Source organism: Falco punctatus (genome assembly GCF_963210335.1).
Source record: "Falco punctatus genome assembly, chromosome: 7".
Taxonomy (NCBI): domain Eukaryota; kingdom Metazoa; phylum Chordata; class Aves; order Falconiformes; family Falconidae; genus Falco; species Falco punctatus.
The window spans coordinates 34,688,574-34,971,749 of record NC_137587.1 but is presented as its reverse complement, the minus strand read 5'-3'; the positions used below and the strand labels follow the sequence as shown (position 1 = coordinate 34,971,749).

Sequence of the window (283,176 nt, the reverse complement as noted above, 5' to 3'; positions counted from 1 at the left end):
CTTTGAAGGTTGCCCACCTTGCATGCAGGGCAGCAGACACTGCTCTCCACCACTGCCACAGCTCTGACTGCAGCAGCAGCAGGAGAAGCAGGATACCTGCTGCCCTGCCATGCCCTTTAAAGAAAAGCCGGCACGGCACCTGCCTATCAGACTTTCGCAGGACAATCCCATTCATGCACTCTTTCTACACACAAGCTTTACTCAGCTGGCTGGAGACGGGATACTAAGCTACCTGGATTTTTATCATGTCTGTTTGCCACCTGTGGGTCTCTGACTTGTTTTCTGGTACCGTATAAGGCTGCTGCAGGAGTTTTCATCCCCACCATTTCCAGTGGGGTGCTCCCCTCCCACGGCAGCTCCCATGTGGCCATGCCTCTCTGCAGCAGGAGGGAGAGGATGTAGCTCGTGGCACACCCTGGTTTTGTCCATCTGATGCAGCAATCATCTGCCAGGCACCTCCAAGAGCTTGCTTTGATTTCCACATGGAAGCAACGACTGTGCCAAAAAGCCACAATCTGCTGGTTTTCCTTGGCTTTCTTGTGTCATTTCTGCTTGTGTTCAAGAGTAGCAGATCAGAGCGAGCAGAAAAAGACTATCAAAGCAACACCACATGCTGGTGGAAGGTGAGAGATTTCATTTTTGTTCCAAAACATAAACCGTTTTGAATGGGCTGTCAGTGACAGAAGGGCAGCAGGGAGTCAATGGCAAAGGGGAATTTCAGGAGCACCTGTAGCAGCCTGTGACTGTGTTGTTTATGCTGCTTTCCTGTGTGGATGCGTGCCCACATAGCCCTCGCTAGCAACTTAGTGGCTAACACCTGCTGGCCAACCATGGAAACACTGATCACAAAATGTTCAAAACCCGGGCAGGTAAAAGGAATTGCACTGGCTTTGTAGTGTGAGCTAGGCTAAAGAAAAGTTTGGTATTACAGACCTTAGAGAATGACAGGTATTTTCTTTCGAAGTCCCCAGGAACTGGTACCCCTCCTGGTGGGCATGCCTGATGCCTGCCTGCTCTTGGGTTTTTCGGCCTGGGCAGGGCAGGAGTTGGGTGACATCATCCCAGGAGGTCCCTGGGGAGGCAGAAGGACCAGAGACTTATCATAAAACTGTGAAAGCTGTGGAAACCTGTCAGGAGCTCCTGGGATTTTCCTTTTGGCTGGCCACCATGCTCGGCAGAGGGATGGAAGGACACCCAAGGTGCCCTATGAGAACAAATACACCTGATCACTTCATCCACAGACTTCCAGCCTGCGGGTGGGCAGGGCTGCTCTGCGGGGCTTGCTTGGTGGCCAGCATCACTTTCCTGGCTTCACATTGTATAGCGGAAGAGTTTGGTGGTAATGCCACATTACAACCTCAGAGAAACACTGATTCTTGATAATGATCAAATGGTACAAAATATTAGAAAACAAAGTCTCTAGCTGTCAGTACACAATGGAGCAAAAGCTGGATGTATTTTTTAAAATCTTCTTTGATTTTCTGCTACATTTAATCTTAACATTGATTTTTCTTGAACTGGTAGCTCCTTCTTTGGCTCAAAATAATTGCAACAACCCTGAAATTATTTTCCCATCTGTTTTGAGTACACATACTTTCACACAGATTTTTTTTTAAAAAAATCTGGAAATTATGTCGTTATATTCTCAAAAGCCAACAATATTATCCAACTACTGTTTCTGTTTATCTTAATTGATACTGGTTTGGTTTTGGTTTGGGGTGGGATTTTTTTAATTATTTTTTTTTGGCCTGTTAAGGCTGCGTTTTTATAACCTTGTTTTCAGAAAAAAAGCTACTATTCCTTCCCCTTGGTCAGGCACTACATATCATGATCTCATGATATGAATACCCATCTCTAGGGAAATATATCTAATCACAAGAATAGCATCATATAGAGAAAGTGCTTAAAAACTAAAGCTAACTAATGAAACCATGTCTTTAAAACCACCCAGTGATCTTCCTGATGAAACATTGATTTTCTGAGTTTTATCAATGTTTTTTTCAGCATACTTCAAGAATAGATGGTAACTATCTGTAAGGTGTTTTTTCATTTGAAATCACTCTCAGAATAATTCCTGTGGAAAATTCCTACTTGTACCTTCTTTGTGAGCAGCTCACAGGGATGTGATAAAATATTTGGCATTTTATACATTTTGATGGGACAGAGAAGCCATGTGTTATAGTTCTGATCCCTGAGTAGATCAGGAAAGCTCTCAGAATAAAGCTTCTAATGCAAATATAATAAGCTGATAACTCCCCTTCCAAGTATTCAGCCTAGGTAGACTGCAGAAATTACCTTGTATTTCAGGCTTCAAAGATAAGCTTTAATAGAAACTTTTGTTTGTATTCTAATAAGCTTTAATACAACCTCTTGTTTGTATTCTAACGTGTTTCTATATCCTTGAGTGAAGGACATTATACCAAGAGTTTATTATCTGCCTGGGAGCCACATGCTGCTCTAAGAAGGAAAGGAGTGCGGGCTTGGGTTCGCTGAACTTCCCCATCTGTCACTTTTCTGCTGGGGACTGAACTGCCATCGTGTGGACATTTTGCCAACTTGCATATTCCCGTAAACACGAAGAGCAAGAGAGACTTCGGAGCTGAACAGAAGAGCAGAGAGCTGGGAACCATTGACTGGTGCGAAGTTACAAGGCGAATTTGAAAAGCTGATGGGACATAGGGCTAGTCCAAACCCCTGCTGTCTTTTCCTTTTCTTTTCATAGCTATTTAAGTTTGAAAACATTTACTGCTTTCTCTCTGGAGTCCAGCGTCAGATAAGCTGTAAGTGAGGATGGCAAGGAGAAGGCACAGCAGAAGTATCTTGTGCTGGGAAATGCCTTCAGCAGCACACAGTTAGCCAGAGGGCTGGGTATCCTAGGGCAGTCTGAATTTTCCAATAAAATTAATTTATAAATAAAGAGGTTTTAATTTTACTGTTAAATGTCTCCATCTGTTGTGGGCTACTGGTTAAGTGCAGATGGTGATTAAATTACTACCGCTCGTGGAGAATTTACAGCCTAAGACCTCACCCCCTGCCTAAAGGTCCATATGGAACTCGTAGGGGTCTGAGGCTAGCATGAGCACTGCACTTCATCCATCTTCAGCAGAAACGCAAACTTTAGGACTGATTTTACTATGCATCTCCACCTTTCCCAGGCAGAAACACTGTCCAGGTGGAATCCTAGGACCAACTGCTGTTTAGGGATTTTGGTCCTTCTGCCTGGCTCTAGCAGCTCTGCCACATGTAGGCAATCCCCCAGGAAGCACTGTCCACCGCACATTCATTGTGTCTGCAGGCAGTGTGCTTTCACCTTCCTCCATTTGATCATTTCACATAGTTGCTATATTGTGGCAAATAATCATTTGCTTTTAATAGTGCAAAAGATAAAGTTTTCTGCTTAAAGGATTGGAAAGTTCAGGACAGAAAATGTATGTTTTCAAGCTTTCTTGCTGCATAATTGCAGCTTACCTTACCGTTGAATCTACCATAGCCTAAGTGTTCAGGCAAATATATCTTTGAACCCAGGATACAAATGCCGTGATGCCAGTGGACCGTTATCCAGCTCAGACGTGGATAGGAAAACTCTCAGAAAAAGTAACTGCTCATAATAAATGAGCCAACCTAAACCGAGATCTTTTGCCACAGGTTAAACTATGCTGGATACAGGAGTCAACCATACCTTTGCAAAACAAATTCTATGGTGGGCACATCACTGCCAAATACAGTACCTTTGCAGTGATTTTCACCCAGCTCGTATATACTGATGTCCTGATCCTTCTTAGTCAATAGAATTTGCCAGCATTGAGCGGGCAAGTAATTGGCAAGATGGTTAATAATAACGAAAATAGTCCAAGGGTTTAGTCACTGCCAACAGGTAATGCCCTGAGGAACAAGCTACTTGATGTCAGTGCTTACAACTGGCTGAACACTAGAGACTTTTTTTCTTCCTTAAAAATAGCATCCCTATTTACCATACTATTGTTAAGGAATAATTGCCATTTACATCGTAGCTGCTTTTTTGACCACATTAAAACATTGCTCAAGGCAATCCTATAGCTGCACCTGTGCCCCAGGGCAAAATCTAGGCATGAAAACCTTGGGAAAGTCATCCAAGACAACAAGGTATGGACACATGTCAAATGGGTTTGAGATCTTGTTTGTTTAAAGAGGAAAAAATAAGAATTCTTAAAATTTAAATTTGGAATGCATTTATTAGTTACCAAATGACACTTACATCTCTTTTCATATAGAAAAATGTGTGTTTATATGTGAAAGTAGCTAAGGGGGCCAATGCATCTCACATGTCAATCTGACCTTTTGAAGTGGTCTATTGGCATCTTTCTGAGAGGAAAAGCAGGCTTGGATATTGACTTCTTGTGACTGGTTTTCTCCTCTGCACTTCTAATTTCTGTGTTGATTGTAACCAAACAGTGCCAGGCTGAGCTCATGCGCAGCAGGACAGATATGTAGTGGGGACCCCCACCCCCTTCCCACCCCACCCCATGCCCCGTACAACCATATTGACTCTAACAGGTTAAAGAAGAGGCAGGCTTTGCTCGGTTCGGTGCATTCCCGAGTGTGTTTTGCTAGGTTTGGGCTGTGGGGCAGTGGTACGTGAGCAGCTCTTCTCCCTTGGCCATGCTGAAGGCCAGCACGAAGGTGTGACTGGTAGGAGGTGGGGAAGAGGCTGGTAGGGGAGATGAAGGCAGGAGAAACACCATGCCAGCATGTGAAGCTGGGGGCCCAGGCTCATCTGTCCATCCAGTGGCAGTATCGCCTGCAGTGCCACCACTGAGCATGAACCTGAGTTGTGGCTTCAGTGTTAATTACAAGATGCTGTGCTTAGTAACGTGATACATGTACCTTGTGCTGTTCATACACTGCAACCTGACACAGAGAACCTGGGCAAAGCCCAAGCTCCCCTGACATGGGGGATGCCCTCATGGCATGCTTCATCCAGGGTTCAGCATCCAGAAGGGTTTTGCCAGCATTTGAGTGAGCATCCCCGCTGCAACAACCTACTTATTCCACTGTCTCTCCATTGCTTTGGCAGCAAGCTCTAAACCCAGATACTTGTGGGAGGATTTGTCTATTGGACGCCTTGGAAAGAACATGGCAAGTTCAAATTATTTCAGCCTGAAGAAAATGTCTATCCTAGAGACCGCAACACAGCGTGGCAGTGCTTGGGCTGGCTGCTGGGTACCAGAGGCAATGTAAATGAAAAAAAACACCACCTGACTTCTGCACAGAGCTACTCTGCCTTGGAGGTAGAGACGAAGAGGTAGCAAGGCTGTGTTTGCACTGTTCCCTTAGAGATATGCTGGGTCCTCCATGTGGCGCAGCTGTGCTAACATAAGGAAAGGAAAAATGTTTAAGGACAAATGCAGATGCTCCAGTCTCGGACACAGAGGTGAATCAGGAGAGAAGGCAATAGACCATATTGTTACTAGACACAACTCTGGGACTGCCACGTAACAGGTGCAGCACAGCAGCTGCTCTGTGGTAACCAGCATTACTCTGTGCTATTTTAAGACCTTTAGCCTGAATCAGCATTCAGGCAGTATATTGGCATGTTGTAATGTAGCAGCAGGGTTTATTAGTTTATCTAAAGCTTAATTGGTATGACATCCTGGTATAGAAGTGCATTTTAAAATGAAGAAAAAAGCTACCAGTAAGAATCCTGTTAAGCAGCAGATGATGTATCAGGTATTTAAATGCACATGTACTTCTGCGCTTTTAATAGCACAGGCTTATTATTAAAATACCAGAGACCTAGACTGACAAATACCAGGATTTAGAACAGATATGTTTTAAGCTTGGAAGGGAACACGGTGGTCAGAAATAACTTCCCAGCATCGCAGCAGTGTACTGAGCTGGCAGACAAAGAAAAAGCACACACACATCCACGCAAACTAAGCTGGCACGCTTTCCCCGCTCAGTGCAGGCTGGGAGAAAGGATAAGAGGGAAAAACCACCTTATCTGCTAGTCTTATCTCTTCCTCTGCTGATAAATACTTCCCCTGTGAAGCTGGTGGCACCCACGTAACACTGTCAGAAAACACCGGGGGTGTCTGGCTCTGTGTTTGCCGTCAGCCGAGCCACGGCACAGCTCGCTCTTCCCAACTGTGGGCTGGTTTCCATATGCCTTTAGCGGTCACCAGAGACGGCATGCCACTGAATGAGTGCCAGCTGGGGGCTGGTGGCAGTCACCACCAACAACGTGCAAGATGTAGGTGGCTTCTCCTTATGCTCAAGAGGTTCAAATGGGCTAAAGCAGGTATAAGGTAACTAATAGTTAAATCAGAACAAAGAATACTTAACTACCTGGAAAATGATGGTTAAATTCCTAATTGGTCTACAGCAGACATCCTTGAATCATCTCAAATCCTCTACAGTAACTTCTGTTGTGTGTGCCTTTTTTTCTACCCAGAAGTCTTTAAGCATAATTATGATCAAGATTCTCCTTGAAATCTCACAGCTAGAGCTAGCTGAAATTTGGTTAAGGAGCCAAAAGGAGCAGAAGAGGAATATGGGAGAAGAAAGACTACATCTCCACTTTCCATTTTCTTCCAGCCCTCTAGTCCCATCAGCTCAACAGGTGCCAAGTCTTTCTAACAGAAGAACTTACAAAGGACTCCCTTGTTCCCTGACTATTTTGATGTGCCTGAACTGAATTTCTGCACTTTAAACAAATGTGCTTGCACCTTCACTGCAATAGAAAAAGCCTAATGACAGTCTGGTGCCTGATGGCATTTATAGGTTTTCCAATGAAATGAGAGAAGTATTTTGCAAAAGGTACTTTATATGTCTGTTCTCCCCTTTATACTTCATAAGAAGTAGGGAGACAGTGCTGTTTTTCCCATCATCCATTTTGTGAAGGTGTTCTTTAATATCAAAAAGTATTTAATGGGTGTCACAGCACTATCCAAACTATCAAGCTGCAACAAGGACTTTTACCATCTCATACCAGCATACCCTTCATACCAGTCCCTCTGCTGCCTTCTCATCTCACCCCATCCAGTATATGTGTTCTCCCTTCCTTTTCTTCTGGGAAGAGAGGCTGCCCTCTCTCCATTGGCTTTCAACTGCTTCACTTAACCAGCCACACCTGCACCTTATCTACATCAGCCAACCCGCGCCCCTGAAGCCAACCCACAGTTGATTATATCATCAATGCTAATTAACCCAGCTTCATACCACTACATTTCCCCCCCCCCTTTTTTTCCCCCCCTTAACATTTCTTACCTTATGTTTTTAACAATCATTACAACCTTTTTACAAATACATTTTGCATACAGTCCTCTATAATTCCTCTACAAATGGGTGTATCAGAAATTTCAGGAAAAATATTTTAAACAATTTACTATATACATCCATGTTTTAGGCTTAAGAGGATGCTGTCAAATTGAAACTGTGAAATTAAGATGAATATCCACAGTAAAAGCTTTAGATACAAGGTTTTGCTTGTGAACTTTTCTGGATGCACTAGTCATTTTACATTTGTTTCATTTTGTCTTTCTCATGTTCTTGTGTGAGCAGCAAGACAAAATGCATCCTGATTACATCAGGGGAAAAAATAACCAGGCAAAATGCTACCAAATGCAGAGAGACCACAAGAGGAGAACATGTGTCTCCAATCACCACTCAGGTAAAAAACCCATTTCAGACAACATGAGTTTTGTTTTTTTTAAATAGCCTTTTACAAAAGGTAAATATTACAGGATTATTACCCCAGTACATTCCGTCTTGTCTAGTCATTCACACCTGTGAAAACTGAATGCAAAACACATGTGACTTCACAACATTTGGGAAAGTGGAGAAACATGTACAAATATCTTCAGGGTTAAACTGGATAACGATCCTGTTCATGTAAAAAAGGCCAGGTTTTCTTTTCACTTAGGCTAGTGTAAACTGCAGAAATATTTTCCAGGCAGTATGCTATGACTTTTTCTAATTTATCAGATTTTGTTTAGACACAGTTATCTTTGATAACCAATAGGCTTATACCAATATAAAGCATTACAGAAGAATGTTTCCTTTAAACTAGTGCATGGACAGTTGGGAAAAAAATCCTACTTTGGTATTCTGCAAAGAAAGGCACAGATTTACACATACTTAGAAGCCACCACTCATAGCTGCAGGTGGCAAAGCAAGTCAAACAACGCAAACACTTCCATAAGAGTGAAACATGGTCATTTGGGAATTTATTTTTCAGCAAAACACTGTGAAGCACAGCTGGGGAATGCTGTATTTTGCAAGGGGAAAGGGCATCTCTTCTCTAATCTGTAACAGCTGATGTTTGGGTTTTTCTTCTTATAAAGAAAACCCTGTATAAATGCAGTCTCTGCCCACAACATACTCCAGCCACTGCTTCATTTTACTTTTTCTTTCTCTCTAAGGCAGATGCATGGGGAGGAATACTAAGAAAAATGCAACGTTACTTCGAATAGACACAGCATCCTCAAGGCAGAGCACACCCTCCTCAATACTGATGTTGGTTTACAAGGGTTGGACAAGAGAGGGACATGCTCTGAGTCCCTCAGCTGCCTTCCCCAGCTCCTCTGTCACCTGTCGGCCACCTCCTCCATGCTGCACACCACACCGGCATCCTCCTCATGGGAGCAGTTGTGTGTGCCGACGTCGGCATGGGTGCACTCCAGGAGTGTCTTCTCCTGCCCGGAGCACTGGACGTCATCCAGGAGAATGCGAAGGGAGGTCCCTTCCCCGAATTCTGCCTTCTTGCTGGCCCGCACCACGTAGGGGAAGCCCAGCTGGCGGCACACCACAGCGGCGGCGAGCGAGTTCCAGCCATCATCGCACACCGTGCCCCACTCGCCGTCGATGTAAACCTCCACCCGGCCCCAGCTCCGGCCGCGGCCCTGCTGCTCCGCCAGCCGCACGGCGCCATTTCGCAGCGGCGGGGCCGTGCCAGGGGGCTTCTTCCTCCTGCGCTGCCCCCTCCTCTCTGCTCCCGGCCTGGGCTTGGGGGCCCTGCCACGCGGCGCCGGCGTGGTGGGTGTCCTGCCCCGGCCCCCCGGCAGTGGCAGGGCTTGGCCCGCCCAGTCCACCGTCGGCATGCGGGGTCTTTCGGGGTCTGGCCCACCCCCCCGCGGGGCCTCGGTTGTGGCCATCAGCCGGGGACGTGGCGTTGGGGTTTTCATAATAAGCTCTGTTGGGGGAAAAGCCCAGGAAACCATGAGTCTGTGGACAATACTTAAAGGCAACTACAAGAAACCAGCACTGATTTTTTACTTATTTAACTCGCTTCTTGAAATCTGCTTACTTCGTTCTGTTGAGAAGTGACAATGCTCCCTGTGCGCCAGTATTTCCTCAGTGAAAGACGTCTGCTTTTAGTTAGCCATGAGGACAGCAGGGCCTAACGCCATCAAGTAAACCTCCACCAAGGAGGAAACTCCAAGCAGTTTACTGGCAAAACCTCATCCTGGCCATTAAAGGGTGGGCACTGGGGTTTCATGGTCAGAAGAGGAGTTCCCCACCGTACCTTCCCCCTGCTGAAAGCATTTTAGACAGGCGCTATTGCTGCTCTTCTCTTCATTACTAAGGATTGGATCATTACCAGACCGAGCACGCCGGCCTCCCCACTGGGCCAGATGCTTTATTCCGAGGAGCTGAAATCAGGAACATTCAAAATCAATTCTCTCTGGCAACTGGAATGTGCAAAAGCAACTGAGTTGCCAGGACAACACATAAAACAGGATTTGGGGCTGTTTTTTTTTTCTTTCTTGTGAAAAAAAAAAAAAAAAAAAAAAAGAGCCTTGAACTCTGAAGAGTTGAAAATTCTTTGCTGTCACAGTTTCCAGGCGTTACTGGACTTGCTTATTCACATGCACTCTATTTTTAGCTTAAAAATAAGTTTTAGCTGGTCAGAAGGAAGCAATTCAGAATTGCTCAGAGTAAACATCAACTTAGCTGGGACAGCATCACAGACGTTTGCAAAGACAACTTTTTGAATTATATCCTAGATTTACCCATTCTCATTCATCATCTGCTTTGTAGTACAGAGACAAGGGAAAATATGACCATCTTATTTCTGCTTAATATCTATTGTCCCCAGAAGACAAACCCTTGCCAGTGGTCCGTTTTTTCCAAATAACGGTCTTTGGAGAGGAATTGTGTTTGTGGTGTGAAAATATTTTCCTTCTTTGGAAGCTGAGATTCTGAAGACAAGAAACGGGCATGAAAGCCTTACCTGTGCACACCTCAGTTGCTGGAACCTGATTTGGCAAAGCGCTTAAAAATCCTGGAACTCATATAATGATATGTAGGGACTGCATAAAAGCTAATGGCCACCTGGGAGTGCTTTTCACCTCACTGAATCAAGTTGTTATTACATATTACTCTTCATTAAGTTATTTATTAAATACACTTCCAACAAGGCATCCAGCTAAGCCGCATGCCTTGGCGATTCTGTTACATTCACACCAAGCACTAACCTAAACAGCAAAATTTTTACAGCTACACGTCCTTGTCTGCATGCTTCTGAATCAAAATTTTCACGCTCGGTTTCCACCTAAAAGTGAGTTTAGTTCTTGAGACACTTAGCAGAATCTCTCCCACCATTTCTAAGTTTTAACTTATGATGAAAACTACCTTGTAAACAAACCCAAACAATTTAGTTACATGTATAGTCTAAAAATCTGAACTTTGGACTTGCATAGAGAATAATGCATAAGCAGAAAGAGAGGCAAAACTGGCTGAACACAAACCAAGTTACTAACGTTCGGAAGCTGTGTGCACAGCTTGAAAAGTAGAACGTTTCTGAAGATGTGGTCAGTGCTCAGGCATGTCAACAGTCAATAGTCAGCCTCAGATCTTGTTCCACCTTCAAGACTCAGTCTTGCAAGGTGCTGAGTGCCCTCATTCCTCCCTGAAGTTGAAGCTGGAGGAACTGTCAATGACTCAAATGCAGTGTAATGTGATTAGTGTAATTAAAATTTAAATAAAAGTATTCTGACATTAGAGTTCCTACAGTAATACTAACTTCATGACAAAGTTGTTAGAGTACTGCCTAGGTGCTTACATGTGTAAACAAAATGCACAGGAGAAAAGAAAGGTGATGCTGCCTGATCTAATTTTGAGATCCTAATAGTGTATTTAGGTTTTTGCACTTAACATAAATAGTACTTGGCTTGCTGCAGATTCAGCTACCTCGTTGACTATTCCAGCTTTAGCAGTACAATACTCCATTCAGTACGAAGCAATCAAAAAGCCCTGGAGGGTTTGGATAAGCCAAAAGTTCACCTGAATGGCTGATCAATTCTTTTGGGAGCATTTTCTCATCCCACTTACAACTAACAATGACTCAGACCTCATCTTGCTCAGTGAGCTATTTCCGAATCCTTTAGCCATCATATCCTTCAGCTCCTGAAGTGTTCCTCACTACCTGAAGGCACTGCAAAAAATCATTTATCATTGAAAAGCACCATTGAGCACAGGATCTCAGTACAGAAACAGTTATGGGGAAACCAAGTTGGCAGTAATGAAACAGGTATGATGTAGCTTGGAAGAGGGAAAACGTACAGGGGAAGAAACTACAGAGACTTCACATGGCCAGCAGAGGAGAAATATGTCATGCCTTATTTGAACCAACTCTTCAGATGCAAAACAGCTGGAAAGAATTAATTTTGAGGATACTCTGAAGAGTGAAGTTCTGGGTGGTCTCCACACACACAGAGGCACAAGCATGGAGTTTGTATCTACTGCCAGCTAACATGCACCAATAATAAACAGCAACAGTGACACTTACTCTCCTTTGGCACAAACTGGATGCGCTTGCTTTTTACTTGCACTGGTGATGGCTCAACTCGGCATTTTCCTGGTGGTGCTCTCCTGCAAAAAAAGGGACACATACAGTGCACAATTAATTCCTTTCCCCTGCCATCATGAGCCTTTGCTTCCCATTGTTTTTCTATGAATGTAATGCTCATTGGGGGGAAAAAAAAAAAAGAAAGAAAAAAATCTGTTTACATGATCCAAGTAATCTCTTACAGTAGAAAACATAATTATACAATTACATATCTCTGCTGATCAAAGTCCAAATATTCACAAAGCATTTGAGTCCTCTGGCTGTGTTTTCACTTGCCATTGCTGAATCCATTAAGGAAATAAAACATTGGCAGGTTCAAGCATTACAGAAAGAGATAAATCAAACAAAAATTACAAAGCTAGACAGTATATGTCGAGCATCTGACATGAAGGTCATGTGTACGCAAGTTTTCAGGCTGACTTCAGAGAAGCAAAATAACACACTATTATTCATACAAAAGCCCAAACAAAAACCTAACTACTGCAAACGTAGTACCAAAAATGTGTTAGTTTCAAACAAGAGCTCTAAGTGTCCCCTACAGAGGCTCCCTCTTTAGTACGGCACATTATTTTGTCACAAATCTGTTTGCTGTGGAGGTATATCTCACTTCTAAGAAGTTACATCCAGTTCACCATCACTTTTTTCTTCAACGGCTTTCTTGTTAATCTGCTGACTTCTTCAGAGGTTTTCAAACTGGTTAAAAAATTCATGATGTTTGCATTTGGAGGGTATAATTCCTCTGTAATTATGATTGTTTGTATTTGCATTTCTGTGGAAGACAAAGAGCTTCTCTCTCAACTACCAACATAGGGATGTTCCCTACTTCTATGAATTTTTCAGTGAGGTCTTTCTATACTGTACACATGGAAGAAACTTCTTTTTAAACTTAAAACTTAAGACTTGCTTTTGACTTCTGCTTTCTTTATTTTTGCAAAGGTTGCGTAATACCAGCCTCTTAATACACAGTTTAGAGGAACTCTTCCCCTGTGTTAGATAATGGAAAATGCTCCTGACAGAGAAGAGTCAGGGGAAAACATGCGGCAGTTCTGGGGGTTGTTTAACTTTGGGGTCTGGTTCCAACATAAAACCAGACAAGTGGTTTGGTTAAAAATGATTAGATAGCTAAAGCTGTAAATTGAATCTGTTTTAAAAAAATAAAAGTTACAAATGTCTCACTCTACATGTCTGACTGAAAGTTGTTTGGTGTTTAGCCAATAATAGTAATGCTTAAAAAACAGGAAGATGGAAAAAACAGCTCCAAGTCTTCCCATAAAACACAGCTATTCCTTGGCTTGCCCATCTCAGATACACACACGTGGGATCCAGAAGGTGGTCTTATCTCCTTGTCCAAGCCATTTTTCTCTTTGAAACACAAAAAAGAGTGTACTCTTTGACATTCATTTCTGGTTTGCCCCAGAAAGCACTGCAGGTCACGCTGGGTCAGCTTTGGCTGCAGCTGCCCGGGCACAGGGCGCTTATAGGAGATGTAACTGGCTACAAGGGATGGAGAGGAACTGGGAATAAACACCTTGAGAAAAACTGCCTCCTTTTGGGCAATAATCTAGAGAAACTTTGCCTAAGAAAGACAAGCCACCCATAAAATACCCCTTTAGCTTTCAGGAACAAATCTCCCAGCCCACGTAACACCAACAGGCCCCATAACAAGTCAGTCATCACCAGGCAGCGTAGACTCCCGTGACTGCAGGAGCAAAGCAGACCTGCAACAGGTTGCTCCAGCCGTTCCTTGATCAAGCTCCACAGAAGAGCCCAACATGGGAGAAGTCAGTCAGCGTTACTCATCGCATCCCCACCTGGACACACTGCATCACACTGAGGCTTTACAACATCTCATACCTAGAGGTGTCCACCACTTTGTACACCACTCCATGGGGAGCCGTGGCGCTTGGTACACCAGTAGACATGAAGTAAAGTTCCCCTGGGAAAAAAAACCAGACACAGCTGTGAAAACTCTCCATGGAGCTCCTGTTGCGTACAGCACAAAGGCATTAACTCTGCATCACAGGTCAGAGAGCGTCAGGAAACCTGGGACCAATGTGGAGATCTGGCTACTGGACAAAAAAAGGGAGGTTTGTATTTGGGTTTGTGGTGAGTTCGTTTGTAGTCCAGTGGCATAAAATACTACTAGTGAGTAGGATTTTTTACATATTGTCATGAAATACTATTTGGACGGATTTCCAGGGCAGGTTCAGCTGCCCAGACTTTAGCCGTCATCTCAGTTTGATTTGTGTCCTTTAACTTCTCTAACGCAAAACAATCAAACCCTAAATTCCCTTTGTTGAAACAAAATGAAACTAAATTAAGAATGTTCACGCTGTCTTCTGTTCTTTTGGATGAAGCACACCTTTGGGGTAAATTACAGGAGAACAAGTTTTTGGTTTTGCTTTCTTTAGCACACTCACAAAGTGAGATGTATCTCACACGAAAGGCATTTGGTTCATTTCAGCTCTGTCAGGTCACAGGGACAGGGCTCAACCTTCGGCCAGACAATGTCCATCACCATTTATTTGACTTATTTTCTCTTAACTGTGTCTCCATCCTTCTCCTTCTCTTGTGCAGGGGAGGCTGGGATAAGCAGTCAGTCCCTCTGGCACTCTCTCTTTTGCCAGCCCAAGTGCTTCAGTGGTGCAATGAAAATGATCAGAGAGAAAAGATAAATTTGCAATATTAAAAAAAAAAAAAAAAGGAAGAAAAAGAGGCAACGAAGACCTGCTTAGTGAGCAAGGCAGATGTCTTGGGCATCCTATGAGTATCACAAGGGGAGAAGGGGAAGGGGCAGAGGGGTCAGGGTGGGCAAAGGAAGGTGTGGGCAGTTGGTGGCAGCTGGTGCTGGCTCCTGAGCCTCCCTCCTCTCTGCTCTCCTGCGCTGCCATGGGCTGAGCTCCTCTGGATGTTCCCAGAGCAGAAACCAGCCACCTCTGGCCACCCATGGCTGGTTTCTTCCTCTTTCTGGTGAGCTCCATTAACCACTGGCCAGAGGTAGCCTTGGTCCAAACAGGGTTAGGAAACACCTCGTGCTGTATCTTGCGGTGCAGTGATATGTGTTTTACACCCCACCCCTCCTTCCTGGAAATTATTGGGCAGAAATATGGATGCTCAGGCCATGAAGCACACAGGCTATCAGACATGTGCCCCACAGACATAGCACAGTGCCTGAGGTGTCCCCAACACATTCAGCTGCCAGGGGACAAGGCTGCTGGCTTTAAAATGGCTGTGCAATAAGCCAAAAATATAGGTGTCCCCACCACATAAACACATCCACTGCACCAGCCAGATTAACATTTCTCAGAGCCACAACCTCAAAAAACAAATGCTTCTGTGAAGAAAAGCTTGTTAAAATAAACTGTGTGATAAACTTGTAAAAAATGAGATTCCCAGCACACCAAGGTGCAAGAGAAGACTGTTCACTGCAGATAAAGCAATCTCACTACACTGTTATCAACAGATTTCTTTTCATTACAATAAAGCAAATACAAAGGCAAAAAACTAAGTCTGAGAACAGACTCCAGCCCAAATTTCCACTCAGCTCTATTGCACTCATGCAAAGCATGCGTGAAAAGTGCATGGCAGCAGCGTTTCACCCCCCATTTGCACAGACTCTGCCCACAGACCCAGGGTGCGGGAGATGTGCTCCCCAGTGCATGAGCAAGGGCTGCAATTAACAGCTTGATACAGCGCTCGGCAGCCCTCTGAATTGGCATAAAGCTGATGCAAACAAAGTTATTACTCTGATTTAAGGGCAAGATATCCTTCTTGCCACAACACTGTGAAACAGCTCTACCTTCCATGAGCACTAACCATAAAAGAAAACAGATTTTAACCCCCAAAAGATAAAAATCCCAAGTCAAACTTTGAGCTAATACTTAATTTGGATGATCTGCATTTACATGATAAAACTTGCATTTATATGACATGCAATGGATGTTGCATTTGTGCAACACCTACACCTGAGATAATATGCAGGAAAAGTAGACATCTAAGAACTGGGGCATTCTGGAAGTGGATGCTTGTGACCGTGAGCCAGGACCTCTCTGCAATGGGGCAGAACTCCAACTCCTGCATTGCCGAGTTGCACTAAGGCTACTTAGCAGTGCTGCTAAACATGGCAGGGCTCACCCTCTCCCCATCCCCAGCCAGGGGCTGCACACTCTGCCTGCCCCGCTGCAGGGCTGGGCAATGAACCGTACCCTTGTACAAACAAAGGCAGGGACCACCAGCTTTCACCCCAGGACTCTTTATTTCCTCCTTTTCAAATTCCAGCAGCGCCTTTCTAGAAAGCAAAATGTCTCCAGTCTTAAATACCAGCTATGCAAAGCACCCCAGAGACCGCGTCCTTCAGTCCTATGCAAGGCAAAATCCCAGCTGGCACTAATAAAATATGGATTTAAGCTGCCTTTTGCTGATGCCTCACTTGAGACATAACATAGGGCTTGCATTCTGCTTCACCTCGAGAGGTACAAGTATTCCAGGCCAGGGTGAGCAAGTTCATAATTGCTGTTCATTATATCTGCTTCCCTGTGTCCATTAATAACACCCACAGCCTTCTCGACCAGCCAGGAGCACAGACTTGCTCTTACTTGGGTATCAGCTTCTCAGCCTCTTAGGACCTGCATTCCCCACGGCATGGCATTGTGAAGAATGAAGTTTCTTGTCTAATCTGTGCTTTATCATATTTGCCCTGCACTGATCTCCATCTGTCTGGGGGCAGGTGTGTGGGCAGCAGCACACGCAGCACAACCAGACCCAGTCCTGAGGGAGCTGCCCCTCCAATTCTCCCTGCAAGCACTGCGTGGCACGCTGGCCTCAAAATTAGGATTGTAACTTTTGTTTGATATTTGGGAGATGCTGGGAATCTCGCCCACTGGCATTTTAAAGACTGACAGACTCGTGCTCTGCCTCCCCACTGTTACCTTGTAGTTTAGTCTGCTATAGCTTTGTAACTGTATTTCTTATATATTCTGTTTTAGCTTTGCAACTATATTGTTTATTTCAGTGTAATCACTATGGAGAGATGGCTAGCCGACCCTGGTTGTGTACGAGTCATCTAAAACTTATGATCACTGAGGAGACTGAGTAACTAATGAAACAAACTTGGACTTTCCTTGGGCTGTCCATATAAGGGAACTAAATTAAGGTTCAGCGATCAGTCAGCTGTAACTATAGGGTCGGCTATTGTTTGAGACCCCTTAGAAGACTCAGAGATACCTGTAAGGAACAAGTGTGACGCTCAGTTAACCACGCCTGTTGAATGAATATGTATGATCTTTCTGGGAAATGTAATGCATAACCATGTGTGGACTATATAATTTTGTTTGAACAAAACATAGGCATGCATGTGAGGTAGAGTGATCCCCCGTATATCCAGTGCTGCAAAAAAGAATGCCTGCTTCTTAATGCTACCTTGGTGTTAAGGAGTTTTCTTATTCCCAGTTTTGGTCATACTACCACCCACTGCCTCACAGGAGCCCTCTCTGATCCCTTCTCTGGTGTTTTACTCCAAAGAGAAACCACAAGCATGCCACTCAGTGAGACACAAAGTTAAAAGATTACCTGCTTCATCTTCAGCAAAGGAGATGATGTATTGGTAATAGTTATTGATAAGCCCAGGGAACATGCACGTTTGTCCCGTCCCCATGCAGATTTCACTGTACTGCCACACTCCGGTAGCACGATCCTCCTTCAAAGACATCAGGCGCCTGCAAGACAAAAGAACACTTCCACAACCTAACCAGGAAGATGATTTATGAACATTAATGAAGACACCTGAAGGGCTGTTTAATGCTTCCTACATGCATTAGCTGCAATAGGAACTGCAGGTCCTCTGAATAATGAAGAATCGTTAATATTAAAACTAATACATTATATGCCCCTGCAACACCTTGTCTTACAAGGGCCACACAAACATACGAAAAAACAATAGGGGAGGGTTTAAGGGATATCAAACTATGTGGGGGTGCGTGTCCCTGCCAGAGATGTGGAGCGCCTGGCTTCACTGCAGCTCTGTGGCCTCTCTCCTGCACCCAGGACTAGTGCATCAGCTGGGGCAGGTGGTGCAGGGGCTGCATGCAAGAGGTCTGGGGATGCAGATACAGCAAAGGCAGAGGAGGTGGGGGAAAAACAAGGCAGTCTCATGACTGCCTCATCACAGGTTTGCAGCAGAAAAAAACTGCTTTTTAAAAAAAAAAAATTTTTTTTTTCTTCCAGTATATTCAGTGTCTGGAAACATTGCATCAGAAATTTTGGGGTTTTTTTAGGATGCACTCAAATGCTTTTTTATACCACTTCCAGGACTTTAAATGAACATCATATCATTGCCCCTTTATTTACACTGGCATGATGTGAATCAGCAACATCGAGGGCCACTGGAAAGCAAAGATCACATTCCTGCACAGCACCATGGAATAAAGGTTATATAAAACAGGCCACGTGAGCCCTCTGTAATGAGCAGTCAGGCTTTGTGCAATGCTTGCAACCAGCAAGTAGCAGCATGTCCTCAGTTGTTAGACTGCAAGAGCACTTGCAGGCAGGTGTAGGTAGTATCGCTGGAGGACTTTGGCTGAGGATACAGCTTAGTGACTACCTGAAATATTTACTTACCCACTCATAAAATCACCAAATATGTACAGGCCATTCAAGTTCGGAGACTCGCAACCCCGATAGACGTACCCTCCCGTAACAGATTTCCCCATTTTGTGTGGATATGCGTAAATTGGAAGCACATCATCTGTAGGGGACAAAAGATCTGTGACTTGCCCAGTTTTACACATGATGCAGAACAGCTGTTAATCTAGATAGTTCTGAGACTAGCATGATACAATCAGGTTCACTTGAGCATCTTCTAATTAAATGAAGTGCTAATGAAGTCATACTTAGTTTGATTTTCACCTTTTCAGAACCACATTTGATAGCCTTGCCTAGCTGGCTGTGCTAACCAAGGACAAACTAGCTCAGCAAGGCTGGTCAGTGTTTCACTGGCAATATAAACTCAATCCCTGATAAGCCTGAATGCTCTCTATCACCCAGACACCTCACCGTTCTCCTGAGCCCTTCTCCTCCTGCTACAGCACAGCTCTGTGAGTGCTACTGCTGGCCGGTTTCTACACAGCCTGGCTGGTTTTGGTATGAATTTGCAGGTTACTCTTAGAGTCACTGCACCCACGCAGGAGATGTTTGCCCAATGCAGCTTTGTTTCAGTGGTGAAAGGAAAAAGAGAGACAGGTGACTCCAGTCTGCAGGCACTGATGAAAAGATATGTCAGATGTCAGCACAGATAGCTTCTGTTTCTCTGAGACAGGGGAATTTAACCTGAAAGGGCCATCAAATATTTATGGCATGGCACAGTCAGGATGTAGTACTGGCATAGTCCCTGTAGAATATAAGTTAAAACACAGGACAGAGGAAGATGCCTTGATTTTGAGGGTCTCCATTAGATGCTTCCTCCCCTTTCTTTTGAAACTCCTGGGTCACAGGTTATCTCCTTGTGGTACTCACCCTTCCTCATCTTCTCAGCCTTTCTCCCTGCCCGTGCAGCAGATGCCTCAAGTAGCAAACTCAGCAGCTCTGCCAGCGAGGAATTTGCACCAGGGGCATTTAATCTAAAGTAGCTGTTTTCTACACTTCGGCTGCATTTAGTATCATTTTAGAGGGGCTGTGACATTTCACTTTTCTAACAGAAGGGTCTCTAAAGGCATCAGAAATTGTTCTGAATCCTTGGCAGACCTTAGGAAAGTGCCTGCCATGAATGTTCACACAGGTGCTGTCACAGGAGAGCACTAAACGGGTTCTCTGACAAATACTGCAGCAACAGGAGTGCAAAAAATCTGCTCCCTGCTCTCAATTTTTTTATAAAAAACATTTCATCACTACCACTGTACTTGTAGCCAAGTTAGTAAAAGGAAGTAACTTAAACAACACATCGTGTGTAGAAGAGAAAAACATCAGAATGTCAGCTAGTGCAAATCAGTGCCAGCACACTGCACTCCTGGATCTCTGGGAAGATGCTCCAGCCCAAGATGCAGTCTACATCAGACCCTGCAACACAATACATTCTGTCTTCTCATGTGCACTGGAATTTAGGCAGACAGCAAATACCCTGAATCCAGGTTTGAAAAGTTTTTTTTAAAAAAAAAAAAAGTTTTCCCTTGCTGGCATAGCTGAAAGAAACAAAAATATACAATACATTCAGTTACCTGCAAAGCAGGCAGCGTGCGTGCTGGCTGACCAGCTTACACAGTATGTTTCTTTCTGTTTTTTAAATAAGGACAGTACTTGTGAGTTATGGAGAAAAATACAATTGCTCCAATTTTTTCTCACTTTGGCAGGAAAGCTTATTTTATGAGGAAAAGATGAAATTGTCCCCCTAAACCACAGAATCACCAAGCAATCTGACCAACTATGCAGATCACCTAGAAAAACAACAGCTAGCATCGTTTCATTTTCCTCCTAACTCAAAAATGCTAACATTTGGACTTCCAGTATTTGTCCCCAAGTCAGTTCCCTTCTAGACTGAGATAGTTTAGATTTACATCTCAAAATCATGTTTTCCACCAGGCAGCCATATTTTGAAGGCAGGAATAAAAAATGACGGTGCAGAAAACTGCACAGTGGGAGGCACAGGTAATTCAAAGAGCACATCTATTTACCCATTGAAGAATTGGTGCAAAGGTTTTTATCATAACAGCTGAACCCTTCCCTTGCCCTCCAGCCGTAATTTTTCCCTTTCTCAACGATGTCAATTTCTTCGTATTTATTCTGACCCACGTCTCCACAGAACAGCCGCCCTTTCCCTTCCTTGGTGTGAGGTTCACCCCTATCAAAGGAGCAGCGCCACATATTTCGCACGCCGTATGCGTAGACCTCAGGGCGAGCCTTTGGGTCATTAACAAAAGGGTTGTCGGGAGGGATTTGGTACAGAGGCCCACGATCATTGTTGTTCACATCAATTCGCAGGACTTTGCCCAGGAGGGTTGATCTGTATTGGGAGAAGAAAGGAAAGAAAAAAATATTGAAGAAATAAAACTAGACCTTGGTTAAACATCAGAGATACAGTTTTTACAAAGTCTGGAGTTTCATTCTTTCTGGTTTGGAAATGACAAGTGTTTCAGTATCTCTGAAAAAACAACCATCTCAAGACAATTTAATTTGCTTTGAGCCACCAAACAGCGATCGGGTGGCACTGACTTCCCACAACCCACTACCCATGGACACACACTGGTGGCTTGGAGCTGCCATAGGGATAGGTCCACTCTTACTTGTTCTGGGCATTTCCAAAGGTCCCAAAAGGATCCCCAGCCATGCCTCCATCTCCAGTAAATATATAGAGATACCCATCATCTCCAAAGAGCAGCTCTCCTCCGTTATGGTTGGAAGCAGGTTCTTCTATTTCCAATATAATCCTAAGCAAAACCAAGGAAGAGGCATTACCTACTGCACAAGCCCTAAGAAAAGGGCAGAGCAACATCACTCCAATGTTGCCCTTGAGACACGGAAATGGCTACAGATTGGTTTTGATGCAAATTCCTCCACACCCACTTTACTGAATTTTGCTTGAGCATAGCTGATTTTCTAACCTTAAATAATTCCAACATATTTTCCAGATTACAGAAACACCAAATTGTGTAATAAGGAAAATCTGGGAAATCACATTACAGAATATACTTCTAATTAATTATACTCTTCCTCTGAGTCTTCCTTCCTCCTTGCTAAACTTCTTATTTCTTCTTTTTATTTTTTTTAAGAGAAGGCATCTCAGCTTAAATCCAATTATAAACTGTGAGCGAAAGGACTCCAGTCCATCCCCGTATCTGTACAGCATTTGGCACAATCCTGACAGGTGCTTTCAAGGCAAACCTAAAATTTTTCGAACTTTAAGGAATAGTTAAATTCGTGAAGAGAGAAGAACCCTTAAATGATAATTACATACACAGAACTTTATGAATTTAAAGCAGCCCCACCAACAAATTACCATTTTGACAAAGGTTACTCGAAGCGGTACCAACAACCTTTACCTTAATTTTAAAACAAAACTCTCTTTTGGTTTTATCTGTTTATTTTACACACCTGGCATACCTTTCATAGACAGAAAAGAGTGAAGTATGACTTGAGAGAAAGGTTAAGACACAAATACATGCAGTGGAGGTTCCCAGGTATAATAATTGAAGTTTATTTTACTCCAGCTTCTAAAAAAGTCCAGATTTCATGCTGAGAGTGTCTCTTAATAGGTGCAAACCAAACTAGAATAATCACATATGCCACCCTGTTTTTAGCTACTTTTTCTCCCCTTATGAAAGTACTGATAGTTACAATCATGATCAGATTGTAAATTGGGGAAAGGAACCCAACTATGTAATTATTGCCACCTGCTGTTAAACATTGCCACCTCTGAGATAAGGTAACCGTGCAGAAGCGCAGAGACTGGAGCTGGCAGAAGAAGCAAGGGAGAGTCCTGTACATACCCAAAGACGAATCCTTCTCAACCTCCCAAAGAAGAGAGAAGAAAACAAAATACACTGAGCAAATATCTGTGGACAAAGAGGCATATGCCTTCTCTTGGGCAGGATCTCAGGATGAAGTCACTGGGACCTGTGCCTACACAAGCACAGCAGGATCAAAATTTTGTTTTCTTAAGCCTTTGCTGTACTAAACATCAGCTAAATAAGCACATAAAATGTTACAAATGTAGGGCCTGATAATTTTTAAGCAAGACAGCTCATGGGCCCTGGCATTTGCGGGTTTAAGCTCCTGATTTGCTTCCCTGAGGACCACATTTCGATTCCCTTTACCTGTTATCTATAGCACTGCTTACACTGAATTGCTGAAATTGCTTTATAAATCAGTATACCCTTTCTATCATTAGGCTATGTGCATTTTCGAGCCAGAATCACCCAGTGTTGAGTATTTGGAAAGCCCCTAATATAATCTATGTAACAAAGCAAAAATCTTAACATTAATAATATTTAAGGGTCTCTTAAAACAGTGGTTCTATTACTTGGTTCTGCAACAGGTTATAGAACTATAGACTGACTCCACAAACAGACCTCTCATTATCCATGCATTTTAATGTGGATCAACTGCAGGACCAGACTCAAATGAAATTTACAATCAAAAGGCACTCAGTAGCAGCATTGTGGCATACATTTTATTTAATTTCATATTAAATTTTTAATGTCACTGCGCTGAGCTATCATTCAGATAAGAAATGTGGGGGCAGATCCATCTTTGGTCTGGTATCACTGAGTTTGTTTATATGGGCTTTGGAAACCTTTGGCTTTGGAATGAATTTCACTCATGCTTTGCAGATATCTATTTTCAAGGTAATCATTAAAATAACAACAACAAAAAAACCCACAACAAACAAACCCAAACTCCTAAATATTAACTGTAAATAATATTTAATCAATGTTCAGTTAAATCTTCTGACATACCAGATCTGAGAAATGTAAATGCTTTATCCCTGAGCACTTGCAGTTCATGCAAAGAGGACACACGTATTCTCTATCTCAATACACTAGACATGGACTTGGACTAATGCTAATACACTGGAATGCGAGAACAATGTTAAGCTAAATAAGTTTCATGCATTAGTAGCCTTTAAAAATGCACAAGCTGCCCTCTGAGATCCCAAATACCTTTGCCAGAGAAACATGCATACAATACCTTTCAGAACCATGGTCCAAAGCATTCATGTCAGCAGGAGAAATTCTGAACTCACTGATTCGGATTCTTTCTTCATAATGAACTTGAACTGAATAGTAGACATACACTTTACCGTTAAATTTGAATTTAGGGTGGAAGACAATACCTAGAAAACCTCTCTCATCTCCTTCCCAAGGTGAGGTAAGTACAGCTTTGCTGATGTTCAGAAATGGCTTTTCGAGCCTGGACAGATCGGGGAGGTAGGTCCACACCAGACCAACCTGCTCCGCAATGAAGAACCTGTGGGTGCCATCGTTGGCATGTACCATCGCAACGGGATTGCGCAGCCCATTTGCGACCTCCACGAGGCAGAGCTGGAGACAGCCCTCCGCATCGGCGGTCACTAGCCCCAGGTTTTGGTTAAGGTTCGGGTTAGCCAGCAGGTGTGGAAAGCAGTAGTCTGTGTCCTCCAAGGACAGGTAGCGGCAGAATTTTGCCATGTTGTTCTCCAGTGCAATCAATTTTCGGTCTGCAGAGAGATGGCGAAAAATGGAGCGGCATTTCTGCCACACTTGCAGGCAATAGTCCTGGCAAAGTCCTGGTATCGTCCGCACGGGGGTGGAGGGATCCTCAGCGTCATACAAGTGAGCTGCATATGGAGAGCACTCCTAGAGGGAGAGAGAAAAAGCCTCTTGGACCAGATCTGAAACAGCTGAGCAGCAATACTAACTGGAAAAAGTTCACCTTAATTACAATGCATGTTTTGGTTTATTCTGAAGATATATTAACAGAGGAAAAGATCTTAAAAAGGGGGTTTATCTCAGCATTCATGGAAATGACCTTCAGTGTTCCTGGTGAAAGCTGGCTTCTTCATGTTAGTCATTTATTCCAACCATAGCACTAATTCAAGAGAACCAGCAACAACACGTATCTTGCTACATCACCTTAGTAGACTGTACTGGGGAAAAAAGAGATTTTTCTGTCTTGGATGTTCTGACTTCATCTAGGATATAACGAGCAGATTCATCATAGCACAGAAGCAAAAATAAAGAGTTAGCTGAGAAGATTCCATGCTAAGAAGGGAATGGGAAAGGTCAGACTTTCACACCTCATCATCTGATAATCCAGAGGGACACCTCAAACATAAATGTAATCTACAGGCTGGAAGGAGTGGGATGAGAAAGTGTAGGAGGAGAGGAGGACACCCATCCTTTGTACCAGGCAGTGCACCCAGCCCGAGGATGCTATCATTGCATACTTTGTCCTTGCTCGGGTCCAGCCATCTTTGCTGGTGGATCTTTACCTACAGACAGTTTCTATACCTGACTAGAAGTGGTGAAATGTATCTCATGATCATGAAAGTGGTCACCAAGTTCTGTGGGGGATACTCAGGCTACAAGATTTCAGACAGCGAGCACCAAATGGCCACAATCCAGGCAAAATCCACTGGTAGCAGCTGCAGCTCAACCTTCATGTATGAAAGGTGCAGCCTTGGAAATCTACCTAAGTACTGAATGAAGTTCACATAGTTCATCATATTCTCCACTATGAGAACTCCTACAGGGGCATTTTGCTTCTGTAAAAAGCTGCAATCCAGTAAAACCATCTGTAAATTACAAACTGACCAAAGTGACTCAGTTCTGCTTTGCAAGGGCTTTTCTTTATAATAAACACACAATATTTTCCAGTTGTAATGCATCTTCCTGACACACATCTCAGAAGTGCTCTTCAAATAACGTAACAGGACTCTGTGGAGCTCACAGCGTAGATAAATAACTGAGGCAAGAAAGGTCAGAAGAGAAACTATGCTTCTTGAATAAATTCTACATTTTTTAATTCCTAGCTGACTTTTCTTCTGAGCAAAACCAGCTTAATTAAAAAAAAAAAAAAAAAAAACCAAAAAAAAGGAGCTGCTTCTAAACCTATAGGGAACTACTTCTTAATGCAGATTACAGCACTATTCAATAGCTGAAAAGATACAACATCCGAGATACTGAAGTATTTAAATTAGCTGATAAGTACACACAATATTTAATTTTTATTTTATTTTCCATTACATACCATAATAAACTGAGAGGCCATATAACAGATCATTAGTGCACAATAAGCTTTCCTCCTGGAATGTCAAGCCATTCATTGCAAAATGAAGGTTATTATGCCTTCAAATGAGCAGCAATTAATGTGGTAAAAAGGAGATTGTGCGTGACACAAAACACTGAAATTACACAGGCAGATTGGGCAAAGGCACGGGCTCAGTTACATGAGGTGTGCCAGGGACAGAAAGAGCTGGAGCATTTGCAGATGCAGTTGTTATGACTGAAAATTTGGCCTTAGAAAACAAATTGCAACAAGACAGAAAGGGAATTTGAAGGCAGAGCTGGATGGGAGCTCAGTCTGTTGCTGCCTACAGAGGTTTCACACTCAAGAGAGCAAAAGCCCCCTGCTTGAGTACCTGGGTGTTCCTGGTTCTCTGAAAGCCCCTTTCAAAGCAAGCAGTGATCTTACGCATTACAATGTCCTGGCTTGAGCATCGGAATGAAAAATAGCACAGAGGTACGGGCTCCTCTGTCCCTTTGCCACTGAGGGCTGTTCACCCCAGCCTCAGGTGTGTTTGAATAGCAGTTGTGGATGACTTCTTCACTCCTTTCCACGTTCCTGGTGGCATATGGCTACTTGCAGTGGCATTACACTGGCAGTGATGTTCAGAGATCTATCACTAACCACAGTACCCAAGCATGTGTCTAGAGTATTTTCCAGACACATGTGGAATATTTTCCAGCTTCTGTTCCACAACAGGTAGAGCCTGATGCCCAGTCCTGGATTTCTCTACTTCTGAAGCAAATGTTGTGATCCTTCACCTCTTCTTGTCACGTTCACCAACTCAAAACACAAAGAAACTTGACACTCAGTCACAGCCCAGCATCTCCAACAGATCTACATTCTCATTCCCAAATAACATGGTCTGTTCATTCATTTTAAATCATGATGTTGTGCAAAGACCAAGGCAACTAATGGGTGGGTGATCAGCAACCAGTCGGGCTGGAACAAACTCGCACTATGAAAATAATTCATCAGAAAATAAAACAAGCAACATTAAGACAAGTTAGCCAAATCCTTCCTATCTGTTCCAGGAATTCAGAGGCAGCTACTTACGTGCGTAATTCCACCAGTCTGAATCTGGATGAACACCCACAGCAAATAATGTATTATTTACTGCTGCCATCAGCCTGGAGGAAGCCACGGGACTCCTCAGGAAAGCATCTAACTTCCACGTAATCCCTGACATTCCCTGCCTATCTCCATCTGGCAACTCCAGCCTTTAAGCAAGCTGTTCCCTGAGAAGCAGAACAAGGCATCTGCTTTCCTGCAGTTTGGCATCCTGTATCCCACTGCACAGTAATCCACATCTACACATGTTCCCTGAGACCTGCTGACCCATCAAATTACCCCTGGGTGTTGAGGCCGTGGGGCAGGCAGGGGGGTGTCCCACCCCAGCCCTCCTCTCCCCTGTGGCCAAAGGCATCCTCTCAGAGTAATTCTGGGTGGGGGGCAACCCTATTTTGGGGCTGGGCGATCATGGGTAGCACTGAGGGAAGGATGTTTCTGCTCTTCTACAACGAACAGAAACAGCGCCACGTAGCAAATCACAATTTAAGAGAAGGTAGGAATCCTCACCACAAGCCAAGACACCTGTCAAAATAATTTGTTCACATTTGAGAGAAATCATGAATTGTGAGCAGAAACAGAAGTGTGCTGTATAAGTCACAGAAACCCACTTACTAATTCAGGTATAGGATATAAATCATATATGTAACGAGTGAATGGAAACAGAGTGTTCTGGAATTGTTGCAATGCCTGAACTTCCATTTCATGCTTGCGTGGCCTGAGGTGGTGGTTTGTAGCCACTTCTGGGCTGGTGATGCACTGAGCTCATCAGAACATTTCAGTGAATCATTTTTCCCACATTGAAATATTTCACTGCTTCCAAACAAGTTTTCAGCAGTCAGGTTTCTGATGTACACAGGAGACTTACTTATCCCTCCCAGAGACAGAGGGAATGCTTAACTGCTAACTGGTTTCCTATCTGCAAATGGACTTTCGAACACCACTTGCTTGAGGAATTTATTAAAAGGGGTGTCTTTTTGCTTCCAGTAAAATGTGAGATTAAATAAAGTCAGATCTCTAGAAGCTGATGTGGAAAAAGGTCGTCTTTCTCTTCACACTTTCAGGAACACAAGAGGTACCCCACAAAAATGCTAAGAGCAGGATTTCTGAAAAGCTACTTTGATCCCATCTGAGCACAGCAGATGAGACTCCAATGTCTGAATTAATTTAAGATTTACACTTGCACAGGACAGAGCTGCCACTGCTGTCTCAGAGGCATTTTCATACATACGAGGCCACTGCTGATGACAGGGTCCAATGCTTTGCTTTGTGCAGGCTGGGATCATCCTGTTACCATATCTGGCCACCGAACATCAACCCTCATTGGAAATTTCCCCTGTGCAGCATGGCAACCATGGAGGTTTCTAGGCCACATCCTCAGGCATTACTCTGCACCCATCATCAGGACTGGTAGCACCTGGCACACACTTAAAGCATCTCAGGATGCTGTAACCCAGTACAAGAAACCACCTGATCCCACGAGCTGGGCGTGACAAGGAGCATGTTTTGTGCAGGCAGGTCCCCTCTTGGATGTCTTCACCAGGTCGTGATCTAACCCTGGGAAGGGTGAGGGGAGTCTGCACGTTGTAGCTGCCCACAGAACCACCTCAGAGCACTGCTGCTCATAAATTACAGCTGAGCTACATCCCTATTCCTCTTTCAGACAGCTGCCAAAGGACCAAAAGTCCACTGGGGCACCTGATGATAGACAGTCGCTGCTGACAGTGCCTGGGAGCGCGTGCCTAGGCTGCTGCACTAATCCCTAACGTACACATACGTGGGCCAACGTGCTCGTGCCGGGCCCAGGCGCCGATGCCATGGCTGATGCACCCGTGGGGTGGTCCATGCACCCACGTTCCTGGGCCGGGGAAGTCACGCCATGGCTCACACAACCCCCGGGCTGTCCAAAGCCCCTGTGCCTGTGCTGATGAAGCCCAGCGTGGGGGGATGCAGCCATTCCTGGGCCGATGAGCGTGTCACAGATCATGCATCCCCACGAGGTCCAAAGCACCCGTGCCCGGACCGGTGCACGCCCCACAGCCCAGCGCACCACGCCTGGGCTGAAGCATCCCTACCCGGGCTCGCTGCAGCCACACCTGGGCTGAAGCACCGTGACGGGGCTGCAGCGCCCACACCTGCACCGCAGCCCCCCGAAGCCCCCCCGAAGCCGAAGCCCCGCGCAGGGGCCGGAGCCCCCGGTGCGGCCGAAGCCCCCAGCGCGGCGGGCGCCCCCGCAGGACGGCAGCTCCCGGGCCCGGTGCCGCCTCACCTGGCAAAGCAGCTCCTGCAGGTGCCCGGCGCAGGCGGCGTAGCTGGGCCCGTCGAGGCGGGCGCTGAGGCGGTAGAAGCGCTGCAGCAGGGCGCGGTCGCGGCGCGGGTCGCAGCAGCCGAAGTCGGCGTAGCGGCGGCAGAAGGCGAGGCCCCGCGGCGGCCGGAACGGCGGCTTGAAGTCCAGGCACTGCGGGTGCGGCCGCGCCGGCCCCGGGAGCGCCGCCGCCAGCAGCAGCGCCAGCGCCGGCCCGCGCAGCGCCCGCATGGCCGCGCCGCCGGGGGAGCCCACGGAGGCTCGGCCGGCCCCGCTCCCCCCGCCGCACCGGGGCGCCGAGAGCGGCCGCCCCGCCCCGAGGGCGCCCCGCCGGGGCCGCCGCTGCCCGCCCTGCCCAGCGCCCGCCGTTCGGTGCTGCCGTCGGGAAGGCGCCGGCAGGCTGGTCCCGGCCCACCGCGGCCCGGCGGGGACCTGGCTGCGCCCTCGGCTGGAGGCTGCGGCGCTGGGATGTGCCGTACGGGAAGCGGGTGCCTTCGAGTGGCCCCGCTGGCTAGTTGGCTGCTGGGCTCGGTTCTGTCACGGGATCTGTTGTATGACCGAAAGGTGACGGACAAAGCACTCCGAGTTCATGCGCTTGATGGACATACTTAAAGCCAAGAAGACTCGGTGTCAGTACGGCTGGTGCTTCGATGCCTTTTGGCATCCTTTGGCGATCTCATCCTGGGATGAGATTCTGAGTAGATTCCGCTCTGAGGCTGGAAAGGAGAAGCCTGCCGCAGTCTTTAGGCTGTGTGGCCCTAGATAGCCCAGGCGACAAATTCCCCTTTATGAAGATGCTCCCCCCATTCAGAACGGCGATCCCTCCGTGCTGCCCAGGCACTCCCTACCCAAACAAAATAAAATTACCGATGATTCTTTCCTTACCTTAAGGGGTTTCATGGCATGGCATACCCCGAGAAAATATTTGCTCCAAACTCTGGTTTTTTGTGCATCATGTAACATACGATATGTGACGTTATCAGCCAGTACATCAAGTCCCATGTATATGGCCTTTTTTTTTTGCTGTTATACGCAGCTAGCTCCAGTGTACTATGTATTTCACTATTAACACGCAGACTGCCCATAAAAGACAAAGAATGTGGAGTTCATGCTGATACACTATTTTTTACTCCGGCTTTGAGACCAAAGAACTGCTGTACAGTGCATATGGACTGTAAAATCACTGCGTGGCTTGGAACATCCCGTCAGGAGACCATATGTGTTAAAGCATTTAATATGAGTTTGTTTTTCTCTCCATATGCTTATGTAACTGCTGCTAAGGTCACTAAGAACTTTGCATATGTGCAGGCAACCAGAATACCTCTTGATCTCACTTGAGAATTCTCTGCCCTTTTATTTTTGGTCATTTAAAATCACTTTTTCATGGACAACCTTGCTAAGCGCATTGGAAAGCACGTGATCTCGCCACTGCCCCCCTAAAACTCCGCATGCCATGCAAAACACAAGTATGCCGTTATGTAATCCCGTTTTTGTGTAAAACCCACCGATATAAAGGAATCTCTTTTTTCATCCTAATTAATCTTTTATTCCTGTGGTTCACACTGGATGTTGTCTCAGTGTTCGTGATGATTTTTAGGCGTTGTTAATTAACATTGCAACAATGCTTGATACACAAAGAATGGATTGCGCTAACCAAACACATTCTGTCATAATGAGATTTATCCTATAGCCTCTTGATTTGCTATTACAGCTCTTGATTAGTTTGGCATCTATGCAACGTTTCAGAAATGAAAGGAAAATTAGATGCTGCGCGTTTTAGCAGTGAGTTGCGGAACAGGAACTATAGATTTGATCTGCTCATCACTGCAAGATGGCATAAAACACCTTTGGGAAGTCCTCTGTGTGCATTTACCACCCGTGCCCCCGTGCCAGCACTCCCCGTGCTGTGTTCATTCAGGCAGGGCAATTTTTCGGTTACCCCTTGGGCTGGGGACCGCAGTGATTCATGGCGGGGCACTGCTGAAGCAGAGACCACAGCTGCCTCCGCCTCAGTAATGAGCTGGTTCTGTCAAAGACGGTTTATGTTACATCTTGTCGTCAGCTGTGTTTTGAGGCTTTCCAGGCCACAGGTAGGAGCTCATGGGCTGTGTCTGAGGGATCTGTGCTGTGGTGGATAGGAGCACACAGCTCTGGCTTTTCTTTCCAGCCCTGCCTGGAGACTTAACTTACTGTTCCCAAATTGCTATCATTCTGCCTGGATTCTCCCATTCATTAAATGAGGATAGTCAATGTTCGCTCACCCAGTGGCAATCCTTCAAGGTGTAGTTTATTGATATTTTTAACCATTGCTTTCTTATTCTTTATGAGTTCTCGGCTGAACCATTGCTAGAGACTAAGCTCAGGAGGGAAAATGTTGCCCTTGACCTGACATGCTGAATTTGAAGTTGCCCTTGTTGCTACCTGAGAGCAGTAACGTGTGTCTGGAGAGCAATTACAGGATGGGGATGCGGTTTGATTTAGGCAGCATCCACCAAGATCATGTGATAGTTGAGAACTTGCCACTCAGGAGGTTTTGTGTAAATTGTAAATTTTTATGTAAATTATAAAATTGACACAAAAAATTATGTAAAAATGAATCATTTTAATCTGGATAATTTGAACACTCATCCTTGTGCTTAATGACCTGAATCAAACAATTGAATATTTTATATCATGTATCAGTTATTGAAAACATGGGGGTTTTGGGGTTTTGGTTTGTTTGGGGGGGTTTTGTTTGTTTTGTTTTATTAAGATGTTGGTTTGCTCCTGTTCCCACTGAAGTCCATAGGAGGTCTACTAGCTGAGTTCTCAAAATAAGCATTAGTATTGATGGATAAAATTGAAGAAGCCAGGTGTGAAAACACAGTATTTTCTTGCAAACAACGCAACATTAAGGCAAAAAAACCCTACATTTAAAAAATGTCAAACATTTTGGCATATTAAACCCCAAAGGGGGTTTGATCCTTAAAGACAATTAAAACATCTGAGAGTTGTAGCTACTCTGCAGCTCAAAAAGGCAGTCATGTCCCTGAAGGGGAGCCCCTTGAATATGCAACATCCAGATTTTTTCACTCCTTCTGCATATGTTAGAACTTGTTAGTGTTCATGGGGCAGAGGGAATGTGAGCACATAGCTTAGAAATATAATCAAATTGCATTTGATCAAATGATTGATGTTTGACCCAGTGTCTGGACCTCCATCCTTAAGAGGAGTTTAGTGTTCTAAGTTTTAATAGCCAAAGGACACACTGTTCATACCCAAGCCAAGTGTGAATGCCATCCCTAAAAATGTAACAGTCAGGAATTACATACAGGGCTATAACTCTTTGTAGAGAAAATTAGGCTTTGCTTTCTCATTACACATCTGATAGTGAAAACCTTCTGTTCCTCATTTGTCTTTTAAGCGTTTTACTTTCCTTCCTGGTGGAGATACTGAGAACAGATTATTATTATGAGAACAAAAGAAAATAGATGTGTGTGTGCATGTACATAGTGTGTACACACAAACCCACAGATGGGAGCAAAGTACCGCCTGCCTTTCAGCAAACAGAATCCATGCTAGGCAGCATGGAAGTGATCTGCTGGCATGGAGACTGCTCATTCACACAGCTTTTAGTGTTTTGCATGAACAACATCAAAAAAACACATTAAGTCTTTGGAAAGATGCAAGACTAGTTTTACAGCACAGTCAAAACCAAATGGGCATCTTCTCATTTAAGGTGGGTTGTCAAGGAATAGAAGCACGTGCTGAGCGGTAGCTGAAGCCGCTCTGGCTGCGATAGGCCCACTGACACATTTTGATATTAAGGATTTAATGCAAGAAACTTGAGGAGCCAGACCAGGGCAGGCAATATCACGTGCTATGTCGAGAATACTGTCAGAGGATTCGGTTAGCAGAAATCCCGCTACCTCTGGACATGCTGGGATGACTCAGACGTGAAATTAAATGTACCGCTGCAGCACTGAGGACCTAGTTTCTCCTGGTAATGGAACCACGTGAGTTCCTCATATCCTTTGATCCTGTTATGGTGAAGTCCCTCCTCCTGCTTCGGCAATACCCTCTGGTGCACATTCCTGCACTCTGTGTCGTATGTCACAGAAAATGTTTGTACAAAACACTGGGGCAGCCCGGCAGATGGTGTAAATCAGCAGAGCTCAGCTGTAGCATATGATATCCAGGATTCCCATAGAGGTGCCACACTGCTAAATGCTTTTGCTGTCCATCTCGTGCTTGTTTTATACACAGGCAGGATGTCAACGTCACAGTTTTACAGCAATTAGATAAATCCCTCACTTCTGTGGCTTCACAACTTAGAAATTCAAACACAAAAGCCCTAAAGAGACCATATGGGCAGTAAACAATCCTTATGTGTTGCATGTACATAAAGAACATATTTTCTTATCAGCTCACACAAAAGCAGATCATGCAGAAATTATTTTTTTACAAATTACTACTATATTCCCTGCAGTAACAGCAATAGAACAATAAGTAACAAACCTTGAATGGGTTTTGTCTATTTTACAGCACATGGATCTTTTCCCCTTTTTTGGTCACAAGAGAAATAATAAAGGCATTAAAATGTATGTTTCTTTTCAGAAAGTCCTGTATTGATTTTATGTAACATCTGAATTCTTTGTGTTGTAAATTACATATAACCATGTAATTTGTCTGTAACAAGAAATAGACCAAAAGACTTGTTCAGTGAATTGTACAAATGAGCCTTTCCTCATCAGTGATCCAAGGCATAATAAAATACCCTGCCGTTTTAGTTCCCTCTGAGAGGTGAAAAAACTCACTTATAGAAGCAAATATACTCCACTCAAAGAAAAGGTGATTAATCATAGCTTGAGTCCATACTGAAAAGGAGAAATACAGTTTGCATCCATGCCTTTGTCCCAGGATCATTCAGTCCCATCTTTAGTTTGGAAAGAATAAGACTTTATTGATTAACAACCACAAAAATGTTACTTTTATGGAACAAAGCTAGCAGCAGCTGATGCTGCCATTACTTCACCCCCGTTGAAGGACAACAAGCTAATAAAGAGGTTGTTTGGGCATTTTCTAATACCTGAAAATACAAGATATAGCCAACAAAAGCAAACTGTGACTTCAAAAATTCTTCCCCAAAGTGATCAGCTCTTGCAGCAAAAGAGAATAGATGCTGGTCTAGAAACAGAGAGGCTGCAGATTTAGTATTTCTGAAGTCTTTCTGAATGAGCAGCAATGTGCATAACATTGGCAGGCCTACTGAGCCCTCAGACGTGTGTTTCATAAAAGACATGTCTGGAGACCAAACAAACTTTCAGGAAGGACAAAAGAGGAAGGAAGGAAGAAGTTACACATGGCCACGTGGACAACCTAGCAGGCTCTCTTCTGGAGGGACAGAGACCATGAAAGTGCAGACTATGCATAGTGTAGGACCCTGGGAGAATCCTGACCCAAATCGGCAGCCTTTGGGTAGTTATGTCTCCTGCCTAACTGCTCCAGTACTAGCAGGCATCTCGTAACCATAGTGTCACTGGTTTCCAATCAAATCCAGTATCAGCATGAAATACGCAAGGAACAACATTTTCTACTAAGGGAATATGCAAATTTGCAGTGTATGTAGGGAAGTATGGCATTTAAAGAAGGGCAAGGAGATCACACTCCTCCTGCCACTGATTTGGCGCCTTTTCTTTCACATTCTCTGGGCAAAGTTGAGAAGAAACACATGATAATTCCCCTCCCCAAAGCTGAGGAGGGCTTTGCCCCCAGAACTGCTACCTGCCACCGTGGGGTAGCATCAAGCATCTCTCCCGGTAACAGTAAGTGCTGTGCTGGTCTGGAGATACTGCAAATCTGGACTAACTGGCTTCAGAGGGTCTTGTAGCCTCAAACAAAACCTGCTTTAGGTGAAATGAAGGAAATTCAAGGGAAGTTCTGAACAGTTTCAGATTGCTTCCCTGTCTTCCAGCTGTTCTGCCCTGCAGAAAGGGCTGTAATGGAGCATCAGTACTGTACATAGTTAAATTTTTTCATAGACTAATTCTGGCAGAAGTTCATGATGAAAAGCCTTTTACAACAAGTCCCAACTGGGTTAGGTGACTGCCTTCCATTGGTGTCCACATGGACTCAGCGTGTGATATGCTTCAGCATCTTCAGCATTCCTACTGTCTGTATGCATCTTTGCAAATCCAGCTCTATACTCTTATTGACTTAAATCATAGGATTAAATCCTAAGTTTTAAAAGAACAGCATTTTCAGTCACTTAGTTATTTGGCCATAATTAAAAAGTCTCATATTCTGTATATCAGTTATGATTTATGAGTCAGCGTCACATAGCTCAAAACAGATGTGGCACCTACAAAGCAATCAGTAACGTAGCAGTGAAAGCCAAAAGGCACAACTGCATCGACAGTCCTAGGCTCACATATAAACCCTAGGTGTTGTATATAATTTTTATTTTTGCAGAGTTTTCTAAGATGCGTTCGAAATAATTATAAACTGAGAGATAAACATTATTTGATGTTTAATTCACATGCAGTAGTACTGTTGCTGTAGGAGTACATGAGTAGTTTCTACCCCTGGCTTTTCCCTGGCCTCGCCCTTGGCTGCAGCATTTTCAGTGGCGGCCTGATGGGTGTCAGGGGTCGGCAGCTTTGGCTGTTGCAGGCAGGAGGAAGCAAAGCTCAGAAACAAAGGGATTTTCCTCTGCAGTGACCTGGCACAAGCTCTTGAACAGGTCATTATCTGCAAAGTGATGGTCTGATCTCCCACAGCCCCAGTGGCCAAGCAAGAGGGAGGTCAGGCAAGAAGGTCTTGAACTAACTACAGCTAATATATGTCAAAATTAACAGCCTGAATTACACACAGAGATAACTGGGAGGTCACTGGAGATCACACAGCATTGCTATTTCTGGATGCCCTTGGGGCATGCTGCAGTAACCCAGGCTAGATTGAGCAGAGCCTGGTTCGCTGTACCAACATCTGGGTCAGGAGCAGAAGGAAATTCCCTCTGAGCAAGCATCAGCAGTAAAAAAAGCATCGCTGCTCCTGGTGCTTTGGCTATTCATCAGCTGCAGAGGATCCAGTGCCATTTCTAAATGCTGACCCCGTTTTATGCAGCCCAGGCAATGCTCCATGAAATAGACACTGTTTAGCCCTTGGCTGAGAACAGCTTCTCAGCAGCCCTCAGTTCTTTACGGCTCCTAACTGCTTTTGTTTGAGGAGCAGAGAAGGTGACCTTGCAGGGTCACTCCAAGCCCAAGGCAGGCCCAGAGGTGCTCCAGGATAGGTTGTCTCTGGGCTCCACTGGAGGAGATGGCTGACTTGTTGGGATAATGCAAATCTTGTAGCCATGCTGAGGTTTCACGCACAAAGGTAAAAACCACTTCTGTCAGCAGATTCTCAGGTTGGGGAGATGCCCAACAATGCACAGCCTGGTACCACATGGATATTTTCTGCACGTGACATGGCAGAGCTAAAGGGATGGATCTGGGTCAAGCATTAGTGCTTCTTTTTCCTGTTCTTTCTGCAACATGTGTACAGTGTTTTGGTCTCCAATGGATCTAAATCCAGGCTTCACCTCAGAGTCTTTGTCTGGAATCTAATTTAGTAACACCTAAGAGATGTTACCGTACAAATAGCTGCCATGTGAGCTCTATCCAACACTATCTTTATTACACTTGATTCTGGCTTGCTGCAGATGGGAAACTGGCTTGTCCACAGCACCGTCCTCACAAGGGGGTGCCCACTTAGCCTTCTCCCCCTCCATGCCTCTTCATCCAAGTGTGCAGCATTGCCAGCTTTCTTCTCTAGAAGCTCTGAGAGAGTATTTCCTGAATATCTCAACTAAAGATGCTGTCTACCAAGCAAAATGCTGTCTGCATCTGTACTTCACGTTGCATGACTCCATCTCCTGGCAACCGGGGGTAAATTAAGCCTGCTGCTATTTGGGAATCTCAGGAGCACTCTTGGGTTTTTCCTGTTACACCAAGTGTGTGTTCCCTGGCTGTGCCGATGGCACCCTGGGAATGTAAATGGGAGCTCGCCACAGGATTTGGATGCCACCAGCGTGAGATACTCCCATGGTCAGGCCAGCCTGACGCAGCCAAATCTCTCTCCATAGCAACTGCTCTGCACAAATCAGGGGTATTTACCTTATACCTGCACAGATCTCACCCTGAATGATCTAAGAAAGGTTGAGCCCAGCCAGTGGTGAGGGCATAGCCTGGACATTGAAGATTTGGATTCAATTCACTTATACAGATATCACCATGTATTAAAGCTGCTTGTGACAGGCAAGGCAGGAGCTTGGAGTACGTCCTCTAATTTCAGTGTTTAGTCTCTTCTTGCCCCAGTTTCCATCAGTAAAAAAAGGGGAGACAGTCCTTCCCTGCTTCACAGCACTCTTAATACTGTACCCATAAAACCCAAGCCATTGTAAGCCATAAAAACATGCAGAAGTTCTCTTTTCATCTTCTCAAATAAAGATTTTACTCATTTTGCACAAGAACATCTTATAAGACTTGAAAATACAAGTAACAGAAACAAATATTGATAATCATAAAAATAGAGGAGCTATAGAGAAGTGGTAACTTATGCAGCAGTCCACTATAACGATGTGAAAGGCTCCTAGGAATGTAAAAATTCCTCCTTCCCAGTGATGACTCTTGCCCTTTAAAAAACAGCCAGATGAGACTTTTTCTACCCACAGGGCTCTCCTGCAGTGACATCTACGTTAACCTTTGCTGACAAGCGCTTCTCTTTGCTTGTAAAATCAGCTTAGTGAGTGCAAAATTATTTCAGACTTTAAAATGGTTACTATCAAATGGAGATACGCTCCATGCAAAACAAAACAGCCTCATGCCTTACAATTACTCTTGTGTTGTTAGTGCTGCTCTGAGATCACTGGATGGGCTGATAGAGGATGATGTCTGGGCATCTGTCTGCTTTGGCTAATGCTGCAGAATAGATGCGAATGTAGGAAAAGACACTTGGGTTTTTGCTGCATTTCCCTCCCTGGGCATTTTTTCGTGCTTATCACCACATTGTCTGTGCAATGAGCAACACAGCAGAGGAGCAGTAATATATGCTTGGATTATTTGTCTGTTACTATTACAGCAATGCTTCAAAATTGCAGATAAAGCCAGCGTGCTCCCTCCTGCATGCAGGCACACATGCACATGAACGCACGCTCCTTTCCTGTCAACCTATTTCCCCCTATTAATTTCACATCCTTCTTGCTTATATGTCTGAGCTGTCCTTTATATGCGAGAAACTCCTCCCATGCAAATGGAATTCTTCTGGGCTTGGGCGAAAGGAGGCTCCACTAGTCTCCTCCCACCCTGTGACAGCACCAAGCCTTTGAAACTGGGTCACACAAGCTCTGTCACCTTGTCAGAGTCAAGCTTTTCTATCACCTAGGGTCATTTCGAAGACTTCATAGCCCCATGGATTGAATTTAAACCAGGCAGCAGATACAATTTTGATGCAGTCGATATTTCTGTAGTATTTCTATGACATTTATAATTGCTGACCAGAAATCTTCAGGATTAGGACCTTGATATAAAATGCAAGTCAGGTTCCCAATTTACTGAACCCTTGTCAAAAATCTGTCATGTCCAGATGACTAGATCTTAACGAGGTTCAGGGATCCAGCACACCACTGAAAAGATAAAAAATGCTTAGGATAGCATGGGATAGCATAGCATAACATAGCATAGAGTAGGGAGAGTAGAGTAGAATAGAATAGAATAGAATAGAATAGAATAGAATAGAATAGAATAGGAAAAATGAAAAAGGCATTAAAAATGCTTGAAATTCCTTTTTGGGTAATTGGCTGATTTTGCAGTGTAAACACAATCCATTCTTATACCATCTTTCCTTTAAAGCTCTGCTGCCAGCCCATGACATTTACTGCAAAACTCCTACTGAGCTCAAAGATGCAAGCCTGGCTTTCAAACCTGCCTTTACACCGTATTTGGTGAGGTTGGAATTGCTCAAGTCAAATAATTGACTGTTAAAACCTTAAAGTAAAATTTTACATGGAGTGTGAGAAAGCAGCAACCTTCTGCTGCAAAAGCAACAGAAAATTACTTAGCTGCAAGCACAGATGCAAATCAACCAAGTTACTTTTCTAATAGCTTCCAAATGAAATTGTTCCTATTATTTGCATTATTCTAGGATATTGGACTCATAGTTGACTTTGTAGAGATGCAAAGTTAAGTGGCAAATTAGGCAAAGAATGCTGAATTTCTAAGAACCTTGTTGTGTGCACTTAGTATTATCAGGTGAAATTTTGGAACTGACCTCGTCTTCTACATGGTAAAATGTAATTGTATATTACAGGTCATTGTGGAAGAGGTCCATGAACTCTTGCTGAAGCTAAACCAAGGGTCTTGTGAAGTATACTTCTGAAAATTTGTTTCATGCCACTTACAGTGAAAATGATTTTCTGTCTCCTGTATATCCACATGAAAGACTGCCAACATCTTGTTTAGTGCAGGTATAATTCCATTATTTTGACACCGAACAAGAAAAGAAATCCAAAGTAAATACAGCTGTGAGAATTCAGACACGTTTTGTGTTGATCATGGAGGCACACACTTCACCCGTTTAAGTCAATAGCAGCACAGCCCCCTGACTTTATTTGGGGCAGGATTTCAGCCAGGACATTTTGTCCTCCAAGTTTTCAAGTGAGAAAGTTTAAAATAACCCACGAAGAAAGTAAAAGAACACGGATAATACAACCAGGGTGCGTCAGTCAAATGGAGTTTATGGCCGTATGCTACAGACAGCTCATAAGCCAAAACCGCTATCTCTAAAACACAGCACAGTCATTTGGATGGTGAGCTCCTTGGGACTGAAAGCAATTTGTTGGGTGCTTGTTCAGCACCCAGCACAGCTGGCTCCTCTTCCCAGGGATGGATTCCAGGTGCTACTGCAATGCCTCTGAATATTAAACCTAATTGTGGTGTACGGGAAGGAGGTTATGAAAGAGAAGATTAAAGAAGATATAGACTAGGATTTAGGAAGAGTTTTTACAATGTATGTGCAGTGATGAGCAGCATTTAAATGAAACAAATTATAGGGCTGACATATCCCTAGAAAGCATTACAGGAACACCGGCAATTCGCATGGGGAAGGGCCCATGGTCTCCGGAGAAAATGCTGTAGGTACTGCAGGCTGTTGGTGCAAGCAAGCCCAGAGCTGCCTCCCCAGCCTGACCAGCAGCTCTGCTGAGTAAACTATCAGAGACGGGACTCAGAAGTGATCTTGCTTGTCCCTGGGTCAGCAGACACTGGGAGGAATGGGAAACAACCCTTCCCAGAGTGTTCAAGGCTGAGTTTGCAGAAGGGAGCACTGAGGAAGGTGGCGGCTTCTTAAAAGTAATCAGCAGGAACTGAGAAAAAAAGCATTAATTCAACGAACAGGGTCAAAATGCAGATCCTGCATGACTGCATGGCACATCACTCCTGTGGGTGATAAAGGGGGCAGAGGGGCTCAGCCTGCAGCCCCAGGCCCTTCCATGCACTGGTTCTACCTCCTGGGGTACAGTTGGCCCCTTGAGTTTTGCTGGGATTGTGGTGCTGGAAACTACATGGTTAGTGGTGATCAGCTACAGGCTCCAAGACTTCTTCCTAAACAGTACATCCTTTTACAAGGGAAAGAGATAATTTAAAAGGCATATACCGCTCATGCCTCCTGGATACCTGCCTGCTCCCCTCAACCTTGAGATTTGCACCAGCTGCTTTGCTGTCAGAGGTTCCGGAGCCTCTTGGCCACTCTGTGCCCATCTTGCTGTGACTCCAACACCTTTGGGCTGGAGCCTGGTTTTATTTTATACCTTGTCAAATCCTGATCTGTTTTTTTTGTTCAGCACCAACAAATAAATCTGATAATTGGCTCAGACAGCAATTACTTTGGGAATGTTTTTTATTTGATTTTGGTTGGTTTGCACCTAAATTGCTTTGAATAATAAAACACTGCTTCAATTTCTAGGTTTAACAGACGCATCCAGCTTCTGCGTTTACATCACAGTTTCAGCTATGAATAAAACTAATCAAAGCATGTAAAGAAGCCACGGTGTGAGAACAGTTCAGAAAAGGGTCACTAATAATCTAAGACTGTGGTCAGAATGCCTGGATTTTAAAGTCTGAAAGAGCTGGAGGGGGGGGAAGTTTTTTTTTTCTAGACTTAAAAACTTAAATTCATGTGTAGAAATGTTCCTAGTTTAATTTCTGCAACTCTTGTGACTTACACTATCCACAGTTTCTGGAAAAAAACTAACAAAGCTTCAAAGGTATTTGGGAAGCAGAGTGATTATTATTCCAATCTGATCCAAGATCTAAAAGAATTTATAATTGATCATATCAAGGTTTTCTGATGAGTAGCCATGAGGGAGGTTTCAAAGGTCAGGAGAGGAGAAATGAAATGCAGATTTAAATTCAAATTAATCAGAGGCAGACTCTAGACTGGCTTGCACTTACAACGGTAAACATTCATCACGGCCTATACATCACTCCAAAACATGGAAATATAATCTAGAACTGAATTTCAGAGCAGTGAACAAAATGTAAACCACAGAAAAAAAGATGCGATTGAAGGTGAAAACCAGACAGTGGCTACTGCGGCAAGGAAAATGGGTGGACACGGACTCTTGAGCGTACCCAGCCAATCCATGTCACACACTGGAGCAATCTGAAAGCTGCTCTAATTGAAGCCATCGTTATAGCCTCAAGACAGTTCTCCATGGTCTAAGCCCTGAGTTGCTCCTTTTCTGGGATTTGCCCCTCCTGCAGGGTGGGGAGGGCTCCCTAAGAATGTGTAGCCACAACTTTAGGGGCTGTGCTGTAGCACAGAGACCATAACGCCACCCAGGTCTGAGGCTTAGGGGTTTTATACATGAGCTGTAGAAAGTTTGGAAAGTTTTGGTCAAAAGTTTGTCAGGCATATAGAAGCTCTGGTAGATGTCTTTGCTTTATTTAATCCATATGTTTGCCCATTAAATAATTCAGAAGATGTTATATTAAACAGACTGCAGAGAAAAGTGATGGAAGTGCATTTGCTGAAGCAAGAGGTTGTATAATGAGACATTCCATAAAAGAAGCTGGACTTTTAAAGTCAGAATGGATTAAGGGCATGAATTCATGAGTCCCATGAGAACTTATTACTTATAAACTCTAAGGACATTCAGAGACCTTCAGAAAGAAGCAGCTCTCATGCTTGAGTTTAATTTCAATATTATTGCAGTTGTAAATAAATTGTTTTTATAGTTGTTTCGGTGTGAGTAAGAATTTTATCTGATCACCCAATTAGCAGTATGGGGTTTTTGTAAAGAATGAGGAATTCATTAGGGATTATTTTACACACTACTGAAGAAAAAAAAAATGTAGCTATAAAAATCATGTAAGACTACAAAAAAAGAATTTAAATTATACCAAATGAATCACTTTGTAAAAAGGCAAATATAGTTTTCCCTATCTGTACTGTTGATACAACATAATCAGCTTGGACACTGATAACAACTTCATCAGGTTCATGGCTGATTTCATGTTCTCACACAGTAATAATCTTATTATGATCACTCTACAGTGTTGCCAAGGCTGCAGGAAAATGATAATTTGCCTTAAAATAATACCTTCAGTACTGTGTAAATGAAGGTAAAGAAAGACATTAGTCCTCATTTGCAGGTGGAGGTCTTGTTCCCCAGGCCTGGCTGCAGGTGCAGTCAGGGCAGTGAGAATGAGGATGAGGGTGAGGATGAGGGTGAGGGGGTTGGTGATACAGGGGCCTTGTGCTGCCAGCATCACATGCTGGCCTGTCCTTTAAATTTGTTTTTTTTCAGAGCCTATTTTGCGAAGTGAGCTTCAGTGTGCCTCTTTTCCTGATGCCTTGGGTGACACCAGCCCTCTCCTCTCATCCTAGTCCATCCCTTTCCGCCCTCATTTTCACAAAGAATTCACCTTTCCTTTGGCCATCCTAGTTACGGGGAAGTTGCCCTCCTTAGCAGTGACAAAACATAGTCAGCAACTTAAAAAAAAAAAAAAAAAAGAGTCCTGCTCTTAGCTCCACTAATGAGAGAAAAATAAAAAGGGTTGTATAAATGGTCCCTCTACTTTCACTCCTCTGATTTTTCTGTAGCAGAAACGACGTCCCTTACTTTGCTAGAAAGTTTATTTTAGAAGTGGTTTTGAGCAGTTCAACATTCCTGCATTGGACACAAGCTACCCCTGTTACAGGTGTGTGCAAAATGTGATAGAATATTTCAGTTGGAAGGGACCTACAATGGTCACCTAGTCCATCTAGGCTGCCCCTAGATGATGGACTGCTTTTGCCCAGCTCAGGGGCAGCAGGCTTTTAAATATCCGTCATCAACCATTCCTGCTGCAGTGAGGCACTTCCCTGCAATTCTTCAGCAAAGTCTGACCACTTGTACTTGGTCAGTGAAAGGCAATGACTAATCTGAGGCCTGGATCTCATTTGATCAATTCTGTTAATGAAGCAACGTGGACAGCCAACAGCTTCCATTAGCTGTCTAGTTTTTCCCTGCAGTAACTGCTATGTGTTAGGTTCACAGCCGAAGTTATGCAGGATCATAAGACAGGGTCTGAGAAGGGGAAATATTATTTTAGGGAAAAAAATTTTAGGGACCACACTGCCCTCATCATAATTTTAGTATTAAATAATGATATAACATTTTTCATTAAAAAGATCTGATCTCATTTATCAACTGCAAAATAATTTCACCTTTTCCCATCTATGAATTTAAGATTAATTTTAAGTCTGATCATGCTGTGAGTGAAAGCAAGTCCTATTCTTACTTAGCTAAAGGAAAATTTGCAGTGTGCTTAAGCCTAAATTGCATTTCTTGCTGTATCAAGCCTTTTGTGTTTCAGTTGTCAAATGCAAATATATACAAGTTGCAGTTCTGAGATTTTTAAACCTGTAGTGTTTTGGGGGTTTTAAATAAAACTATTAGCCTAATATTTAAAACATTTTAATGATGTGGTCAAAAAAAAAAGTCTCCTTAGTTTGTGTTCTCTGTTGTAGATACAGACCTGCCATCTCTTACCTTATACAGAAGACTTGGTGGGCAGGAACAATTTCCCTAAGGTTAAAGCAGGAGACTTTTAGAGTCTTTTAGCACTATCACAGTAAAGAGCAGGAGCAAGAATGAGTGTGTGAAGTTGTTAAAAGTGTAGTCTTGGTACCTCCAAAGGCTTAACCCTTCTGTTTATCCCAGGGGTAGCGAAGGGAAGGGGCAGTTTAAAATAAAACATCTTTCCTCCATCAGCACACCCCATTCCTGGCTTGAACCGTACTTCCAACCTCATCCTGGTGACTAAGTAATTCATGCCTCCCTGTATCTAGTAAATCACAGTCAGGGATGAGACTGATAATTGGGTTCTCTTTGTGGTGTTGAGATGAGAACACCTGTTAATGAGAAAGTTGACCAAGGACACTGACCCAATTGGCACCAGCCATTTAGCAGCTGTTGGGCGGTAATGGCTCCCAGTCACTGCCTGCCTCGCCTGGGTTTGAACCAGTAACCCAGAGACAAAAGGCTCCTATCTCATTATTGCCGGTCCCTTGAGCCACCCTATTCCCTCGCAGCAGATGTCTATCGCATTAGCGTCAAAAAGAGGTAAGCATGTGTCTGAGTCACGTCCTGCGCTGGAAGGAGTTTGTAAAGGTACATCTGTCCAGCACCTAAAAGCACCATCCCGCACCCAGAAAGTGCTGGGGCTGGGTGATAGGGACGTACCACAGGCTCTGTCCTCTGTGCAGGCTCCTATGCTCCCGTGCCCCTTTGCATCCCAGTGCCCAGTGTACTTCCAAATGGGAAACAGGCTTCAAGTCTTCATTATGTTCTTATTAAGACCACTATGTGTGGCCTTTTAAGACAGCTGGGGGACAGGGGCAGGGGCATCAAATTATAGAAGGTATAAAATCCCTTCAAGTTAACCGAGCTGCTCCCACTTATCCCAAGAGAGGATTAAGCTCACCCAGTGAAACTAAAATGACTAGGCTTACCTACCTAACATACCTGGTACGTACAAGGACTGCAAAATAATCTGCCTCTAAGAAGATACATGAAAATATCAGCAACCAAACACACTTTGATTTTGGCACCAATTTATCAGGAGTCTGATCCAGCTAGTATTCAGCAGCAAGCACTAGCCAGCCTGTGTTTGCAAGCCCCGAAACAGCCTGCTCCTGGGACAGAAATGGCAGCTAACCATTACTTGAAGAAACTACATGTAAAAATAGCCCTTGCAGCTTCCTCTCTCCCTTTTCCCAGCTTTCAACTTGGTGATGCTGAGCTCTGCCTACGGAAATGAACAGCTCCTGCCCTGGTAGGGATGCTGCTTCCAGCTGGGCTGGTGCTGGATGTGGGGCAGGGTCCCCTCCCAGGCCCCATGGAGGCTTTTCCAGTCTGTCAAGTCAGGCAAGTGAAGCAAAGAACAAAAGCATGACTGTGTGCAGGAAGGGTAAGGGGCGGTAGCAGTGACCTGTGGCTCCCACAGCCCACCTTGCCTTTGCCCTGGCCCCCAGCAGTAAGGAGAGACCTGTGCTCAGGGTTTAGATCTAAAGAAATGTTGCTGATGTTGGTGATAAGGTGTGAGAAAAGGAGCATGTCTCTGAAAACTTCTTGTTGTTGTTATTATTGTAATAATAATAATAATAATTTTTGTTGTTGTTATCATTATTTGTTGTGACAGTCACTTCTATGGTCCCCAGCTGCAGACTCCAACCCATGCGGGGTAACAGCGCTGACTGCAGAAAGGCTTCCCCCCATGATCAGCAAGTCTCTCAAGGACACCAGACTTGCATGTCGAAACTATTTGCTCTTGATTGTCTGCACAAAAGCAGCAACAGCAATCCTTCTGTGCAGTAAACTGTGTGAGAAGTCAATGTGCTCAGCGACTGAGGTGATAGGCAAGGGATGTGCAGCTCTTGTGCCATCACAGATATGGAACAGGTGTAGCTCTGCGGAGGGGCTGGCAGCAGACAGTCTTGAGGGGGTGAGTAAACACCGGGTAGCTGAAGGGGCTGTGCCATGCACAGGAGGATCAGGAGAAGCTCTGATCGCTGCTTTCAGTTCCCCAGTCAGTGAGCTGGCTCCTGGGGGATATTTTCCTGGCTCCCTGTGATGGAGTTAGACCTAACCTAGACCCTTGCCCTAAACTGCCTGCTGCTGGAACTTGCCCCTCTTTTTTTCTCATCCTTCACTCTCTTTTCATTACTTATGTAGGGTTTGCGCAGAGATGTGCCTCCCAGTTCAGGTAGCATGAAAAATCCCTTTCCCACAGCTTCTCTCCTTCACTGTCCTCTGCAGTTCCCTCAACTGCAAACCAAACAGAAGTATCGTGTACAGCAGTAACTACTGTTTCTCTTGGCACAGAGAAATTAATTGCTTGGGACTGTTTCTATAATCAAATATCCAAAGCTAGATTTACTAAAATAAGCATGGTTAAGATAAAGCTTTGGAAGCTTTATGGACAGACTGGATCCAATCTTTTTCTGGTGGCAATGCATACTACTCCCTTGTTGGCACTATACCATTTGCCACCACCCTGCCAGATTTTCTACTCTTGAGCCACAGGCTGAAGGCCAGCCCAGCTCAGTAGTAGACCAGCTACATCAGTCGGCAGAGAGCAGAAGTCCACAGGGCCCAGCTGGAAGCCCCAGGCACGTTGTTCAAGCCACTGCACATTTTAACGGGCAGGTGACCAGACCAGAGCAACCCCTAGGGCTGGTCCTCACAGGCAATGCTGTTGGTGATCTCAGCAATAAGGGCAGCCTAAAGGACATGGGGTTAAACTGAAGGGAGCAGAAGGTCATGATAAATTTGCTTTGATTCGCTCTGTTCAGCTGGAACTTCGGTTTCCGGACTTGTCAATTATGGAAACTTTCCTGAACATTACATTCACTTCTAATGAAGGCGAAGCAGGGACTACAGCACATAAGCTCATATGTGCAAGCAGAATTGATCAATTAAGCCTGGTACATCCTGCATGCTATCAAAATCAATGTACATCATGGTTTAAAGTAGTAAATGCAGAGCAAAACTCGAGTTGTACCATAATGTGACTCCTCAAGTTTCTCTGCTCTGGAAACAAAGGGATGAGACTAAAAATAAGGTCATAAAGATGGAGATCTTTGCTGCTCTGACTGCTCAGTGCCAGAATGGTTCCTGGGTCTGACAGATTATCTCCAAATCCTTAAAAATGATCAGAGCCCAAAGGCAATTACTCACTTTCAGAGTTTTACTTCTGCGGCAATGAAGATTGCCACAGACAATAACGTGGGTCGGTGAGAGGGGAGGGTTCAGGGCAGAGGTAAACAACGGCCAATGGAGAATGAGCAGCAAACACAAAGGCACGGCAACCTGCTAGCTGGAGGCAAAAGCCCAAGCCAGACCAGCGCTGCTGGGACCCACCGAGCCAGAGAAGGCAACGCCAAGTGGCATCACACTGGTGACAGAGGTGTGGGAAATGTAATGAAGGCACCGAGGCTTGCCATGGCAATCTGATTACCCTGCTGCCACCTGGGCTTCCCCCAGTCTCTGGTGGGGAAAGCGTGGCGTCCTGCCTCCACTTTGTATTCACATGGCATCCCATCCCTCTTGGTAACAGTGTGCCTGTCCAGCAGCAGCGCTGGACATGGGCAGAATGCAGAGGCAGCAGAGTCAACTGCAGCCAGGACCTGCTGCGGCCACCCGGGCTAGGAAGGAGATTTCGGCTGAGCCGGTGTATTGACCGAAAGGAGTGCCAGTTAGGAGGTCTAAAATGACACCACCTTCCCACTCGGTCCAAGTTTGCAGACGCATGTCACAGGGTCCCCTGCCCCAAGCCATGCAGCTAGCAAGGGGTCAGGGTTTACAACGCGTCCCTTCTCTAGCACCCAGCCCACACCAGTGGGGGTCACCGGTCCAAGCTGATGGGTGGGAAGTATCGAGTAGAAATCAGATCTGCAAACTTCAGGGGTTTTCTTATTTTCATGTGTGCAAGAGACAAGCTGGAAGCGCTACATTTATTTCTGAATTGCAGGCATGATTTCCTGGAGGGCTTTCCCTCATTCAGTTTGGTGTGAGGATGAGGGCCCTTTGGAAAAACATGAGTCTGGCTTCAATCCAAAACATCCCCAGATTCAGAGATTCAAGGATCTCTGATGGGCCAGCACCATAAACAGCTTATCTCCAGTCTTTGCTTTGGACTTAATTGTTTTGAAAGGCAGTCGTTATTAGGAACAGAAAGTGATCCATAGCCTGGAGACCTGTGAGAGCAGTGGGGGGGGAGGAAGGACACATTGCCACGTTTCCCAATTTAATTTCATTTCAAATACCACACAAGGCAAAGGTAAAGGGTAATGTGTCTGATGGCAAGGAAATTCCCGTATTTGGTGTATAACCCCAGATCTTGCAATGCTATTGTAGTTCTTCCTTGGAAAGAGTGATGACAGTTTTTGCGTAAGAAATTTGTGGAGTTTTTATTTTTGTGTAGGATGTACTAAAACTGAATGTTGTCACTTATGCCACTGTTCCTTTAACTTGCACTGCTTGACACTATGAATTATTCAGATATCTCTATGATATACAGAAGTGGTGTCAGCATTTTAGGGCATGACTCTCCTTTCTCATCTGCTATAAAATCCCAGCGGCTTCAGTGAGCTATAAAAGGCAAAATTAGGTCCTCAGCAGCGTTGTTGTCTCGCAAGCAGAAAATACACTTTACCACTGAGTAAAGGGTACCAACAGGCCTAGCTTATATTATAAAACCAGGTATTTGTAACTCCCTGGTGCATCAATACTTCTAAGAGGTCATTTATTCATTTGGAAATGAGAAATAAGAGCGTAACAAAGATGGGGGATAGTGTAACATCATCTGTTTTCTCTATTGCAGTACTGCTCAGGTTTCCTACACCTCATGCTGCTAATACCAATGGCCTCGTCTGCTCGAATAGCGAGGTGTCTGTTCTGTAGCCACCAGTGCCAAGCCCAAGCACAGAGCTGTGCCAGGGAAGAGGATGCACATGGAGTGGAGCAGCAGTGGGGGAGCCCAGAAGAGCCCGGGGGGGCTGCCTGGGGGCAACCTGCCAAACTCAGAGCCTCATCAGGCTACAACCGCTCCCCATGAAACAGAACGCTCCCTGGGAACAGCGCTGATATTTTTCCATTCTTGCGTTAATTTTTCTTGTTTTAAAACCAGTGATGACAAGATAATTCAGTTGAAACTGGTCTAAATTCATCATCACACATGGAACAGCACCCACTCTGCCTCACCCAAAACATCTGCACGGGGGTGTTTCCGTCGAAAGGGAAACACAAACAGAGGCAGTGAGAGAAAAAAAACCAAAACGCATGTAATATGAATATACTCTTGGCAAAGCCATTGTTTAAATCACCAGTGGCTTAAATGGTGCAGGTATAAATCCCTGGAGCTTCCTTGTGCTGTCCTCGTTGGTGGGTGCCGTGTACCCAGGAAAGACACAGCTAAAACCTGGAAGTATTTTTGTCTTGCAAAACAACCTTGGGCAAGTACCTCCAGGCTATGGGAACCAAGTTGTGCCCCTAGATACACAGAGCCCCCTCCTGTGAGCTCTGCATGTGACTCAGGGCAGAATTTGTCCTCAACAATGTGCCTGGATGTCAGGGCAAGTGAGGGGTGCAGTTTAGTGACACTGAGACAGGTGTAAAACCTTACCTTCCATTTCTCCCACATATGTGTTGGATCACTTGTGTTCATAAAGGAGTATTTACAAAAGGCAAAGATGTATCAAGCTCTCTCTGGCCTTCTTCCCGTGTTAGATAGAATGGTAAATATTTTTGGATGGGATGTAAACCTTAATGCTTCTGGGAAGAAGCCAAGTGGTGCCAGATGGCAGAAAGGAGGAAACTCACCCTATGGGCAGGTTTATCACAGTTTTCTCATAAGCATCTGGCATTTGCCACTGGCAGAGACAATACAGAGACCAGTGCTCTGATCTAGTCTGCCTGCCTCCCTATTCCTGCTACTGTTGATTCCTTACCTATTCAGAAGAAGTTTCATCAATTTTTTATTTCTTGACATAAACTTGGATTCAAGGTCTCAGTGGCACTCCTCTTTGGGTAGATGATGGTGGAGGAGGTGACTCAGCTCACCAGCACATGGCCTCAGCTCACAGGCACGTGGTGATCCTGATGATTTAAACATTTTAAGAGGAGTTTAGGGATTTTGCTTAATACTTGAAAAAAATTGCTCTGATATTTTATGCAGCCTTCTGACTGCACAATGAAGTTGGACACCCACCACACACTAAACTAGCGGAGAAAATTTTGCTGTAGCTATTATGTGTGAGTTTGGGAAGTGTCAATCACCTGCAGCTCCCAGCTAGGAGCAGCACATGTCTATTGCTTCTTAGGGTTTAACTTCCAGTCTTTTACCAACATATGGATTAAGGGTGAGGGGAAAACACTCCACTGAGTTGCAAGAAATGTTTAGAAACTTCTGTGAAAATGAAGTTTTGGTGAACACTGTGGGTAAGGGGATTTTTATGGGCTTTTTCTACTTGAGCATACCATGTATGCCTGCTCTGTAGTTGCCACCAAGACAAAAAGGTCTGACTTGGTATTTCTCTGATAGCCCTTTAAGGGTGTCTGCACAGAGCAGTTCTGGACCCAACATGTGAATGTGACCTCTTGGATGAATGCAGGACACTTTGAATTGGGACTGGAAAATAGCTGTAAATTATGGCACACCTTGAGCACACACATCTCCCTCCCATGCCTTCCTTCAAGGACCAGCTCCCCATCTCCCCTGGGGACCAGCTCTCCATCTCCCCTGGGGACCAGCTCTCCATCTCCCCTGGTCTCCAGTTTGGATGCTGCTCTTTGTAGCAGCGTTTAGAGGTTACTGCTTATGCTTTTTGGAGGACCTGTTTTTCTGGTACGGCAAAGAGTTTGCTAGTCACATCCATAATTCTTCTCTGAATATTCTGAAGGCTTCCAAACAAGTTGCTGCATTTCAGAATTTTACTGGCAGTTTTAGGGCACAAAACAAAAAGGTCTTGTGGACACAAGATAAAACCTTCTACTAAAGCATACTTACTTTCATAAGGAGGGTGATTGAACTGGTTGGCCCAGTTATATTGCCAGAAGCCAGCATTAAGGAGTGCTGCATAATCTTGTAAGAGATTGCCTTTTCCTCATAGAGCAGTGAGATGGGCATGTGGAGGGGTGAAGGGTTTTCACAGGAAGATTCAGCTGATCTGGGAAAAGGAGGAAGAACGACACATGACGGTTCTTCAGGTAGCTGCTACCTGGAAAAATGTTCTGGCTGAAAGTACTGCTTCATCAGGCTAGAAGCAGGGTACCGGTCTTGATAGCAGAGATAGGAGCATTGCACATTTTTTTGTTATCGCACAGCTTTGTTGCACAAAACAGCTCCCACTGTCGTAATCTGGATGGTGTATTTCAAAACATTAATCAAGGTTTAGTCCTTGGTGCTGATTTATGAGGAAAATACCAATGCCACAGAGGATTTATAACCCATGTAAATGATTCATGGAGTGCATGTTTTATGAGATGGGTCCTCAGAGCATGTAAACTGGAGCACAGCCTTGACGCATACGCAGCGGTGTGTACTTCCTAGGCTGGCCTGGAAAAGCAAGGTCCTGGGAGAGTCCCACTGGGATTCCTCCTGCCCCTCTACCCACTCCCACACCTGATGAGTGGGCTTTGGGAGAGCCACCCCTCCCGGGGAGGGGAAGCGGTAGCACAGACCTGAGCTGTGCCGGCGTCTTCTGTAATACTAACGTAGCCCTGTAGAGGGAATGCTTTGGTAAGACTTCAATGAGGCTGTGTATCGCTGTGTTCCATCAGGGACCAAATCCATTCTTTGTGTCACCTGCTGAGTTCAGGAGTTAACATCAAGAGCAATTTTACCCAGCAGGTTGATTTTTTTCTAAAATTCTTAGCATGCTATAATTCACTTTAAAATTTCATCCCTGACTGAAGAGAGTGGAAGTGTCCATTTGATTCAGTGCAAGGGATAGGCTTTGATGCTGTCTTACATGGGCATCAAAAGCTTGAGAAGACATGAATATTAAAAGTGTTTTTCACTGGCAGCTTGCAGAAAGCCCCATGGCCAGATGTACCAAAAGGGAATCTGAAGCATGTTGTTTACCAACTTCTATGCTTTGTCTTAAATCAGTACGGGGAAACCGTAACACCTTCTGAACACCACCACGTAATAGGGCTTGCTCACTAAAACTAAAATCGCAAACCCATCAAAAATACTCTAATATTATGTATTATTTGTGTTGATTAAAAATCTGCTTGCAACACTATGCTTGCTATTGATCACATAACTGCGTACTGACCTAGTCCTTTCCCTCCAAAGGAAGAAAGCGCTTAAAAGCTTACTTTATCCCAGCCCTCGATTCCACTGTGCTCGTAGATCATCTGGGCCACAGGCACTTTCTGATCCCGCCCAGTTTCACCCCTCTGCTCTAGCACTGCTGCCTTGGCTTTCCGAGATGAAGGGCTTTTCCTCTACTGCAATGCAAGGTCCGCCTTGAAGGAAGATAAGGGAGCAGAACATGCGACAACGACAACGCATGGTGTCCACTCAATTCAGGTCTCACTCACTCAAACCCACCGACCCCATCCCGCTCTCTTTGTTGCTAATGGGGGAGTCTATCACTGGGTACTTGTCGGGACCAGATGCCATCTGGACACCCTGCAGTGTCAATGCTGCCTCCAGAGCACAGAGGCCTCCAGATGCCCAGCACAGCAAAACCCTTGTGGGTGGCGGCAGGGTGGATCTGTACCACTGACATTTCTGAAAGCACAGACACACCAACCATGTACTGAAAGCAAGTCTTAATCATCACAGAGACTTCCTCTGTGGATATTAATATCTCTTCACTTCCTCTGAGGAGCCCCCGTCTGCTGGGCTCAGTGTCTGCAGAAACATCAATAAAGCTCAAACTTTGAAAAATTTCACCTAGAAAAAAGAGCTTTCCTTAGGAAAAAGATGAAGCAAACGTCAGGCAGGCTCAGCAATACACTGCCCAGGCTGGGCAGTGCCACAGCGTAGCTGCACCTGTGTCTGCAGTGCAGCTGCTGGAGGCTTCTCCTCCCCTGTTGACTTTGGCCAGTAATGAGCAATTGCTTTGCAGGGTCCCCCTGCTCTGCTCCTCCTTCCCCCAGCCACTGGCCAGGGATCTGCTAGTCACATCAGTGCTTGGGAGGATCTGGGAGAAGCTCTTTCCGCTTCCTGTGGGGAAGGATGTGATTAAAGCCTTGTAAATAAAAGGCTTGGCTCAGAAAATGCCTGGGTGCCTTCAAGACACGATGCAGCCATGAGCAGTGGCAGCACACCCCATTACAGAGGGTGCTACCTTCTGGTGGCCTGGCTCAGGGTGGTGAGAAGCTGGAGATGAGGTACAGCCTGATCACACACCACGCTGGCTGTGGCCTGTCTGGGACCTGTCAGAGGAGTCCTAGACCCCAGGAGCAGTGACCTCTCAGCACAGACACCTGCTGGTTTGCATGTCCCCAGGGCTGACTCTGCTGCTGAGGTGGCAGCCTCAGGAGGGACTGACTGGCCACAGTAGGACTGCACCTTCCAGAGAGCTGCCACCAAGGTGGGCATCCAGGTCAGAGTGCAGCTGGTCCTGGCTGGCCCTTGCTTTACCTACGTGGAGTGATCCCCCCTGAAGGGAGAAAACGGGCCTCACCACTGGCTCGTACAACGTAATTCCCTGTAAGAAACCACCCTGGTGCGGCTGTGTGCTAGGGGAGGATTGCTGCCTTTACACCTTTGTGTCTGTGCGACGTGTTACCAGGATTCCGTCACCTGCAAATCCCATGTGAAGTCAACTAGTGTCCTTGCTCTGCCCTAAGCTCTTCTTGCCCTTGTGATACCAAAGGGATGAAAGCTACTTTGGGAGAAGAGCAGGGCTGACAGCACCCATAGAGGGGTTGAACTCCCTTAGTAGCAGGTAAGTCCTCCTGTTCTGCTTCAGCTGGGAACAGGCAGTTGTCTTAGTTTGCCAGGGGTATATCTGAACTCAGAAACCCAGGAGCACAGACTCGTGCAGAAAAACACCCAAGAAGCTGCAGCTTTACTGACCGAGACTTAGGAAGATAACACCAAAAGGCAGAAGTTGCAGTCCTCTATCCCTCTCCATTTTGATGTTCCCTCTATGCACAGGCCATCTGCTCCTCACCCCACGCTCTGGCATCAGATTTGATGCTTCTTTATAGCTAGAGGTTGTCAGGCCCAGCTTTTCAGTGTGGTCAGAAACCTGAGGCTGCACTGGGTTAACCCTGGAGTCAAATCATTTACTGAGGTTTCTCAGGAATGTAAAGCTGGTGATTCCATAAGCCTTTTAAAGGATACTAATTTGGGAGATAGCTGGCAGCACTGCTGGATCTGGTGCATCTTTCACTTTTACAATGTGATACGGGCCAAAAGCATCCTACAAAGAAATAGCATAACCCAAGGGAAAGTGTGTTAGGCTAAACCTCAGGGGTTATGATGCAAGAATATAGGACATCTGCCTACATGTTGCTTAGGAAATCCACTTTATGAACTTTCGGTACCCTTTACCGGGTTCTGCCTGACGTGCACAGAAGTGATGCTGGCATGCCAGCTCCTGACAGCAAGGACCACCAGGACCTGGGCAGATTTTACCGAGCAATAAGCGGTATCTGCATCTCCAGGGCAGTTTCCCTCACACCTCTGAGGTCTGGAGCAACATGCCGGCCCCAGGAACAGAGAGGCAGCAGGGATACTGCAGCCGGCTCCCGCAGCCTGCGGGCTCTGGCGCAGGCGGGAGGGACCCGGGGACAAAGGCGGCGGCCCCGCGGGGAGGGGGGCAGCCGGGCCGGGCGGAGCGGGGCCGGGCTCCGGTAACAAAGCCCGCGGCGGGCGGCAGCGGAGGCCCCTCGGGAAAGCCCGCTCCGCTCCCGGCCCGGGCCGCCCGCGGCTCCGGTCCCTCCCCGCATCGGGCCAGAGCGGGGCCGGGGCCGCTCCGGCGCCGCTTCCCCGGGCCGCCCGCGGGCGCGTTTTCCTGCCTGCCCAACCCCGCCCTTCCCCGGGCTGCTGCTCCCTCCGGTAGCTTTTTATTTTAAAAAAGAAAAAACAAACAAAAAATAAAAGGCGAGAAGGGGGGGGGGGGGGGGGGGGGGGGGGCAGCCCCGGGGAAGCGGCCCCGGCTGCGGCAGGCAAGGCGGGCGGAGGGAGCGGCCCCGTCCCTTTGTACCTGCTGTTTGAAGGCGCCAGGCGGCCCCGCATTGGCTGCGGCGGCCGCGGCTCCGGTAACACGAGCCGGCGGCGGGGCGCGGCGCACCGGGGCTCGGCCAGCGCCCAGCCCGGCAGCCAACGGGGCGGCGGGGAGGGCGGCGCTCGGCGCCCCTGCGCTCCGCCGCCAGCAGCCGGCTCTGCTTCGCCGCCGCTCGGCTCGGCTGGGGCAGGGCCGCGCCTCCCTGCCCGGCAGGAGGTGGGACCGGCCCCGGCGCTGCCGCCCGCCTCCTCCCGCCCGCCCTCTCTCTCTCCCCCTCCGGAGAGCCGAGCCATTCCGGGAAGGCGCCGGCTCCCCCACCGCTCCTCGGCAGCGCCGCACCGGCATCGGCCGCCGCCGCGCCGGGCTCGGCCCCACGTCGCCGGGGGGCTGCGGGCGAGCTGCGGCGGAGCGGGGCAGCGGCTGCGGCGGCGGGTGCGCGGCGCCCGGTCTCCCGCGGCGGGGAGCGGCGGGGAGCGGCGATCGGCGGGCGGGCGGGCGGACAAGTGGACGGAGCGCCCGGGAACGGGGCGGGGGGGCAGCCGCCGCGTAGTTGTTTTGCCCGGGGTAAGTTGGCCGATCCCCTGCGGAGGCTTCGCTTGGAGGGGGCAGCGCTTGGCTCCCCGCTCCCTGCCGCCCCCAGCCCCCTTGGGGGGGCTCTTTTATTTCCCCCCTACCCCCCTGTTTGGTGTTTGGTTTTTTGTTTTGTTTCGGTCTTTTTTTTTTCTTTTTTTTTTTTTTTTAACTATTATTATGGGGTCTGCGGGGGAGCAGAGCTTCCAGTCCGGCGTTGCTCTTCTTCCTTGTCCAGCGCTCTGCGGAGAACTATAATATTTCTTCCCCGAGATGCTGCAGTGAATTTTAGTCCCAGGAAATCAGGCGAACAAAATAATCCGAATAACCCGAACCATTTGTTACCGTGTGAGAGCAAACGCTGCCTAGGCACAGATGATGGCCAAAAATTCCCTGGAGGGGTCTAAAGAAGACCTGAGCAAAATTTCGGAAGAGGAGATGCTGAGGTGGAGCAAGGAAGAGCTGGTGAAAAGACTGAGGAAAGTGGAGAATGAAAAGATGAACTTAATGGTGGAACACGGCAACTTGATGAAGGACGTGAACCGGCGGCTGCAGCTCCACCTGCACGAGATCCGGGGGCTGAAGGAGGTGAACCAGAAGTTGCAGGACGACAACCAGGAGCTGAGGGAGCTCTGCTGCTTCCTGGACGACGACCGGCAGAAAGGCAAGAAGCTGTCGAGGGAATGGCAGCGCTTCGGGAGGCACACGGCCAGCGTGATGTGGAAGGAGGTGGGCATGTACCAGCAGAAGCTGAAGGACCTGGAGGCGAGGCAGGAGACCCTCCTGCGGGAGAACGTGGAGCTGAAGGAGATGGTGCTCATGCTGGACGAGGAGCGGAGCGGGGCCGGCTCGCGGAGCTCCATCGACAGCCAGGCCAGCCTGACCAACCTCAACGGCGGCTCGGCCACCAGGGACGTGGGGGACGGCAGCAGCACCTCCAGCACGGGCAGCGCGGGCAGCCCCGACCACCATCACCACCACCTCCACCACCACAAGGCCGGCGACAGCAAGGCCGGGGCCATGCGGCGATCCATGGATGACCTGTCCGCGCCCCTTCACCACCGGAGCATCCCCAACGGCCTCAACGGTGAGCCTCTGCCAGCCCCCCGGGGCGAAGGGTGCCGGGGAGGGGGGCCCTGGCCATCCCCACCCCTGCCCATCCTTGGTGACCTCTTGGGTAGAGCAGCCCCGGGGGCCGGGGAGGGGCGGGCGGGGGGGGCTGCTCCTTGACTGTTACCGATGGCTGGGGCTGAGGGCTGGAGCCTTTCACATCTGGAGGGTTGGGGGGTTTTGTTTGTTTGTTTTGGTTTTTTTTTTTTTTGACAAATAACAGCCCGAGTGTTCAGGGTTAAATAAACACTGATTTTCCCATCTCTTCCTCCTCTCTCTCTCCACCTTTAAATATTTTGGTTTACGTTTGCCTTGTTTGTTTGCTAGTTTGATAAGATTGATAAAGAGCCTGGATGAGATTTCGGAAGCATCTGATGAAAGTGGAGGTCTGCCCCACAGAGCATCACCTGTTCGCTCCATGGGCTCTCAGGGCAGGCTGGCTCCAGAATGCTCAGCAGCCTTGGAGAGGTGCAACTCGGCTCCCCACCCCCCAACCCATTCCTCTGCTCTGTTTCAGAAACAGGAGGTTTATTTGTAGAGAAGAGATTGCTCTCGAAGGGATGCAGTACTTAAAATTTTGTTCAGCCTAGTCATTAAAGTTAGAAATAAGCTCCACTGTGAAATTGTGCCAAGCCTCGGCTGACAGTTCGTATTTAAGCAAAGTTTCTCCTGTTGTCTAATAGTGATCAGGCATTAAAATAATGATATTGGAATGTCTTTAAAATGGAGATTTTTTCCTCTTTTGAAACCACCAAGACCAAATAACTTGAATTCTAGAAGGAGTAGTTTGGCCAGGAGAGTTAAATAGGAATGAAACCAGGCACCGATCTAATTAATTGTTGTATATAAGACTCGTCTTAATGTTCTTAATCCTCTTTTCTAACCAGAGAGGACTCTTTTTCTGGTTGGGGTACCCTTTCCACTCCTGTAAGCACAGAGATGGGGCTGGAGCCCCAGAGATTGGTTCTGACTGGTGTCAGCAGTGGATGTCTTTACCAGATAACTGTGCCTTCAGCTCCCTGAGCTTTTGGCGATCCTGGTAGGACAGGGGAGTGCTGGTCCTTTTGTTGTTGATTTACAGCAAGTCCTTATGCCCCAAGAGATCTGAGGGAGTGCAGCAGTGATCAACCCAGTTCTCAGGTGTTCATCCATGAATTTGCTGCAGCTGTGCATCTCCCCTCACAGGTGGAGATGACCTGGCCACCTCACCCAGTCCTCAGGGATTGCTGGTTTCAAGGGTGATCCAGTCCCTGGATGGTGCGGGGGTACAGCAAGCATCTTTAAATGTTTGGTGGAGTTGTTTTTAACCTCTATCTTCCAGCACTATGTAAATCAGAAGTACCTGGTTTGTAAATTTGCAGATAGCTTCTGCTCCTGATGTGACTTTATTTTCATAAAGCATTGCTCTGCACAGAGACTCAGAGAGCACATGGCAGATATGCTGTTACTGTTTTGGGACAGAAAGGCTTCGCAGTTTTGGTTTGTGAACCTTAGACCGCATCCTTTTTAGGTATTGACAGCTGACTAGGATAAAGCTGCTTGGTTAACAGATCAATTCCAGGGCTTTTGTGCATATGGGACACCACTGTGGCCTCCGAACTGTCCTTTAAACCTGGTGTGAGGCACAGTGGGATGCTTCAGCTGGGGTTCAAGTTATCCCTGACTGCATGAAGAGGAAAGTGTCTGCTTGCAGAGCTTGGTCCTCATTGCCATCCTCAAACACTTTGTGCAGGACTGTGCCCAGCAGCATCATTCGGAGGGGACCAAGACCTGAGTCTCTTGTCCTACCTACCCTGTGTAGGGTAAGTGTAGGGAGGGGTGGTAGAGCATACATGTTTCTGTGCAGACCTCTGCACCCTTTCTCATGCTGCTGTATAGAAAGGAGGAATGTGGGCTCAAGCGTTTCAGACATGACCTTAGGTTGTGGTGACTTCTGGTTTTGGGGTGCCTGCGGAAGGTGGTCTCAGTGGGAAGCACTGAAGCTAGCTGTTTGCTGTGAGCCTGTGGCTTCATTTCTGAGCGTGGGACAGATATGATCAGCACTTTTAAAGCTAATAATCCTTGTAAAGATGAAAACAAGCCTGATCTCTCTACTTAGGTAGTGAAACTGTAAAATGACTTGAATAGTTGTCATTCTCAGATAGCATCGGTATTCAGCAAGGCCATTTCCCTGACTGTGCCTTTGGAAGTGCCTCTCAATACATATGCAAATGTAAAGCTTATCAGGCCCCTTTTTTGACTGACAGCAAGAAGTCTGCGAGGGGGGGCTTGCCTGGGACCAAGAGGCGATTCTGTTAAGCCTGTGGCAGTGTGGAGGAGCAAGGCAGGTGAACGTCTAAAACTACCCCAGTGAGTCGGGTGGTTGCTGGAGCTGTTGGGGAGCAGCCCGGCAGCAAGCATCCTTCCATGTCTTCGGGTGCCGTCATGCAGCCTGGATCTCAGCCTTTTATTCTCTTTTTCCTGAGGACTTTTTTTCCCCCTCTAGGGATGAAACGGAAGAGCGAAAGAGAACAAAGTGTGGCCTTTTATTTTTAGGTTGCAGACTGTTGTCTCATGTCTTTAAAGCCCTGGATAACTAACCGGTGGATCAAGCAGAGGCTGCCTGGCCAGCTCAGCTAATACCACAGTGAACAGCCCTTGTATGCTTTCTTAATGGACAGTGAAGGGGGTGGAGGGCAGAATTTAGCACCTGTAGTAAAGACACAGCAGAAGCCTTGGACAGCAGGTTGGGGGCAAGGCATGGTGAGCTGCTTGCTAGAGTGCTTCTGCATATGGAAAAGCTGGAAATACCTGAAATGTGCTGCCCCTACTAGTGGTACCCTGTTGGGCTCTGTATGATGCTTTGCTTTTCTAGGTATTGAGCAGGACTCTTTCACTTGTTTAGTGCTTTTCTAAAGCAGCCACGAGTATGGCAGCTGTTAAATGCTCCTAAGAAAGTAGCTTTTTAATAGAAACTTAGTGAGCAAAGGTGTATTATTTTAATTTTCTCATCAGCAGTCCTTTGGAAGTGAGTTGGTAAACCAGGGCTTGATTTACTGGCCCCAGTGACCCACCCTGATGTGAGGTGTTGAACTCCAGTTTTGTAAGCATGAATTCAGTATAAATGGTATGAGTTTAGAAAACAAACCCAACCCAACCTGCGATCCACCTTCCCTTCACTTTTCTGAAGTCTATTTACTTTTATAAACTGGCTTTTTGTAAGCCGATAATTATTTGCTCATGGAAGATAAGGTAGTAAGCATAACTGATAGTGTGAAAACGGCTAATATTAGATGACACGTGTAATCTTACACAGCTCTGAATATTCTCCTGAGAGCCAATAAGAAATCTGCTTGGTCTGAAGGTGAGTGGTGTGTCCATTATCTGTGCGTGAGCTGGGACCTGGGCTGCAGGACAGGGGCACCTCCAAGCTATGTGACGGGAACTGGCCATTTGCATCTTGTGTTGAGCGATATGCCGTAGTTCCCACAAATCTACCCACAGATAGAGGCAGAAGTCGAGGCACAGTTGCTGTGTTGTGCTTATGGGTGCTTTGGCTTTCATATGTATGCACGGCTTGAGCCTCTGAGCATATGTAGTCTCTCTGCCTGTCCAGCTTCAGGCAGCCCCTTTGGAGCAATGGCCGTTGCTGCTGCCTGGTTCCTGCCAGAACAAAGTTTCAGGGTGGAGGCGACAACAGCCACATTGAGTGATATTAACATGACCTGAGGGAAGAAAAAAGCCTTCAGGTACCATAGGATATGTCCCTGGACTGTGAAGTACGTGGGAATATTGGGAGGAGTGACTTGAAGCTTCCTGAGGCCAGGGCAAGGGCTTCCACTGGTTTTAGCCTTATCTAGATCTTACTGGGATAACTGTTTATCCATCTGCAAGCCTGGAGGCCTACAGACTCACTGGCTGGTGATGTGCCTGGGACAAAATCCTGTGCATACAGACAAAGTTTTCAGGCTTTAATTTCCAGCCCACCCCCACATCAATGGCACGTTGTCCTTAGAACTTCTCCTTGTCCTTCACCTTCCACTGAAGCTGTTTGCTCTGGACTGGGTGGTTGTCAGTGTCTCTGATTTTAGTCCAGTTGGGTAAAATGTTAATGCTTTTCTTTATCAATGTGAACAGTTTTTTGGTGTGGGTGTTTTGGTTTTTTTCTTTTTTAATTATTAAAAACATCAACACTTAATGGCAGATAGCCTGTAGTAGCAGAGACATTAATCTATGGCCTCTTGCTGCTGTCTGCTCCAACGAAAGAAGAATGGTCTCTCTGGGTGAGGGGGTGGGAAGATCTCTAGTTCTATTGATTCCCACTTGTAAATGTCCACATATTTACCTAGAGGGTACGATATATTGCAGTTAAAATGGTGGCAAAGAGAAATGGCTGTTCCCTGTGGGTTGGTATTGATCGGACATGCAGCTACCCTGTACTTATTTTTCCTCTTCTTCACACACCCTTTAGGCCAAAGTCCTTTGTTTTTATTAGTGTATTTATAATCAATATACGTATTATTTACCATGATGTATTAATGGGGCTTTTGAGATGAGAAGATGCAGGGGCAGAAGCAAAGGGTGAGGTTCATCCCATTTAATTTGAGATATCTCCAATATAGACTTTAACATCTGTGTCTCTTTGGGCTTCCTTTATCAGCCACGTGCAGAAAGGCACTTTGGTGTCATGATTTATGTCAACTACGTCTCTTTAGAGGGAGAAGAGTTGTATACTACTCATGCTCTTTCTCTATGCTGATGGGAAGGAAGCCTGGTCAGCTAGCTCATATGCAAACATCTAAAGTCCGGTGAGCTCAGTCCTGTTCCGGGTGTTGTGGTGACCGTTGTCCATTCTTCAGTGCAGCTGTGCTAGCTCAGGTAAAGTGGAGGAAACCGCCTTTCTCACCAGCAGTCAGGGGTCACCCCTTTGCAGTTCCTACACTGCATGGGCACAGCAGCCTAGGTCAGAGAAAGTCCTCTTCTCTGCGATGGAGACCTCTCAGAACTCAGTGGCTCCTGCCATGCTTAAGCAGAATTTCAGCTACTTGACCAATTAATATCTTTCTTGTATCAAGAGCACTTTTTGTCCTCTGAACATAGCTTTTTTTTCTTTTTTGTGATACCGCCATGTTTAACCTGTTGGTATTTTTGGTGCCGTAGGCTACTGTGTCCAGCTTCTTTGTGATTGAGCCAGGAAACCTGCCCTGGGCTGGTACAGTAGATGCAAGACCTCTGTAGAAACACCTGTTTCCATCTCTGCTGAAAGTTCAGTGAGTTCTGCTAATAGGATTATCAGCGCTGAGGTCTCAGACAGTAAAGAGTACGGCTTGAGTTTCTTCTAACCATTAGTCACTGGCCACTCGTTCAAGGGGCTTCAGTGGAGTACTCCACTTGATGCATCTTTGTCGTTGCCTGCTCCTGCCTTCTTGCTGGGGCACTGCCAGTGTGCTAGCCTGCTAGGCTCCCAAACTTCAGGGTGGCGTGTGTCCCTGAAAATAAGGCTCAGGATGCTTAAACTAGGTACTAAAATTGGGCCATATCTGGAAATATATTCTCCATAGTAGTGTGTTCAAATTTTGTTTTCCTCTTTCAGTTTTCTATAGAGATATCTTGTTCTCAGCTGTCCTGTTGAAGGGAAAAAACTTGTATTGATTAAAAGGCAATTTTCTATGGGCCTTTGATGGAATTATCTACTTAGACTTGTCAAAAGCAATGAAAATAAGGGGAATAAACTGTGTTGGTTACATGTAAATGATTTGGTCCTCTGGAGGCATTTCATCAAATAAAGCTGAGGCTCAAAATGGTGATCTAATTAAGTGGCAGGCATGGGAACCCAAAATGCAGACTTGGCAGGTGTTACACTCGGTGTGTGTGCAGAGATGAGGGGCATGAACACTAACAGAAGTGTTGCATTTGAAAGCTCGAAAGTTACTGCTTTTGTAGGGACAGGGCTCGCCACATCTATGCAACTGGGGAGATACTGGAGGCCTGCTCTGGGAGGCATTGGGCTTTTTATCTGCCCCAGCATGGCTGTGGCTTTGCTTGCATCTCACACGGACATAGCCATGGCAGGGTCTGGTGATATTGTCCCCTCAGGTTGCCCCTGCAGCATCCTTCTGTACTGGGGCTGCTCTTCGGAGATGCTCTGGGAGCAGAAGGATGGACTGCTTTCACTGGTAAGTGAGGTGGAGGTGAGGTGCCTCAACTGTCAGAAATGTCTGGTATACATCAGGTGTGGTGTGAAGCAACTGAATGAAATTGTGAGCCCATTTACAATGCACTTAAAACACTTGACCCCAGGAAGGCTGAAGTTCTTTCCGCTCTCACACTCAGGCCTTAGTGCATTCCACTGCAAAACACGGCGTTGCTTGCCTGGAGCAGGGAAGGTCTAGGGGCTGCACATCCAGTTTTCCTGCAAATTAGCAGCGACTGGCTGGGTTTGCTTCTGCATTCTGTGTTTTTAACCTGACTTTTTGTCTGCCAGCCAGAATTTGTCCTGCCCTGTCGCCAAATGTCATCATCCCCTTGTGGTTAACTTGCTGCAATTCATGAAACACTTGGCTGCCATAAATAGTTATGTGCAGAGGTTCCTCCGCACGCGGAGCGGGCAGAAATTCGCAGGCAGCGCTGCTAGGCACTCGCACACTAACATGTCCACCAAGAGAAAGTTGACCCACTTCTGCAAATAGATAACTCCTGGCAGAAAAAAGTAACACTGTCTCAGAGAATCTATCTTGCCTTTGCCTACTGAATTGTGAAGCAAAAAGCGAGCCAGCTCCATCTTCTGAAGTAACAGCGATGTGAGCACAGTGCTCCCCATTGAAAGGAGAGTGTGTAAATTGGCCCTTGATCTTAGGAGGGCTTAAAATGGCCACAATTCATTTGTGATTTTTTTTTTCCCAATATAATGAGCCCTTTTGTTAGTGAATGAGGTGTGTGGAGTCAGGACTCTGCTGCTCTTAGGCATTAGGAAACATTTATCACCATGGCAATTGGAGGCTGCTGTACAGGTTATTTTGAATGCTTTTCTAGTGACTCCTGTCTGGGCCAAGACCATTTATGCCAGTTTACTTTGGTCCCCATGAAAACAGGTGTGTATATTACTCTTTTTTTCCTTAAACTGCTTCTCGCTTTGTTCTTTGCCCCTCTCAGGAAGCTCATGGCTTGTACTGACTTCTTACATCTCCAAGCAATGGTGGTGCTGAGCATTCACCTTGCTCAGAGACTCTCCTGTGAAGGGTCTTTTTGAAAGACAGTCCTTGTGAAGTGGGCATTGATTGGATTTGAGATTTCAGGGATTGAAGTGGTCCTAAATCTGATGTGAATTAGCTTGTTGTCTGCATGGGCTTCTCTTATAGGCTCATAGGACGGGATGTCTTCTGTTTGCCTGGGGTGGCTGTGCTGTCTATAGCAGAGGGGGCAGTGGCGATGAGTGCTGGGCTTATGGCACTGGGGCTTTGGCCAGCTGCAAACTGCAGTCACAGGGGTGACGTACTAGCTGTCTTGTGAGGTTGTGTCAACCCTGGCTTGCTGGCAGAATTAGTTCAATCAAAGCTGGAGCGCTCTGAAAAGCCCTTCAGACTTCACCCTGCCCCCCAGCTCTGCGCAGTGACACTCAGGACTGTGTGCTGCTGCCTTTCTCCCCATTTCATACTCAGTCTCCTCTGCTGCTGGGGTTTCATTCACGTGCAGGGTCGTCGGTGGCATTTGAATGTGGGAGATGGAGGAAGAAGTGTGTGGAGCAAATGGATGGAGCGGGGCTCAGGCTGGGAAGCAAGAGGAGATACTTTGCTGCTGTTTCAAACCACCTCCAGGGCAGTAGGATGCTCCTGGGCTGCCTATGCCTGGAGGTTTGGCAGCCGTGTCTGACCTGCCCCTGCCTTCCTGGGACAATGAAACAAGGCCACGCGGTGCTGAGCGCCATGCTTCGTGCAGCGGGGAGAGCTGTGGAGCAGGGGTTGCTCTGTTCTCTCGCTGCAGAAGACCTACAGAGAGGAAGGGAGCAGGAAGAAGGACAGTAAAACCAAACCATTATTTCAGAGAAGAAGAAAAAGTAAGCCTTACAGCATTTCCAGTCCCCAAAGCTTAATATTTCTATGGAAACCAATGCAGCAGGAGGCTTGCTGTCAGTCTCTGATCTAGTGGGGTTGACTAGATTTCAAAAATGTTTGTCCTTCCCCACATCTTCCATCCTGGATCATGTGAAGACAGGTTGCTGTGTATCACAAATGCAAGATTAAAACCTGCATTCCGGGTTTCCAACTCTCCATTAAGTACTAGGCAGTCTCTAGAGGGTTGGCATCCACCTTTCATGTGCAGTTTTTTACTTGCTAAGGTACATTTCATTCACTCAATGACACTTATTGATAATGCCTTGTCTTATAAATGCCATTCCTGTGACACTGTGCTCTTTGAAGGATGTCTGTGACTTTGTATCATCGGACTGTGGACCATTTAGTGGTGTGGTACATCTCAGTGCCCCGTGACATTATGGCAGGGGCACTGTTTGACTTGAATGGAGTGAAGACTTGGACTCTTTACACTTGCTTTATTTAGTCTTTTATTCAAAGGAGATCCATAATGTTTTTAATCTATTAATTTGATGGACATAATCTGGCCTATTTAGCTAATAGTCTGCTTGATTTTTGTGTAGCCAGAGGATTACACTGGTTATATATGTGCAGGTATTTACTGTTGTCATGTTGATGTTTTCACCGTTTTGCCCCCCATTTTTGCTTTTAGTAGGATCTACTAGAAATGGCTGCAGGACAACCAACATAAAAGTCCACTCTTTTATGCTGGAGTAACATCATCAGATGCTAGCAGAGCATCAGTTATAAAAAATAACTCATTTCAGTTGATGCTGAATCTTTTTCAGCTCCTAACAAAGGTGTTAAGAAAATCTTATTTTTATGTACAATCCTAAAGGAGTTTTGTGATGCACAGTATTCTTTTGTCTTCCTAGTTTCCTTTTCTTATCTCCCTTACTGGGGTTTGCATTTTTATTTATTTATTTATTTATTTCCCAGCAGCTGAATATAACTTTGATCTATGCTTTGGATCTGTGGAGCTTTTAATCCCTTTCCACTGAGTCAAAATCTTGTTTGCTGTTGAATGTGATACGTAGTTATAGGTTATATGATCTTCACCAGCGGCTCATGCGTTGCGCAAAGATGGCATATTGTGAAAAACTCTGATAAAGTGTCCCCTTGTTCGTTTTCCTGATTGCAACTCAAACCCAGCATGGGAGTGAATCAGTTTGCTGTGGGTCAGACTGCTGATACACCTGTCCTCTGCTGTTATATATACCTATGTACTAGCCTGCTTTATTTAAATTATTCATTCATTTCTTTGTGATGTTTATTTTTGAAGTTACAGACCAGTGGAGTATTGCAGCCAGGACAGCGGCCTTTCTGTCTTCCAATTCTGATAACATTTGTGGTGTTTTCTCTTTCCATCCTCTTAGCTGCTTGTTACAGCTCTTAAAAGATGAGGACCGTTTTTTAAAGCCTGCATGTTTATTCCTCTTTGATGTCCTGAAACAAAATAATATATGCCTTGTTTGTGGAGATCTTCTCTCCTGGAGTGGCTGCAGGTTCCACCTCAGGAAGAGTAATGATTTCTGCAGCTGTCAGTCCTCTAGGTCATGTGGATGTAGCTGCATGTGTGTGACAGTACTTAACTGTCTTCTGAAAGTTGTTTTTTTTGAGGTTTTGGTGTAGCTGTTTGCTTTCTGGATTCTGAGCAGTTTATTTGAAAATCTCCCACGCTTGTCTCCTGGCCTCTTGTAACAAAATGCAGTCGTCTTTTTAGGAGGTCAGTTAAGACTGTATTGGTTTAGGTGTAAGCTTTAAAATAACAAAAGGATAGATGGTTTTGAGACTTGCGGCATGGAATTGGGACTCACATTTGGTGCACTTTCTCATTGTAATATGGTTTTCTGGTGTAGTCTTACTCGATTATGTGATCTGGGGGTCATCTTTAATACAGCCAGGATAATACATTTCCTTTGTCTTCTCCATGTTTCTTGTGGCTTATTGGGTCATATATATAACGTGCTCATACAGTGCTCAACAGAATTTGACCCTTACTTCAAGTGGGGCCTCCAACCATTGCTATGATACCAGTGATAACAAACAACACAGGTTTTGAGTTATAATGAGCTAGCAAGGAAGGACCAGCCTTTATAGTAACTCCAGACATTTCTCCTTCTAAGTGTTGGAGTTGCTTCAAATCGTGTTTCAGCTTTACTGCGATAAAAGCACTTTACGTGTTGGGGTGCTTCTTTCTGTATTGCATATACTTCTTGGGACTGCAGGAAGATGAAGTGTGGACAGTCTCCAGCTGACTGTCAAAAATAGAAACTTGTCAAATAGTATGTCTTCTCCCAAATGAGAAGACAAGGGGCAAAATAAGATAAATAGCAGTGTTTGCCTCTCCCCAAGTGCAGAAAGATGCCTGCCGCTGCTGTCACAGCAACAGGTTACCATGATATTTTTCAGAGGGCAGGGACAGCATTTGTTATTTCAGCTCATCCCATCTGCATTGCCCAGTTGAGAATCATATTATGTACACGTGTATTTAAGATGCTGTTTATCTGGCAGCCTAGTGCAATTTCGGCTGAGGTGAAGAATCAAAACTGTGAAGCGGATGGGTCCTTGTTGTCACATTGCTCCTCATGTCACTGCAAAGCAGTGGTGTCTTTGCTGTAATTTCTGAAGACACCTTTCTTCTTTCCAATTAAATTCTTACCTGATACCTTGATTGCTCTATTTCTGACGCTGACAATTTGGTAACTCCTAACAAGCCCTGACTGAAAAGTCATTGAGGTCACTCTTGGGTGTGAACCCAATGCTTCTTAACCACCTTGGGCTTTTATTCCCATTTGCGTATTGGAATTTGTAGGGAGGATCTATTTGTCAGTGTATCACTGAATCGTTAGGAGGGTGACAAGACCGTAGTAACTCTTCCTAGGCAATTATGTATGAAAGGTTGTCAGTATGAATAGTATGGGAAGTTAAAAGCCTTAATTTTCATTTAGAATTGAAGCCCTAATGACTTTCCACTCCCACAGCTCATAAAGACCTTGTTTCAGCCTCAAGTTGACCAAGGAAAATGGGTGTGTGTGTGTCTCTTATTGCAGACTTTTTTTGTGCAGGATTTTTATGAAAAAGAAGATTTATGAGTCACTGTTCTTTGTATAAAAGATAATTACTGGAGTACGAGTCTCAGAAAAGTGACATTTTATGACTTCGCCGCTAGCCAAGCAGTGTGAGCTTTTGCTTTCTCTCTTTTCAATTAGTTAAGTTAAACAGCATCTCAGTTCAAAAGGACTAATTATATTCCTGTTTGTTGTTTGCCTTTATATACTAAATGTTTTCTATACGTAAAGCTAAGCAGTGGGGAGGGGGAGAGAAAGGATCACCCCAAATGAATGCTATTTAATTGTTTGAAATGATGGGTGTAGATCTTGTGGGGTTATGTGGATTGTTGTATTCAGTCACATCCATCACAGCGCAGTAAGGAAGAGAAATTTGATCATGCAAATCCTTTTGTTAACCCTAGGAGCATAATTAAATTCCTCTGGAAATTTGTTCTTTAAAAACACATTCCTCTAAACAGCAATGTTGTTTAATCCATGCTCAAATGCAAAGCTATGTATTCATCCATTTCTGTGTGTTTTGTTGTGGGTTTTTTTCTTTTTTCTTTTTTCTTCTTTCTGTAAGTAAAAGAAGCATTTTGTAATGCAATAGCATCTGCTGCCTCATGGGTGAGAGCCAAGGGTGGGTGTGCACATAGAGGTGCCACGTGCAGGTCATGGTCCTGCTTTGGCCCCGCAGCAGCAGGTCAAGAGTTTGCACAATGGCAAGTGATCCAGAGCATGCCCATTTTGGGGGATCCACCTAGGATACCTGAAAGGCATCTTCGGTTCAAAGGACAGGTGCTCAACATTCTCAGAATATTAAGTGTTTTGAATGTGCCTCAGACTTTGCTGTTGGAATTGTCTGAGGTGATTAGCTGATTTTCTTGGCCGTGGGGCTGTGTACTTGATAAGGCGTTGCTGTAGAGCTGTAGATCCCCTCCATCCATAACAGCATAGGTCCAACAAGCTGTCTGATCCCACAGCTGTGAGACAAGTTTCCTTGGAGTCCTGCAAGATGAGGAATGGATCACGTAAACAGCAGCTTGTTGGAGAGGCCTCTGTTTTTCCTTTCAGCCTGTTACAGCCTCTTGGCCAGTTTGGACAGGGAAGGTTTCCGACAGAAAATCTCCTGTCCTGTCCTTTCATTCTGCCTTATTTGGATAAAAAGTAGAGGGCTGTCTTTTTAATTTTTTTATTTTATTTTGGCAGTTCAAAGTGAAGAAATGCAATATTTTTGGGAAAGGCTTGGAACTGGCCCTGTAAAAGGCATGTTATCTAAAGGGTAAAACTCCCTGACTGTGTTATGTTTAAGTATGGCAATATTTGAATTTGACCTTTTCTTTTTAAATCAGACATTTCATACCTGGATTTAAACCAAAACCCTATTAAACACAAAGCGATAGGGTTGTTCTGTTAAAAACGTCTGTAAAGCTGGAGGGAAGGGCTGGGCAGCATGGAGTGCATGCCTGGTATGGGGGGCCATGGAGGTGCCAGCGTCCTGGACCTGCTGCAGGAGGGTAGAAAGCAAGAGGGGAGTTGCGGGGAGAACTTCTGCCAAGCCCAGATGAAGCTCTCATACAGCTTTTGTGCTGAGCTGGCGGGGGAAGATGCCCTCATGGTGCGTTAGGAGTGGGCAGCAAGAGTTGCTTGCCTAGCTTGAGATGGAGTTGGAGACCACTGCAAAGGGGTGCGGCAGCAGCCTGAAGGAGGAGATGGAGTAAATGAGTCCAAAGATGTGGTTTGGGAGTTAGATGTTACGTTTAACAGCTGATTTCATTGAACTCCCTCCAGCACAGCATTGATGATGGTGCCTAGGGCTATAAAGATTGCATTTTGATCAGCAAGTCAAAAGCAAGTCTACCACTAGTTATGAATACATTTTCAGAATTGCAAGCAAAGGAGATCCCAGAATAATAACGGGCAGAAAAAGTTGCCCAAAGGAGCCAGTTCCCTTGATAAATGCTGGAGGAGGTACAGACCTGAACTTTGTACTCTTTTTCCATCTCAGCTTTTCAAAAATGTGCAAACGGGTCTAGTATTTGAGTTTTGAGGCTGTTGAAATCCTGAATAGACATAATGCAAGGTGGCAGGAAAGCCAGTAATGATGGAGTTTTGAAAATACAAGTGGTTCAGCTGTAGATGTGTGGGATAAATGAAGAAAGCAAGTGCATGCGTGTCCTGTGCTGCGTATTGTTGACCCAGCTGGTTATTCAATGATGAAGTCTGATCTGTATGTTTCAAATGACAGATCTGGGTTCTGAAGTGCTTATGATTAGATTAAGACAGTGTAGTAAACCTTAATGGTGCATGAAAAGCTACTGCTGGATTTGCAGTAATACGTACTTTTCTGCCTTAGAACAGCATGAATAATACTTCATGGTTGTATAACTCCTTCCAGACAAGGAGTCTAGGAGTGCTTTGTAAACGCTAATGAGTTTGGCCTCATAGCATATTTATAAGCCTGAGAAGTAGCATTATTCCCCTTTTTTATGGTTTGGATGTTGACTAGCCTAAGTATGCAAAGAGCAGGCAACAGAGCTTACATCTTCAGACCCTCAGTCCTGGGCCTTATCTGCAGGACTTGGTAGGCTTTCTAAGTGTGTCTGAGGCATGCTCAGAAATTTATTGCAGATTCAGTCCAGCAAAAGGGTTGTTTTTTGCAAACCTCTGGGTATCCTTTGTAAAGCGAAAAGCATTGTAATTATTTGACGCTAATTTCTTGCTCGCCTTTTCGTTCTACAGCAACAGAGATTGAAGCTAATCCTCTATTGGAATGAAATCAGTTTGGGCATTATGAATATAGTTTCCTTCTCCAGAACAAAGAGGCTAAGCTAATGTGAATGAAAACTCCTGTTATCTTTACATGGGAGTTGCAGGTGGGTAAGGAATGTGAGGTCAGCCTGGATTGGGAGCAGATAATTGCCTGTGTCAAAGGGCAACAAGAGTGATGCCTGTGAAAAACGCCTTGCAAAGTAGGTGGGATCAGACACTGCATGGACACACAGAGATTTTTCTCTAGCAGCTTCTTCAGATGTTCATCCCAGAATGTCTTCATTATTTGTACAGATTTATATAGTGGGATGTTCTGCAATGTAAGCATCGTGTGGATTGCAGATAAATTTTATAAATATTTTGTGTGTGAATTCAGTGTTTGGTGACAACTGCCAGAAAGACAGTTCTAAAGGGAGAAGTTCCTCTTTAGCTGTAGGATAAGCATATGCAAGCAGGCATTTCACATACTGCTTTCACATTCCTAACCTGAAAAGCTGCTTCTAGAGCTCACTGCTTTTTTGCGGGCTGGAGACAAGTGAGGATCCCAACAAGGAGTCTATAAAGTTCTAGATATGGAGATGGTGATCTTCATGATATAACCATGCATCTGCTACCAGAGTTGGTTGTTAGAATGTGGTCTCAGATTATAGAATCATAGAATATTTTGTGTTGGAAGGGACTTTTAAAGGTCATCTAGTCCAAACCCCCCTGCAATGAGCAGGGACATCTTCAACTAGATCAAGTTGCTCAGAGCCCCATCCAACCTGACAGTGAATGTTTCCAGGGATGGGGCATCTACGACCTCTCTGGGCAACCTGTTCCGATTTTCACCACCCTTACCGTAACAAAACTTTCTTCCTTATATCTAGTCTAAATCTACCCTCTTTGAGTTTTAAACCATTGCCCCTTGTCCTGTTGCCACAGGCCCTGCTAAGAAGTTTGTCCCCCTCTTTCTTGTAAGCCCCCTTTAAGTGTTGAAAGGCCGCAATAAGGTGTCCCCAGACCCTTCTTTTCTCCAGGCCAGTTCTCAGCCTTTCCTCACAGCAGAGGTGTTCCATCCCTCTGATAATTTTTGTGGCCTCCTCTGGACCTGCTCTAACAGGTCTGTGTCTTTCCTGTGCTGAGGGTCTGAGAGCCGGACGCAGCACTGCAGGTGGGGTCTCCTGAGAGCACAGTAGAGAGGGAGAATCACCTCCCTTGACCTGCTGGCCCGGCTTCTTTTAATACTGCCCAGAATACAATTCTGGGTTGTGAGTGCACGTTGCTGGCTTATGTCCAGCTTTCCATCCACAAATATTCCCTCTTGGCCCAAATTGGTCAAGCCAGGAGACTAAGGGGCTACTGAAGCTGTTCTTCAATCACCCAAGTTGGGTGGGACAGTGACTGTAGTGGAAGCTCAGTGGTAAGGACTGGAAACAGGAGAACATATCTGTATTTTCTACAGTAGTTTTATTAGAAAAGACCTGGGGAGTTTCCTAGGAAGATTTACATGTGGTTGATTATTATTTTGTTGGCATGATGGAAGCTGCAGTAATAAGCTAGTTGGCACTTGAAAAAAGGTGCAGATTTTCTTTTTTTCAGAGGCAACTGCTTTGTTTACTCTGTGTTTCCACATGTAGATCAGACTCATCTCAGATTTTGAGATGTTACCACGCTGAAGAAGGCCATTTTTTGAGGCTGTTTATGTGCAGTTAGCCAAGTTACACCAAGAGTGAATTTGGCTTATGGTTTTCTGCTGTGAGGATTATGACCACGTGAATGCGAAGAGGGTTGTTTGATTTCTAGCAAATTGATGCTAAACATATGAATGGCAGCTGGGGTCATAAACAGAAGGAAGGAGAGATTTGAACTGCGCAGTAATGGATGTTACCCAAATGATTTTGGTAAGGCAGTCTCTGGGACATCAGTATTTCCGTCTACTATGAAATCCACAGACCCAGAAGTATGGGAGCTGTACTACGCCGTGTGTTCCAGTGCTGAAATAGTGTTCTGTGTATTGCTGCACTTCAGAGGTGTGTCTCACTGAATTAAATGGCATTAAAACAGTAGGCTGCTCCATATAATTGGGCCATATTTTTAGTCTGATTCTGGTATATTAAATGCTATATTGGCATGTGACCTTTTTCTTTATCTGGCTACTTCTGGAATGCAACCTACCCTTAGCTTTTCAGCACAGAACAAAAGCTTTTCTGAACCGCTGTTTGCTCGTGGCTACAAATAACAAACTTCGGGTGATTAGCAAGAGGTTTTGGCAAGTCATGCAGATACACAGGGTGTATCAGTATGTGACGTGGCATCCTCGCAGAGCTGGGAGCAGGAGCATCCTATAGAGAGGCTCTTAGTTGACTGTGCAGTGCTTAATCTTTCTAATGCAGCCCATAATGTGTAGTGAAAGATCTAGATAATGCAAGAAAACAGTTATTTATCTGGGATTAGCCTACATAAAACATTTACATTGAGCGGAAACTAGGCCAGAATACTATTATTTTGTAAATTATGATGGTGAATTGAAACCTGATCCGAAGTCTTCTGAAGTCAAAATAGTCTTTGTATGTAGCGCCCTCCGTGGGTGGACTTTGGACCCTGGATTTTGGCTTAGTGGACCCTTTGGACCCCTGGACTTTGCCTTGGTACTACAGTCTATGTATACCAGTGTTCTCGTTGCAAAAGGGAAAATTCTTAGTTTAAAAAAGAAAAAAACCCCCAACTTCAGACCCTCAAGCAAGCATACCAAAAAACCCAGAACATAATTAGTATCATAACAAACTCTCAGGCTGGCTAGTTATCAATGCCTCCTTGTGAAGAATAGCCTACCTGCTTTTCTGAATTCCTGCTCTGCTAGTGGTGCACAAGGCATTTTCCTGATGATTTATTATGGTAGGAGCTACAGAGTAATCCTTGGTAAATAGATTTATACATGTGACACTCTACTGAATGGGAGATTTATACTTGGCTATTCCATTGCTGCTTATTACCATATGATGTTTCGTTGAATGCAATTATACGTCTGCGTCTACTCTTTAAAGTCCAGAAGAGTTTCACAATATTACCATCTTCTTCTGCTCAGCAGAGCCTCACAAAGAGGCACTTTCTATTGTGACATTTGGGTTTGCGGGGATCCTGGTAGTTCTGGTTGTGTGAAGGTAGCTGGGTTTTGACTCTTGGCCAGACTTGCTGTACTGTTACACTGGAGGTGTTTTCAGAAGTTGAGCTTTGCCAGCTGCCAGAGCTCTCGCAGAGTTTTGCACTGCAGAACTGGCCTCGTCTTACAGGTTATTTTATTATATATATACATCTGTGTGTCTATATATGTTAACAGCTGTTAGTTGGGAAGATCCTTGTAAAGCCTACAGGTCTTAGAGGACATGTAAGTCTTTCCTCTTGATGAATTTAGTGTAATGTATTCATTACACCAGCTGAAGATCAGAATAGAACATTTGCCCTGACATTAGGAGAATGATTTAGATTTTATTAGCTGGTATTTTTCACTTAGTTTCTTTGGCACAGATTCTACTGTTTACTGCTGCTATCTGCTAGGTTTTTAATTAGAAAACATTCTCATTAAACTAAAATAGTTTCTTTCCCCCTTTGGTAATCAATACAATGTAAAAAATCTTTTCGAAACAGTGGCTTAAAGCAATGGTGTCTGCCAGGTATTTTACTTAGTACAGGTATTTTGGGAGACACCCCAGCTGTGCTGAGGCCTGTGGCAAAACTTCCCTTGGCATTGGAGGGACTAGGATTTCACTTTGTATTTTGTGTTTGCTGGTAACTTTTCATTCCTGGCTAGCGCATACGACTTTAATCTTCAATGATTTCGTTTTGACGTGGCTTTTAGAAACCGTGATTGTCCACGCTCAAGCCCTGTGTTGCTGCACCCTTGTGCTCTGAGACCTCATTCATAAACATCTCTCCCAACGCGGCCCTTTATCCCGTGTCCGGGGATGCGAGAGAATCCCAAACAATGGCAGGGCTGAAACAAAAGCCGCGCTCTGGCGGGGTGCTGAGGCGGGAGCGCGGAGGGGCCCAGGCGCCTCAGCTCCATTGTGCCTGTAATTGGATTTCTGCTGGCGCTGGCCCGCCAGCGGGAGCGCGGCCTGCCGGGGCAGGCGTGCACACCGCAACAAACCGCGCCCTGATTGGAGGAGGCAGGTGACCTTAAAGCCCACGTTGTTGAGTGAGGCCTAACGCGGTGCAAATGCACCAGGTTGCAACTTTATTAGTGATTAGACACAGAGATAAGCCGCACCACAGTTGCCTAATCTGCAGAGCCTAATTCCAGCCATCGGAGCCAGGGATGCTGGTGCAGACTGAGTGCCTGTCCAGTCTGAGTGAGCCGGCGCGACTGTGGACAGCGTGATAGGGAGTTTCTGGATCACCTGGGTCTGGGGTGGATTTTAATCGCTCTCTGCTGTGGGGTGGCTGGGACAGGGAAGCAGGCACTGAAAATATGGAACTGGGGAGAGGGTCACACAGCTGTTGTATTCAAACCCAGCTTAACATCTGTAGTGGCTGATCGGAAGAGTATCCACAGTGAACAAGGATCGGTCCTTCCTGAGAAAAATAAGGTGAAGAAGCAATTTGTCAAGTGGAGTATTTAAGGGGGAGACAAACTCTTCCATATTTCCATTTTTCCACCTGAGGCTGTTCCTGGGTGCTCTGGAGCTATTCTGAGTTCTTTTCTTCTTTTGGACCAGGGTTCCCTTTCATGTGGCCCAGGGTAAAGGCTTAGATGGGTTTGGCCCATGATGATTGATCCGTGCTGGATGTTTTAAGCTGTGGCTGAATCCTACTAATGTGTCTGCATGAATGGTGGTGGGAAATGTTAGAGGCTGCAAACAAAGATGAATCACCGTAGGCCAAGGGTTAAGACAGCACAGCAAGTATGATGCTGTGGTATGCTCTGTTACTGGATTTCCTCCAAGGATTGCTCTTTGAGGAGCTTTGGCCTCACGGCATGCTGCAGAGACCTGCTGCTCAGTGCCATCCTTTAAACATAATGTGAGAGCCTCCAGTTGGATCATATACAGATCTTGGTCTGTCTTGCAAATATATGCATTGAAATGTTTGGCAGATTCACTCTGCAAATCCAGACAGGCCCATGCAACCCTAACTTTTAAATCCATGGCTTGGGATTCCGTCTCAGAGAGCCACTGCTAACTTCCTTATCCTGGACGCTCTTGGGTGGCATCTGCCTTGTCTTCAGACCCACCTAGACAGCTACAGAAATATGATCTAAGAAACCAGCTAGCTAATAGCCATACCCTCTTAACTTTGTCAATCAGAGGAGCTCTTTTTGACCTTTATTTGGGCAAACTGGTATTGAACTAATCCCACCCAATCTCTGTAGTGACAGAGTGACTTTTTTTTTTTTTAATCTTGTAAAATTATGTTAAATTTGCTGCATCTCACTGCCTTTGTCCCTTGCCTTCAGGCAAAACCCATTTGGGATTCCTGCTTCTCTAGTTTTCTCTTAGCCCTTTGTAACTGTGTTTTGACTTGTGTTTTGGAACACCTGGCTCTTTATTTGGGGGTAAAAAGGGGTGAGAAGCTTCATTTGCTGTAAAAAAAAAAAAAGCAAAGCATCACTGGGGTAACATTTACCCCTAAGAGGTGACAGACCACAGAAACTTCCTAGGAGGAACAAAAGCCTTGTCCTTGTGATGTTAAATTCTCCGGTTTGTTAAGAGGTTATTTGGAGATGTTAAATTATCTGAAGATACTCTGGGGAGTAACTTGGCCAAGGCCAAGCTATAGATGAAACCTTGGCAGGTCCCAGGCCAGGGCCCCCATCCCTGGAAGAGCACCCTGTTGGGCTACTGTATCAACTTCCCTGTGGCTTTGCATTATTTTCCCTTTTATCACTCAGCCAGGACTTGTTGTCATTTTGTCTTTTGCCTCCAGAGTTTTGGAGAGGAGCCACAGACTTCCTTTTCTGTTCCAGGGAAGCTCTGCATTAACTAGTCCTTGCCTCTGGCTAGAAAGGTGTGAATCTGAAGAGGAAGTTTCTGTTGCTTTGAGCAAGTCTGGGGCTGGGCCTGATTTTGTGAAGTCAGGATCTGTGTGCAGCAAACTTCTCATTGCTGGTCTGGTTGCTATGGTGGAATGGCCAGGGCCATTTGGGCATCTTCCCTGCAGGTGCAAAATGAGTATTATTCCACCAGCCTTGTGTTTCATACATCACCTTCCTTACGGGTGGGATTAAATTTGGTCCTGAGGGTGCTTGGAGGAGGTAAAGCGGGAGCTGTAGTGAGGAGAGGTCGCTCAGCCCACAGTTGTGTTGCTTGTCTGTGGTGGGAGGTATGTGAGGGTTTCCTGAACTGATGCAAATTTTAGCTTTGCACATCTGGTTTTGTTTTCTGCTTGCACCTCATGCAGCTGCTGGAGCATGCTTTGCCCCAAAGCAATGTTACCACTGCAGTAGATGCTTCCTATGCCATACACTTCTGCTGGAGCTGATTAGAGTAGGATTGGATTTAAGCCTTAAGAGAACTTGGACTAAAGCCTTCTGTAGCAGAATAGAGGAAACTCCTTGTTTGCACAGTTGTCTTGGAAGGTGGTAGTGTGACTTCTTTCCACCCACTTCCTTAGCGGTAAGTACAGCACAAGCAATAGATACTTGAGATAACTTGTATTCGCCTTGCGAGAGAGCTTGCATGTCTGGGGAAGAGGCTTACCGAGCAGCAAGCTCTTCACAGCCTGCAAGCATCTCCTTCCTCCGAGCCGACAGTGTTGCAGCCCTCTGCTGCCACAGCCCCTTACCCGCCTGCAGCAATGGGGGCTCCTGGGGCACACCATGGGGCTGGGGGAATACTTTGTTCGCTAGTCTCCAGACAGCGTAGCCTTAGTTAAATAAATCCATGCCTATAGGCAGCTTTCTGGGGCTCATTATAATACTCATTCAGCTGAATTCCTAATTGGAGACCAGTGGTTTTGTGTGGGTACTGGAAGTCAGTGTAACTTTCTTGGAGTGGAAGAATCATCCACTGAAAGCTGCTTTGGGAGCAGAGGCTGAAATGAGGTCAGAATCTAAAAAAAAGATGTCTGTAAAATAAAACAACTATTTAAAAAGTGTTATAAAGCTGATACATTACTTCAGATCAGCCAGGGTGTGGAATTATTCTTTTAGTTGAGTTTTTTTGCAACATCACCAAGAACACTGTGTAAATGCGTCCATAGATGAAGAGATATCTCTGCCTTAAAATACTAGGGAGGACAGTTTTCAAGACCAAGTCCCGTGTTATTTCTTAAGTTAGGTGAGAGGGCTGCTTCAGATAGTTTGAATTAAGGTTAAATAAAGACAGCTTTTGAGAGAGAGAGAAAGAGAGAATCCAAAGCAAGCCCTGCCTGACCCCTCAATATCTGTGAAGAAACCCCAGCAATATCCCTCTTTGACCACTCAGGGTTAGGTATGTCCAGAATAAGCAAGAACTATGATTACAGCCCATGTATTTTAATTTTGTAAATTGTAAGAAGTAATCTGTCCACACTCTGCACTGTGTCCTGACTTAAGTTTATGATCTCTTCCATTTATATTGCCTCTTCTGTTCAGAAGGGCTCTCTTGCAAGGGTTTGGTTCAGGGAGTGTTTGTGCATGTGTTTTTGTGTTGGTGTTGCACTCTATCATTGCTGTAATGGACCTCTGGAGGAATGTGATACAATAGGTAATGCTGGCTATGCTGTTAAATAATAGCTCTTTCAGGAAGGAAGTGAAGAATAGTTTATGTACAGGAAAACAGAGCAGGTATACAGAGAACAATGAAAATAGATAAGCTGTGATTTCATTAAAACAGTTGAGCCAGCTCCTATAGCAAAAAGTTGCTTGGGCTCTGTGATGCCCGCTGGTGTCCTTCTGCATGCCACCAGCAGTGACAGCTCTGTGAGGATGGGTGGATTGGGCTGCAGGAGTTTGGGCTCTCAGCAGGACATGGCAGGGAGTGTGGCAAAGCCTGGAAGTGGTTTAGCCAGTGCTGATGGCAGACACATGCATCCAGTAGCCCAAATGGAATGCTGTTGCAGACGCTCTGCAAAAATCCTGCACTTGTCAGGATTTCACAAGTGAGAAGGTGTTATCCCCCCCAAGTACTATTTTGGCATGAGTAGCACCACCGGAGCTTGTTTGTACTGGGAATGGACTATAAACTGTGACCTGCCTTTTGATTGTACTAATACACTCGTTCTTGTCTAAATAGATTTGTGCATTAGTGTGCTTAATTATCTGCTGGACACTCTCAACTTTTGTTTGGATAGCCTTCCTTTTGTATTAAATGTAAATAAATACTGATTGAGTAGATCGGGCTCTATCTGGACTATGGGGCTGAACAGGAGGCTGTGCTCCTGCGAGCTCCTCAAATAAACAGAGACCTTCTCAAGGGCTACTGGGAGAACTCCCCCACCGCTAATTTTAAAAGTAACCTATAAATCAAAGCATATCTCTTTCTTTCCTCCCTTTGGCATTCCACTTTTTAGGGAGGTTTACTTTTGCAGTGCATGGCTGAAATGTAAGGTTTTGATTACTGCTTGCCTTTAGTCGTGGAGATGTATTATTTAGGTGTAAATACATTCCCATGAGAAGCAGTATCCTGTGCCTAAGCTGTTAGGAAGCAATCACTGTTTATCTTGTCAAAAAACTTCCTACCCCTTCTGCAGGCTTCACCTGAACACCCCTGCCCTCCTCTCCCCATTTCAAATGAGTGGTGGGACCCCCTGCTCCAAAGCCTCTTAAGAAGGGAGGACATGAAAGCAAAGAAATCCCAGTCGCATTCTTGTGAAGAAGCAGATCACCTATGTGATGGGGCACCTGGGTGCGTAGGTCAGCAGTGTATTTTGAGAACATGCATTACCTGGGGGGGGGGGGGGGGGCGCAGTTTACATTCCCGTACGGCGAGGGGCCGGGTAATGCTATCTGGTACCTCTGGCTACAGCATCGCTATCGCTTTTCTGCTAAAGTTCAGATGGTAATTTTAAACCATGGGAAAACATTTTTTTCTCTTTGAAGAGCATTGTTAGTCCCTTGAAGTCTCCTCCCTTGTTCCTTCTCCGAGTGCATCAGCCCTCGATCAGATTGCGGGGAGCCCACGGTTCCCCAGGCAGCGTGGGAGGGGGGTGCCCGTGCGGGGAAGGGTGCCCGGGGCAGAGGGGACTAGTTTTTCTTTGGGATTTGACTCATGTGGGCGTGCTGGTCTGCGTTTAGGGGGGCAGGAGTGCAACAGACACATCTGAATTATTCTCAGATCAAATTAACCAACATTTTAGAAGAGGATTTTTGCGTAATTCACAAATTACAGTTATGTCAGGAAAATATTAACTGCCTGCAATTTTCCCTCTACCCCTTTTCACCTCCCGGTGTATCTGTGTTTCCTCACTGAATTATATTCCACCTCTCTGGAAACGTAGTCAAACGCCTGCATGTATTTCAATGGAAAAGTCATTACAGTAAAAACGCTTAGTTTCTTATGTACTGCCAGGTGTTATTGGCACAGGGGGGAAATCTGCACTTTAACAGATCCTTGGCTTTATAAAGAAGTGAAAATGAAGCCTGGTATCTTAGGGTTGGGGTTTTTTCCCCGCCCTAAAAAAAAAAGCTTTCCCTGTTCTCCTAGGCACAAAGCAAATTCACTCTAAAGTACTTGCATATCAATAGCACTGTCTTTTTTTTTCTTTTTTTTTTTTTTTTTTCCCTCAGTAGTGGGGCGGGGGAGATCTGATAATGCAGTCCAGGGTGGAAAACCTTGATAGCTTGAGCTGTTAATATAAACCAACATACTGTGTTGCATTGAAAGGTAAGGCTACAAAGGTGTGGTGGTTTTTTTGGTAGGTTTTTTTCTTTCCTAAAGGCAAGAGTTGTTTGGTCATGACAAAGTCAGAGCAGGGGCAGGGCAGGTAGATTTGTTGCTGGTGGAATTGCACCTGTGATGAATATGTGCTACCTGGCCACAGATACTTTTGTAGATGTTATAAATACAAGGTCTCACCTAGAGGTGATGAGTGATGGTAGGAAGCAAGTCTTGAGATTCATGTAATATCTTTTTGAAGCTTTCTGCCTTTTCTTTGAGCTCCTGGAAACTGTTTCTACCAAACATCTCTCCAGTCTCAAGGAGGGTAAGGAAATCTCCACCAGCAGCCTGGTGCGTGGCAGGCACACTGCTTGCCCTGATGTTAAAAACAAACCCCCTAAAGCCCCGACAAAACCAGAGCTTGTGCCAATTCCAACAAAAGGCAGGGCTGCAGGGAAGGGTATGCAGAGAATCTGACCCCGGGAGCGTAAAGCCAAAAGGGCAGCGGCAGGAGCAGGGTTACGGCCGTCCTGGGGCGGCAGCTTCCAAGCTGTTTATTCAGTTGCCATTTAATTAAAAGCTGGGACGGTTGCAGGCACATTGTTATTTATTTATTTGTGCGGGTAGACGATCTTGTCTTTAGGAAAGTTTACCTTTCTGAAAGGGGTGTGGCCTGAGTGTTGGAGAAGTGTGGCTGCCTTTCTGAAGAATGACTTCTGGCATTGCTTGCTGTCCGAGGGTCTGGTCCCATCATCTTTGGTGGGCTTGCTTCAGTAATAATCTCACAGCTACAAAACTGAAAGTAATGTTGTTAAACTAGATTTAATTATTGTAGAATCATAGAATCATTTAGTTTGGAAAAAACCCTTCAGATCATTGAGTCCAACTGTAAACCTAACACTACCAAGTCCACCACTAAACCACGTCCCTAAACACCGTATCTACACGTCTTTTAAATACCTCCAAGCATGGTAATTCAGCCACTTCTTGGGGCAGCCTGTTCCAGTGCTTGATAACCCTTTTGGTGAATAAATTTTTCCTAATATCTAATCTAAACCACTCCTGGCACAACCTGAGGCCATTCCTCTCATCCTAATTATGACCATCTCTTTCTAATGGAAAATAGATACCCAGAAAATGCTTTTGCCTGATGAGAGAATATTGGTTCATTTAGCGTGCTTTCCCAGTATGGACTCCTGGTTGAGGTGTACCCTCTGCCACTTGTGCCTCAGCCTTGTTACCACTGTTTCTGCTCCAGACAGGTGAAAGGACCAATCCAGGTACCTGTGTGATCCAGTTAGATCTGGGCTTAAATGCACGGGCATTTCTGAAAATGTGATAAGCTGATAGATTTTTTTTTTTTTTTTTTTGAAAGGGGTAGAGTGCTGCCGATCCACTGATACCAGAGGATTTGTAGATGTATTTTGCTTCTGTGCACCAAGCCCCACAATATTGATGACATCCAGGACTTGATATTTCTGTGAGGTTTTCAGCAAGAATATTGAATTAAAATTCAATGGCATTCTGCTGTATTAATGATACCCAGGTGGAAAGTACAGGCAAGTAATTACACATAACTTTCACTTTTTTTTTTCTGAAACAGACAACAATCTTCATATAGACTAGGATGAAAGGCACAGAACAATCTTGCGTTGTGTGCCTTAATACAAATGTGAACTACTCTTACAAGTAAGTCACATTTAAATGTCAAACACTTGTTACTCATTGCCTGTGAGTAATTTTTCTTACTTGCCTATGTGTGAATTAAGCATATGTTTTAAAGTTCTGAAGTATCCGAGGTCATAACTAAGAATAGTGAGTGTGCATTGTTTGTTTGCCATCAAGATTTAGAAGAAATTCTTGATTATAGACTGTTTCTTCCTGTGTGGTTGTTCACAGGAGGGAGAAGCACTCTGAAGTGTTCACATGGTGCTATGGGACCTTCCTGAGTGCCAGAGTTTGTAGGTTAGGGAAGATTTTTAGCTTTTCATTCTAAATTTCCTCATTTGTACAGTCTGTGGTGAAACTGTCACTGTATGGGTGTCCTTTCCAGATGAAGAGCCATGCGTCCAGATATGCCATTTTAAAAAGGGTGGGAGGCAAAGCAGGGTCTCTCTGTTCACTTTCCTGTTGTATTCACCAGTGTGTTTATCCTATTGCAAAATGATCAGCAAAGAGGTCATTACCAGCCTTTGCATTTCAATAGCGCTTGTATGGAAATAAGTGGCAGCAGTCTGAATCCTGCATGGGCTGTGTTGGCTTGAACTTTTGTTTCCTGGTAGTGTTGCTTCGTTGTAGCCAGCACCGGTGTCACTGCAGCTGGAGGAGCCTGCCCTGCTGCAGACTGACATGGGCCTTGAGCCCTTGGAGCTGCTGGGTTGCTGGATCTTGCAAAGGGCAGGGCAGGCTACTTGATGGCCCAAACTGCTCCAGTCCCTCACCGCTGGTGGGGACACTTGGAAGAGTCCTTGGTGAGGATGTTTGGAAGAGTGCTTGTTGGGGATGCTCAGAAATTCCCTCGGTGGGGATGCACAGAAAAGTCCTCATTGAGGATGCTAGGAAAAGTCCTTGTGTAACCAGTCCTTGAAGCTATTTATCTGGGATGGGTGTTGGTTTTTCTTCATTCAGGAATACTTCAGTCACAGCTTTTGCTATTCTAAGAGTTGGAAAGTGAGGTTTTCCTGTAGTGAAGGAGGTGGAAAGGGAAGCTCTTCTAGGAAGCCACAAGGCAAATGCCAAGATGCTGCTTTCCAATTGTGCTTTAAGGCTTTGTGCAGCTGCTGCCAATGTAACAACTGGTTCCTGAAAATGCTCCTGGAGCTGTAACTCTCTCAGTGCAGCCATCTCGTAACCTTGCTCATGGGACTGTGCACCCAAATGAAAAGCAATCTTGGTCTGATACAAAGCCCATCCAACACAGAAAGGCTGATTTGTAGAGCAAGTCAGGGAGTCAGATCTGGAGCAGCTGGACCTACAAAGAGCCTCATTGCTGCAAGCTGAGCTGAGTTGACTCTTTCCTGAGCTGGCTTTCCATGTCCTCCTGTCAGCCTGGCTGTTGAAGCTGTGCTGGACGAGATGGAGGTGCAGAGACTGAGTAAGCGCTGTCAGAGCTGGAAGCTGGAAATGATGCTCTGCATCCAGGCATGCTACAGGGAAAATGCATCCAAATTTTGGCCTCTCCTTCAAAATTTTTTATATGCATTTATACCTTTTCACCATAGCAGAGCCCTTTCTGATTTTGTTCTCTTTGTGGAAGAGACTGGGTTGGGACGACAGAGAACAGGTGAGGAAGGGCAGCAGGTGGAGGACTTTGCCTGGGCTTTAAAGTATGCCCAGCTCACACACCATTCAATGAGCAAAGCTGTTTGTGGCATTGGACTAAGACTGCCAGGAACGAGGGGACTGGGACCCTTGTTTTGGAGCAGAGCTGCTCCCCAAAACAGCCTGGTTTGGGGGGACACTGCTGCACAGACCTGGCTAGCCTCCCTCCCCCTGCCTGGCCCTCTGCTTCCTCTGATGCTCAGTGTTAGGACCTGGCAAGAGACCTCTGATTATTTTATTGCTGGGTTTAGGGCTGCTTCTGGAGCTGTCTTTGTGGAGAGTTAGCCTGTGCTTTGATTAGGCAATCTGCTTTGAGCAATAAAGAGCCTTAACTCTGCCACACTGAGGGTCTTGCAAGGCAGACATCAGAGCTGGAAAAACAAATATTTCAGTCAAAGGATCCATCCTGGGCTGATCAATTCCTTGGCACTAAGTAGGAAAGAATGATTTCAGCCAGTGTTTTTAATGCCTTCCCATAGCATGGCTCTGGATGACAACAGACGAATTAAAAATATTCAAGACTTTTCTCCTCTGTAATGAAAGAAATGAAGGGTGACCTCCCCAGACTGTCCATAACCTCCAAGCTTGTCAGAGGTGCTCTGGCAGATTCTTCTTGGAGCCCTGGTTCCTGCTTTGAAACGCCTCTGACTTTTATCTAATCTCTGCTAAAGCATCCTGAGTGATAAGAGATGTTTTTATTTTCTCTGTTCCTCATCTTGCTTTCTGGGAGGCTCTAAGTATTTTATAAAAACACAAAGCCACTGTTCTAGGCAGCAATATCCTTGTTAGCTACTTGAGTTGGGCACCCTGTCTTCCAGGTTTTGGGCAGGACTGATCCTGCTGACAGTGATAAATAATGGTGGCTCCCTGTTGTGCAGATGGAGGCTATTAAATGGTCCTTGCTAGGAGATAGCGAGTCACCCCTGGCGGTTACCCACAGTTGGGCTTCCAGTGGCTGCATTGAAATCTTTAGCAACATGGTACCGTTTGTAACGCGCAGAGGTCGGTGTATATCAGGGGCGGCTGTCAAGCTCTGAATTTCCACCCCATTATCTGGGATTGTGAGCAGATCACCCCTCAGAGCTGCCAAAGTATGTCCATGACCTGCTCCAAGGTGGACGGACGGACCTTAGCACCTGCCAGGCTCTGAAGTTGTACTTGTGGGGCCAGACTGGAGCTTCTCCTGCGGCCTGAGCCTTTCCGCAGGCCAAGCTGGCAAAACGGGTTCAAACAGGCTGCTGCTGCTAATCTGCTTAATGTCTGGACATGTTGTAATAGCACATCATCTGCTGCTGGTGGTGGGAAACAGGGCTGTTATCAGTGGTGGTTTCAAGTGCCTGGTCACACTGCCTAAATCGATACAATTCAAGTTGTAGAGCTGGCCTGGTCCATTAAAAATTGCGTGCATTTATATATATATATATATAATAAATAAATAAACATAAAGTCATTATAGCCTCAAAAGGGTTGAACCCAAAAAAGCCCCCAGTCCTCAGCCTTCAGCTGTAGCTCATTTGATGCCTTTGGGTTTCTTCTTGTGGCATGACCCTGCAGCTTGTCATAAGTGTTCCTCTCTGAAAGGAGAGTTGGGAGTGAGTGCAGTGCTGGGAAGGAGGAGGAGCGCATGGTGCCAGACCTGCTGTGTTCTCACATGCTTGCCAGGGCTGGGAGGTGGAGAAACAGGAGCCTCCCAAGGTGTGTCGCCGCAGCAGTACCAACCCAGCTCTTTGGATTTGGTGCCTGCCTCTTGTGTTTGTTTGCTGTAACCGATGTGGTTACTCCAGGCTTAGGTGTAGCTTTAGCTACAGGAACATGCTGTGCATCACTGTAGCTTGTTCTTGGTGGGAAGAGCGTGGTGGTGGTGAGCACATGTGTACACCGGCATGACAGCATTGGAGCAAAGAGGGAAGGTGCTGTTTCTTCGTGGCTGCACCGGCATTCTTGTGGTGATGCGGCTCACGTGTTTAGACAAAGCTGTGGGCAGAAAAGTGGCATTTTTGGAGCTGGCTGGCCCAGTGGAAGAAGTTGCTGTTCTTGACAGGGTGGGACCAAGTGGCTCCACTGATCTGCCAATGGAATAGATCCCTAATACAGCAGTGCTCACAGACTGCCTGGATGAACTCTTGAGCGGAACCAAGCAATCAAACTGCTGGGACACGTGTCTGTATTTTGTTGTAAAGGGAGGAATGGGCGTGTTGTGGTTTTTCTTGTGTAAATATGTGTATTTGAAGTGAAAGTAAAGCAGAAAACAGCAGCAAAAGAAGGCAGAGAAGCAACAAGCAGTGAAGATGTGGAGGAAGAGGAACAACAGCAAACGAGTCTAGAAAATGGAAAGATGCAGGCAGGATCAAAGGAAATAAATGCGAGGCAAAGGCATGGTCAGACGTAGCTCCCCTTGAGTGCAGGGTGTGCGGACCCTCTCTGGCAGGCGGTTGTGGCAGCCCTGCCTGAGGATGCAGTGCAGGATCTGTCTGCCTTGGAGGGAGCGGATGGTCTCCTGGGTCAGGGACTGGCCTCCTAGCAGCCCTTGCATCAGCAGGGATTTTGTCTGAGAAAGGACCACTTGCTGAGCGCTAGAAAAGAGAGCAACAGTACAGCTGGGATCTCTGCAGTGAAAGAGTAGAGACTTCAGTGGAATTTATTATTTTTTTTGGCCTGCATTTGAAAAGAATGGTGATGAGAAATCCTTTCTGAAACATCTTGGTCTTCTCAAAGCTTGCGGAAGATTTCTTTTTGCATATTCCACTTATTTGAAAAGATGTGGGAAGGTACGGAGTGATCCGCAGCACTCATAAATATCTACGTGAGCTCCTTATACTGAGCTAATGAGATTGCTCTCAAAATGTAGTCAGTGATTTACATGAGGGTGGTTGCTAGCATCAGCCTTATGAATTGCTCTGGGATTTGAATAAAGTTTATATTTTTTAGGAAATGGCTCTCCAAGCCTTAATAAACAGTATTTCATTGTCAGAACCAAAGAATGTCCAGCTCCTTCATCTGAGGGCAGTGTTTCAGCATATTGCATCCTTGTTTGTCTGTGACGTCCTGCTTCAGTGCCGCTGTCCCTCCATGGGGTGAGAAGCTCCAGTACAAAAGCCCCAGGGCCTTAAAAAAAGAAATCTCTTGTAATAAAACTATATTGCTTTCACACAAATGTGGAACTCAAAGCAAATCCTTCCTCCTTAAGAGCCATTTAGAAGAAATTTTAATTTAATCTGGGAATTACTTTTTCTTTTTTCTTCCTTTTTTTTTTCCTTTTAAAGAAATTATTTTAGTTTTGCTTCAGCAGAAGGCAACCTCTCTTCTTCAGTTGTGTGGGGTGAGTTGTCAGCCACTGTGCTCAGGCTGAGTTAAAAGCTTCCTGGGGCCACCTGAGGCTTTGGAGACCACCATGGTTAATGTATGGAATTCCACCTGTCTCTGTGGGTGGGATCTGACCTTGGGCTTGCTGCTTTTACAGTGCCTGAGGTAGTGGGGCTGTAAACCCTTTAGGAGTCTTTAGGCACTTCCACAGGACATATAACAATTAGGTGTAATCCACAAATTGAGGAGAACATAGGCAGATCCCTGGTGTGTATGTGGGGAAGGTGGGATGGTTAATCACAGGCTGAGATGGGGATGCTCTGCCGTGGTGGGTTACCAGTGCAGGATCACGTGCACTGGGCGCAACTAGTCTCTGAGCAGAAATGGGGAGGCAGCCCCTGCAAGGCTCCTACAGCTCCTTGTGTGTCCCTGATTTAGCTGTGATGTCTCCAGTCACTTGGGGATGAAAAACTTATCTTCGTTTTTGTGTCTGAACAGCAGCTTAGAGAAGGCTTGTTGTCTGTGGCTAGGCTTATAATGCAAATAACAACTACATAATAGTTAAGCAAAAGATTGGTAGCAGGATTAGAATTGCAATCTGAGGTGGGTTTTTTTCAGTGTTTCCTGGGGTTTTGTTGTTAAGTAAATGCTCATCGGGTCTTTCTGACTGCTTGTCACGCAGCATTTATGGAGAGGGATTCTTGTGCATTAGTAACGTCTTTTTATAGAGGTTCGTGAGATGAAACTGTGCAGTTGTTTCACTTCAGAAATGTTCTGTTCAGTGCTTCTGGGGGTTTTGTTTCCCACCATTGTTCTGTTCCTGTAAGTCTGGCATTCCGTGTGATTTAAAGCTATAAAATTGGCCAAACCCCTTTGCTTATAACCATCCAGGTAATTTCCTACAATTTGGGGTGAAAAGAGAGTCTGAACCTAATGTATTTAATAGATCTATTTATTTTTTTTTGCTGAAATCAGATCATCTGCAGACTACCTCTAGAAGCAAGGTGCCAGATATGGAACTGGATTTGGGGAGGGCATTAGGAAGGAGCCTAAGGACCAGGCGGCGTTCCCAGCCCTGGCAGTGGGTCCCTGCTGGACAAGGCTCTCTTCTCTCATCTGCTGCTTTTGCCAAAGAGGGTAGCCAAGGGGAGCTGGTGCTGATGTTTTGATCCAGTCCAGGCAGAGGTGAGTGTCTCCCACTTGGGGAGAGAAGTGGGGAGGCTGGTGGCTTGTGTTGATACAGTTTTAGTCCCTTTGAGAGAAAGGGAAAAGCAGCAGTTGCCGGACTCTGGTTGTGTCTCTGCTTTAGCCGCGGTGGCCCTTTGCCCTGCTGCTTGCTCATGTTTTCTTATCCCCTCTTGTGCAAATGTGGAAATAACCCGATTTCAGGAGAGCAGGTCTATAGTCCGAATTCTCAGCAATGTCTAACACTTGAATGAAAATTGAATTGAGTACCTAAATGTTCTTTGCGAATGAGGTCCATTGCTTTGCTGTTTTGGTGAATTATTTTCTATATTAGTAAATAATGTCCATAGTCTCAGACATAAAGCAGGGACTAACCATTGTGGCAGCAAAAAACATTGCATCTGCTCCAGAGCATTTCCATTTAGAGACAGGAGACAACCGGCACATACTGGGACACGTCCCTGCAAGTTGTATTGCCTGGCCTTCACTAGTGTTTCTGTAATAACGCTTTGGGGACTGCAACCAGTGATTCTGCACTTGCGCTGAATTTTTGCGATCAGTTTGTCCCCAGCAATTCTCTGAAGTAAGGGATGCAGGAAACTGCAGATCTGGCAATCCTAATCTTGGGTCCTCTTGACCCTTTCAAAAACGGAGCAAACATTGTCTGACGCTTTAAAACTTCCCCCCGCAGGGCACTGTGGATGGGAAGCTGAGCATGTGTAGTTCTTGCAGAGCTGAGCTCTTAAATTGATAGTGCCTGTAGTTATATGTGGCTCTTGTGAAGGAAAAATAAGATAAACATCTTAAATCTCTAAACGTCTCAAGGCCATCATTTCCCTGCCATGCTGCGAAAGGTGTGTAACTATCATATCAGCAGAAATCCTACATGAGTGTAGCCAAATAAGAAGCCCTCTCATTCTGGGCATGAACCAGTGCCTGTAAGGGTCACTTGTGGGGGTCTTTCAGGCTGTTGTGGGCTGTTGTTAATGTACTTGGCTTCTGAAACCATTGCACATGTTTCAGAAAGCCACAGAGTGATGCTGTAGATGCTCTGTTCACACCATGTAGATCTCGAGGATTATTAGTTTCTGTGCTGAAATATTTTTTCTAAAGTAACAGTGGAAGGCTCGTATGTCTGACCAGATCTGCTTTGAGTGCTGGAATGAATGTGGGCTTTGCTTTCATTTTATTTAGATTTGGTTTAACTAATGAGAAGCAGAAGTAAATGTTGTTTGTTGCCTAGAGGGAGATCTTGAATGTGGATCATTAAGAAACGGGGTCAGATGAAGAAGGGAAAATATCACTGTCCCCAAACTGGAACTTGCAAACCCATGCACTGTGCAACGCCCCACGGAGCTGGAAATCTTCTGTCAATGCTCATACGATTGTGATGATCTGCAGTGGTGATAGCAGTGCCTGGCTTCAGGGTTTGTGCTATCCCTACATGTCACAACCACTGTGTTTCAGAAGGCTGGATTGGATTTCCTCCTGGAGAGTTTGTCTGACTGATTGCTTGCAGCACATAACAATTTGAAAATGAGTTTGGTTTTAGTAATAAACCTTTATGGCTCTTGCAAAGTGGGTCTCTCCAGAATGGTTGGAGCAGAGGAACAGTTCCAGCTGACCTCTGGTTTGGGAGGACTGCCAGCCCACATGGAGGTAGATGAGGTTGTTAGGAAAAGGGGAAATAAAAGGTTTTTCTCCCACTTATTCTGAAAACCCACAGCTTGGCAAAATACATGTTTTTCCAAAATTCTGAAAAAATATTGAATTAATGTAGCTGTAAGTTATGTGAAATGAAATCCAAAGGCATTAATTAGAATTCTGAACCATATGGTCATGCGAATCCGGAGACCCACAGAACTGCATTTTCATATCTGATGTTGACACATTAAAATTCATCAGTTTGCAGCCAGAGTTGTCTTAGTTAATTTAACTAATACCATAACATTCCTGAGATGCATCATTACACCTCATCATGTAAATATAAACCAGGAATGATTAGGGGAGAACTACTTGCTTCAAAGAATTAATATGGCTGAAAAACTGCTTACAATTTAGAAGAGCTAAAATAAGATGCTAAATATGTCTCCTTATGCCCCCTTGTTAAAGCCCGACCTTTATTAGTTTACACAGTACCTGATTTTTGATCGTGTATTTTAGCCGATAGCTTGTTTACACTTGTTTCTGTGCCACCACAATGGTCGTGTGTTTGGGGCTGTGATGCATGCTCTGAATGTGAGCTTTGAGGAGGTTTTTCAGCTTGGTGGGCTGAACTGGCACCTTACCTCCAGAAACAAGTATTCTCCAATATGAGCTGGCCATTGCCATGGCTTGGAAGGAAGAAACGATGCCCTCAGGGAGACGGGGCTGGAAGGGAAGCCAGTATTTCAGCTGAAATGCTGACTGGGGGTTGCCTGTGCTGCGGTGGGAAGTGAAGCCTGGCCCACCTCTGTTGTCTTTGGCTCGGAGCCTGGTTGGACCTTCCGTGTTTGTGTCTGATCTTTGGTATGGGGAGATGGAAGAGGCTTGAGTCTCCTCTTGTGCACCAGTTTAACTGGAAACTGACTGCTCTGAGGTGAATGTAAGGCAGAGGCATGTTGCAAGGGAGTTGGGTTCAAAAGGTTGATGTGTTCTTGATGTCTGCTTAGACTCTGTTTTTTTTCCTCCCCGATGGTTAGCTGTCATGTTCTGTGTCTTAGATGTGTGCAGTGTACGCATGTACAGGGAGACAGAATACACCCCTTGTGATTACAGCAGTCAGACTGCAGACTGAGGTGGCTGGCAACACAAATGTTCACAGAGATTTTTCTTCCATTTGTGTGTACAAGGTTACAGGAGCATTGCTGACAAGCTGACCAAGGGACACTAGTTCAGGAGCGCAATGGCTGTGCTCCAGAGTTCTGTGTGATTCCCTGCCAGCTCCACTGTTATTTGGAAATCTTGTCCTTGTGAGCAAGAACAGCTGCTCTGGACCTCCTCCACTATGTAGAAACCAACGTGCAAAGCAGACATGCTCTTGTTGTTGCCTGTTTTGTTGGTAGGATTTGGGGACCAGCCTCCTACAGAGCAGTAGTGCTGGGAGGACTGGGCTCAGCATGAAACTGCAGATGTCAAGAACAGGCCTTAATGCAACCAATTGATTTGAAAGTTGTGATACTGACTTGTGAACCATGGTTACTAATTGAGTAACCAGCGATAGGACATGAAAAAGTCTTCCAAGGGTCATCTAGCCCAGCTCTCTGCCCTAAAAGCAGCTCTTCTCCAAATAGATGTTTCTATAGCCTGGTCTCGAAAACCTCCACAGATAGCAATTCCATAACCTCATCAGGCAGTGACTTCCAGTATGGCAGTCATTACCAACTGGAAGGCTTTTCCTAACCTCTAACCTAAATCTTCATTGCAATTTAGGTCTGGTTTCGCCTTGTCCGATCTGCCCTGGGAAAGGAGAACAGGTTATTCTTTCCAGCTCTTTGTCATGTATTGTAGAGATAGTTACCGTGTCTATCCTCAGTCTTCACTAGACTAAACAACCTAGTTCCTTCAGTCATTCTTTGTAGGTCATGTTTTCTAGGCTGCAGAGAAGTCTTGTTCCCCAGTGGACTGTCAAATCAATCTGCTTCCTTTTTTTGAAACATTATGCCCCAAACCAGCTGGCTGTGCAAGGGCAATGCTAAGCAGAGAGGGAGGAGTTGGTAGAGGATGTCTGCTGGTCACCAGGAGCTCAGCATGTCAGTCTCTGTGGGGAATAACAAGCTTCTTAATAAAGGAGGCATCATAACTGGCGCACATGCTTCATGGGCTGGCCTCGGAGAGGAAAAAAGCCGCCTTGGCACATGGACTGGTGCCTTGGAGGCTCCCATGTGTCCAAGTGGGTTGCTGGAGCTCCAGTGGAGTTTGCAGGCTGGGCTGAGTTTGTTGCCAGGGCTACAGGGTCCTTGAAGTATCTGTGAGCAGGTCCTTGCTTCTGTCGTCCCAACTTCCATTTTTATTGTTACTATCTTTTCTATCAAACAGAAATACTCAAAAAGAGGAGGCTGTGGGAAAGGAGCAGAGCGTTTCATTTCTCCCCTTAGCTTGTGAAGCAAGTTACCAGAGAGCCTCTCAGGTTTTGCCCCTTTAAAAACCTGGCAGGTCATCATTGCTTTAGGAATTAATTTTTTTTCTGGCCTCCTAGTGTTTCAGATGATTTTTATTGGAGTGTGGTGTCAGGGGAGACCTTGTACAATGAAACCAAACCAAAGGACCATCCTTACTGTTTGAATGCAACACAGGTTGAAGAACCTCCTCTGCCTTGAAATCATGGTTTATGCTTGGGCTCAAAATAGACCTCACAGAAAGTGGTTGCATGGGGTGGGCCAGCACCCATTATGTTTTCTTCAGTGGCAAAACTGGTTGCACACCAGCCTCTCCTTCCTTGCCACTGATCTGCCATAGGTTACCTTGTCTTCTTCTGCATTGACCAGGAATTCCAGCATCAAAGTCAAGCCACCTCCTATAGTCACACATATGGTAAAAGCACCTCAGGAAAGCAAGGTCCCAAAACATGGCCAAGAGGGACATCGCAGTAAGCCACTTGCCCAAAGCTGGGCATCAAGCCTGTGTCCCAGCTGGCATTACCTGTGGCAAAGGAATGACTGAAGGAGCCCTCCAGCCTTTTTCCCAGTGCTTAGGATCACACCCCCATGCATTTTTCTCTCTGCTCGTTGATGGATGCTGCTTCCATGCTTTCCTCTCCCTGAACCCATGGGCCATGTGCCAGCCCTGGGGGTTGTGCAAGCGCTCAGCCTTGCAAGGCTGCCAGACACAGGGATGGCGCAAGAGGACACAGGGCTGTTCTTGCAGCGTTTTGAGGCAATAATCCTGATTTCCCACTTCTTCAGTACTGGCAACAGTTCTAAAGGATGGAAGATAATTACCCTGTGAAATAGATTTGATTTCCTACCAGGTCTTTTGTCTCTGCCAGGTACTCTTAAAACTTGAAGGTTTTGGAGGGAGAATGTTGTAACACACGACCAATCATTCAACAGTCCACGTGTGGATTTGACCTTGAAGTGTTTGTACAGACTTGGTGGAGCTGTTGAATACAAATGTTTGTTGGTTTTTTTTTGCTTCCTTAGTATTTGCTAAATGTTTGTGTCTCGATCATCTGCTGACTTGTCATTTCGAGCTGCACGCGCCAGCAAGTGAACTGTGCCGTTTGCACTGCTCATTTCCCCCCCACACACCGCAGGTTAAACAGTAACTGAGTCGGGATGTTCATTGCTGGGATGAAGTGTCTCTTGCAGCTTGAAATCAGGGCTCTGCTCGAATGCATGGCAAGATTTATGGCCTGGTAGATAAATTGGACTTAGCAGATCTGAAGCTGTGATAAAATGATCGTTACCAGATTGCGGTGTGTGGATGTCAGTGTGGCTCAGATACCTCCTGAAAATACTTACTCTTCTGTCCTCCCTCTCTTTTAAAACCTTGCTAAAGCAGTGAGGAAAACCGAAGCAGATAGGTTTGGAAAGGATCACTTGTGACTGACTGACTTCAGAAGGATGGGTAATTTTAAAACAACAGCATTATTTCTTTGAGGTTGAACTGACTTGGAGCATTTCTTCTCCTCTTTCTCCCACCCCAGGGGGTAGATTTGATTTTGTGGCAGGTACACGTCCAGCTTGAGAAGAAAACTGGTTTTCCTTATGAAACATTTTTGGGGGAATCCTCATGGAGAATTCAGCCTGTGTGTTAAAGTCTTTGAGAAGTGGACTGTACCGTAGTGCGTGTTTCTTTCCCTGCTCCTTCACTGTGTCCCGCCTTTAGGTATGAGGTACACCTGGTAACTAAAACAGGGAAAAAGCAGTAAGAAAATGCTGGCAGTAGAAGGAAAGGAGGATGGAAGATGAACATGGTCTTCCTACTCCATCCAGCAGCCCGCTGGGATTAGTGCTGTGGCCTGTGATTGATTGATTGTTGGTTTTGGACAGAAGGCAGGATGTTATTGATGAAGTGCTGGATGCAGGTGGACTAGAGCTGTGGAGCAAGCCAACAGTGCAGGTACAACTGTAGATGCATCTGGTAAGGACAGGCCCATACCTGGCTTCCAAACTTGCATTCAGGTTGTTGCTGCCCCTATCTGAATAGGTCTGTCACTGGCTAGGATGGTTTTTGATATGTATTTTGGGTTTAACTACCTGTTATCAGTGTGCTCTTTCTGACTGAGAAGGGTGGGCCAGCACCTTGTCTGTATGATGGCAGGAAGCTGGTCCTGTTTATTCCTGGGTCTTCTCGATGCAGAAGAGATGTAGAGAGGTTCTTTGACATGGTTGTATGCTCCAGAGCTCTCTGGGAGGGGATGAGAACCAGCCAGCCATGTGCTATAACGTCTTTAGGATTAAGTGATCTCCTCCTGGAAGAGAAGCAGGGAGGGAGAGGAATGTATTGGGACCTCACAGAGAGGAGAGGTGACTCTTCCCCTCAGGGACAAAACAGCTGCCCTTCACCGTGCTTCAGAGCTCCACATTGCCTCCAGGAGCCTCCAGCCATGCAGACTAACGTGAATCCTATTAATATAGTCAATCCAAAACTTAATTTTATGAAGACTACAAACTGAACTGGATTGGGGAGGCAGGTCAACTTTTTCCCTACAACTAGTTTTCATTAAAATGATTTGGAGGGCGTGCCTCTACCTTGTCACAGAGCGCAGCATGGGGACGGATGGATGCCTGTGGGAATGAAGGCTGTAGCAGCGGATCCAGGCGTAACATAACCTCCTTCAGGGAAAGTTGTGCGTCAGGACTTGTTTGCTTGGCCACAGTGCTATCCTGCTCTACTCGCTTAAGATCTACCTGGCATTGCTCTTGGTTTTGCCTGCCACACCTTCTGCAGGGAGCAGATAAGCACTTTTGGGGGATGATGTAAGTTTTTCCATGTTTGAGTGCTACAACGCAAAATTACATCCTACCTAACACTAAAGAATGCTGCTTGGATAGATTTGACCACTTAGTTTCAGATATTGTGCAATCTGGAGAAACAGCTGATGCTCATGGAAAACAGACGATCCCATACAAATACAGTACTGAGTGAGAGTGGTTGTCAGTTAGGGTGCACAGGAGATTTATTTACATTATGTATGTATATATATTTGCAGAGGTAATAGTAATAGCAAATCAAGTAATAGCAACAGTGGTTGCAGTCTGAGAGAAACATGTCTGGACGTTTTGTGGACACAGACATTTTCTGGCATCGAGGACTATAGTCAGCAGAAACCCTGCTTGTTCCATTAAAAATAATGCTCATAATTGGTCAGTTCAAAATTCACCAGTACAGATGATTGCTTTCCAGAAGCAGCATTTTATGCTTTTCATTGGACATTGCTTACAGCATCAGTGGACAGTGCAAGGAGAAAATGTGCTCATTAGATATGAACTTAATTGAGAGTGACATGGCTGGGTATTAATATTAGTCTTGCCGCAGGCTTTTTCCTTTCCTTTTTTTGTGTTTATAGTCATGCTAGTAGATACTGAGCATGTTATCCGTTTACCAAATTCCATAACAGCACCTTCAATAAAAGGCATAGATTTCACAGTTTCTTTCTAAATGGAGATGCAGCATCAGATGTCCATCTCCTCCAGATGTGGGAGCAGGAGCAGCAAAGCAGGAGAGCAGGGCTCTGCCTGGCTCCGAGCACAGGCCACCCTTGTTACTGATGTGACCTTTTTTTTGATGGTATTTCAGTTTGCAGGAATCTGCATTTATGGTGGCTTATGGAATTTAGCTTGGCATTTGTTTTCCCGAGGAATGGTCTGGTGACAAGAAGCTGATGCAGATTTCTTTGGGGTCCTGTCCCTGAGTACTCCTACCTCTTTCTCCTCCCCCCTGAATGTGCTTGGGGAAGAAATAAATTAATTAGGTGAAACGTAGGGGTCCATTTTCACTGGCAACAAGGGAAGCACGCTGGGAAACGCGGGTGAGCTCAGGGCTGTGGTTGGCGCGGCGGGAGGTGGTGGTTTGTAGAAATAGCAGGATGCGCGCCTTTGTGCTTGAGCGGCTTCCCGCGTGAGGCAGAGCAAAGAGCTGGGTGTGTTGCTGTCGCGACTAATTCAACTCTTTTGGATACATAAGCTTTTTTTTTTAGGGCACGCTTCTTTTTTTTTTTTTTTTTTTTTTTTTTATTCCCCAGCTTCTCCTCGTCCCTGCACACTCTCTGCATAGACCCGTGAGGCGGGGGAAAGTGCAGATGCCGGTTGCAGGGTGGTTTGTGGCTGCCCGGTCCTTGGCTCCACACGCTCTCCTGCTGCTCGTGGCCAGGACAAACACTTACCAGAGCGGTTCGTCTCACAAGTCAGTGCCATCTGTGCAGGGCGCCTTGTTTGCTGAACAAAAGAATTTGGAGGGGCTGAGTGGCTACGGCTTTAAAAACCCCCGGCTGAATGAAAGAAAGGATGCTGTCACCTGCTTCTCACTGCATGCAGGAGCATTGTTCCCTCCTGAAATGCTCAGCGCCACTTTTATTACCTGCAGCCGTGCCAGTGCTCGGCAGCGTGGCATTTCATTTGGGGACAGGGTAATAGATTCAGTTCTTCTGCCTGCTATTGATATGTTTTGCTTTGTTTACGTATATTTTACAGAGTTTGGTCTGACAGTTTTGTCTCCTGGGTAATTAAGTTGAAATATTGAAGGCCCAGAAATTAACACTGTCATTTTTGATAATTAAAATAAAGTAAATCTCAGCCTGTTTCACAAGTTAGGTTATTTCCTCTTCCTGATTTTGAAGGTGCGTGTGAACTTGTTTGGAAGAATGTGAGCACTCAGGTAGCTTGGTTTTAAAATTTTGTTTAACAAAAATGTGGGGGAAAACCCTCGGTCTGCTGTAAGGTCTCTCAAAATATCCAAACCTTAAAAGAAAAGAGAGCAGTACGTGGGGGAAATCAGTGTGTGACAGGCACTGCTGGTAGGAGTCATTCCTGCCCACCACTCCAGGCAAATACTAGAGAATAAGAACGTGTTGGAGAGTATCCTCGCACAGAGAAAGGAGCTTTACAGATAGACTTTTAATTCTTTTAAGTTGTAACACCGCCCTCCAAATTTTTACTGGCCCAAATATTTTGTGTGTTTCTAAATTTTTTTTCTTCAATCATTTGAATTTCATTTTTCAAGCCAAGAGTCCAATTTCCTATTTGCTGTGGATTTGAGAATGGTCCTTGTTCGCTGTTTGGGAATTCTAGGATGGTGGATTTCAGGGAGCTGGATTTGGTTAACTACAGTGTTAAGACTGAGGTTGTGGCCTTCGTTCCCTAACTCTAGGCCAGTTGCACCCAGCTCCATGTCTATGAATGACTCTGGCTTCTTTCTCTTGACAAGGGTTTACAAAATCTGGCTCTTACTTTTCTATATCAGGTTTTATAATTTACTGCAGAGTCAAGAGCTGTAAGTGCAGGTAGTGACACCCATGTGTGCATGGAGCTGCAGCGAGGGAAGGGGGTGATCGAATGAGGACTGAGATGCCCGAGTCCTGCCAGTGCTGCTGCCTGCTGGGGGTGGGCATTTTGGGGCAGTGAAGGAGCAATGGGAGTTAGAGCAATGGCCAACACTCAGAGGGTAATTCAGGCTGGAAAGGACCTCAGGAAATATCTGCTCTGACCTGCTGCTCAAGGCAGGGTCAGCCATGAGATCAGGAGAGGTTCCACAGGGTGGTGTTCTGTTGGGTCTGGAAAACCTGGAAGGCTGGAGACCGCACAACCTCTCTGGGCAGCCGCTTGCAATGCTGGACTGAAGGAATGTTGAAGCTCGGCAGACTAGTAAGCCTGTATGTCTGCTTGTGCATGCAATAATGTCTAAAGCTGCGGAGAAGGTCACAGGTGGGTTAGGAGAGCTGGAGAACAGGAGGAGTGGCTCCAGCCCCAGCAAATTTAACTGGTATCTCTGTGCACACCCAACATTTTTTATTGATAAACATATTGTTGTATTTCCTTGGTGACACAGTCTGTTACGGCAACAGATGGCTCTGAGTTCACAGCCTGCAGGTAAGGGAGAGGAGGTGATGGAGAGCTTGGCGTTGGCCAGGGCAAGGGCTGGGAGTGGAAATATGGTCCGTGAGCTCCAGTTGCTGCATGAGACTTCACTACTGCTCTCAAAAGTTTCTGGCTGCTGCGGGGTGCTTGCCAAGGAAAGGCTCTAGGATGTGGCTTTGCCTTGCGAAACATCAGCAGCTCTTAAGCTTCAGGCCATCACCACATGAAAGAGAGGAGCTGTTGTGTGGTTAAGGCACTGGATTGGGCCTTGTGGGACTGGGATTGGGTGCAGGCTTCTTGTGTGACCTTAGGCAAGTCACTTAGCTTCTCTGTATCTCGGTTCCTGTTGGCAAAATGGGAGTAACAAGGTTTCTTTCATTTGCTGTGTTCGACTGAATGGTAAGGTCTTTGGGGCAGTGGTGGCTTTCCTGGGCCTTTCAAAATGGGGCTTAGGACTCTGCTGTGGGTTGTCTGTGTGCTGGTGTCATACCCAGCCCCATGGCCAGCATGCTCAGGTAGACCACTGCTTTAAAAACACGGAAGATTGCCTTACGGGCCAGGAGGACATTTCCTAAAGCTTGCCACCCACTGGTGAGTTTGAGTGGGCTGAGGTGCTGAGTGTCTGGTCCCCTGCACTTGGCGTGGTACAGGGAATGTCTCTCCTTCCCTGGTCCTGTGGAAGGAGACCCCACTCACCTGCCCCTTTGCAGCGTTGCTGTTTGCAGATGCTCTTTCTTCCCTGCAGAAGCAGAAACACCTGCTTATCCCATTGAGGGTCCTGCATGGTAATGGGTGGCTCAGACTTGGCTGGAGGGGGTTTCAGCATCTCAGTTGGAGGACCTCTTTGGACTAAGTTTGCTAAGCTCAGGGGGAAAAGAGCTGGTAGGAGGCACTGGAGGTAGCTGTGTTGTGGTCCCCATCTCTAAGGGGTTTGCAGGCTGCTGTGGTGTTCCATCGTGCACCTATTTATCACCACTGAGCATTTGCAGGAAAATAAGAGGCATTCTCAACTAATGTTGTTGTTAAAGCACATAATTTAAAGATTTTTAAATTTGTCTACCCTCTGACTCACGTTCCCTCTCATCCCTCTCAGAGGAATGGGTGAAGTGTAAGGGGATCACTCAGTCTGTGTGTGTTCTTGGGGAATATTCACTGGAGCATCTCCCAAATCACTTGCAAAGAAACATTTCAGCATCTGAATGCTGAGCTGGTACTTCAAAAAGCTCCTTCAGATGAAATACTTGGGAAATCCATTTTCACATCCCTGAAACTGTGGGAAGATTTTTTAAATTAGAAAATCTGGTTCAGTCCCTTCCTAATTTTCAGGAAAGACTGATGGAAGGATTATGACCAACCCTAATTTTGCAAATGAGGTAAGGAAGCAAAGCCAGTATAATAAAACCACAGGGTAATGTGTCATCTTGTGCCCTTTCTTCACTCAGTAGGTACATACAGTTTAGTTGTAATGATGTGTGAACTTTTCTCCAAGTAAATCTTCTGGAATATATTTTGCCAAAGGAAAGAAATCTCACTAATACCAGATCCCATGATATCTCCCTGCTGTTTGGGGCATGCAAATTATGGGCAGGTTTCTAATGTGTTAAGTTCCCACAAGCCTAAACCAAGTCCTTAAGGAGAAGCCAGTGGGAAAGACATTTCCCAAGACAGCAGTACTTTTTTTTTTTTTCCCTCCCTCCCCTAGCTTTGCAAAGAGTTTTGGTTTTTTTCTTTTGTTGTATGTGTTTGGTTTTTTGTATGTTATGTTGTTTGGTTTTGGTTCTTTTTTTTAAAATGAGTATCAGTATCAGCTAAGATTCCTCCTCTTCAGAGCATGAAGCATGAACTTTCCCATTGCCACATGGGCTTGTTGCCCCAGCGTGGACTGGTAGATTCATCCTGTTGGGGCTCGGCGCTCCCAGCATTTTCATATCGGTGTCTGAACTGACTCCTTGATGCCAAGCAGATCAAAGCCTGGGTACCATGCAGGAGGGTGCGAGGAGCTGCCCCGGGGGTGAGTGGAGGGCAGTGGGATTGGGAGATGCAGGGCATGGTGCTGATGTGCGGATGAATGCTGCATGAGCAGGTTTGGTGTCTCTCAGGGGCCATGATGGTATGGGAGAAACCTTGCTGCAGGATCACACTTACCAGCGGTGGAAAACCCCAACTGGCTTGTCCTGCCTATCTCCCCAGTGCTCATGTTGAATTGGCCCTCTAATGTGCATAGTATTTCCAGGCAGCTGCTTTTCCAAACTGGAGATCCCTGGATCTGGCAGATACCTGCCACTGTTGTTGTTTTCTTGGTTTCCAAGTGCTGCATCCCACTGCATTCTGGGAACTGGGCATGGAGCATATGCCCAGTGTCTTTTTCCCAGGTAAACATTGCTTTAGATGCTGCAGCTGGGTTATGCAATGCAGATAGGTGGGGATGGGCTTTTTTTTGCTGGTGGTAGGAAGGGAAAGTTGTTTTGCTAAGATGAAAGTGGGATTTTCTCCAATAACTTGGTGCACAACTTTCTCAACTGTGTTATCCTTGGCAGTTGGGCATGGCTGGAGCTCTGCTCTTGGAGGAGGAGGCAGTGCATGAATCGGACAAGACTTTGGGAGTGCATAATTTTTGACAAGGGTTTTGAACAATTCCTTGTTCTCCAGGGGAGAGTGAGGGGAGGGGTAGACTCTGCATGTGCCTGGGGTGGCATGCAGGGATGACCTGGGTGCTGGCTGTGTCTGCCCACTCCCACTGCGAGCCTGCCCGTGCTTCGGGGCCAGCATTGCTCTCCTCTTGCCATTGCTCTCCATGCGCCCATTAGCTGAGATGCAGCTCCTGGCTGTGTCCTCATGCTGCTACCCTCCATGGATCTCACCAGGGGTTTGCTGTTGCTGTTGTTGGGGCTCTGCCACTGGCTGCTGACTGCCTGCGTCTGCACAGCAGACGTCTTCCCCAGATGCTAGCAAGGCTGTTAGTGCTAAAATTAGAGTGGCGGGTTGTGGGTCCCTGAACGCCGATGGCGGCACGTGCATCACCATGGGGCTGCCCGCTCCCCACTGCGGCAGGGCTGCCTGCAGCCTAGCGGAGCCGCTCTGCAGCCCGGCAGCTGCCTCACTGCATGGCCCTGGCTCTGGGAGCACCGATGGTCAGAACAAAATAAAACAGTTTGTGCTCCTGTGCAACAGACTGACCGGCAATTTGAGGGGTAAGAGGGAAGAGTACAAAAGTTACATTTTCTGTTTCATATCTGTGATTCCCTGCCCTTGATTGTGTCCTTTATGGGCAAAACCACAAACAAGTGTAATATGTGTGCATCATTTTAATATGATTAATTACAGTTTACAAAAGGTTTTAAATTCAAGGATGACCCAGTAAGTATGGTAGACTCCCTATGATAAACTTTCCGAGGCCTTTGTGTAATAAAAGCCCCATGGCTCTTCTGGTGATTGCAGATCCATTGGGTAAACAAACAAGCTGCCAGTCATTATGTGGAAACATGACAGTATTTCTAAAATATTTTGTTATGGTGTTTGTTAATTTATTGTCGCTGAACCTGTGGTTCTGGGTATCTGAATATTCGAGATCCTCTTAAAAAATGAAGACAGTGCTAGTAAAAGGAAAAAAACTCAGAGTAGATCTTTACCCTTTATCCACTGTCTAAATTAAAAGTAATTACCAAGAGCAAAAGTATGTGCACTTCATTATATGGGGACTGACTTTTCCGACTGAGGGATCGTAAGATTGTGAAGAAAATTCAGTTCAAGGATGAGCCCAACTTGGAGTCTGTTAAGTAGTGTCTGTCATCTTCCCTTCTTCAGTGAAGCTGTATTAATCTGTCTGAAAGCTCACATTCCCAAGGGCCACCCAGCGCTTGCTATGCTGTGGCAGTGACCTGAAGGAAAGTGTGTTACTTGTGTTATTTTGTAGAAAAGCTGAAACTAAATTTTTTACCTGACCAAAAACATCAGTGAAGCCAGCAGTTGAAGTGCTAGAGGATTCTAAGCCAAGGAGCAATTTTATCCATTCCCTCTGTCCTGGACATTTGTCCAATAAGACCCGTTACCCCTTCATAGGTGCGCAGCTCATCTGGTAGTAATGAGACATGAGCATTCCAGTTGGCCAAACTCATCCCTGAGGTCATTTCTGTGACTTCAGCAGAAATAAACCAGGACCGAATTTGCTCCTGAATCTTTATGTTGGCAAATTAATGTGGGTGGAATCTACTTTCAACGGTGATTTACCTAATTATACCAGATTTTGTGTCACAAGGGAGGGAATGCTCTAATATCTAAAACAAGCACAGTGAAAATGGCCATCCCCTTAGATTAATGTCACATTGATGCTGTGTGTGACATGTGGTGATGATATGTATATCTATATACATGCAAAATGCACTAGTGTTAAAGGGCATAAGAGATCAGAAGGGACCTTTGGGGTTGGTGCATATTGTCTTGTGCCATAGTGAGCACTCCCACTTGATGCTGCCTGCCTTCTGAAATTTTTGCCCCTACTACTCGTATTGCAGGACCGTTCGTGAATCTCATACCTCCTTTTTCTAATTTCTAGCCTAAATGTCTTCAGATCTATTCTGTGTTCATATTTTCACCCCTTTCAGCTGCTGAACATTTTGCTTCCCCTGCCATCTTGTTGCCCAAGGCAAGTGCTGCTGGCTGAGTCCTGAAGGAAGACCAATCTGTCGGTGTGAATCCTGAGTTTCTGGTATCATTATGTTCCTTTCATCCTAATAACAGTATCTAACCTCATAATATATGCTACAGATGTCATAGGCAGCCCTGCAAAAGCACTCTTAGCCCTTCAGCTCACGCCTGGGAACCTGTGCTAATGCAGCTGGAAGAAGACCTGTAGGAGCGTAGTCAAGGACACTGTAAAATTCCCAGTTGGTTGTTACATTTACAGAGAGACATAGCTGAGGCAGGCTTGGCTCACAAAAGGGGTAGTGTAACTTCTCGGGCGTGCACCGCGCCGCTGTGCCTTGCAGCTCTCTGCTCAGCATTTTTACCTGGGGTGCCCCCCCGCCCCAGGCTGTTCTGAGCGAGGATGAACATTGGCGCTGAGGAGTGCACGGGGGATGTGCAGCACTGTGTGTCCTCTGCCTCACCTGTGCTAGCGCACAGGACCTGTCCCTGCCCCGCTGGCTGTGCCAGGCACGTGGGGAATGGCAGGAAGAAGACAACCTGCTGCCTGAAGCACAGGACTTGGGGTTAGGTGAGGAAGACTCTTCTTGTGGCTGGGCTGAAGGCTTGTGACACACAGCTCTGGTCTAGCAAACTATACGGGGGTATGGCTGACTCCAGGCACTGGCTTTTTGTCATTCCTCAGGTTACTGAGCTGTTCAGCCAGAGTGTAACACTCCCTTACCCCTGCAGAAAGCTTTGCTTGACTTTGTTGCTGTCTAGTTTATTCACGTTTTTCTTCTTGATAGGGAGGCCCAGGACAGAGTTTGGAGGTGGGGGGCAGGGGTGTTGTACGGCACCACTGAAGCCTGGCAGTGCCAGCCTGGTACCCAGAACTTTATCACGTTGTGTGGGAAGTACTGTAGGTACTATGTAGCGTATTGGCAATACCAGCTTTTTTGGCAGTACCAGATTTGTTAGTGCTGCAGAGACAACAGGTTTACTACCCAGCATGTTTGGGGTGCTACCTGGACTGAACTACCACTGTGTAACAACATGTTGCGCTTTTCATTCTGCTTAGCAGAATATCCTGTGCCTGCGGAGGGCAAAATCAGTGGGGAGCTATTAGCTCCAGTTCGGCGATGAAGCACTAGGCATGTGGTTTCACAAGCGGCTTCGACCGACCTCGTGTTGGGTGGCTGCCAAGGGCCAGGGACGGCTCCCTGTGCCCAGCTGCACGTCCCCTTCCTGCCTCGTGCCAGCCCCAGTCAGGGATGCTGTGTGTCACTAGGTCGTCATGGGATGCCATGGGGTAGCATCGCCCTTTTAGGCAGCTGCCTGCAGTTGGGTGGGCACAATAGCCTAGGTCTTGCCTGTCGTTAGTGCCAAGTTTTTAAGTATAATGTAGACTTTCCAGCTCCCAGGCTTCGGCTCCCTGCCTCCCCCATACTCCAGTCCTTGCCCTCCTGCAACTGCTGTTACAAGATTTCCCAGATCCAAGATCCCTTGCCGGCTCTGGTATCTTCTGTGGCTGAAAACAGCACTTTTATGCATTGAGGGAGTAAGTAGGAACCCTTTTATTTTCGTGATACCTCTTAGTGCAATTTGCTCAAGGCAGTATTTGTTAAAAGGGTCGAGTAGGGTTAGAGAAGATAAATTTGGGCCTCTGGGTATGCTGTAGCTTGATGCCGAAGCTCTTTCTGTCTCTGCCTCTGTCAGAGACTTGCAGAGCCATCATATTAGAGGCTGGCACTGGCTGCCGCAGCACCATCAGCACTCGCTTTACTCCTCCTTCTGGCAAGAAATTTGCTGGGAAACCATTTATATTATTTAACTAATGATGACTAATACTTGAGAGTAGGTATCTGTGCAATGTAGGATTGTGCCTGTCTGAGGTCTCAGCACTTACCCTCTGTTTTCTATGCCTAAGAACACAGCCTGCCCTAAAAAGATCAAAATGAAAAACATTTTTCAGGAATCCTTTTAATTCCCCCGTTTTGCGAGTGAATCATCCTGAAAATGAGTTCTCTAAAAATGTCCATCTCAGCGTTTGTTCAGGCAAAACTGGGTGATAAGTAGTTTTTGGGGAGAAACAAAGTGCTGGAGGCCCTTATCTCTTCTGGGACATGCACTCTTGAGCACTTTTTGGGTGGGTTTTGTCCCAGCCCTGGGTGACAGCACGATCTCCAGCATCTTCCTCCTTCCTCCTTCGCTCTTTTGTGTGTGGAGGCAGGAGGGGATAGGTTCCCTCTAGTGTAGGGACAAGGGACATGTATCTCCATGGTTCCTGGGACTGTCAAAGGCTGGTCTTGGCTCCTGGGAGCAGCTGAGGATGGCTGGAGGATCCCTGGGCCCTGAGGGTGAAGGGCAGCTGGGCTTTTGCAAAGGAACCCCTGAGCAGTCGCATCTCAGTTGCTGCAAGGAGAGCAGCAACCCACAGCCCAGACACCTTGTGCTGGGCAAAGTCCGAATAGCGCCTTGGAGGGTCCCAAGCAGCTCACTACAATGAAGCAGCTGGATGGAGCACCCCAAATTTAATCTATTCTGTGGCATGTGCAGCGTTTGGCTGAGCTTACCAGGAATGAAGCTTTTGCCTCGCACATGCCATTTTTGAGCACCATGTTGTGACTTGTGTATTGCTGTGCTTTGGCCTAAGTGCCCTGCTGCTGGGTACTCATGAAGCCTCCAGGGTCTGAGAGGTCTCTGGTTTAATTTTTTACTATTGTTATTATTTTTTTTAAATTATTTACTCTGTTGTGATCTTACTCTTTTTCTCCCCATCACCTTTCAGGACAGTGCCTGCTTCATTCCTAAAGAAGCTATTAGCTTGCATGCTCCAAAACAAAATGTTAGCTCATATGTTAACAGATGGATGGATATGGGTATCATGTGGCAACTTAATGAATAATATCTATCACCTAATTTCCTGAAAGTTGGCATGTAATGAGGCTGGTGCCATGATTATTACCTCTGTAAATCATGACTTTAAGATGATGACAATCCTTCCTGCCCCAAGGATACAGGACAGCCAGACAATGATGTACATTTAATTGCTGTGTGATAGAGGCAATGTGTTCGGGAGCATGCCATTGCCTCTAAATTATCTTCTGCAGCACAGACGCTAGAGGAGATTAGTGCAGATTGGAGGGGAGGGAGGCCCCTGCCATGCTGTGAGGTGCTGTGTATCCGTGTGTGTTTATTCACTTGAACCAGCTGATGGTGGTGGTGTGAGCTGACCGGGGTGGGATGGAGGTGTGACTACCAGGTTTGCCTTCTTGGTTCGGTCTCTCCCCAAGACTGAAGAAGCAGATTGCTCATGACTGCATAGAGATGCTTGCTTTCTTTTTCTGATGAGTGTTTGTGGTGAATACCTCTGTGGACAGAGGACTGTGACCTCCCAAACAGCAGCCTAGGGTTGGGGAGTGAAAGCTGCCAAACCTCTGCCCAAGCCTTCTCCTACTACAGGAAATCTCTGTCCCTGTTTTCTTCCTACCACAAACCACAGCTGGCCATAAAGCAGAGCTGATGCCCACGTTGCAGGCTCACATGGCTGCTTCCTCGCCAAGGAGGCATCCCTGCTTGCAGGGCCCTGCCAGACCATCTCGTTCTTCATCAATTGATTGAGTAACCACTTCAAGTAAGATTATTGTTCTTCTGTGCTTTTAAGGTGTCTTTCATTAGGTGCTATGGTAGGACAGTTGTCTGGGATGCGACTGGATTGTGGATGAATCAGATATTGCAGCTGACCTTTGGAAAGCAGCTACTGTCAAGCCTGCCTGTACTGCTGGTTAAGTGCTGCTCTTTTTGCTCTGTTGCCCCCCTTGCTTGAGTACTTTGTGTTTGTGTAATTTTCCTTTTAATTCTACCCCCATTTCCCTGATGCACTGGTCAGCATGGTTACAAGCTGGCTAGATATGGGGCAGAGCAATGGACATGCTGCTGCTCCGGTCCTCTGCTCCGCCTTGGCATTTCTGAGCCATGTCATGAACAGAGGTGACAATAGCATTAAAACTGTGACAGCAGCTGCTTTGGGTCTGATCGAAGACCCCTTGGCCTGATGTCCTGTCTCCAGCAGTGCCTAGGGGAATTAAAACTAGGGCAATGTGATGATCACATATGACCTGAAAGGAGGTTGTAGCAAGGTGGGTGCCAGTGTCTTCTTCCAAGTAGTAACAAGTGATAGGAAAGAGGAAATGGCCTCAAGTTGTGCCGGAGAGGTTTAGATCGGATATTAGGAAAAAATTCTTCACTAGAAGTGTTATCAGGCATTGGAACAGGCTGCCTTGTGAAGTGGTTGAGTCACCATACCCAGAGGTATTTAAAAGATGTGTAGACATGGCACTTAAGGACATGGTTTAGTGGTGGATTTGGCAGTCTAGGGTTAATGGTTGGACTCAATGTTCTATCTTAAAGGTCTTTTTCAACCTGAACGATTCTATGATTCTGTGTTTCTATGATGATGTATTTCCCTGCAGTACTTGCCCAGCCACCAGTGATTTGCAGCTCAAAGAGTTATTACCTTTGGGTTTGGTGGCCCCTGTGCAGCCACCATTGGCAGCATTGTGGCTGCTTCCAAGTCCTGCAGCTCAGTCCCAAACCCAGATGCTTGCCTGGTTTGTGGGGAGATGGCTGTAAAACCAGCAATACAGTGACTGCCTGGGTAATGTGAGCAATAGGCCGTTTCCAAAGCTACCCAGTGCTCTGAAGCATGTGGGATGGGACTGCTCAGCTGTGTGATGGTGGCCGCATGGTGTGGGGGAGCTGCTGAGGTGCTGGAAGGAGAGGCCCACAGCGCTGGTGGACCCCCATGTGTGCAGGGGGCAGCATGCCTGAATTAGCCTCTTCTCCCACCCTCATGTTGAGTCGTACAGCAGTGACCAGTGTCACCCTCCTCTGGCCCTGGCTTGCAGGGTTCACAGCTGGAAATGTGGGCAGGCTCTGCAGAATGAAGGTGAGGTGTGAGCAGCCTGCAGCACAGAGCCAGAGGGCACATGCACATACCTCACTGAGATCCTTCGGTGGCTCTGCAAGAAGCCACCCTCGGGAACACCGTTGAGTTTGCTGTTCCCTGAGGGCATCTGCAGCAATAAGATGGCCTGGAGTTTTTTTGCTTTCCTTCCCCCAAGTAATCAAACACCATCCTGAAAGTGCTTTGCAATGTCAGAAGATGTTCCCATACCTGCTGGAAAGATGCTGTTGGCTAAAGCAGTGGTGGCTATGCTGACTGATCTGCCAAAGTGACAACAGTTTCTTTAATTCTCCGTGGTGAATTGGCTGCTGTTGGTCTGAGCCTGCGTTGAGCCTTTTTGTCACTAAAGACATTGTAGTGCTTATGGCATTAGTGGTTACATAAGCTGACTGTCTCCAGGGGGGCTTTGCCCTGGCATGATGCTCCTTTAGGGTTAGGTAGGAGCCAGCCACAGAGCAGACGACGTGAAAAAAAGTACACATCTGTAGTTGAGGAGAGACTTATTTGAACTTAACACACCCCACAGGAAAACCCGGATTTCAGAGTTTTCACATATTCTCCCTGGCTCGACAGATTAGAGGGGGACCGTGGGAAAGTTGCCAGGGCTTGGGGATCAATCCAGCCTTTGTAAATCCTTTCATCTGACTGGCGGCTTCATACAATTGAGTATTACCCAGTTTATTATTGTTGGTTGATTAAATTCCTGTTGGTCAACACAAATAATGCTGCGTGCAGGCTGTGCGTTTGTGGGATGGAAATTGGCATTGCAAAGCACTTCCTAGAGAAAAGCAGGGATGACCTGTCATTTAAAACCGCATTCAGGGGGCGGTTGTGGGGGGGAAGGACAAATATCTATGCAAGCAACTTCCCAGGCATTTCTCACACGCCTGCTGCAGCTGAGCCTGTGGCAGATGAGTGTGGTGGTCCCCACTTTTCTGGCAGCGGCGACAAGCACCCTTGGTGAGATGTACTCACCAAGCCCCTGTGTCTGCAGGGTCGGGGAAGCATGGCGTAGAGTGGACCCAGCATGTATAACCAGGATTAATGGGATGAAATTAGGTGAAGGAGAAAGTCATCAGGAAATGTTTCCTCAAGGTGAAAGCTATTAGGCTGCGGCACAGTTTCTCGAGGGAGGCAATGGGCACTTAACTCGGGTTGTGTTAAAATGAGAACATGAGTAAAACTTGGCTTTGAGGAGGAGATGGGTGATATTGTTGGCTTCAAGGAGACATGAAAACACCCCCACCCCCCACAGGAACAGTTAATTTCTGGGAGGGATAGAGGGGCCCACGAGTGGGGCTTTTGCCTCTCTACAGGGCTGGGTCTTCAGCTGAGGTTTGAACTCGGGGGAGCTGCGGGCTGCTGTCTACCAAAGCAAGGTGTTACCGGTAAGCTGGCAGCAGAGACTTGTCCTGGTGCGAGGCAGGGCTCTGGTAAGCCCTGAATCGGCATTCCCCAGATTTGCTGGTCTTTCTAAATACTGCCTGACTTGTAAGAAGGAGGGCATAAGACATACCTCTCAAGAGTGAGAGTAACTTGGGAACCTCTGTGCTAGATGACCTGGAACATCTTTATGCTTTTATGAATGGTGTTACCTTGAACATCCTTGTATATTTTCCTTCCCTGTCCTTGTGCCTGAACCAAGCAATGCACTTTACCTTTGGGTGTAATGATTTGTTTCCCATCTCTGTGCAATGTGCACCCCTAGAAAATGAGCCCACCTTGTTATTTAGGGAGGATATGGGGGTTATCAATGGCCTGTGCTCAATAGTCTTTTTATGCATGTAACGAAGAGCTATTCTGTTGAAATAAGAAATTCCATGGAAATCATCTCTCCATCTACTAGTTCTCAGGTATTCCTGAGATACAGACAGAGAGGACCCCCAGGTGACCTCCTGCAGTGAGCAGGCAGGAGATACATGTAGGAGCATGTGGCTGGAAAGGCAGATGTTCACGTCAGGGTCCCTTTCCCTCCCCTTTGCCCCAGCTCTGTTGTGATGTGTGTAACCAGAGCTGGCACCCGAGTGGGACACTACGGAGCGTGCAGGGGTCTGCACTGCTGAAAGCCCACTCCTCAAGGCTGAAATGCAGAACATGTGTTTGAAGGCCAACATGCAGAGCTGGATCCTGTGGGATGTGCTGCTGGAGCGGCAAGGCTGGGAGCGAGCCGTGGAGGCTGCTTTGCAGACCCAGAGAAGCACATGTTAACCCTCTTTGCAGGGAGGGGTCAGCTGCCGGTCCAAAGGGCTTGAGCGAGAGGTAGTAAACGCGTTAATAAATAACAGGGAAAGCTGGCTGCGTTGCATAGTTTTAATTTCTGAGTGTAGCATCAGGGAAGCATGGTAAAGGTTTGCACAGTCTGTTTGCAAAGCTGTAGCGAGCACTCAATTTGGCTTGTGGGATCAGAAACTCTCCTCCAACCGCCTGCTCTGGGAATCACTGTAGGATTGATTTTATTATCCCTGGTGGCCAAATGCCTGGGCTCTCCTTGGCTGCCCCAGGCAGTTCCCTGCTTTGCTCTAATCACTAGGGGACTGGTCCTGTGGGATGCTCCCCAGCTGCCTTCCCTCGCAGCGGGGGTTGCTCTGCATGCCCTGGAAAGGGTCCAGGCTGGCAAGGACCGGCTTTGTGGAGTGCTTCCTAAAACTCCTGGCTGAGGGTGGTAGCATCGACGAGAGTGAGCCACAGTTATCAGGGAGATTTACCTGAGGATAGCCTTGCTATTTCTAAATGATGGATCCTATTTTTATTGTAGTAGCATCATACTATTAACTTATTTTGTAACAAGTTTTGTTTCCTATTGTTTCATTATTTCAATCCAGCCCAGTGATACATTGTAATCTGCTCCTTCATCTTGCTTCTACTCCCCTTGGACATTGTGCAGTTCAGAAATGCTTAGGTATTGTCTAGCCTTTCTTTCTAGGCATTAATTATATGTTTACTGTATTTGGATTCTTAAGCCATAGCATGTGCCACTCGCTTAGGTACCTGGACTCCCTGTTCTGCTCGGGTTTGGGTTATAGTGTATTTTTGGCTGGCCTACTGCTGTTCCCAGCTGGCCCTGACAAAGCCTGAGCGTGTTCGCCATAGTCAACATGTTACACTCGACAGCCCTTCTCCTGTTTAATTTCCTTTTGCTAACTCCTGTGGCAGGGCAGTGGGTGCAGGCAGGAGGGGCTGCAAGTGGCAGGTGGGCATCGCTGCTTTCCAAAAGGAGGATTTCCCTCCACCCTCGTGTAAAAGCAATCTCTGCTCCGCTTGTGTAATTTGATGGCATGAAGGGGCGCCTCTGTGACCCAGTTATTTTCTTTTTTTTGGTTGAATTTTATCTCAGGTGAAAGCTGGGAGGGATTGGATTCATGCCATCTCCCAGCTTGACACTGAAGTACAATGAATTAACTGTACATACATGATTGGTTTCTGTGCGTTGCTGTTTTTCCTGTCTGTACTTAGTCTTAAAAGGTGTTTGGGAAGAAACACACCTTCCTCCCATGGTCACACCGCCATTGGAATGTGTTTATCAAAAGTGAGTTAAATTACTAGGCAATTGCATCATGTAATGTTTAACTATGGTCTGCCATGGGAGAGCGTGAGGCGGAGTGGTTTTCTGCTGTTGGGTGAAAAGGAGGAACCGGGCAGAGGAAGAGAGAAGAACCATCTCAGAAAATACCCCAAATCAGAGGGGACTGGGTGGAGGCGAATGGGGTTCCTTTGGTGCTCTGGGCTGCAGCATGGCTTTGCTTTCTGAAACACTGGCTTGCTAAAGACACCAGCACTTTAAACCAGCTAATTGCAAAATATGCATAGATCCGAAACCAAACTAATGAATGCTGGGACCCATGCAGGTACCCATCCTAGCTGGTAGAAGCCACTGGCTCTACAACTGCAGTGAATTTTTGGCAAATGCGACCAGGTGCGGAGTTTCTGCTTACAATTTAGCAAGGGTCCATATCCTCAGCTGTAGAAATTTGTGTGTCTTTGATACAGACACATAACAATCCCCAGCTCCAGAAGAGCTTAGCATGCAGGGATTTAGACGTTCCCTGGTGCTTGCCTTGAGCCATGGGCTCATGACCATTTTAGGATTTCTCCCTTTTTCTCTCTGAGGGTCTGACCAGAAATTTCATCCTGAGCTAAAAATTGCGTGAAATTGGATGCCTGTGTTAAAAATGCTGTCTTGGTAAATCAGCATTTTCCTATGAAAAACTGCTTTACCTAAAAATTCCCAACCAGCCCTCATCCCAAGTAGCATGTCAAGAATGGGTGACACCATGAAATCATGCATTTTGCTCGTCACTTGGGCAAGAGTCCTCCCCTGCCAGCCCCAGGTGTGGGAATGAGATTTGTTACCATGCTGCCCGGTATGTAAACGCCAGCCATACTGGATAAATGCTTTTCACTGGAAAATGATCAGCAATTTTTAACACCTTTGCTACCTTGCCCTTTTTCAGGCTCAGGGGGAGAGATCGGGGGCAGCCAGCACCGGGGCTAAGTATGGGGTGTCAGGCAGCCTGGACCAGGGCTGGGGGGACAACAAATTCCTGGGCACATGGAGGCTGTTCAGCGAGTGTTGGGCTCTGGCAGGCCCCTGGGTGGAAGGACTTTGATCTGAGTCCAGCCTTTTCCCACCGAGGCATCGCTTTTGAATGCGTTCCTGCTCTCAGCCTTGCCGTGCGTGGCAGACAAAGGCGAGGGGAGCAGGGAAGAAGGAGGGGGGGCTGTTTACCCTCATCAGGAATGGTTGAGTGGCCCTAGTCAATAGAGCCTATTTTTCATTAACCTAATCATTAGTTTTTTCTTGCTGCCAATTACATTTTTCCTGTCAGTACTCAGAAGGGCATCATTTGCATCTATGAGATTTTATTTTATTTTTTAATAGGGGGCTTCCTGAACATGGTAGGAGTATTTGAGTAGTGGAAATTAAAGTTTGATTTCTCCCTGGATGGAAGAGGATTTTTGGGTTTTAATTATCACACAGCTTGGATTCCTGACGGTTGAGGACCGCGTTGGAAAGGCTGGTTTCCATTGTGTGAAGTGGATAATTATGCAGCCCTCTCCCAGGCTCACTGCATTTATTGTCCAGAAGAATCTTCCCAAGCAAAAGGGGGGAGCAGATTTACAACCTGAAATGCATTTTCAGAGCCTGCAAAAGTTTTGACTTGATGTTTGTAAGGAATGACTTTTGCAAATATTTAAGATCATCTTATTTACACTTTCAACAAAGAAAACCCCATCAGTTAATCTGGTAATCTGCCTTTTCCCCCACAGGTTGCTTAGGAAGTAGTTTTGTAAACTCAGGAGAACCCTTCTGCAGCTGGACTGCTTTGTGCTATCAGTTTCTAAGCAGGAACCCTTTGAAGGCAGTGGGAATTTCTGCGTAAAACCTACCAGCCCATTTGTATGTACAATGTTGAATATAATTTTTTCAGCCATCTGAAACTTGGCAGTGCTTTTTACCTAGGTGGTAATGTTAATCTGCCCAGGAGAAAATGCTGAAGGATTCAAACAAACCTAAAATTTCAAAGCAAAATTCATTCACAACTGTTCTGTTTCAAAAGGCTTTGGATTAACCTGTTGTCTTTCCCACAAGCTTTTGAACCATTGATGGTTAGAAGTTTGCCATAAAAATTAAAAAACTTCAGTAAAGGTCTTGTCAAATATGGTGAAGCTTTTGCAACTGCAGCAAGCAAAATCTTTCAAGGGTGGGATGTAATCTGCATGTGTTTGTGTGGGTTCAGATCTGAGGGCAAACGTCTTGCGCTGCTTTGGTCAGTCTGAGTTCAAAGAGACAAGTACCGATGGTGAATGCTCACTGTTCCTCCTTGCCGAGAGATGGAGCGGTGATAATGCCAAACGGAAACCAGGGGGCAGATTCTGGGATACACTTGCACTCATTTCAGTGGATTGGCAAGCTGTAACTAACAGGGCAGTTGGGCATGCAAATGTTTCAGTTCAGCCTGTTCTCCAGAGCTTTCTGGCTGTGACAGAGTGACAAAGGGCTTGGAACCCAAACTGACTTTCATTTGCAACTCTTCTTGCTTTCACTAGTGCAAACTCAAGAGTCTTTGGGCTTTCTGATAGCTACCTTCTTATCTTGAAAGATGACGTGGTTGTTTTGGGGAAGGTAGCAGCTTGTTATGGGGGTTTCTGCGCTATGAAAATAGCTTAGGACAACTTGGTCTCCATTTCCAACATACTCAGTTTTCAAATTAGCACCTTTGTACTTTCTCTCGTATTGCCCTAAGACTTGTAGACATGGACATGGCTGTCTCCATAACCTTCTCCAGCCCTTTCCTCTGTCATGATGCCATGAATCTTGACCGTAGTTAGACTGTCAGTGCTACTGAGTGTTTCCTAACCCACATGGTTTCCTGGAATTCCCCAGCTTCTTTGCATTCACCAAGCTCCTCTTTTTTAAGCTCTTTCGGCTGGAGACCATATATTGTTACTACAGTGTCATACCAAGCCTTGTGCATGTTGGCCTTCTGTGATTTAGGACTCTGAATTTCTGTTGTAAAGCTGGAAATGATAACTCGTAAAGATAAGAGTGCTCTCTCTCTTTTTTTTTTTCTTTTTTTTTTTTTTTGAGGGGGGGCAGTGTACTAACTCTTGAAATCCCTGGCTGTATTTTATAACAGGCAGCTGTTTCCAATATAACCTTTTAATTGTAAACATCCCATTAGTATCAGAGGGCTTTTACCCCAGCACTTCAGCACTTGCTCTTCTTCACACACTCTTGCCAGGTCCTCTTTCTTCTTTTCTAGCCACCATGCAGGTAGGTGAGACTTTCTGCGGGTGATAGAAACCAAAATGCAGGGATGGTTTTCAGGCTACTGAGTCTGACATGCCAATCAAAGGCTGTTCAGTGATTTCATTTTTGCCTTCAAATAATTGTGGTCCTTGCTTTCTGGAATTTAAGTGAAATAGCCATAGATTTTTTCGTGTGATATTTGTATAGAGTAGGCATGGAAAACAGAATTGAAGGGATCTCGGGGTCACCTAAACCATCACTTTGCCCCAAGGCAGATTCAGCTCTACCTAAACTACTCCTGACAGATGTTTGTCTAACCTGCTTCTGAAAGCCGTTATGAATGGCAGTTCCACCACCTTCCAAGGCAATCTCTTCTGGCCCTTAAATTATCCCTGTTATTAGAGAGCTTACTCTTCCTGGGTGGACAGGGAGAACAGTTTATTAACTTCATCATTTTTTGACAATCATTTGCATACTCAAATCCATTGCTACATCTATGGTTTGGTCTTTTCTCCTCCAGGCTAAGCAGTCTGGGTTCCTTCAAGCTCTCCTGCTAAATTATGCTTTCCACACTCTGATCCTCCTTATTTCTCTCCTGAATTCCTTCCAGCTAGTCTGCATGAGTCTTGAGGCGTGATGCCTAAAACTGGACACAGATCCCTATTCAAGATCTCCAATAGCACTGATGAAGGAGGATTATTCCCCCTGTTTACATACAGGGCTTTTGTTTCTGCATCACGATACCATCCCACATTCTGCTTTTGCACCAGCATGACACTGATTTGTGCCCAGTTTACGAATTGCAGTAGCCCTGGGATCATTTTTCACAGAACTGCTGTGTATGAGGAATCAAGAATGCTGCCACAAAAGTTTAGGTCAACCTTAACAGAGTCTTTGAGCGTAGCATGCTGACAATGGGGTTGGGCTTAGTCTTTGGTTGCTGTTGTAGAGACAGGGGCAGTGGCTACCACAGTGGTAGCCAAAGTCATGTGGGAAGAGTTGAGTTTTGGAAGCGGAAGGGTGGAATTAAATAACTGGATTGATACAAGTAGAAATCACTACAACCTGGTGGCTTGGTTTCAGGGATTTTCCCCCTGGGACCGTATCCTTCTGGAGAGCTGTTAGAGGCTGCAGTGTCCATTGAGGTGCCCCCCGAAAGGAGGGTGTGGAGCAAAGAGGGCTACTCTTTCTGAAGCTTCCACACCATCCCAAATGTTTTGAGTCCTTTGTAGCTGGTGGAAAGCCACTAATCGGCTTCGGGGCTTTTTTTGACCAGGTCACGTGATGGTGCTGTCAAGATTAAAGCAGCACGAGGAAGGAAAAGAGGCTTAAACAGCTGAGGGTGCCTGGCAGGTCATTTTAACCTTTTCGTAATCATTAAAGCTGCAGAATCCCATTAGCGGTGAGTGACTTGAAGCTCCGCTCCCCGAAGGAGTGCTGGTGACACAACTTTCCGTTTCCCCCGAGGGAGAGTCTGGCACAACTGGCTGGCAGGGCCTGAACTTCAAACAGAGCCTGGCCGTTCCTTCCCGTGCATCACGAAGTCCATCACACCAGCGAGAAGCAATCCACAAGTCTATCAAAAGTGGAGGGTTTATCTCTCTGTATCTAAAATTAAGACTCTCGTGGAAGGTCCTGCTTAGGCCATAGTGTGGTAGATCAGCCTTTGCCAATCTGTGGCAAGAGCGGAGAGGTACAGTATAAGGAAGATGATGACAATCTCCTAATTCACTGCTTTGGCACTGGTCAATGGGCTATGGCTTTAGTCTGCTGGGATTGGCGACAGCAGAAGAGCCTGCACTGCTGCAGTGCAGCTCTGATGTTGGAAGCAAAATTTTTTGGATGGAGCTATGTTGACTAAGGCACAAGGCAGTCAAAAAGCTTCCAGTTTGTTGGTGTTACTCTTTTCCTCTCTTGCAAGTTTTCATGAGCACAGCATCACGTTCAGTCGTCAGTCTGATCTTCCCCTGTCCTTCCTCCAGCTTCTGCATCTTTTGTTGTCTCCCTTCATATCAACTAGTAAGCACTGACAGAGAAATGCTGGTACCAGTCTGGAAGGGAGGATTGCTCTGAGCCACCTGAAATTTAAACTTTGTCCTACTTCCTCTTCAATTGTTGTTTCTGTATTCAGGCAATCCTTCATTGAGCACATCTATGTGGTTACACAGCAAATGGCTTCTTAAAGAGGCCAAGGAGAACCTGAATTCTGCCTGTGTCACCAAGCGGTGATGGGTGTTGCAGGTATTGCAGTACCTGGAGTTGATCCAGACAGCACCTCTTCCCTCAGACGGTGCAGGCTCCTGTGTGCAGGAAGCAAGAGCACGGCAGCAGATGGAAATCAGCTTTCCTCTGTTACACATACACCCATCAAGACTGTTTGGCTGTGTGTGTCTTGGACGTTAATATTTCTATTGCTGTGTTTGCTTATTGCTTCTAATTACCATGTGTCCACTCTTGTTTGAAAGCTCAGTCTGAGGCTGAACCTCAAAAAACTCACTGGTTGTTCTCAGAGTGATGCCCACAGTCAGGTGTTAAAACACAACTTGTAAAACAAGTACAGTCTTTTCCTTGGTCGTTTACCTTCAAAATCTCTGGGGGATAGAAAGAAAGATTTCCCGAGGAAACCTGGCCAAACAGTAGTGACTAATGATCAGGGCTGAGCTGGTCTGTCATGCGGGCAGCACATCGGGTGGGGAGCCCGTCTGAGCAGCCTGGTGAAGGTGCCATCCCCTGCAGGCAGGCTTAACAAAGACAGCTGTGGAGGAACAGATGAGCAGCTACTGGTTGTCCCCATCGGGAGAGGGTAAGTGTGGTGTCAGACTACAAGACTGGGAGGTGTTTTCTCACCTTCCTGTTAAGCAGGTTTTATGGGTTGAGTGGGTTAGACATCCAGGCGATTCCAGTGGTTCCTGCTGTGCTGTGCTGTGGTAGGACAGCCCCCACGAAGATTGTAATGTAAAGGTCACCCAAGCAAGGAAGAAAAACCGGTGGCTGCTTTCTGACAGGACAAGACAGCTTTCCCAGCTCTGCTGCGGTACATGGGCACACACATGCACATGCTTTTCCTTCCCTATCAGCCGCCTCCTAATGGAATCCTGATAAGGTATCAGGAGCTCTTGAGCTCCTGTTGACAGTCGTCACAGGCAGATGTTTTGCTGTGCGTGGCAATGATGTCATGGCTGGAGATCACAGTAGTGAGCTGTAAAAGCCCAAGTCAGGAGAGACCTTATCGGGCTGTTACAGACCAACTTGAGGCTGTTGAGCTCCCAGACAGGCCTAATGAACTGGAACTGAGCTTGGAACATGCGGTCTTGAAAAACTTCAGGGTTTAGTTACAGGCTTGCTATGAAATGTTAATTAAATAGCTGCAGTGGCATATGTTCTGTCCTGCCAGAGCAGCACTTTGCAGTGCCCCAGCCATGTCACCAGTGCGTAACCACCAGCTTGTGAGAGTTGAAAACAATGTGTATTAGTCTGAGACCAGATTTGTTTGTTGTTTGTGACAGGATTGGCAACACACTGTTGTTCTGACTAGTGGTTGAATACCTATTGTATACCTGAGCTATCACCTGCACCTTGGAAATGAGCCCTGATCCCACCCGTGTTATTCAGACAGATGTTATCATGGGCGGCTTTGGATGCTCTGTATGGTCCTTTTATTTATTTAGCCCAGTCTAACCACAGTGTCTATTCAGTAGAAGTGTGCTGCAGCACCTCAGCTGTGGAAATAATGAAGATTTGGCCTTTAGTTCTTGTTTCTGTAAGTGCCCTCCTGCCACTTCACCGCTGCCTGGCAGAGTGCAGAGGCAACTGCTCCCTACAGAGCACATGGTGAGTAAGGTGGTGGGACAAGGGGTAGAGGAGGTTGGTATGGTTTGATTTCAGAATATCCTGCAAAGCTACAAAAGGCTGTGAACTTCTGTCTGCCATAGACCTTGTCATTGCATATTCTCTTACCACATCCCAGGGGAGACCCCAAATTATGGCCAGGCTCCTACTGGAGAGGCGTGTGGATTGGGGTTAGCAAAGTGTGGTATTTTGGATCTGAGAGGACAGTTGAGGTTGGTGAGCTTCTTCCACCTCACTGCTGGAATACTTCATTTACTTTTACCTGCAGACCTGCCCTTCCACACCACTCATGCGCTTTCACAGCTGCGCTTAGTGATGTTTTCAGTGACAACCAGCTGGCTTGGAGGCTAGGTGCCAGGCTGGAGAGCTGCCTTTGTTCAGAGGGGACAGGCGCCAAGCCCCTCAGACACTGGCAGCATCCTCCAGGTGCTGGAGGAGGTGGCTTCTCCCTGAGTCAGGGTGAGTCGCTGCAGAGCTGAGCATGCCGAGGTGAACTGCGGAGCGTACTCTGAAGGCCCTGGTGGTGCTGTAGCAGAGGGTAGCACCTGCAAAACTCCAGTAACTCAGCAGTGGCTTTGTGGTGTCCCTGCTCACATTTGAGCCACTGCTGAGTTAGGCCTGATGTGAAAATTTGCCGTGTGCACCAGTCTGGAATAGGGTTTCCCAGTGAGAGCAGAAAGATGGGGACTGCCTAGGAAAAAACAAAGGGGGTGATTTTGTCCACCTCTCAATTTCCTTTAATGACAATATATAAGGAGATGTGAGATTGATCTGTTTCCCAGCTGCTCAGAAAGAGCACTGTTGTCTTAATAAATCAACTTTACAAGATGTAACCGCTGGCCCATTTTTCAGCTGGCTTGTCTGTGTCAAGAAGCAAAACCAGTAGAGCAACAGAAACCTGAAATATGGTGTTGAAAAGCAGAGGTGTGATACCAAAACAGCTGATAAACAGGGAAATGTTTTACTGAGCACAGGTGAAGGCCTTTTTTGAGATGATCTTTAATGGAAGGGGAAGAACCCAAAATGTCAGCATCCCGTCATGCAAAGAAGGCGGCAGCAGCTGGGTGCAAGGTATAAACCTGGCAGAGCATCACTCCTTCCTGCATCTTTCCTCCTTGGGTCTGGATTTGGGAGAATCCATTAGGGGATGCTCCTTTTAATGAGGAGAGAAAGAGCCTTGTTTGCAGGACACTGACCAAATATAGCTGTGCTTTACTGTCTTAAATCATACTTAGGAAAAGTAGCTCCTGGGGAGAAAATGCTGTGGGAGGCAGTGGTGTCCAGCCTTGCTGCTGGGAGTGTGGGGCACCTCCATGGTGCACATGGGGACAGTGCTGGAGTGGGGGACCATGGTCCTGACCTGCCAGCCAGCACCCCAGGTGGATAGTGTGTCCCCCCCCTCTTTGTAAGAGACATCAAAAAGACAAATCAAACCTCAGTGGGATGCTGTGGAAGAGGACTAAGGCACCTCTGTTGGCTCAAGGCTGCTTGTGCCGGGTTGTTTTGTATTGCCCAGGCTGAGTGTAGGGACTGGGGGCTTTTGACAGCTTCCTCATCGCACAGACACCTACATTAACCTTTTCTTGCATCTCTGCTGTAAACTGCCCTAAGTAAAGGAATTGGATTTTTTTTTCTTAGATTCATTGAGGTGCTAGGGCCTCATTATGAAAAGGTCTTAAATAAAAGTGTCTTGATCCCAGCCATGTAGCTACCATGTGAACCTCTGCTCTGTGTGCTTATGGTTTGGAGAAATGACATATAAGACAATGAAAGCATTTCTTTTGCTACTGTCAAAAATGTATAATTCATCGTATTTACCCCTCTGACAGATTTCTCTGAAATCTCAGATGAGAATCGGAAAGACTCCAGTGTCTCCACATGTCTTTTAAAATGACACTGTTCTGTGCTCTGCAGGCTGAAGGATTGTTTTGATTGTTAAAACAGTTTCTAATTTATGTTTTAAAAAAGCTTCAGGAGCCAGGTGGTTCCCTGCTCTCAGAGGCCATTGAGTTAAAAAAAGGTAGAGTGATTTGTCTTGCCTCAATTTAGCTGTAATGAGTATTAAGTGGTTTATCTATGTGGAGAAAAGTTACTCAGCTAGATTACATCCAAGTTGAATTACACCCTGTTCCAGATGGAGTATATTTTTTAAGACAGTAAATCTTGAGGAGGGTGGATAGTAACAGTAATGCTCTTTCCTGGGCTAGAATGTAACTCTTCTACCTCTTGTGGAGATAATGTGCAGAGCTACATCCAATTAGTTTTTCAAAGACTTTTTAAAGAAAAGTGACTTCAGGTTTTATGGCTTTGCAAACAATTCAGCTTGAAGCATTTACATTGTACAAGCAAGCGATGGCTGGTGGTGATTATGGTTTTCATCCATTTTTTGTTGTGGATAGCAGCCTGGCAGGGCACGATGCGGGCTCTCTCCCCAACTTCTCTTCTGCGCCAAGTGTGATGGCTGCAGAAGGGAGGGTGTTGGATGAGCGGTGAGATGTTTTGATAGGAAATCTTTTCCCTTTGGTGCCACCTGGTCCGCTAAGGCACCCATTGCTCATACAGCTGGTGCTTGTGGCCCCAGGGCATAACTGGGGGAGGATGCTGGCCCCACTGGCATCCCAGGCAGCACCAAGTGCCAGGGTGTCCTCCCAAAAAGCTTATCCTTGATGATGTGTCCTTCACCACCATCCTTGTCTGCTTCCATGTACTGTACCTCCCCTTCGCTGTGCCACACCTGCAAAGCCAGCCAGCATGGTTGTCGGGCCAGGGTGGGATGAAGTGTCAGGTCACTGGCAAGGCACCAGCAGGCATGGGTGCACTTGAAGTCAGTGCCACGAGGTGGTGGCCAGGTGGGAGTGCTGGGGGTACACCCCAGCACCCAGATCTGGGTGCTGCTTGTGCCACCAGAGAGAGAGTGCATTTAGGCTGGTGAAGGTGGAACATTGCTCACAGCCCACGGCAGGCTTTGACAAGGCAGTGAGGGCCGTTCATTTAGTTTCTAATGAAGAGGATGAGGTGGTCTGAGCCATCAGTGATCCAGCTCTCCTGCCTCTCCTGGGTGGGTCAAGGGGGGCCATCCTTGCTCCATGGCTCTGGGGGAGGCAGGAGAGGAGGGAAACTCACTGATAAGAGTAAGGTCAGAAGCAGAAAAATGTTGGGAATGTGTTTCTTGATCTAATGTGGGAGAGACCCCGCCTGAGGTTTTGCTGCTCAGTCCAGCAGAATTACTGCCTGCTGTCACGAGAGTTATGGAATCTTTTAGACCTGAGATCAAGATGCAAATGGCTCATCTGGCACCTAACCTGCACACAGGCAGGTCCAGGGGACGGAGGCGATTCATCTCTGAGGGCACAGCGAGGGTGGTGATGGCTCTGAGCACTCCCAGCCTTTGCCTACAATGAAACATCTTCTGCTGACAAAACAGCTCATTTACTTTTTTCTTCTTTTTTTCTCTCCATATATTTTATGTTACTGTGGGGCATCTTCTGGCTCAGGTCAGACATCAGACATGTTTTGGGGTTAAACAGTGGTGTTTGAAGAATTCTAGCAAATCCCAGGGCAGGATTTCAGGACTGGGGGTAGCTGGGGTATACATTGGCTCCTGGGGATGCAGGGCTTGCTTTCCCAAGGAGCACTTTTTTTTTTTTATTTATTTTTGCAAGGGATATGAAACCGAAGTGAGGACATAATTATCTTTCCTTTTCCTTTTTTTTGGCAGCCATGCTCTATTCTTTCCACCAACCAACCAGTCAGTCCTTGTAGCATTCAGGGCCTGAATGCAACAGCTTCTGCTTAACATTGATTTTCCGTAGCTGTTAGCGGTGCTGGAACCCACCACAAGCACATGTAGAAGAGTTTGTTCAGGTTGCCCACCTCCACCTTGGGTGGTTTCCCACTGTGCTTGAGCACAGAGCTGCAGGAGAGGAATTCCTGCAGTTTCTCTGCCCTGTGTGGGCATAGAGCTGTGAGAAAGGGCTTGTTTGCAGCAGAAATAGTTCCCGTAAGTTTTTTGGGGTTTTTTTGTTTGTTTTTTTTTTAGTTGCTATTCTTTGCACATGATACAGCTTGGTAGTCCATAATATAAACACTTAGAAGTGATAAGAGAGGACAAAGGTAAGGAGGGGCACTGCATGTAACAGGCTCTCTGCTGCTGGGGAAACAGGCTTAGTCAATACTGTGGTTCTGGTGGAGCCTGTGTCTGCTACTGGCATCACATTGCGATCTTTAGCATTATCTAGCATTTTTACACTTGTTTATGCAAGTATTGCTGTCTGTGCAATTTATGTATGTGGAGCCCGTGCTTGGTCTGGAGACGTATCTCTTGATTCCCAGGCAGGCGTGGATTGAGCCTCTCCTTTGACACCACTGTGAATCCTTCCTTGAAGCTGCTTTGAGTGCCCTGATACTTTGAGATAAGAGCCCGGACCTGCTGTATCTGGATCACTGCATTCATTGTGCAGAGGCACTCGGCTCTGCCGCTGCCCTGTCAGCATGCGGGAACGGGTGAAGCTGGAAGGCAGACGGGGAAGGACACCTTATCTGACTAGATCTACTGATGGAGGCTGTCGTGTCCAGCACGAGTTAGAGTGGTGAGCCTGTGGTTGACTTCAGACAGAGCTGGAGACCGCTCTAGGGACTGTTTAGCCAAATGGGTATTACTGGACTGCATTTAGGGGTAGATTAACAAAGTGTGGTGGCCTGGGAGACAAGAGGAGGTCAGACCAGGAGGTCTATGGTCCTCCTGGCTTTGTACTTAAGAATCTCAAACTCCCCTCTCACCCCACTGGAGGGGGAGGTCCATTACTCATTCAGCAAGTTGTTCAAGCTGCTGCTGAAATCTTGCTGGCTTAAGTACCGATCTTCTGCAGCATTATCCTTGCCATCTTTTGATACACATGACTAAATTCACAATGCTGTTGGCACGAGGCCTTTGCGGGGAAGGTGCTATGGATTGATCCTATAACCTACTTGGTTTGCCCTCTTCTCCTCTGACCTGGAGACTCCTCCCATGTTGGGGTGGTTGTTGGACAGAGAGAGTTTGCAGTCCATGCAGCTGCAGGTGATGTTGCTGTGAGCCTTGCTACCACTTAAACTGTTCGCTGAACTTACATAGCTTCCTACGGTGTCGTCTTAACCTTTTCCATGCGGACTGGTTTGGGTTTCCTGCGTTTGGACAAAGCACAATCCAAACAAAAAAGTGAGCATGTTTCCTCTGAGAGTGTTAGTGCTTTAGATGGGCACTTGACTCGGATCTGTCCTGCTGTTCCTTTATGTGCGGTTTGGCACTTGTCTGTGGCAGCACTTTTTCAAGCATATTCCAATTTTTCTCTTGAATGGTCAAAGCACTCTCAGTGATTAGCTGTAGCTTGCAGGCTAGCTCTTCTGCTAAGCTGCCCCCAGAGTGGCCAAGAAATGGCATTCAGGCTTGCACCAAGTGTGTTTGGCAGCTACCAGCAAAGGCAAGGATAAACTGTTCAGCGCAGAGCCAGCTTAATCCTTACATGTGTGCATGGGCATATGTTTGTGGGTGCAGAAATGTAGCCAGTGGTGCCTGCTAACCATGGCAGGGCTGATCCTGAAAGGTGCTGGCGGTCCGCAGCACACACCGGCCAGTGTCGGCATGGTTGCATTAACACACCTGGTTCCTCACCAACTCATGCTTAGCGAAAAGTCCTGTGATTGAATAGTGACTTTTGCAGTCATGCCACAATAAATTAAACGAGGTAAAATATAATTCTGCAGAGGCCTTTTAGCAGTGCAGGAAATGCTTGGGTTTTTTCATATGCTTAAGCTGCAAAACTGTTTTCCTCCTGCTGTTACAACTCACAGCCTCTGCTACCAAAATTGCAAGTGGAAGAGAAATTATGCAGACATCCAGGTGGATGGAAGGAACTATTGCAAACTGCTATGGTATAATGACAACGGAGGAAAGGTTTTCCCAGGTTCCTCTATTTTCCTCCCTGAAAAATTTGCAAAAATGTTGCTTCAAAGCATGTTTCTAAACAAAATCCAGATGTTTTGAAGAGCAGTAAGCCACCCACAGAGCTCTCCAGCAAGTTATCTTCTACAGCAGGTCACCCTATCTGGTGTTGCTGTCTTACTGCAGTGGTAAACTGGCCATTACATTCTCCGGTTCGAATGTTACATTTTTATGTGAGGGTGTTCTGTATTTTATTGTCCTGGTATTTTTCTGTTTAGTGTCACATGCTTCCACTAGAAAAAGAGATGTCCTGGGTAGGTAGCTGTGTACGTCAGGGTGCATGCATGCTGCAGCTCTGTGGCCTTGCTGTATGCACTTCTTCCCCTTTTACAGCACTGGGAGTTGTGGCAGTGAGCGTATTGTGGGGCTGTGCCAGTAGCTTATTTTTGTGAGTTTTTCAGTTGTTTTTGAAAGAAAAAGGCACGAGTGTGGAGGGGTTGTTTATTCAAATGTAAAAGGAAACGTTTTGTTCTGTTGTTGTTTTGATGCATTGTAGATGAATGACAGTGGCTCTCAAAACTAGGAAATTACTTTTACAAAATTATGTGTCACAATATTTCAACTTCACTTTCCTTCTGTACCCCCCATTCCCCAACCTGGTGGCCCTGATACAGATTCGCAGAAGAGATTGCTGTTGCTGAATCTCAACATTTTAGTGAAAAAAGCTTTTGGCAGAATCCCCTCCTTACTGTATACGCTTGGGGTTTTACTCATTAGGTCTTTCCTAAACTTGCCTTCCATGGAGTGAGAGAACATATTGCTGTCTGACAGACTTGCCTGAAACACAAGAAGCTTATACGTATTTTTTCTCTTTTCCTAAAGATACATCTTCCAACTATATCAGGCAACTTGAAACAAAAGTGAAACTGCTGGAGGATGACAACAAGCTTCTTTCCCAGGTAGGTTTTTTGTTGCCTAATAGATATTAATGTGGCTTGGTCCTTTTCTTGCTATACAGAGTTGTGTCTGACTGCCCACTTGAATACAGAAGGGCTTTTGGTGGGCATCTTACCAGGGCAAGAGCATAATGGTCTCTTCATATCAACTCCCCTCTGACAGAATTTGGTCTCCTTTTGTTAAATAAAAAAAGGGAGAAAAAAAGAAGTAAGCTCCCTGTTAGTGTCTGCCTGTGGTTCAGAAATACATTAACACATCCCTGCAGAACATGTTGATCCACTCTTGCTCTCGGTGGTGCTGCAAGGTTCCAGCGCTGTCTGTGCAGTTGCTGTAGGATTTTGTCTTGCTTGCCCATTTACATTGACTTTTATCTTGTTAAAAGAGGAGGCTGTAGTCAAAGGACAACCTTGAGAATAGTTTTGTGCAGTGCTGGCTCCCAGCTTTTGTTTGAGATCTTTCTTAAAACTGAACAGACGTCTCTAAACTGGCATTTTTTGCTTACATCTGCCCTTCAAAGTCTACTCTGTGTGCCACTGGGTTTTTGATCACTCCTGATACGTATCTATCTGTATACAGCAATGTCAAGCAGCGGAAAAACAGTCATTCTGTCTGCTATGTCCCCTGGATCCCCTGTAAAGCACAGCACTTGGTGTAAACGGGCAACGTTGCTGAATTCAGTGAAGCACTGTCTATTTAAACCACTGGAAGTTACCCTTTTTCTCTTGTTCTTTATATCCTTTCACTGTTGTATGTTCTACCTCCCTGGCATTTTAAAGGGTTTTTTCTATACTTTGCTTCTTACTTCAAGCACCAAGTTTCACAGTCACTGTGTTCCAGATTCTTTCCAATTATAAGGACTAGAAATAAAAAAAACCTCTCCTAATTATTTTTTTTAAATACCTTTTTGCCAGTTTATGTTGTGCTGTTCTTTGCATTTCACCAAGTCTGAAAATAGACTGCTTCAGGATCACACGTTTCTAAAATGTTCCTGTTCAAACAGGAAAAAAAAAAAAGGGTCTGTGCTTACTGAAATGTCAATCAAATAATTTTGTCAAACCTTATTTTTACTGAAATACACATTTTGACCTGACTGAGCTTTTTTTAAAGACTACCCCAAATTTCCAGTGTATTCATTGGCATTGCTAGCCATGAAACCAAACTCACAGGGCACCAGAAGGTTAAAACCCCAAAAGGGTAGTCAACAGCTACTGAGTGGCTTCATATATTAATCAATTGCTAATTTAATTTTAACTCCCCCTGTCTTTCTCCAAACCCACGAGTGAGTTGGTGGCGGTCGAAACCTCGGGACTGTTTAATTGGAATTATTGATAAAATAAGCAGATGGGCTGTGCTTGGGCAGTTGGGATGCGCATGGATTCAGGGATGGGCTCAATGTGCCCTTGGCCCAGCTTCATCCTGCAACAGCCAAGCACATTACTCCATTGGATCTACATTATGAGGTCAAAAAAAAGTGGTTGTTAATTAATGGGTGGTAAATTAATAGGGGCTGAATAACTGCCTGAGCTTAGTGCATCAGGAGGATGAAGCCCAGTTAGTCTCAGGGTGCGTGAGCCTGAAGCAGCCCCATGCAGCAGCCTTTCACCTTCGTGCTGTACTGGGTGGAAAGGCTGTGCCTTTTCCTCCGTGTGCACAACTGTCCTCAGGTGTCCTCACCTTTCAGGCTGTGTCACTACAAATGTTTGAATCCAGGGAGACAAGTGATCTTAAAATAGCTCTGTGCTCTGGAGAAGGCCAGCCACCTCCCGGGCAGCGGCAGGCACTGATGCCAGCCTGGCTGTGATGTTCTGTGCAGCCCCTGTGCAATGTCTTAGTGGCCCTCCAAAAAGACTAGGAACGGACATATTTTAGATGTCGCTCAGAAAATGCCTCTTTTTACCGTAAGCAGGGAGACATCTCTCCTTAGGGAGCCCAGAGGTGTTGAAGCTGCCATGGTCAGGGTGAACTCCCTGGCAATAGTGGGCTGCATCACCTCCATATCTGTCATGCTACAAACCTAATTGGCATTTTTTTCTCTTTTAATGGGAACGATGAGGAAAATCTGTATAGGTACAAACTCACACACCTATGTAGGTATTGCTCCTAGCACTTTCCCAGAAATGTATAATCCACTTACTACATACTTACTTGCTTCATCTGATTGGAAAGTGTTTAGCTGTTACCATGCGGATCTTGGGATAAGACTCTAGTCAAAAAGGATCCTGGCAAACTTTCTCCTGTTTTTAAAGTCGCCAGGTGATCCTGGCCATTTGAACTCCATAACGCCAAACTGGCTTGTCAACACCAAAGTCACATTTTAACTCGGCTTGGCTTTCTCCCTGGGAGTATCGACATTGCAATAATATTTGCAGCCTAGTGTCAAGAAGTTCTATCACCAGTGTGCTGAGGAGTGATGAAACCTGACGTCCTAAGTAACAAACAGTGCCTGTGCATTAAGGGATTAACAAATCAGCGCTGGTTATGGAAGTCTTCCTGGCTTTGCTCCAAGTGCTAAACATAGAGCTGAAATAGTGCTTCATCCAGAGAAACCTGAGAAGGCTGGGGTTGCAAATGCTATTGCAAGCTTTACGGGAGGATTTATATTACAGTGGCCAGTGACACAATGCCCCTTTGGTAGCCGGTGCATCCTGAGTGAGATTTGTTGCTTTATCTGCTTCGGCATCTGGGGTGTGAAGCTAATGCTGAGAGGTCGTGTCTTTGTATCGTCGTCAGGCATGGAATTAAGTTGATGCAGAGGTCCCCAGCCTGCACTTTTTCTTTTGTTTCCCAACATCTCCTTTCACCATAAGCACTTTGGAAGAAAATCTCGGTGGGGGAGGCGAGGGGTCCCCAGCCCATGCTGAGACAGCCACTCTGTGCTGTACGTGTTACCTGCAGCACAGGTGTGCTGGGATTCACAGTTCTCTTTTTCTGGTGAGACTCATTTGAACAGGTTAACGGAGAGAGCTTCTTCTCCCCTTGGGAGATCGAGAAGTACCATCTCACAAGCCACCCTTTGCAGTGGGAGGAAAGTAAATGGAGAAGTGGATGTTATTTATGATAGCTGTATATGGATTTTTTGGTTTTGACTTCTTCTTTTGCTTTCTAGGGAAGGAGATGTGTATTTCCAGTTGAGAAATGAGCTGCTTCTGACATTGCTAACACATCAGTGATCATCACTCTTCCCATTCTCCTTTCTCTGAGGAGAAATGACTCCAGTTTTATACCTTTCTTTGACTCAGGTTTACACTGTTGTGTTTTGCTGGTGTGGCTGCATTAACTAGAAAGTCATGCTCTTGGATGGCATTGCTGCACTGGCAAAATCCTTGGCAGCAATTCTGACAACACACAGCTTTTGTTGCCCTGGTTTGTATTGGCTGGGGAGATGCTGTAGCAAATGCCACTACCAGAAAAGGCTCCTTGATGCCTGCTCACTGGTACTGGTAGGTGTCTGTGGTGTAACCACAATGGCCAAGACTCCACAGAGTAGATGGGGACCTCAGCGTCCTGGAGTTGGTGGTGTCAGCCTTTCTCACAAGCGTAGCTGATTTCTGGAAGTTTTAGTTGAGGTGTAAAGAAGATGAGTGTCAGTTCTGAGGAATGTTGGGTGTTGGCTTTGGATAGCTTCACAGGCATCACTTTTATAGTCTCAAATTCTCTAGGGAAGACGTGCACTAATTTCTGCTGCGTGCACGCGATTAATCTGTGCAACATCATGTGGGAGAAGTCCTGTTTTTCCTCTGTGTCATTGTGGGGAGTGCCCAGGAGAGCTTGCGTTAACCTCTCTTTTGCAGTGTCTGGCTGACTACATGTGGGTGGATACCTTCCATATTACTAAGATATAATCCCTGGGATGAGAGGTCATATTTCTTTCCTCTGATCTGAAAGTGTCCAAGCAGAGAATAACCCCCTTAACCCACCTCATGCTTCCCTTTAAACTAAAAATGAATTTGTAATTACACCCTTTCCCTTCAAGATTAGCAAAACCTATGTTTATGAGCTTGGGAGCTCCAAAGGTCAATTCTGGTCAGTTTTGTAACTAATGCATACATTTTAAAGATAATAACATTGACAAACTTCTGGTCATTCTTTCATGTGATTTTGCATTTTCAGCTCATTCTGTACAATGGCAAAGATTGGGTACTTATAACTAAAACTGAAGTTCATAGGCTTTGTGGACTCTGTTCTCTCTCCTTATAACTATGTCCTGTGCACCATGGGCTGGCTGTCAGGACTTCTTTTGGCTTATAATCTCTGCTGAGCTGTGTCTGGCTTTTTCCTTCAGAACAGGAATGCCAGAGGGATTTTCCTACTCAAAGATGCCCAGGGCATGTTGCACACCTTTGTTTCAAAAAGCTCAGCTTTGAACAGAGCACAGGTATCGGGCAGGCGGGACTCTGAGTAACTGGATGTTTGACAGTGAGGTCCTCGTGCATCTTTCAGGGAAAATTTCAGCTCCCCTAGTGCAGAGCAGAAATACAAAAAATTCTTCTCTAGGGAGCGGACAACCCTTGGGAGTTCTGAGGAACATCAGAGTATTTAATTAAAATTGCCAAATAAAATTCTATTACCAGCCCTTCACAACATTTTCAGTATCTGCCTGCTAGCTGCTTGGGGTTTAGAGTATTCCTGGAAGATCTCTAGAGCATCCCTGGAAGGTTGTGAAAACTGTGCATAGTCTGATTTTTAAGAAACTGCATGCTTAACCTGAATTAAAAGAAGGCTGCAGCTGTACAGATAGTAAAATGATAGTAAATAACGCCTGTAGACCCTGGTATTAAAAAAGAGCTGAGGTTTTGGTGCTAGGAGCTTCCACGGTAAGAGCGCCTACAGGCTGCCTCAATTCTTCTCAAATTGTTGAGTTTGTGAACTAGGCACAAACATGCACTGAGCAGGCAGTTTCTAGCATATTGGTCTGAAAATGAGGGGGAACTGGACCCCAGGATTGAGGAGAGCCTGAGAATCGTAAGTCCTGCAAAGAACAAAGATGTAAATGCTGTTCAGTGGAGAGCATGAGATCCTTTCCTGAAGAGCAGAGAATGGAGGAAAAAAAAGGAAATTGCCTACAATGTGCTGGCTGGCTCCAGGAGAGTCGGAGTGCAATTTCCTCGGTCGTTTTATTATCAGTCGCTTTTGTGCCAAGTCTGCCATTAACAGTTCCTGCTTGTGGTGTTGCTTCTCGGTTCTCAGAGTTGCTATAGGGTCTTAACGTTTGGGCCTCTCCTTGAATTGTGGCTTGAGAGTTTTGTGGTGAGGCCGTGGCTTGCACCAGGAGTGTTGCATGTGTTTACCAGGAGCAGAACAAAATTACAAGCCTGTAAAGTCTACCTACTGTGTGTGTGTGAGGACGATAAGTATAATGGCCTTAATTTAAGGTCTCATGAGGGAAATGAGATTTTTTTTGTAATAGAAAGCAACTCAAACATGAAAGCTTTCCCAGTGCATTCAGTCTCCATTTAAATTCAGAATACTGAAAAGGACATGCCCTAGGTTACTATATTACTGTTTTAATGTGCTGTTTAAAAGTTTAACCGCATAAATAATTCTAGGAAATCAAAAAGGAGATACATATTAGGGGCCGCATCCAAATATTCCTTTCAGGTCAATAGTGAGACTTTCTACAGGACTCCATGCATTTTGGAGTAAAGCAGATTTTCATGAGACCTTCTCTCATGAGACCTTTCATGAGACCACTCTCCAAACTCTGATTTAGGCCTCTAATTGCATTGGTTACCCACATAAATAGAAAAAAATGTTAAGAGAATCCCCCAAAGTTGCTTCCTTAGCTGTGGCAACAGAATCTTCAAGGAAACAGCATGTAAAACCAATCTATGTCCAAGCATGTTTCATTTCACCTCCTTCTTTTATGAATTAAAATGATGAGAGTGATCTGACTGATTTGCTATCAAATAAGTGGAATGAGATTTAAGTAAACAATATCTATTTATTGAATAAAATGTTGGGGTTTTCCCCTCAAATAAGAGAGGTACAGTTTTGTAAGAGCAGTTCAAAGGTATCTCAGACTTGCATCCAAAATACTTTCAAGTCCTTAAAGGCAATGAAGTTCCTTCTGTTGACTTCAGGCGTCAGGATCTTGGGCTGCTACCTACCAAAATAAATATTCTCTTGGTATTCAGCCTCCTATTCATGGGTAGTGACACATCAAAAAGGCAGGATCAATGACTGAAACAAGCTTTCGGAACTTGTAACGAAGGCTGGATGATGTACTGTGTGTTCTGCAGGTTGTCACTCTGGAATCAAGGGATTTTATGAGAATGTCACCTGGCACATTAAATAGAGTTCCCTCAAACCCTAGGAAATATAATTCAAGAATTTCTGCATCCAGAAGTCAAATAACAGATAGGCAGAAACATACAGCATTGATTGGCTCAGGAGTTCAAGACAATCATATAATTTCTTGCAACTGAACAACTCAAAAATTTTCAAAGGACTGGAGCTGGATTTCTGTGTAAGAGGGTGAGTGTGGAGGGATGCACACACGCAAAGCTCTGCCATGCCCCATTTGTTTCTGTTGTGGATAAGCAAAGAACATTGGGTTTAATGAGGCTCCGTTTAACCTCCAGCTGTGAAACGTGGGATTAGTCATATCCTATGCTTACCAGCATTGTAATAATTTTACTAGATTCCATTTTTCTGTATGTGGGGACAGGGTCGGGGAAAAAGCTCTTAACTGCAGTTAGAAAGGGCTATGAAGAAGCAGAATTTTCTGTCTTTGTAACATGTCGAGTGGTTTGATGTAAACAGATTCTCAGTAATCAGTCTGTCCAAGAAGGACTGAAAAACGTTGTGAGGGGAAGCTCAGCAATAGCTGCAGAGGCTTTAAAACCAGTTTTTTTGTATTAAGTTCAATGTCAAATTCAACACCAGATCAAGAAAAATTCAGTGTCTGATATCTGAAAACAACAGGGGAAAGTATGGAAACATGTTAATCATTCATTGCTTTTTTTTTTGTGGGGGTGGGGGTGGGGGTGGGTAAGAGGCTTTACCCAAAACTATATGCCTGTGACAAAACTTTCAGTTTTGTTTTGCTTTTCATGAAGCCAGAAACACAAATCTAAGTCTTTACAGAAGATTTTTTAAAGAATATTCAGACTGTCTCATAGACGTTAAGGGTGGCTGTAACTGATTCTTCCTGACTCTTTGAGACCTGGTTCAGCAGAGAGCTTTGGACATCTGAGCGGTCCTCCAGAAGAGAGGGGCTTGAGTGTCCATCCTGTCCTGAGCACTGTTCAAAAGAAGAGAGAAAGAAGGCCAGCAGAACCCTTGGCCAGCTTGATCCCAGCTTTAGTTAAAGCCTACAAGGGACTGTTTCTGATTTGTGAGAAGGAGGGTCAAGTCTTAACCTTCCTCGTTCCGAGCTCCCATGTTTTGTGGGATGTGGGGAGTGCCTTGAAGGCAGTGCCAGCGGCGTTGCTGTAGCTGAGCTTCTGGGAGGAGGTGCGATGCTTCCCTTGGGCCTCGTTGCCTGGAATGCAGTTGACATAAGAAAATGAAAAGTGATGCCAGGGGATGGTCCAGTGAGTTTACTTGTGTGCCTAATACTACCTCCACATCTACATCTACTTGCCTGGTGGAACTGGAGCAGCATTCCTTAGCTTCTCCATTGACATCCATAATGAAGAGACTAGTTTTGGTGCTAATGAGTCACAGATGGGCTCCGTTAGTCTGAGACTCCTAAACTCATTGCATACAAGCTGGCTACAGACTCCGGCTACATCAAATGTCAATGGTTATAGCTCCATTTGGCTTTGTTAGCTACTGAGCTGCATTTCTATTTGGGTTATAGGCTGTCATGCTTGAATCTCAGCTGTGCCAGCCCATATTCTCTCTTGAGCAAAGCCTGCCAGTTGTGTGATTATAATTATATACTGCAATTTGGTTTGAGCTGATTATCTGTGTCTCCCTTGAGTTATGGGGTTGATCTTTCTCTGCTGATCTAAAACAAGAGGAAAAAAATGCAGACACTCTTGAATATTAACAGTGTACTGAAGTTCCCTACCTCAGTTGCTAAAGAGAACGGAGAGGTCTGAAACTTGCGCTGCTTATATTGCCTGTACCCCACTGAGATACTAATAAAAATATTTTTCCAAGAGTGGTTTTACATGGCAAAATCTGCTAAGCCTCTTACTGACTGTCTCTGGCTATTTATTAAGCCTTTCCTAAAGTGTTAGCTCCCCTGACAATAGAGAATTCCAGTTGTCACTGTTGCAATGAGATGAAATCTGCTGCTTTGTCTCTCCAGCTTGTATGAATGCAGCTTATGACATGAGGGCAAAGTCAGAGCACAGGCAGAAGTGGCGATGCTCATCCCTGCATTGTGTTTGCGAATGGCTGAGATCCAGCCATGGCACAACATCCAAGTGCGTCCTTACAGCTCCCTGTGCTGCTGCTGCTGTACCAGGGCTGCGGACCTCATTCTCAATGTTGTATGTTTTCCATTTCCACGTGAACAACTAAAAATACCTTTACTGATGAAACTGGCTGAGGCTGTGCTCGTGACCTGGCTGAATACTGGAGAGGGAATGGGAAGAGCAGGTGTCTTGGCAGACCATCATCCTCTAAAGCCTTTGTCACTGGTCTAAGGAATGATCCCTGGATGCACCGTGTGGGATATGAACCAGTGTAAAGGAATTTAATCTCTCCTGTTACAGAAAGCTCATATTATTACGTGACACTGAAGATGTTAAACAGTTTTAATCTCATCCCTTAATTTTTTTTCTTATTTGCAGAGTTCTTTCAAAATCAAACACGCTGATTTTTTATTGCACTCTCATGTGTGTAATTTCCAGCTTGCCTGATAAAAGCTGTTGAAGCTAATAGGACTCTTCACATATACTTAAAGTTAGATATGTGATTTGCTGAGCTTATTTTTGCTTGAATATGTCTTATAGTGATAACTGCAATTACTGAACCTTAATTCAATTATTTGCTAGCTTCACACAGTGAAATTGCCCATCCCTCAACTTCCTGGTGCATGAGACCCTAAAACAGGGATTAATGAGATAAGAAGGAAATCTTTGTGCAAGGTTGGGTGGTAGGGGATGTTCACTGGGGCACAAAGTCGCGTGTGTGGTGCTGAGGTCAAGAGAAACCAGAGCTGTTGCCCTGCTGCCCGTAGGAGAGCTGCACAAGGCAGGTGCTTTGCAGCATCTCATTCATGTTATTTGAGATGTGTTTCTGCTTTGCTTTACCTCAGCAAAATATCACTGCTCTGCTGGACTTACTGAGGATATCTTGGGCCAGGTCATTCTTACAGCGTGGTGTGTTCTGATAGTGCTGTTGAACTCTGTGGGTATGGTAAAATATCTGTAGTTACGAAGAAGAGTAAGGTGATCAAGCTTTATCAACTGTTTGTGGGGTCACCATGCTCTAAATCGGGAGAGTAAGTTGTTAATATTTGTGCAGATAATAATAGGTTGTGCAAGACTTCATTCATTTAATATGGGAAAAGGGGTTAAAGTTCAAATAATAATATTATCTTGTCAAGTGCTGCATGTAAGACCAGCTTAGTTTGATCATCTGTGGTAAAGGTAGTTTTTTTCCAAGGTGATAAAATAACTTTTTTCTGTTAAGTTTCCAAATATATAATGTTCTTCTGTTCCCTTCTAGCTGGCTGACTGCAACAGCTTGCCACGAAAATTCACTAAGGTAGAGAGAGCTAATGCATCTGCAAACAGCTTCTTGGATCTGGGGGCTGCTTTTAATATTGCTGCTGGTTCTTTGGGGCTCTGATTGCTTGTTCTTTCACATGCTAATGTTGGTGATTTCCATTTTTTAATCGTTTGAATGTATTCAATATGCCCCTAATTATTTTTTATTTCCCTCCTGTACTTGTGTAAAAGGCACCGGTTAGTAGTATCTTGACCAACTTCAAATCAAAGCCGTTTACCTACCTGAAGAGAAGTTGGTACTTTCAGCTGATTTGCTGCAGGAAATAACAGGAAAAGATTTTGACTAAGCCTTCCGTTTAATTACGCAGTTGCAAACAGTGGGTTGTTGAGTGTCAAAATTGAGGCAGTTTCAATTACTGGAGCAATTATGGTTTAGGAAATTGTTGCCGGTAGGTTTAAGAATTTATATTACAGTGACAGGCAAGTAATTCAGGTAATGGGCAGTACAAGAGTCCATAAAGGTGAAGGCAGCCTGACCCAGTGGGCTGAAATAAAACCTTTCTCCTTTTTCTGTTCACAAATATGTGTGATCAAAGCCAAGGTCTCAGCAGAGTTTTCCATCTAACATCCAAGATTTCTGGGATAAAACTAGAATATGAAGTAAGAATACATTTTTTCCATATAGAGAATTACTCAAATCATAAGCCCGAATTCTTACGGGCTTACATGGTCAGAGTGGGATGCCCTTGCCCTGTTGCTAAGGACCAGGTTCACCCTGATATTTAAATGACAGCTAAAGGGAATCCTGTGATTTGTAAAATGGTGGATAGCCACTAAGAAATGGAAATAGCTTGTCTCTTTGAGGGCTGGGTGATGGTGTGGCATATTCATTTGTCCGAAGTAAATCTTCTGAGCTGGTGTCAATAAGGGTATCCTCTGTTGCCAATAGTGAATTCCTCACGGTATTCCTTTCCATCTAGTTGCATTTCATGTTAAGGTACATAATTTCTTCTAAAGTTATGTTGAATAGCAGATATAATATTAACACATTTAAGTGGTGCGGTGTATAATCTGCTGTCTCTTGAGCTTAGTGCCAGTGGGTCTGCGTTGTAGGAAAATGAAGCTGATTATTATAAAGCCTCCAAAATGACAGTCCTCTGGGAAGTCTGCTGTCGGTGACTCATGTATGCTTGATTCTCCTCTTCATTCTGAACACATTTTTCCATCCCTTTATAAAGGGACTTCCCAGAGGTAAACAAAAAGGAGCTTTGTAGGACTCCTGGCCATCAAATTGGTGATTGGTTTGTGGTGTGTTTTTTTTTTTAATGGCATGTGGACCAGGAGAGGAAGCTTTCACAGTGCAGGAGGTTACAAATGAGTTACAAAGAGGTGAAGAGAGCAGCATCTCAGGTGCTCAGACATAGTCATCAGGTGCCACCAGGGCTGTCCCTCCTGGCTCCTGCCGTGCAGCAGAAGGTTATAGGTCTGCAGCAGCTCTTGCCACATCTGCCAAGCCTCGGTGCCACATCTGCCAAGCCTTGGCAGGTGCCTGGGAAATGCTCAGGCATGGGATACCCTTGTGTAGACACCCAGATTGCTCCAGGGTGACCCTGCAGCCCGTGGGGAGAAGGGAAGCTGTGACGCTTTGTAAAGGCTGTAATATTTCTGCAGGGCATGGGGTCAAACTGATCATTTATGATTAATTATTTTTATTTTTATTTTTTTAGCCTCCGTTCAGCCTTCAGCTGTTACAACTTAGGCGAAAGGAGAAAATAGTGTTTTCAATTGAAGGCTACTTATGTAACAACTGTTTTGAATGCTAATTCATGAATTACTGGAAGCTGACAGTGTTGCTTTTTAATTTTTCTCGGTCACTTCAGCGCATAATTCTGATTGAAATTGTTCTGTTTTTTTGCTAATCTCTTTCATAAATGCTGAGAAATATCCGTCAAGTAAATTTTGGTCTTTCTGTAATTTATGTTAAGAATGGTCCATTTTGTTACATCAGAGTATTTCAGAATTAAATCCTTGTCGCCTTTTTTCTCCCTTCCAGCAGAGCAACACTGAAGGGTAACAGAAAAGATAATTTGTCTAACTTGTCCATAAGTTTTCAACACTTTATCTTCACAATTGGTTCAACGTGGCCACAGCACTGATCTGACTTTACTGGACAGAAACGGAAAAGAAAAGAAATGTTTCTTTGTAGCACTTTGACCTTAAAATGCTGCAAACACCATCCATCTTCTTGTGTTATTTGTGTTATTTTCAAATTGAATCACTCAGCACATCAGGTCAAAAGTCAGAGGCCACCATTTCTTCTCCCTGCTAGCAGGATAGAAAGCTTTAATAGGAACAAGTGTTTTCTGATATATTTTTTGTTGGTTTTAATATAATTTTAGGCTTTAGTAAGCACCAAGACTTTATATACTTGAGATAGAAATTGAAATGATACATTATTTTTTGTGGAAAATATTTACCACTTTCCACCCATGTTCATAGCCAAATTATTTCTGGTTTCTAAATAGAGAAAAACTTGAGTTTGCAGTCCGTTTTTACTAACCCCCTGATTTGTTGGTCCTGTTCTTTTATTATGGATATAAGTAGACAGAACTCCCTTCCCTGCCAGGAGGATCATGTCTAGGTCCGTTTCTTCCATAACAAGGCTGGCAAAGACCTCGGGCTTTGGTCCAAGAACAGTATCCTCCACGGTCACTTCAGGTTCTACCTAGTTGAAAAATTTAGCAATAAATGTCATTATTTCCAGATAATGAAGAGTTACTGTGTCTGAGTAACCACTGCGGAGCTGTCAGCTTTGGAACTGTGTAGCACAGGTTGCACAGAAGGTGAAAGTGTTGGATCTCCAGGCTTGTCCCCAGGCTTGCCGGCTGTAAGGGGAGGGAACACCACGTAGAGTGATGCTGAGTTAGATCTATGGGAGGTCTTGCACTTCAATACCACTGTCAAAGTCAGGAGATGCTTTCTTTTTCTCTGTTTCCTTTCCTGTTCCCTTTCTTTAACATCATTTGGATGAAACTAGTGTTTGAAAAAAAAATCACTGTAAAAGAGCAAGAGTTACTGCGGAGTAGTCAATGGCCAGTTGTTGGTGTTTGCTGGGGACAAGTGTATTTCAGATTATGAAAGTTTTAAATTTGATCAGGTTAAGTAGAGACTGACTGTGAGTCTCCTCAGCTCTCTCTTGGTCTCCTTTTCTGTGTCCCACCCTCTCTTTCTGTTCCTTAGCTTAGGAAACATTCCCAATAAAAGTTCAGTCAAAACAGCACTTTGCCATGGAGTGTTAGTTCAGATCGGAATGACTGTGCTGATAAATTCCTTGAAACTCCAGAAATGTGAAGTGATTTTACCTGAAGGGTAATTTATTATAGACATGTTGCCTATTAATTGAGATAATCTTCAACAATGATGATGAACAGAGATGATCAGGGGTTGTACTTTTAAAATGCCATTCTGACTAGAAAAGCAATTTGGGATCCACTTACATCTCAGTAATGAAAATTGGGTAAGGTAATAAGAGATTTCATTTTGTGAGTGAATTGACAATGCAAATACCAGGATTTTTAATTTAGGTTTAAGTGGAGTAATGGCTGCTCATTCTGATGCATCATTAGTCATATTGCTTTTTAATGAGGGATTCACTTTCTTTTCCTGGTTAACTCTAATACTGATAGCAAAGCCCAATGAATGCGTAAATATTTAGGGAGGTCTGATGAATATGTGTCAGTGCACGATTTTAATTTAAAAAAGGAAGAAGCAGCAGTTTTTTCTTCTACGGTGGAGAATTCCACATTTGCTTTTAGTGCAGAACTGTGACTGGTGGTAGGCTATTGTAAAAATAATCAGAGTAAGACACATTTTGAAACATTCTGGAAAACATAGAAGGTAAATTACACTGAGTGGAGAGCTTGTGAAAGGGACTGGCTTTATGGCTGACAGTGATAGGAAAAAGTGGTTCTTTGGCTATCTCTACCATGGATGTATTAACAATAATGGCAGATGAAGGCTCTTCTTGCCCTATCAAACCCACCCCATCCCCTAAATACCTTGTTTCTCTTCTGGATAGATGTCTGTTCGACATTTTTATTTCTTAGATGTCTTTTCTCTTTCTTTGCCTTTTATTTTTTGTTTCCTTTTTTTCTTTAATTAAAGAGCTTGTTTTGATGTTCATTGAACTCAGTGGGAATCTTTCCATCAGATTTAATGCATTAGGTCAGATTCATAATCAGCAGTCACTGAAACAACCTAACAATAGTTTTGTCACACACAAGTACACTGTCTTAAATGAGATTTGCTTAAAAAAAGCAATAGAACTAATCCATTACAAACAGTTGTTAGAGCAGAGTTTTTACTGTATCTGTATATTTACCAACACAGTTTCAGCCAATTTAAGCCAAATTGAAATTAATGCAGGCTCTTGCTCCAGGCAGGAGCATAGGGCAGTTAAATTAAATCAATTTAAACTAGTGTATTTTTAGCCACAGCAATAAGATATTGTGTGTTGACTAGACTTGGGTCTGGTTGCCTTAATTCCTTTGGTGAGCGAGGCATTTTGACTTTCCATGAGGACAGGCTGTAGTGTGATGAAACACATGCTATGTCTAATTTAGACCTACCCATGCAGATTTCAGAGCAAGAGAACAAGTTTCTGGGAGGCAGACAAATGTCCACCAAATCTCTCGTTCTCGTGCCTATTTCTACACTCCCGGTACCCAATAAGCACATTGCATCTTGCAAGTCTCAACACCGTTTGCAAAAGTCTGAGCAATGCAGGGCCTCTAAACACTGGCAAGGCAGTGTGCATCCTTCTGGCTGTGACTTCTGGGGTCTCCACCACAAAGCTACAAGCTCACATTTTCACTTTGCTGTTTTATTCTGCTTTTCCCTCACCCATGCAAGTGCTCATTTATTACAGATGTCAGGGAAGGGTGGGTGAGCTCCTGAGCTGACAAGCTGAAGGAGTGGGTAGCAGGGTGTCAGGACCTCTCCAGGAGGCTGCAGCCCACACCCCCCCCACCCCCCCACCCCCCCATGCACATACAGTGGTGAAGAAGAGTTTGCACGCCCCAGGGCAGTGGAAGCATAACCAGCCAGGGTAAAATCCTTTCAGGATAACCACCAAGAGACCCCTTCACGCCACATGCCTGGGACAATGCCGGTGAACTAAGAATCTTCTCATCATCTTCCTTCGTGACCTGCTAACCTTCCTTTGAAAGTACATACCTCCCAGGCATGGGGAGGGAAACTCAGTTTTGCAGCAGTCACTTTTTAGCTTCAGAAAAGAGTTACCTCCTTCTCATCTTTCTGTCTCTGACTATAAAAGGCGAAAGAAATATAGTCCATGATCTTCTCTGATGTCATCTTGTAAATTCAAGGGAATCCCATACATCCAGTGGGTTGAAGTCATTCCATGTCACTTGACTCCATGTGAGGCACAACATTTCCCAGCAGGTCCAGTGATACAGGACTAGCATCCATTTCTCATGATGCCTTTCTTGAAAACTGCCCTTTTCTTCACAGCTTGTAAAGGGAAAGTTGATAGGGTGAGCGTGCCAGGATGGTTATGAAAGCACTGGGTCACACTGGATGTTTTCATCTAAGAAAACAACATTTTGAAGTAAACCCAAGGCTGAACATGTCCCGAAGCAGGCCATGTAGGTAGCTATGAATAAATGTTTCTAACACTGATAGAAAATGATGTATCCACTTTGAATGCGCCAATTCTTCTCTGCTAAATGAGAGTAAGAACAGTCCCCAAAGTCTGTTATGGTCAGGCCTTTGGGGTTGCTGAGGGGGTTTTATATACAGTTGAGCTGATTTATGAGATTTCCTTTTAAATTTTATTGCACCAGTGGTTTTTCCTGGGTTCTTTTGAAGTAGAAAATGTCATTTCTGCAGCAAATGCAAGTCAGAACTCTTAATGTAGCATAAAAATCTAAAAAGTCATGATCTTATAGCTTTAAGATAGAGGACAGTGCGCTGTTTGATGCTCTTAAAAATATGAAAAGTTAATGAGGATGTTTATCAGTAATAAAAAGATACAGTCTTCTTCCAGACCTTTGATTTTGGCTACTTGTGTATTGGCTTTTTACGGGTATACTTTTATAAATGAGAAGCTCTTCTCGTTCTGGGACTATCCTGTTCCAGAATCACAGAGAAAACTGATAACATGAGGCAGAAACTTTGTCCCAGGGAGATTATTCAGTACTCTTGACACCCAGTGCTGCTGCTTCTCCCTTTGAGTGCAGGCTATTGATGGTATTTATCTTGTTTCCAGGGTCATGCAGACTACCTTTATTTATTTGACTTTGTTTAAGACCTGTGGGTGTATGCAGATTTATAACTAAATAAGAAACTTTTCCTGTCATACAGATTTTGCAAGCTTAGGGGAATCACAGTAGGACTGTTTACAAACTCTCATTGCTTTCCACAAACAGGTGAATGAATTAGCCTATATTGCTTTAAAAAAAAAAATCTAGAAACTGGCTTCTGGTGGATTTCTTTTGCAGATTTTGATTTAATCTGAAGTCTTAAAAATATTTTTTTTCATTTGCATCTTAAATGTTTTTAACGAACATGTAGGAACTTAGGTAAAATGAAGATGCCTTCTTGCTGTATCAGTTAATGGAGTAGACTTTGAACAGCTCACCTCCAACTTCTTGCAAATGTTTTTTCCAGGTGCGGGCATGGAAAAAGCATTTTATTATGACGTTCGCTGTCACTGCCATTGCAGGGAGAAGTAATGGGAACAGGTCACAGGACAGAAGCGGTCATGGGAAAAGCCAATCCAGCAGAAGGGGCACAGCTTTCCTTCCTCTCATTAATACAGACTGTCCTGTTTTCTGTCACTGTCTTTGCAGCAGTCCAGCACAGGGGACCTGAGGACTCTGAGGAAAGGGTTGTCCCCGTACCACTCCGAGTCACAGCTTTCGTCACTGCCGCAGTATCAAGATGCCCTGCAAAATGTAAGAGACGTTTCCTTACTTATTACACAGAGCCGTATGTTTCCCTGAGAGTGGGCATGGCTGGAGGGGGGCATGTGAAGATTATGGGAGAGCTCTCCCAGCTGAGAATTCACCCTGAAACTAGTGGTGCAGACACTCACTGAAACCTGCAGCTGTTGGCAGGACAGGGACTCCCTGGAAACGTTGATCTTTACCTGAGTTTGGATCGCCAGCTTCCCAGCACAAGTTAACTGACAGTCACTGTTGTGCATCTTTTAAGGCGAGGGTGAGTCTCCTTATACCTGAAGCTCCTTCTTTGTAAATGCCCTGTATGCCTGCTGCTAAAAAGCTGGTTGTGGATGTGGCAAAAGATGATTTGCCACGTGTCTGGCAGCACATGGTCAGGGTTGCTTTAGGGGTTAAATTCTTAGGACTTTCATTGCAGGTTTTTCTGTCTCACAAACAAGGTTTATGTTTCTTAAGATTTGCCTGTGTTGCTGTTTCTCAAATAACAGGAGAATCTTGATTAAAGCCTCTTGTGAAAGATGGATACTGTGCTGCTGTGCCCAGGTTCCTCCTGCATTGATGATTGTCTTCCAGGTGTTTGCCTGACTGTCTGAAACAATACATTTGCTTGGGGACATCGTTTTCCAGGTTACAGGAAGAGTGTAGATGTAGTCAGGGAGTTCTGCTGTGAGTGGGCTGCGAGTGTCATGAGGGTGAGCAAAAGCCTGATGGCAGCACAACCGGGGCACCCCCCTGCCACCCTGCATCTTCTGGGCAGCAGAGCTGCAGGTACAGGTGCTGTAGGACCAGTTGTAGGTTGGCTGCCTGCTTGGGTGAAAGTAATTCTGTAGATGTAGTGTGCCTCTTAGAGCTGTAAAAGGGGTGTAATAATAATTTAAGGTAGTTGCGTAAATGAAACTCCCATGTGAAAGCAAAGCCCTTTTCTACCCCTGCTGAACTGCAGAATGGATGGAAGTCCTCCAGCCAAAAAAAAGGGACAAACCCATGCAAATGAAATAGAAGACTGTGGCTGAATATCCACTTTTCTAACTTTGTGCCTCATATATAAAGTCAGGAGACTCTATAAGGAGGGCAGACAGATATGAATCTGGAGATGTCTGGCTGTGCTGGTGCCTTGTGGTTCTGGAGATTTTACTTTGCTTCCCTTGTGCTCGGGCTTTTGACCCCAGGTTGGTTGCAGGTGGGGGACATGCAGTCAGCCTGTGCTGGTTGCCCCAAGGAGTGCCGCTACACACATTTTTACATTTGTCTTGTGGGTCAGGCTGGGATATGGCGCAGCTTTCTGCAGAGGAGCTGTGCCTGGGCTGGGAACCAGCAGGAGACTTCACTGCCTGAGCGTTGGCCCCTGCAGCTCACCAAGTTTGTGTGAGGGCTGGTGGCAGACGGTGCTGCCTGCTGGAGCCCTTCCTGGCCCCTTGTCCCTGCTTTCGCTCCTCCTCAAGGAAGAGGTGGCACCTGGCTTTTATGGAGAGGCCAGGATGCTGCATGACACTCACCTTCATCTGTCACCCTGGCTGTGTTCTGCCTTCTCTGTGGGAAGCTGGTGGAGAAAAAACAAAGCCAGATCTGGAACCAGATCCATGTCGTCTGGGATACTTGTGTAGCCGTTCATTTACTTATTCCTGCCAAAATGTCTTTGGTTTTTGGCTTGACACGATATATTATTTTTGTGGCGAAGGATAACAGTCACAAGTCCATGCAGATGTCTTGGAATGTCTCAGGCACTTCCCAGAAAGTGGACAGTTAGATGTACCAGACTTTCTCTGCAGCCTTTTTGTTTGACAGCAGGTGTGAGTTTGTGAGAAATCATTCCTCCTTGTGCCTGCACAGGCTTCACGTGGGTGAGTGATGGACAGTTGGTGTTGGCTCCAAAGCTGTCACATCCATTCAGGGTTTCATCTTCGTCACCGCCTGTGCAACTCTTTGGGAAAGCTCCTCAGCACATCCCTCACTGTCACACAGTTTGCACATAGGCATCACTCCAGCTCACCGTGGCCCTGACGTACCTCAGTTAATGAAACAGTTTGGTGTTTCTAATGGATCCTGGATCATGGAACCCAGTGCACGCTCAAGATGCAGAATCAAAAGACACTCAAAACTGTGATCTGCGCACAGTTTAGTCAGTGGTGTGTCATGGAGATGGTGAATTATAGTTTTGCTCTGTGTTCTGCAACGGTTACCAAATATCCAAGAAGAGCAGTCGCAGGGGGTTAGTTCTGACCTACAAGCCCCTGGCCATTGCAAGGGAAGGTGTGACATGTATGTTAGCTCGAACTGACAGCAGGCTGTTCAGACTCCCCAGCCCTGGGAACTGCAAACCAGAGTCATCTCATGGTGTACCGGAGGCTCCCTGTGTCCTCTGGCAGGTGAGGGTGATTCCCTCGGGCTCAGGCTCTGAGTGAGGCTTGAGAGGAGGTGGCAACAAGCAGTTTCTTGTGGGACCTGCTGTTCCCCTGGGATGAGAGGGGCAGCCTGGTTGGGCAGGCTTGATCTTTCCAATCACTGGCAGCCTCCAGACCTGCTCAGCCGTGAATCAGATGATGTCCCAGGCATGGGAGATGACTTTGAGGTACCTGCAAGCAGTGCACTGCTGAGGACCCAGTGGCCAGTCTGGTGCCTGGGTGTCGTGGTTTAACTCCACCTGGCAACTAAGCCCCATACAGCCGCTCTCTCCCCCCACAGTGGGATGATTGAGGCAATCAGAAGGGTAAAAGTGAGAAAACTCATGGGTTGAGATAAAGATGGTTTAATAGGTAAAGCAAGAGCCGTGCATGCAAGCAAAGCAAAGCAAGGCATTCGTTCACCACTTCCCATCGGCAGCCAGGTGTTCAGCCGTCTCCAGGAGAACGGGGCTCCATCATGCATAACAGTTACATGGAAGACAAACGCTGTAACCCCGAATGTCCCCACCCTTCCTTCTTCCTCCAGCTTATATATACTCAGCATGACCTCATATGGTATGGAATATCCCTTGGGTCAGTTGGGGTCAGCTGTCCCCGCTGTGTCCCCTCCCAACATCTTGTGCACCCCCAGACTGCTTGCTGGTGGGGTGGGGTGAGGAGCAGAAAAAGTTTTGGCTCTGGGTAAGCCCTGCTCAGCACTAACAAAACCATCCCTGCGTTATGCACAGTCTTCAGCACAAATCCAAAACATAGCACCATACTAGCTACTGTGAAGAAAACTAACTCCATCCCAGCCAAAACCAGCACGCTGGGTGTCAGCAATGGAAGTGATCCCAAAACTAGAAGAGATATTTTCACCCATGTTGCGTTCACGTCTTACCTGCACTGCACCTGTTCCCTTCGTGGCTCTGCCATGTGGATGCGGCAGCACTTGGGATGGCTCAGATTAGCAGCCCTCCCATTTACTGCAGGAAGCTGTTGCAGGAGTAACGCTGGGGGATCTTAGGTGTGTGGCTGGACCGCACAGAGAAGGTGATGCTCAGCCTGTCCCGGAAACTCTTCCAGCTCAGAGCTTTTCTGGACTACCAGGTGGGAGTTACCAACTCTCAGTTTTGTTTGTTGGCATTGTCCAAGGAGTCTGGATTGCCCAGTCATACGGTCTCACCTCTGGTTAGTGAGGTTGAAGTTGCATTTCAGTAACACTGAGAGTTTTAGGAGAATAATGGTGGTTTTGGGTAATTGCCATTGCAGGGGCAGGAGGAGCCCTGTCAGCCCAGTGCTGTGAATCAGGACTGGGAGCTGTGCCTGCCACCGTGGAAGGACTCTTCTGCAAACATACGTACCTTCTTTTCACCTCTCTGTGCCTCAATATTTCCCTTGAAGGAATTGGGTGGGAAATCACCCATTCCACAGTATGGTTTTCAGGCAGTTCTTTATCACTAAGCTAAATAGCATTAAGTGCTCCAGGATCCTCCAGGGGTGGACACTAAAAGGCAATGTTTAATTTTTGGAACAGTATAGTGTTGCTGGAGAGTTCACTTGTTTCTCTCATGGGCTTTCTCCAGCATTAATCAAATAATGAGCGAAGACTGGGCAGTGGAGTTGTCCACACAGTGTCAGCTCTCAGGTCTCTTGCTCTTCATAAAGCCACCCTACACAGTGCTTAATCTTTTGTCACATGTAATGATTGCTGAGTTACATTTCTGACACAGGGAGAATGTATGGAGGAAAAGGAAATTCCCCATCCGCATCGGTAAGGCTCTTATATTGTTACTAATGGTCATGCTTTTAAAAGTTCATTTACTAAGGGGTGGTATCTCAGCTGCTGGCTTCTGGAGCGTTCGAGGCCCCTGTAGCGCAGCCAGGGATGAATGTGGTGGTTGAGGCATGGTCCAGAGTTTGCATCTCTCTCTCTTCTGTGCTCCCTGTGGCCTCTTCTTGGGTGTTCTGGCTGGCCATGTGGACACATGGTCCCTGCAGACCTTCACGTTCCTGTCTGCTGCCCTCCGGCTGTGCCCCAGGGATGTCTCAATGCCCAGGCATGGAGAGGTGGCCTGAGAGCTTCTCATGTTCCTACATTTGGAGGTACCTTTGCCTTGAAAGCCCGTAAACCAGTTGCTGGGAGGAGCCATTTATCTACATTGGCATAAAATGACATTAAATGTGAACAGGCCTGTTAACTGTCAGTCCGAGCTAGCCTGGCTGGCTTAGACTTAAAATTTCCTAGCAGCGTTCGTGTGACTTACAGTGAGAATCCTGCCTTTGGTGGAAGTAACTAGAGGTTTGTAATGGCAATATTGTTATTGTGGATGGAATGTGGATGGAAAAGCGTGTGTGAAAACACCGGCAGGAATGTTAGAGTGAGGGATGCAGGGGTGCCTGTGCTGATGACCAAACAAACAACAGACAGCAAACAAGTGGGTAAACACCATGGGATGTGTGGTTTGTGTCAGGACCAGGAGGTCTGTGCTGTGATAAGGCCACAGCACAGATGGCTTATCACTGGAAGACCTGTTCCCTGATAAGGAGGGAAGGTTACACCATGATGTGCCATTAGGCTTCCTGTGGTTCCAAGAAGGCTTAGTTAGATAAGGTGCTCAAGATGAGGGAAGAGAAGCAAGAGGCGACGGGTTTGTGGGGGGTGAGTAAGCAAGATGCTGATGTAAAGATCAGCCTGTAATAACTACTGGCTCCTAAAGCATGTGGAAAACGTGTCCAAAACCCAGTTCTTTTCTGTCAATGTGGAGGAATGCCAGAGCTGTCATTAGGACTTGCTAGTGGGTGTTCCTTATCTTCTGTCGCACACAGTGATCCTGACCTGCCATGGACGTCTACCTTTTGGTGAATGCATGAGTGTGAGTTTGTAGGTGTGTGGGTGTGAGTGACGTGCTAGAGAAATCGGGTTTAGGTTGAAATAAATATCACCTTCTTCTTCCTGAATTTGTACTGCGGTAGTTTTCTGCGTGACCCCTTGCTGAGGAGCAGGAGCTCCAAATATTGCTCCGGCCAGGTGTAGGAGGATGTGTCTGTGGGTTCTGTAGGGGGTAGCTGGAGGAAAGGACCCGTGCTCATCTGGGGTTCAGAGCTGGGAGTCCCCAGGGGAAGCACCTGCAGATATGCTCTGCGAGGGCTGAGCAAAACTGCTGCTTCTGAGAAGACAGTGGTGACGGTGCTATTGCTCAGCCATTATATATGTCCCTAGGGACTACAATAACATCTCCATTAAAAAGTGAGATTTCCATTAGGGTATTCAAAGCTGCATTTCTCGGAGTCTGGTTTAGACTACAGGCCAGGCTGGGAAGAGACAATTCCATTTTCTACCCTAAATTTACTGCAAACCCAGCAAGTTCCATAGTGAACGCAAAGAAGCAGGACAGGTGTTGTTATGTAGCAGAGAGCAGTCCACTGAGACCACCACCGAGTCCCTGGCTTCCTAGCACTGTCTCTTCTTGTATTTTTCTCCAGTGCCTGTTTCGTGCAGTATGCAAAGTCTGGGAGATGTTTCTGGCTGCTCAGCTGCAACACCGGCTTCTTCATCTCCGTCTCTTGATTCCCACCGTGCTGTCACAACCAGCTGTGTTTTGTAGCTCTGCCTTGTAGAGATACTTGGGAGAAGTGTATTTCATTTTGCCAGATGGCATGTACGCTATTACAAAAACAAACCCAAACGTTTGTGGGTCTGTAGGTGTAAAGAGAAGCTGTTAGATGAGGTGGGAAGGGACGGTAAGAGAGTCCTTGGCTGATGCGCTGGCAGTCTCCTGAGCCTGGGAGAGCAGTGGCGAGGGTAGGTGATATGAGGGCACGTAGTAGCTAAACCCCAGCCCCAGTGACAGTCCTGTCTCTTCCTTCGGGCTGGAAAGATGGTGGTCTCCATCCTCTTCAATACAAGGGCTAAGGCAGAAGAAAAGCGAGAAGGTGACTCGGTCTCTCCCTCAGCTCTTTGCAGAGGAAGGACCAAGCTGGCCCCTGTGCCAGCCTGGCGTAGGCAGGGAGATGTGGCTGTGGCCCAAGCCTGGTCTCAGGTCTCACTGGGGGACCCAGAGCAAGTCTGCCAGTCCCTTCCTCAGCCTGTGTGGGAGTAAATCTGTTCCTCCCAGGGAGGAGAATTGGATCAGCTTCTTAAAGCCAACCTGACTTTTAAAATCAAGTTTGAAATGGCCGGAGACTGCTGTTCCGACTGTGGTTCCCAGGAGACGCACCCAGAAGAGCCAGGGGAGCCCTCTGGGCATTGATGCCTCTGCAGAGTCACCTGGAGCACTGGGGACCTTAGTGTGGCACCGAGGTGTCCCTGCACAGCACAGTGACCCTGCTACCATCAGCATGGAGCCCCCAGCCCCTTGCTGCGCTGCACAAAGCTCCTGGGCACAGGGATCCCTGGGCCGCCTGGTGCCTCTGCCATCCCTGGGACTGCTCTTTGCAGCTTCAGCACCGGGTCGTAGCCTATCAAAATGCCTTCATCCCCTTCTGTCGCTCCACCGATCCCACCCTGTGCAGCACCCCGATGGCCCCTGCCTTCTCCCATCCGGGTACCCCGTCCCCGTGGCTGTCAGTTGAGCTGAGCGCTGCCAGTGTGTGTTGGAGGATAACCCCAGGTTTGTTTCTTGCTTCCTCCAGCAGCAGTGATGGCCACAATCCCTTTTTAGGCAGGGGCCAACAATGATGGAGAAGCACGGCAGAAGGCAGCTCCTTCCCGCCGGCGTCACCGATGCCACCAGGATGCTATTGAGCAGACAAAGAGAGAAATTCAAGGCAGCCGTTTTGCTGCTGCGGCAACAGCGCCTGCGGAAGGGAAAATAAAATGAAAGGTTTGCCGGGATTTGCAGCCCGGGGAGTGCTATTGTGAAGCTTCAGAATGTATTATCAGCAGCTGAGAACAAGCAGATCCATTTTTGAAGGCAGCTGCCCTTCATCAGCAGTTATTGCCGTGGCTCTGAGCGGTGGGTGGCTTTTTTCTCCACGGCAGCCAGCCGGCATAAAGTTTGGCAATGTCAAACTTTGGGGATTTGATGAGCTAAAAAGGCAGTATCCATAATGTACCCTTACAGGTAACTGCAGGAAGCGAGAAAAATTCATCAGCTTTGAGGATCTGCTGTAGGTTGTCATGCTCACTTGTCATGTGCATTTGTGTGGGGCTGGCAATGGGTTGGGGGAGAGGCAGGGGCACGGCAGCCCCTTGCTCTGCCCCTGGCCTGGGAGGAGGCTGCTTCCCCAGTGACGGCCAGGGCAGCCAGGCTGTAATGGAGACCTGGAAGGGCAATACAGATGTGCGCAGGTATCCTCCTGCATCTGTGTGCATCTTCCACCCACCCAGAGGCTTTCACTTGGGCCATCCCCAAATCGGGTCTGCTTCAAAACTCGGAAAGTCTTAAAATTACTCACTGTTTCCTTCTGAAATCAAATGTGCTTGACGTTCCTTTTATCAAAAGAATTATCACTTCTCAAAATACTTACGCTGATAGTGCCCCTGTGAGTCGGCCGGAGTTAGTGCACTTTCTCTACGAGTACAGCAGCGGGCTCGCTCTGTCCGTAGCAGTCAGACTTCTTGTTTGCTTGCATCAGGTAGTTACAGGCTGAAACTGCTCTGAATATGTCATGTTGGTAATAGTGTCACAGTCTGGGGGAGCATCTGAAGATGTTGGTGCGGCTTTTTAACAGCGTTCACCTGCTCCAGCTCTGCATCACTGCTACCGACCCGAACAGCAACCACCCTCCCTGGCTTTACGTGTGCCGAGGAGTTTCCCAGGGCTGGAGCTGTTGGTGTGGTGCTGAGAAAAGACACCCTTCCTGTTTGTAGATGAGATCCAGTTGCAAACAATGTCCTGACTTTGTTTATTCTGTTTGGGCAGTCTCTGAAACCCTCCCTTTCCTTTGGTGCCCCAGCAGAGCCTGTACAGCTGTGTCAGGCCTGCCAGGGAGAAGAGCTATTCTTTTGTTGTGTGTCCTTGATGTTTATGCTCAGAAAGCAATAAAACAGTTAAATTGTTTCTTTATTAATCAAAAGGGCCATGTAAACCCTTTTTGTTGTTTAAGTAGATATCTGTGAATGCAGCGGAGGCCGTGAAGATGCGGGAGGTGGTGGCTGGGCTGTACAGATGGGCTCTGCTTGGCTCCTGTGTGGACCCAGTGGTTAAGTCATGGATTTGAATGTTTACATGACCAGCTGCTCTCCATGATTAAAGGCAGCAAATTAAGTAATGCCAAAGGAGATTAGCATCTGCAATGAAGTCCCTTGATTTGATAGGGAAGATGCTAATACAGAGTACTGATGGCTCTTGCACTCACTGCTGCTGGTGGCCAGGGCCCGTGTCGTGCTGGGGAGTTGGTGTGTGTCTGTGGGATCTCCCACGTGTTCCTTCTCCTCTGCCTGGTGGCAGGGTGACAGGGTGTCAAGCACTCGCAGCTGCAAGGCAGCCCGCTGTGACTTTGGAAATGTAGGGCCATGCAGCCATTTAAGTACATCCGAGGGGAGCGAGTGGTTTGCTTTGAAGTGGACACTGGCAGGCTTTCTGCACGTCAGGCATGGAATAACAATAACCCAATGTTATCATCGCGTTGGTGGACACGTGAGGGAGCTGGGTGCTCCTTGGCTCTGGTGAGGGTGTCCTGCACTCAGGCATGAGAGATCTGGCATCACTGCAGCAGGGTGGTGAAAAGGCTGCACTTTGTGTGGTGTGGTTTGCAGAGGAGCCGGTGCCAGTTGTTTCTTCGTGCCTCTGGGAGATCTCCTTGCAGCCAGCGACAACTCCTGGGGCTACTGCCAGGGCGCCTTCAGGCAGCCTTGTCCCTGTGGGGCCAGGAGAGGAGCTGGATCCCTTCAGAAGCACCATGTGTGGTGGCAGCGGCAGAGCTGCCACAGGCATGAGAAGATGCAACAGGGAGGGAAGAGGCTTCAAAGGAAGGGAGGGTGAAATGTCAGCCCAGAGTCATGTCATGCTTCAGCGCTGCACTGCACGGTGGCTTTGTTTCAGCCATTAACCCCCCTCCAGCTGCAAGGCAGTGGAGGAGGGGAAGCGTAGCCAGGGATGCAAAATGATGAGGGGGTCTGATCTGCCTTTGTGGGGCCCAGGGGATTTCTTAGGCTGGTGGTAATGGGAGTACTTTTTGGGGGGGTGATCTCCTGGGGATGCTACTCATCTCTGTGTGAAGGAACATCTCTCTGAATGGACCAACTGTCTGTGTGATCCCAGTGCTTGCCCTCAGTGCTGCATGTGCTGCATTTCTGACAGGGACACTGTGCTTTGGGGCTTTGGTGCGTTCCCTGTGAGGGTCCAAGGGTTCGCCTCCTGTGCTACATTGGCCCCGTGCTCTTGGTACTTGTTTTTGCCGCTGATTTTCCCCATCTGCTCCCCAGTGCTGTCTCTGGCTGGAGCTACTCTGGGCACTTTCTAAACTTTGTAGCCACAAGTGCCATTCACAAAGCCAAAACATGCTGGGCCCCCCGTTCTGCCATCGTGCCGGGGTTGGGGTTTGCAGTTAGGCACAGCACCTTTCTGTGTTACTGCCCAGCTCTGCCACCAGCTTTCCACATGGCTGTGGGCATGTTACCATCTCCTGTGTGTCCGTTAAGTGTTCCTAATTTACGGAGCAGTGTTGGCACCTTTATTTACGTAAAACACCTGGGTGATGATGGGTGCTAAGGAAGGGCCCAAATATAATTCAAACCTGGGTAAGCAGGCTGCATACAGAACCACTGTGAGATAAATAGTTGTGCCTGGGAATTTTATTGTGAGTTGTCTGGCAATGCCTGCCTATAATGTAATTTTCCTTGTTCTGTCTCGGCAATAAAAACTTCACAGTGTCTGATATCACTCCATTTAGCTTTAATGTTGTCTGAGGTATGCCATTAGAAAAGTGTGGTTTATTTAATCGAGTTTGAATCCTAAACGTCTGCTTGTTTTTTGAAATGGTAGATGAAAATTAATAGAAGGCAAGGAGAAGATGTGAGGTTCAGAAGCATTAATGCTTACTTGCATGCTCCATGTTGGTCTGAAGCATCCTCAGTGCCTGGGCTATGACTGTTAGGTGAAGTAAAATCAGCATAACATTCTCCTCTGGGTTTTGAAATGTAGTCTTTTGCAATCTTTCTGCAGATCGGGAACAGCTCTCTTGGAGGTGAGGTAGGAAAGGATGTCATTAAAAGACAGAATATATTTGAATAGAAAGAGATTGAAAACTGATGGCAGGACCAAGGCCTCATGCCTTTTCAGATCCCTGGAGGAATCAAGGAGAAATTGTTTATCACAATTTCTTTGTTCTTTTTTGAGATTTCCAACCCAAAACCTCTAAAAGAGCAGACACCTGTCATCCCCAGTTAGGGTCTTTTCTTCTTGGGTTCCAAAGCAGTCCCACTGTTATTAAGAAATGTTCGTATTCCAAGCCTTACTTTGCCTCTGTGGAGGTCTGTCATTATCAGGGATTCCCAGGATGCCCTGTTACAGACAGTCCTATTAATTTTGTTCCTCCAAACATGTAGGAATTGGAGTATCGACGGTGGTGCTTGTCAGCGGCTGTGCTGGACCACATCCCGTGCAATCAGGTAGAGCCAGCAAGGACTCGTTAGGTGGCTTGATACAGAGCAGCGAATGTTCTCCAGCAGCTCCAAGTTGAGGCTTCTGCTCTTCGTTTTTTTTGGTGTCAGATTAAAAGGATCATTAGCAGTATTTGTGGCCTTTGGATTTTCTTTCTCACATCAGTGCTGTTTCTTTGCTGATTGTCTGTGGGTTCTGGACCGGGGCAGTGAATGAGGCTAGTTTGATTTGGTTTGTTTTCTCTTTTGGATTTGAGGCTGTCACTGAGTCAAGCATCATTCTTTGCAATAGAGAACTGGGGCATTTATCCCATGTGTGGTGTATTCCTTCAAGGATGCTCTGGTCTGAAGGACTGCAGAGTTCCTCTCTATATTAATGGCACAGCTAGACTTGGAGATTGAACCACAAGCCCTGCAGGCTCCAGTGAGAGGCTCAAACAGAATTGGGGTTGCCTGGCGGATTTGTGGTTCGGGCATGCACAATGTAGGGCTGGCGGGATGGGGAGGGGGCTGATGCTACGTGGGGACAGCAAGCTCTGAGAAGTGCATTGCTCCCATCGCAGACACCAGCAAATATCCAGTGCTGATCTGCTTGAAGTGGAGGAGCAGGCGACGGCTGAAAGGGACGAGTGCTCAGTGGTGCTTCAGTGCTGCTGTCTGCACAGAGGCAGCAGAGGAGTAGCTCTTGTCATGTTTTCCCTGCTGGGAGAGAGGCTGGGTGCATGGGTACTTGGCACTTGCCTCCCTTGAGGGATGCAAAGAGCCTCACCAGGAGCCTCTCGGGACACTGCAGTCCCAGAGCCACCATGGCAGCAGAGGTAGGCCTGTTCTTTCCAGGACTGAACTCATCAAAGATCCATGCCGCAGAGGTCTCAAATGCTCTGAACTGCCACGGTGGTTTGCAGAGCAGCAAAAGCACCAGCTAACCTAGGAAGCAGCAAATGGGTCAACACATGGCTCCGCAGCCTTTGGTTCCGTGGGACTTTTGCTTCTTAAAGACATATCTTGGAAAATGGAGAATTATCTCTGAGTCTCAGAGGTGTAGTGGTCAACAAACCCTGTGCATAGGGAAAATAAGGTGTTTCCTCCAAGTACTTGGGAACTCCAATGCATCAGATACGTAACTTAGAACCCCCCACTCTCCCACCCTTAATGAGGCTGGTAATCTCACTGCTAGGCAGCTCTTTATTTTGGCAGCGTAACTGTGGCTGTGAATGAAACAAAATGGTGTGCAGTGTAATTCTATCCAGGCGACCATTTGACACCACAACACAGATACACTGTTGTTTTCTTTTTGAATTACAAATTCCCTGTATAAGTGATGAGTTAAACAAGCTAACTTCCAGTCTTCTCTCTGCTGCTGTAAACCTGGAGCATCTCTAAAGCTATTTGGGGCCAAAAAGAATAAGAAGCTTTGCATTTTAAAATGGCTCAGCTTCTCATTCTGCTGAGGTTCAGCCTCAGCAGAATTAAACTAGAAAAATGATCAAGATGGTTTTTCCCATCAACTTGGCTATAAATATAATGGTATTCTTTTTGGTGACTTCTGAGCTGTCTTCTAGCACCATTCATTTATATAATTATGTGATACCTCAGCCACATGCCTAAGGATGTGGCTACATCTCTGAGCTACCAAACACTATGAGTCTAATGCAGAGAGTGTGTTTGACAAAACCAGACAGGGAGAGGAAATTGAGTGATGCATGCCCCAAAACACACTGTATTGCTTTTTGCCTGTATGGACAATTTTTGCTTCTTAGGATGTAACCAGATTAACCTTGCTATTATTGTCCATCAGGGTGCTGAATCAGTTGTGTTCCCATGGCTGTGAAAATGTCAGCTATAGGGAACAGGAAGGGCATGGGTTTCTGCTGTGGTGGAGGTCCTCAGGATAGCTGAGTTAGACTGCTGCAGTGCAGCTCTGGTAATTCTTACCCACAGTTTCCAAATGCACCTATTTTAGGCATGAGGAATCTCCTCTATCTGTGTGATTTCAGCTACTACCTTAATGCTGACTTCCTGAGGTTTCCCCCTCCCTCCTGCCCTTCTTCCAGTCTCCTGTCTCCTATCTCGGGTTCCCCCTCCCCTGCATTTCATCGCAACTGGTTTCCTGCTGGGTAAAATGCACATCCTCCTCTTTCTTCTCGTTCCCTCCATTCTTTCCCACTGTTGGCAGTTTTCCAGTCCAGCAACCTTGACCTTATCTCCAATCCCTTCCATTTCCTCCCCTTCAGCTAGCACTATCGGTGAACTCTGCTCATTTTCCTCTCCTCCATCCTCCAAAGGCTGGCCGTGCATCCTGCTGGATATGTTGTCATTTCTTTCCCTGCTGACTACAGTCAGTCCCCTCTTTTCTGGCCTCCTTTGTGTGTGTATGCCTCCATTGCAGGAGCTGATAGGAGTTTGGCTGAAGCTGTGTTTTTTGTGAACCGTGCTGAAATCAGTGGGAATGAAGCCTCTACCCCACTTTATAAAACTGACTCCGTGTGCATCTGGGAAGAGCCTTTTCTAAGGATGCAACTGCACAAAAAGCACAAAGTGTAGTGAGAACCCTTAGCAATGTGGGTATTTTTACTTGTTGCATCCTACAGTTGCAAAGAGCGGGTCTGTTGGTGAGGTCTTTGCTTGCTCCCCCACTTTCTTCAGGTGCATGGTTGGCCTCTTGTAGTAAGTTTCACACGGTGGGGAGGTCTCTGTGGCTTGGGGCATACTGGGCCAGTGGCATGGTCGTCTGGTGCACTTGCTACTGCTGATGGTTGCACTCAGCAATTTGGACATCTGCTTCAGTTGGTTGGGGGTTTTGGCTTCCAAGCTAAGGACCAAGGATCATGCCTATTTTAGCAATGAAGTCATCTGTTACTGAGACTCCTGACAGCAAGTTTTGGGTCTACCTCCTTTGCTGCATCCCTCATTCTTTAACGTTATTTTTCTCCTCTTCAGTCAAATTCTTTACCTCTGTTCAGGTGCAGTGCATTTGTTTGCCCTTTCCAAATTTCAGCCACTTGTCCCAGAAGGAAGGTGACCCTTTGAATGTTTTTTTGTGTGATACGGTATATCCAGTGCATCACTACGCTTGCAAGATTGCTTTTATCCTGTCAATATGGTGATCACTTAATTGTGATTAGCCCCTTTAGAAAGCATTTCTCTCTTATCATTCTGGTTTCATTTGTATTCTGTAATAATTTTGAGAGTGATTACAATCATGGAAATGCTTTGTAGTTCGTTAGTGACTTCAGTTCTGTGAGGACAAGCTGCAGCTACCTGTCATACAGGAGACCTCATGATCTACTCTAGTTTGGTCAGAAAACTGTATTAAAAATGTGCTCAGTGGCAGGATCCAGCAGAATTCCTTTTCCTTTGTCAGATTACTCTCAACTCAGAAAAAACACTGGATGTTAACCTTTTGCTTGGTATTTCCTGTTACTTCTAAAGAGGGCCATAAGGGAAGATCCATATCAAGTATGATTCATGGCCACAAACTCCTGAATATTTTGCTTTCAGTTGTCATGATCTTTGTCATTTATGGAAAGAAGGCAGCTTTCGTGCTGAAGTCAGAGGAATTATGCATGTATTTGTGTCTTTGACCTTTGTGGGATGTTGATTCTGGAAGGACTCTGTTGCATTTACCAGTCCTGTCAGAAAATGGTAACACATTTTGCAGTCTTAATGTTATGGATGAGATGGCTGAGGACATGTCCCCAGGTGGCCACAGCTCCAGCAGGCTGTAACCCTCTGCCAGCAGATCCAGAACCATGCCCAGCCTGTGACTGTCTCTTGGTCTCTGTGCTTTGGCAGGCTGTTAAATCTCCATGGAGGATTATTGTGGAGTTATTAAGTTTAATTTTCCTTTTTCTGAGATGCCGGAGTCTCAGAAGGAAGGCTTTGCATCACCAGCAGCTCAGTTCATCAAGGTCACTGTTAGGAGGTAGTGGCTGTTGGTCATGGCATGGGCTAAGCAGAGACCAGTGGCCGAGGCACGGAGCCTTTCATGCTATTTTTGTCTGTAGCCTAATGGGTTGGCCCATCTTTTTCTTTAATGCATGAACGTGAACACTTCTATTAGTAGAAGGGCCCCCGCAACTTAAAACATTTGGAAGAATGAGAGGTGGTGGAGTGCCCCTCCGTTTGTCCTGCTTTCTGGCACAGCTAGCTTGCTGGCCTGGGCTTAGAAGGCAAAGCGATGAGACGAGGCGTAAAACATGCTGTGTTTTCAAATGTGGAAAAGATGAGAATGGAGTGCCTCGTGTGTTGTATGTGAAAGCATTCCTGTGATGGTGCTACATGCCGCTCTGCTATCCTAATTTGCTTTCAGAGGCCCCCAGTATAATAATTCTTTGTGTTTCCTGAAAACTGCGAAGACTATATATGAGTTTGGTCAATGGTTTCATTGTTGATTCCTCCAACTGCTACAAAGCAATGCAAAAATATTAGGGACAGGCAGGGTGCATCTCACTGAATAAAGATATTGTGTCTTTTATAATCCAAGTCGGATGCCTTTAAAAAAGGAAAGCCCTATGAAAAGTGCTTCCAAGGCTGTTTGGACAGTAGAAATCTTTTGTAAAATGTAATTTCGGCATCTTTCCCGATGGGATCCTTCATGTGGGAGGATTGGCCAGCATTTTGGAAACAAACCCAGCCAACATTAGGTTTGGACATCTGCTTGTTTTAAGGTTGCTTTCACAATGTTCTCTGTAGCTGAAGATTGGTACTTGATGTCTATGTGAAAATGTTGCCAGAAAAGCAATGAAGTTATGCCAACTGTTTCTTTCATGAATGCAGCTTCTTAGAAATGACCACTTTATGCTGGAAAATCATCTTGTTTGCATTGCTCCCTTGGCTTAGAAGGGTGAGAACTGTTCGATCTTGTCATTGTACAAAGTTATTCTAAGTGAGCAAAAAATGTTTCTTCAATCAATTTAGCTTTAAACCAGAGTAATCTCCTGCTGGAGTACAGCTAGACTGAGTGATCAAGTGACTTGTGAGTAGGAGTTGGTAGTGTCTTTTGCCTTTGCAGGTGGCTGAAGGGAATTGAATTAGAGAGAAGCTAGCGCTCATATTTTCTGGATGTTTTCTTCCTCCTTGTTTAAATCGCCCAAAGGGAATTAAAGCGTATCTCCTCTTGTTTCAACAGGGACCAGCTCGCATGACATCTGATCTTGCATCTTCTCCTGCAGCAGGATATGTCCCTGTTGGTCAGAAACCAGAGGCGGTTGTGCATGCTATGAAGGTAAGGATGCTGCAGATCCCCGCACGGCCTTGCAGCGTGGTGCAGTACAGTGCGGTGTGGTTCAACAAACACCAAGGCGGCAGAACTGTGCGTTTGCTTTTATTGTGGAAATACAACAACTAGAAAGTTAGTACTCAGGCAGATTATCAGTAACTAGCACCTGTATCATGATGGGTAATCATTGCTTGATATAGTTGCAGAGTTAAGCAAGATCAATCATGACTAGTTTTTTGGGTGGGAAACCTCCAACAAAAGCTGCTGATGCTTAAGGTGTTGGTTACCCTTTCTGTTCATCAGTCCTGTGTAAACTGGGTCTCCAGGGTGCCATCAGTGACCAAAATGCTGTTTCTAAAAGGCACACAAAACCTGCAGTTCCTACGTATGTTTTGTTACTGAAAATCCTGCAGGAGTCTTCAAAGGAGTAAGACTTCATTTTATGTAAATACACAGCAAACCATGACATCTACCCGTCTAGATACGTGCATCATCAGTGGGCATTAAAGTCAGGAGGAGCGTTGGCAATCAAAACCATGGGACACTGCTAGCTGAGTTCAAGGAGAAAATTTGCACTGTGATTTCACAGCAGTTCTCGAGTCCCAGCGACCATCCATTAGCAGGAAAAATGTGATACCCTGTGCTACGTTTAACTTGTTAAGCAAGTTACTTCTCAGTATCTAAGGGACACAGAAGCACAAATCCTTTCCAAGGTGCCGTAGGGATGGCTGGAAATCCTCTGACTGAATCAGGCTCTGGTTGGAATATACTGATTTTTAGATTTGGATTTGTTGAAGCTGGAGAAGTTTGTACAGGGTTAAAAAGCTTTCATCAAATCAAAGGAGGATTCCTGGATGACTACTCTGGAGCTCAGATCCCCATGGTCATAGCTGGAAAAAAAGGTCCAGCAGTGGCATCAGCTTAGCTTAGACTGTGCTAGACCTGGAGACTGGTGCTTACAAAGCTCTGTGCTTTATATGTTTCTGCATCTGACAGATAAGTAAACGGCAGAGATGTTGCTCATAGCTTTGATCTGTAAGTTCCCTGAATTAAAAACACTGGTTTTTAGTGCTGAGAGTCTCTTGGTGCTAAAACCAACAAGTGTCAGGAGAAGCTGTAGTGCAGGTAGCAAGGATGGTGGTTCCATTGGGCAGTTGCAAAATCCCAGGAGAATGTAGAGTGTCACTGTTTCTCAAGTAGTTCATCTTCTATGCGTTTATGATGTGTGAGGAATTACAAAAGGAAAGACAAGTTTAGTGCCATTTGGATCAAATTTGAATTCAAATTATAAAAGATCCTTCAAGCTGAAAATCTTGTTTTTTCAGTTTGACGCTTTATGCAACCAGATTGTATAACTCTCATTGGATCCTAAAAGAAGGGTGTCCAGCACCATCGAGGATTAAAAAGTACCTTTAGTACAGTTTTCACTAGTTCTTAAAGGAGCCCTGAAAAGACAAGTGGCAGTTCACTTGCCTACATATATTTGTCCTGTCCTGTGTTTTCCAGACAAGTTTCTTCTTTGCTTGTTGCGAATGGTTCTGTGCTATCAGAAGGTTGTTGTGCTCCATCCTGTGCTATGCTGCCTTGCACTTGCGGGTGACATTTCTCCTTTGTATACATGCGTATGGGTCTGCTAAACTTGATGCCTTGCAGAACATTGCAGACTTAGGAAATACCTTTGCTTTTCTGCCACTTTGTACTAATCCAGTTTCACTTGTGTTTAATTGTCCAAGCCCTCATGCAGTCCAGACTACTGCTGTTGGCTTTTTCTTCCCAGACTGTGGGGTTTGTACCTTCCTGCTCCTGCTTTTCATTGCATTTGGTGAGGGACAATGTTAACCAGAGTTAATAATGTTTTTAAGTTACAAGATCAAATAGTTATAAATTGATTATGAACACATTCTGGGGGGAAATTAGGTTTCTATTTGCTTTAGGGGTTACGGAACTTAATTTCTTAGTAAGGGCAAGAAACAAATGGTTTTAAGATGTGGTTTGATAAGCTTATGGAAAGGACTGGGAAATTAATGAAGATTCTTGGAAACTGGAAATTAAGTTTGGGAGGTCTGGCACAGTGATGAATTGAAAGGAAGTTGGATGACTGGTGATTTGCACATAGTAGTAGTAGTAGTATTAATCCTCTACATCAGAGCTTTGTTGATTGCTAGGAAGAAATTCTCCTCTGCAATTTCATAAGTTGACTGGTGGAGTACGTTTGTCTTCAAAACCCTGGAAAGTGCCATGGCTGGAGGCAGGTGGCATAGCAGTCACATCTCTCATGGTGCATAAATGATCTCACATGATGTGTCCTGCTCACACACATAGGGTTAAAAATATTCTCATGTTTGAAGCGGGGAGGAAAGTCTTCTGTAGGTCAGCATGGCAGGGAGGGATGAGAAGGTGTTTCTTTTTCCATCCTGTGGCCCATTTCTAAGAATCAGCTGGAAACAGAAAAGACTGAGGAAACTGGTCATGGTCTCAACTCTCCTCCTCCCTTCTTGTGGCACAGTGAAATTGTGGCTGTTGGATTCCAGCCACAGATCTTAAACTGGGTAGAAGGTGATGGTTTTTGGCCATGGCATGCTGTAGCATATGCAGTAGATCTTATCTGCACCCTGCAGAACTGGGCAGCTTTTCCAGTGCCAGCCCCTGCATGTGGGAAACTGGATACAGCTATGAGCTTAGACCCTCACCGCCTGTGATACAGCTCACGGCCTTCCCTTGAGGAGGAGAGGAGAGCAGCCTACAAACAAGACTTTCCGCTTCGCTATACCACATCAGATACTAGAAAAAGCCCTTCTTGGTTGTGTAAAGAAGTCCCTATGGCTGTAGCAGGCTAGCTCCTTGCCGCAAGGAAAGGCAAGGAGAGATGGAAGCTGACTTTGCTCGTCTGGCGGGATGCTTGCGCGCAAGCCTGTCCAGAAGCGGTATGGCTGCAGTGAGGTGGCTCTGTGCCCCTGCAAAGGTTACTGAGGGGCAGTGCGTTCTGCGTGGATCTGCAGGGCTTGTGGATCACCTCCATCTGCACCCACCTATGCAATGTCCCCTAGGCATTTTCCTTGGCTTTTTCTGGCAGCTGAACGCTAGCTACGTAGCTGGAGTGTTGCCTGCCATTTAGTGCAAGGAAGTTCTTCCTTGAGCAAGTTTAGGGGGTTTCTGTATTTTTGCTTCAGAAATAGTTTTTGTTTATTTGCGCCTACTAAATAAGGAGCAAGATGACAGGTTGGCACTCCAAACAGCTGTTTTTGCTAACAAGAATAAAAGGTACATATGCCACAGCTCAGTATCTCAGTGAACATCAAAGCACTTTTCTTGGGAACTGAGCAAACCTGCTAAAGACGTGCAGAGGTGAGGAGGAGACAAATGTTGAGCATGACATTTAACCTATAACCCAGCTCCCCTCGCAGCAGCAGCCTGGACCTCTTCCATGTGCACAGAGCCATAGAGCAGGTGATCAGTCACTCCCACTGATCATGGGTAAGGCAGGGTTTGGCCCTGCCAAAACTAGGGGAAAGTCCTAACAGGGCATACGGACTGTTCCTTTGCTGAAGTAGGATGTCATGTTCCCCAGTGCTTTGTCCAATTGGTTTATAACTCAATAAAATCAGTAAGGCTTGCACCCTTCAGAAAGCATCCCTCAGACTCAGGGTGCTTTCTGGTACAAACGCTTACCTCGACTGCCAGCTCCCCTTCCAAAGGCTTACTGCAGTCATCTGGACTCTTTGGTGGGATTTTTTTTCTTTGTTTTTCTAAATATGCGTTGCATGGTCATGTGGGGCCAGTACAGCAAGTCAGAAGGGAAGTGGGTATGATGGGCTGGGCGACTGGAGTGATACTGCCTTGGTCACAGATGTCAGTGCAGTCACGAAGGACAATTAACTATGCTAAAGGTGTTCCTCGGTTTATATGTCGGTAGGGAGAAAGCCAGGCGAGCCAGCATGCTCATTGAGGGCGAGGTGCAGGTTTCCTTGAGGAGGTGGCATCTCCAGGCAGAAGAGCATGTTACCTGGTCCAGCCCCATCCTCCTGGGGGGGATGTGCCTCTGTGCTCGAGCAGAGCAGGCTGCCCCTGCCAGCTGGTGTTTGGCCCAGGGAGATCACGTAGCGATGGTGCAAAGGGCCAAGTGCTATCAGTGCAGCTTGATGAAGAGCAAAAAGGAGGGGATGGTGTGAGCTGCTTCGAGCCTGGGGTACACTTTGTTTTCTGTAGGCTTCTGGGTTAGGATGTGGCAGAAATCGTGGGAGGATATACCCCAGGTTCTTAGGTCCACACTGAACTCACAGTCCTTGAACTTTAGCTGAGCCATAGACAATTTATGCAAAGGCATGTCTGTAGTCTGCAGCGGTGTAATTGGAGGAACATTAACCTGGTCCTTCTAAACAGCTGAGGAGGCGCCTGGCGGGATCTGGGAGTGGCTGTGGCTGGGTCAGCACTAAAAGGCCTTCCTGTCTTTCTTCAGGAGGTGATTTCACTCTTCAGAGTGTATTCCAGCATACTTTTCCAGGCTGGGCTGTTGAGTTTTATCACCCTCAATCTTTTTTTCCTACCCAAAATGTTAACGCATCTTTAGAAAGTGCCTACCCAGACATGGTGTGGGCCTGGGGAGCAGGATGGTCTTGAGGGTAAATGAGTCCTGAGTCATTCAGAAATTAAGTACAGCCATAACTTCCATCTGATCAGCTTTCAGCTTCAGCTCTACCTGGTTTACGCCATTAAAAGATATTTCCACTGAAAGAAATAGGCTGTGCCACCCTTTCACACCTCACGGACTAGGGAATGTGGTTTTAGTTTAAGTGCAAGTTGTAGAAAAACAGTTTATTTTTGGCCACTGAGACTCTTGTGCCTGCAAGATTGATGGCTGGTGGAAGCAGAGGCTGGAGCTGATGTGGTCTGTAACTAATCTAAGCCATGGTTGTCCTTGACACTTGCCCTGTCGACACAGCCGGCGCGTAGCTGCCAGCCAGGCAGCCCTAGCGCCCTGCACAGGGATGCGATCCTGCAGGCTGCTGCCTTTGCAGCCGAGCATCGGAGGCATACTGACTCCAGACAAGCAAGTTCGATGTCTAAGTCCAGCTGGATCAATAATTAATTCCTTCCTCTTTAGCAAAAAAATAGATGCTGTCTTGGTCAGCATGTACATGCTTTTTGCATTGCTCTTGCCCTTCCTCTCCTCTTAGAAAGGATGTGGATAATTCTTATTTGTGCAAAGATTGGTCCCAAGTAGGTTAAGGGCCCTAGGAGGATGACCTATTTTGGGGATTGCTGTGCTGAGGCAGACCAGGGGATAATCTATCCTGGCATCCCATTTTGTGGAGCAGCCGGTGGTGTATACCTCAGCAAAGGGTGAAACCCACCCCTGCACTGCATCTAGCTCCGTACTTCCCTAGGAGGCGCAGGAACATTTATGCATACGAGTACAGCTTTATGTGTGTGTGGACGGATTGCAGTGAGTAAGACCACATGCTATTTGATGGTGTTGGGAGACTTCCAGGAGCTTTGAACCCCCCCCACTGAGCTGACCACCTTGCTCATCGGTGGCAAAGCCCTGGGTGAGGTATGTAGGTCAGCACAGATGCAGCAGCAAAATCTGGAGGCATTGCTGCGCTGTGATATGCCTGACTTGTGCAACGTGCCTGTCCGGAGGAGCTGTCTGAGTGCATGGGGATGTGATGGAGGGGGATTTCTGTGCACGCTGTGTTTTACCCCCAGGCAGCCTCACCACTGTGACTGAGGGACCACCTGGCTGCAGCCAGCTCTGCAGGTGCTCTGCAGGGGTGGCCAGGATGGTGCATGCCCCAGGCGGGACTTGGGGGGCCAGGGCTGCCTCCCGGCTGCTACAGGGGTGTGGGGTGTGGGCAGCACGTGATGGGACACGGCAGCCACGTAGAAGTGCTGCATCTTACCAGCCATGTGTGGCCTGGGATCAGTGCTTGGGGAACATGTCTGGAAGTGCCGTTTCAAAGAAAGAGGTTAGAAATCAGTTTTTTTTCCATTTTCAAACGTTGTCAACCTGAAATCTAAGAAAAAAGTCACAGGCAGGATGTTTCCACTGTTGTTTGCAGCGTCCTGAGCTGCTTTCACAGCGCATTTATTTCTCTTCCCAAGGCAGATCTGCAGGTGTGGCAGCCTGAGCCTCAGCACCAGGCTGAGGGGCATCCAGGGGGCTCACGAACATGAGCGGCACTGTACGTGTCAGGTCTGGAGTGTCAGTGCTGGAGCTGTAACCTCCCTGTCTCTGAAAGGAAACCTGGTTCTTCCCAGATCCAGGAGCGCCTGCTGGAGATGCCTTCCAAGCTGTAGAGCAGAGCCTGATTGGAGAGTCTCAAATCCTTTTCCTGCTCACTTTCAGACTACACCTACGCTTTTGGAGCCACGTCTCTCATTTTTTGCAGTGCTTTCCTCCTGTTAATATGATGGAAAAAGCCTTGTAGTCATGAGAGGGAGGGAAAGGAAAGGCAATGCCTCACTCCTCCAGAGGCTGCTGCAGGCAGGTACCCGGGCCCGCTGCCTGCAGCTAGACATGAGAGGACAGACAGCAAAACGGAGCTGCCTGTGGAGGACCAGGCAGGTCTGGCACCAGCACTGGGTGGGTACAGCCTGTATTCATCAGTGCTTGCACAGCTGAGCTCACTGAGCAGCTGGTAAGTGTTACCCTGCAGCGGCTGCAGTGCCAGGGCGCGTCCCGGGGACACGCGTGTGCGCCAGCCCTGGCCAAGGGCCACCTGTCCCCTTGCTTTTATGGGGCATGTGCTGTGGTTGGAAATGCTGCTGGTGGAGATTAAAGTAAAGCTCAGGGTGTCGAGGTGATTATCTCCGTCTTCAGAGGGCGTCTGTGGCGCAAGGAGAGGGTGACCCAGATTCACGTCGACACTGGCACTCAGTGGGGACAGCGCCTTCAGAGGACTGCAGTCAGCAGGCAGGGATCTGGGAGGCAATACTGGGATTTTCCCTGCCCCATTCCCATCCCCTTTGCAGCCGGGTGCAGCCAGCTCAGAGAGGGAGTGGGTAAGAGCTGGGAATCAAACTGGGATCTCTGGGTCCCAGGGCTCTATGCTAACAGCCTGTCTCTTGCTCACTGTCATCGTGGGCCTCCAAGGGAGTCCCTTGAGAAACTAAATGGGATAAAAACAGCTTCCAGACAAAAAGTGAGTGAAATTGGCCGCGTCTGTTTAAGATCAGAAAGTTCCTGGCTGATTGGCAACCATACGCTTAAGCTGCACAGTGGGTAAAAGCTCTGCTTTTTGGGGGTGCGAACCCCTGTTTGCCTCTTTCTCTGATCGCTACAACCCTGTTACACCTAAAAGCTGCTGGCCTGGGCTCACCACAGTTGTCCCATGACTTGGATTAGTAGAAGGGAATGGAAAAGCTCTGCTCCTGTGAAAGAGGGGAAGGGAGGGGGCACGAGTTTCTGGGGGGCTGCCTGCAAGGTGGAGTTGCCAGCAGCCTTCCTGGAAGAGGTGCGTTTGTGGGTGCAGGCAACTCACTGCCAATTACCATGTGGTCCCCCAGGGCTGTGGTGGCAGCCACGGTGCAGGTGGCGGGGCAGGCATGCCATTGCCGGGGAGAGGGGAGGAAGCAGGCGCCCCGACCGACCGACCAACCAACGGTGTCATGCTTGTCTTTGCTTATCTCGAGGCTTTGTGAATCGTGCCAATTTAAATACTGGCTAATGATGTTGTTAGGGACACTCAATTATTTGAGGAGCATAATGCTTTTGTAATGTTGTTTTTTGTAGGTCCTTGAGGTCCATGAAAATTTGGACAGGCAAATGCAAGACAACTATGAAGAAGACCTGAGTGAAAAGGAGAAGGCGATTGTTCGTGAAATGTGCAATGTAAGAACGCCTCTCGGCAACCCTAGGGGTTTCTTTTGTGGTCTTTTGTTAGAAGTATGGAAGAGCAGGGGTCTGCTGTGTACAAGCCCTGCTTCATGTGAGATCCACAGGCAAGAGAAGAGTGGAGGCTCTGCTGTCTGCTGCTTTGGGTATCAGCAACCCGAGTGCCTCATTCATGGCATGGAGCAGCCTTTGCTCAGCAGATACTTCCCACTTTGCTGCCTTCAGGGGTGTGGAGTAGCTAGTCTGCTGACTGAGAGCTGTGCAGGGGGCTCTCCCTGGCTGGGACAGTCCTGTTAGTAGCTGACTCCACCTGTGCCCTTAGGGACCCAGTTTGGGCTGAGGAGCAATTAATTGCCATTTTCATTCATGCATTACAGCTTGAATGGGTTTGGGCCTAAACCATAAGACGAAGTTAGAGGAAGAATCCTCTTGACTGAAGCCTCTGAACAGCATCATGATGTGTGGGGTGCTATTAGCACTGCTAACGTGTTGGGCAACCACACTTAACTGAGCTTGCCGCATCCTGTATGGTGAGCATTTGTACCAGGCCTCTGCTCTGCGGTGTATGGTGCCGTGGCACTGCCTCCAACTTCAGAGCACCTTGGCCATGCTTTGGCTTTCAACAAAGAGTTTGGCATCTCTGCTAGAACACAGCTCAAGCTGCATGTCGCCTGCAGTCAGGGATGTGCTGTCTGACAGCAACCACAGTGCCCACAGCAGGGCGGAGGATGCTTTTGGAGCCTTTGTTTTGGAAGTCCACATTGCAGGTCACCCAAGCAGCATCATTTAGTGCCTCACACCAGCAGAGAGGAGCCTAACCCTCCATTTAAATTCTGAAAATCACCTCAACCCTAAAAAGAGAACGTACGGAACGCAAGTGCATCTTGCAGAGCTAATCACTGCAAGCATCCTTGGCAAGGGCTGAGGCATTTCACTTTGGCTGCTGGATCCCTATGAGAAAAGCCAAGACCAGAGTAAACGAGGGCTTCCCAACTAGGATATTTTATCTGCTTAATGCCACGTTACCTTGTAGCCAAGCAGGGAGAAAAGCAAAATTTCATCCTCCCAAATGGACTCATTTCTGTTTGTCTATCATCAGCTGTTTTTTCTTTAACTATTCAATTTATGTAGATTCAGGGCATCTATAAAGTACTTTGAAGTGTCTTATTTTTAAAAAAATACTCTTCCTTACTCCAGTGGCCCTGGAATGATAAAATATATGTTTTTAGAAAGTCATATATATATATGCAATTTTTTTAATCATTATCTTTTTAATTTTCTTTTCTGTTCATAGTAACATCTTTTCTGTAAGCATGCCACGGTTGACCTACCATTGAACTTAAATTCGAACCTAGTGTATTTGTTTTATACTATTACCCCAGGCAAAAATGGTTCTAATTTCAAGAGGGACTAATTAGAAAAATGCATCAATGGTTTTCTCCTTGGAAACTGGTGCACAGGTGCCATCCAGTGGCTCTGCTCAGAATTACAGCCCAGCGCTAGGGAACGGCTCATTCCGCTTTCAGGCAGCATGCTATTGTGAAAGCACTGCAACTCGTCAGAGGCTTTGGGGTTGGTTTAATTCCTGCCTTTCTCTCCCCCGCCACTTTTTTTTTTTTTTTTCTTACAGGTTGTCTGGCGAAAGCTAGGTGATGCTGCGAGCTCCAAACCCTCCATCAGGCAACATCTGTCAGGAAACCAGTTCAAGGGTCCCTTGTAGGAACACCGTCCCGAAGACTGGAAGGGGTCGATTCTGTGAAGACTAAAGAGGCAGAGCTCAGCATTTCTAACTGCCTGTTCTTGGGTAGTTGGGGTTGAGGTTTTTTCAGGGTTTCCCTTTTTTTTTCCTTCTTTTTTTTATTTTTTATTTTTTATTTTCCCCTGCTTTTTTTGTAACAATAGTGTAAATACGGCAGCTAAAGGCCTGATTTCCAGGCTGTGGTGCTCTGGAACTACTGTTCAGTGGGTAACCATCCAATAATGCCAGACTTGCATCATTTGTATTGTAGTTCAAACCTGCTTTGTTGTAATGGTCTGTTTGTAGAATTAACCAACTCAAGAGAATTTCTAAGAGGAACAAGAAGAACCCTTAACTTGCAGAGAAGTCACAGTTTTTATCACTCCTGTCCACCTGCTTCTCAGTGATTTACAGCTGGGTTAGTGGCTCCAGGCAGCACCTTCCAAGGAAAACGCAACTTGAGTTCATTGGCCTAACTGCCTGCCAAGCTCCTGAGCCGCTCACACTCATTTTGGAGGTCCTTATTTTGAAGAATGACATGCAACTGTTTTCACGAGGCGCTGTGTAAAATTTTGAGTGGCAAGCTAAAACCACTTGTACCGCTCTACGTTGTACAGTGGTGCTCCTCACACAAGCGTACGGAAAGGCTTGAGACTCCGTATCAGCTGTTAATGAACTGTTTTTCATGAACAAATGACACAAGATTTCTGCAGTCCTAATGTGAATGCAGTCACGTAGCCACACGCCAGTATTGCCTACAAATAACGGCAACACTTTTCCTGTAAAGCTTTTATTACAAACTAATTGAGCAGAAACTGCCATCCTAACAGTGCTTATGGCTTTCACAGGATCTTGGAGAGCAGCTCATCTTTCACATAAGGAAGATTTGGGTATTTTTTTTTTTAATGTTCTTGCTGGATCCCTCACCTATACTGGTTCCTGTGTAAGGTAATCAAACCACCACCTTGCAGAGCTGAATAAAAACATAAACACGGGCTGTCAGGTGAGACTACTTCCTGCCATTCAAGCTTTATTTTTGTTAATGAACCAAAACAAGTGGGTTTTTTCTTCTTCAAAAGGTTGTATATAAAACAATGGGACTTATATTCTGCTATTGTGGAGTAGCTGCTTGTATAGTGGTAAGAATTTGACCCCCTTCTTTTCCAAGATGTCACAGCAGCTGTCCCTGTATTTTGGTAGATGTTCTTTCCCAGTAGTCCAAGGAAGCAGGACTTGGTTATTATCTCATCGGTGTAAAATAATTTTAGAGACAGGCATGTGAAAAGATCAAAGCCTCCTCTTCAAAAGTTGCATCGATTCTAGTGATTAGTTTGAAGATTTAATGACCTCATACACCATCACTTTCTTTTTATTCTCCGTAAGAGTCAGTCACAGCTACAGACAGCTGAATTAGCTGGACAGGTTGAGCTCTTGACTTTTGGTATTATATTAACAAGGAGCACTGATAAAATACCAGGGAGCCCATGCTGCAAGTTATGAAAGGTAATTGGTACCATGGTATACAATAAACCAGCTGCCCGGGTGAAGAATTTGCAGTGTCAGAGCCAAAATCTGTAACCAGAAGGAAAAAAAAAAAAAAAAAAAAAAAAAAAGAGGAGGAATACAAACAAAATACATAGTAACCAGTCAGAGTAAGCACGACTTCCTTATTGCCTGCAGAAGTAACAATGTAACACTCCAGATGAGACGGTTATTCTGAAAAAACAAACAAGATCCCCTCCCAAAACACAGGTGCATACTCTCACTCACACATTCACCAATGGTTTGTTTCTTTCTGCTGCTGGAGGCAGTGGACACTGAGCTAGCTAAAACCTAACCCTGTGGAGCCTGGAAAAATCCATTCTAGGGTCTGTCACCTTTAAAATATGGCATCGTTAGAGGAATTTGGATTTCTTCCTCTTCGCTTTTTGTTTTGACCTGCAGTTTCTAGTCACCATTGATCACTTGTCTTCCTCCTGTACAATTTATACCTTGAGATTTTCGTACCAGAAAGGGTGATGTAAAGCAGAGGCACCGTTCTTCCTTAACATGTAATGTTGAACAGAGGTTTACTTTAATCTATCTGCTTGAAAGCCCATTTTAATTTTGGTGGCATCTAATCGCTGGATTAAGCAGAGAATTTAAGCATATTGGGAACAAGGTTAATTTACGTCAGTGAATTTTAACTAACGCAACGCAAATGTTGCCAGCAGTGTAGAGAGTTAATTGTGTTGATGATATGCTTGCTATTTTAGGAGTATATTAGACTAGCAGGTCCTCTCAACAAGACAAGAGCTATACTAATCAGATTACTAGTCACACCAGCTATGTAATTCTCATTCAAATACTCCCTGCTATCAAATCTCTGTCATAATCTATTCAATGATTTCAAGCAAAGCTTCTTTTGTTCCACCTGCAGATCTCACCTACGAGGGAAAGATGCTGCAGTTGGGGTCCATTAGTGCTGCAACTCCTATAGAGCCAGTTTTACAGGGTAGCCAGTAGTTCAGCTGAACAATCTTTACAGTGTTAGGGTATATCCCACCCCCACCCCACCCTTTTTTTTTTTTTTCCTTTTTTTTCTTTTTTTTTTTTTTTTTTAAGATCCTATTTGGCAACATTAATCTTCAGTGTAATATGTGCAACATCAATTTTGCATAAGAACATGACAGTGCTGTATGTTGGGGTGTTACTGTCCGGGGGGGTTAGGCTTGCTGCTCTTCATACTTAGCTCCATTTGAACTATGAAGTGACTTCCTGGGGTGAAATGACGCTCAATGGCTTTACAGGATTACTTGGGTGCTCCATTTTCAGTTGTCTAAAAAGATGTTTTATATGCTTACTTAAAGTCACTTACCTATGTGCTGAGCCTTCAGTGAAAACTACCTGAGGAGCTTTGTACAGTGGAAGGGGAGCATCCCTTGAAATAGCAGCCATTGAACTGATATATTTGGGGCGCGTTAATTTCCTCAAGATTAAAGCCCTGGGCTCTGCAATCCTCTGGCAAAGAAAGCATCCACTGTTTACAAATGGACTTTGCTTGCTTAAGGGAAGTAAAATCACATCCTTGACTTTTGTTGGGAGTGACTGAAGTGAGCGGCGTTCCCGTAACAGTTTCTGGAATGCTGCGGTATAACCAGCTTCAGTTGGCTCTTCACACCGTGGTAAGACTGCTGAGCACAACCTTGTCTGAGAATGGCACATTTTTATCCAAATATTAGATATGAGAAGAAATCAGTGTTAAAGTGACCTTTTATCTTTTTAGAAACTGTGGGGGAAGAGTACTACTGATCTTTTTCAAAGTGCATGACTGTAAAGTGATAAAATTGTATATTTTTCATAATGTGGGGAAAAGTCTATTTGTGCTGCTTTAGAAATCAGTTTAAAGTTTGATTTCTGTTAAACCTGTGATCTTACAGCCCTGCTATATTTTCTGTATATGATTTACAAAGAACTGGAAAAGTTAGCACCTGCTGTTGTGTATATAGCAAAATTCTTTAGAACTTAGCACGCGTTTTTACCTATTATTGAACCACTCTGGCTTTTTGGGGGAGGGAAAGTAATAGTACAGATTTTTTTGATAATGTGTGTAAAACATTCATTTGAAATATTTTAGTAAAAATGAAGTAAGAGATTGATTGTGATAGTGTATACTTCTAGTTGAAAAAAATAAAATACCTTCTTTTTAAATAAAACTGATGAGTAAGATTTGGGAGACCAGTGCTGAAATATCTTGCAGTAAGTACCATAGTTACAAATTCTGAATGAGTAAGAAAAACCTGGAAGCCCACTAAATTCAGAACCAATTTTATTTGGGTAGATGTGAATGAAGTAGTCCCATTTATAACCAGGATGTACATCACAGTAGGTTGTTACATTCAGACTTTCACACTTAGAAAATATATATATTATGTACAGCAATTTGCAAATAGGTGTAAACATACAATACTCTAAAGATACCAGTACATTCCAAACCAAAAATATCAGCAAGGCAAACACCTCAGTATTATTCCAGTCAGCTAGCGTTCAGAATCTCTCTTAAATAAAGTAGCTTTTATGCTTGACATAGTGTTGTTTTAATTATTATTCAAAATCAAATTTCTTATTGTAGATCAAATTTCATGATATCTGGCTGTTTTTATACTCAAAAATAGGCACTGCTTTCTAGAAGGGAATTTTCTTCTTACTGACATAATTGAGCCAATATGGCTGGTTTTGCTAGTACAAAGTAATCCAGTGCTGGAATAACTCAAGACAATTAATAAACTTAAGTCAAATGTATAACGTTAGAATAGATACTGCAAAGCTGATTAAAATCTAGAAGCCTATAACTCACCATAAACAATACTGCAAACAGATAAGCTAAATTTTCATTTCACCTTCTCATTTCTTCATCTAAATTATACAAATTACCCTCCTCTTCATCTTTACAATGTAGGTTTTGGCCAGCTACTCCTGCCTAGTCAACATAAAGGGATATCGTGCAAATTACCTCATGCTATCTCATCCACGTAGCACGTCCAAGTCCTGCTACAGGTGGCATACCAGGTGGTGGAATTGGAGGTGGTACAGGTGGCTGTCCACCTGGGGGAACAGTAGGGGGGGGGTAACTAGCTGGTGGCATTCCCAGCCCTGGAGGCGGATGAGGTGGTACTGCGTGAGTTGGAGGCAATCTTGGAGGTGGGAAATTAGGGTTGTATGTAGGTGGAGGAGGATATCCAGGAGTAGGAGGTGGAATATTGGGTGGAGGAAATGAAGTAGGGGGTGGAGGTGGAACTGGTGGTGGAGGGTTGGGAGGATAGACATGAGGATGATACGGTAGATGAGTTGGTGGTCCGTAGGCCGGTGGTAAAGCTCCGTAAGTTGGTCCTTCCGTTTTCATCATTGACTGAAGACTTTGATAACCTTCCCCTGACATGTAAGAATTTGTAGTAGACATCCCTGTAATATAACTGGTGGGGGGTGGGGGTGGGGGACGATGTGGCAGGGGTGGAGGTTGATGTACTGGGGCAGGATGAGCAGGGGGAGGAATCTGGACCTTTGGCATATCTACTGAGTCCACAGTAGTAGATTGCTCTGCTTCTCCCATTGAAACGGCAGTTGTCAAAGGAGGCTTGCGCTCTGGAAAAGAAAATGGCATTTATTTTTTTTTGAAGGACAGTGGCAGTTACAGCTTCTGAATACTTTAAATTTTTCCTCCAGTTAACATATCAAAAGAGGACTCAATTCTCTAAGTCTCTATATGCCATATGGTATCCAGTCAGACTTTCTTATGTCACTAGATAATAACTAAGCTGCCTAACAAAGCTCCGAGGTCAGCTTTTCCCACTCTAAAAGTCAAATACATCTTACTTTCTTATTACTGTTTTCTTATAATCTAAGTATTGTTCTACAAACTGCAGAAATTCACAGACCGGATGGACAGAATCATAACTAGCAGATTTAAAAAGTCATAGGACCCAAGATACCAAAACCCAGTTGACCAGTGCTTCAATATATTCTTTAGTCCAGGCCTCCTTTCTACCTCTTTCATAATCCAGGAGGCGGTTGGGATTGCCCTCTGCGTTTCATCTGCCTCCCATGTTGGGAAATACTATTTGAGAATACAAGCCAAAGTGTCAAATCCTGAACAGTCAGTTCTAAACCTCTTTAGCAAAAGAAAGAAAAAAGAAAACCAGAGGGTAAATAAGAAAGTACGATAGATTGCTCAAGACATGAAATCTGATGAGCTTCGCTCCACCAGTTAGTTTCAGGGAACTCAGTACCTGGCAGTCTGGGGAAGTTAAATGAAAGGCCAGAATTTTACAGAATATTATACTTAGCCATTTCTGGGAAGAACGTGCTTTAAGCTGTCCCCTCTTTAAATAAGAATCTGAATATTTTTTTTCCCCTCTTACGTAGACATTATAAATTAAGGAATACCACAGTAAGAAGACTGACCTAATGGCAACATCTCTGTATGGTCATACAGTCAGTATTAAAATGCCCAACAAAAACGTTTGGGGCATCTTGACATCCATCTTGCTTGTATATATAAACGTCTAAAACATTGTGCATTGTTCTTAAAGTTATTTAGAAGCAGATAGAGGGCACTCATTTCCAGTGACATGCAACAACCAAACTGACAGTGCTAAACAGAATTTGAGATAAATCCACCTTCTAGTACTTCTGTTCATCTGGTCAATAAACATTCTTCGTTTTCATCTGATTTTTGTCTTTGGGGCTCTGAGGGAAAAGTTGGTCTCTAAAGACTGTTCTTGCAAATTTTCAGTACTTATCCAGTGATTGCTTGTATAAACAAACGTTAAGAGGAAAATTTTAGAAAACAAGGGGAACAAATTTTTACCTGCCTAAACAGGAATTGCCTTACCTATGCAGTCATAATTTTAACAGCAAAATTGTCCCCTAAGACAGCTACTTAATTAGATCATGCAAGGTGGTGTGCTGGCTGTGGTACCCATGATTTCAATGGCTTCCAGCTCTTCAATTATAGGAGGCAATTATTTCCCCATTTACTCATTTTCAGAATCATTCTGGATGCAAGATGTGCATTCAAGATTTAACAACTGGAGGAATAACGAACATGGTATTTAGAAGAACCCCTTCATTCTTAAATGATTTTAACAAATGGGAAAACCAGCCCTACTATATTTCAGAGCACTGTTTTTCTCCCTTGTAGCTCCCTGTTAGAAGCTGTCATGTTACAGTTACATTATAGACCATGCTCTATAAAACATTGATGTCGTATTTAAGGGTCACTGGAAGGACAGCTAATGCATCAAGGTGCTGGAAGCACATTTTTACAACAGTACAGTTTTATTTTGCAAACATAAGGCATGTGTGCAGTGTTGAAAGTCCTCTTCTGGGACACAGCAAAGAAAGTATCCCCCTAACTGTTCAGAAGTTACACACCTGTAGAACTTCTATACTAAAGGTGCAACATGAAGGACTTCTGTAAGACAGCTGGAAGCTGCTCTAGTAATACAATATGACATCTGCCATCCTTTTGAGAACGTAAGTCCCTTTTTGCCTGCTGGCGACAGTTTTAATCTTCTGGTCCTTTAACAGTCACAACTTGGTTTTGCCTTTGTCCACCTAGGGAGTCTTGTTTCCATCATAACTTTTTTGCTTCTGTCTGGAAAAGCCTGTGCTACCAAGATGAAATTCCCTCTAGAGCTTATCTACCTAACGCTTTTACCTGCCAAGTTGATTACTCAAGGCAACAACCCCTGCCCCCAGACCATTACCAACATCTGCAAGTAAAGCAAGGCAATTAACAGCAAGAGTAAGTGTGCTTAAGAAAATAAAAGCTTACCTGGAGGTGGATGTGCAGGAGGTATTGGTGGATGTGATGTTTCAATTTTAGGAATTTTAGATGGTGGTGGTGGTTCTAAAACACATTTACAAGTTCCTAATTGGCTATTGCTCTGCAATATTTTCCAAATTCCAACTCCGGTCTCATGCTAATCATTATCATATCATATTACACTATGCAAAAGTACAGTGGAAATCCTATATACTAGATATGTTTAATAAAGAAAACTAAAATCAAATCTTTGTATAAAGTGACATCAAATATCACAAGTCTTCCAAAAGAACACAAGGCTAGAAGTTCAAGCTATGTATTTTTTAACTAGATACAATTGTCCTGGTAACAGTATGTAAGTGTAGATGAGCACATGTACATTTTCTAACACAAAATTCTAACGTAGTTAAAACAAGTTGAACTATGCTCTGCTAGGGGAATGTGTGTCCAGAAATCAAACAGAATGGCAACTGCACAGGAGAGAGGAGGGAGAAGAGACGGCTCTCTGGAATCTATCTACAGAGCCAGAGAGTGAGAAGTGCCAGACTTACTTGGGAAAGGTTGCAGAATCACATCCTTGCTATCTTAAAATACATTGTTCCAAAAGAGCAAAATGAAGGGGGGGAAAAAAAAAAACCAAACAAAAAACAACCAACCAAACAAATGAAAAGAACTAGATGTGATCACTGCAGTGTAGCATTTCTTAAGGCAGACTATATATTTACACAAAATGCCCTTCACTCACAGCCATGCCAACAACTGATTACAAATGTTCACCAACAGACTTAATGTTAGTGCAGCTTTTCATGACATAGTACCTTCAGTCACTGCAAGGTCCCACAGCTTGCTGAAGAACTACTCCAAATGACGCACGGACTTACACACTGAGAGTTGAGTAGTTGTTTAGTAGTTGACTTCTACTGAACAGACTGTATTTAAGGGACTCTTAGAGCACAGTTGTACTCCATTTTCTCAAGTTTTGCAGTTCAAAGCATTTTAAAAATAGTTACAGTATGTATTTAAAGACACATTATTAGGATCAAAATAGGTTACAACCGCCAAGCCTGTAAACAAACAAGCTAAGTGCACGTCAGCAGATTACTTTTTTTGCTTAAAACAGTAAAATGAAAGCAGTATGATATTAACATTTACCTGTTGTCTTTGTTTCTTCTTTTGGAGATACAGCCTGTTTAAAAAAAAGAAAGGAGAATTAAGACCATTGTGAAATACAAAGCATTTTAAAATGGTAACAAGCGAGACACATGGGAAACAACTTACAGCCTGCTGAAGAGCTTTTGTACAGATCTGACTAAATCAAAACCAGTTTCCAACTCGGAACCAGTTTCCTCCTCCCTCCCCTAAAAGGAGGCAGAATAAACCGTTTATTCATTCCTAGATCCTATATTTTTATTAGGAGGCTACAAATGTCCCATCTCTTTAGACAGATGCAACACAAACACTGAACAAAGTCAAATCACATTGGGAAAGCCCAGCTTAACTGGCAGAATGAAAGGACTGAAAAAATAGCAGCTATTTTAGATCCAGCATTTCCTGCTGTTCTCACTGTTGAGTACTACATCTTGTTTAATTTATTTATCATCCACTGCACATACGTCATGGTCCAGTACACTGCTCACTGAACTGAAAGCAAGAGACTTGGCCTCTGCTCCTAATTCTGCTTTGTCCTGTCATTCAACCTTTGCCAAAATCACTTCAGTCCTTTACGCTTTATTTACCAGGACAGGAGGGCAGTGAAAGTGTTGCTCAGTGTAAAACATTTCAGAAGCCTTCAGATGGAAAGCACTGTATAAAAGCCAAATGTTACGCCAGAAAAAAAATAAATTCATGCACACAAAAGCAAAACCACAAAACCTCACACCACTCTTCCAATCACCAGTTTTTGGTTGTTGGTTTTTTTTATTATTGTTGTTTTGTGGTGTTTGGTGGGGTTTTTAAGAATCACAGACAAGGGAGTAAGAAAAATCTTTCCGGTTTACTTAGTCCAACTGAGGTTGCTAGTGGATGGTCTCTGAGAAAAGCAGAAAACCTAACTGAAATCTTAAGTACAAAAATTATAAAAGTCAGAGGGGTACTGTGCACAGCTTCTCTGTCTTTTGAATGAAAGAGTTTGTTTTTAAGGGACTATTTACCTCTAATGGCTTTATCCTCACAAACTGTTGCTCAGTTCCTATCACTTCACTTTCCACACAAGAATGGACATACATTTCACTCCAACTTGAACAATGTATTTTCCTTAATTCTGATGGGTATTCTCAAGATTTTTGCTGTCAATACAAAGGTACCCAAGGCCTGCATGAGGCTACCCCATTCTTACATTCTTTTGATACCCATTTCAATTAATCTCCAGCCACCTTCTGGCTGCTTTCCTGCTTTTTAAGGACAATCTTTTATCTTCCCATTCCAAACATACATACTATTCTTGGTAACTCTCACAGACTCATCTGCTGCCTTCATTTTACTTGGGCGGTCTTTTCTCAATTTTCTAGCACTAAATTCCTTGCCTGTAAAACTGCATGCAAACATCAGATCTCCCCACACTTCCAAACAGAAGCAAGTCTCCACTACTTATTGCAACATTTCCAAAAATCACTCATTCCATGAAGTCAGTTGATCACTTCAAGTGGCAAGCAGTTCAATTGTTGTGCGTTTGTTGACATGGAGCAACATTCAGAAAATAACGTTGTTGAGGTAGACCATTAGAACAGAAATAGCAACTGGAGCCAAATAGGTCAAACAAGCAACAGTTTAAGCTGTATTTATGCTAAAGGGGGAAAAAAAAATACCAAGAAGCGTATACAAATTTAAATCACTTCTCTAATAATGGCAGCTGCTGAAAGATGAGGGTTTTTATGGTACTTCTACTGCATTGTAGTTTGTATTGCTCCAGCCATGACATCCCAGGGTCAACATTATTTATTAGTAGACCTATTGTTATTTAATACTTTCATAATAAGCTCAATCCATACTACTGTGGAACTATTCTTTCAGTGCTGTTTTCATATGCGTTAAAATCGTTCCCACTAACAATCTGTAGTTTAATCAAATTAAATCTACTATTTACATTTACATTACATTTACATTTAACGATTCACCAGTGTATTTTTAGTGAAGTCAACTGAATGTTCAAGTGCTGTTCACCACTAGTGATGCAGAGGATGTGCAGATGCTTTAGATATCTGGTATGGGTCTCTACGTCATGGGCCAATCCCTCAGCTGCTTGAAAGTATCTTGGCACAGTAGAAGGTAACGGAGTTATAAAAGTTCATGTAACTGGAAAATCTGGCCTCCAGGAACAAAGTGTATTTATCTTCTGTACAAACCAAAGGGGAAGCCATGCAAAGCCCTATTTATAGAAGGCGGCAAACATTTTACGTAAGGTTTACTTACGGTAGATCTCGCTGTAGAACATTTTAGAAGCACCAAGTATATCTTTCAAACACCATACATATTGTTCTCCAAGACTGCTTTCTGGAGAAAGAATGACTTCAGCTCGACACATTTGCTTTCCTCAAATCTATGCTGTTTGTGCTGTTCTACAAAGCTCCTGGTGAGTCACTCTGATTTGTATTTGTTCTGGATGCCTGCAGTATACCAGGACTTACCTTCTTAGCTGTACTATTCAATTCCTTAATTATTAGGTGATGGACCTCAAACTTAATTTCAAGAAAAGGTAAGTTGCTCTGATGGCTTGACCACAGGCAATTTTTAAAGAACAACTGACAGTATTCATCCAAAAGGTATAACTTTTTTTGTTATATATAAATATATATATATATATAAAATGAGGTACTTCATTAACACATGGGATGGGCTGAAATCAGTAGTACTGCAGAGGTAGAGCCTTTACATGAAAGAACAAGCATTTACAACAACTTACAATTAAATGGACACACACAGAAAAATCCAAATTGTTATTTATAGTTTCTGATGTGCCAAACTGTCCCAGGCATTTCTGTTGAATAAAAATAGGGAAACAGTTCCCTACCCTACAGATCTGACTAGTCAAGCAGAATTTGTGCTGATGGTAGAAAAAGTATGAAAAGAAATACATACTACCTAAAAAGAGCTCTCCCAATTTTCAAGCTAACAAACTCATTTTATCAGCTTTTTATCCAGAACAACTCAAAAGTTCAGTGCAAAAACTATACGTTTCAGGGGAGATTTTTTTCCTCTAGCAGTAGGCCGTATCTTGCAATGACAAGACCAAGGTTTTACAGTTACATCTCTCTCTTTTCTAGGAAGCTGCTATCATGAAGATGCTGCACTATTCCAATTCAGTTTCATACTATCATCTGTTGCTTCTTCCTGGGTTTTTGTTTTCTTGGGGTTGGGTGTTGTTTTTTTTTCACCTTGATGTCTGTTCTCTAGTTTGGGCATGCATTAATTACAAGTTAGAGCATAAGCTGTAAAAGCTGTACAGAATTTACTTCCTAAATGGACTTGTTCCAAAGATTTTACTTCTGAAAACAGTCCTCTTACTAAATACATGCAAGAAGATTTGGGCCACACTTTAACACTTTTTTTTTTTTTTTTATAACTTAGAAGTGAAAAAAAAAACCACAAAAAGTGTAGATTAAGGTCTGAAAGCTTCATTTGAACTTGATGACTGTGGAAAAGTACTGAGAGTACTTGTGATATTATCCAACTGCTAATGTACCTTCTTATTTTCAAAGATGAGGTGATAATACATACGAAGTGAGACTTTAATGTATGATGCATTTATAGGCTTCTACTGTTAGTAGATTATTTTGAAAGACTTTTTCTAAGAATTTTTACATACTTTCAAACGTCACCATTCCCTTATATTTGTAATCAAAGACCAGAGAGTCAAATAAAGTCTTCATCAGCACTGTGTCCCTAAATCAAGCCTGCTTAACAGCGAAAACAACAAAATTTGATAGCACAGAACCACAAACACTTAGAACCTTATTAGCTCATACTAACTTAAGTGTCTCTCCACTGGTTTTGCCCCATGTGGAATAAGGATATGGTATGCCACAACGATAACGGCTATTCTACACCAACACACTTGCCATAAAACCGAGAGAAGCCTACCACACAGAATTAATTACCAAGCTCATTCTTAAAACACACACAAGTCTTCTGCACACTGCAGCCTTTAAACCAAATGGACATCAGATCAGCTTGAACATAAAATGCAAGTTAAAGTTAAACTTACTGCTGGTCTTTTAATCTGTCTAGGAGGACTTGACTGGGGAGAGGGTTTTTTAGATTGCTGTGCTTGTGTTTGCTGTTGCTGCTGCTGCTGTTGTGCTGACTGTTGCGACTCTTTTTGCTGCTGAGTCTGTGATTGCTCTGAACTCTGGGATTGCTGGGATTGCTGTACCGTAGGTGCCTGGGGTGTAGATTGAAGAGATGGTGGCTGCTGCAACTGGTGAGGAGTATGGTGAGGCATTTGCTGTTTCCCCTGTGAGTATAGATCCAGGATCTGATGACAGATGTCTTTGGGGAAAAAAAAAAAAAATTATACCTCCATAATGTACAAGTGATACATTCGATACAGAATTATCAACTAAGATTTTTACTGGACATGAACTTCAGAAAAAGTGATTGCAAATATTACTTATAATGACCACAGATTTGACTTCTTTAAAACAGATTATTTTTCAACTGCATTTTTTAGTTTCTTCTGCCTATGCTGAACAATACGTAGATGTATTTGCACACCTTCCAGAAGAAGAACGAGGTGTCTTGGTATTAATATAACCTATGCCATCATTGTGAGCTTGGAGAAACAAGTTACCATATAACTACAAAACTGGATAGTAATAAAGTGAGTGAAAGATTGTATGTTAAAACATACATGTCCAGTTAGGCCAGTCAAAAAAGTTTCAGGAAACTAAGTAAAGGACTAGTCCTAAATTCTTTTTCCAACACATCAGGAGCTAAAGGTCTGTAAGAAATCATGTAGGCCCAACATAACCAGGTGCAAGAGCAGCACTCAAGGCAAACTTTTCTAGAAAAGCTAAATGAGTTCTTTCCACAAGTATTCACTGATGCAGCAGCAGAAACCAGAAAGGTTCCCATTTACAGCCCTCTTTGACAAGGATTCAGATGGGGATCCATCTGAAACTGAAGGAACTCTGAAGAACACCATAATAGAAACATAGCAAGTAAGCACTTTAAAAATCATCAGAACTGTAGGGTATTCACCTAAAAGTTCTAAGAGCAACAAGGACTAAACCACCTGAACAGCAACATATATGTTTCACTTGCAAAAATCCCTTAGAACCTAATGCCAGACTGTTAAAAGCATCACTTTTTAAAAGGTTTCTAAAGCAATTTATGGAACTAGAAACATGCTTAGCTTGACATTTGTACCAGATAAGTCAGTAAAAACTGTAATGAAGACAAATTAGTGGCCACATAAACACAATTTTCTTCACAAGAGTCAAGGAAGTTCCTGCTTTGTTTTATGAGCTTCCCAGGGTTCTCTCCCTCAGAAGGACAAGCAGCAGGTAAAGATGAGCAAGACATACACACAATGGGAACAGTATTAAGATATCTGTATTGATGAAAAAAAAATATTCTGTAATTCGTTCCCAATCAGAATTCACACACACACCAGAATTCATCCCTCATAATCTGTTCTTCAGTTGTGGTACACCATAAAAAAACCCCAGCCTAGCATAATCTGGTAAAAGAAGTCAAACATCAATGATAAAACCACTGGAAAACAGGCTCCATTAGTTTCAGTGTTCATAGAGCTGCTAATCTAAACTGGGGAGAAGGGAATCATTGAAAAAAAGAAAACACACCCCATGATAATTTAGCAGCTAATTAACTGCGTTATAAACAAGCGTTATAAACTAGACAAGTCATAAAGTAAATATTGACCAGAAGGCTAATCATGATAACAATATGCTTCCAGACTAAGCCAGTTTGATTTAAACCTTAGTTAAGGCACAGCACAGGTGACCTGAGCTACATACTCTACACATGATTATTTTGACTAAAACCTAGATAGAAAGCAATCTGCATTTACTTATGACCTAGGTCACACAGCTAAAGGAAATTCTACTGTTTGTGGCAAATGCATTTCATACCTTCCAGAACATCAACAGGAACATCTTGGACAAATTGCTCCCACCATCGTCTGTACATTGGTTTTGATGTCCACTCCTGTATTTCAAACTTACACAAACGGCCTGCTAAGTACATAACTGCAACAGCTATAATCTCAGGCTCCCACTGCAGTGACAGCGTAGTGCAGAGACTAGAACATAAAATAAAACAAAACAAACCCTGAAGGTAATTCTGATTGTCAAAGTACAACACTTTAATCTATGACAGCTATAATTAACAGAGCATAAAACTGCACCACACTAACATCCGAGATAATTAAAATTAAGAGCTTTGTTAAACAAAAGAGTTTACAAATCTAAACTGTTTCTGCACTACTGCTATCGTGAAACAAGGTAATTTTACACAGATAATACAAAGGGCATACACCTACAGAAGCTATATACCACATAAGAATACCAAGTTTGGAGTTTCAAAATAGAAAACCTCACACTATATAGGTGTGGAGGAAGAAGGAAAAGACAGCATATTCCAAGTATGGCCCGCTATATTCCACCGTAGTCTCACCTGTAGTGTGAGACTAAATATAGTGTTCATGTTTGTTGCTACGGAACAGAAACGTGCTGTCACTGCATTACATTAGTTAGGGGTTGATGCCCACATTAGGATTTCAGAGTTTCCAAATGTTTTTCAATAAAATGTAAACAAGTACTAAAAAAACCTCACAGAACAGCCAGCATGAATTTGTAAAGCAATTTGTCAAGCACGATGCAAGTTTTAGGTATAGCTGTAAAAACTGTAAAAGGTTCTCTTTTGAATAGCTTTTGTTAAAGCTAGTGCTAAAATAACGGCTATTATTGGTATTAACAAAGTTCCTGTCATAATCAAAGTTACTGTTTCCTGATACTAATTTTAAATTAAATTTTTTTTCCTTTTTTTCTTTTCCCTTTTTTCTTTTTCTGCCATAGATTCTGTAGCATAGGATCTGCTTAGAAATTTTTAGATTCTGTTAGTCAGCTAAGTTTCTGCAAATTCACTGATTAATTCATTATTATATCCTTAAATTCATCACAACAGTAGCCTAGACAGTGGTTTAAATCCATTTTCTCTCCAGTGGGCTACATGTAACTGAAGGCCAATGGGATACTCCAACACTGGCAGAATCAGGTCAGCAGTAAACAGTACAAAAAGACACAAGAACTAGCTCTTAAAATGATGATTTCTTATTATTACTTTCATGACATTTACTTGCGGGGTGTACTGTGGCTGCGTTAAGACAAAAGCCCCTGTTCTAAGGGCCTGCAGTGCAAAGTACAGAATTATTTTCCCAGGATCCTAGAAAACAAGTACAATTCTAACATCGTGCTTATTAAGTAAGCACATGACAGCCTCTCAAGAAAAGAGGTATTACCCAAAACAACTGCTCCAACTTCATACTAATGTTTTCCTGAAGTGCATTTTCTTTAATTATGAAATTTCTTGAATTGTCAAACACCACCTAATTCCCAACAGTGCCCAAAGTTTGATGGATACATAACAGAAGTTTTCCATCACAACCTTAACAGTTACTGTCAAGCCATATTTTTGTTTCACCTGTAAGATCATCACCTCCAAGACTGACAGCAGCTGAAGTAAACATCTCTTGACATGTAAATATGTTAAACAACCTTTTGCTCAAGTTAATTTGGAGAGTTTTGGTGACATCTACAGAATTCTGATCCACACTGGGCTACTTCAAATTAGGCATAGGAATAAAAATGCACCTCCTTTAATTGTGTTCTACTGCTGTAGGTACGACTGAAAGCAATCTATTCAGCATTTCTGAGTAGCTCTGGCCACTTACATATGTTCCTAAGGGTTTGCTATGGAAATTAAAAACTACATTTAACTGTCCTTGGTGAATTAACCTGCCCAGCTCTGTAGAATCCTCCTTAACATCACCAAAGTGTATTGAGTTGTTTCATTTTGGTTTTTTCCCCAGTATCACATTATACATGAAAAGTGCTTCTACACACACTCCTATTAATTGATGCGACCCTTGTACTGCAAATCCATTATTCAAGAAATTGTAAATCTAGTCCTAAAAAAATGTATTTCACGCTGAATTTAATGGCTAGTTTACTATTACCAAAATATTGCTTTAAAAAAACCCAAAATACTGATCAACATGATGGAATTGGGAAGTGACTTCTTTTCTCAGGATGTGCCACATCTCTCAGATTGGGAAAGAAGCAGCTTCTATCCCGGAAATCTGTAACTGGGTTTGGCCCTTTCAAACAGTAACTTTTTTTAATGCAGCACTAAACCATTATCGCTAAAACTGCAAAGGTCTTAATGGCGTACTTCTGTACTCATCCTAGATTCCCTGCTCAGTGGAACTATCACAGTAATGATGGCAAGGAAAACAGAGGAACACAATCAATAAAACATTTAACAACCATCTGCCAAAGAAATATCTAATCCCAGAATGAAGTATGCAGTAGTAATTATTTCACTGTCAAAAGGTGTCCTAGAAATACCTTACCTGTCATTGACAAATGTCCATGCCATTTGAACCAGTTTTTGAATTTTATTTTTGTCTCCTGAAAAGCAATCAGAAAAGTTTTAAGAAATAAAATTAGGAAGGACAAACAGTTTTGAATAGAATATTCTTGCACTCAATGTAAATTAAGTGCTGAAAATTAGTAACAGGCATTACTTGCTCACCCTGTAATATTTTACCTTTGAGTTGTTTGGCATACTTGAGAAGAAACTGGTATGGATGTTCCACTTGCAAATCAAACTTTATTGTTTGTAGTAAGATTCTTTCAAGGACCATCACTTCTTCCTAGAGAATGTTACAAAGTAACCACAATATTATTCCTTTTACTCACAAATATTTTATGCTGGTATAAAGTATGACTACATAGCATCTCCAGGCAAACATGTCTGTCAGTTTTTGCTTGATTAGGTTTGTCTCCCAGGAGAACAGAAATCTCTCTAACTTAAAACATTATTTTAAACCCAGATACTACTACTTCACATTTATTTAAAGTCACGAGAGGGGATGTGGTGTTTAAAATTCCTATTCCTCCATGGAGGAAAGAATCAAACCAGACACAGCATGAAAGTGCCACACATACAAAATCACAACAAAAAGGTAAGCTCTTACCACGTTTCTCTCCACAGTTTCACATCCTTCTGCTACTTATAATAAGCAAATTTTGAGAGAAGGATAGTTTTCCAAAGTCAAATACTCTAAACAGGAAACTTCTCAGTAATTTTGAGATGTAGTTCTCCTACTTAAGATTTGCTATTAATTGCTTCCTAAAATAACATTAAGACTGTCAAATATGATTTACAGCTTGATGACATTCCTAACTCTGACTGGAAGTACTTAAATTTAATACGCAAAATAACATCAGAATTTACATGGAATCAAACGTAAACCTTTTATACAAACAATTATCCCAGTAGGCTCCCAAAGCTACTTGCGTTATCAAGAATTATTTTCATAGTTACCTATCACATTACACAAAAGATAATAAGAGAGATAAATGCATGTTGAATGTATAATTTGCTGTAGAGTAACTGAAAATCAGCCAGTGCTCCAATGAATGTGTGTCACTGCTGGAGTTCGGTAGGATGAAATGAATTATTTTTACCTTTGGGTCATCTCCAAACTGTCCAAACTGTACATCATTTAGCAAGCTACGAGCTGTTTTAATTATATCTTTACATTTCTTAGGTGTCTCTTCAACTTTTCCTGCTAGGAAGAGACAGCAGGCTCCTGTCACCTAAAAAAGAAAGTGCTTTCAAAAAGTTGTCTGCACGTAGATATGTAATACAGTATAACATTGTAAAAGCACTGACAGTTTCCATTAACAGTTCTGCAGAAGTTTCCCAGGAAAGATTTAATGAGCATAGTAATTTCTGATTTTATTATAGTGTTAATTTCAGCTTTTACTTTGTCAAAGGAAAAATACAGAATCTGGAGGACTGTCCATTTTATACAACTTTATTTCAATGTCATAAACACAATGCAGAGTTTGTCCTGGTCCAGCACTGTTTGTCAAGCAGTTTAAGATGGTATTGACACTTCTTTTTTTCTTTTAGCCAGTACAGGAGTGCCAGCACTATAGCTGTTACTCTTTCTAAAGAACAGTATCAGCAAGACACAACTGCAATGTAATGTAAATATGTTTCTAAGCATAAACAGAAATATGTAAACAAGCAAGAACAGCGTATTTTAAGTTGTAATGATTTAAAAGATAAAATGCTTATTTTTCATCACTCAAGAGTTGTGGCCAGCAGTAGTACCCAAGTAAAATATCATCATTTCTGATGGTCCATGCATAGTGCAATCACTGTATTAAGTCATCAATATTGTAAATACTTACATATCTTGGGAATTGTTTGAAGGAATGAAACATATAAAACCGATGGAAATAAATTATTCCGGTTGCTAGAGTATCGTAATGTCTGTGGTGTAGAATAAGGACTTTCAAACAGAGCATAAAACAAATTTAAAATCAAACGTGCACAAAAGAAAAGATACATTTTGCTGCATCAAGTAAACACTACAAGTAAAACAGAAGCTTTAGGGAAAAAAAGCCACAAAACCCCTTAAGGCTTCGTAAATACTATGATTCAGCCCAGGTGAAGTTGATACCTGAAGCATTTATTGGAAGTGTGCAAAGTCCCAATCATGTTTATAGGATGATCCGTGCATGGTCATCCTTGTGTTAAACCATACCTGCCTCAGGAAAGGTCAAAACCAGGAGCAAGTACATGAAGGAACAGAGCAATTTTCACTTCATATTAAAGTGCTGGTGTGGAAGAAAGTTACTACCTATTCACACCTACAAATGCAAATAAAATCTGGACATGCTCCCTACTCTTCTCCTTAGAGAAGAGTAAAATTTCATCTTCACCAGGTTTTATTAAGCAGAGACTTGAGAAGATTAAAAGAAGCATAGGAATATAGGAAGCAAAAGTTTAAGTGGCAGCCTTTGAGAGAGTGGGACAGTGGTGAGAACTAATATATACAAAGTTGAAAAACCCAACCTAAACAAAACCAGAACAAAGAATAACAAACCCCCAAAACACAAGAATGGGGAGGCAGAGGTTAGAAGCCTCAAAGGCAAAATATGTAGAAAAATGAATGAAAAATTCAAAATTTGAGATAGTTTCACGTAGTAAAAGACTGAGTTTCATAACTGCCAAAAGTTATCCTTAATTGGTAAGTCTGTATCACTTACTCCTCTACTGCCAAAATGATTCAGCCGAAACCTTGTTTACCCAATGAATGGATAAAAATTGTGTAGGAAAACTTTACATCAAAAGGCAAGAAAACTCAAAAAGATTTTTGATTAAGAAACGTTTGAACAGCTAACTAAACATGACATTTCTTGTACATTTCATTCTGAAAATCCCCATTCATAAAGACACTTCATAACAACATGAGTTTAAAGGATACAGCCCTAAACGTGTTCCCACATCAAATATGAATCTGGCCCCCTCCCTGCGGTATCGTGCCTCAGTAGCTGGATCAAGCCCTTCTAGCTGTGATGGTGTATGTGCCAAATCTTTCTTATCCCAGTACCAACATGGCTTTGTATGGTCCAGGTTTGCCAAGTTTACAGAAGGGCTGGAATTTTCTTTATTCTCCTTCATTTATTCTTGCTTTTTAAGTTTTCAAAAAGGAAGTCTTCAGATAGTCACTTCAGAACCTTTAAGAAAATACAAAAGGATTTCTTTATAAATGGAGGGGACTTCCCACACACCCGCTCAAAGATGAGTAAAGAGTAGGAGTGTTTAACCTTGCCTACTGGGACTTTTTCCATGCTCAAAGACAAGCAATATTTAACCTTGCCCTTATCCTCCCCACATACTGCAAATTCAATTCAAGAAGGAGACATAAGTTATCTTTGCTATTACCCGTTTAATAAAGAAATGTCAAGAATGCATTATCAACAATACCTACTACTTCTTAGGAGAACAACTTTCACCTGCTTTGTCCACAAGATAAGGAAAACCCATTGGTGGTAGCAGCAAAATTGGAAAAGCTGGGGGGGATGAGGTGTCAACTTTCTGTTCATAAATAGGAAACACATTCTTTAGGGCAGCCTAAATGTTTGTTTAATTACCCACTTGGTGGAGACCAATTATCCATGGGTGGTAGGACAGCAGAAATCTCTTGCCAAAAAGCTTTGTAAAATGGTCTGTACTTGTACTACTTGAAGAAAAAAAGTAACAAAACTAGTGTGTTCTTTCACATACCAAGATCAAGACAACTGACGTGAGTCTGTGCGTAGGGTAAGCTGGCATCTAAAATCATCCCCAAAACGAGCCAGTTGATTATGCTCAAAGTGTAATACTTTCTTGTGTTTACCAGCATTTCCATATGTATTCACACCACAAAATTCTGCAGGCAACATTCTGGTGTTTGAGTTATGACTGATGTTCAGCCATGTCTCAATTTAAAGGCAGAATGAAGACTGCCTTGCTGCCTTTATTTCAGGCACAAAACTACTCTTACGGTAATTCAATAAACTACAGATACTATGTGCAAATTACTGCAGTCATCTGCAAAGGTCTTCATAAACAAGTACTGATTAATATATGATGCAATATTTTTCCTCCCAGCAAAACACCGGAAGACCCAAACTTAAAACTTTTAAAATTAAGCTGTTAATTTTCCAGATGTTTCCCTTCTGAAAATGGAAAAAAGATCACATGAACTGCCAGAAAAACGATGTCTGCAATCAGCATCTCATCCAACTCCAAGAAGTTTCTCTTTTTCAGAATAAAGGAAACAGTCTCTGTTCCACATTGGTTTAGGAAGAACCTTCACACGTAATGGTACCGGTCACAGACCAGTCCAAGCTGTCACAAGTACGTGTATGGCAGCTGAAAACTATTTCCTGAACCAACAAAAAGAGCACCGTGCCATGACCACGCACTCCCATCACATTAACCAAAGCAGCGTTATTTTTCACAACTTTTACGATTCTTCTTACAAGTTGTTTTGCTTTCTAACACTCTGAACAGCGTCCAGAGTTTTAAAGCCCAATAAACACTAAAATCGCCCGAAGCGACGAGACTTGCTTCTATAAGCAGTGAAAGCACTTCCGACTACATCAGGAATACAAATCATCAGCTCCAGAACATCCTAAGCGAAGCATCCCGAGCATCCCAACCCAAACCGTAACGACCGCAAAGAACAATAAAAAGTTTTTCTTCTGCCTTTCTGTGCATCCCGTAACTACAGACAAGATCTCGGGAGCCGGACCCCGGCGTTTTTACATCCTACCTCCGGCGATGCAGCCCACCGAGAGTCCAGCCCCAACCCCAGGGCCCCCACAGCGGCGGGGGGGCGTTCCAGCTCCTGCCAGGCGCGGCCCGGCCGCCCGCCGCAGCCAAGACGGCCGGTGCCCAGGGAGGCGCTCGCTCGCCTCCCCGGCCTGCCCGCTCCCTCCCTCTCTTCCCCAGGCCCCGGCCCTCGCCCAGCAGGAGGCCCGGGAGGGCGGGCGACCACAGCCCCCACTGCTGGCGCCTCGCGGCCCCCCCGCGCCCGCGGCACACTCACAGGCCACGCGTGGGAAAGGAGACCCCACCGGAGCGCGGGGCCTCTAACGACGGCGCAGCCTCCGCGCCCTGCGCGCCGCCATGCTGCGAACCCGGCCAGGCCGCTTGCTGCGTCATTACGCCGACGTCGCAAGGGCACAGCGCGCGAGGACGGAGCCGCTCTGGCCTAACGGCCAATGAGAAGCAGCAACCCCCACCCCCAGCCAATCCCGTCTCCTGCAGGAGCTGAGAAGCAGGCGGGCGACGTGCGCTCGTATCCTGGAACGGACCAATCAGAAAGCCGGAAGGAGAAGATTGCAAGCCTTGGAAGCCAATAGAAACCTGTAGGCACGGGTTAAATCGCAACTAATGGAGGAGCTGCCATGCCCGTTTTTAAGGCCGGTAGCGAAGGCGAACGGGTGGTCGCTGCGGATTGGCTGCCATGAGTCTTGGAGGGGGTGGGGCCTTCCGGCTGGACGCCGTTCGGCCAATGGCGGCGGCGGCGGGGGGCGGGAGGGGGCGGGGCCGGACCGCGGGCGGGGCCGGGCCGAGCTCGGCCGCCGCCTCCTCACCCGCGGGCAGCGGCGACCGGCGCTTGGGGCTTGGGCTCGGGCTCCGCGCCACTCCCAGCAGGCGAGGCAGGAGCTGCCGCCGCGCGGGAGGTAAGGCGGGGCTGAGCTGGTCGCCCCTCGGGCAGGCCCCCCCCCCCCCCCCATATCCCCTCGCCCTGGTGGGGCCCGGGTCCTTCCTCTCGGTCCTCCGCGGGGCCGCGGCCCGCCCCGCCGCCTCGCTTCCCGCGGGAGGTGCCGCTTTTTTCGGACACCCACTCCGCCGCCGCCTCGGGGCAGGCTGCGTGGGTCCAGGCCTCGCCGCCCCCTCCTCCTCACCGCCCCCCAACCCCCCGGCGGCGCCGGCCCCGGCCTCCTCCCTCGGCTGGCGGGCCGGGCGCCCGTTACCCCACGCGCGGGGCGCCCACGCGTCACGCCCCTCCGCGTGCGGGGCTGCGCCCGCCCCTTCCCCGAGGGGAGCCGCTGTGGGGGAGCGGGGCCGGCCGCCCTCGGCGCGGCGCTTCCCCCTCCCGCCGGGGGGCCGGGGGGGGCCGGCGCCGGGTCGCCCTCCGGCTCCGCCGCGGGTCGCTCGGTCTCGCCTCAGCCCGCTCTGCGAGGTTTAAAGTCAGCGAGGCGGTGGCGTTACGACTTCACCCTCGTTTCCCGTGTCCCATCCTCCCCGAGAGGCTGATCAGAAACCAGAGTAAAACAAATGGCTTAAAACTGCTTTCCCCGTGATGTAATTCCTTTTTTTATATGTGACACATTTTGAATACTCCCTACTCCTACTCCTGCAGCTTCCCAGGGAGCCTCCCGTACCTCCAGCGCTGGGGTCTGGTTCGGGAGCCTTTCTGCCGGAACGTGGCTCCTCGGAGAACTCCCTGGCAGGGAAAGAGCGGTCTGGTGTCTCTCCTTGTCTCGCCCGGTCTGCAGCCTGCTTCAGTAAAGGGGTTAAACCTTCAGAGGGGAAAAAAAGTGGCGTTTAAAATGAGAATAAATAATTTAAACTGTTTATCTGCAGGGGTGTTACTCCTGAAACAGCCTAGGTGTTTCAGCCTCCCACTGCTACTACAGCAGCTGCCGAGACGGAACTTCTTGTGAGCCCTTCCTCTTCTTCCTTCTTACCCGGCAGCACTTGCTTAGACTTGCTTAAGCAGAGGCGGTGCGTTACGTTTGTCTTTAATTCTTAGCAACTTCCTAAATTTTGAATTAAACTGGCATTTAGGTTTTTACCCGAAGGCAATATTTAGCTGTTGGGACAAGCTCAGTTCTTCCTTTTGGAAGTTGTCACTTGCAGCTAAGTTTAAGGCTGCTCTTCTCCCAAGCTTTGTGTCTGCTCTTCTGGATGGACTCATCCTTGGAACATAAGTTTGATCGTGAGCTAAAGCTGAAAGCAAATTGCCTTTGAGCAGTAAGCATCTGTCTCTTGGAGTGATAGCTTTGTTTTGTGAAAATTGCTACAAAGTTGGCTTAACGTCTGGCAGGTGTTTTCTGCTTTCAGTTGGTTTGAGCTGGTAACTATAAACATAGTATTTTGTAGATGACTAAACAACTGTAGCATTCTGCATGTCCAGTATCTGATTCCTAGTATGAAAGGGTAAGGCAGAGTACAAGTTCTCAGAGGGAAAGGCGTGATGGGGACAAAAGGTGGGGGTGTTCCCTGATACTTTCGCTCAGTTAAGTAATTTAATATGGTAGAGATTCAAGCATGCCAGCTTGCGCTTTAATAGAACTTTCAGTTAAGCTTAGCAAGCTAGATTGAAGTATATGTTGAAGTACAGTTGAAAATACATCCTTGGCGTGGTGTGCCTAGAAATAAATTTAGAGTGTTGGGGAAAAATGTCACAAACCCTGAAATCGTTTGTATCTGTATGTTACTGTTCCCAGTTAGAGATGGCCTGATGTGTAGTTGAAGTCGGCTAAGTCTTGAAATAGACTTCCAAGTTCATTGTGGTATATACTTTAAAAATATGGCATATTATGCCTGGCTGCATGGAAAAGCATAGATCTTGATGATATTTTTATTGTAATAAATATATTGAGCTTAGACATGTCCTCTGTATCTTAAGTATTACATACTTTGTGGTAGTGGTGCTGATTATACAGTTAAAGTGATGCACTGGGTAACTTTCAGCAAATGAGGGTTCTAGTGGTTGCTCTTTGAAAGAAAGAGGTAGCTTGAGAGTATTGGGAGTGTGAGTGATCTTACTGCTAGAATGTCAGAGTGCTCAGTGCTTGGTTAAAGGACACATCACAATGCCCATAGCTTAAGCATCAAGTGTTTTTGGAGGCCAGGGCTGTTCTGTTAGGTCTATCCATGCTGATAACTGAAGTCAGGGTGACTTGCTTCGTTCTGAATTAGAAGTTAGACTTTATTAAGTGAGGTTAATATTTTCAAAATTAAAAATGTTTAGAAACATGAAAATAAAAACAGTACATTAGTTATTTTTTCATTAATTCTTTTGAAAAGAATTTGGAAAAAAAAATCTGGGAGTCTTCAGGAGTACCTAAACTCAAGCAAAGAAATGAAATTACAAAAGTAGATTGGTAAAGTGGTAGAGTTGAATAGCTTCTTTTCTGCAAAGAGTAAATATTATTATTTTTTCTGGTCAAATAGTGTCAGAGGAGCTGGTTCAAGAGAGGCAAGGGAGTTGTTAATCATTAAGAGCGAGCTTTAGTTGTTTCCTGTGGGGCAGTTAGTAAGCTAGCTTCCCTAGAAGATGATTGAGGTGTTTATATTAAGAAGCACTCCTGCCTAAGAGAACTTTAATAGAAGGTGGGGGGAGATAGGAGCAATCCTATAGTGATTAATATAATAGTTCAGAAGTAGAAAGCTGATAAAAGTGATAGTAATTATGAAATACATACTTTTTTTAGAATGTTGTCTTGGATATAGCCATTTTTCTTTGCCCTTTAGCATTTTGTTACCTTCAAATTAATAATTTCTTACCAGAAGTTGATATTTAATTTAGGAGGCAGTCTTGTATTTAGCATCTAACTAGATTCAAGAGTGGGTCATGGCTGGGGGGAGAATGTCAGACTGATCGGATGCTCAAGATACTTTTTTTTTTGTAGTAGATTAGGAATAAGTACCAAGTCAGAATATTGTCAGGATGTCTTCTCTTTTATTCTAATTATAAGACTAAATGTCTTTTGCAGTTTGCTTCCCAGCAATTAGCTAAATTTGTTGGATTCGGTGTTTTTTGTAAGTACATCAAATAAACATTCAGCTGATTTTAGTAACCTCTTTTGATATTATTCTGTAGAGTGGCTTCTTCCCAGTATCACAGTAATATTTATATACCGTAATTCTTTCCTTAACCTGAAACCAACATAGGCTTAATATTTTTTTCTTTGCAGTGTAGGTGTTTGCAGCAGTGGTTTAATTTTCCTCTTTTCCAGGCGATTTAGACTTGTGCTAATATTGATGAACCTCTGTGATTGTACAGCTTTTTATAGCAAATAGGGGATTATTAAATTCTGGCCATGCTTTGCCACTAACTTATTAGAGACACTTCAACTACCTAGGCCTGGTTTTAGGTGTCTAATAATGTTTTAACCAAGGCTAATAAGTGTCAAGAGAAAGGACCTCTGAAATCCTAATAAAGTACGGTAGGAGTTCTTCGCTGTTCCACAAAAATGCCTCATTAATGTTGTCTGGCCTTAGTCTTGTGTTTGGAGCTACACTTTGAAGAGGCTTGTTTCTGTAGTAATTAAAAGGCAAGTTCAGTGCCCAAAAGTGTTTTAACATTGCATTCCTGCTCTTGTACTTCCTCTGCTGTAACCTTCTTTGCTCCCTTTTTCTGTTTTTAGCTACTCTGCCCTACATCAGCTCTCGCCTGCATCTCTTCCACCAAATGACTACTCCAGTTGCTCCATCTATCCCTCGCTGTCCTTTACCACGTCCCATACTGTTCAGCAAGCCTACTATATACTTTTTATTTGTTTGAAATGAGGGAGAATCAGTGCTGAAGTCTTGCATTTCAGTTCTGGGATCTGTTACCAGGCTAGAGAAGCAGATCTGTCAGTTGCCAAGAGGATTCCACCTGTCTTTCTAGCCTGGACTGAAGCATGCTGAGATGTGAATGACTGTGCTTAAGATCAGTATTATCTCTAGTGAGTACATGTGAACAGGTGCTTACATGCTCCAAAGCTGGCCACATCCAATACATAAGGCAGATATAAAGCAAAAGGCATGTTTCTGAGACTGTAGTTGCTAATATCCTGTTAAGAGTCAAAATAGGATATAACTTCTAATTTGAGAGAATTCTTTTACTTTTCACAAGGACTTTTTGAGCCTGAAGTTAAAGGCTGTTATGTATCAGGGTAACAGATTAGTATCTACTTCCTGTTTTCTTTTATTCTTGGATGTCTTCCCAGTATCTCTGGAAGAATCGGCTGACCTGTCCTGAAAGTGCCTGAGCAGTAGTGTGGTTTTCAGCCAGTATTTTAATGTAGGCCAAAATTTTTTTTGTAGCTGAAGATGGACTCAGTTTTAATATGCTGCTTTTCACTGATTTCTTTTAAGAGTGTGAGCAGCCTGCACTGAAAGGAGGAGAGTCCATCTCTGGGGCTACTCTGTTACAGTCCGATTCTAACCTTTTCCATGTGGATCAATTGTTAGGTTTTGTGTTTTATATACTTGCATATATTTTAGGATATGATACACAGTAATGGAATTATGTAGTGCTTAGTAAAACTCTGTTACCTTGAGAATGCTGCTTGTATTTCTTAGCAAGTAGTTAGCAGAAACACAGAATCTTCCTTTGTTTTTAATGCTTTATAGCACCAGTGCCCGAAGTTTTCATGTAGTATTGTTTTAGCGAAGTAGGAAGAGGATGTGATGCGTGGGTTTCCACTTCCATGTAACCTGTGTTGACAGTCCAATATCTCCCATATGCTGGGTCTTGCTCAGTGTGCCCATTCTGATGATGATTTAAGGGAATGTGAGTTACTTTGCAGGGAGGGGAAGGTGGCAAGCAAGCATGAAGTGCAGGCTGTTTCCTGCCCCTACCAGGCCTTCTGGGGGGGTTGGATTAACTGTCTTTGTGGCCATTCTTGGAGCCGCTTGGCTATCTTTACTTGATGGCAGAGTTTATAGGTGTACTCATATAATAACTTCAGGTGCTAGGAGAAGGAGCTTTTGGGTTTAAGAGCTTTTGTATTGAAATATTTCTGACAAGGATGACTTAAAAGATCTAGTTCTGCAGATTTGCTTCTAAGTAATGCAAGTGAGCGGTGTCTTAGTGACTGCAACTATATAATTTGTGAATCTGTGTGTATATTCTATCCCATTGTCCAAGTCATCAATGAGGATGGTGTACAGTGTTGGTCCTAGTATTCATCCCTGGGATGGGGTATGCCACTGTGACTGGCCTCCAGCTGTACTTCATGCCATTCATCCCAACCTCTTGAACGCAGCAGTGCAGCCAGTTTTCAGGCCACCTCACTGCCCACTTACTTAGTTTGTACTTCATCAGCTTGTCTATGAGGATGTGCTGGTAGACAGTGTCAAAAGCCTTGTTAACATAGAGATTAACAGCATCCACTGTTCTCCCATCAAGGTTACAAGGTTGGTCAGGCATGACTTCCCCTTCATAAATCCATGCTGACTATTCCCAATCACTTGCCCTTCATATATTTGGGAACGGCTTCCAAGTTCACTTGCTTCAACTGCTTCCCTCCACTCAGCACTGGTGAGGCCACACCTGGAGTACTGTGTCTAGTTCTGGGTGCTCCAATACAAGAGAGAGATGGAGCTACTGGAGAGAGTCCGGTGGAGAGCCACTAAGATGATTAAGGGACTTTCCTCATATGGAGAAAGGCTGAGAGAGCTGGGACTGGTCAGCCTAGAGAAAAAGAGGACTCAGCAGGATCTCCTCACTGTGTATAAATACCTGAAGGGAGTGTGCAAAGAAGACAGAGCCAGGCTCTTCTCAGTGGTGGCCAGTGACAGGACAAGAGGCAATGGACACAAACTGAAACAGAGGACCTTCCCTCTGAATATCTGGAAACACTTTTTTGCTGTGAGGGTGACTGAGCACTGGCTGGTGACTGAGCCTTCATTCTTTGAAATGTTCAAGAGCCATCTGAACATGGTTCTGGGCAGCTGACTCTAGGTGGCAATGCTTGAGCAGGGGCATTGAACGAGTCAGCCTCCAGTGGTCCCTTTCAATGTGAGATTCTGTGAGATAGATAGCTACATGGGGGGTTTAAGTTTATTTAAATGTTTCTTTTCCTGATCCACTTGCACAGAGCGTAAGTCTTCCTTACACCATGTCTCTGGACCTGGGGTTCGTAAAGGCAGATCTTATCAGTGAAGAAGGCACAAAGTACTGAAGTCTTTTCTGTGTCCTTTGTTGCCAGGTCCTCTGCCTCCATTCAGCAGCAGGCTCACACCTTGCCTTAGTCTTCTCTTGCCTTAGTTCCTGATGCACCTGTAGAAGCCATTCTTACTGTCTTTCTGTACTTCATGTGCCTTGCCAAATTCAGTTCCAGATGGGCTTTGACTTTCCTGACCCCATCCCTGCATGCTCAGTGTCTCACTTCCTCCTAGGTCCCCTGGCCCTGCTTCCCCATCTTCTGTTCCTTTGTTTGAATTTTGTCAGAAAACAGTTGTGTTTTACTGCTTTGATAGTCAACTACACTTACTCTGATATTTTAAAATAGCTTTTCCAGACTTTAACTGGGATGTATCAATGAATTGTCACCAATATACTCTTCCATTGACTATTGATGGAACAGAATAGAGGTTGATATCAATGTTCACAAAGTTGGTTGTCTTAATTCTTCAAAACTAACAATAACAATGTTCAGATCTTCTAATGTTTGCTGGAAATACCCTGTACCTATTTGCAGGTTAATTTATTCAGTTCTACTGATTGAACCCTTGATACAAAAGCATTTCTTTAATGCATCTGCATAGGGTGTTTCTTGTTGAACATGTTACTAGGAAATAGCTACCAGTGTGTATCTGAAAACCTCTGACCCATTTGTCCAGTTTTTAGGTTCCTACAAAAACAAGCCTGACTTTTCAAAATAGGCTCACAACCTTCTGGGTCAATATGCCTTATGCAGGCTGTGGCATCTGGGTGGTGTCTGAGCTTCCAGGTGGCATGACTAGAACTGCTAGATTTCAGGAATTTCATGAGACTAATACATTTCAACAAGTCTTTTTGTGGTGCTCCATCACTAACCTCTGTAAGCCAGCAGCACATTTATAGCTACTACTGCTCACTGTGAAGGGTAATACTGCCTGGGTTTGGATATTCCTGGTATGTCTCAGTGTTTGGAGGTTCTCATATAAGTGCGTGTGATCTTGCAACTGAATAATCTTTTCTTTGGACTCTGCCTTCCCCAAATAAAGGGGGTCTCAGCAGGAAGCTGAGCTGTGTATGGATGAATTCCTTTCCTTGAGGAACTTGCATGCTGGAATAGTATTTTTTGACTTGCAGAAAGTAGCAAAGGTTGGCCGGTAAAAAAAGAAAAATGGCTGTCTACTTTGGATAACCATCTACAGTGTTTAATCTTCCACTTTGCTAAACAGAGTTGCATTGATAGCATATTAATGTATTAACTCTCCTTAAAATAGAGAAGCATCCATTCCCTCTGGACTATGCTGCACCTGATTCTGTCAGTCAGGAGCAAGTAAAATGGATGTTGTCAGACCAATTTGAGAGGCTTTGTGTGCTGGTACAGTGAAGACAGTGATATAACTGTAAAGCTTAGAGTTGCAGAAAATGACTGTTAGGTTTTCATGTGGTTGTCAGATTCAGATTGGTATCTGTTCTCTGCCCCTTTTTCTGAAAGTCAGCATTCAAGCAGTTATTTCTGACTTTGTTCCCAGCTGATGCTTGGGAATAATAGTAAGCTCTATAAGGGTTCATGAAATGACAATTTTTGCATTTCTTAATGCTCGATTAAAAAATAGCATTCCTGCTTTCACAGCAATGACAGATACTGTTGTGATTTCCTTCTGTCACTGTAGGATGCCTGGCTTGTACAACCTGTTTCGCTGGCTTATTAAGTCTTTGAATCCATGCCTGAATATAAAAATACTGTCCCATTACACTTTTGAGTTTGGGCATTTAGAAGTCTAAAATGAAATGATAGCCTAATGCAGTAAGTACTTGTTTTATTTTGTGGAGTCTCGAAGTTGGTCTCTGCAAGTGGTTTGGAGGTATAGTGCGAAGTTATGAACTGAACAGCCAAGGACTTTGCAAACTCTAGTAAACAGTGGTTGTAGTCTTAAAGGTACAGTGTATACCTACTTGGCAGGTTGGAAGTTATCATAGTGATGCAGCTTTTATTTGTTTTACTGTTGTACTCAAAGGAAGAAAAATTCTGTGCAGCCCTGAGGAACATTTTACCTTCTGTAAAGATACAAATTTTATCTTTTCCAGAAAACTCTCAGAAATGCCAGATCAGGTTAATAACAAAAAGCTGGTTTGAGCACATCTCTGCAGACTTCTACCCTGACAGTATGTGACACAGTGGCCTAAGGCATAGGATGTGAGCAGTCTAGTTTCAGAAAGTACTGTTGCTCCCAGAATGCATTTTTCTCTGGTGGATAGAGATTTAGCAGTATCACCTGCAACAAGACATCAGGAGCAGCTTGTCTATTGTAACAGTCACTGTGTTTGTATTCACTTCTGTCCGTTGTGCTCTCTAAGGAAGAATTGCTTGGCCTGAGTGGAAGTCACCTCTATCTAGAAATTTGCCAGACTGGTAGATAGTGGTTCTATTTGTGGAAGCAAGAAGCTCAGCTACAAGAACTGGGGAACACAATATTAACATTAACAGCCAGTCTTGTCAGGAGTCATGCTGCTGCTTTTTCCCTTGCTCTTGAGATATTAGGTAGGAACAAATTTTCATTCTGGACTGATAGATATAAATTTCATCTTGCAAGTGTTGCAGATGTGGCTTGCTGGGTAATGCAATGTCCAGTTCATGGTCCTTTACTGCAGAAGAAATAGCAGTGTTCCTGGTGAAGGAGAGAGGGCTCCAGCTGTGGCAGCAGCCTTGAGGCTGCTTCTTGAGCTGTGGCTCCTCGCTATGGCACAGAAAGCCATGCAGGTCTGAGATGAGATGGAAAGGTGCTAGGTCTTCAAAGGCCTGGGACTGTTGAAAGTACAAACTACTGGAATCTGAAGCAAGTGGATTATCTGTGCTGGCTGTGCAGGAATGAGATAGCCTCAGGAAAACAGGAATGCAGGTAGTTAAAAATTAAGAACATTGAAGTCTCACTTTGGAGAGGTCAGAGGTAAGTGAACCCAGGCTTATAGGGGTTTGTAGCGGGGTCTACCGAAAGGAGCTGCAACCATTATCTGAACCCTTTGGAATACTGCTTGAGTAGTCTGGTCAGCCCTACTCTGGAGTTTCGGTGTATGGTCTGCCTGGGGCTTGAAGGATAGCTTGGTGACATGGCTGGTTGTTTGTATCGGAATATGGCAGGGCAGTAAAATTGGTTTTCAGCAGGCATGTTAACAGTGCATTAGTATACTTGAGGCAGTTATCTTGTGGAAAGATGCTATTCAATCTTTCTCCGTTAATACAGAGAAGAGGGCTTTGTTTAGAAAGTGGTTTGTTTGGCCTTCCTGGATGGGTTCTGGGACTGCAGGGGGCAATGCATTTACTCTGTAATGTGTGTGCTAAAATAAATGTCGAGAATATTTCTGCTTTGGGTCTGTTTTGACACCCAAACATACAAAAAAAAAAAAAAAAGCGCTACCAAGAAGTTCTACCATAGTTCTTCTGAATGTGAGGATTAAAATTCTGAGAAGCTGATGGCAGTTTACAGTGTGTTGTGGTCCTGTATACATTTTGGTTATTACTTTATCAGACATCCGAAAGCTCAGGGGTGAAGGCAAGTAACAGGATTGCTGCATCTTTCTTGTTCCTGAGAGCCCAGTAAACGCCAGTGTTAAAAGCTTTGTTTTTTTCAAACCACTGCAGTGTTACTAGTTTGAGTAAACATGGGGGAGACCAAGAGCTCACGTTGCCAACTGAACACCAGAAGATAAAGAGGGGCTTGGAGGAACTTGCTCCTTCACTTTCAGGGTCTAGAATAAAAAGATCAGAAAACTGCCACTACATAATTTGAAACTTCTAGTCACGCTTTCTAGAATAGTCACCATTTTAACCACTAGATATGGAGTGAGCTTAAAGCAAGTGGGTTTGGAAGGCTTTCCAACTGTTGTTAAGCCCTCAATTACATCACTTGTTAGGCATTCATAGCAGAAGCATCTTAAATATTTTTTTTTACAACGTGCATAGCACTTAAATATTGCCAGAAGTTCTTCTCTAAACTGTCAGAATAGGATTCTTCTGGGATTTAGAAACACTGAGTGCCATGGGTGTTTTCCAGGGACACTAAAATTACAGCATCTTGAAGTGTAATTGTAACTGGGCTTGAGAGCTCTGATCCTGCAAAAATAGCCCCTAATCTTTAGCGCTTGCTATAGGGCAGGTGGGGTGTGTAATAATTTTATTGGAAAGTGTTTTCTTTGAGCTATTAAGAAATACTCTGGAGGTGTTTTTATTATGGCATCGCAGTAAATCTGTGCGTTGCTACAATTTGTACATTGGCAATCATTGTATGACCTTACCCTGTAACAGAGCTCAATTTTTTTCAAACTTCATGTGGGTACATACGGAATGAATTATTGTAATGCTGATTAGTTATTTCCAAGAATGACCAGTGACAGATATTTATATAGAGAGATACACATATGTACAGCTAGCTGGTATCACAGTGGACCTTCCTGCTCTGGGTGCACAGTGTGGTTCTGAAAAAGTGCAGCACACACTCCTGGAGGTGGAGTGCCACTCCAAGCTTCTTTTTTCCTCCCTACTACCATGAACTCAATCTTCCTTCAACATGAGCTGCCTGGTGTCTTTGAGAATTGGACAAGGCGCATGATTTAGCAGCAGGCACCTTAACTGGCATAGATATTGTCGCGTATCCTAGAACGGTTAAGAAAAGGCACACAAATACCCACTGGATTTCTCCATACTGTTATCTTTTCCTTGTTCGCATTAGTTCTTACGGTGGGTCCAAGCTGCAGTCTGGAAATCCTTGGCATTAAATAGACACTTTGGGTACCATTCAGGTGTGTTTTGTTCACTGTGGTCTGATAGTGATCCTAAGCACTGCTGGTCAGGGTGAAGTGCCAGCAGCACCATCTCTGAGTGTACCTTTAGGGAGTTAATCTGCTGTGGGCAGAAGCTTGATGGAACAGCTGTGCTTTTCTCTTAGCTAGAGAAAAATACAGCAGTTATTTTAAAACTGCTTAGATTCTCTTCTGTAAGGACAGGGTATTCCAGGAAACAACACAAAACTGTAGCTGAATTCAGATATTTATAACTTCAAGCACAATTTAATTGTGCATGCTGGGTAGTGTCAATCCAGTGTCCAAATATAGGTCCTTAAGTGGTTTTTTTTGGTTCCAGCAGTGGTGTTGAAACATTCAACCAATTTAAGTTGTTACAAGACGTGAATATATAATGAAACTCATTTTGAGGGCAAGAATCACATATGCTGCCACATAGCACACAACAGGTCTCAAAGCTTGTAGGAACTTGTTTATTGCTGTGGATGTCATCTTTCCTTCCTCCTTTTCATTAGAGAGATTTGCAAGATCTTTTTTGTCACTTCATGTAAGTATTGCAAAGACAGTGTTGGTAGGAAGTCCTTTTGAGTGAAAAGGAGGTGGTTTATCTGATGTACAGTTACATCTGTATCACCGAGCTGCTTGGAGGAGAAACTTCAATGCGTGGATTAGTTACATTAGAAGGACCCAGGGACTGTGGCAATCACCTTTATAGGATCTGCTGCCTGTGCCATGGTTGGAGGTGTGGGTTGTCAGTATGATGGGCCTATGTAATTACCTGACTGGAAAGGAGCAGCCTAGCATGCAACAGTAAGTCATATTGGAGTTGCAGTATATGTAGAAAGCAGAGGGTAGGCAAGTGTTAAGACAAAAAATAAACAGAACTGATCGGAAATTTTTTCAGTGCGTAGAAACAATTGTGAGCCCAATTGCTATTAGGTTGCTTGAGGGCATGCCACTTAGTTGGAATTATTGTTGCAATTAAACAGTAGGCCTTGGCATTAAGCATCTTCAGCTTTAAATCCCTTCCTTGGAGATGGTCCAGTTAATTGGAATATATGTTATTGCCTAGTTTTGTATTATTTATGCCATTGACTACAATGCAATTAAAAAAGGACTTAAAAAAACAAAACAAAACTATGCAGTGATACCCAAGAATATATTTTTTTTTTGCTCTTCAGCCAGGGTCAGTTTCTGCTGCTTTAGCTGTTACGTGAAGTAGATGCAGTAGTATATAGTGATATATATCCAATATGCATCCAATCTTTTCTGTAAGTTCTAGAGAACTTACATACAAAATATGTATCTGATGCCACATACTTTTTTTTTCTTCCCCTCTAGTAATACATGGAGGAATGGGTTAACTTATTGTTAGAAGTTCTTTCACCCCTTAGAAGAGGTGCTGCCTCTTTTTTTGGTGATTAAAATTATTATGATTCTTAGTGTCTAAGATAGTGGGGGCTGACCAATGTGAAACATACATTTTGGGTTAAAAAAGCAATTTCCATTGAAATGATGTGTGCTTAGGTACTGTCATCCAAAAGTTTTTAATTGCATGCAAGGCTTTGTCAAAATTTCCAAGTATGTCAGCTGTCTTGAATGGGGCCTAAACTTCTGCTCTTAGTTATTCACTTTACAGCAATGAGTGCTATAGTGTTCGTGCTGAATTTTAACTCTTCCTCATGCCTTCATAGTCATCAGCAGTGACTGATTTTCTTACTGTCTCTAAGCAAAACCTAGTTCTTGATTGCATAGTTCATGGTTGATATTACGGTATACATAAAGTAGTTTTAGTGACTTTTCTGTGTTTATCCTGTGAAGTAAGTAAACTGTGAGCATGCTAGCATGGTTCGAGACGTCACTGTCTGAAATGATGCACTAAAGTGATTTTGAGCATTGGCACATTGCAACAGGAAGTAGAAGGAGTTGTGTTAAGCCATCGCAGGAGTATTTTGGAAATTTATGGAGTTTTTGGATCTTTACAAATCAGTTTAAGCACAGGTAAAGGCAACACATACTAGTTCATGTCTTAGCATGTGAACATTTGAAATTAAGTTGTATAGTGTGTTATTTTCTGATGTATGTGTACAGGATAAAAGTTAAAACCAAAGTAACTCTTTTAATGGTAAGTCTTGCATAGCTACAACATACTGGCTAGTAAAGATTTGGGGCAGTATTAACATTTCTGTATTTATGGTTTTACTGTTTGGGAAAATTTTCTTAATTTTCTTAATTACTAATTTATTCTTAATCAGTTAATTTTAAGTGATTGTACTTTTGATATGATACTGTGCCTATTGCAAGGAACAGTGAAGCTTACAACCACTGGCTTGGTAGGTTTCTTGAAGAAGATACATGTTTGGGAGAAGCAAGTAGCCCATAGAGTGGAGGCAGAGGTAGAAGGTCCCAAGAGCTACATTGGGAGGATAGCTCTTGACAACAACTAATCTCATTCCTTTTGTGGACTAAACTTTTTTGAAGTTTCTTGTATATATTGAGGGGGTTGCTTTTGGGATTACACAGTCATAGCAAAGAGCTCTTCCAGCATAAAATATGTAAGAAATGTTCTCACAATCAAAAATGTATTTTGCATCTGGGTTTATTGAAACACAAGTCAATCATGCAACTGCCTTATGCCTTAGTAAACAGCCCAGCTGTAGAATTAAGTAAAAGCAGGATCTTGAAAAACAGATGCTTTGCATGAACTGAATTTTTCTGAATAAGTACAAAAGCAAAAACGTTATCTCACAATGGTTTTTGATGTACTTGGTTGACGCTAACTGCTTCTAAAGTGATGGCAAATGCATATACTGTAACTCTACTCCAACCTATCCTGTAGGAAGAGAAATAAAACATTCATTTGTAAGCATCGAGAATATAAGTATGTATTTCTAATGACTTTTCTTTTTGCCAGTAAGTTCTTTTCATTAGTGAAAACCTGAGAGGCATTTTCTGGTTTGGTCCTTTTTCTTTTTTTTTTTTTTTTTTTAATTCCTTTCGTTGTTTTTACCTGTTCAGTGTTTAAGAATTTATTCTTAATCAGTTAATACAGTGAAGCCTACAACCACTGGCTTGGTAGGTTTCTTGAAGAAAATACATGTTTGGGAGAAGCAAATAGCCCATAGAGTGGAGACAGAGGTAAAACGTAATTTTCCCTCCTAAAGGGAATAAAGTCCATCTGCTAACTGATTGTGAAAGAGCAGAAAAGGTGTGGAAAGGAAATACCTGAATCAGAAAACATGAAGCTTGCAGAGAGATTGTCTCAAGAAGACTGTTACTGTTAAGTGGTAGGGACAGCTTATTGCCTTTGCTTTATCTGAGAGAGGAAATGTGCAAAGTCCCATTACAAATGGGTCATGTGGCTAAATCAGGTCTTTGAAAGGAAAATAAACCTGAAATTTGGTATGAAGTAGGAGAAGCTGATTTGGGTAACTTCACAACATTGTGAAGAAGGGAAGTTTACTGCATTGCAGCTTGGGCTACAAGAAGCTGGATGAACCTACTGGAGAAAAATCCTTCTGTCATGCTTTTCCTGTAGCTCTCTAATACCTGCTCTTGGTTGCTGTTATTGTTACTTTTCCTCTGATAAAAGACAGGGTGGGGGGAGAAGAGAAATAAAGAAGACTAAGATGAGGATGAAAACTGTAGGCTTTAAAAAGAAACAGTAGAGCAGCTTCTGTTCTCACTGTTCCTCCAGGAGATGGTGGATGCTACTCAGTATTGTTTTTTAGAGATGGGAAGATACTCAGGCATGTGGTAAGTGTTTTTTAATTAAGAAGAGCGAGGAAGAATCCCTGTGAATTTATAGGGGCTTGAATCTGGGGAGCAGAGACTAGAAAAGGAGGGAGGAACCATAAGCAGAATCTCATAAGATGGAACTGGAAGAGAACTGCAGTGTATAACCAATATATGTGTGTGCTGGGATTGCCCTCTTCCTGCAGAACACGTGTGTCTGGAGCCATAAGCTGCTGCTGGAGATGGCATTCTGGACTTGATGATCAGATGAAAACATGGTACTACTCCTATATTGTATAGGAGAGAGTTTACAGAGTTTTCTTAACTAGCAGGAAAGAACTGACTTTTGAGGGGTGCAAGTTGTTTTGGGAGAGCAGAAGAACCTAGGGTGCTGTATTAGTGGGACTGTGCATTGGACTGATGCGCAGTACAGCATCTTGTCGCAGGGAGCAAGTGTATCAAAGCTAGCTCTTAAAGAAGGAAATAGTGCCGGTATAGTATAACAGCTAAGGGAGTAGTTCTTGGGAAACACAAATTGTATTTTAAGTGGAAACAGTATATGCTTTTATATCATTAATCTTAGTGCTTTCTGTAGTCATTTTTGTCAACATTGTCATCAGTATTATGGCAATACTTAAGGTCCGGTTTGGAAGAAAAGAGAAAAAAACCAAAGTTCTCCTTGTTATAAGCCTTCTATAATCACAGGAGGTCCCCACTTCCAAAAGGGCTTACAACTTAAATAGAACAGAAACATGCCCGAGAAAGAAGGTACACACAGTGAACTGCAATGACATTGTATTTAGTGGAGCTTTTGGGGTAGGTTTGTAGAGGAAATGAAAGAAAAAGGAAAGGGCGGGGGTGGGAAAGGAGAATTAATAGCAAGAAGAGAAGGGGTGGAGTACAGGGAAGGTGAGAGATTGAGAGTTGGGGGGGAAAGGGATTGAATCAGTAAATAATTACTCATTTATTTAGTAGGAACATCTAGATTAATACCTTAGGAGTGATGAGTGTTATGTGGTTTCCAAGTGACATGATGTAGGTGGTTTTCACAAGCAAACATAGTGTTCATTGTAAATGTATAAGCTGAATTTTTCTTAAAGATCACAGATCTCTTCCTCCACCCACACTGTTCTTACACTTCTTGATTTCATACTTTCTATTTTGCTATAAAATGTATTTATCTTTGTACCCACAGTCATAAGATTCAAGTTTAGGAGAAAAAAACTTCATCAGTGGAAGCAAAAGATCACATTCCCTGTAAGCCTGGTCATATCAAGTGTAATATTGTGCTCTACATATAGATTGGACAACTGTCAATTGCCTGTAAGCATTAAGCTTGTCCCTCAAGACCCTGGCTGCTTAGCATATGTTGATATAAGAGATGATACAGTTCCCTCTCTGAAGTAGAGGGGAAAATGACTTAGTCTAGGCAATCAAACTAGAAAAAAATTTGCAAGCCTGGTTTTTGTGCATCCTACTCATCTGTCCTCCCTCTCAATGCAGCCAAGGAACATATCCCACAGCCACCTACTATACTCACCTCTCCATGCTCTTCTCATGGCTTGAGAATTCCCTTGTCTTCTCCTTGTCTGCCCTTGTCGACCCATATCTGTCCTTCTAATACTGATTCTAGATCTGCACCCCTCACCTTCTGTGCTAGTACATGCCAAGAAGATGCGTGGGGTGGGAACTATTACATAATGAGAACATAATGTAATTAGCACCGACAAGGATCTGAATTAAAAGAAGATACAATGTTAAGATACTGCATTGGAATATACTGAGTCCTTGAAGCAAAGTTAAACTTGAAGAGATAACTCTTGCTGTAGGAATTCCTAACTTGGTGGTTACTGTAAAAACTCCACAGATTTTTTGAGTAGCTGGTTTACTACTCTGCAAGGTAAACAGCAATAGCTTAAACAAATAAGGCTTATAGGAGCATGTTAGTTCTGTCTGCTGGTGGATTCTTCCTGCTTTGTCCGTCAACATGCTAGCTGTTTTTAATCAGCTTTGAGAGTGGGAGAACTCAGACATAAGTTGGTCCACTTACTAGAGGAGAAAAGCTGTGTTGAGAATAGTTTATCTGCTGGGCCTGTTTCTTAGTCAACATGTGTGCTGATGTTTGTCCTGTGTGTGCAGTTATACCTGCAAAATAACTATATAAACTTGCAAAAGATGCTGCTGCCTGGATAGTAAGGTCACGGGGCGGGTGGAACTGAAAGCAATGTGGAGTCCTGGAAGAGACAGGGAAGGTAACTGAGAGCACTGCAGGGATTCTGGGACCGTTGGAAAAGGCCTGTATGAGAAAGGGAGGTGCATATCCAGAAGAAATCAGACTTAATATATTCGGCATCATGTTGGATAATTTTTTTAAAACTAACACTGTTAAATACATGAAAATTGATCTGTTTTTTGTTTAGTACAATGATTGCATTCACAATTCTGTAACAAAGGTTGCAAGTTTGTATTTTTAACTGGTGAATGAGAGGTAGATATCTTTATAGTGCCTTATGATGGATTTTTTTTTTTCTGTCAAACTTAACTGCAGCTCTGTGTAGTGTTGCAATGAACTTATTGGTGGTCTATGTATATGTGAAAAGCTGGCAGGGTTGTTAATGATTAAATGGATATTATTTTTTTTTCTGAAGTATTATTTAGGAAGATCTATATTTTATCATCCTTGTCAATTGCTTCCATAAGGAAATGTAGTCCAAGTTCACTAATACCCTAAGTATCAACTTTCTTAAAATGTTTAAGCAGTCATGTCTTTTTCAAAAAAACAAAACAACAAAAAACCCAAAACCAAACGACAAACCCACCCCAAACCCACCAAAATACCTCACAACAACAAAAAACCCAACCCAAAAACACAACCCCCAAAAAACCGCAAAACAAACCTCAAAACAAAAACCACCACCCCACTCTCCCCCTGACCCCCCCCAAAAAAAACCCAAACCAACCAACAAAAACCCAAACACATGCTATTTTCATGGTTACCTTCTAAAGCTGTTAGGTGAACATGCTCAATTTTTAAAGCTGTAATTCAAGAGGAGGCATATTTGTATTTTACAGCTCATTAAAGCGTTATTTTTGTGTGATGTAGGAACGATTTCAAAGTCTGATACAACACAACTGCTCTTTGATAGCAGTATTAGAAGGAGGAAGACGGATCATTTACACCCCTCGCTGCCAGTTTTGGCATGAGTCTTTTTGCCAAGCCAGCTGATTACTCTATATTTGGAAATGTGGCTGTGTTGTATGTTACCAAGCTTATTCATCATTGCTGTCAGCATGCTCTCTCTTTGCAAGATGCTTTTAGGAACTTTCAACAATATTCATTTGAAAGGAAACCTAGCATAGTACTTAAAAAATATTCATGAGAAGACAACCAGAAAAGCAAACTTGGGGGCGGGGGGGGGAGGAAAAAACGCCCTAACCACTTTTCCACTGAAATGTATATTGCTGCTGCTTCAGATATTTATGAAGTCTGCAGTTCATCTCAGTCTTCAAGGATTTTTTATTTTGTTTTTGTCTGTATGTTATGCAGCTATATTTTATATTGCTGCTTCTGTTGTCATGCATGTATGGCAAACAGTCTTTTTTCATTGCTGCGTTGAGAAATGGGCTCATACTTAACAATAGTTTTAGTCGCTTGCAAAAAAAAAGATGCCTTATATCTGAAATCTTATTTCACATTTTAAAATACTGGTTTTTGTGAAGGTCAGAATCTTTCTTTGGAATTCCAGGAATTTCTATAGAATTGAAATCTGACTGTAAAGTCTTTCATGAACTGTAATTTTATTAATGTAATTTTAATTACAAAATCTAATCTTACAAAGGAACCATGCTTATTTTCTCCACATTTAGTCTCATGTTATCATTATAACTCATTATTTGCTGGTTAAATATGGCAGAGCTGGTTTTTGCCAAATGTGAAATTGGATTATGCTGCATGTTTTCAGAAATTTTGAAAAAGTTTTCATATTCTATTTTTGAATTATATATTATATAAAATATAATATATGGTTAGTTTTTAATGCTGCACAGCTCTGCTGGGTTGGTATTTGGAATACATTTTCCAGACAGCTATGTATAGCAGCGATTCTTTTCAAATTATGGCTTTTACTAAACAATACAGCTGCCAGATGCATTAGATCTTAAGTAGTTATATTTGTTCTATGTAACTGAGCAGTGAATGGAGATAAGTAATGTAGGATGTAGGAACCTATTTTTCTGATTGGGAATTAGATAAAAAAGTACAGTTTTGATCAAGATAGATGATTCCTTAAAAGGAAATACTTCCATAACAAGATATCTCAAGATATCAGTCTGCTGGTTTTGCTTTTTTGTGTGAGAGTGACTTGCTGATTTAATCGTGCATGCAGCATATTTTCTCTATAGAAATTCTGATGACTAAGAAGCAATAGTTTAAACAAGATACATGCATCAAAGGAGAGAGTGAAGATACTTATAGAGCTTATTTCATGTTCACGTACTGGTAGCATCCAACTGAAAAAATGCATTTCTGATTGTGGTGCCATCAATCTCATGAGCTGTGTTCACTGAACTTGTTTTTTCCTATGTTTGCTGCATGTTATCTGAGCAGCAGGAGCTGAGACATATCTTGTACTAGCCTTGAATTTCTGACTTGTGTAGCGCAGATTTCAGCTAGAGATATTTCTTTTTTTTTGGTCTCTAAAACAATATTCACCTGCGACTGTAAAGCAGATACTAAGTGTTGTTCAATTTTTTTCTTTTTGTCATATTTGGGAAGCTGAACTTCGCATACTCCAAAATCAGCTTTACCTTTAGATGTAAGTCTTGGCAATGCTTTCACTGCAAAAGTAGGTTCTTGCTACTAACACGTTTCATATGGGGAAAAATTCAATATTTAGTGCTGACCATGTACCATTTCGTACAGCTTTATGTATTGGTGCATTATTGTTCTGATTGCATGGTGGCACTTTCTATGCCTCCACACACATAAGTGCACAGTTATCTAGGTTTTTTTCTTCTCATAAAATCTACCAATGGATGTTCGTATTCCAAGCAGATCCTTCCCCTAAATACAACTTAAAAAAAGAAAAAAGCCTGCAGTATTTTGGTAGTTGTATATAAAGAACACTTAAGACTACTTTTCCTCAATTTATTGGTTGGCAAACATACTTTGCTTTTATAAATGAGGAACAAAGATCCTTCAAAAGAATTTCAGTTGTTCAACTTATCTTAATATTTATGAGCATCTTGATTGATATAAACTATATGTCATCATAACATGTCATTGTAACATGGAATATACTGTGTGAGTGCTTCAATTTTCTGATGATGCGGGGGATTGTGCTTAGAGGAAGCGTAGAAAACCATTTGTATGACTCAACACAGAACTGCATTATTCTTGCCATGAAGATTTTGGACTGTCCCCAAACCTGCTGTTGGATCCATTACAGACCCATCTGATTTGATTTCTTTTAAGAGCAGCAAGGTCTAAAATAAATGTAACAGGGTGGCATATGGGAGAAGGGAATGCTCAAGTGAATAGGTGATGTGCAAATAAAGTCTTTGTGAAGTTAGCCTTGTGTACCAAGAACTCTATTTATCTTTTTTACAAGTATGAGAACATTGCGGGGGGTGGGGAGGAAAGAGTATAATGGGAAGACCCTGAAAGTACACTTTTCTAAGTTCTTTTTTTGTTGGTATTGTTCTTTGTCTTTGTCTTATACTATATTATGGCAGGTTGGCTATTTATGTTAATCCTATTTCAAATTTGTACTATTATAAATTCAACATGAATCTCATAATGAGCATTATTCTCCGCTTCATATGAGCTGAAAAATGTTGTAAATTCTCGTATCAAATGTAACTGCTTGTGGTAGAGCACTGTCCTTCAACACAATGTCCGGGGTTCGTTTACAAACTTAAAGGGATGTGACCAGCCAGTGTGATTCCCACTTTGAATCGGTGGGATCTGTCGTTACCGTACTGTACAAGGGCTTTTCATTGTAGAAACTGTATTGGGAAAGTCAGTTATGCAACTCAACGGGGATTGATTAACATCAAGCAGTGCAGATGGGTTGTTTGAGCCTCTGATATCTGCTAGAGAGAGATAAAATCGAGGGGAGGGTGGGTGCCCCAGGGCTTCACGGTCTCCATGTATTCAGTCTTCCTTGCGCTGTGTTTAATGTTGGAAGATGAGTTAGGTTGGTTTGCCTTTCTTTTTGAAAACATCTTATAGTTTTGCCTTATATTTTTTTCCCTTTTATTAGGAAGTGTTGTCTTTTCCATCCGTTTTAAGCTCCTTTAATTTTGAGTTAGTAAGTTAACAATATTAACCTTAACTTGCTTTCTAATAATTCAAAGTTACTATTTAAAATAAGCCTTGGGCTTGGCAGTTTCTTGTTCACTCTAATCTTAATAGAAAATGAAAGCAGACAGATTATCTACCTTTCCCAGAATTTTTGTAATGAATAGCATTTGTATTTAAATGATCTGCCATATAGTTACTTAACATATAGACTGCAATTGTTTCAGCCTTGGTTGGTGTGGAGAAGCAGCTTTTCAGCTGCTGGTCAATACATTCTAGTATTAACACCAGCTGCCAAAGAGCATTTGGTAGAATATGGGAGGAAACATTTCATTTTGGGTAAGCTAGCTGCACTGACTGAGGATGAAAGGGTCCCTTTTATATATACAGGGAGCTCAGAACACCTGGAATCCAAAGTACTACTTCTATACAGTGATTTTTAGCACTTTTATGGATTTTACTGTGCAGTGTGTGATAAAGCTGCTATGACTGAGGTGATCTTGATGACTCAGGCAGTTAATAACTTTCAGATGGCCAAAGTTACCTGAATTGTGTCTGACACTCCTCTCACTGCAAAGTAACTGAACATAGAATCTTCTGTACTGTACAGGAAGATATTACATACCATATAGACTGCATAGACTGCCTGTGTAGAGATGAAAACATCAGCTGCAGCAACACGTAGAATCATAGAAAAATGTAGATGGAAAGGGACCTCTGGAGATTGAGAGGCTCAATTTTCTGCTTTATCTTCAAAGGTAAATCGGGTTGCTTGTGGCCGTGCCAAGTCAAACTTTAATTCTCCAAGGTTCCTTGGAGATGCTGTTAAATCTCTGTCCAGTTCTAGTATTCGGTCACCCTTATGGCCAGTTTTCTTGTTTGGGATATCCTTTGTGGCATCATGTGACTGTTGCCTGTTGACCTTTTGCTGTGCTTGCCTGAGAAAATCTGCCTCCACCCTTCGTGTAACTCCCCATTACATAGTTGAAGGCAGTATGGGCTCTTTTTTTTTTTTTTCTTCAAACAGAACAAACCCAACTCCCTCATCATGTCTTTCATCTCATGTGTCAGCCCTTTTGCTATTTTAATGGCCTTCACAGATGTATCTCCTGTGCTGTATGGCCCCAAACTGTACAGTACTTTAAACGTGGCCTCACCAGTGCCAAGCAAAAGGGAATAATTACTACCCTTGACCTGCTGTTTGTGCTCTTGTTTATACAGCTCAAACTACGGTTAGTTTTCATTGCTTTAAGGGTGCACTGCAAATTGCTGTCTGCTAGAGTCTCCAAGTCCTTTTTTGCAAAGCTGCTGCCTGTCCAGTCAGCAGCTATAACACTGTATAGAGTTTTTTTCCTTCCCAAATGCAGAAAACTTTACATTTGTCTTTGTTTATAAAGTTCCTGTTGGCTACTTCTTCCAGTTTGTTGAGGTCCCTCTGAATGGTGGCCTTGCCCTCCAACATGTTGACTACTTTCCCCATTTTATGTCATCTGTAAGTTTGTTGCAGATGCTTTCTGTCCTAGAATCCAAATCTGTTGAAGATGTTGCCCAGTATTAGCCACTGAGGAATACCCTGTCTAACAGTTGACAGTTAGATTTACAACTGTTGACCACAACTCTTTGAACCTCGTAGTCCAAGGCATTTTTTTGTCCACTTTGTTGTCTTCCTATTCAGTTTGACACCCAGGAAGACAGCATTAAAAACCTTGCTTAAATCAAATTGCCAACCGCCGATTTTCCCCTGGTCCACGGAGCTGTTTCTTCAGAAGGCAGTCAAGTTGGTTGTACACAGTTTGCCTTTATAAGTCTGTTGTCTGATCCCAGTCATACTGATGTCCATTGTGCCTGGAAGTAGCTTCCATTTAGGTCTCAGTCTACATTTTGTACAGCACATGAGGTGAGACTACTATCTAATTTCCTGCATCCTTTATCCTCTCCTGTCCCCATCTTGCTTTTCTATTGGGTTTTTTTTTGTTTGTTTGTAAGTTATCTGTTTCCTGTCATAGACAATCACCATGACTTTTCAAAGATGATAGCCAGCAGCCTTCCAGTGATGTCAGCTAGCTTTCTTATACCTTGGATGTTTCCCATCTGGTCCTGTGTACTAGTGTAGGTCCATCTTACCTAAATAGCGTTTTAATTTGATAGCTTCTTTCCCCCAAGCTTTGCTGCTAGATGCAGAAACTTGGGAAGCCTGATAGACTTTACTGGTAAAGACCTGCTCAAGGTGTTGGGCACCTCAACTTTTTCTGTACCTTTCATTATGAGATTTCTTCCTGATTTAATAGCTGAATTACTCCCCAGTCTATCTTCTGCGCATGGTGTACCTGTGGAAGTGTTTCTTCTTGCCTTTGACATCCCTCTTCAATATCAACACCAGACAAGCTTTGCCCCCATTAATTCAGTCTCTGCTTGCCCAGACGGTGCATCTGTGTTCTGCTCTGGTTGCCTGTCCCCACTTCCACTTTATATGTTTCTGTTTCATTTGAGCTCAGCCAGTGAGGAGTCCCGTGTACAATTAGCTGGCCTTCTGCTGTGCCTGCTGATTTTCTTGCAGGTGAGGAAGGCTTTTTTTTGTGCTCAGGGAAGAGAGCTCAGGAAGATGGTGGGCTGACATGGAATCCTTTGTAGCTTCCCAGGGTGTTCTACTTACTGTTCCCTGAGCAAGCACCAACTCTACTTTTGTGAGTCCAGAGTCTTTAGTGTACTACTTTACTTCCTTTCTTTCCTCAAGATCTTACACTACCATTTCCTGATTACTGCATGCCAGGCTGCTGTTGGCCATCATTTGCATAAGCAGCTCTTCCTTATTCGTGAGTACCAGATCCTGTGCAGCTCCTCCCCTACAAGCCTGTTCAGTGCTAGCATCAAAAATTGCTTCCAGTGCATGCGAGAAATTCCCTGAATATTTCACACCCTGCTACACTGCCCTTCCAGTAGATGATGTATGATTTAAGTCCTCCATGAGAACAAGGGACTTTGAATATTGGAAAAAGCAGCCAAGGATGATGTTCCATTTATTTGTGGTAACTGAAGGGTTTTTCTTAACTGGTTGTCTTGAACCCGAAGGAGCTGCTGCAAAGATATACATATGTTATTTTGATTTTACCTTGAAACTGAATACTTAATTTTCTATTCATTTTGGGTTACTACTTCAGCATGGTCACAAATATGAGCTGAATGATTTATTTATTTTCTCTTTAAGATTTCTAGTTTCTAATTGCTCTGAGGTAATTAATATGCAACTACATGAAATATTGCTTCAGATTGTACTGTATGGTTGCCTGACATTCAGGCCATGCAAATAACACTTTCACAGGTATATATGCCAGAGACAACTCCTCATCCTTTTTTATTTTTTTCAGTGACCGATCAGAGGTGGTCTTGTCCATTCATCAGTACTGTATTTTGTTTCTTAGTGATTGGTGACAGTGTGCTGCTTCATCTGTTTTAGTTGGAAGATGGGGAAGAAAAGCAGAGTAAAAACTCAGAAGTCAGGTACAGGAGCCGCAGCAACGGTGTCTCCAAAGGAAATGTTGAATCTAATTAGTGAGTTATTGCAAAGTAAGTTTCATTTTTGTGCCTCTCTGGGAAAAGGGATGGTGTGCAGACCACTCAAAAGCATTATGTTATTGAAACTGTTCACTTCCTGTAACTGGCCAAGCTTGCTATTTCAGCCTGCTTAAGATAGTATAGTATGTATCTTAGAGTATCTAGCTCTGTTACTATATGCCATTATTGGCATAATTATTTATTTGTGTATGTATTGGACCTGCCATATTTCTGGCAGTGTTTGGCTTTACATCTCAACACAAGCATAAATATTGGGTGAGATTAGATTAAAAAGACACTGCTCTAGATAACTGGACATTGAAACTTTGTCAAAAATATTTTTCTTGTAAACCGTAAGAATTGCACTGTTTCTGTTTATCATTTGAACAGTACTTTGAACTGATATCAGAGTAGAGAAACTAACTGTGGAAAGCAGCAATACAACTGAGTTTAACTGTACTGATATTTTTATTGCTTAAATAATTTTTTTTTGCTGTTTGGAAACTTTTTGTAGTGCTTAGTCATTGTTTGTAGACCAAAGATTGTTTCAGTAGTTGAGGAACTTGGAGCTCATCTGTTATTTCTAGTAAATATGAAAAGCAGAGCATAATTTCATATGACGATGCTAAAATGCTGTTCGCTCTGTCTACTGTCATTAGTAACTGTGCTGAATTACACTGCTTGTTGAAACAAAAGTCCATTTCTCATATCCTGGACACATCTAAATGTTGCCTTAAAAAATATGTAATTTTTCTTTAGCATTGCTCATGAAAAGGAGACAAGGAGTTGGCAGAGCAGTTTGATGCTTATGCTACAATTGGCCTCTGCTTTGCTACCAAATATAAAACATAGATCTAATTTTCTAAGCAAAGACAAGTATCATCTGTTCTTTTTGTCAGGCTTCCATATTTTATTCAATGCAAAGATTTTTCAGATCAGTTGAGCAAGGTAATCTTCAGCTGTCCACTTGGATTTTTGCAGCTTAGATCAAGAAATCCACACGCTGGCATTTAGAATTTTGTCAGAGACACTGTGGATATGATCTAAAGCTAAAGCTTGGCTAAGTGTTCCTTTGCTTGTCCTTCCAGTACGCATGCATCTATGAAAACAGTATTGACTAGGCAGGTCAAATGCATGTACCAGCAAATTTCTCAGTTACTGAAGGTAAGCTCTGTGCTATTATCATCTGCTTTTGTTACTGCAAGAATGCTGGCAAGCAGGCTATTGTAAACAGAGTACTTTGATTGGATTATTGAAAACAGTCTTTTTTTGTTTGTTTTATCTGAAAAACTGTCTACTTAATGGTCTGGTTGTTTACCTTTTCTTCTTCCTAGCTTTTTAAACATTTGATATTTCTTACATCTGAAAGAATATTTTAAAAAAGAAAAGAAAAGAACTTGAGGTAAGGTATACTGTGAAAATTTCAAAAGTCTGTTAATCACATGTCGAAGAATGGGATGTTTGTAACAATAGAGATTGTCATGTTTACCATGTAAGCATATTTGAAGGACAAGTAGTATTAAGATTCAGTTAAAGTTGCTGTGAAACCATGATCTTTTTCTCTTATGTTGAAATATATATATACACTTTATTAACAAAATCAAATTATTTGGCATTTGTATTTTCAGAATGCAGCAGTCCTACACCGGGTCCTGGTAAGGAATGGGAAGAATATGTTCAGATTCGTTTGCTTGTTGAGAAAATTCGCAAAAAGCAAAAAGGTAAATGTGAAAGACTTTTTGATAAGGGCATCTCAGGGTATTGACTTGCCTAAGGAATTGTCTGTTGGCATCTAAAAGGAATATTCTTTTTCTTGTTATTATATAAATATGCAATTCTGTTATTTTGTGACAGAAAAATCTTAGTTCTGTGACATGCAGTTGCTTTTTACAGTTGCAAGTGTTTCTGCAGTGTTCTGGTGGGCATGAATATTTGCGTTAACCATTTCAGTACTTAGAATTCTGAGTGAATATCACAGATAAATGCTCCTGTGATAATTCTGTCTGATAAGTAGAAAAAGGGGCTTGAGACTGTGATGAGATGACAGTCTGAAGTCTAGAAGTAAAAGTCCTTTGAGAATAATAGGTCTTTTTGATTTCTGTTTGCATATTATGCCCCTCTGCCTCTATAAATCTGAACATTTTGTATTTAATTTTCTTACCATTTTATTTTAACATGAACACTTTACTGGACGTAGGAACAGTTTCAGCAATTCAACATAATGATGCTAAATTATGACAAAATAAAAATATCTAAATGCACAAAATAACTCCTTCATCTAATAAATCTATCTGCTATAAATCAAGCACACAACTAAAATAAAGAAATGCTTATGGTACCACAGTTAATATGGAGTTTTATTGCCAATCATGCTAACTTTAAGGTACGCTTATTCTTTAGGCCAGAACAGTTTTCTTGCGCTATGTTCTGCAAACCTCACTGTGATACTTTATTTTCATATTAGCTTTGGTTTTATTCGGAGGTATGCTCTAAAAAATGCTTTTCAAGTAATTTTATTAAAATTAGCCTCTTTTATAACTAGTGTATTTTAATGGCTGAGAAATAACTTTTTAACCTTGAAATTAATAGATTTGGGCTGGACATACCTGAAAAAGTCCTGAAACAATTCTTTCTTCTCTGATATTTACACAGTGACGGAAAAAAAGCCAGACTGCATTTAAAATGGAGCTTGAGTGGTTCATGTACTTGCTTGATGAAACAAGTACTTAGAGGCTTGAAATGTCCTTTTCGCATCAGTTTTTAATATATTTTGACTAATGTGTAAAAATCTTCTTTCATGAAAGGACTTTAAAGCCTCTGAACATTGGTTATTGGCAGAGAGCATATGGAAGAATAAACGTTACTGTTACGTGGAGTGACTGCATCCTGTAGCTGTAGAGAGATGAACTTGGTTCATTGTTTTGCTGTCCCGTGACTTCTATAAATTTATGGTACATGTCTAGGTTTTTATGATGTGATGTGATACATGTGTTATGGTAAAACATAATTCATGTTAACAAGAACAGAGTTGGCATTGGGGTTGGCCTGTTCACTGTATCTTTCTTCTGTACCAGAAAGATCGAACCATCCATGGGGAACGTGGCTGCTGGCAGAGGTGGTAGAATTAGTATAACAGCATTATGTTAATGGAGTGTGGCTTTTTTTTCCTTGAAAGATGCAAAGCCTGCTAACCACAGCACTGTTGACATACACATGTCTTTTAATATAACATTTTTACAAACATAGTGAGTATCAATAGTATGATGTCTCAAACCTATTTTTTAATGCAACGTAGTAATTTATACTACAGAGATTTCTAGCTTAATAAAGGCTTTAAACAATTAGCAAAGGAAGTATAAATTGCTGTTGGGAACTCTGAGACATACAAATGAATATATATTGCCTAAAGCATCGTACTTCTTGAATAAAACACTGCGTTGCAGAATGTGAACTAATATGATCTTGATTATAGAAAACTCTTAATTTGAAAGCTGAGTAGTATTACTGTCTAAAATTTTTCCTTGAATCATTAGCAAAATCTTAAATAAAATTAGTTTTTCAATATAGATTTTCATAAGTATAGCTATATTTTGTGCAGTATAGAAATAAATTGTTCCCCATTAGTGCTTGTAATTTAAAGGGGCTGCTCTTCTCTTTAATTTGGAGAAATGTGGGAAATACTGGACTACGTCATATGTGAGGAACAAAGGTAGAATTTCAGAGATGCTTACAGAGTGGTTCCAAATACAAGCTGGATGTTAAAAGCTTCCAGTAGCCTTTTGCAGTAGTAAATGTTGGAAACCAAAAGAGCAAAGTCCTGGACAGTATAAACACCTATCAAGTTCTGCAGAAGCTATGCAACTAGCTCTACTAGATTTGTGAGGCCTTAGCTCTGAATATATTCCACAGAAAATAGCATACTGAAGGGACTTTGAAATAAAGCAGAAACACTAGCTTCTAAAAAAAAAAAATTCAAAGCACTGTGCACCACATTCTCATTGTGTTCAAAAAAATATTTTATCAATATTTATTTTTTATACTGTATCATCAAAGAATATAGTTTTAGATGATACTTACACTTTTATGTTAACTGCAGATTTGTTTGGTTCTGAGTCTTGAAATGCATGATTTGGAGATGGGGCAATATTTCAAATACATTAATGCTACTTTCCTAAAATCCTTTTAATCTAAAGATGCATTTATCCCCTGTGCTTAACCAACATATCTTTGGATGTAAGCAACTTACTGATGACGTTTTGTCACCCATAAAATGGCCTGAGCATTTCAGGGGCATTTGGACACTTTTGACATAATCTAGCCCTAGAGAACGCAAGAGGCAAAGAGGTACAGAAGGAGCTGGCTGAGCATAGCCAGGAACTATAACGCATAGGTTTAAATCAGATGATGGTAAAGGGGAAAAGGCTGAGGAAATGAATGAGGCTTGTGATTTCACCAGTGGACCACATGCCTGTTGGAGAAGCAAAGTGTAAAAATTTGGACAAGCTCTGTGATGTCAGGAAGATAATCAGTCCTTAGCTGTTTCAGTAGATCCGTACACTACAGGGAAAGGTAAATGCCTTGTATGTGAGAGAAGGAGCTTGAGATCTGCTTATCGTCATTTCCAGTACTGAATTAATGAAATTGCAGCTTGCCTTTCAAATTCCTCCTCGTGACTGCATTAACATGTTGTGTTGGTTGCATTTATCATCAATATTAAGCTGGGAAATATTTTCACTCAGCTTTTTTAAAAGGGAAAGAGGAGGGGAGCTTCATATTTCATCACAGCTCAGTTTAGGTGGTTGTGTTTTTAGGATGACTGGTAAGCCAATTTGGCAGAATATTTAAGTTCATGAAAATTGAGTTTGACATTTGTATACTATTGAGTAACACTTAACAGAGACCAGTTCTGATTCAGCTACTTCAAAGTAGAACTGCTGTGGGATACAGATAGCTTTTTACACGTGCTTTTATATTGAACTTCTTTGTCTATCTAGATCCTCTTATTTCTGCATGTTTTTTAATAAATTGTGTATATAGGTTTGTCTGTTGTCTTTGATGGAAAAAGAGATGACTATTTCCCTGATTTGATAAAATGGGCAACTGAAAATGGAGCATCCACAGAGGGTTTTGAAATAGCTAACTTTGAAGAAGAGGGGTTTGGTTTGAAAGCAACAAGAGAGATAAAGGTGAGCATGTGAACATTTGACTTAGATTAGAAAATCGTGTTTGGAATGTAGCTGCAGAGCTCTGAAATGTACACCACCTTCCCTTCCCCCTTTTGACTGCTTGTGAAACTGCTTTTCTGAAGTGCTCTCAACAATGCATACTCGAGAAATAAAATTATCGATAAAGACTATTGGATAGTACTGTGAATTTTTAATCAGGTTTTCTTGCCCCCTCTTTTGCCTGTACTCTTTACCTCATCGCCGGAGTGCTCTATCCCATTGATGTATCCCTCTCGTCCATGTTTTCTAACTACTTAGTCTATTCTCCTCTTTCATGTCCCTTCTTTTAAAGTATTGGTCTTTCTGCCTCAGAAAGAGGTATTTGCAATACTTACTTTCCAGTGAAAATCTAAGAAACCCTTAAGAAACCCCCAAATATTACCTGATAATTGTAAAGAATACTGTTTTGATCATCAGGTAATGAATATATACACACACAGTTAGCTAACTGTTAAAAGGTAAGTATTTAAGATTGCCTCTTTCCATTCCCATTTTACAGATGGGAAACAGCTTTGAAGAACAATCAGGTATTGTTGGAAAGAATATATTGATATATACTATATTAATTTTAGGGCTTCAATAGCACACAGTTATTAAGTCTAGTATTACTGATTGATAAAAATCCTGAACAGTTCTTCTAAATTATGAATGGGCAATGTGAAAAAACCTCTACTGAGAGAAAATATTTGATCATGTAATTAATAACAGTATAATGTATCTGGTAGCTTTGAGACTGTGTGTGCAATTTACATGTTAGCAGTTCCAAAGTCAAGCACTATTATTTTGTAATCTGAGTGTCTTTGTTTTAAGCTCTGTGTAATGCAGATTGGAACATTTCAAACACTTGGCATATTATATAAATGCTAACTGACCCTCTATGCATTTTTTCTTTTCTGTAGGCTGAAGAGTTGTTTCTATGGGTTCCTAGAAAACTGTTAATGACAGTTGAGTCAGCTAAAAATTCAGTATTAGGTAAGAGCTTAAGGAAGTTCTTAAGCAAGAAGTTGATATGCATGGGATTATTCAATAGGAGACTTTCTTTTTTTAGCTGATCTTTATTACAGGGCTTGCTTATCATGCCAACCATCAGGTTTGGAATGCCTAGAAGCTTGAAGTGTCAGTGGAAAGAATTTAATTTTCCTCTTTGTTTCTGACTGAGTGCACTGTCTTCCAGAAGTGTGTGTCTTATTTGGAACACGTATCATGTAGCTTGTGTAACACTTAGAGATGAAATGTTCTGAGGTACTGAGAGTATTGTTCTAGTTTCTTCATGTCTTCTGTCATGCAATAGTACATGAGGTGTTTACTGTGTGAAATAACTTGCAGCATAATACAATGTGGGCAGCTAAATATTTTAGAAACCTGAAAAGCTTTTTTGTTGTTGTTGTTGTTGAAAATTCTTAATGTTACCACATCATGTTCATTTGAAGTAAATCTAGTTGACATTTTCCATGGACAATTAATTCAGTGCCTCACCTTTCTGGGTTAATTCAGGATCCCTGTATTCTCAAGATCGAATTCTTCAAGCCATGGGCAATATAACATTGGCATTCCATCTTCTTTGTGAGCGAGCCAACCCCAACTCTTTCTGGCTGCCCTACATCCAGACGCTCCCAAGTGAATATGACACTCCTCTCTATTTTGAAGAAGATGAAGTGCAGTATCTTCAGTCAACTCAGGCCATACATGATGTTTTTAGCCAATATAAAAATACAGCTCGACAGTATGCCTATTTCTACAAAGTTATTCAGGTAAGCATCTTAAATGTAGCATATAGTATATGTAATTCTCCCTATTATTAAGGGAAGTGTGAAAACGATGCAAAATAATAGAGCAAGTGTATTGCTCTTAGGTGTTTAAATCGTTAAAGCAGTTTCCTGCTGTTTTTTGAACTGCTGTTAAAATTTTGCAGTTCAGTAGGCTTATGAATATGTAAGAATGTAATTGATTGAGAGGAGTGATTACTGCCTTTTGTTTGGCACTGGGTGAGGCTTCATCTGGAATACCTTACAATTTTGGGCCCACCAGTACAAGAGACATGTTGACAAACTGGAATGAGAGCAGAGGAGGGCTATTAAGATGTCATTTGCTTCAGCCCTTTATCTGTACAAGGACAGACTGAGGGAGCTGGATGTGTTTATTCTGGGGAAAAGAAGGTAAGGGATTATCCAGTTATTGCTTTCAATTCGCTACTGGTAGCGAGACATCAGAAGTTTGCCAGTGGGAAGTTAAGCTAGGTGACCTGCAGAAATCTACAACCTATGCCTCTATGACTCTTCGAAAAAATGTGTAGTTTGCAGTAAACAAAGTAAAACTATAATTGTTAATTGACATAGAATAAAACCACCGCATATGTTGTATTTCCAATGACCCTGGATTAACTGTTGTTCTCTATTTAACATAATTATTTTGATTGCTTTCAAGTACAAAGATAAGCCCATCTGGTGAGAATTTGAATATGGGGAGGCTTGAGATGGGCGAACTTTTCATCATGTTCTGAAGTAATGATTAAAATGGAGTTTGTAAGATAGAACTGTTACTCTGACTGATGTCTAGACATAATTGATGTTGTAAGTGAATGGTAATGTGTTGTTGTTAAGGTAGTGCTCAATGTCCAAACATCCAGAGCTTTTTATGGCACCATCTGTGTGAAAAGCATATGACTCTGTACTAAATTTCCACAATTGCGTGATGTAGATACCATTTTTTTTGGCCATAGGAGAGGTCAGAAGCCATAAAGTAATGTTCTCCTTTAATGCTTTCAGAGTTCCAGAGCTTTTCTATTAACTGGTTTAAGTCAACAAAAGTTAAATTGCTTTGCTTAGCTGTTTGGTGTTTGAAAAGCCTCATATGTTTCAAACACAGCATCAATTGACCAAGTATAAGGAGTGGAGGAATGCATTTTGAAAACCAAAGTCTTTAAAAATAATGGGTGAAACCCAAATAAGATGCACTTCATTTTGAGACAAGGAGTAGGATATGAACAAAGGCTTTAATATCAAGAAGGAACAGAATTCTTCCTTCCAGGTGTCACAATTCATACAATAGTTTAGCCAACTGTCTTTTCTTGTCATGTGCTCTTCTAGGCTGCCAGTTCACACTTGACCTTCCAGGTTTTCACTTTGTTTCTCAAAGTGTACTGCCTGAGCAAACACAGCTCCTAAATTTTAGTTCTTTAGAATATCTTTTTTACCCCTAAATAGTTCTACTGGTTTTAGTTATTAGCAGAATGTTGTGTAACTTCATCCACTTCTTCCCTTCCAACTGCTATTCATGTTCTTGCAGTACATGCAGATACTAAACTTGCAGATAGCTAAACTATCACTGGGACTAGTTCCGTCATTTTCATTGACTAATCCCGCACTAATAGTATTATGTGGTCACAACATTAATTAAAAAAACCCATGAAATACAGTTTTACAGAGAAAAGAATTCTGGATTGAAACTGTGGATTTTGACTGCCATGTGTCCAGTATTTCAGAACCACTTCTCAGTTGTTGATGAATATATGTAGATTGATATCAAAGTGATGCAAGCTGAAGAATGTATATAAAATGCAGTGGTGTAACATCAGTTGAAGCATGAGATACCTCTTACGTGAAAAGCAGCTTAAATGGTTGACAAAACACTTTTTGCTTATGAAAGTTTCATGTGGTACGCAATTGTTTAAGGATGGCAAATAACATGCTATTTCTCTTATTGTCTCTTAAAGCTAATCAAAGATCATTTGTATAGTATTTGAGCTAATGTCCTCAAAGTTATGTCTCATGAAAAAATAATTTATATTCCACATCAAAGTCCATGCTATTTACTGTTACAAGTAAGAAAAGCTACAGTTTAAGCAAAGAAAACAATGTACATGAGATGACTTTAGGAGCAGAGACAGTCTTTGGAATCCCAGTGATGGTGATGTTCCTTTAACATGGTAATAAACCTTTAATACTCTGTTATATTTTCTGGTTTACATTTGCAATTCTACAGAAGCTGATATGGCAGCTCGTGGAGGAAGACTTCTCAAACTGATATTGTAGAAACTGATTCAGTTCAGTTTGATCTGCAGCAATGGGAAACCTTTGTGGAAATAATGTTTAAATAAATGACTGTCTTCTCTTTGAGCTTTATATTAGTATACTCAAGAAAGTGTTTAGTACTGCCGTTTGTATGAGCTGTTGAAATGTAGGTTCTGGCCACATGTGGGCAGAAATCTAGACCAGATTTTTCATTCTCCTGACAAATGCTTTTATGGCTTGTTTCATGTTCTTGTATAATATAGCTGTTGTTTCGTGTTGAACGTGAGCGTGAAGGTAGATCAGGTAGGAATCATTTGCTGTATTTACTTGTTTCTTAGAGAATGAGTGGTAATAAATGTTAGGTAAATTTTAGGTGTATTCTAATGTTTAGTGCCATGTTCCAGCACGGCCATGTAACCACAATTTCAGCTAAATGTTTTGTTACTAGTATTCAGTAAATGGCACGTTAAGGAGATACATAATTTCAACTGGCTCCAGGAGTGCCAAGTCAATGTACTGGGTACCTACTACTAACACTTTTAATGAAAACTTGGGGAAAAGTTTTGAAACTTCTTGATTTGTGTTTCTGCTGTCAAAAATAAGAGCAAGCTGAAATGAATTTTAGCATAATCTTGCATGCACTCATATCATTTTATGAACAAAATTGACCCACAAAATACTAGGGCTAAGGGTAATTTATGAACGTATGGGAAAGGTAAGAAGAGGTGGGGAGAGAGGAATTCATCATGTAAATGAAAAAACGCAAAGTAAAACCGCTTTCCTATTGAAGGCAGCATACTCTGCAAGCTTTATGAAAGTGAATGTTAGATTTTTGTAGACCATCATTTCATTCAGTACTACTACTGCTTTATCATAAGCACTGTAATGAAATCTGTCCTGTGTGACCGGGGTTTTGATATGGCTTCAGGTATGCAGACTAATACTTTTTTAAATTTATAAATGCACTGTTTGTAATACAAAAATCTTATAACTAAATTTACTTTCTTGATAGCAATTCTACTGCAAAAGTAAAACTTGTAGCATCTTGAAATGAAAGGTGTGTTGTTGATAGTTGAAGACACTGAAAAAGGCAAGATGTTTTAATTCCTTTGCAGTGTTTTTAGTCTGCAAAATCTTTCTATGGCTGGGGAAATAAAAGGGTTAACAAATCATTTCTTTAAATGCTTCATTTTCTTTCCAAATAGGATTGCTAGACTTACTGAAATGATAGGTTTGCAGTTTAAAACATTGTTTGACAAGTGCTGGTCTGTTTTATTTCCCTAGCTTCTCCATAAGGGTGGCTTTCTCTGAACACTGCAGTTCTAACTCTTTCTCCAAGTGCTTAGGCTGGACGCACAGGAAGAATGGGCAGTTTTATGAATTTCACAGCTGTTGCAAGCTCAACTGTAGTCTGGTTTGATAAGCAGAAACAGGTGGGATGTTGAGTAGACAAAAATAAACCCTTGAGCATCATGTTAGCCAGGCTCTATAAACCACACTGACACCTTTCTAAACATATGTAATTTGATAACTAAAAAATAGTTAAAAGTTCTTAACAGATGTACTTTAAAGATGTATTTGGCCTTTGCATTGCTATCAAAATGCAGCAAATGGTCAAAAGAGTACTTTCATCGCAGCAGACTTGTAGTTCGCAAGATGTTTTTGTAGTTTGTTCCAAAGAGAACTTTTCTTTGCTGCGGGGTTTTCTCTTGCCCTGGAAGGTATGCATGTGACTTCCATTAACATTTATGGGCATTGCATGCCTACTGAAGGGTGAACAGAGCCCTGATATTTATGGCTTACTGTTAACTTTTTTTTTTGTACACTGAAATGTGGTATAATAGGCACAAGAGGGAGCCATATAGTTTGCAGACATTCACAGTGAGATTATATTCCTAAAGAAAATACAATCAAGTTTGAAGCTTTTTGAAAAGAATATGCAGTGGTCTTTGTGTTTGCCTTTCAGTTGCATCTGTGTGCCTGTTTGTAGTTTACTACAGAGAAGTTTTGGTAAATCAAAACAAGATGTCAATCAAGACAGGGAGTGCTCTTAAAGAAGGTGGCAGTGCCCAAACTATTTACGTTTTGGACACTGTGGGTCTGAAGCAGTGTTGTTTCTTTTCCACAGGTTAAAGACTGCCTTACCAAAAGACAATTTTATGGTAATTTTAGTTAACTTTTTAAGTCTTTGAAGTTATAAGTCTGGAATCAGCAGAGCCAATCAGCTGGCCATAGCTTTTGCCATGGTAGCCAGCTGTGGTAGTGACGCTCTATGTGAAAGTAGTATCTCTATGTAGCTGCTTCTCAAGCGCTGGAAAAAGGATTGGTTTTGCAAGACTGTCCAGGATGTCAGTTTGGCATTGATTTAAACACTGTTTTCAGCCTGTAGACTCTGGACCACTGGAGGACTGCAGCTTTTTCTGAAGGGCACCAGCAAGCTAGCTGTCTGTAAAAACACGATATGGGTGACATTGTAGCAGGTATCTGCTATAGGCTGCCTGATCAGGAGGAAGAAAGGGGTTCATGAGGCCTTCTACAGACAGCTTGAAACAGCCTCACGTTTGCAGGCCCTGGTCCTCATGGGGGACTTCAGCCACCCCAGTATTTGTTAAAGAGGCAATACAGCAGGGTATAAGCAGTCCAGAAGGTTTGCACAAAACACTGATGACAACTTCTTGTCCCAAGCAGTAGCAGAGCCAGTTAGGAGAGATGCTACTCATATTCATGGACCTTACACAGAAAAGGAAGGTTTTGTTGGGGATGCAAAGGTGGAAGATGGCCTCTGCTGCAGTGACCATGAGATGGTGGAGTTCAGGATCCTGAGAGGATGGAGCAAAGCAAAAAGCAAGGTCATGATGCTGGACTTCAGGAGAGCAGTACTGGCCTCTTCATGGATCTGCTTGGAAGATAAGGCTCCGGAGGGAAGAGGGACCAGAGAAAGAAAACATGGTCAATACTGAAGGATCGCTTCCTCCAAGTTCAAGAGCAGTCCATCCCAATGAGCAGGGAGTCAGGCAAAAATACCAGGAGGCCTGTGTGGATGAGCAAGGAGCTCCTGACAAAACTCAAACACGAAAAGGAAGCATGGACAGGTGGAAGGGTAGAAACAGGGACAGGTGAACTGGGAGGAATACAGAGATGTTGTCCAGTCATCCAGGGATGAGGTCAGGAAAGCTAAAGCCCAGCAGGAGCTGAACTTGGCAGGGGATGTCAGAGGCAACCAAAAGGGCTTCCGTAAGTACGTAGGTGACAAAAGGAAGAGTAGGGGAAAATGTGAGCCTGCTGCTGAATGGAGCAGGGGGGCCTGGTGACACAGAACATGGAAAGAACTGAGGTACCAAATACATTCTTTGCCTCAGTCTTCACTAGCCAGACCGGCCTTCAGGAATCCCAGGTCCCAGACCCCAGGAAGAAAGGCTGGAGCAAGAAAGATGTACTGTACCCTTGGTGGAAGAGTATCAGATCAGGGGATACTTAAGCAAATTGGATGTACACAAGTCCATGGGCCCGGATGGGATGCACCTCAAGTGCTGAGGGAGCTGGCTGATGTTATTGTGAGGTGATTCACATGTCATCCAGAGGGACCTGGACAAGCTTGCGGAGTGGGCCCATGGGAACTTCATGAGGTTCAACAAGGCCAAGTGCAAGGTCCTGCACCTGGGTCAAGGCAATCCCCAGTATCAGGACAGGCTGGGCAGTGAAGGGATTGAGAGCAGTCCTGTGGAGAAGGACTTGGGTGTGCTGGTGGATGAAAAGCTGCACATGAGCCAGCAATGTGCGCTCGCAGCCCAGAAGACCAACTGTATCCTGGGCTGCATCAAAAGAAGTGTGGCCAGCAGGTCGAGGGAGGTGGTTCTCCCCCTCTACTCCACTCGTGGGACCCCACCTGCAGTACTGCATTCTAAGCCCTCAGCACAGAAAGACATGGACCTCTTGGAGCAGGTCCAGAGGAGAGCCACAAAAATGGTCAGAGGGATGGAACGCCTCTGCTGTGAGGAAAGGCTGAGAACTGGCGGTGTTCAGCCTGGAGAGGAGAAGGGTCTGGGGACACCTTATTGCAGCCTTTCTGTAATTAAGGCTTACAAGAAAGATGGGGGCAAACTTTTTAGCAGGGCCTGTAGTGACAGGACAAGGGGTAATGGTTGTAAACTAAAAGAAGGTAGATTTAGACTAGATGTAGGGAAGAATTTTTTTATTTTTTTTTAAGATGAGGGTGGTGAAACACTGGAACAGGTTGCCCAGAGAGGTGGAAGTGGTAGGTGCCCCATCCCTGGAAACGTTCACTTTCAGGTTGGACAGGGCTCTAAGCAACCTGATCTAGTTGAAGATGTCCCTGCTCATTGCAGGGGGGTTGGACTAGTAGATGACCGTTAAAGGTCCCTTCCAACCCAAACTATTCTATGTTTGTATGACTCTCAGTGATCTTTGAGCAATCATGACAACTGGGAGAGGTGCCCGATGATGGAGGAAAGCAAATATCGCTGTTATTCTCAGGAAGGTCAGGAAGGAGGAACCAGGGAACTATAAGTCTGTCAGCTTCACTTTGATCCCTGGGAAGGTGCCATCCAGTGGGACCTTGACAGGCTGGAGAAATGGGCTGAAGTTGAAGAAGTTCAACAAGAAGTGCAAAGTCCCGCACCTGGGGTGGCATAATCCCATTAATGTGTTGGGGGCCAGGCTGAACATGAGCCAGCAGTGTGCCTTTGCAGCAAAAAGGACCGGTGGCATCTTGGGCTGCATTAGGAGTGTTACCAGAAGGCTGAGGGAGGAGATCCTTCCCCTCTACTCAGCGGTGGTGAGGCCACACCTAGAGGACTGTGTCCGGTGCTGGGCTCCCCAGTGCAAGAGAGATCAGGAAGAAAGAATTTTAGAATTAAACCAAATGGAGAAAGCAAAGTTGCCTATTGAAGTACAATTTTAGCAAGTAATTCTAGTTTTCTTTTACTTAGTTTTATGTTTCTTTGCTAAGTTAATGAGCAAATACTTGCAAATGCTTTCTTTGCCTTCTGTCAAGCTGCTGTTACTTAAGAAGTCAGGAGCTGCCCCGTGAATCATTTTGTTTTGTTTTTTTTTTGTTTGTTTGTTTTTCCTTTTTAATAGAACCTATTTGGTAGAGATCATTAGTAATTTTAAATAGTATCTGTAGTCTGGTTTGTATCCAGTGTTCCACAGGAACACTCTCATACCAGTTTTCTGACTAGTGTATATTGACATCTGGACAATGTTTGTGAAAGTGTAATTGTAGTCCCATTGTGAACACAATCCTTGCAGTAATCTATCCAAAGATGTTTTAAGCTGTTCGTGTGCACTATTGGACAGAGAACTTAACTTTCTGGAGGTGAAATCCCTTTTGATCAGATACTAAATTTGATTTATTATTCATATAAAATTTGACTAATTGATTTAGCGTGAATGAAATTCTAAAATCCAGTTATTAGCTGTTGGGCACTGGAGTATCATTTTAGTTAGGTTTTAACACATTGAGTTCTAGATCTCAATATTATAGCATCTTTAAAATCTGGTATCACATTTGACTCTTCAATATTGGGTATATTAGGTGAGATTTCACATCTCTAGCTTAATTTTGACACCAATTTTTGAAGTTGTGATGATACTTTCAATATGACTTACGCTGCTGTTATGTTATTTTTTTGGTACTGTTTCTAATCTATCCTATTCCAATAAGCATATGATTTTCCAGGTCAGTGTGAAGTAGAATGTCTGGTATCTCTCTGTACTTGGCTTTAAGATACTACCATTTGACTTTCATGTGCTAAATAATGTTTGTGTTGAGAGCAGACAAGTATACTGTCTTATAAAACACTCTTAAATGATTCAAACATTTGAGTTCAACCAATATGTCGTCAAAGGGAAATGTATTTGGAACAATAATACTGTTTTGATCATGTACCAGGTAGACCCTTTGGGTTCTCGGTTTTTCTCCCTATTTGATTTATACTCCTTGGCATGCCAATCAAATAGCTTTTCTTAGAAGTGATGTCAGTGACACTGTGAAAAATGGGTGGAAGAAAGATGGCACAGTTGTAAACCCTATGAAATCTTTCCCTTTTGCTTACTTGTCTACTACACATGTCGCCTTAAGGAGAGATTTAAAATTCCATTGAGTGGGCAGTTACAAAGGTAAAATTGTGTTGCTGTTTAATTTGCTTTGTCTTAATTTCAGTGCCTGAGTTGTTCTGCTTGATCAATAATAAATCAACAGGCAGTTAATAATGCAATATATTTACGCCTTTCTGTGGTTTTTCCTCTCTGTGAAGGCCAAAATATTGTATTAATCTGTTTTGCTGGCAGCAAACTGAAGATTGACTGTGTGCTTGTACTGTACCACTTAGGGTATCTACTGTAAGGTGGTTTAGACTTTGCAAGCGTGCGCCAAATTCCTGATTATTGTGTCACTTCTGGTATATCCCACCCTCAGCTATGATGACAATAACAGCAGATCCTGGGGCTTCGTTGGGCCATTCCTGTGGCTGCCCCTCTCCATCACAGAAGCAGCTATACAGGCTTTGCTGGGTTGCATCTGTCCATCTCAGACAAATGAAGAGCTCGAGTCCTTGCGTGGGTAGGAGGTCTGCTGCCGCCTTCTCCCATTCCTTCCTTGCCTTCCACAGGAACACGGCGACAGCTCTGGGCTTTGAGCCAGCCGGACACAGGAGGAGGTGTTTGGCTGTTCGGGCAGCGTTTGCTCCTCAAACAGCTGTTCCCTATCTCCTCCAAGGAAAAGGTGGCAGGCCATATGGAGGCATCCTATGGTCCAGATTCAGCCGATAGGCGCCAGTTGGACCGTGCTGGCCTAGATCGAAATGCAGGCACATCCTACTTGGTGTCTGCTATTTCTTGCAGTCAAAACGTTTTAAAGTTGGAGAACAGACAGGATAAAACATATCTTTCATTTTTGATATAGATGTTATCTTTCTTTGGACATTTATTGTTAGGCTCTCCTAATCAGTAGGTTTTAATTTATTCTATAGTCTGAACGGTTTGGATTCTGTTATACTAGCCTAAATGGCCTCTTTCCTCTAGAGAAGCAGAGATGTACTTCAAAACGTATATGCTAGTGATAAACAAAATTTGTTTCTGCACAGTTTAAACCACGTTTGGGAGGAATAATACGTTCTCTTGTTAGTAGTATGGGCTTTTAAGTCATTTTGGGGGAAGATGGGGTTCTCAGCCACTCTCCTGGTTGAGCATGCAGATACGCATCTGGTTTTACAGCCAATAGGATGGAGAGGAGGTTTTGTTTGTTTTTCTGTTAGTTGCTCTTATTTCTATTTTTTAACTGAGTTGTACTTTCTGGGGCAGTTGAGTTTGTCCCCAGAGATCTTGTCTGTGTCTTTTGTGGAAGTGAGTGCCTCGGCAGACATCAGGAGATCATCATGCACTTACAAGTATACTTTCTCATATAAAGTTTGTACTTACTGTGCAGATTTAATATTTTTCCTGATATAACAGCAGTTACAAATGTTTCATAAATTTAAAATATGGTAACAAGCTGACGTTTCTTAGAATGGAATACTCAGAGGATGTATTCTTTAAGCACTGCAAAATTATACAGGGGACTTATCTTTGTTAAAATTAGTAATTTAACTAAATTACAAAGTGGATTATCCTCTTCAGTCAGACTCGATGCTAATACTCCACACAGTAGGAGATTGATATGTTGCTAAGTAAACCAAAGTTTATTTTCTTGTACTATGATTTGAATGTGAGTTGAAGAGGAAGTGATAAGTTTTTAGTTTTGGGGGTGTGTGTACAATAGTTCCAGTACATCTGGTTGTAGGATTTACCATGCCCCAAGTACCATGCCAGTTGTGCAGCGCAGCACCTTGTCTATAAAGTGATTGTGAGCCAAGCTTCCGCCTAAGTGAGTCCTGGTATGATTTGTCTGTAAACTTGAGTAGTCGATTCACAGGTAACAAAACTTTGACCATACTGCATAATATTGATGCTTGTTAGGAAACTGTTTGGATATGGTGTGGTTGTGAATAGGAAATATTGTCCCTGTCCTTTTAAAGCAGTTCACTTCAGGCTTTCGTGACAGCATTCTATTTGTGGCTTGTGATTCACTGAATTAATGGTGGAGTTGTGTGATGAAATTGTGCATGCACATAGCGCACACGTTGCTCCGAGCAAAATGAACAAGGTAAGCCTTGTACCTTGGGAGGAGCCTGAAGAGTAAATGAAACGTCATGGTATGCAGGCATAGACCCTTGTGAGGAAACAATTAACAGTAGCTATCTCACTGTACGTGTGTGAGTGAAGTACTGCAGACTGAACCTATCAATCTAATGCTCAACATGAACACTAAACGCATACTTTGTGAGGAGATTTACCACAGGAGATAATGGTCCTAGTGTGTCTTTCTGTTACGTGAATGGGTACGGGAGGGACTGGGGAGGTTGTCTCATTGCAAAACACATCCAGTCTGAGGCCAGCTTGCTCTCCCACTTCATCCCTTCAGCCCTTAGTGGGGCTGCATTCAGCTTTCAGTGATTTTGTAGAAGGACAGGAAAAGGTATAGACAACTTGTTACTTGGATATGACACTTAAATTAGTGACCTTCTTTTCTGGGAAAGATTAGTATTTTAGAATCCTCTATGTTAAGAAGTATTCTGCAAATAAGAGTGATCAAGAAGTGGATGTTAAAAAGTCCATCACTGTCTTGCCTCTATTTAATAAAAGAGAAGGCACAGGATGGCAGGCAGGGTACTCGTTTGTAGTCAGTCCAAAGATACTTTCTGTGTACAACGTCAGCCAAATGGTAATGTACACTTTGCATGTGGAGTAGGTTGTCAGTCCTTCAGACCCTTGAGTTAGTTGATGTCATGGTTTGAGTTGCCTGTTATGCCACTGCTGTCTCATTAGCTAGGAACAATTTTTGCAGGTAGAAGGTACAGAAAAAGGAACTGTGCAGTTAAATTCCATTGCACCAGAAGGAGTCATTCCACTCTGCTTCCGCTGCATGAATCCCCTAATAGTCTGGAACAGTGCTTTCTTGTGTATATTGGCAGAAAGTAAATAAAAATTGCTGACATAAAGAATAAGCAAGAATATTATTTAGATTTAATAAGTTTCAATCCTGTGGTACCTTTTTAATTTTAAGGTTAGTTCTACAAGGTTTTGCAAAGTAGGATGATCTTTCATCCATTAGAGAAGTCATATAAACAGCACAGGTTTGTGGATATAATTGCTAGTGCTCCATGAATTGGGCTGTTTGGAAATTCCAGAGCATGTCACTGTAGTTCTAAACTCTTATTACAAAGTAAAATAGTCTTTGGCTTTGTCTCCTGTCTTGTAGAGTGAACTGGCTTTCCCTTGTTAGGTTAGGCAGTGTATGTCCAATGGAAAAAGTGAATTCTTGTTTCCCTGTAGATCACTAGGATCCTCCATTGTGAATTCTTTATTTTACTTAGCTTTAGGGCAGTTAAAGCCTCAGCAGCTCCACAGAGAGGAGTTTCTCTTCAAGGCTGCCGCTTCAAAGGATTTCCAGAGCTGGGAAAGGGACAGTAACCAGCAAATGCTGACAGATCTTCCTGCTTCTGGCCCTGAAAGTGTGTGTGTGTGGTGTCTGTTTGTGTTTTTGTACACCTACACATTGGCCTGAAACCATCAAGTAGCATCCAACAAGGCTCATAATGAAATCTTCCCATGTTAATGAGTACATTGGAAAGAGGGGAGAATCTGCAAAGAAGAGAAGGAAAAAATCATTTGGTCAAAAGGAATGAACCCTTGGGCTTTATGTTCAAAGGAATGAAACTTAACAAGGTGGAAGCTTAAACTGGTTTTGGCTTTAACTGTTTCAAGCACCCTTAGTGTTTTGGGGGCTGAGAGGAGTGTGGAGTGATAGGCCATCCCCTCCCAGTATAATCTCAACACTTCATCTGATGCTTTCCTGGGATAGAAGTGGAGCTGTCTCTACTTCAACAGTATACAAGAGGTTTTTGAGAATATTGAAATCTGATTTAGTAATATTGATGCAGTGATTGCCTACAGTTTTGCCTTGGACTTGTGAGTACTTGAAATATTCTTCACAGAAATCCATCCATCTCTGTCTCTACAAGCTCAGGAAACCAACAAAAACAAGGGTTTGGTGGTTGAGGTTTTTTTTCAGTTATGTATTAGAACAAAGTAGTAGATGACTCCAAGGGTGAGCTTATCTCAGCTGAGAGGTGGTGTCTTTTCAAAAAAACCCACTAACTGATCACATCCAGTGATTCAGTTTTTTCTTACTCGGAGTATGCAAGGGCTAATGGCACAAAGGAACATACTGGCCAATATGACTTCACATGGAAATGTATCAGTTCTTTTCAAGACATCTAGCAGCATAGGTATGAACACAAATTTAACACTACGTGAACTTGTACTCTGATTTTACTCACATTCTATTGCATGTTACAGTAATGGCACGTGTACTTTGCATCACTTGGTAAACAAGCAAATATTAAGCTAATGTTAATGGAAGTTCCTTGTCAAGATTAGGAGCTCTGGCAAATGAGCTTTGGCATACTGGGGTTGGATGAGGTAAGGGGTTACTGCCTCTAATAGCGTGGCCACTGTTTTATGGGAGGTTAATGCCCATGTAGGCTTGGTAGCAGAAGTGAAGGTTATGATGGTGTCTTGGCTAGAAAGGCATCCACCCTTTCTACAGTGAAGCCTTCATGCTATCCAAATACAAACGAGCCTTCTCAAAAGTGGAGGAGTACTCCAGCATCTAATTTGTAAGACTTGAGCATCATTATACTGTGATGTCCATCCAGAAACATGGTGGAGAAATTATTCGTGCAAAGGCCCCTATGGGGCCTGAGGTGTTGTGCTTTCTTGTGAGACGAGAACCCCTTGATATTACTGCTTCCCAGAAAGCGAAAAATGTCTGAAAGTATCTTTTTCTTTTTTTATCTTTTTGTTTTTTTACTTCTCCCCTCCCCCTTTTTTCTCTAGTTGCCATACTGAGTAACTGGCTTCTAGTCTGATAGTGTTTTAGGTGACTAGAATAACAGTCTGTCTCTTTCCGCAGTGGCTGCAGACAATCTGGCAGCAATCACTGTTACTTTTTAATATTTCTGGTTATTTTGAGATATCCTCCAAATGTCTCAAAGAAGGCTTGGAACGCTGAAGGGGAACAAGCTTTTTTTTAAAAAAAAAAAAAAAAATTATTATTCAGGAATAGCAGCATTAGGAGGAAACTGAAATTCAGCATGCCACTGTTTGTTTTTGCAGTGGCCATCACCCTGATTGCCAGCTCTGACAATATTTTCACAGAAAGGGTAACGAAATAGATGGTATTTGTTCTTTATAATAACTCTTTCAGTAGAATGTCAGGACCTGCATCTAAATGAATATATTCACATTTTCATGTTCCCATTTTTTAAAGTTTCCCCTCCCAACTTCCTGAAACTGTTTCATACAGACTTGGTAACTTAAAATTGGGGTTCATGTAGCGGATAATGTCACATTTCAAAGCTAATCTGTAGAGACCTAGCTGTGTGAACCTATAAAAGCTAGATATGATTTTTTTTTTATGTATTAAGTGTTTGTTTAGTTTAAATATGTCTGTGTCTTTTTTGATCAGCCTGAGCAATTTGCATGCTATGCAGCAGTCATCTTCGATACTTTATTAAATATCTGTCAATTATAAATATCAAGGTTTTACATTAATGTCAAGATAGTACATCAAAAATTCATGGAATATGTGACTTTTTTCAAGGGTATTTAATACTTAATGCATTTGTGTCATTTTTCTTTCTAGATATATTGACAGGTTTTATTAAGTGTTTGTTAGGGAGATTTCATTTTTACCAAGGGACTATAAAGAGAAGCTGCATACTAAATCAATTTTTTAATCAGAATATTGTTCTTTTTTGTGTGTTTTCAGATTCTTGTAATCTATAGGGGTTTTAAGTTACATAATAAAATAGTCCAAGTCAGAAATCTAACATGATCAAATATGCTGACGTATCTTAACTTTAAAATAGCTACTAGAATATTGTACTGCAGAATGTTATAAATATGGTAATTGTGTGCACTGGGGTTTTATTCTGCCTGGTGTCTTTTAAGACCATATATTTTGTCCTTATTGTAATTTACTAGTGGTTTTGTGTGAATTATGTCTGGACGGTCTCCATATAGCGGCAGTCTCTAAGTTTCACAGATTTACAAATGAGGAGCGTTACGGAGTGTTTGGTGGCATCCCGAATCTTGGCCCATGGGTTGCGTGTTTAACCTGCTCATTACGGGGGACTACTTACGTCAAATAAGCAATTAACCTGGCTGCAATCTGCTGAGTTATAACAGATCTTTTCTCAGGGAGGAGGACAATGGCAACGCGTATATATCGTGCTTCCTATAGGTATTTGCCCCCTGTTGGGGTTGAGCACGTTGGTGGGCGCTGCCCATGTACTGCTCGGGCCGTGAAAACCACTTCTGCGCCCTTCAGCTGACGGTAGCCTCAGTCGTGCCGCTTTACTCGCAGTGCATTATGAACACAGCGATTGTCGTTTGCAAAATAATTTGGAAAGCGGCTGGTTGCGAGGAGGGAGAGAGCAGAAGAGCGCAGAGGGCAGCAGACGGGGGTTATCTGTTGGCATACCTGGGGTCTTGCTCCTGCGATAAACTCGTCGGACCCCCCGTTTGAACTAAGGCAAACGTGCCCGTGCTTTAAAGGCGGCTTATCCAAAACTAGGCGCTCAGAGTGTGGGAATAACATCCGAGGGCCGCTGCGGAGCCGCTTCGCTTTCACGCCTTGCCCCCCCCCGAGCCGGGGCGCAGGGCGGGGGGGCCGGCGCGCCTGGGGCCGCACCGCGGCGGCGGCGCCGGCAGGGGGCAGTGCGGGGCCGTGCGGGGCCGAGGCGGGGGGCGCTTTCGGCCGGGTGCGGCACGCGGCCCGCCAGGCAGCGGGCGGGGGCGCTGGGGGTGCGGGACCCGGGCGGCTCCGCTCCTGGGAAGCGCCTGCCTTGCGGCTCCGGGTGTCCCGACCCTCCGCACCCGACGGCCGCGCAGCAGATGAGGACACCGTGGTGTTCAAAGTGAAGCTGGTGGGCTCGTACGTGTCGCTGCTGGCGCTGGCTTCCGCTGCTCGGCTTATCGAGCCGCTGTAAAGATAGGCTTAATGCGAGCAATAAAAGTTGAAATTAAAGCGGCATAAAGGAATGATATTAAGGTGGTATTTGGATTTAAGATTGTTATTTCCAGCCGAAGGCAGCGCTGCGGCGTTGGCCGGGGGAGCGGAGCCGGGAGCGCCGTGCTGCAGCGGGGGTCGCTCGGGCTGCCGGGGCCGGGGCCGGTCCGTACCGAGACGGAGGGGAAGGAGCCCCGTGACACGGGCTGCAGCCGAGCTCCGGGGGGGGTTACCCGGTGACCGTATCATCGGTGTGAAGGGAAATCATATGGAGTGCTTGAAAAAGAAAAAAGAAAAAGTGAGGGAAGGGAGAGGAGGCGCTGGGATTGCGAACTTCTGTCGCGTTCCAGAGAAAGCTCATCCAAAGGGTTAACCGGAGGGGCTGAGGGAGAGCGGGCACCTGGGACCTCACACCCCATTGGCAGTCTTTTGTAATATATAATTTGCCTAAAATTGCGCACTGAGCACAAGCTTTTGTTTTCTAATTGATTTACGGTTTGAGCCACTTTTACCTCATCCCCTACTGTCCTGCACACGGTGCCAGCAAGTACATTACGGTGAGAAATGATAAATTACCATGCACTTGTGATGCTAATGCATCAGGAGTAAAAAACTGCATACTACATGGAGCTTCATGCATTAAGAGTGCCGCAAAGATAGAGCTATGCAAAAAATCATTTGTATCTTCTGAAATAACCGTTTGATCATTTACTTCAATTCGTCTCTGAGACATAATTGAACCTGAAGATTAAAATTTATGCTATTATGGCTTTCCATTTGTGAATTGGAACCCAGTTCTAAAGAACGTGTGTGAGTGTGGGCTTAAAGCTGCCTGTATTTTTGGAGCTTTTAATAAGTTGATTGATCAGAAAAGTAACAGGTATTACAGCTTCTTAATGCCTTGTTAAAACCTAAATATTTTGCTTGTTAATTACAACTACAGTATGCATTCTCGAAGGCATTGCAGTGCTTTTAGATAGGAGCACGTGTAGATGGGTTGATGTAGATACTAAGCAGCATTTCTCACCAAAACTATTTAAACATGTTAATCTGTTTTTATTTCAGAGGTATAGTGCAGCTTTTATGGAGTAACAACTTTACAGGTATCGAGGAAGAATGAAATCTTGTATAATTTTTCTTGCACTTGTGAAATACCTTACTGGTATCCCAGAGAAAAGGAAAATGTGGAAGTTGGTGAAACCTAATGTATGCTTATTGTCTGGTATCTGTCCCCCACCCTGCATCAAGGGCTGGATTTTTTTTTGCCTTCACATATGCAGTCCACCTTAAATTTTTTATTTTTGTACGATGTCTGTGGGTTCCAGTCTTGAAATATGAAGAAACAGATTTATGGCGGCTGCTGGGCACAACAAATTAAGTTGACAGTGATGTATGAGAGCATAATAGCATGATGATCCCTCTGTAGCACGGCTGGACGCCTCCTGCTTCATTTGGCTCTTGTTAGGATCTGTTAGGCAGCTAAATAATGAAATTCTGCTGACTGATTTCTGATTTCTCTTTTCTTTCTCTTTTCACCTTTTCTGAAACTTGCATTTCCCAGACCCATCCTAATGCCAGCAAACTGCCCTTAAAGGATTCTTTCACTTATGATGACTACAGGTTGGTCTGTCTTTTAATACTATTTATATATATATATATATATATACACACATATACATGTACATAAACATAAAATAAGCCGTGGGCCCCTAAAAATGCTTCATTGGTGGGGAAGCCCTGTTGTTACTGAAATGTTAAATGTAGGATTTGATACTAATACACTTTCTTAATGAAGAAGAAGGTAAAATAAATATGTAGATTTTAATTGTTACAAAGGAATAGTCATTATGAGCCATAATTTAGCCAACTGGCACGCATAGTCTGAGATTAGTAAGGTAATCCATTGTTTCTTAAGAAAATAATTCAGCTAAAAGTGCAGGAGGTTGGGGTTTGGGTTTGGGGATTTTTTGTAATTTCTTCTTTTATAAACGGCTTTACCAGCAAATAGTAATAAGAACTAATATTTATAGTGGCTGTTGGTCAAGGAGAGCTTGAGAACTTCAGTTGTACATGTGAGGTATGAGTCACTTGAAGGTGCTATAGGGGGTGATAAAAATATGAATAATTAAGATAATGAGAGCTTTAATTCTGTTAAGTGATTAAAATAACCTGAATAAAAGGCATTCATGAGGTCTTACAGGGATTTTTTTTTTTAGCCTAGTTGTACTTTTGGGCAAGTCTATGAAAGTGGGATTTCCAGAGCATGCCTCCTTCACTTATAGGGTCACCGAGGAACACACCAACTTAGGTGTGAAGTGGTCTAAAATTTTGCAGATAAATTACTATTAAAAATAAACATACTGCTATTACATTTCAGTCAGTGTTTGTATGTCAAAATTATCCACAATTTTAACTTGCTTTTTAGAATTAAGTAGCTTTCAATTTGATGGTATCTTTCTTAGCAATCCGTAGTCCTTCTGAAAAAATTCTTCTGAAAGCTTAATACTGTATATTAAATACTTGTTAGTAGTGGATTCTGTGGGAGTTAAAATAATTTTGACCTTCTTCTGGTGGTATTCTTCCCTCCCCCCCCCCCCAAAAAAAAAAAAAAACAAAAAAAACAAAAAAAAACAAAAAAACAAACCACAACAAATATATGTATGAAGGCCAGAACACAGTGAAACTAAGATATTTTTTTTCCCATCGTGCATTTAATATTAATTTTTCTGAACTAAAATAGAAGTGAAATTTTAGAAAATACTAGAAAAGCTTTTCTGAAGATTCTTATGTTTGAATAGTTAGCCTGTAGGCTGTTGGCTTAACCTGTTGTAGGAGGGTTTTGAATGCTGTTGGTGTGCTACACTGTGACGCTTTCTTTGTTCTTTTTACCGATGTATCTGTTCAGAGTATTGGGGCTTTTTTTTTTTTTTTTAGTCTGTTAAGCAGAAAATATAGGCATACTGATCTAAGCCAAAAGTTCGCAGACTGAAGAGAAGCGTTTACCAGAATATCATGCAAGTGTCAGGTTATGACACCGGCTTCCAGTTCATGCAGCACGTCAGCTTTTTAGGGAGTGAGGAGCAGAAATATGTCCTGGCTCTTACAAGAGTCTGCACATAGATGAGAGGCACTGCTGTCAAGCAGTAGCTGTGAACTGCTTTGAAGCTTGCAGGAATAGCTGACCCCAGGTCCGGGATGTGTGGTTAGAGGTATGTGTGCAGTGAAGGGATGGGGAAGCAGGAGGTGGCATGGGGGTGGGTCCTGATTAAGGTAATAGAAGGTATGAAGGCTCTGTTGCAAAAAGCACAGAAGAGGGGTGGGACTGCCATCCCAATTTGGAGATTGGTCTATTTCTAAGTTTTGGAAACAGGAGCTGCTACTTCTGCAAGTTGTATTGCCTTCTGCTGTGTGATGTTCAAGAAAACGGAGTTCGGAAACTCCCAGCCTAAATGATTGCTTCGGGTTGGATTACAGCCAGTCATATTTTGACAATTTGAATGTTGACCACATAATGTTTTTAATTTTTGTAGATGGGCCGTTTCCTCTGTTATGACACGGCAGAACCAGATTCCAACAGAAGATGGTTCCAGAGTTACATTGGCTCTAATACCTTTATGGGACATGTGTAATCATACTAATGGATTGGTAAGGATTTCTTCAGTGTTGCTGAAAGGCTTTAGGGCTTAAGTATTAAGCCTTTCAACTGCCATAGAACAGTTTAATAACACTTTTCATTATGCTTCTTAACATAGGGGTTTTATCTTCCCAAGCGACTCTAAAAAAAACTAATATCTGAAAGAAAGTTTTGTCAGTTTCTTAAACATCTTATGATAGCTTTTTCAGGGGGAACTTTCTTCATCTTCAGGGAGAACTTTCTTCACCTGGAGAAAACTTCAGAAGTGATTGGATGCTTGCATATCTCCTATACATATAATGCACCTTTAAAAGTTTTCAGTTACATGATACCTTTTTTCCAGCCAAGTCTGAATATTTTTCTGATATGGAGTTTCATTTCTGACAGGCTGAAAAAGATTCACAGGACTGGATAGATGTGTTCTGAGAATAGCAAAGCAGACAATGACGGAGGTTGCCTCTTGTAGCTACCACAAGGGAAAGTGGTTAGAAATTTGCAACTAAGAAATACTGCCTGCTCTCCTAACCATGCCCAAAGAGCCTTGTTATGGAGACAGAAACAACAAGAACAAAGCCTGGTTCAACAAAAACAGTACATCTGTTACTACATCAAAGAAACAAAATGCAAAAATACTACTTTAGGGCATATTAAACATTTAAAAGGCGACATATGTGTATAGAAAGTCAGACCTGCTGACATTTTGGCTTACATGAGCTAATTCAGAGGATGAGGTCTTGATTTCATTAACAGGCTAGTTAATGTTGAAGTGAGGAAATGGAAATCTGTAACAGGATGGTTTATCAACGTTGTTTAGCCATTCTCAGGTACACTTCAGAATTCATACTCCAAGTGTGTTTCCAGTAGATAGTATTACTTATCGTAGACAGTGGATATGACCATACTATTCAAGCAATCTGGTTCTTTTGTGGGAGAGTGGACCTGAGTGTTAGGAGAGCAGCATGTGTTAGTATTGTTGGTATAAGAAAAGCCTGGTTTAAAAGAACAAATTTTAAAGTAGGTTGGTTTTCACTTGACATTTAGCTAATTTATTGTTACTGTGACTGTACCAAATACAGCATGGTAGGCTAGGCTACAAAGTTGCAAGTGTTTGGAGGTTTTTATGTATTTCTTTTTCCTTATTAAAAGGTGATTACTTGTTGCTCTTTAACACTGATTCTTGTCTTTTGCTATTTGTTATGCAATCTCATAATTTCGATTTAGCAATAAAGCTTGTAAGAGAGTCTCCAGTATAAAGAAAATTGGTTAAAAATCAGAAATATATATTTTTGTAATAGAAGTCTTAGCTGCAAGCATAAGTGCTTCCTGTACCCTCTTCCTGCTGGGCATCTCTTTCGGATGCTTTTGCAGAGACTTGTCTGTATTCATTAGACAACTCTTAATGAATACCTTCAAAGTTGTGATTAGAGGAAAGAGGAAGAGAATTAAGGTTCTAGGAGGGAAAAACTTAAGTAGTCTATATTAAAAGAGCAGTAGTTATCTTGTTTTAATCATTCAAGCTTCTATTTAAATTGATAAAGTAATTTTTATTTTTATTATGCTGTTTAACTATGGGTTTGATATGGAGCCAGCCTCTGGAGCTAAACCTGCTAATGCAGTAGTATATCAGGGTAGAAAGCATTTTTTTATGCTGAAGTGTATCCTAAAGGGGTGGGGGGTGCGCTTATATATTTTGTATGTATATACAGACTTCGCTCATTTGTTTCATAGTTCTACAGAAAATAGATCAAATGGTTATAGATTTAGCAAGGATAAACAACTGTAATATTGATGATGGGCTAAGAAAAGCTACTAAGCCTATTTTTGTCATGTGCTAGTTTCCTTGTACTGTTAGAAGTAGGGGGAAAAAACTGCTAAGGTACCTGTAAGCTGCTAAGATAACTGTCTGTGTGGTAGTTTATGTTACTGCAAAGTGAGATGAGGGTGGGTTCTTCTCGAATCATCGCACATCCCTTTAAAATACATCAAGGGAATTGTTCTTCACTGCAGGAAAGTAAGAAACAAAAGATGGCGTTGCATGCACCCCTCTAGTCTATTCCAAACGTAGTGCTGAAATACTTCTGGAGTCAATCAGCTACTATGTATCGCTGTTCTTGTTTTATTCCGCAAGACCCCTTTCCATGAGCTAGATAATAAAATGCTCGTTGGGTTTTAACTGAAGCTAGGTCCATCCAGCTTTTTCTTGCTTCTGACACTATTAATTAGATCAACCTGCCTCTAAGAACTATATCAAAATGGTTGTCTTCATGCATTTCTCATTGTTATTCTTTAGTAGGATTGTATTTTGACAGTCAGAGGTTGATTACCAGTTCTGGCAGAGCTTTGAATAAGCTACGTTCTGCCTGTTGGGCTGGGTCCATCCTTAATCACTGACCAAGCAGACTATTGCATGCTTTCTACACAACTTGAAATTCATGTATCAGTCTGCTTCAGAAATAAAACTGAAGGGATGCAATTTGTCAGCTATCATGTGGGAAGAGAAGTAAACACCCTGTTAATTCTCTTACGTGACTGCTATTAAAAGAAAGAGGAAATAAGAGTCTAGTGCTCCATTATGCTTTATAGAAGAGCCTTTCAGAAGCGCTGCTGGTTTGTGTGTTGGTATTTAAAAAAAAAAAAAACACCAAAGGCAAGAATAAAAAATAATCCAAAAAATGAGCAGTACTCTAGTGAAGCATGCTTAAACTGACAGAATCCTCCTCTTAATGTACTGGAATTTCCCCAGTCCTTGAAAGCCTCCTGTTCCACAGGCATTTCAAGAGACTACAATGGACTTTTCATGTTTGGAAGTATTTCACTGAGTTCATACGCTAAGACAATTTCAGGACAGGTCAAGTGCTTGTCAAGAGTTCCCTTTTTTTGAATAGAAAGTTACAGTTTTTCAGAAGATGACTGTATTTGAACTTGGAAGGTACATTTATCATAGTGCAGGTAAATCCTCTAGCACTTGTAACCTGCAATTCAGGGTTAGGTAACCTTCTAAACGAGAGATCTTAATTAAAAATTGTTCAGTCTAGCATAGTAAATGTACAGGAATTTCTGTGTTCAACTACTACAGCCTGTGTTTTGCAGCAGGCTGTACTGCAGGACTCTCATGTTCTTTTCAGATCTCAACGTACCACAAACACATTAATAGACCCAAGGTGGTGGCATCCACATGCAGTGCAGTTCTGCAAGCCTCCACAGGGCCAGGCTGCCGTGTTGGATTTGCTGGATTGGAGACAGGTTCCTCATGCTCACTTTGAAAGCACTGTTTTGGCTGACAAATGCACGCTTGATGGTGCAAGCGGTGCAAAACTGTTAACATAGAAACCATCAACCAAGTCTTCAAAATAATCCATGGAATTCTGTCTTTGGACAAACTGCATCCAAGATGGGAATCAGGGTATACTGCAACTCATGTCAGCTTACAAAACAGTATGTTTTAATTTACAAGGGATGAGAGAGAGTCTTCAGCTTCTTCTAGGTTTTTCCCCAGGCCCAGAGCTTATTATTCCCTAAGCTAGCTCTGTCAGTACTGAATTCAGAATACCTACCATAAAAGTTGCTTCCTGATTGTTCAGCAGCTTATGTTCTATCCTATGGCTGCCTCTGTGCCGGCATCTTTGGTAATACTATTCAAGAACAAGCTGTTTGTCATTTTATGAAAGTATTACAATTTTTGATAGCTTTACTTGTTAGTGTGACCCCTTTACAGTTTTGTAATTTTTTTGGAGAAGTACAGGTTGGTTAGAAAGGTTTATCCTCCTCCATTGCCTGCTACCATCAAAAAAATCCTTTTAGCATTTTAAGAGTGTTACCTAACTTTTAGATAAAGGGATTATTTGCAAGCAAATTATAATTCTCTGAAGATTGTATCCCCTAAAGATCCACAGTTCTATAATCCTTTTTCATTGAGAGATCAAATATGTTGGCAGCTGAAGGATAAAGCACAGCATATAGAGCTGTCAGTGCCTTGCTCCGTTGGGTCCTCATGGGAGTGACTGAAAGCTCCAGAACTTTTTAACAAGCTGCTGGCTTTAGCACGGGACTGTCTGTGGTCTATGGAGGGTACTTTCCTCAGAGCCTTCTGTTCACTTCAGGTAAGTTATTTCCTCCATTAGATTTCTTTAATGCAGAGGTATTTTTGAAACGAGACTGCTCAGAAATCATAAAACTATCACTACCAGCTATATTATATTGTATAGAGAGAAATGTATGCAATTGCTATTGTTAATACCTATTTCCCATAGGACAATGTTTGTCAATGGCAGGAGAGAGAAATATAAAATGCTAAAGGTGCTTTTGTTACTCTTCCCTTGGATAGATCACCACAGGCTACAATTTAGAAGATGACCGGTGTGAATGTGTAGCGCTTCAGGATTTCAAGGCTGGAGAACAGGTAATGTGAACAGTTATCTACATAATTATTCTTTAATTAAGTTTTGTGGACACCTGGCAACTCCCTACAAAATTTTAATACCAGAGTGGTATGGATTAAGCCCTGCTACATGTGAATTTTATTATGCTGAGCTAATTTTCTGTGAAAATGCTACCAAACCAAGTAAATGTGTGTTTTTCAGAATAAAATATTTTCTATCACTTGGTAGATAGCAGCTTTAGGAGAGTTTTGGCTCCTCATATTTTAGAGAAGTAGTTGAAATATGTAATCATTGGTAAATGCACTTACGCAGACATTAAGTTTGGTATTCTGGATGAGATTAATAAAAGGCCATATCCAAACGTCCAAAGATAAATGTAATTTAGATTTGGGGTGTCACTTTATCTGCAATAGCAGATTGTAGAGTCTTTCTTACCAGTGTTGTTAGTTTGTATTTTTTGTTAGTCTTCATTTAACAAGAGGTTAAAGGCAGTATGTTTGCAAGTCATTTTACCCATGTTGTTATTCCCATGCTTAGTGAAAATTAGAAAGGACCAAAAAATATACACCCTCCCTTTCACACAGGCATGCACACATGTACGCACCCCTTCATCCTGCAACAGAAAGTACCACAGGAGATCTTGCAAAGATGCAGGGAATAGTCCAGAATCCAGTATTTTGTTCAGAACTGCTAAGAAACAGAAATGGGCGTTAAAACTAGTGATGCATTGAAGACAGTGGTTCCAGCAGTGTAGGAAATCTCTGCTAGGAGGGTTCCTGTGCTGTGTCAGCAGCCAGCCTAAACCCTCAAGTGTAATAGCACTCCGCTTTTCCTGCTGCTTGTGCAACTGCATTCAGCATGCCCAGAAAAAGAGTTTGTCTATGAAACATCCCAAAATGTTTTGTAACTCAGTCTCTGAGTTTAGTGTATTATTTTGCGAGTCTTACACTTGATAATATTTTTATTTTCTTTTTTATTATGTATTGTTAGCTTCTTTTTTAACAAAGACGTATATCTGAAGAATTTTTTTTAAGTGTGTCTTTCCAGTGGTATATTTATCCTCATTGCTATGCTGGGGTTTACAGTGATTGCATGTTTTTTTTGTTGCTTTTAGAATTTGTTATGGTAGTCAAATATTTGCTGTTTTTTCCAATACCGGTATGATGAGTTAAAAGGGGTCCACAGTTTTTCCAGAAGTGATCCAATTTGTAATTTTCCACAGCTGGCAATGGATGTGTCATATAGCTGTTCTGGCTGCTTTCTCCATTTTAATTATAGAGGCTTCCACTATTTCGATTTTATTAAAATAAACTACTGAAGTAGTTTCACTTTGTCTGCTATTTATCAGACTTTTTTTTTATTATTTCTGTGCAAACTTTAACTGTTAATTGACATCATTAAAGTGCTTTAATTAAATAATGCTTCAGTCTTTTAATATACTCTGCAGATGTTATTTCTTACAGTTTCAGCAGGAAGAGTGTATGATCCCTGCTTTTACTACTAAAAAATGTGAGGCAGCAGCAGTCCACAGAACCTATCAAACACTGGCCTTGAATAAAACAACTTTCTCATTTTGTTTAATTGGCTTTTTTGTAAAACAGTTTTAGAGTGTGAGAGTGTATTGTGTAATCTACACATTAAATGTGACTTTTAGTTTAGTATGAGATGTATCACAGTAGTTTTCAAACTTGAGAGGGTTAGCAACTCTCTCCTTAACCACCGCCTTAACATACCCAGGCAGGTCACTTGTTCATTGTACTAACACACTCATACAACGTTTACAATAATTTAATATCACGCTGAAGCATTTAGTGCTTAACATAAATAGTTCTAATCTAAAATTGAAACCAAAGAAAGTAAATGGCATCATTACTGTAGCTGAGCCCTTAAGAGAACACTCTGTCTCTGCTAGCTGGAGAGGAGTAGAAGCTTACAGGTATCCAGAACGTTGCTGTACCCTGAGGTTAAGAACTTCTGTAACTGTTGAAACTTTTTTTTCCTCACAATTCCGTTATCAAACAAAAGGGGAAAATATCCTCTTGATGCGGGAGAAGACAATTGCTACTCTGACCTCTTGTCCCACGTACTTCATACAGCCTAGCCCCCAGTTAAACCCTTTTTGCATCTTTTTTAATGGGAATTACAGAACCTGTATGCTTTAGATAAAGAGTTCAGAGTATAACACAAAAACAAATACCAGTTGAACACAGATCAGATCTCTCTGTATGATATACTTTGGTATATTCACACCTTAAGGTGTAACATTAAAACAAAAGCAAAGCTGATCCCTCAGCAGTGTAGACTCCTCTTTTGGGTGGGTATTGGGGGGTGGGGTGGGGGAATAACCCCAGAAACACCATTTCTGTTAATGGGCCTTCCTTGTCTCAGATTTTTTTTAGCGTTTAAAAGGCATAGGATCTTTGAAAGCTTATTTCCAGATACTGGTGTTTTATGACAGTGTGAGAAAATAAAGCATTTTTATTTTAAAGTATAGAATAAGAACCTCTTCTCTCCTTTCAAAGTGTCTCGGTTACATGGATATGTTTACATCTACCTCTAAGGTATATTGCCATACTATATACAGCATTTGAGTCGATACCAGAAAACAAAGCATGTTTCTTTATATAACCAAATATACCTTGTACTCAGAATAGTAACTCTTTCAGGAAATAACTTTCAAATTATGTCAGTTTTGTGAGCTGATCTTAAGCTTTTTTCCTGTCCCTTCACTTCTCTTTTCATCCTTCTAGATTTACATTTTTTATGGCACCCGGTCAAACGCTGAATTTGTGATCCACAGTGGTTTTTTCTTTGATAATAATTCACATGACAGAGTGAAAATAAAGCTTGGCGTGAGTAAAAGTGACAGGCTGTATGCTATGAAGGCAGAGGTCTTAGCTCGTGCTGGTATCCCAACGTAAGTAAAACACAGTGCCATGTGTTTTTTAAAACATTTCCAAAGTATATAGTGTCCAGTAGAGCATATATAAAGCTGTTTATGATAGTTTTCTTCGATGTAATATTTCTCCTGTTTGTATAGCAAATTAAAGTTACTGTAATAATATTTGCAGAAGTTCTCTGAGCTATATTATCATCTAATTTGGACCATATATAAGGAAAAAAGCCTTTGCTTTAATAACCATTTGAACAAAAACAGGGCAAGGATTAATCCGAAGCAATCTGTGGTTTTTCTTTCTTTCCTATCCCTTGCAGACATACTATGATGCTCACTATGTGAACCACAGCGTTTTCCTTTAGTCTTTTCAGTCCAGAAGGTACTGTTAGGAGCAGCAGACGTGAAACTTTGTGTTTTCATTAATTTATTGTGAAAGCCATATAAAAATAATTGTAAATGTAGGATTATAGAGGTAATAGTTATTTTCAGATACAGATTAGGGGTTTGAACTAGGGTTACCTAATTTTTTAAAAGTTACTTTTGTAACAGTGCATTTGTGGTATACTTTATAGTCTGTTATGTTGAAATAGGTTCGAAGGTATGACAATAGAACTTGCACTTACTGTTGTTGTTTGATTGTTTCTTTTATTAGTTCGAGTGTTTTTGCCTTGCACTCCACTGAGCCTCCAATCTCTGCCCAGCTTTTGGCTTTCCTTCGAGTGTTTTGTATGAGTGAAGGTAAGATGTTCTGTAAAGAAAACCTAATCTACATCTGTTGGGGGGGTGGTGGTGGTGGTTTTCTTTTAACGCAAGAATGTGATAGACATTTATATAAAACATTAAGCTAGAAGATGGGAAAAGGTGAGGAGCTGAGGTTAAAAAGGGACCTATAAGCTAGTGAGAAACCTAATCTTTGGCCATGTTGTCTGAGGAAGTGTTTCAGTAACATAGGCCTTTTTGGAACTCCTAAAGCATGAGGCGATGCAATTTTTTATTATTTTTAATCTCCCAGGCTGTTGTGAATGAGAGAGCTTTGGAGCTTATCTTTAGTTTTTAGGTTTTAAAATGGTTCACAGAACAAGATGATGTGAGACCCAGGGGTTTACATGCTTAAAATCATAGCGTATTAGCCATCACTGCTGGAATCATTTAGGTATGGAGTTAATATTCTGTATTATAGGAGAAATATGGAAGAGGCATTTCAAAGTTGGGTATTTGCAGTATTTTGGTAATTCATAATCTAAAACCCACTTACGTATTTTCAAATTGTTTTTGTAGTCTTTCTCTTACATTAGGGTTCTTCTGGGGGGGAAAATATGTGTACAGTTAATAAGTATTCACCTAATTTGTGCATGTGAGACTTCTGATTAAATGTTTGTGATAGATAGTTGCTGGTTAGATGCAGTTTTGGAGGTTATAGATGTGACAGTTTTTCATGACAGTGAGAGAATTCCCTTCCAGTTCGGGTGCTGTGCAGATTATGTGGATTTTGATACAAGTAGAAAGCTGAAGTTAAGTTTTCGCATGTGCTCTGTTTGCTTTCTTTAACAAAAATACCCCTCTGCCTAATTGAGTGTCACTGCATCCTGTCATCCATCTTTTAGAACTTACTAAGAAATTAGAATAGAATAGTTCAATTTGAAGGGGGGTGTACAACAACCATCTAGTCCAACTGCCTGACCAGTTCAGGGAGTAAATTCAAGTAAAGAAAAACTTAGGATGCTGATAAGGGGGTGAATTTTGGCTCAGAGAAAAAGATATAGCTAGTGGACGTTTTAGTTGAATTTCTCTGATATGCGATTGTGCTCAGTCTTAAATACTGTATAAGAAACCTGTTTATTGAGAAACTACATGCAGGTGGTTTGTAAAGTTTGTGATATCTGCTTTGTAGGAGTGAAATTCGGTAATTAAAAGATTAATGGAATTTCTGTAATGTCAAGGAGCTGATTAAACATCTTCTGCTCTGTGTGAGGTTTGTTTGATGGATGTCTCTTCTGACCAACTGTAAAGAATTTCTGCTACTGAAAAAGATTACCAAAACAATAGGAGAAATACTTCCATTGCTATTTGCACACTCTCTGGCCTGTTCCTTTTATCATCAAAAAGTTCACTGAACTCTTTAAAGAATGACTCCCTTTTGTTTATCAAGTATTGTACAAAACATTCTGTCTCGCTGTCACAGAGTGATGCTGTGTATGAGAGGCTATGATGTATAAAGATCCTTTATTTCCAAGTGGAGCAAAAGGTCCATTTTCTGCTAACCTCAAGCCTTCCCAGTTGCCTCTTTGAGAAGAATCCTAGAAATAACTAGCATATCTGATAATTCTTATTTGAGGAGAGGGTTTTTTGTTAGCTGCTCAAAGCTATACTATTGCAAATAAATCTTTCTGCAGTTTGTCAACTGACAAAGTGAATGATGAGATTGTTTTTTAACAGATTGGTTTTATACTTATTGCAGAAGAGCTGAAGGAACACTTGATAGGCGAGCATGCCATTGACAAAATCTTCACTCTGGGCAACTCTGAGTTTCCCATTAGCTGGGACAATGAAGTTAAACTTTGGACATTCCTAGAAGCCAGAGCATCCCTTCTTTTGAAAACCTATAAAACAACTGTGGAGGTAAAATTATTGTTATACCTAATTTAAATGTCTGAAATGTTCTGTGTTATGGTTGTAGGAAAAGAGATTTTGTCCCCCATCTTGTCTTTACAAACTTTAATCTGAATGTTAGTACATAATTCATTCTGTACTTTTAAAGCATAGAAACAGATTTGCATTATCTAAGGAAAATCAAGTCAGATTACAGAAAAGAAAATTTTGTTAATGTAATTTTGTTAATGTATTTTTTTCTTTGATTCTCCAAGTAGAGGCTACTTGCTTTTTCTGTGCAAGTAAAATGGGGAATCAGTTTCAACTTGTTGTCTATTAGTTGTATTCTCCAGACTGCAAAGAAATGTGCCGCTGTAGCAAGCAGATAAGTGAAGCACCATGTTTCATGTATTTGTGAGGAGAAATTTTGGTTTCTTTATGAATTCCTGACAAATTTCACTGAGACTCCATGCAAACCGCCTCGTTCATATGTGTCCATTTGGCTCAGCCTGAAGAGCTAGCATCTCTTACTAACACATAGAGAGGAAAGTTATTTGTGTGTGTGTGTGTTGGTTATTACTAACAGACTTGTTTTTTCCTTTTCTAACAGGATGATAAGTCCTTCTTGGAGACCCATAACCTTACTTCACACGCGACAATGGCTATCAAATTGCGTTTAGGTGAAAAAGAGATCTTAGAGAAAGCAGTGAAGAGTGCAGCTGCTAGCCGAGAGTATTATACCAAACAAATGGCAGATGGAGCTCCGCTTCCTAAATATGAAGAGAGTAATATTGCCTTGTTGGAGAACACTGTGGCAGACTCTAGACTCCCTATTGTCTTGAGAAACCTAGAAGATGTGGAAGAGCAAGGGGACTTAAAGATTAGTGAAGCTATTGATGCTGAAGTCACAGAGAATGGGTTTGTAAATGGTGAAAACTCTCTATTTAATGGGACCAAATCAGAAAGTGAAAATCTAAATAAAGAGAAAAGCAACAGAGAGACTGAAGATGCCAAAGAATCTTCTTCGGAAAGTACTGATGAGGTTAAAGAATAGTCCTAAAATTTTACTTACTTGTGAAATTAAATTAGCTGAAGTTTATGAACAGTGCATTTATGTTGGTGTGTTTCTTTGTTAACATTTTTCTTTCAGCAGAGAAAAATGTTTTTGCTGCTTTATATAAAAATGAATTTTTAAGTTATTTAAGAGATTTAGCATCCCTTTTCAATTAAGATTGCCATCTTGCTTTCAGGCAAAAACTGGGGAAAGAGGTGCCTTTGGAAGATTTTGCAGCCCTTTGTTGAACCAAATGTATTTTCTTCCTGGGGAAGAATTAAGCTCTTCTATCTGCTGTGCTTTTGTTGTTCTGTCACTCTGACTACCGAAATTAAAAGCATGCTCTGCCTCCTGCCAAGAAAAGCAGAAGGCAGGACTGACTCGGTATTCAGCATGAAGGTGGGAGAGCAGTACAGCAGAAAACTGGATAAGAGGATCAGAAACTTGGGAGACTGGAGGAAAACCTGTTTAAAATCAGGTATGCCAGTCCAGAAAAAGGTAAGGTGGCAACCTTATGATTGGTAGTTTTAAATGTTGATGAGAATCCAAATTGTATACACTTAAAGTGATCTCTGAAGATTTCAGTTTACTTCGTCTTTTGTTTGCTGCATAAAAATATCTCGTCTTTCTTCTTCAGTCAGTTAGGCTGCTACAATACAACATTCACCAACTTTTAAAGGCTGACTTCCTTTTATTTCCAGGTGGTACCTTTTATTTACAAGGTTGGCAGTGCTTCTGGAGAGTTTGAAAGCAGATAGGCCAAGCCACAGCTTTAAACTGTACTGTTCAAAGTGAGGTCACTTCCCGGCTTCTTCAGGTTTTCACGACTAGCTAGAGATTTTCAAAGCTACACTTTTGACTAAACCATTATTAAAAGGAAAATGTGATTAATATTCCTGTCTGCAACTCCTTCATTTCTGTGTTGTTGGATGTAGCATTGAATGTGACATGGTTACCTGATCTTACTCAACTTTGCCTTTTGGTTAAGATATTAATTGATGCTGTTCTCTTGAAGGAAATGGCAGGCAGGCTAATGTACTTCTGGCCCAAGCCCAGACCACAGCCAGGCCTGCAGTGTGCTTTGCCATTTAGATTGTATCTCTGCACATTTCATGGGATACCTCTACACGTTAAGCAGTTCTACTGTCTCCAGTAGTTTTGGTCACCCTCACGCTATGTGTGCTAACTTCTGCGTGGAAACAGTACAATCCTAGCACAGTGCAATATCAGAACAAGGGTGGTTCCAAGGCTTGACTTCAAAATTACCTGGGTATTGGGAGGAGAGGAGGGTGGAATATTTGTATTTTGTGGGTGAATGGAGAGGAGTATGACGACTTAATTCTGTTCTCAATATTAAGGACTTTGTCTTTTACCTTTGTATCCTTAAGTTCAAGATAATGGGTAGAATGGACAAGCTTGGGCAATTGTTTAAAGCTCAATAGATATTTCAACCTGCAATCATCCAAGATCAGTTGCAGTAAAATGTCTTTTGGCATATTCATAGTTTTATTATATTTTGCTTCTTTTATACTGCAACTTGGAAAATGTGTTTTTGCATAACTCTTCAGTGCAATACACATAGTAAGTAGTGACTCTTTTCAGGTTGTCATAGCAGTTTTGGTGTTCAGCTAGTATCAGTGTGGGGAAAATAGAAAAACTAGTTTTTTAAAAAGTATTTCACGAAGAATGGCATGTTGCCATTGCACCTTGGATATTGCTTCACCACTAACAAGATGCTGAACCAGTATTTTTGTAACTATATGCTGCCTTTGGTAGATTGTTATGAATTGTTGTCTTGACAGTTTAAATGTCATACAAAAGTCATTACATTTTTTTATTAGGACCAATATTCCATTTCTGTTTCTGCCACTTACATTGCACAACATTGTACTAGATACTATGACGCAATTCTGAAACTAGCCTTCCTTGAAAATTATATCTGTAATTCAGAACTTAAATGCTTTGATTCAATCTGATACACTGTATTTTGTTCCAGTATTTGCTGATCACTATGACTTAGCAAAGCCTGTGGTCACCACAGGACAGAATGTGTGGGTTTTCTTCAATAAAATATAGTTCTACCATGTCTTCCCTAGTGAGTGTATTATACAAACATAACCTCTACCTGCTACCTACTGCTGTATCTTTTGGGGTCTGTGGGGAGAGGAATAACTGTCCAGGTGTGCAGGAAAAGGTTAAAGGAGAAATAGCTGGGGGGAAAAAAAAAAAAAAAAAAAAAAAGAGGGATTCTAGTAAACAGAAAGGGAAAGTGGTCTATTAAGCGCATGGTCAAATTCTTACTCTTCATCTGTTAGTGTTATTTAGAAAAATATGTTGCGCACAATAAAAACTGTGAGTAATCTAATTTTGTAATTTGCATTTTTCCTCTATGCATGTAATAGTTTCTCAGAAGCAATAACCTAAAACTTAAGCTTTTGAAAACTGAGGTGGAAACCAAAAAAATTGGCACTGATGAGCCCTTATTACCATCTGTCATGAAAACAGACCTTTCAAAGCATTTTTAAAGTTAACTTTCTTCATAATGTTTGGTTAAGAGGCTGTTCACACTAATCCCAGGCTAAATGCCAAATCTTGCTTCTGTTTAGCTAGCTATCTGAAGCATTCCTGTAAGACATCACTTGGATTTCTCGGACTGCTCTCCAAAAACAAAACGGGCGAAAAAAACCCTCTTTTGAATTTTACATGAACCTACCTAACGATGAGTTGTTTCCCTAACAACCTGTCTCGATGCTGCAAGATGTTGTCCGTATAGCCTTGCTGATAAAGTCAAATCTACAAAATTGAGCAACTACCCCCACTCTGAAAAGATGTTTATAAAGTATATAAATGCAACCTTAGCTTAAGTGCTGTCATGAGTAATCGAGAGCTGGGAGCCTTCTGGCTGTGGAGGTAAGATGGTTTAGGATCTTGGCTGAAATAAGTTGTGTTTTAGGATCTCCGCTAAAAGAAGTATTCCTTCCTTTGGACATTGTTAAAAGGTGGTATGTATAGAAAATCTATAGAACTCACCAGTAGCTGCATTCTTGTGGCTAATTTGCCTTTAGAGAGGAATGATCATCAGGGAATCACAAAACCTGCACGTTTCAGAGGTACACTGGAAGATTTAGGTTACACAAACTGTTCTTCTCTAGTTCACGTTTAGAAACAGCAGTTAATATCTGCTGCTGCCACTTCTGTCACCCTTATTTTATAGAAAGGCATATGAAGTAATTATGAAGCACAATTTGAAGTGTTTGTCTGACATGATAAAGGTGCTCCTGAAATACACTGCTTTTTTTCTGATTTTATGGACTGAAAGTCAGTCCTTGCTATTTCTCGTACTCTGTGCTGAAAAAACATTTCTCTGCCAAATTTATCTGATGAAGCAATACCCATTCCTTTTTCTCTAGAGGATTTTTAACTGATCTTTGTTGAAGTCGGATATGACCACGTGATTTTCACATCATTACCATCTATATTTAATAGTTTCTAACATGCATCCTCTTCAAGTGCATTGCTTGCTGTACAAAGTACAGCATGTAAATTGGTGACTCACGGTTAGAAGAGCTTCCTTTGCATTTCTCTGTTTCTACATCTATTTCCTAACAAATGCCACAAGTTTGGAAACCATGTGGAGAATTTTTCAGTTAAAAAAAAAAAAAAAAATCCTAAGCCATACTTCTGAAAAATAAGCCACAAGTAGTCCTGGATTCTTTTGTGTTTCATGTCTCCTTAAGTTCACTATTTTATTCAGTGTATTTCAAAACTGACTGAATGACTCCTATAGAGTTAGCATACACGACATAAACTTGAGCTTCAGTGTAATACAAATAAAATCTATGATTATTTGTTCAGTGAAAAACACAAACAGAAATTTTGCCAAAGGCCAAAGTGCCTATGTTATAGTACCAAGCAGAAACCAAAACACCCAGGTTTTGCTTTTTTTTTTTTTTTTTTTTTTTTTTGGTAGCCTTTTGCTGAATGTGGAGTACTCTAGTACTTATACTCCTGTATTATAAGCAACAGGCTTTGAAATATGCTTGAATAGCTGTTTTGTGTAGCGGCACACATTGGGTGGTATACGGTACTCATGTTCTAATGAAATGTGATTTTTGCCTTGCATGCTGTCTTTAGTCATTAACAATTGTCTGTCTTTTCATTGTATATAGACATCAAATTTCACTTACAAATTATAGTAATATCTTTTGCAGTTTTTTGTTGGTGGTGGTTGTCGGTTTTTTTACATTAGTAGCAGCACGAACTGGACCTAGCAGTTTACAAAAGCAATCAAGTTGGTCATCAGCGCTTGGCCAGAAAGCGACACAGTCAGGACTGGTGCGGTTGGAAACCAAAAAATATTTAGCTTCTGCCTTTGTCTCTCATGCTAGGAAGTTTTCATAGCTGAAGCTGGTGCCATTTTTCATCATGAAACATTAAGCTTGATGGGGGGAAAAGCAAGGAGATGGCCTTTCTTAAGTGGAAAAGCAAAGCTGGATAACAGAACGCTAGCTAGCTTGTCTCAGAGGCAGGGGTTGCTGTCCTGAAGAATAAGAAGTTTAGGAATTATTGGTGAGTGTTCAAAGACAGAGTTATCTCCAGATAGTACTGTAATTACTGTGGATTCTTCATTTTACAATTGGACTTAACTTTTCCTAGGAGCAGATGAAAACATACGATTTGCAAATTGTTGTGATGTGTTGAACTGGCAGTGAAGAACAAATGTCAGCTGCTGCTCGCCTGGCTGTCAGTGCAGTGCTGAGGGCAGCTGGGGTGAAGTCTGGGTTGGTGTCACTGTTGTGTGGGGACTTGCTCCTCTGCCGTTGCGGGAGAGCTACTCGTTGTGTAGGGGGTAAGGAGAGGCTCTTGGGAATCCAGCACAGAAAGACGTGACAAAGCCCCAGAGAGCAATATGAAAACAGAAGATAGTGGTGTATTCAGGACGCTCACCTGAAACATAATGTGTCTAGACTTTGGGACCTTTGTCCACATAATATTTTTGTGCCTGGGACTATTTTATTGTATAAAGTTGATCAAGCACAGAAGAGGCTTTTGAACCTGGCTGTTCCATCTTCCAAGTGATTAGTTCAGTTGATTGTGCTCCAAACTCCTTTTGTTTCTGTTTTTCTGATTTTTACTATGTAAAGATGTTTGAGTATGTCTGTGCAGAACTTTTTAACTTCCCAATCTGGAGAAACCAGACAATAATTTTCCAATTAAATCCAGTTCAGACATGGCAAAAATAGGTAATGGTAATACAGACCACCACAGCTTGTGCCTTTGAGAAGCTTAACATGATTTGGAGTGAAACAGGTCTGTTGCCCTTTGAGACTTGACTTTGCTTCTTCAGAAAGGTGTTTAAAATCTGCATGAGGATAGGGAATAAAATCTTGCATGTGTGAGCAACGTTGATTTCCCAATTGAATCACCGCTACTTATGCACAGATTCAGACACCAGCAGAATTAGATAATTGAACTTAAACACTTAGCATTTTTTTTAATATTAAGCACATATTGTTCTTGAAAAATGGGCCAACTTGACAGCCCTGAATGCACAAGTCATTTGTCCTTTGAATAGAATCAACAGGGGGCAAAAAGCAATTTTCCCTGTAGCATCCCACATGTGCCAAGACCAAGAGTAGCTTAATTCCAGTATGGTGCCTTGTTTCACTTACCGATGTTACTGGTCAGGTGGCCTCTTGCTTTGTGCCAGGCTGGGGCAAACAACCCATTCCCTAGATGCATTTGCTATCCATAGGAGAAATTCTGGCTGTCCTCCTGGCCAATTCATCCTTGTTGGACCCAGTAGTGTGGAAGTCAGTAGGTTTTGTGTTTTGCTGCTGACTTGGATCTGTGCAAATGGAATATTCTCATTTATTTTTTTTTAAACTTTCTTTTTGTGAATGCTGTTTGATTTAAATATTCTGCAGTTTGTTGTCATATTTATAAAAGTTGTTCCTCCTCTGTAAGGAATTTGGGAACTATGTTGGTGCCCTGCATTCGGCAATTACTTTGGTATGGGTTAAGGTAAATTCATTTCCCTTTGCTTTATTCCATGCTGGTTCACCACTTTCAGTGCTGTTAGTTACTCAGCCAAGGCTCCTCATTTCAGTACAACATTTGTGGTCCAAAGGCATAAAAATGTGCCTTAAAACTGAATCTCCGTGCTGAAACGGGCATGCACAAACAGTCTCCTATGAACTGCAAAGGAATTTTTAGATTAACTTGAATATCTTAAGAAAGCCCCAGTGCCTTGCAGCAATTAATTCAAGTGATTGGATGCTAGGAATGGTTTATTATAATTGCACACAGGTAGTAATTTATTAGGGTGGCTGTTTCTTTTGGCATATGTCAAGAAGGTCAGAGTTTAGACTTTTTTGGACATTAACCTAGTCTTCTGAAACTCTGAAGTTCCACTTTTTGGTCATTAATTTCATACATGCTGAGATTGTGACAATTAACCCACTTAATAAAGGTCAAGTTTCAATTTTTTCCAATTTCTGGAACACTTAACTTTATTCCTTCTTGAAAATGGGCAGATACAGAATGATAAATAGTTATTAAATGAGAACGAAGATGTAGTTCTGCTGTCAAGATACTATTGAACAGTTAGTAACAAAAGGACCAGAACTGCTATGGATTTGAAGTAAAAGGAACAGCATAAAACAGACTACAGGAAAATGAAATACAAAAGTATAGATCACAGTAAGCTGTTTAAAATCATTTTCACTAACATCCCTTTTAACTAACTCTACTTCAGCTTCTAATTATGCAAATCCGTAATTTGTCCTTTTATTTTTTTTCATGTATACATGTGATTTTTCTCACAGCTCTAAAGCAGCGTCTAACCACAGCTGGAAGGTATAAGCAAGCAAAGTGAATAAGGAAATGGTGGTGGTGCTTTCAGATGGCCAAAGCGTAGTTATACCGTGTTTTAATAATACCTGGATTTCAATGAGCCACAAGATTAGATAAAAATAAGCCTTTGGTTCTGTGTAGCGGCATCAATTCCTAAAGGATAGATTGGTATGTTGAGTCTCTTAAGCTATCGTTTAAAAATTAGAACTGAAGTATGTTGTCATTTTTGAAACCTCTGTAAAGTATCTATGAAAAAGCATGTTTATTAATTTTAAATTGCATCAACTGAAGAAGCGTTTGCAGTTGAATCAGAAGTAGCCACTTTCGATGTTAATAAAATCATGGCCACTTTAGTATTATGTCAGTGCTGAGTGATTTTTTTGAAATGTATTTTTCATGTACATTTTTGCATAGTTTTTAGGTATCAGCTGAGGTAGTGAGTCCTTCTGGAGTATTACTGCAGGAGTTTTACAGGTTGATGCTGAACACTTCAATGCAGGAACGGCACACAAATCTTTCAAATAATAAGGAGCTGTGGATTGAAAATAACAGTGTTTCCTGTATAATGTTTTCATGAAGTGCTGCAAGTGCTATTGGCCAAACCTTAGAAATGGCGATATCATTGCCACAGATTCTCAGTCCTGTTTTGTGGAAGTTTCGACTCTGAGCTTCTGAACAGGGTCACTCTGAGTACAGGGGTAACGAAGTATCTGGCACTATTAACATGTGCACAATGTAATTGCACAACGTTCCTATTCTAACATCATCATGCAAGGTTAGACCAAATTATTTCCCCCTGGGAAAAAATGTGTGACTTTGAGTTTAAAATACTGCAGTACGATTTGGCAATGATGTGCCTTATTTATTCACAGGAGAGGTCTAGCTGTTTCTTTAAAAACTTTTGCATTGTCCCCAGAGGTTTTTACACACACGTGCATGCACACACACACGTGCTTGAGGTACTCTCTGCCCCTTCTCCCTTTGAGAGGAGTTATTAGCCTGTGCTAATGCTGCCTAAATGCTCACTAGTTAGCAATACTTGTGAGACAGATGATTTATAGCCACTTGATTCAAAAGATTTTCAGCTAAAGCTAAGTAATCATTCCAAATGATCAAATATCATCTGTCACAAGAAGCAAATACACAGCACAGTGATAGTTACCAGGCTTACTCTCAGCAAAGTATATTAATCTTTTCTTCAGATTTTACTTTTGGGAGTAGTAATATTCTCAGACAGAGCAGTTCAGTCATCTTAAGCTGGGTTTCAAGAAGTAGCAGCATTTTTCCTCAGTGAAATGAGGTTCGACAGGTAGAACTTCAGCCTAAAAATGATGTGCAGTCTTGAGGTGGACCTCATGATTTTGCATCACAAGAAATTAGCCAGCCTTTTCCTTTTCTTTCTCTTTATTAAGAAAGCTATTTTTGTTGTCCATATTGGGCAACTGTATAAAAATAGTCAAGTTTTATATCTTGGCAGGATTAAATGAGAAGTATGTATGTCTTTTTTCATATCCTTGAATATCAAAACAAGACAAGCCTATTTGGGAACTAGAATTTTATTGCTTAACATATATTTGCATCATGCAGTGAAGACATTCACTTTCATGGCACGTTTTCTCCCAATGGTTTCCAAATGCCTTGCAGCTCTCACAAAGCTGAATTTTTGCAGTACTTTTCTGAGATTAAGAAGCATTATTATGTTTTCTGACATGAGGAAGGGGCTACAATAGGGTGGCAGAGCCTGTATCTGTGGTTCTGGTCATGAGAGACGGTTTTGTTAAACACTTTCAGGATCGTGTGAAATGGTTTTGTGAACAAACTACAAGACTGTTTCTAGAAAGAGGAAAAATGTTCCTGCTACTTATTTAGAATAAATGTTCACTAAAATAAGCAGTTCATCTTTAGGTATAGAAGATTATTAAACACTGGGGTTGTTTTCTCCCTAGCCATGGATTGGGGGAAGAAAGTAAAGCTGTCACAGGCTGCCATTCATGGGTGTAATTGTACCTGTTCTGATCTGACTGCTTCGCGGGGTTAGGTGGTGGCAAATGCAAGCGAAGCATTAGTTTGGGAAACACTGAAGAACACGCAATGATGTGGTCTGGTCATCCCATTTCCAAGAGTCAAATACAGACAAAAAAAGTCAAGGTGGAGCTTCTATGCCAGAGAGCTTCTAAAGACTCTACCTTAAAGAGTAGTCGTGATACAGATACACGAAGTAACAAAAGGTGTTGTAGGGAAAGCCATAACTGGTTGATTTGGTGACAAAAAAGTTCTCTCAGGAATGTGTTTGGCTAAACTGCGCAATTCTGCAGGGAAGGGGGAGATTTTAGCGTTTCTTCCTCAATTAGAAAACTTCTGAAAGCATTGGATCTTTTAAGGCATCCGATTTTGATGTTTCGGGGCTGATTTGTTAAAGAAACAAAACCTGGGCAGTGACATGATCTCTTTGCATTTCCCCACATGTTATTTAGGTGTTTCTTAAGTTACTTAATTCTCAAGTGTTAGCAATCTGTCGGTCATCTGCAAATTTGCCAAAGTTGCGGAAAGCTCAGAGATTGCGGAGTCCTGTGAAAATCACCAGCCAGGTAGTGCCGTGCTTTAGTGACAGACCTGCCTCATAAGCTCATACATGGTTAGCCTGCAGAAAATCCATGTGGAGACAGCCCTAATCACAGTTCACGGTCAGTCATGAGAGCCAGAGGAAAACTGCGCCTCATTGTTCACAAAAGCAACTCAGATTTAAAATCTCAGATTTGGGTTTGGAATGACCTTTTATTTAAGAGTGTAAGCTAGTACGATTTAAAGACTTCAACCCATTTCCTTGAAATGTTGAAGTAAGAGTTTCAAAGTGATCAATACCCTAATAGCTTTTTGTCCTCTGGTTTGAATGGTCAAGAATTAATTTTGCTGCGAATTGAAGCAAACTTGGATCTGAATTAGAAAGTTGCTTTTTGGGCCAGCCCTAGTCCCATTGATCCTTCCCTACGCAGGAGGACCGGGGGCAGTATGAAACTGACCCCATAAAGCGTAGCTGACCGCTGGCACTTCATGCTACAGCAAACGAAACAAGAAACCCACCACTAGGGAGGAGTCTGAAAAGGCAAAGCATCGGTCTTAATGCTTCAGGTTTCTGTTAAAGGAAAAGACAAAATTAAGAAGATAATTAGCCCTCAGCCCTAAGATTAACAAGCAGATTCAGATTGAGGAGTGGAGGTAGAAACTTATCCCATGGGCAGGTAATTACGCAGTTGTCTAAGGAGCAAGGTTTTTGCATTGCTTTTGATGCTTTTTCTATGCATGACAGCATGGAAGTTCAGTGGTCTGAGCTGGATTTCCTACATTCCTCGGAAGACCAGTCAGACCGAGTCTTTGATAACAGACGCATCAGTTTGGCAATATGGTGCTTGAGGAAGTGTGCATAAGTTTCCCTCCTATTTTGTTTTATTTGACAACATTTTTTTGAAGATCAGAGCATACTTACAATTTTTATAGAACTCCTAAATCATTAAACTTACCGCATACACTTGTAAATGGCTTTTGTAGTCTGCTTCAATTTTTTCATATGGTTGGTTTATATTAGGTAAACTGGAATAAATGCAGGCTTCTGACTCCCACCTGATTCTTGCTATCCCTGTGAACACTTGCTGGCAAACTGAGTTAACTCTCTACCACCTGAAATAGTCGCTACATAAAGTCCACATGCTTTCCAGCTTTCTGACCTTTTTGGTCTCTTTACAAGTCAAATGGAGCATGAAAGTAGTATGTCAGCCTCAGTAGAGGCTGATGGGGCTGTCCATCATCTTCAGCCTTCACAGGCTCCTACAGACTGCAGCTGCTTTGGTGAGCTGCATTTGGCTATAGGACCTCACCAGTTATTACTATGGAGGAGAATGTGCGTAGAGCAGGTGCCACCGAGGTGGCTGAAACGGCTGGGATGAAATCATACCGATTGAGCAATAGTTAATGAGTCAGTTGAAAATGTAACCTCAAACACAGAAATGTTAAACCTAATGAGGCTAAAAATCTGAAGCGTGTCAATTTTCCTGTTTGTTTAGGTTTGTTTTGTTGGGTTGGTTTATTTTAACATCTTTCGTATTTGCAAGATCTCTAAAGCCACCCATGCCCTCTCTGGTAAAGGGATAAATACGGTACTTGCTGGAATGAGGTCTCATTTTGTTCCGTTTCAAACCAAATACGCCTACTTTAGAGATCATGGGAAGTCTGTAAAGGGATTTACCTCCAAAGCTAACAAACCAGCCCTGGAACAAAGGGAGAATAGCCTTGCTTGAAGTCGGTTGTTACCAAAGTGCAGTATGTTGGCACCCTGAGTGCCAGTGTTTTTCCTTTGTAAAGCATGCTGCAGTATTCTGGAGCAAGAGGCTCATGCTGTGGTGCAGGAGCTCTACCTTTGCTGTCCCTCTTTCCGCTTTCATTGACACACAGAGAAAACTACAGGATGGGCAGTCTTCGTTGCATCGCTCTCCATACCTGTAAGCAGAGTTTCAGACATTGTACTACTACTTTCTGGGTCAGATGGGTTGTAGGAGAAGATTATTTCATTAGTAAATGTAAGAACTGAAGGAGGACTCGGTTTTAGCTGAATTTCAGGCCAGAACCTTAGGCATGGGCTCCAGATTATCCACTCAGCCCACAGCAGGGAACAGCTGACTCTAAATGCGCATCCAGAAGTGCCCAACTTCAGACATGATGAGCCAAGTTCACAGGGCAGGTGCATCTCCAATCTCAGCACAAGGAACATTACCCTTTTTTTTTAGAAAAAGGACCTGACAGTTTCCTGTGCCCTCTGAGGGGATCTGGGGAAAAAAAAAACCCAAAACTAATTCACAAGCTGTTCTGTTGTGTTTCTGGCTGAATCTCATCAGGCAGTGGCTGGTGCCACATTCAGAGCACTATTTCTTAATTCTCTCTCCTTCACTTCATACTTATCTCACTTTAGAGAGTGTGAAATTTTTCAGTTCATTATGTTCTGAACTGTTATTTAATTGAAGCCCCTAATGTTCAGTCAGTACACACTGCACACAGTCATTTAAAATATTCCAGCAGTGCACATTTTTTTATAAGTGGTTCAATTGGAAGTGATCAAGGTTTGAGACTTCCAGCCTATAAAGGCTTCTGCTGTGGAAATGTGAAGTGCTGCTCTCAATAATTTCAAACTGCTTCCTAAGCAGGCCTTCTGTTCTGACTGTCTTAAACTGCAGCATAATTTCTCAGCATGGTGTATGGCCAGAACCTCCATTTAACGTCTCTCACAGAAAGGAGCAAGTTGCAGGATTTGATGGAGCCCACTAGCTGTGGAGCGTGATGGGAAGCCCTCCTCTCTAAACAAGGAGGTTGGGTGGGAGATTTTTGTTTCCCTCACCCCATCTTGTCCAGAAGTACTGGAACAGAGTGACTGACCTTTCTTCTGTGTGGTGTGTCATGCTTTCAGCTTTGTCCTGGGTTCCATGACATCTTGTGTGCAATGGAGATACCAGCACAGAGAGCTTCTCTAAATGGATTTCTTCCAGCAGTGTGATCTGGAACTCCAGTGTTGTAAGGAGGACAGCACCCCGGAAAAACCTAGGAAGAACCGCAGCATCAGGAGCTCAGATCACAACCAGCTGCAGTTTCACTGCCCTGGTGTGAAGCCATGGTGGAGAGAAGGTTCTACCCAGGGATCTGGTGCAGCACTGCAGCTATTTGAAGTTTACTCTGCCTGTATTTTGGGTATGGCTGCTACCTGTGACAACACAGACTGCAAGCTTACTTGTCCGTTTTTCATAACCCGTGCGTTGATGATCAAATGAATTGCGTTGGGATGGTTGCCTTCAATCTTGCCAAGCCTGATCCTGCACAGCAAAGGAAAGGCTCTGCTTGTAAGGGACAAAATGAACTTACCACCTCCCTTCTCCTGCTGCTCAGAGCAAAGTGATACTCAGGGATTACTAGCTGTCTGTTGTGGTGGGCAGGCTTGTGACAGTGGTAGACAGCACTGTGTGCCTCACAGGAGAGTCTCCATTACTTTCCAGCATTCACATTTAAAACTGAAGGTGAGCCAGAGATTCCAGTTTTATTGAAAATGCTCGGTAATGTCTAGTAATGACCTAGTCTAACTAAAGAACAAGCACTTGTTAAAGGTCATTTATCTGAGCAGAGAAAAGTGTTAATTTTCCAAGTGCTGTCATCTTCTACTTTAATTAATATCAGCCGTGTATGCTGTTGGCAGTGGCTTCAAATATTGTAGCATGGGAAGACTGGACTTCCAGTGACATTTTTAATGAAAAAAATGTAAATCATCTCTCATGAATTCTGTAATCGAGGCGTTCATTAGTTAACCCTGGACTGCAGAGAAACACCTATAGAATCAAGCTGAACTCCATGAATCTTGGATAATTTTGTAGGAATGAGAAGTCTTGCACATAACCCAGTGAGTTGCTATCAGCTAGAAACATCTGAAAAGGCATGGTCCAGGTAGCCAAAAAGACCATGCGAAAGACAAATGAAGCACTAGGAGGCAGGATCTACACCACTGATGATTAATGGGAATGTAGAATGAGTAACTTGGGAATCTGCAGATTTGGGAAACTGCTTCTGTGAAGGTCCTTATCCTGATCCTTTAAAGAGATTGATGAAAGCCCTGAAGCGCTAGGAGAAGCTGTTATATCCTTTCCAGAATGCAGTAGGAATAACCGCTCCAGCTCAATTTAAACCTTGAGGCTGGAAGCATCCACTAGATCACTGACCCTGACCTCCTCAATTGCATCCAGTTACCTGGTACATGTCTATAATGTGCATTTGGCTAAGACAAAGGCATCTGATGTTGATACAGAGATAGGAAAAGATGGTGATTCCATTGCTGTTCTTGGCAGCTTGTGTCAACGTTTGATCACTCTCACTTTCAGGCAAAAAAATTTTCCTATTGCTGCGGGTCCTAATGGTAGACTTTTTACTGCTTTGTTTTGCTGGATGCAAAAGCTGTCTCTGTAGTCCCTGGAAATTTCCCTCTGTGAATATACTTGTATGGAATAATCAAGTTTACCTCCCAGGCTTCTTTTGATGAGATAGGCAAAGGAAGCCTCCCATTGTAAGCTGTTTCCTCCAGTCTGGGAGTAATTTTGGGGTGTCCTCTCTGTGTTCCTCTAATTTTTCAGCACTCTTCAAAGATTCCTCCGCTGGAATATATGCTGGTACTTGTAACACCAAGGCTGTTTGTGATGGTGTTTATGTCTTTGATCTGACCATTTTGCCTGGTCGAATATCAAAGTGTTTCAGTGGTCCTTTTTGTCTTAGTGCTTCTTTGAAGCTCCGATTGAGTTCCATGCTCATTGTTTGAATCACTACTATTGATGATAGTTTCCACAGTTCACAGGTGGAGCCTGTATTGTGATTTCTAGACATCTGGCTTTGAATTCAGATGCATTAAAAAGTTCTCAGGTTTCATGATCCCGTTTTAGCAAGAATGTTGGACCAGAAGCTAAGAGCTCCATGATGATCTTCACTTATAGTGCCTGAAATTATGTCTTCTTCAGTTATTTTTTCAGATGAATTTTCTTATTTCTCTAAGTCCAGTCAGTTGGGCTTTTTTTAATCTTCCTAAGTTCGTGTGCTGCATGCCATGTTCTGACAAGAAGCTCTATAGTCAAGTTTAATGTCTTCTGGAATATTTTTACTTACGTAGATAAAAATAGGGACATGTTCTCCAGTACATTTTTTTGGAACAGAGATTGCTAAACTCCACACTTTTCACATTTAGTCATAATTTTAGAAAAACAACAGTACAGAACTGCTTGCAAAGTTTGTTAAGTTCAGCTCCAAATTCGGTTTTCCCAATAGTGCGTTAAATCAAAACTCATCTCTCTAGGTACCTTCACTTTTTACTGTGGACAAGGACCGTACTGCACGGGTGTTTATGGCTCTTGTTAAATACATGTGTGCTCAGCTGTTAGTTTGTACAGCCATTCAGTAAGGGAATGGATCATCTGCACTGGGCAATTCTTGAGGCAGGCACCTCCGAGCAATGGTCTGACATGCTCAGCCAGGCTGTCAGGGCAGAGACAGCTGCGGGCTGTGTCAGAGCTGCGTGGTTTCTGACCAGGGACTGCGCAAGCCTTCGCCATGGGACGGTTGGGCTCTCAAGGGCAGATTGCACCTTCAGATGGATTTACAAATGTCAAAATGTATGCAGGTTTAAGCATGTCTGTATGGAGGACAGATGGGTGGCAGACCTTTGGTGACAGAGAAAGGCTGGGTCAGACCTTGTTTTAACATCTGGGAACTTCTGGAAAGGCAGTAGGAGCTGCTCCCCCGGAGCGGTTGCTGGAGTTAAGGGCTGAAGTTGCGCTGGAGAAGCACTTCCTAGGGAGTGGGAAATAGGCAGAGACCAGGCAAAGGAGAATGGGAAAGCTCTGAGGAGTGAGGAAAATCTTTCAATTCTCTGGTGTCTATCAGTGTTATAGAATATTTAGATGAATTTTAAACAAACGTTTCCTTGTATGTGTTTGCTGAAAGTAGCTTGGCCTGGACTGTTATCTATCTTACCTCGGCTATCAACATCCAATACTTCCTAACACACTGTGAAGTGATATAAAAAAGTGGGATCAGGCCTGGTCATCTCCCACAGGAGGTGAATGTTAAACTCAGCCCATCCACATTCAATTCCTCCATAACTCCAGCGGACAACCCCTGTGTTATTGCCTGAGTTGCCGTATTGAAGTGCACCTGCAGAAAAGACCATGGCCATGAGTAACCTGAAGTTGTGCAAGGAAGAGTGGGGTCTGATCTGCCTGGGATGCTGCCAACCTGCACACACGTGGAGCAGAGGTGCAGCCCTGCCACTCCTCTCCATCCTGAGCTGTGCTCGTCCCATCCTCTGTTGTTCAGACAATTTTTTTTCAATTCTTCCTATGCTTTCTTCCAGCCACCCCATTGTGTACCTGCCATCACAGATGCTGTGGTCTTTGTCCTTCACACGTGTCCTTCACATACATCCCACACAGAATCCAATCACAAAACCAAGAATCTAAGTGGTTTAAGAGTGTGAAGTGTTTCCTGGTTTTTACAGCCATGCGATTCACACTTTGGTGTTCATACATGAATGTCAGATTGTAGCAGCTTCTTGCCATGTCAAAAATGTGTACTAATAAGTTTTGCAAGCAGCTGGGAAAAGGAAAATGTAATGCTAATTATTTGTACTGTACTGATGCTGGAGGGCACGGCCAGATTGGCGACCCATCACACTGGAAACAAATTCCAAAGAGCTCGTAGCCTAATGGCCTGTCATTGTTTTGTGTGAATTTTTCCTTCCACTGTTCCAAATCCTAATGACAAGTCAGCTGGTGAGAGGTATAAAGCTCTGGAAAAGAAAATTTCTAAACGAAAGATCACAGCTCTTTCCAGTGTGTATGTCCCATTAATATCCAAAACCCCTGGTTCATGCTATGAACAAAATGAGCTAGTAATCTTCATTTCACCATAAGGCTGTGTTTGTACTCAGAAACTTGCAGTAAAGATCTCAATGACATATTTATATAACATTTTAAAAATATCTTGGAAGAAGGTTGAACCTCGTTTGCTTCGGTTCAAGCAGAATGATTATTGGCACAATGATTGCTGAATGATGAAAATTGCTCCTTACTTTCCTCCAAAGCTTAAATCAAATGAATAAATACTGTTGGGGTTTTTAAAGTTCAAAGTAACTCTTTTCATTTTTACTTCAGTCCATTGTAAGTACCTCGTGTCTGAATCACAGAAGTCTTAATACTTGGTTACCTTGGAACAGCTACCTCAATTCCCAGGACGGGTGGCATGGTTACTGTACCAAGGATGGGCAGACACCTCTGTATTAGTAAATCTGGTCCCCTGAAGCTACTGGTTTTCATATTTATGTATAATCCAAATCATAAAGTCATAAAGTCACAGTTTAAAACCAGTTGTGTTCTTGATCCCACAGCCCTGTTGAAGTGAATATGAAGAGTCAGTTTCTTCTGCTGTTGAAAATGGGGTTCATCTCCGAAACACCGAGAATGGTTTGGGAGATATTGCCATCTTACATGCAACTCATTAAGCCTGAGGCTGGTTTCATAGCAAGAAAGGAAAATATGGTCAAAACGCAGTGGATGAAAGCGTGTATCAGCACACTGTACTATACAGGTGCAACTAAAGAAGAAATACCAGCAAGCTCCGTGAACGGTGACATACCTGCGCTGCCTTCACTTAAACTCCTTCTGTGTTCACACTGCTTCAGAGCATCATCACTTGAGCTGAATCGTGTGGCAAGAGTTGCACTAAAATGCACATTTTCACACAGAGTGGCAAGCCTGTGTACTCTTCCCTAGCAGAGACATGTAAAATCCAGTCGAAAGCTGTATTATGTGGACATTCGTGGGTTTTTTGAAACATGCGAATTTCAGTAGGCCCTTCTGCTAATACAGCCTTAGGAAGTTTTAACATCTGTAATGGTGTGGAGGTGGTGCTGCCCAGGAGCAGAACGCACACTGAGAGCCGAGTGTCCCAGCTCTTCCACAGCCCTACCCTGGGATCTTGAGAAAGGTGCCCTGTTTTTCTGTGCCTGCTTCTCCACCTATAAAATGACATTTTGAACTAAGTGCTTTGAGAGTAACAGATACTGTCCAGAGATTCCCTGGAAGAACTGACCTAATTTGCTATCTAGCATGTAGCAGAGTTAAGCCTTGTTTGGTAACATGGCGGTAAGACAGCACTGGTAATGCCGGGGAAGAAACGCTCTTCAAATCTCTGCTTCTTCTCCTTGTGACTGGTGAGTTCAGGTTTAAGGCTACAGTACCGTTTGATGAAATTAAGAAGTGAGACTGTTGAGCTATGGCCTAAATTCCCCCCCACATTAAAACGGACAGCGGTGTTTGTAGCCAAGTGTGAATCATGGTACCGTGTCCCATGTGGTACCGTGTCCAAATCATGCCATCACTGGCAAAATAGCACAACAGTACTTCATGCAGAGAAGGCGCTATGGACCTGCATTTCAGGAGTGTCGTCCACTTACAGTGCCAGCCCAGGCCTGAAGAGCTGTGACTATTTGACTCCCTTGGTTAAATCCAGGGACAGAAAAGTTGGAACCGGTGGCTGTGGGCAGACTGACTTCTGAGGAGCTATGTGGTACTTCTCCAGCACCAGCAACATTCCGCCAAGGGGATGCAAACAAAAGTGGTGCTTCTAGTCTCAGCACTTGCATTTATCTGAAAATAATTAGCTGAAGGGAAAATAAAGTGCCTTCTATCCTTGCAAAGCTGGAAGGAAAAGGAAATGCATCTAAGATTGCTTCAAATGAAACAGTGAAGCTCAGAGGAACTGGAGACCTCTGCTTGTATGCTATGTTCCTTACTCCCATGACAAGTTTATGAAGGAATGGAGTGTCTTTAATCATTTAATTTGGTTAATTCAAAACTACATATGCATAATTTATTTACAGAGAGGTAAAAACCTCTAATTCCTGCATTTATTATTGTAACGCACAATATTAGAGTGATTTTTTTTTACTATTGCAATCTGCACACTGTCTGAGAGTGTTAGTGTTCTGCACATTATGCTTGAGCGAGTGTGTTTGAGGAGGTTTGAGACTCCACATATACCATCCTCCATAAATTATGTACGTAACTTCCATTTATCTACAAAGGTGTTGCAGAAATTTTAATACAAATTAATTTACAGGGCTTTCATTCCCAGCAATAGTTTTACACCTCTTGTCTGAAAGGTAAAAAAAAATTTGTCTCCTGTTTCCCACTACACACTGTAAAGGGGGATTTGTTTTTTGTGATAGTGCAGTAGGGCCTTATGTTGAAGGCGTGTTTAGCTTATTCACAGCAAAACCCAGGGAACCTGTCTTGTTGAAATTTCCTCCAAATACAATTTATGCAATCTATTCAGGTAAATGGGACACGTTTTCTGATTCCAGCTCATGGGAAGTTAATTGCCGAGTTTGAGCCTTTGTGAGGATATCTATTACTTTTCAAGGACTTCATGGATGGATAAAGGATTCAGTGAGGTCCAGATCTTTTACAAGGTTTGACAACTAATTCTGACCTTCTCGATGTGTAAAACGTGAGCTCTGAAAGACCTGGCTGAGGCAAAGGGAGAGAATTGATTCCAGAGCTTCCTTATTCTCAGGTAACTTTAAATTGTGTTCCAGCCTGACCCAGAAGGTTTCTCCAAAGTAAGTACAGCCCGCTCACCTTCAGATAGCTGAATTTTCCCTCATGCGTTTTCTGACCTGGACTACACTTTGAGCAGCCAGCTCCACTGAAGGCATTGTGTCCACCATCATGCCTCTCATCACTAATTCACAGTCCCTTGGCATGTATGAAAGCTTAAATTATTTCCTGCAGTGTGCATTAGCTTGCAGATGTCTACTTCCATCATGCTGTCTGGTCAAGTCTTTCTGGAACACATCGTAGCTCCCCATAGTCTTGAGTAACCTAAAAAATTCTGTGTCATCCGGACATTTTGCTAATTCACTATTTACATACCTACTCCCAGGTCACTAAGAAACATCTCTTACTACAAACTTTGGGCTGGCAGGCATAAATTCTTAATGTGTATTGAAGCCATGAGCCAACCTAGGGCTATTTTTTAGCCTGATTTATTTGAAGTAGTTTTTAATGGCTTATCAGTAGCTGTTGAGGGCAATGAAATCTGCAGTAGTGTTATAGGGTTTGCTTTCCTGAGCTAGGATGGGCATTGGAGACAGTGGGGCTCACGTTCTGCTCCCCTGGACTAGAAGGTAGCTCTTTCCCAACCTGTGTGGGATCTGAGCCTCTTCCCTTCACTGTCTTTTTCCTGAGCAAGGAGGATAATGACTCCCAGAGGTGGCAGCAGCTAGTTGTGGTGCAGAAGTAAATGTCTCTATTCTAGGAAACTGGGTTGATATATTCCCCTGCCTGCCTGGAGATGGTTGGCACAAGAGGAGGAAACGGGCTGAGAGAGGCAGCCAAGAGCCTGCACAGGGGCAGGGAGAAGCGATGTGGGCCAGTCCTGGCTGTTGTTGATCCTTCCACCAAGGTTATCTCCCCTATCCCTGCTTGAGCTGTGAGGCAGTTACTGACTTGCCCCTCAGAGTGGCTCCCTGTCTGCTCTCCCTGGAAATATTGAAAACAATATGGTGATGCAGCTCTTTTTCCCAAAGATGAGTTCCTTAGACTGATGGGCCATGTTGAGCATAGCAGGTACAGTGTCTGACAGTGTCCCTTGGGAAGAAAGCATTGCCTCATCCTTTAGTGTGGAATGCACCTCAAGAGATTCATTTAACCCACCTGGTTCCACAACTGCTGTTGTAGAAACTTTGTATTTTACTTTGTAAATACTCTCTGTTTCTTCCTAAGCTACACCTTCAATACTCATAGTGACAAAGAGGGAGGTGCTGTGAGTTACTTGTTGCTTTGGATGGAGAGGAGGGGATCCGGGAAATGTAGGTGATGCAGGAGGTAATGTCGGATTTTGAAATGTTAAAAAGCAGAAATTAGAGAGAAGGAGGAATCTTTTTATCTGTCCATTACACACAATCTCATGTGATCTAAAATATCTGAGGGTCATGAGCTCTCCTGGCAAAGCCAGCACCACGCTGAAAATGTTGCCACCAGTGTGTGCCATGATGCCCAGCAGCAGCAAAGAAAATACATGAGCTGAACATTCACACAGCGAACTCTTGCCACTAGCAATGATGCCTCGTTGACAGCAATAGGACAGTATCTGTTCCTCAGAGGTATTTGCTGTTCCAGGATATACGCAGGCTTGAGTATATGAGACTAATTTGGATTATGGTTGGCAACACTTAGAAGGTTATCTCTGCAATCAGAAGAAAAGAGACTTTTAATTACAAGCACAGTAACACTATCAAGTTGAGGCAAATACTGTGCTTAATCCTGTGTTACTGATCTGGGGTTTTACCTGGTTCAGATTCATGTCTTTGGCTGTTTCCTCATGAAATCACTTCCTGGGCCGGATGTTTTTGGTAGAATCATTTTGCAATAAAATGATGGAGGGCAGGGAAATATTTGACTCCCAGGCTGAGCTTGGCAAAATACTGTTCTGCCCACAGCCCCTGCCTGAATGTGGGAAGGCGGCCACAGAGCTGCACAGGTGTCTTTGCAAACCATCACACGTACATGCCGTGGCAAGGGAGTAGCATTCCACGAACCACCAGCTCAGCCTCTGGTCCCCCTGGGGAAAGCAGCAGCATAACCCCCCTGCATGCTGTCCCAGCAGGGCACCAGGTAAGGAAGAAGAAAAAGTCTCTGATAACAGCTTGTCAACACTACGGTATGGAGCAACACTTGGGTGAACATCTTCCCTGGGTGCTCAGCCTTTCACACGTGGGTTGCACTGATTCAGAGCACTTTGGCAGTGAGCTAGAGAGCCCTGCTTCCCTGGGTGGGGGCTGTGCCCCAGGTGCTGTGAAGGCATCTGCTTCCCCCAGATCATGTTCAGTCACCTGGTTCCCAGGCTGGAGGCTCTGGACAGCTCTGTCTTAGATTACATCTCCCACATCATCCAGCACATCATCACCTTCTCCACCCTCCTCCCTATCCTCCAGCCTTTCCACTCCCCTCCCACCCTCCTCAGCCCCCCTCAGGCTGCCTCTCTGCCCCTCCAGCCATCCCCACTCCCCTGTCTGCATTCCTGTCCGTCTGCCCTGTTTGCCTCTGACCACAGCATCTAACAGACCGTGCCTTTCTGCATGCTGACCTGGGCAGCCACCTTCAGCTCTCCACCAGGCACCCGTCCCCGGTGGGCAGCAAGGGCCGTTTCCCTCAGGCTGTATTTGAGGTGGTTTCTAACTCCCCAGGGACTCCCTGAGGGCTCCTGGATGGAGTTTGGCAGTGTGTCCCCCAGCAGGATTTTGTTTGGGGGTTGGGGAGGCAGGGTAGGCATGTAGGGGGCTGCCTTGTTAGGGGGAGACTCTGGGGTCAGTGATGGAGTGGATGAGGCAGTGGGAAAGGGAGCAATGGGCAGGAGCCCTCAGGAGCAGGGTGCACTGGAGGCTCGAGGCTGTTTGGGAGCTGCGGTTTTGGGTGCAAGTGCAACTGTAAAGCAGAACTGCCTCCAGCACTGCCCCGTAAGGGCGTGGAAATGTGGCCGGTCCCTGCTCAGGGGTAACACAAAGTCCTTCATCCCATGGCACCCCATCCAGGCCTGCCCTTACTTGCTTTGCAGAGGGCTGGGAGCCCAGCCCCGGGGGAGCACTGCCTCTGGATCCCACCAGCCAGGAGCGCTGCCCATCATCTCTGCCCATCGTCTGCCCCCGGCCCCAGCGAGCCGCGTGGCACAGCGGGTGTTTGCCTGGTGCTGGGGCTTGCATGGCACTTGGGTTTTGTTAGAGGAGGAGGAGTTTCTCCCTTGACATTTTCACAGCTCTGGAAGGAACAGGAGGGATTGATGACTTTGAGCACAGCAAAGACAAAGAGGTGATCCTGCCCTACTGGGCTTTGATAAACCCAGGCAACCAGCCACCACTTGTTCTTACAATTCCTCACTCCCACATATGCACAAGAAACACTATTATGGGGCTTTTTCAACATTAATGCATGCTTATTAACTGATGTGCCTTTGTTTTCTGTTAAAAATCTTGTTTCTAAACCTTTCCTTAAAACTCTTCATATAGATGCACACACATACTTATTTTTCTGTCAGAGAAATCAGATCTGTAACATTTGAAGGGGAAAGCAGAGGACCATTTAAGCAGAATATATTTTTTTTCTTTTCAATATTTTATTTTACCAGATTACTCTTCAGCTATCAATTTCACAGACATTGTGCTTAGTTTCAGTAGCCTGTGGAGGTCTGTTGAGGTGTGATTAGGCAAGTTGCTACAAAACTCTCTTCATTTTTTTCTCAGAACAGTGTTTGCACCTTGCAAACCTGACACTGGTACTGAGGCACAGATTTGTAAAGGTATTTTGGCATCTCCTTCCCAGCAAGTCAAACTCAGAGATTTGGCTTTTCCAGTATGATAGTTTGCTCTTTTATTGTTTGAATTTTCCTCTGTTGGAGGAATGGCAAATCTGAATTGACTCCTCTGGGAGCAAACTCACAGGAATACAAGGCAAGATCCTTTACAAATATAACCTGATCAACTCTAGCAGATGCCCATCAGGAAAAACAGGCACTTTTTCACCCATTTTCACCCCACAAACTCCAAGGTAGAGTATCTGGCTCAGAATATGAGAAGCCACTTTGAATTCAGGGTGATGGCTACCTGGTTGAATCCGTGCAGATGGATTGAAGAAAATGTGGCGCAGCCGCTTCCTAACAGGCTTCACAGTTCCCAACACCTGAGTGCTTTTCCAGCACTAACTCAGTAATTATGCAACAAGGACAGGCCTGCTTTTTCACCATCACTTCTACTTTTCATTGTAACTTTGCAAAATGATCAAATGATTGATATCTAGAAATCTCACGCTCTCTGTCCTGCGTTCAGCCTGTTGCACAGCACTACTGTGCAATTTAGACCATTAGCAAAACTAATTGTGTTTACTGCTGTCCTGCCTAGAGGGCCATGGAGAACAGGACCCTGTTGTGCTAATTTCTGGATAAGCACATCATGAGAGTCCCCATACTGATGAAACCATTATATAAATGGGAACAGAGATCCAGAGAACCAGGTACACAGAAGGAAGTGAACCATACAGGAGCCCCAGGCATCAGGTCAGTGGGGATCTCGGCTTCGGTGTCCTACTCCCACTTGAGGCCAGTCATCTGAATAGCTTTCACGGGGGTGGGAGTCTGTTGGATGCCCAAACCACAGCTGAGACTGGAGCTCAGCATCTACGTGTATTCAAAGGGGACATCAGGCCCGAGATGCTCTGCTGACTGTGTCTTATAGGATGCTGCATCTCAAAAGCATTATGTGTGCCAAGCACTTCTCTGAGGGGACCTGAGATGTTACAATTCTCAAAGAACTCACCAAACCCCATCAAACGCATGAAATGCAATTGAAATGGCAGAATTCTGATGTGGCAAATTAACCCCCTGCTACCTCCAACCCTGGTATCTGTGTATAAAGAAAGTAAAAGGTAATGGTGCTGGATTGTTGGTGTAGCTGAGGACGAAAGCAGTGATACCATGGGATGGTTTCTCCTGAATTATTTATTGGGTGCTGTGATCAGAGCTAGGTTTAGCCTCTGCCCTGCTCTAGGTCATCACAAGCATATACCCTATGCCCTCATTCTAAACATTAAGCAGCCATGACAAAGACAGGATCTTTGCATGACTGCCTCTAGATCCCAACACGTACCCATGTAGCCCCTATAATGGACAAGCACATGTATTATTAAGCAGCAGAAAGCACTTGTACAAGGCTGACGGCACACATGACTTATTTACACTGACCTAAAATAGCAGCACTTTAAGTGATACAAACACAGAAGACTTCAAAGTGCTCCGTGGAGATTTGTGAATACAGGAGAACCCTTTGGCTAATCCTGAAACATTGTTTACTTAAAAAAGTCAGCTCATTCTTTTTTGTGCACCTGCCATTCCTTTCCTTACCTAGAAGTGACTTCCTTCATTTTTCCCTATATATTGGATTATTAGCAGCTCGGTTAATAACAATCCTCCCACTTCTGTTGGCAGATGCAGCCTTTCAGAGCTGACAGTTCCTAAGGGCTTAGGAATACTCTCCCGCAGGCTTGCAGGGTGGAGAATTCATGGGGTTTTCCCTTCTTCTAGATTGGTTTCCTGATGGAAAGTGGTTTTAAATGGCCCTGCTTCAGCTATGCCCACTGGCCAGGCTTGGCACAGGTTGTCCCTACTGTCACTTGGTGTCTGTTTGGGGACAGGGGCTGGATGTCCGGTGTCCCTTGAGAGATGTGTGCCCAGATGAGGAGCAAGGACACTGCCAGGGCAGCTGGGGAAGGCTTCTGGGGGTATGCGAGGAGCGTGGGGTGAGAGGCGAGAACCAGTAAAACATTAAAATGTATGTGTGTGTGTGTGCGGGGGGGGGGGACGGGACCTTAAAGATTATTTAACCAAAAAAAAAAAAAAATCTCAAAGTCTGACTTATATGAAATTTAATTTAATTTATTTTTACACCAGCAGCTGTCAGTTCAAAGAACAAAAACAAAGTAGCCATCTGTGCTTAATTTCATAAATCTACTGTAGATTGTCACATGATAGTGGAACTTGGACAAAAACGTGTCATGTGATTGAGTCCGGTCCCTTTAAAGTTATGCTTTCATATATAGTCTGATTTAGCTGCAGCTATAGGCATGAGGCCCAACTAAGCAGGCAGCAACCTGTCATGAACGGGGTGGGGTCAGTCTGACAAAAATCCCGATTTCTAGGACTTGTAACATCTTCCCCTTTTTTTGTGGCAAAAGTGTTTTGCTGTTGGTTTGGGTTTTTTTAATTGTGTTTCCAGGGTTCAAGCAAAAGTATGAGTCTATTCAGTAACAGCAATGCCCATAACATGAAATGTAACACCAAATAACTCCCCTTCCATGAGTGCTGCAATGACATGGAAAAAGCAGGGTGCCAGGGAGCTGCGGTGGAGGGAGGGTGGATGCAGAGCCAAGCAGCATCACCTCTCATTGGAAGCCCTTCCCTGGCTCCTCAGCTGGGAGGAAAAGAGTTTTCCTTAAACCTCTGCAGATCACAGGTGAATCAGAGAAATGTAAAGAAATGAAGGGGTTTTCAGCCATTTGAAAGGCAGGGCTAACAGGGAAAGTCAGAGAGTGTTTACTCTCCAAATTCATATTACTAAGAGAGTGCAAGGGAGAGAGATCAGAGGGGGTGTAATTAAAATACAGATCAAAAAGTCGCATTTTTCAATTTGCCATGTGAAAAAAAAATAACAATCAGCTTGTCATATTCTCATTAAATACCAGATGGTTGAGCATGAGTAATAGATCTCTGGCTGACAGAAATCTGCAAACTCTTTTCTTTGGAGAGTTTTTAACTTAAGCAATATGACCATATCGAATAGTCAATAATGCTCTCAAGGTGAATGTATTTGTTTAGTATTTGCATGCATGTATTTGTCTGTGCGTGCTGGAGCGTACATGTGTGTGGGGTGGAAACAAGAGCAGAGCCTCAGAGAAAGTAAAATTAATTCTTAGCAGGTAATTTTAGCTGCCTAACACTTACACTCTTACTCTCACACTCAGCGACACAAGAGTTTCCTGAGGTTCTAACGCTTTCCACCTTCCCAGGGATAATTAAGTGATGACCACACCTATGCTGAAAGGAAAAGGCCACAGCTCCTTTATCTAATGCAGCTACATAACCATAAATCAGGTTGTCGCTCTCACGTTGAGCCCCACAGATCAATCACTTTCTGGCAGCCCTGCGGTCCCCCTCCGGCAGGGAGAGGCAGGCAGCTGCCAGCAGCTGTGCCCTGCAGCCGCCACCGCCACCGAGGCCAGCGTGCCCCCCGACTGCCTCAGCAAAAGTTGCACAAGGATCTTCTTGTTTGAGTTGATTCTTCTGGTTTGTGGGCATTAGTGCTGCATTACAGTAACACCAATGGGATCCGGCCGTAGACCACCAGCGAGATGGTACAAACACAGAATTAGCAAGATGCTTCTTTTCTTCCCCACATGATTTACTCTCTCAGTGCGCGACTTGAGATAGTGGGTGGACACGGTCAAGTGGTGAAGACCTAACCATAGCACAGGGTGCCCATGGAGACAGCACCATCAACACCAGCACTGCTGGTCTTCTGGAGCCAAACCTTTATGTAACTGGGCACCTGTCTTGATCCCAAGCACAAAGACGCATCCAGTTGCTACCTTAAGGGACTTCAGCCACTTGTGAGGCTTGATACCAGTGCACCCAAGCGTCTGGGAGCCCTGAAAGGCCAATGTAATAAAGCAAACATTGAAGCCTAGCAGGAACACGTGGAATTTCAAAGAAATTCTGCATGTGTGCATAGGCAGCAGCCATTTTCAACTTGCCTGCTCCAGCCTGTCATGGAAGCAAATGCATGCTGGTCTCTCTTGGAGACCTTGCATTTTTTTTTTTAATTCCACACCTCACCCCCCCTTTTCTCGCTACTGTTTTCCCTTAATCTAAAAGAAGTCATTCTGAACGAAAGTAGATGATCTGGTCCTTGTATATGGAAAAACAGCAATTACTGGCAAAGAACAGCAGCCTTTGTGGTAGGAGTGTGGTAGCTTTTTTCTCCTACAAGTTTGGGCTGGACTGCTACTTAGAGTAATAGACATTAATGCCAGAAAAGAGCTTGTGAGGTTTTTTGGCCTACTGTTTTTGCCAGCAAGGGATTTTTCCCTACGGGATGTTGTAACCGAGCTTTAATTAAAAAAATTAGAAGGCATTAAAGCAGCACAAAGTAATAGCCTCCTTCGGTGTACCTCACATTACCAACCAACCTGTTAGTCTCAGACCTTCCTCATTCAACCTACTGACACATCTGTGTTCTTGGCAGATCCGGATCTCACAACACTGTGTTGTTCAGGGATACCTAGAAGTGGTACAGCTACATTAGCACAATAAATTAGCATGGGTAGAGCACCATGCTAATAAGTCTGGATTGCTTCTTGTCCTCAAGCTAGTTCTTTTAGAGCTAACTCACTTAGCACTATAATGTGCAGCACAGATGTACCCACGTGCTGTACTAGTCTTCGGGAATGATGCTGGTATTATGGGGAGCTCAGAAAATCCATGGGTGGTGAGAACAGCGGAAAAGCTGAAAAGCTCAGGCTCTCCCTCCTCTAGACTTTCAGCTGATCAGAATAATGGTGGTTTCTGTCAACAAGGCTCCTGTGATGAAGTCTTGGCACCACTGATACCTGTACAAGTTTTGCCACCAGCTACAGCAGTTCTAAAACTTTATCCCCTGTTTATTTTTCCAGTCAGAGTAAAAGTGGTTTTCCAGTGATAATAGTCTAATCTCTCAAAATTGTTAATGTCTTCTTAAATTCCATAAGGTTTCCCAGTATCACAATATTTTTCTTATGTGCTTTTCATGTTTTTAGCTAATACCAGTATATATTACTACCTGAATCACTGTTTTTGGGGAATCGCCACCTTATCACACCAGGCTCACTTTTCAGCTGTTACTTTTTCAGTTCATCCCCCATTTCCTCTTTTTCTCTTACCTTGACAAGACTGTCAAAGACACATGTAAGCAAGCACTTGCTTTCTTGATCCTGGGCTTTAATGATTAGCTTAAGGAGTCTCATATGCTCCTGTCATGCCTATTGCTACCTCTGTCAACGTCCTTTTCAACACAGCAGACTTCGATCATGCCTAGAGACAAGGTCTGCAGCATCTGCTCTCAAAGGAAATGGAAAGACAGATCTGCTCATGAAGATTGACTCACTAACAGAGCCATGGCTAACAAATTCACCTGGAATTTTCATATGGCCCTTGAGTCTGTGCTTCACTAATCTGGTAGGATTTATTGAAGGTAAGGTAACAGGATCCTAAGCTGCAGACGTTGGCAGTGATTTCTGGCAGCTTCCAGACTGTTTGGCTTCTTTTTGAGTCCTGTGCACTTTCTGTCTAGCAGACCATGTCCTTCCTACCTTCTGTCTACAGGTAAGGTGGTTTCGGAGAGCTGCTGATAAACCTCTTTCAGCAGTTTGCCTACGCTGCCTACATTAGGATGGCACGTCCAGCTACCGATACTCCAACAGACACCTAACACGGCACAAACCAGGAGGAAGTTTCCATATGGATTTAGCCCATCTGACAGCTGTTTCGTCTCTCAGGACCTCACAACCAAGGTCAGAGGCTTGGATAGAGTTTGTATTTGCAGCGCCTGCCATCAGAACAAAGGAAGACTTTAAGCTGGTTTTACCACCTTATCAAACCTCTGTGGGTGAGGCAGGAGAGAACAAACGAGTTTTCAGGACCACAGAGGTATACAAATCTGAGGGTAAGCAGATATACATATAGGTGTCTGATGACTGGTCTGATATACCTGATTAGTGAGAAAGGGCGCTTTTGAGGTTAAGACACTGGATAGGATTCAGGAAATCTGGATTCAGTTCCCAGCCCCACCATAGATTGCCTGTGGCATCCTGAGTAAGTCTGTTCCCTTGTACCTCTGCTCTGTGTGCGTAAAAAGGGGGCACAGGGCTCTCTAGCTCCTGGCTTTTCCTTCAAACAGACAGAGCAAATGCACCGCTGCTCCCAAACCCACATGGGCCTGAGAGATCTCGATGGGGATCTCTCGACCCCGTCAGTGTGTGAATCACAATGCTCAAGGGAAGAGAACAATGTATACTTAATACAGGTATGTGCAAACGATGAACGGTTCGGGAAGTATCAGTGAAGTATCAGAAGCTGGCCACTTTTGGGAACAGTAATAGTCTTACTGGCATTCGTCTCTGGCAATATCAAACTGTTAACCAAATTTTAGATCAAATCAAGTCTGAATCTTTTCATGGTTCACTGGGCAGCTATGTATTTCAACACCTCTATTTTCCTTCCTTTGTGCCAATGCATATCCAGGTCTTGGCTGCAAGAAAAACAACTGAAACAAAAAGAGAGCAAGACAAAACTACCTGAACAACAGGGAGGTAGTGGGCAGCAAAGCTATTTCTCTTTGTTCATTGGTCATATCAATCATATTTATTACACGATTCACGGTTGTATCAGTCATACAGCTCTCATAATATTCATTGTTAGACAGGCCTAAGGAGATGGCACTGAACAGCAGAGAAGTTTGGTATGATAATTTGTCTATCAACCTGTTAGATTTAAATTCTCTCCTTGCTTGTTGATTTCCAGATGTGACCAGCCCTAGTCACTCAGGCCTCCACACTCTACAGTAACCGAAAACAGTGTTATTATTTGGAATAGCAGTAACACTGACGAGTGAGAATCTCCTGAGATCCCCTGTTATGTGCTTTTGTGGTTGATTCAGTGGTCTTTCCGTCCTTTTAATCCCTTCTAGGTTATTAGTCAGAGATCCTGCTTTGAGGTTCTAGCTTGCAATGTCTTGCTTTAAAGGCTGTTGTAAGGCACTCTCTCTCTCGAGTCTCTTTTCTTGGCAAACTCTTGTAGCAGCAGGCTTTGTAGGCAGACTTCTTTCATTATGTAACCTTTTTCTCTTGATAGGGCATCTGTAGTACCGGAGGGAGGAGGATGCCTGATGCAGACAGGTTTCATCCTCCCACCCTATTTTCATGTCCATGCATTTTCTCCTCTTTAAGAGGACTCTAATACTTCCCCTTGCTACTGAAAGTAGGTGGAGGAACAGCCAGTCTTTCCTATCCTTGGCAAAATGTTTCTCTGGCGCTGTTACTTATTGTGGAGCAATGAGCACAAGCACCCTCACTGTTGCAGTGATCCAGGAGGAGGAGCAATGCTCCAGCTAGATTTCCCAGACAGATATGTGACCCATCAGACATCCACTGAGAGCATCAGGTAACAGCCACCTCTGAAAATGAGGTACCTTTGATTGAGCCAGGAGTTAGTCGTACAAAGGGTATTTATGCCCAGTGTTCAGGTGTCACTGAGGTCGCCTTGCCCAAAGCTGCCCCAGGAGGAGCACTGGAGCGGATTACTTGGGGGAGGTCATGCAGTCTGTATCTCCAGAGATTTCAAGAACTAGCAACGGAAGCACCTGCAAGGGATGCTCCATGTATAGCTGATGCTACAGTGGTGCAGGAAAGTACATGGGATCACTTCCTGGCATGCTCTGAAAATGCTTAGTGGAGTGGGAAGTGCCTATAGGTCTTCTGGGAACCAGTCCTTCCAAAATTCACAGCCATTTGAGCCCATCTCCTCAGGAGCAGTGATTTAAACTTTAATCTCTCACATCATAGGGGAATATCCTTGTCCTTTGGCCTTACAGAGAAAGGTGGGAAAGTCAGGTTTGGTTTATAATTGAATGCAGGTATTTAATTAGCTATGGCAAAGTAGATCAGATTCAGCAGAGGGTATTAAGAAAGTCCTGTTCCCAAATACCTGAGAGGATGGTGGTGAGGTCAGTCTCCTCAATGGGAGACCAAGGTTCAAATCTGCTTTCTAATCAGGTGTGTGGGCGAGAAGAGAGGAGGAAGACTTGAAAGCAGATTTCCTACCTCTTATGTGGCTAAGGGAAAAATATGGGGGAGATGACTGTTAGCTGTTTTTTTGTATTTTTCTTATCTGCAGGAAAGTATTTACAGCCAGGGCTCCCAGAGGAGATAGGTGTCACCTTCTCTCCCAGCGGTAGCTATGTAACCGCCTCTGTTTAATTGCCTCACCGCTAAATACTTCACACAAGGCCTCTTGTAGACATTTTTTATCCGTCAGCTTGGGTGGCTTCTTTTTCTCCTTTCCAGCTTCTCTAATCCCATCCTGAGGTATCAGACTTACTCTCTCCCCTGTGCCAGAGCTGGCACCCTGGGATGCCTGTGCCTCTAACCCAGGGCTGAGGATTCCAGTATGCACTGGGGTGGGTGGAAGTTAGGTATTAGGACAGCATGGTTTTCCTGTTTTGGCATGAAATCTCCTTTTACCTCAACTATAAGCATGTTGAACAGT

At 43.6% G+C, this 283,176-nt stretch overlaps 4 protein-coding genes across 11 annotated transcripts; 2 read left to right on the top strand and 2 right to left on the bottom strand.

The window, feature by feature from the left end:
• Positions 1 to 7,224: 7,224 nt before the first annotated feature.
• Positions 7,225 to 29,299, bottom strand: HHIPL1 (HHIP like 1). The gene is made up of 9 exons (XM_080394578.1): positions 28,914 to 29,299; positions 23,501 to 24,147; positions 21,097 to 21,240; positions 20,488 to 20,816; positions 18,443 to 18,569; positions 17,396 to 17,541; positions 13,682 to 13,763; positions 11,768 to 11,850; positions 7,225 to 9,169 (listed from the first exon to the last, which is right to left on the bottom strand). Exons 1-9 carry the CDS (start codon positions 29,178 to 29,180, stop codon positions 8,565 to 8,567), a joined length of 2,430 nt encoding a protein of 809 aa, XP_080250704.1. The 5' UTR covers positions 29,181 to 29,299; the 3' UTR covers positions 7,225 to 8,564.
• Positions 29,300 to 55,113: 25,814 nt separating this feature from the next.
• Positions 55,114 to 170,377, top strand: CCDC85C (coiled-coil domain containing 85C). 2 transcript variants are annotated; one of them, XM_080394619.1, is made up of 6 exons: positions 55,114 to 56,865; positions 125,357 to 125,433; positions 141,936 to 142,037; positions 158,104 to 158,199; positions 165,926 to 166,024; positions 167,658 to 170,377. In XM_080394619.1, the coding sequence occupies exons 1-6, from the start codon at positions 56,154 to 56,156 to the stop codon at positions 167,745 to 167,747; spliced, it is 1,176 nt and encodes a 391-aa protein (XP_080250745.1). In that variant the 5' UTR covers positions 55,114 to 56,153; the 3' UTR covers positions 167,748 to 170,377. The 2 variants fall into 2 exon arrangements, with proteins under 2 accessions (XP_080250745.1, XP_080250744.1); XM_080394618.1 differs by having other exon boundaries at positions 55,118 to 56,865; positions 141,933 to 142,037.
• Positions 170,378 to 171,556: 1,179 nt separating this feature from the next.
• Positions 171,557 to 191,207, bottom strand: CCNK (cyclin K). 4 transcript variants are annotated; one of them, XM_080394597.1, is made up of 12 exons: positions 189,707 to 189,842; positions 188,269 to 188,350; positions 187,595 to 187,847; positions 186,516 to 186,597; positions 185,781 to 185,912; positions 184,858 to 184,963; positions 184,661 to 184,718; positions 182,160 to 182,329; positions 180,272 to 180,555; positions 176,224 to 176,257; positions 175,081 to 175,155; positions 171,557 to 172,886 (listed from the first exon to the last, which is right to left on the bottom strand). In XM_080394597.1, the coding sequence occupies exons 3-12, from the start codon at positions 187,789 to 187,791 to the stop codon at positions 172,264 to 172,266; spliced, it is 1,761 nt and encodes a 586-aa protein (XP_080250723.1). In that variant the 5' UTR covers positions 187,792 to 187,847; positions 188,269 to 188,350; positions 189,707 to 189,842; the 3' UTR covers positions 171,557 to 172,263. The 4 variants fall into 4 exon arrangements, with proteins under 4 accessions (XP_080250723.1, XP_080250724.1, XP_080250722.1 ...); XM_080394598.1 differs by lacking the exons at positions 188,269 to 188,350; positions 189,707 to 189,842 and adding an exon at positions 191,052 to 191,207; XM_080394596.1 differs by lacking the exon at positions 188,269 to 188,350 and having other exon boundaries at positions 189,707 to 189,864.
• Positions 190,202 to 253,941, top strand: SETD3 (SET domain containing 3, actin N3(tau)-histidine methyltransferase). 4 transcript variants are annotated; one of them, XM_080394582.1, is made up of 14 exons: positions 190,221 to 190,346; positions 191,254 to 191,394; positions 214,834 to 214,943; positions 216,560 to 216,652; positions 219,969 to 220,117; positions 221,056 to 221,128; positions 221,651 to 221,907; positions 238,863 to 238,921; positions 240,832 to 240,946; positions 245,260 to 245,334; positions 248,065 to 248,231; positions 248,863 to 248,948; positions 250,669 to 250,829; positions 251,410 to 253,941. In XM_080394582.1, the coding sequence occupies exons 3-14, from the start codon at positions 214,841 to 214,843 to the stop codon at positions 251,851 to 251,853; spliced, it is 1,782 nt and encodes a 593-aa protein (XP_080250708.1). In that variant the 5' UTR covers positions 190,221 to 190,346; positions 191,254 to 191,394; positions 214,834 to 214,840; the 3' UTR covers positions 251,854 to 253,941. The 4 variants fall into 4 exon arrangements, with proteins under 4 accessions (XP_080250707.1, XP_080250708.1, XP_080250709.1 ...); XM_080394581.1 differs by lacking the exon at positions 191,254 to 191,394 and having other exon boundaries at positions 190,202 to 190,346; XM_080394583.1 differs by lacking the exon at positions 191,254 to 191,394 and having other exon boundaries at positions 190,226 to 190,346; positions 214,799 to 214,943.
• The last annotated feature ends 29,235 nt before the right edge of the window (positions 253,942 to 283,176 follow it).

What these genes read in the sequence shown, in the direction of transcription:
- CCDC85C (XM_080394618.1), top strand. Translation starts at nt 56,154, where the DNA reads ATGATGGCCAAAAATTCCCTGGAGGGGTCTAAAGAAGACCTGAGCAAA. An exon ending in CGGTTGTGCATGCTATGAAG is followed by an intron (nt 158,200 to 165,925) that starts GTAAGGATGCTG and finishes TGTTTTTTGTAG; the next exon opens with GTCCTTGAGGTCCATGAAAA. An exon ending in TTGTTCGTGAAATGTGCAAT is followed by an intron (nt 166,025 to 167,657) that starts GTAAGAACGCCT and finishes TTTTTCTTACAG; the next exon opens with GTTGTCTGGCGAAAGCTAGG.
- HHIPL1 (XM_080394578.1), bottom strand. Translation starts at nt 29,180, where the DNA reads ATGCGGGCGCTGCGCGGGCCGGCGCTGGCGCTGCTGCTGGCGGCGGCG. An exon ending in AAAGTGGTGGACACCTCTAG is followed by an intron (nt 11,851 to 13,681) that starts GTATGAGATGTT and finishes CTTTTTTTGCAG; the next exon opens with GAGAGCACCACCAGGAAAAT. An exon ending in CCAGTTTGTGCCAAAGGAGA is followed by an intron (nt 9,170 to 11,767) that starts GTAAGTGTCACT and finishes TTCCCCCAACAG; the next exon opens with AGCTTATTATGAAAACCCCA.
- SETD3 (XM_080394581.1), top strand. Translation starts at nt 214,841, where the DNA reads ATGGGGAAGAAAAGCAGAGTAAAAACTCAGAAGTCAGGTACAGGAGCC. An exon ending in AATTCGCAAAAAGCAAAAAG is followed by an intron (nt 216,653 to 219,968) that starts GTAAATGTGAAA and finishes TTGTGTATATAG; the next exon opens with GTTTGTCTGTTGTCTTTGAT. An exon ending in TTCACTTATGATGACTACAG is followed by an intron (nt 238,922 to 240,831) that starts GTTGGTCTGTCT and finishes TAATTTTTGTAG; the next exon opens with ATGGGCCGTTTCCTCTGTTA.
- CCNK (XM_080394598.1), bottom strand. Translation starts at nt 187,791, where the DNA reads ATGAAGGAGAATAAAGAAAATTCCAGCCCTTCTGTAAACTTGGCAAAC. An exon ending in TCAAACAATTCCCAAGATAT is followed by an intron (nt 185,913 to 186,515) that starts GTAAGTATTTAC and finishes TTTCTTTTTTAG; the next exon opens with GTGACAGGAGCCTGCTGTCT. An exon ending in TGGACATTTGTCAATGACAG is followed by an intron (nt 182,330 to 184,660) that starts GTAAGGTATTTC and finishes TTTATGTTCTAG; the next exon opens with TCTCTGCACTACGCTGTCAC.